This window comes from Gopherus evgoodei, chromosome 8, assembly GCF_007399415.2.
Source record: "Gopherus evgoodei ecotype Sinaloan lineage chromosome 8, rGopEvg1_v1.p, whole genome shotgun sequence".
Classification (NCBI taxonomy): Eukaryota; Metazoa; Chordata; order Testudines; family Testudinidae; genus Gopherus; species Gopherus evgoodei.
This window is the reverse complement of record NC_044329.1, coordinates 17,988,032-18,276,389: the sequence shown is the minus strand read 5'-3', so window position 1 is coordinate 18,276,389 and position 288,358 is coordinate 17,988,032. Positions and strand designations below refer to the sequence as shown.

Genomic DNA, 288,358 nt, shown 5'->3' with positions numbered 1-288,358 from the left:
GTGAGCTTTTGGGGGAAAACTTTTCCTTTTGTGTTGTCTGCAAAAGGGAAGAATCTTCCCTCTAAATCATCACTTTCCCTGAAATGAACAGAGATTCCAACCCTTCCCTGTGGCCAATAGAGATAGACCCCATCTCCTTCCTGTGTATCCCGTAAACACGTCTTCCTGGTTCTTAATGTAGAAAATGCCTCTGACAAAGATGCCACCTCCCTTACATCCAGCAGAGACTCTAGACGTCACCTCCCTTGTATCCCATATAGTATCAGCCTCCCTTTGTACTAGGGGAAGGAGAGGCTTGACTGTTTATCTGTCTGTCTATACCTTTCTAATGGCTCCATCACCCTAGTCTCTAAGCAGTAGATAAAACTAGGAAAGAAAACTCAACCAGAGAAGAACAGCAAATAAAATTAAATAAGACAGTCCCCCCGGGCACCCATTAGGTGTGTGTGGGGGGGTGGAGACACAATCATGATACATGGAAGCAGAGCTGTTTCTCACCCTGCCCCTTTGCCTGACTGCAATGGCCTAACAGCTTACAGCGCTGACCCTGATATATTTTCATCCTTTGCCTGTGATATTTCAGTATGTGTCCAAGTAAGCAAGCACACACAAAGAGCAGAAGAAAGCTCCTAGCACAGCTCTTACATTTGGGCTGGTCTCTGGATGCTGACTGCCAGCCCCTCTCAGTGTGACAGAGGAGAAACAAGTCATCCAGACCACCAGGGACCACATTTGTTGTTGCCTCGTCATCAGCCATCACTCTCACTTTTGAAGCTTGCCAAACAATGACAAATGCCTGACATTGGGGGAATTCAAGTGAGGACATCTCTCGTGTTTGTGTTAACGTTGTTTTTTCCCCTCCTTCATGAAGGAGAGGCGGGGGAAGGAGTAAGAAGAAGGGCTGGGCCATGGTAATAAATAGGAAAAGGGAAAAAAGGGGGGGGTGGAGATCAAACAGGAAGAGACAGGTCAGTGAGAAGAAAAGAGTCCTGACGAACAGCCACCCATTCCAGTGCCTGCCTGGATTCCCAGCACCCACCAGTCCATTGCAAAAGGGACTGTGCTGACATCCCAGATAGACTCTTCTATTTTCAGGGCTTTAGGACTCAGGTGTAAAAATTCAGTCTAGAATGTTTCCTGCTAAATCTGGCCTCAAGCATGTGTGCAGCTTGTTTGCATTTTGTATGGTTCACCAGTCTACTGCTCACGAAAGCTTGTGAGCCCTGGTGACAGAGGTACTATAATTTAACCATAGACCAGGTACAGCACAGGAAAAAAAACAGTACAAACTTCTTCCATCAACAGCCCTCAGTCCTAACCAGAAACAGAACAGTTTCCACAGCTCATTTGGTCCTTGACTTCTCTGCCCCTCCACTGTACCCCATATACGCTTCCTTTTCTTTAGGGGAAGGACAGACTAGAAACTGGACTGAGACCCCCCTGTGATCTGAAGCTAAGCTTGTGGGAACTATAGAAATCCTTGAGACAGACAGACTGCAGACTCTTGTCATGCTGGCAACTGAACAGCCTTCACATCATAACAGCTTTCAGCCCCAACTGAACTAAACTGGACTTGAACTCCTACCCCAGTGCTATATAACTCTGTATCCCAACCCCAGTTCCCTACGGCTAAGCCATAACCATCTAGCTGGCTAGATAATGTAGAGGATAAAAACCAACCAAGCAACAGATGTTATGGTTTTTTTCAGTTGCTTTTATATGTTCCTACTGTATTACTTTAAAAAGAGGGGTGTTGGATTTTTATTTTATTTTTGGAGGGGGGAAAAATTGCAGGCACTTATTCCATGATGCGGTAATGTTTATGGACTAATCTTTTTGGCGTTTGGGAAAAAAACAAACCTATTTTGAAACAGCTGAGATATCAAACTTTAAATATCATTTTCTGCTTCAGACCTTGTACATTTTTTTGTCCTTGTTCTCAGAGCTACTGAAGGAATATTTAACATGGCAGTCTTCAACAAAAGAACACAGCAATTACATCTGGAGAAGACCTGGTAGGCTGAAATCGTGGCCCCTTTGAAGTCAATGGCAAAACTCCACTGAATCCAGTGTACCCAGGATTTTACCCATATTCTGTTTCTCCAGTCCCTCAGCCAATGCAGGACAACTCTTGACAGTTTATTTAAATTATTATACTCTGACATTATCCAGGGGAACTGGAGATGAGACACTGTCTTTCATCCAGATTGTCAGGTCAAATTCAGCCAAGTTTATATGAAACGAGTTTAGTTATCCTTATATAGTTCCCTTAGGATGGGCATCAATCTCACAAAAATCCATCACCATAAAATGGTAGTTATAACAATGCCTTAGTCATCTCAGCAAAGAGGCCAAATACTGAATATGGCACAGACACTGAACTATTCTCTTGTCCCTAGGGTTAGTACCTATAATTCAGGGTTAAGGCACATGGGGTAGAGTGCAGGGGAAACCAACACTGCTACTGCTGAGGCTGCACCTCTTCTGTGGATAGACAATATCAGTCTCCAGGTCCATCAATCGGATACCTTTCCTGGGCACAGCAAACATTTCTGAAAAAATATATTATGAAACAGGAAATGCAAGATGCTTCACAGAATAAGAGAATCTTAAGAGCCAATTCTTGAACTTGGGTGGAAAATGAGCATCTGCAAAAATTCACATGCATCTATTCCAGCAACAATGTACATATGCAAAGAGTTGTGCAAATTCTCAGCTTGGACCTGCAGAATTCAGTTTGCACAACCATGCAAGTGAAGTTTTTTGCAGTGTGGAGGGTGCAATGCACATTTTTCCAGTGTACCCATTACATTGAAGGGCAGTGGATGCCTGTTCATTTTTGTGGGTGTGCCAGGTTTGAAATTTTGTCCCTAGCAGAAAGAACATTTGAGTGTCAAATTTAGACTTACCGTAAATGGGTGCAATTCCGTTGATTTCAGTGGGGGTCTCACTCCCTCACACCACATATGAATATCAGGTTCCTGCGTATGTACAATCGTGTGCCTAATTTTCACACATGTTTATTTAGATTATACATGCAAACTGGATATTTATGAATGCAAATGGCCAGTGTGACAAGTAAATGAGCATTTATGTTTACAAATACCCAATTGTGTGTGCAATCACAGTAACTGTACAAGTACATTTGAAAATCAAGCCCTGAGCCTATATCACGTACAAAGGAGGATGCTGTTTACATGGAGCAAAGAGAATAGGGTATCTATACTGGGTTCAAGGGAGATATAAGCCAGGTGACATCCCAAAAGTATGTCAGGAATTGTCATTCTGAATCCCATCATGAGTGCCTAGGCACAATGGGATTTTCACTTGGAGGTTCCTTCGCTGTGCATCCAGTAGTTGCTTAGGTCTTTCACTCTAAAGCATTTCTTGGCTTGTTCTAGTGGGTTTGATTTCTAAGCACAACATTCTTTTAATGTAGTTTCTGTTGTGTGAATTATACAGTGTACGTGGGCAAGCTCTGTGTATCATTGTCCCACAGGTAACTCTGAAAGAAAATTTCAAACGCCAGAGATGAAAGGCATGTTCTTCTGTCTCCCATAAATACTGCAGCTTCTACTTGTGGCTCTGCTCTCTGTGCATTTGAAAGGCAGGAACATCTATGATCCGCTTTCTTATCTTTTCCTTTTAGAATGTGTAACGCAGGGAAGCCCAAATATATTAGTGTCTTATCAGTTTTCACTTGCCTTTTGTGTTCTCGTGTGGATCATAGCTTCAGGTGACTCCCAGGGAACAGATGTTTTATTGAAAACCTGACCTGAGCATGTGCTGCTGGTACCAGCTTTTTTGTCCCATCTTCCCTCAGCCGCATGATTTACTCCCCCTGCTCTTCAGGAGTGACATCAAGAAGCAATGGTGAGGGCGGCTAAAACTAACTGCAGTAAAATGATGGGAAGCTGTAAGGAAGTGGTTTTATGAGAGGGACTCAAAAGATAGTTTCAAGCTGGGCCATCAGCTTCTAGCACCGCACCAAGACACAGGACTGTCCTGCCTCCTGTCAATCCAGAGTCCCTCAGTGCACATCTTGGCAGCGGGGTTAGTGTACAGGAGGCATGTATGGACTTTCAAATCAAGACCAACAGGTGCAGTTATAACATGTGTATGCTCTTGCTGTGCTGCAAAGCACCACTTTTGTGCATGCAAAATGGACAGTTAGGCATGTAAACAAGCACTTAGGCAAAGATCCATTGTGTATGTGCAAATGCTTATTTGCACAGACAAATGCAGAGTTTTACCAGCACCACAGATATGAGGGCATTTTTACAGATGCTCCTACTGTGACCGACTCTGCAGATTTGACCCTGAGACTATGTGTACACTGCAATTAGACACCCATGGCTGAACCATGCCAGTTGACTTCGTCCCACAGGGCCACACGGTCAAATTAATACAAGATAGTTGTATTAACAAGACAGTTATACCAGAGATTGATTTGTCCTGAGATGTTCAGAACAGGACAGTTATTTTTCATGTATGCATCAGACTTTTCAGCAGCTATCTGAACAGAACTTCTCAACCTGCTGAGCTCTGTACTCTTCAATACTCAATCTATATCTTTACTAAGCCCAGGTTCTTCCACAGAGTAAGTCAGTCTTTTCCCCCTCCTCCAGAAAAACTGCCACAGCTTTACTGTTACTTCTCAGGCCTGGTCCACACTACACAGTTAAATCGATTTAAACAGCATTAAATCGATTTAACTCTGTACCCGTCCACACTACAAGGCACTTTAAATCGATTTTAAGGGCTCTTAAAATCGATTTCTGTACTCCTCCCCAACGAGAGGATTAACCCTAAAATCGATATTACTATATCGATTTAGGGTTAGTGTGGACAGAAATCGAAGTTATTGGTCTCATTCCTTTAATGTAGCTACCCAGAGTGCACCGCTCCGGAAATCGATGGTAGCCTAGGACCATGGATGCACACCACCGAATTAATGTGCCCTAGTGTAAGACGCATAAAATTGATTTTATAATATCGGTTTTATAAAACCGGTTTTAGAAAGGCCACGTCCAGACTAGAGTATTAAAATCGATTTTAGATATGCAACTTCAGCTACGGGAATAACGTAGCTGAAGTCGAATTTCTAAAATCGAGGTACTCACCCATCTGGACAGCGCGGCATCGATGTCAGCGGCTCTCCGTGTCGATTCCGGAACTCCGTTCGGGTTGATGGAGTTCCGGAATCGATGTAAGCGCGCTCGGGGATCGATACATTGCGTCCAGACTAGATGCGATATATCGATCCCCGAGCAATCGATTTTAACCCGCCGATGCCGCGGGTTAGTCTGGACGTGGGCTAATTTCGATTTTATGCTGTAGCGTAGACGTAGCCTCAGACATCTCTCATATCACAGCTGGACAGCATCTGACTCCAGTATCACCAGTGAAATCAAATGGATAAATGTCTTTAGCACTGTAATATTATATACAATATCAATTTAAACCTCACACTAAAATAGCTCTAAATCCTTTATTTTTCCCTCTTGTCTAAGCATACAGGGCCCAATTCTTAAATCTGGCATACCGTGCTTGGCAAAGGATTCAATGTGGCTGCATAACACCTTTTCTGTTCCCAGAACTTAGGGGCTACCAGAGCATTTGAACTCCTCTAACTTAAGCCAGCTAATAACAGCCATTTTGGGTGCACCCATAACACACACAGTACACTGATGAGCTGTTTCTATGCTCTCTCCACCCACAACCTGAGATTCTCAGATCCCTGCCAGAATGACACAAGTCTGGCTCCCAAATCTTGTTGCCCAGTACGGTATTCCTTACTCAGGCAACCCTTTCATTATCTTTAGTGCCCAAAGGCATGTTGTACACATACGTAAATGGAGACACATGTAAACTTACAAAACTCTCATGCTGTAGACATGAAGAAGAAAAATCAAAGGGCTTCCTGGAAACCCACCATTCTTACTGCTCCTTGTATATTTGGTTCACTGAACTCGTGCAAGTTTAAAATCCTAGTAAATGCTGACAGCGTGATTGGCCTTCCCACCCACTTCCTGCTCCTTTCTCTCCAGAACAGAGGGGTTCACCTGCAAGAAAGCCCCATCTGAGTTATGTGAAGCCAGACCAAGGCGGTTCTGTTGAAATTATAAAACACTATACTTTTAAATAGATGCTGAATTATTTAGTGCCTTTGCACTGTCCAAATGCTGTGTTCTTTTGGTAGATGATGACTTGGTTTATCTCCTAGCTCTTTTGTTACAACAGTCAGTAAATGGAGAGATATTGCACTCCTCAATAATTTATAAATAATAACCCGCATTAAGGATCATGCTCAACCACTGAGTTTGGGTTACAAATCAGGCAGTGAGAGAGATGAAAACCTTTAGCTTACTTCCTGGAGGAAATGCTTGGCTCTGGATTTCTCTCAGGTGCTTAGACTGGAAGGCTTCATGGCCATTTGCTTCTTTATCACCTGGAACACAACAACCATTTCTGAACAAGGATCCATGAGCTATTGGATCAGCTCTCAGTTTTCCAATGGGCACCTCAAGATAATAAAATAATAGTAATATTTATCATTTAGAGCGTGCCTACATAGAGAAGCTATTGTGAAATAAGCCAGGCTGTGAAAGAGTGCAATAGCTATTTCACAATAATTCTCCACGTGGACACTTTTAATCCACACTTTATATGGCTTGAGTTAGCCCACTCTTAGTGCAGAATGAGAATATCCACAAGGGGCGCTAGTGTGGAATAGCTATTCCAGGCTATCTTCCTGCATAGACAAGCCCTTAGAAGGCACATATTTAAGGCAGCATGGATAGTCTAAAGAAGGGGTTCCAGAGCTGGAGTTCGAGCCCTTAGAAGTCTGGTGTTCTAATCCTGATTCTATCACTGTGCAGCCTTGGACCAGTCACATCAACCCTGTGTGTCAGTTTCCCCATCTGTATGAAGGGGCATTAGCATTTTCCTACTTCCCAGTGGTGTTGTAGGGACACATTCATTAATGCTGGTCCAATATTTTGAATCCGCAAAGAACTCTATAAGCGCTATGGTTTGTTAATTATTGGCATCATTGTTAGTCTTACTTTTGCCTCCTGGAAACACTCTACAAACTTTAATGAATTAACCCTCACAACATGTGGCAGGGAAAGGAGGTAAATACTGTATTTAGACAAGAGAGAATTCAAAGTATTTGTTTGTTGTAAACTTTGACAATGCACCGAAGCTAACATTTTCCAGCCTGGGACTAAAAGCTGGCCTCCTAAATCCATATGCACTAAATATAAGTGGTCTGATTATGAGCACTGCTGAGCACCTGCACATCCAGTTCAAGTCAATAGGGATCGACTGGTACTCAGAACCTTTGAAAATCAGGCCACTTCTATTTTAAAGTGTAACTATAGACTTAGAAGGATTCACTTTAGTCACCCAGGTTGGACTATTTTAGCCTATGTCAATAACATTTTTTAATGGTCAGTCTAGATTATGTAGCATTATTGCTGCTTTAAAATGCTTCATTCATTTAAAATCTTTTCATTTCCGTTGGCATATTGCTTTTTCCCCCCTATAAAATAGAATATAATTTTGTAAGTGCTCTCACACAATATATAGTTCTAAATTTGCTTTTCAGAACAAAACCCAAATCTTTGCTTTGCTGAAGGAATAAATTTGTACCTAACACTGTGCAGGTGAAGTAACCCATAAGCCCCAGCTATTGCCGTGAAAGGAGAAATCCACTTCCTTGCTTTCCAATGTAGTTAGCTGGAAATGGCTAGTGAAAGTGCGTGACTGAAATAAATTCCTTTCACTTTGTACCAGTGTGGTAGAATATTTCCTTTTTGACTCAGTGCATTTCTGTATGGCTCTCATTGTATCTCTGTGCTGTTTGCTCTGAATAACCAAATGAAGCCTATGGCAAAATGTACTCAGTATCCCCAGACTGATTAAGCTGAAACAACAGGTGGCATGAAAAGAAAGTCCCATTTTCCCTTGTGCAGCTAACTGTTAAGTTGGTTTTATTAGGAATGAGCTTACATTATTACATTCCCACAACTTGCAATGCTGCATTTTAGGGTCCTGCCAGGCTTTCCGGCATAAATCTTCATTTTCAGGCTTAGCAGATCATCGCACTATGGTGGTTGCCCTAGAAAAGAGGGATAATAGTTGTTAATATTTGAGAGATGTCCATTGAGGCGTAAATTCTCTACCCAAGTCCTGCCTGAGTAGCTGTCCTGGGCACTGGTGACTTCCTTCAGCACAGGGAGGCAGAAATCCTCTTCTGAGGGCTGTGGAGCTGCAATGGATCCAGTCTATGTTGCTAATCTCATCCCAGGCTGGAGTAGCCTCCAGTCTTTGTGCTCCTGCTCCATGGGAAAAGTATCTGACTGCATACTTGTATGGCCCTCATCACTGTAGCAGCCGAGGAAGTAGCTGCGGGATTCACAGGCTCTGCCCCTCTCTTGCCCTTTGCATACTCTCATGTTGCACAGTCATGTGCAGGAGTGCATGCTGATCTAAGCTCTGGTCTCTTGTGTAGGCTCCCAAAATCTTGCTCCTCCTGCTGTGCACTTGAACTTCACTGGATCTGGACTTTCTGCACCTGTACCTCCAGTGCACTCACAAAATGCTGACCTGTAATTCAGACTGAGTAAGGCCAAGTTACACCCCCTATCTGTATGAATATGTGGTGGTTTACTAATTACATACAGGATTTGCAAGGGCAATGGATGTGCTTTGCCTGGTATTTTGGGACCCTGGTTTGAAAATTTGGCCCATTAAGTTTTTCAGTTACAGTAGTTTGAAATGTACATTTTTGCAAGTGAGAGCAAAGGCTGGAGGAAAGGGAAAAGAGAATATTTTCAAAACAAGATGAAACAATGGATCTATGCAGTATGCAAAAAAGAATGGAGATGAGTGGTACTATGGGACTATCCTAAATATCAGGTGATGCCATACCCCTCATTCTACATTCAGGTCACCACAGCACCATACTGCCAGAGTCAGATCCCCTTATTCAGCCAGACCAGTCCAATGAAAACCGTTTCAGTATGAAGGGGTTGGGATGGGAGTTTTATTACTTTACTCCAGAAAAGTCAGCTCAGATTCATCATCTAATTTTCAAGTATGTAATTTATACCCAGCGATTCCTCTAAGGATACACATTGAGTAAACATCACAGCCCTGATTAGAACTAGGACCATTAATGGTCCCAAACCTTTGCTATACGCATAATTTACTACTCCTAACCCATACTCAGGTTGGCATAAAGCTAAGGAAAAGACTGGTAATTTTCTGTTAACCCTAGGAACTTAGTGCCTTTGTATTTTAAGCCCAATAGCTGAACCGTTTTATTTCTATGCTTGGTCTTAAAACCATTATTTTAATCTGAAGCTGAGCTGTTTGGGCCAACTGCTGTGTGTATTATGATCCCATTCACTGAGACCAATGGTAAGTCTAGTTGATTGAATATTGGATTAGTAGTTTGGCACCACTAAATTGGTACCTGTGATCTACTAATCCCAGCTCTGTCATTAACTGGCTGTGTGATGTTGGGAAACCATTTACCTATTTGCACCTCAGTTTCTCTGTCCTTTACATGGGAATAATGATTCTTGCTTTCACATTTACAGGTCAAAAATAATGTATTCTAGGGCTGACATAAAAGTTTCAACAGAAAATTTTCATTGACAGAAAATTAGAATTTCAACTAAACAAAAAATTTCAAGGAAAATATCTAATTTCCTACAAATGGAAACAAAATATTTTTCATCAGAAAACATTTTTTTTCATCAAAATCTACTGAAAACTGAATATTTTGGGGCAAAACCCGTTTAAAGATTCCAGATTTTTTTTTAAATTAAAAATAGAAATGTTCCATGGCAAAAGAAACTTGAATCAGCTTTAATATATGCATTAATTTATTAACTGAAACCTTTAATTAATTAGAGTATAGTTTTGTCCGATGGGTTTTGCCAAGCCTGACAACATACATAGTCACCACCACATCCCAGGGCTGGTCAGTTCCCTCAGACAGTTGCTGAATCTACAGATTCCAAAACATCCTCCCTGACAGCGTCAAATGAGCTGTAGGTGGAGTAGCTCAGCTAAGCTTGGTAACACTCTAGAGCTTCTCCTGGGCCATATCCTGGCTTCACTAATGTCACTGTTCATCCAAACCTGGAATTCAGGCTAGAAACTTCATGAAAATCAGCCCAGTCATGATATTTTCAGCTGGGCCAGAAACAGAATATGCACTGGCCTAAAGACAGTTTTCATATCAATGTAACTATTATGGTTAGAGGTGTGATTTTTTTAACTGAAATACACAACCCCTACTGAGGATGTAGTTATACCAATACAGAGGTGCCTTATTCCAGTATAGCTTATTCCTCTTCCTATACAGGAATAAGTTATACCAGCATAAGTATATTTATATTGGTTTAACTGCATCCATCCTAAGGGGGTTTTACCCCTTTAACTGTACAGGTATGGTTAAAGGGGTATGCCTTGTGCGTGCATACAAGGCTTATCCTTTCGTATATGTGTTCACTTTCAGTCAGGGATGAAACCAGGAAGCACAAAGGCACTCAGGGAAAATGAAAACAAAAGAAAGTTAACTGGATGTTTTCAACCATCAGAAGAGTTCAGTTAGTGTTTCAGAGGCAGATTCAGGCTATTTTTGCTTTTCAAACCATTACTCCATCTCTCATTGGGTCTGCAGAACTGCCTGCATAAAGTATAAATGTTACGCAGGCTGGGGAGGTGTTCAGCACTTTCTGCTGTACACCAGCTTCCCTCGGGTATATCCCTGACAGGTGTAACACAGAGAGGCAGCCATCCTCCCAAGCACACAGCCCCTGCATTATGCATCTCTGTGTTGCTAGGTTTGGTCTTGTAGGGTTTTTTTTCACCCCCTTCTCATCTCCCTATGATATCAAATGTACTTCTATTGATTTCCTCCCTGCATTTGTTTTTGTTATTCATTATTAATGAGATCATTTTTCCATCCTTCGTGCATGAAGGCAAATTTTGTGTAAAAATCAATTGAGTGAGCGCCGCCGATGGCTTGTTTGGTTTTCTTTGCTTTCATCTCCTGTGTGCAGTCCCCGGGAGACGGAGAGCAGGATATTAGGGAACAAGCACAGAATGGAAAAAAAAATAAATTGTTAGTGGTTCAGAAACCATGTAAAGGGACCTGTCTTGCCGAATCTCTTTCAGTGCCTCATATGCATGCACTTTATTGAGCTTTCCCCCTCCCAGCCCAGGTTGGACTGCTCCTTCCCCACTCCCTCGCCCACCACAATCATTAAATGGGAACTCCTTTTCCCATAATGATCACAGCCAGAAATGGGGGTAGGGTTTTCTTTTAAAGGAATCGATTATTGCAGGATGATTCCACAGAACCACTGAACATGGGTAATACTTGACCCAGCCCGACCCCTCCAGGGTATGAAAGACCAAACACACTGGAGCGCAATATTACAAAGTACTGAGCGCTTCAGGATTCCTTGAGACTGATGGGAGTTAAGGGCCCATTACATCTCATCTGAGCTATTCATAACCTTAAAAGATCTATCGCTTAAGGAGCAGCTTATACCTTATGGGAAACTTTCCCAAAATATTGTATTTTTGTGTGTTTTTGGAAGATTTTGATGAATACACTATTAATGATTATTATTATTATTGGCAATTTCATTTCAGGAAGTTTTGCTCTCACTGAATTTTACTTCCTTTAGAAAAGTCACTTCTTAGTTACTCTCACCTTGTTGTCTTGTCTCATAATAATAATTCGTGCTTCTAGAGCATTTTTAACTGCTAGGTCTCAGTACCCTAAGTACTAAGCTGGATAAGGTCCCTCAGGATATTTTATTTGCTCTATAAAAAGCCCAACACACTTCTGGGTGGTGTAAAACTATACTGCCTTACAAGGAACTAGAGGGTCACTTCCTCATTCCTTATAAATGCCTAGCTCCAAGTGATGTCAAAGTGGGTTTCCTCAGCATAGGCAAAGAATATCAGACCTCTGCATTTGCTGCCACAGCTTGAACTCAGATGACATCTGAGACAGTGTCCTGGAAGACATCATCAACTACAGACTCTCTTCCTGCCATAAAAATTCACCCAGCTAATGTTGAGAGCAAGAGAAACCCAATATGCTAGTCACAATGTAGATCTCATACAACATGGTACCCTGTTTAAAACACTGGGTGAAATTCCTGGTTCCACTGAAGTCAATGGAAGCTTTGCCATGGACTCTCCCCCCTGGAATTTCAGTGGAATTACACAAGAGGTGAATTTGGCCCAGAGAGCCATAGTGGGGACAGGAGAAAGGAGGAGGGTGCTAGAAGCCCAGTGTAGACTAGATTTAAATTAAAAATCCCAGTGTAGACTAGACTTAAATTAAAAAGATCAGGCTCTAGGAAGGTGTGAATGCCTTTTTGCTATATTGCTGTAGTAACTCGTGGTAGAGTACATTGTCATACACGCATTATCTCCTCATGATGCAGAAGATAATATAATTTCACTGCCATGGTGTAACAACATCACATTACCAATACTAAAGTGTAGCAGATCAGCAGACTTGTTGCAGAGGTTCTCAAGTCTGAAAGTTGCCCTTGGCTCCTCTTCATAAGCGACTTTTGACAGTTGCATCATGGAGTCCCAGTGTGGTCTTGGCTTTCATTACATGGCTACAGCGTGTGAAAAATTCAGTGTCACATAATCTCTACCTAATTCTCATTTGGTCCCCAAGGTTTAAAGAAATATAATCATCTCCTACTGCAAGTCCAAGTCTATTTAATGTAATACTTGATCTTAAAGCAGGACTATAGGAGGTTACATTTATTTTTTTTAAAAACCACCTAGGAACAACAACCTCTTAACCCCAGAAACATGGAAGCCACAAGGGACAAGAGTAGTTTGACTCACAGGCTCAGTTCAGCCCTGTGAAACATTAATGAACAAACCTAAGGCCCTGATACTGCAAGGACTTCTGCACATGAATAACTTTTTGCACTGCAACCCATGGAACTATTCACTTGCTAAGACTAAGACTTTGCAGCATCAGAGGGTAACATTTTATTCACTTTAGTTGTAGTTTGCCAATTACCTTCTCTGCATCATTCTTGATTGTAATCTTGTTGCTCTGCTCAGATGGGCTAGCCCTTTAGAATTTGGAGTTTTGACATATTTTCTTTGCTGGTTCTTGAAAGTTCTTTCTCTGTAGGAAAACACAAATTTAAATAGGAAAAAAATATATAAAATAGCACAAATAATGACAGCTCATTGATAGTTCAAACTACTGAGAACAGATCTGGGTCTGGTCTTTTGGCTCTAGAGACCTGGGGTGAAATCTTGGCCCCATTGAAATTATTGGGAGTTTTGCCATTGACTTCAGTGGGAACATTTCACCTCTGGATTCAATCCTGATTCAGTCACACAGATGGAAAGAAATTAGGTTGGTCTCATGCCAAACTTCCCTTAAACACATTGCAGGTTACAAGGATACAGTATTATACACAATTCACAGGAAGCTCAGAACTGAACTAGCTTGTGTTGATGGCGAGAAAGACTGCAGTTAATTGCCACAGGTGTACCTGGAATATTAGGAGAGTGACAGTTCAGGATTGAGGCAGACAACAAAAATATGTTTCCCATTCCAGAAGTGGGAAATGGGGTGTTGTAGGACAGAACTGCAACATATTAGTCAGAGCACTGAAGGAAATATTCCCATGACACCTGCCAGCATTGTGCCTGCACTAGCAAATGCTATTGGTCCCTCCCTTTAAATATGCCCTAAATCAATTCACAAATGATATCAAATAATCAGCACCAACAGCTAGAAGAGCAGTTCAGTATAAAACTTACTTCTCCTCTGGATTTACTGAAGGGATTTGGAGCTTTGCAATGTCTCAAACAGATGTGTCTTGTATATTTCACATCTTTGGTGCAGAGAACAAACAGCAACCCAGCTGCTCATCCATTCAACCATGTTTAAAGAACAATTAAAGTGAATATTGTAAGGTTCTGAGACAGACCATCATCTCACCATCTGGAGAAGTGATTGTCCACCACTGAGACTTTTATCTCACAGGTAAGCCTGTTCATGGAGAATGTTAAGCAAGTTCACAGATAGAGTAAAACTGAAGTTTTATCTAGATTCCCTTTTTAATGTCTTGTGCTGACATGTGTGGGACTGGAGTGGGTGCATAGGGAGGGCACAACATAGCAGGTATGAAATAAAAAAAATTAGTCAACTCTCTGCATTTGGTGTACCAAGCTGTGCTCCAAGTAATCCTGCTCTCCACACTCCCATAGACAGATTTGATGATAAAAAAGCAAAGGGTTTCTAATGTGCCTCATTTTTAAGAAAAAACATAAAATGAAAAATGGGCACAGGTCCTAAATCTTACATAAATCCTGTTTAGATTACACAACTAGGCCTGATCCTGCCATTATACTTGAATGAAAGTAGGACCACACCTTTATAACTAATGATTTATTAGGGAATAGGATAGTTTATAGGCTTGGTAGTAACCCTTTCACCTTTAGTTTACTAGTCTGAATCCAACCTAAATCAGTAGTGGCTGACAGGAATAATCATCAGATAATTGTTTGGCATTCTATGTGAAATAAATCTGAGGGCTCAGTCTAGTTCCTAGCATTAGTGTTCATATCACACACATGCACCACAGACACAACTGACACTCCTTCAAAAAGAGGCACTGAACTGCCTTCACCCTTAGAGGTAGCCCATCAAGGTTCAGATTAAGGGAGACAATGATGGGGAAGTTTCTACCAGTCTTACATTTGTTCTGCAAAAACAGGACTGCAGTTCCCAGGACTATCAGCCTAGATCCCTTCTCCAGTACTAGAGAGTCCAAAAAATAAAAGAATCCCATGAAATTATATATTAATCCCTGTGGTGCCATTTGAATTATATTCCTAATATCATAAAAACAGATCTTTAAATCCAACACCTGCAATCTACAGGGTCATGTAAGCAATTTCTCACTACAGGTGGAAAAAAAATCACACTGCTCCACTGATTTGACTCCAATTTTGTTGGAGTGCCAAGCCTGGATCATTATTATTATATAGTTAAGTATTTAAATGTTTTTGAACAAACAGGACCTTAAATAATTTGCAACCGGACATAATGGATACGATGATTCACATGTGATGCATTGCAATGAAAGCAGCGGAGTTATACCAGGGAGGAATTTGGCTCAATACGTCCACATCACAAAACCATCATATGACCTGGCACAATTCAACACAATTAATAATAAAATAATGATGACTAACTGTCTATTCTCAGAAGCCCATGGGCCAAATTTAGACCTGGCATAAGCAGATACAGATTTAACTTTAAAAGAGCTGTATTTGCTTATACCATGTCTGAAAATGACCCCAATAGAGCAATAGAAAAAGTGCTGTGGGTCACATTCAAAGTGCATTAACAGAGCAATGTGGAAGAACTATACAAAGAACCTTTGCACATTGGCCTGAGTTTCCTTTCAGCTACAGCTGGTTTACACATCTGTAACACTACTGGCTTCAGTGGAGTTACTTGACGGTATGTGTGTGTGTGTGTGTGTGGGGAGAATCAGAATCAAGCCCAGTACACCTCACTCTAACTAGTGCTATTAGTGTCTTGCATCCATCAATGCAAAAGCCACCCTACGATATTGTTTTGTGGCAGTTTTATATTCTTGTGGTGCTACATTTTGTTTACATCAAGATAAAACTATTCACCTTTTCTCCCTCTTTCCTAAGCAACAAACACAGGCCCTGATCCTATTCCCACTGACATCAAAGGGCATTTTGCCACTGGATTCAATGAGATCACCATAAGGCCCATATATTGTAGTCTATTTGTAATCAGAGCTCTAAGGGACTAATACAAAATTGCAACAAAAACGCACGTTCCAGGAGAAAAACCAAGTATGCAAACCCAGACTGTTTTTCCACCCTTTACCATAATGAGGATGAAAATAAAAATATTTTACTCTCTCATGTAAAAAATTCCTTTCCTTAGGTGAATGGGCTCATTAATCACAAAATATTCTTCATCTGGTAACTGGGCTTTAGCAAGGCTCACTCTAGAACAAGAGCTGCCTGGAGAACATTTCCATTTTCAGACAACTTTTGATATTTCAGAATTTGTCTTTGTCCCTCACTGGAATGAAGACCAAACCTTTTGACCATTTTCATGAAATGGAATTGTGGCAGAAACATCGATTTTTCTGATGGAAAATATCAGGTTTTTTATTTAAGTCTCTTTCTCTCTCTTTCCATGACCAGAGAGTTCATCCTGGACTTCACAAACCTTCCCATCAAAAACTTTGAAGTGTTCCCACAATGTTTCAACATCAATTAATAGGATATTTTGACAAAAAGCATTGTTGAAAATGTTCTGTGTCCAGTTTAGAACTAAAGGGGGATTTAGGATGGTTTTCAAAAGGAACTTAAGAACCAGGGATGTCACAATTTTGCATTAGGGGAAAAATCCTGGATCTACTGAGTTTTGCCATTGACTTCAATGAGGCTAAGAAATCACACCTGCACTGGTAACTTTCAGATGATACATTTCTATTGGGATCAAATACATTGACTAATTGGTAAGGTAGGTCTGACTAACCTAGCAGCTTCAGAGTCTGATGCTCACACATACACCGATATTTTCTTTTGGGTAAGAGAAAGCTACAGGTGCTATCATCTTCTAAACAGATAGCATGAACTTTTCCAAGTCTCTCAGCTCTAAGAGGACAGAGTGTACCGCTTTCATATTGCCTGTAACAACCCTGGCTTCACGTCATTTTCTGTCCTTCGTGCTAATAACTGTATTTTTTTATTCATGCAATTACGAGGAAATCGGCACACGACATTTATATTAGCGAGCTTAAAGCTCAGCTAATGGAGGAGCCTAATGACTAATTGATCAGCTCCCAAGCACCACTGCAGCGCGGAATGGCCTAGAGGAACGCATGCAATTAGTTTGGGTTTGGTAGCAATCGAGTGCATATACAAGTGAGCGAAGCCGTGATTTACGAGGGGTGGACACGGAGTAGCTCTGCCAAGGAGGTGACACTCAAGCACCACCGGGCTACACGGAGCAGCCCCTTTGTTTTAGGGCGCGGGTGAGAGGCACACTGGGGATGTGGGGGCTAGTCGCTCAAGCCTGTAACCAGACCCCTTCCCAGGGCCAGTTCGCCACGACTCGTATCCAGGGGGGTTAATTACAGGGTGCGGGTCTCCCCCAGGCGGCGGGAAATGAGCGCGGAATATGCGCGCGGGTGTGAAAGAGGAGGGGACCGTGGCCTGCTCCATGCCCCTTTTATGAACAGCTCCGCAGCCTGGGAACCCAGCTCAGCTGCTTACTCTTCTTCCCCCGAGGAAACAAGGGGCTTTACTCAGCTCCCACCGAAGTCCAGGTCCACGCGAGTTTCGTGTCGATTCCAGGGGGAGCAGGAGCGGCCCGAACTGCTCCCCTGTCTCTTGTTCGCACGGACCCGCTTCTTCCCAGCCTGTAAAACCCTACGCAGACGTTTTCTATTCGCCTCAGGCAGGCGGGCGCGGGTCCGGCCGGTTCCCGCTCTCCAGTCCGCCCGGCGCGCGGGGGCAGCGCGAGCGCCCTGCAGGCGATGGCGCAGGCTTGGGCATCGGGCGCACACTGTTATAAGCAAACGTCAGGGTATTTGCAAACACCCCCTCCCTCCCGACAGGCCCCAAAACGTCGGCGCTCGTTCCTTTGGCGGTGGGGGTGAAAGATCCCTCCACGTCCTGCCCTGCCCCGCCAGCGCTGCAAAGCTCCTGCGCAGCCCCCCGGGCGCCTTCTCAGCGGCTGGTTACGCATCAAACGGAAATATTTGCAAAGCAGCTAAAAAGGCGGCGGTTGCCTCTGACTCCAGCGCGGGCCAGTGGGAGGCTGCCGGCCTCTCCTCTGTTTGCCTCAGCGGAGGGGGCAGCCCCCTTCTGGGCTTCCTGTGCCGTTAAGCGGGGAGGAGAAGCTGAAGCGCCAGCACCTTTGCCTGGCTGCGGCTCCGGCCCGACTAGCGCATTTTCTCGCCTTCCTTTGCAGCGAGGCCGTTGGGCCGCAGGAGCTCGGGCTCCAGGGCTCAACTCCGGGGAAAGAAAGTTTAACCGAATTCCGAGTTGTTAATGAGCAAGGGGGCGCCTGGGTGGGGAGCGCGGGCGACGTGACCTGAGAGTGGGGCAAAGGCCCTGCCCCTGGCAGTACCTGGGCTGGGCTCTCCCTAAAGCTCGCTAGCGTCCAGCTATCCCCAGCCAAGTCTGGCGCTCTGAATTTCGCTCCAAAGGGAAAGCGGCACATTTACCAGATCTGAGAACCAACCAAATCTAGACACCCAAACTTCAGCTGTGTGTCAATAAACCACCGTAAACACACACGCACAGAGATCACACCCATGTATCCTACCCAAAGAGATTAGACTCCCTCTCAGCTTACACACCTCTTTCCTTTGGCCACTGCTGACAAACAAAAGGGGTCCGGGCTCTTCAAAGTGCTATATTTTAACTTTTAACTAGCAGCCTCTCCTCTCCTCCTGCAAAACTGGGAACAGAGCAAAGTGACTTTCTTGCCCAAATATGCTAGCCCGAATTGAGAGAGATTGCAACCAAAAGCAAGCTCCCTGCAAATCTACACTCTGCTCGTTCTGCTGTTAGAGACAAGCGGACGGTTTGCTACCGTTCCTCTGCTAAGAGACCTCCGAAGATGTAGCCTTCTCTGCCCCCAAGTCCTTCAGGGCAACCTTGGTACGTTTGCTCCGAAAGGATTAAATCTTGCCTCAGTCAGTTTGTGACTAAGAGCAGGGAGGGAGCCATTGGCAACACTTTCCAAACCAGGCAGCTGATAAAATAATAAAACCCAACAGACATTTTTATAAATAAAAGATGCGGTGCTAAAAGAGGGGTTTGGTTTGGTTTTTAAGAAGGCATCTCTTCTGCAAGTGGGATCCGGGGAAAAACTTGGAGAAAGTTCCCTACGTCAAACAAAAGCATTTAGCTGCCGCAACGATCTGTCCAGTTCTGAAATCCAGAACGCCTTGCTGCTAAAGCCAGAAGGAAAGAAACAGCTTTTAAACTTAGTTTCTCCGATGAGAGTTTAGGAAATGTTCTTAGTTCAGAGTTGTATCGGGAGGGGTAAAAATCATACAAGCCGGGAAAAGGAAAATAAGAAGCTGGTGCATTCCACAATCACCTTTTAAATTGAATTGGTGTTTTCGTTTTTCTAGCATCTGGTTGGCGTATTCGTCAGATATTTATTGGACCAAAAATATTTGATCTGGCATAGAAATCGCGTCTAAATTGGTTCCAGGACAACTCCTTTGGCTAATTTATTACAGCGCATATTTTAACCCCACATTTAGAAAATAAGTTCTCTATCTGAAACTTCAAAAATAACTTTAAAAAAAAACAACCACCACCAACTACATCTTTTTGTGTTTGTTGATCTTGATATCTTGGCTATAAAACAAACAAACCCACAAATAAATGTAATGGGTGACGTTAATAAGATTTTAAGGCTTGAGAAAAATATTAAAAATATATCTTACCTGGACTTTAACAAACCCAGCCATACCCTTAGAGTATCTGCTGAAATCCTAGTGGACAGTAGTGAAAGGAGGCAGCCTACATTGCTTTCTGTCCTTTTTATACTACGATAGCCAATTAATATTGCATCACCCTTATTTTAAATTTTCAAAACCCACAATATAGTGTAATGGCATAAGGACATTCATTATTAAAGGACATTTGATTGGGAAAAAAATCATTGGGGCTGATTAGGAAGAGATAGAACTAGAAAACTCTGGGAGGCTTAGCTTAGTTTCTTAAGAGCCCTAAAATTAAAAGGATGGATTTGTAAGGTGCTTTCTCAAAAGTAGGGTGGGGTGGGGTGAGGTGAGCTGGGGTGGGAGGTTGAAAGAAAGACATTCCCTGATCTAAGGTTTGATGTTTGACACTCATTGAAATGCTACCGTGAAATATTCAGAAGATACTTGGGCTTCGATCATTAATTTTTAATCGTTAAGGTGCTTCTGGGATTCATAAATAAAAAGCCCTCTTTTTTCTTTTAAACTGCATTAGAAATGAACCTTTGAGAGAGCTGGTTGGGAGATTTTTTAAAATGATATTTTAGAGAATGAAATTCTTTCTGTAACTCTGTCCGGGTGAGAAGAATGAACCCCACGCCCCTTCCAAAACTTAACTAATCTTTGGGGCATTTGTTTTGCAAAGGGCAATTGGTTTTATTCCCAATTTGAATTACTTGAATTATACGCAGCCTAGAAACTAGCGAATAAACATAACGAGATCCACGCATAGTAGGAATCTATGGGAATCTGGTAATTTACATTTTATAGATGGAAATAATACATTTTCTGGCACAGAGAAATTATTACCGCCTTGAAAAAAAATGTGGAGGTAAATCAATACATGGAAAAGTCAACAAACAAGGCGGTGAAACTTTACAGCTTGTAGAAACAGTCATGATAATACAAGATAAAGATAACAGGTTAACTGAGAAGGATGACTCGTAAAGCTTATTCATTACGATTTAAAAATTCCTTTCCGTTCTCTAGGGGAAAAACACTGTCTAAAGTTTATTATTATTACCGCACATTTTATAATATTCTGTTCTGCTTCATCCCACCTGCTTTCATCTCTGAAAAGAAAATTCTCCATTCGGGTTGAAAAATAAAGCATTTATTTCAGAAGTTAATCCAAGGGAAAACAACGTTTCAGAATTTATCCCGAGGAATGAATGAATAAATAAATAAATAAATGACCACACACAAGCACACAAACTATGAGATAACTAAAATATGAAACATATGGGGGTGGGAGGGAGAAAGCTCATTGCAACTATTGAACCAAGAATATGTTACAAGAACCCTTACCAACTTGGTGTATTACAAAACTCAGATACAGTCTTTAATTAAAACGGAAAAAAATCCTTGGATTAAAAAAAAAAAGAGAATGAAAAAAAAAACCCAACACCGAGTGGAGACACTGTTGAAGCGATTGCAGACAAGTCCATGTTAATTCCGCCAAGTCTCTACATTGATAGAGTCCCGGTGCTGTGGCTGCAAACCCAAGTGAGTGCACTGTACAAGTCTGTGGTGGGAATCTATGGATCTGAGAGAGGTAAAACTGTGTTCAGACCAGTGCCAGAATACTACTTCTTTCCACAATTTAATCTCTTGTCAAAAAAAGCCAACTAAATAAAAGAACTTTATTTAAAGGTGAATTAAAAATTCTAGGCAATACACCTGGAATCGAGTTGGAGATAGTTTTGTGTGCGCGTTCGGGGGAAAGAAAAATTCACACGAAGAGCAGCCAAAGTATTTCGCTGAGTAAAAATAGGTTGCTTTGTTTTTCTTTACCAAAGTTTTGGAGTATAAAACAACTGTTCAGGTATCTCAGGTTAAGATTGGTTCCTCTACCAGGCGTTCCGGTCCTAGAAAGCGATGAGCTAGACCCCCACAAAAAGCTAAGTAAAATTTGACTTCCGGGTATAATCATGACATTCTGAAAATAGCCTTTTTATTTTTAAATATAATTCACAAATCTTAATAAATATTTATCCTCTGGTTTCACCTCAGGGGCATTTCCCCTCTCCATCCCCTTCCCCTTAAACTATCCTTTTATTTTTTTATCGCAGTTGTGTTAGAAACAAAAGATCATTCTCCCACCTCCCCAGTACCTCTCAGCTTCCAACTCTTCCAAAAGTGACAAGCGGCTTATGCTCTAGTGTACAACAGACACAACAGAAGTGAATCTCAGCCGAGGAGCAACCAGGAGAAACTTGTTTTTGTTTTGTTTTCAAGAAGAGGGGACAAGAAAAGGGGGAGGAGGGAAATAATCAGCGTGATGGGGAAGTTAATGGCTTTGTTGGTCTGTCGGTTTGAGTGTGAGTCCTCACGGAGATCCCTGCTGTTTATTTGAATAAAATATATAAAAGTCCAGGCTTAGAAGAGCCAGTTGCCCACTCCAGCTCCTGGCCGAGTCAATGCACAGCAGAGTACTTCATGCGTTTCTGTTTCTGTCTCTGGTTGCAGAACCAAACCCGCACCACGTTCTTTTTCAGGTCCAGTTTCTCCGCTATGGCTGCGATCTTCTCCGAGGAAGGTCTGGGCTGGATGGCAAAATAGGCTTCCAAGGAGCGCTTCTCTGGGGCGGCGATGGAGGTTCGCTTGCGCTTCCTCTCGCTGCCACTGAACAGGTCCGGCTTGGTGTTCTTCTCCCTGTAAGCAGCTTCAGCCTCCTCCAGCCAGGCTTGGAGCACGGGCTTCAGGGCGATCATGTTGTTGTGGGACAGGGTGAGAGACTCGAACCGGCAGATGGTGCTTTGGCTGAGCGAGCCCACGCCGGGGATCTTGAGGTTGGCCAGAGCCGCCCCTACATCCGCCTGGGTCACCCCCAGCTTGATCCGCCTCTGCTTGAACCGCTCGGCGAAAGCCTCCAGCTCCCTGGGATCCGACTCCACGTCGCTGATGCAGGACATGCCGTTGTGAGTTGAGACTGGGTGCGGGTGGCCCATACCCATGGCTTGGTGCAGGTGCCCCATGGCGCCCAGGTGATGCGGGTGAATCTGAGCCGACATCACCGTGTGGTCGGGCGCCCCCATGCCGCTCACGGTCAGCGTTGGGGAGATGTGGTCCAAGAGGTCTCCATCCAACCCCGGGTGCACCGAGTGGTGGGGATGCGAGGTCAGGGCCGAAGGATGCGAGATGGGCGCGGTGGAGGAGGTAGACGTGCATGGGACACTGCTCATGGTATGGTAGGTCGCGTCTGGCTTGAACGGATGGCTCTTGCCGTGGGAGACAATATCAACAGCCGCCAGAGCTTCAGCGCGGGCCAGCAGATTCTCATCAAAGCTTCCAAATATATTGCCCTGGAGCTGCAAGCAAGAATGCGCATATTGGAGTCAGTGGGGAATACTGTCAACTCAGGATTAAAAAACATTTCCAAGCACAGAGATTCCTCCTCAAAGCTCAGGTCATAAAAATTAATATGAAGGCAGCAGCTTTGCTTGAATAGACATGTGGATCAGAGACAAGAGTGTGTGAGAGAGAGAGAGAAGGGGGGAGAGGGAGAGAGAGAGGTTCAGAGATAGGCGATTGTTCTGGCGACATGAAAAAAACATTAAGCATGTGCCTGTCAAAAAATATGCCTTAAAGCAGTAATTATGCTTAATCTACATACCTGCGGGGCTGGAAGGCAAACTCTGCGCATCGCCTCTGAACTGGAATGCAAGCTCGAGTACTTGGGCTCCTGCAGGGCAGGGTGCATGGTGAAAGGCTGCTTGGTGTTCATGGCCATCATCTTTGCACACCTCGCAGGTAGGAAGCCCCTGACATAGATTCAGGGTTGTCTCTCTGGCTTGCTTCTGTCAAAGTGAGCTATTTTCAATGACAGAGCTTCCCTCCCTCCCCCTACCTGCTTCTTCACTCATCTTACAAGCCGCCTGCCAGGAATGGGACCAGCACACTGTGCGCAGGCGTGCTGCACTGGAAGAATAAAGGGAAAGTAGCCCTAGGAGGCAAAGGCAGTTAGGAGCAAAGATGCCTCAGCCCTGACCCGGAGCAGCAGGGTTCTTCGGAGCTCTGGGGTTGGTTTTAAAGGCAGGTCGGGATTCGGGATCCCAGGCAGGGGGATAGCAGAGTGGTCAGTACACATAACCACAGGGAGAAACACGTTTGTCATACACAGAGCTCCCCTTTGCCATCTAGGATTCTGCTGCGGAAGCCCACGACATAGAAGTGAGCTCAATCGACCTGTTGGAGGAATATCACTGCTTCAGCCAGGTGCCAGCCAATGGGTTTATATAGGAACTCTGCAAAAATGCCCAACGCCCCTGTTCGATCTGTTCGAGTCTATGTGCAAACGGAGCAGAAAGGCCTCAATACCTATGGGGAAGGGGGGAAGGAACAGTGCTGAGCCTATTGAATCAATAGCAAAGCTCTCATTGACTTCAGCCAGAAGGAGCAGGCCCTTGCAGATGGGATAGTGAACTTTCTCTGGACACACTCTGGGAAGTCTGGTCGGTTAGTCTGGGATTGTGTTCTAGGTTCTATCCCACCCAGTTTTTATTCTAAGAAGAGAAAACCTCATACCTCTTCCAGCACATTCACTGGGCTAAGGGTTCTGTTAAATGAAACGAGCAGAAGCGTCCTGCAAAGTAAAGTCAGCGGTTTCCAAACTTATTTGCAACACAAAACGAATAAATAACACACGTGAAATCCAGGTATAGCAGCGGGCTAAAAGCTAAGGCCAAGGACAACGTGTGTATAACAATCCAGCCAACCAAACCAAACCACAATTGGGGAGGGAGGACTCTCTCATTTGGGATTGCAGTTATCCAGTTTGCTGTAAACGATCGCACTGTGTGTACAGACGCAATAGGCTTAAACGGAGACGGACTTAGGAAGCCAGCAGCAGATGATGAATGAAATATCACCGACTCCAGCATTAGGTTTCTGTGTAATGCACTGTAGTGTGACCAACTATATTTCATAAAAGTGGTCGGGCCTGTTTGTAAGTTAAATTATTTCTTGCCCTTCCAGGACTAGCTTTGCTCCTGGAGAAGATGGGAGTTTTTGAAGAAGGGCAAAACAGACGCCTGTGAGCTTAGGGCTCTGGCTGTATGTAACCATGTAGATGAAGGGACAAGTTCCTTCAATCCCTGTGGATGATTTGTGGTGTCAAAGGTTTCAGGGATTTCTGAAAATCCAGATGAAAAGGACGGAGGGAGAGAGAGAGACTCTCTAATTTAAAGACCTGTTTAAGCGATATATTTTCCCTAACCTGGAGCGATTGTTTCTCTTTGCTAGGCCTTGCCATGAAATTTACTCAAATCCCTGTGGGAAATTTTAAGCGTTCTTTAAACTTTCTGATGACGTATGGGGCCCGATCCTGCTCCCACTGATTTCAGCGAGAGCAGAATCGGCGCCCCGATATCGATAAAACGGACCAACGGTATGGAAGAAAGTTGGCTTTGCGCAAACCCCTGGGCACAGCAAAAGTAGACAGACATTTCCCCTTTGTAATTCTGATCTTCACGTGCCCAGCTTGGGGAAAGCGGAGAGGGAGAGGTTGTCTGACCGATTCCTTACAGCCTGCACTCTGCAGCTAAACAATCAGAATAAAACATTTGCAGAATGTATTTCAAGCCAGGTGCTCAGAGACAACATATTCAAACTCCAGTGTTCCAGAATGCTGCCGACTGCTCTGTATCTAATTAAGGGTCTTGCCTGTGCCTCCCTACCCAGAGAAGGCAGCGTAAGCATTATTATAATTCCCTTCCCTTGGAATCCAGACACAGCTGAAAAACTCACTGTACAGGACTTCTAATGCCAAACGTTATTTGTATGCCGTGCTCCTTCCTTTAACGAGATGTCACTGATGCTGCAGGGAGAACAGCGTTTTATGGCATGAAACACAGCTTTGCTATTTATACTATTTTGATCACGCCAAATCTTTCTTCCATTTCCAGTGCCTGGGCGCGGGGGGGGACGGGGGACGGGAGGAGGTGAACAACCCCAACATAAACTGTAATAGATTCGTCTAGAGGGCAAGTCAGCACCAACAGGGCAACTAGAAGATTTCACTGTAAACTGTTGCTCACCTCATCCAAAAAGTTAATGACGAGCAGCTTGCCAGAAGCGTGACAAGATGGGGTTTCTTTACAAATTTAGGACCGACTCTTTCTCCTTCTCCAGTGGCAGAATTCTAACTAACTTCAGGGGAACAAGTTTAGGCCCCTTAACTTGGACCGGTCTGAGCATTTGTATATTATATTGACCAGGACAGAGGCCTTCCTTAAAGAGCCACTTCAAGTTTGCCTTGGTCCAGTGCAATGGTGACTATTCTTAAAAAAAGTAAATGGGTAATACATACTTGCTAGCTTTGTAACATAGCTTTCTCAAGGTGACCCTGCCCCTTTTGTACATTCATCCAGGCAAGAGGAACCAGAATTTTAAGTCTTAATTTAAACTTCGGAGGGTGGTTGTGGTCAGGTTAACATTGGTTAGCTAACTGGGGAACCCACCCTGCAGTTCTTACTCTGGAAAAACTACCAATAAAACCAGAGCTGCGGGTCAGGCCCCTGGTTTGGTAATTCCAAACACAGCTCTATATTACACAAGGGGGAAGCGAGTGACAGTTCAGGTGCACTCTGCATTTATCAGTACCATAGTAGCTAAGGGTAATCTTTAAAACAAGAAATTGTTTCCACTAAGGAACTGATTTTAACAGGGAATAAGAACCCCCCACGGGAAATTGTAAAATATAGAACGACTTCTTCAATGCCTGTAACCCCAAGTTCTTAGGACATGGACATGATCAGTCTATGTACTAAGTTCAGTCCATGTCCCAAGTTCTCCTAGTGCTGAATCTAAGTCCCACAGGAACTTAGATTCAGCACCAGGCCTGAACTAACTTTATTAGAATAATACTTGTACTTTTTCCTAAGTAGGTGGAAGTACTTTGCAAACATGCATTCACAAAGCTTCACCATACCACAGTAACGTGCAATTTTTAATAGCTAATATATTGTACAGTACAGTAGGATGAACTGAAGCTCAGAGACAAATTACTTCCCTGCTGATTTAAGCTCCTATAAGCTTAGCCACTGAATAATAATTATGACAGGGCCATATATATTTCATAGGCTGGAAGTAACTTTTCCTTGAATCTTCTTCTAAAGAGCAAAAAAAAGGAGATTATTGAAAGAAACATACTTATACTATTTACTAGTTATAATCTGGGATCCTCAAAATCTTCACACTCCTTCAAATGTTTCTTGACTCTGGCCAAGTTTTACTTTTTGATGGTCTGGAGATTTAAATATACTGACAGTTGTGAAATCTCTGGTTCCTCAGAAGAATGAAACCTAGTCAAAGTTTAAAAATGTTTGACGATTCCGAGGCCCTCAAGTCATAACAGGGATTTGCTGTAACACATATCGAAAAGGAACACCCTCCTAACCAGAAGCATTAAGCCTAATGTGTTGTTCACAGAAAGCTGGAGGCCCAGCTTTGTCCTCAAGCTTCCTTCTTTCTCCTCTGTAACCAGAAGCTAATGTGCCAGAGGTATCATGATTATTGCTCTTGAAGTGTGTCAATCCAATTAAACTAATAACTAGCAATATATGTTGCATCCTCCTCCAAGAAAAAAAGCAAAGACTGGAAGCACACAATCCAGCTTTATCCATGTCCAGCTGCTAGAGGCACCAACAAGGAGCCCAATGAAGGCTCAAAAAGCTAAAATGAGACAGATTATAGAAAAACTACTGCAAGCTCTGCATGTTATGGGATGTGTCTTCAGCATACATGACAACTGTTGTTTCCCAGGTCTGCTGTCAGTAATAAGAGGATGAGGGAGATGTTTGGGTCTAAACTTAACTAACCTAATACATTATATAGGACTTTTCACCTGTGGATCTCAAAGCGCTTTAAAAGGGGAAAAGGAAACCCCTTTTCTCTCTGTACTTTGAATCAGGGCCACAAGAAAGGACAAATGAGAGATGTGTGTCCCCTGCAAAACCCAGGAGAGATTAAGTAACCCCAAAGCGGTGTGGGAAGGAGGGGAGGGATAAATCTGGGGGTAGCTCACCACAGACCTAACCCACGAAGAACATTGAACAGGTGGGAACATTACAGCATGGAACAGAATATCAGACCCTGGAAGAGCATGCAAGGATGTAATCAGGAAGGCCAAAACACAACTGGAGTTGTAGCTAGCAAAGGATGTGAAGGGTAACAGAAGGGTTTCTACATGTATGTTAGCAACAAGAAAAAGGTCAGGGAAAGTGTGGAACCATTAATGAATGGGGGAGGCAACCTAGTGACAGATGATGTGGAAAAAGCTGAAACACTCCATGCTTTCTTTGCCTCTACCTTCACAGACAAGGTCTCTCCCACACTGCTGTCCTGGGCAACACAGTATTGGGAGGAGGTGAGCAGCCCTCAGTGGTGAAAGAACAGGTTAAGGACTATTTAGAAAAGCTGGACATGCACAAGTCCAGGGCAGTCCCTACCAATATGCAAAGTACGCAGCTGCGTAGGGCACCAGGAAATTTGGGGCAGCAAATTTCCTGGTGTCCTGCACAGCAGCGTGCTGCTACAGCCCCAGCCTTGCCTCTTCCCACCCCTGCCCCATCCCTGTCTCTTCCCACCCCTGCTCCACCTTAGTCCCACCCCCACAACCCCGAGGACTGCAGCAGGGCCAGACCCGCACTCACTAGCGGTGGGAAGTACAGTAACCCGGCCCCAGCCATGCCTCCGGTGAGTGCTGGGGGGCGGTTCCCCCTTGCCTCCCAGAAGGGCTGTGTAGGGCCCCAGAATAGCTAGGAACAGCCCTGCATAAGTCCATGGGTCCAGATCTAATGCATCCGAAGGCACTGAGGGAATTGGCTGATGTGATTGCAGAACCATTGGCTATTATCTTCAAAAACTCGTGGCAACTGAGAGAGGTCCTGGACGATTGGAAAAAGGCAAAGATAGTGCCCATCTTTAAAAAAGGGAAGAAGGAGAACCCGGGGAACTATAAACTGGTCAGCCTCACCTCAGTCCCTGGAAAAATCATGGAGCAGGTCCTCAAGGAAACCATTTTGAATCACTTAGAGTGGAGGAAGGTGATCAGGAACAGTTGAAGTGGATTCACCAAGGGTAAGACATGCCTGACTAATCTGATTGCCTTTTATGATGAGATAACTGTCTCTGTGGATATGGGGATAGCAGTGGATATGATATATCTTGACTTTAGAAAAACTTTTGATATGGTGTCCCACAGTATTCTTGCCAGGAAGTTAAAAAAGTATGGATTTGATGAATGGATTAAAAGGTGGATAGAAAGCTAGGTGGATTATTGGGCTCAATGGGTAATGATCAACAGCTCGATGTCTAGTTGCAGCTGATATCAAGCGGAGTTCCCCAGGGGTTGGTCCTGGGGCTGGTTTTGTTCAACATCTTTATTAATGATCTGGATGATGGGATGGATTGCACAAGTTTGCAGATCACACTATGCTGGGGGAAGAGCAGGGCCGGTGCAACCATTTAGGTGAACTAGGTGGTTGCCTAGGGCACCAAGATTTGAGGGCACCAAAAAGCGGTGCCCTCAAAAAATTTTTTAAATGGTTGCAGCCGCTGCTGCTGGAGAGGCAGTCAGAGCTGCCCGCGGCAGCAGCTGCCTGCAGCAGGCAGCCCAGGGCGCCCCCGGGGCCAGCGCGCAGCCGCTGCAGCCCAGTAGCCCAAGGCTCCCCCCTCAGGGAGCTGCTGCAGCAGCCCGGCAGCCCAGGGCGCCCCCGGGATCACTGCGCCGCCACGGCAGCCCGAGGCGCCCCCCGGGTCAGGACGCAGCCGCAGCAGCCCAGGGCGCCCCCGGGGTCAGGGAGCCGCTGCGCCAGCCCGGTAGCCCAGGGCGCCCCCGGGGTCAGGACGCAGCCGCAGCAGCCCAAGACGCCCCCCAGGGTGGCAGGGTGGCAGCCCGGCAGCCCGGGGCGCCCTCCGGGGTCAGGGCACCGGCGCGGCAGCCCAGGGCGCCCTCCGGGGTCAGCACACCACCGCGGCAGCCCAGAGGTTTGGGCTGATGGCGGCTGCGCTGACCCAGGGGAATCCCTGAGCTGCAGGCAGAGGCTCAGAATCCCTCTCCCTCCCAGAGCAGGGGCTCCAGCCTCTGCAATTTTTCTCGTTGCCCGGCGAGGGCACGGGGGGGGGCTGGGCAGAGCTGTGCAGCTCTGCTTAGGGCACGTGGCAGGGGCCCTGCAACAGTGGCACAACACCAGGGCTTCACTTCTGGAAGAAAGCCGTGGCTGCCCCCTGGCTCAGCCTCCACATCAGCCCCAGCGAGGGGCATGGAGAAGAAAGCCTCAGCGGTGGTCTGGTAGAGCGGAGGAAGAAAGAGGACCCTAGCGCTCATGCATTGGGCAAGGTAAGCAAGTGCCTCCCCACAGCTCGGCCTCAGGCGCCTGTGCTCCTGCCCCCTTGGTCCTTAGCTGGTCCCTGCTCCTGCTCCCCGTGTGCCTGGACAGCTGGAGAGAACAGCAGCCTGCAGAGCTGAGCTGCCCCAGTGCCCCAGGCACCCCCCTGACCCCCCCCCCGACCCCCCCCCACAGCCCTGACCCCCAGCTCCAAGCCTAGTCCTTCTGAGCTGGAAACCCTCTCGACCTCATCCCCCCACAGCCCTTACCCCTAGCTCCGAGCCCAGTCCCTCTGAGCTGGAACCCCCTCGACCCCACCCCCCCCCAGCCCTGACCCCAGCTCCGAGCCCAGTCCCTCTGAGCTGGAAACCCCCTGACCCCATCCCCCCAACAGCCCTGACCCCCAGCTCTGAGCCCAGCCCCTCTGAGCTGGCATTTGGGGGGGGGCGCAAGATGGAATTTTCGCCTAGGGCGCAAAATATCCTTGCACCGGCCCTGGGGAAGAGGTAGATACACTGGAGGGTAGAGATAGGGTCCAGAGTGACCTAGACAAATTGGAGGATTAGGCCAAAAGAAATCTGATGAGATTCAACAAGGACAAGTGCAAAGTCCTGCATTTAGGATGGAAGAATCCCAGGCACTGCTAAAGTCTGGGGACTGACCAGCTAAACAGCAGTTCTGCAGAAAAGGACTTGGGGATTACAGTGGATGAGAAGCTGGATATGAGTCAGCAGTGTGCCCTAGTTGCCAAGAAGGCTAACGGCATATTGGGCTGCATTGCCAGCAGATCAAGGAAGTGATTATTCCCTCTATTCAGCATGAGGCCATATCTGTAGTATTGTGTCCAGTTTTTTGCCCCTGTTACAGAAAGGATATGCACAAATTGGAAGAGTCCAGTGGAGGGCAATGAAAATGATCAGGCGGCTGGGGCACATGACTTAGGAGGAGAGGCTGAGAGAACTGAGCTTGTGTAATCTGCAGAAGCAAGGAGTGAGGGGGGGATTTGATAGCAGCCTTCAACTACCCGAAGGGGGGGTTCCAAAGAGGATGGAGTTCGGCTGTTCTTAGTGATTGCAGACGATAGAACAAGGAGCAATGGTCTCAAGTTGCGGGGTGGGGGGTGGGCAGTATAGGTTGGATATTAGGAAACACTATTTCACTAGGAGGGTGGTAAAGCACTGGAATGGGTTACCTAGGGAGCTGGTAGAATCTCCATCCTTAAGAGGTTTTTAAGGTCAGGCTTGACGAAGCCCTGGCTGGGATGATTTAGTTGGGGATTGGTCCTGCCTTGAGCAGGGGGTTGGACTAGATGACCTCCTGAGGTCCCTTCCAACCCTGATATTCTATGATTTAAGAGCAGGCAGGTGTGGCCAAGAACAGGTTTTGACTTGGCCCTTCTGATCTTGCTGCACTGAAATGCTCCCCTCCCCTCCCCTCCCCTTTATTCCAGAGAGCTGGTGGCAAAAAAACCAAGGCAGGGAAGAAAGCTGAGGACAGATGAAAAGAGTGCGGTGTGCCATCACTTCCCATCAAGCCCAAGCCCTGCACAAATGGAAGTGGAACATTAACCAGGCTTTGAAAGGCAAAGAGTGAGCAGCTTCCTCCCATCAGGCGGCGAAGCGGCGCGTTGTCGCATAGCTCCATGCCCTGATTTATGATAAAAAATTTAAAGGAAATCATTTATATTTCAAAGGGCCTAAATAGCGGCATGAAAGTTTTATCTAAAGTGGCGCTGTCTTTAGAGGCAGCCCCGCTATGCTGGAGGTAATTAATAGATGGATAAATTTCATGCCTTTGTTTTTCCCCCCACCCTTCCTTTCTTTGGCACGGTCTAGCTGAAGTAAATAAATAAAGGAGGGAAATGCAGAAGTGTGCGCTGAGCTCTTGGCAATGCTTTCTATGCAGGCACATCCCCCCCGTGCTAAATGCTCATGGACTGAGCGGATGCTTCATTGCCAGAGCTTTGCTGCTTCCCTTTCACCCGAGAAGGCCGGGGGAGAGACAGGTGAGTCCCCCTTCCTAGCGCACGCTGCTCACACGTTGTGGAAATGAAGGCACTGGTTAGAGAACACACGCCAGCCCAACGGGACAAGCTCAGCTGCAGGATTCAGAGCACAGCTCGAACCAATCCTCCTCTTGCCCCCCGCCCCTGATCGCCAGACAATCGCAGTCCTACCCCAACCCCAAAGGTTTTGAAAGAAACCAGACTGGTTAGTCTAGCCGCTCAGCGCGCTTTAATTAAAGCTGTAAAATATTGATGGTTTTGGCCCTGTCTGTTGCTGTCACACCTTACAAGTAGGAGAGAAGTCTAACGGATAAACAAGAACAAGCTAGAAGAGTCCAGATGGTTTGCCATCAGAAAGTAACTGCAGCCTAAAAGGTGTCACTTCAATAGATTTGAGAGATCATTCACCTCCTGCTAAATAATTAATAGTTTTTCTGGAAAGAGAGAAAAAAAACCCTGATGAAACATCACTAGTACCTCATTCAAAATCTGAAGGTAAAAGTCGGATTTCAAGTGGGCTTTTTACCCACTCGCCTGTTTTATTCTCTGACCACAATTCAGAGATTGGGGGGAAATGATGGAGGATTACATTCTCCCTTAGGGTCCGAGCCAAAGCCTCATGGAGTCAATGGGCTCTGACACCAGCCTTGAGTTTGACCATGATATCAATTTCAAACAAACTCCCACGAACTTTAGAGAGACAGCCCAGCCCCCAGCATAGTACAGGATGTACGCAAGATACCAGCGGCAGCTTTCCAGTGTAAAACCAGAACATTTACCAAGCAAAATACTCCAGGATGTTTTATTTAAGTGTTAATTGCATCAAATTCTAACGCACAATGACGTGCAGGTCTAATCCTTCTGGGAAGAGGATATGATGCTTTACATTTCAAGATGTGTGTGTAAATTAAACCATATGTAAGTTAAGCCAAAGAGCTTCTATTCCTTTTCTTTTCCTAGGTGGGGTCTAGACACAATAGCATGTGCTTGCTTCCGACTCCAGAGAACTTGATCAGAGTAATCGTTCCATAGCCTGCAAGGGGAGGTGGGTTGGTTCTTGTTTTACTCTCTTGCACTGTTCTCTGTTGTCGATCAGACAAACTCCTTAGCGTTTTCAGGCCCAGGTTAAGAACTAGAGCTGAAGTTAGTTTTATCTTACTGCTGGCATTGTCAGGTCCCAGTGATTTACTGCAAGACACATACCTCGTCTTGAAGGAAGGACGAAGGGTGATCTTGACTTTTGAAGATACCCCTAGACTTGGGGCTTAGAAAGCAGATTTCTGACATCACGCAAGAACAAGAAACTCTGCCCATGGTATGACATAGCTGTTCTGCTGAACAAACTGATCGAGGAAATATCTAAGGTTACCCAGACCGTCAATTATTCATCAGCTAAACGGCAAAGCATCAATTACCTGGCTTGATTCTCTCATTCATTAAGGAGATTGAACAGCCCAACTTAACAAAGCCAAAGGAAAGTTGCTAAGTTACAGCAGCAGCTGTGAATTGCCTGCACATTAGCAGACTCTCAGGCAAATAGGTGCCTTAGACGGGAAGTTTGTGGAATATAGAGAAACACCCAGGATTCAATTATATATCAGTCACTGTCTCTGCAAGGTTGAAGGTAACAAAATATAATGGGTTTACAGAAATATAAGGGTTTGGCTGACTTTTAACTCAATCTTTAAGTGAACTTAGGGTGACCAGATGTCCTGATTTTATAGGGACAGTCCCAATTTTTGGGGCTTTGTCTTACTTCGCCTATTACCCCCTCATCCCGATTTTTCACACTTGCTATCTGGTTGCCCTGTATGAACTTAATGAGAGTTTAGCTAAGGATGTAACCCTTAACAGAAGTCTCTGGTAGAAGGCATTGGAAAATGCAAGGTGTTAATAAAAGGCCCATGAAATGAATGTTTAGAGTCAGAAACAGAAACAGTAAGGGAGGAAGATCTCCATTACAGGAAGTTATAATAAATACAGGAGTGGGATGAAAACCTCTTGTGTGATAGTGTATTAATGCAGCAGAACCAGCCTTATGAGTAGGTTGCACAGATGACCTCTTAGGGCTCCTGACACTGATTTAGCAAATCCCAAGCCAATGGGACCAAGGGAGAGGATTCTCACCACTTAACCCTGACCTCCCCCTCATTCTCTTGCAGTGGGACCGGAGGTAAATCCAGCCCAGATCAACACTCCCCAGCAACTTTGGAGTTCTGGCTTAGAGCTTGTAAGAGGAAAGGTTTATTAAGAAGGCTTTTGGGTGCTTTCTATCCCAGGAAGCATGGTTTGGAAAAGGGGAATACAGTCTCCTGCTAGAGGAACTTCAGCATGTGTTGATAGCAATGGAGACAGCAGGAGGAAAAGCACAGCACTAAAAAGTGCAGTTGTACTCTGAAAAGAGTCTTTGGCCTTGGCTACACCACAGAGTTGCAGCGCTGGTGAGGGGGTTACAGCGCTGCAACTTAGGATGTGTACACACTTGCACAGCACGGCCAGCGCTGCAACTCCCTGGTTGCAGCGCTGGCTGTACACCTGGTCGAACCTCGGGTGTAGAGGATCCAGCGCTGGTCAGCAAGTGTAGACACCCACCAGCGTTTTTATTGACCTCCGTGGCATAAGTAGGTATCCCAGCATACCTTAGAAGCCTCTCTGGTAATCATGCAAACTCCACTGTCCTGGGCTCACCTGACCCCTCCTTTAAATGCCCTGGGAATTTTAAAAATCCCCTTCCTGTTTGCTCAGCCAGGTGTGGAGTGCAATTAATCAATCAATCAATCAGCGACCATGCCTCCACGCACCAAACGAGCCCCAGCATGGACCAATGCAGAGCTTCAGGACCTTATAAGTGTTTGGGGAGAGGAGGCTGTGCAAGCACAGCTGCGCTCCAGAAGGAGAAATTATGATATCTATGGGCAGATATCGCAGTCCTTGATGAGAAGGGGCCATGAACGGGATGCGTTGCAGTGCAGGGTCAAAATAAAAGAGCTGAGGAGTGCTTACTGCAAAGCTCATGAGGGAAATCGCCGCTCAGGAGCTGCCCCCACAACCTGCTGTTTTTACCAGGAGCTGGATGCCATACTTGGGTGTGACCCCACTGCCAATCTGAGGACCACGATGGAGAGTTCACAGCAGGGAGAAGTGGGGGAGGGTGTAGAGGAAGGCGACAGTGAGGCTACTGGCGTGGAGGGAGACACCCCGGAGTCCCAGTACACATGCAGCCAGGAGCTCTTCTCAAGCCAGGAGGAGGCTAGCCAGTCGCAGCAGCAGGAAGTTGATGGTGAGGAAGAAACTGAGGATTGTGCTCGGGGTAAGCAGATTTTTATGTTTTGGGAGAGGAGGGTTTGGGTTATGGCTGCCTGCATGCATGCCTAAACGTGGAATAGCCCATTGATTTGCTCTATCACGTCTCTGTAATCTGCCTCGGTAATCTCTTGAAAAGTTGCAGCCAGAGCGTTTGCAATTTGCTTTCTCAAGTTGATCGGGAGAGCCACCATGGTCCTTGTCCGGTCAGGCTAACTCGTCCGATCCACTGTGCAGCGAGGGGTGGGGAGACCATGGCTGCACACAGACAAGCTGCATAGGGGCCAGGGCGGTATCCACATTGCTGTAGAAGACCCTCCCTCTCTTCCGTAACATGCAGCAGTGATATGTCTGGCAGTAGGAAACCCTGTTGAGAATTTAGGGATACTTGAGTGAAGGGCGCCAGGTTCGCATTTCCCCAGCCCATTGCGCTCTGTTGTTTACCCCCCCCCAAGCACGTAGCCAGCCACGCGGTGCGCTCCGGTGTTATGCACCCCCCTCCCAGCAGGCATCCAGCTCCGCGGTGCGCTCCGGTGTTCCCCACCCCCTCCCAGCACGTAGCTAGCCCCGCGGTGTGCTCCGGTGTTATGCACCCCCCTCCAAGCAGGCATCCAGCACGGCGGTGCGCTCCGGTGTTCCCCACCCCTCTCCCAGCACGTAGCTAGCCCCGCGGTGCGCTCCGGTGTTATGCACCCCCCTCCCAGCACGTAGCTAGCCCCGCGGTGCGCTCCGGTGTTATGCACCCCCCTCCAAGCAGGCATCCAGCACCACGGTGCATTCCCCCCCCCCCTCACCAGCAGGACGGCGTGAACGCAGACCAAAGCCCAACCCCCCCCCCCCCCAGCAGCTCGCCACCTTCCTGTTCACTACTGTCCCCTGTTCAGGACACCAGCTACCTCCTGTACCCATTGCAGATAAACCCCAGTGACCCATCGGTCAATTCCCACTCCCAAGGGAAACTCGGGGGAAAACCCACTCACCACATTGCTCGCCATGACTTTAGCTTCCCTGCCCTCTCTGTGTTATGTGAGGTATGTGAGAAGGATGCCACCAAAAGTCTAAAAAGTCCTTCAGTGTGTGATGATAAACAATGTAGCCTCTGTGTATTACATGGTTCTCTCTCTTTTTTCTCTAGTGACTTTGACTAATGCAGCCGGATCACCGGCCTCATGTAGATTGCAGAACTTGAGATGAAATCCCAGAAAATCAAAAGAGGAATTGATCAAATCAGTTATGAGTCACTAAAACAGAGAAAGTAGGAAGACACAGGAATGGAGAGAGAAAATGTATGAATGGAGACAGAGTGTACATGAATGGAGGCAAACAGAAAGCAGGAGAAAGGAATTGTCTGCCAAAAAAACCACAAAGCAGATGATAAGCCTCCTGGCTCGCCAAACTGAGTCTTTCGAGTCTCTCGTAGCTATGCAGACAAATATGTACCATTGTAAACCACAGCCCTCTTGCTTGTTCCCCAGTATTTCCACAAAACAACTTTCTCCAGCAGCCAGTTTCTTATTACCCCCAGCTGCCCCCAACACCTGTACGATCACCTACCAGCCCTGATAACTATAATTCTTACCCTGTTCACTCCACCCCCATTACCTTGCAGCATAGTAATCCTGAAGTGCAGCAGACATTGAATAGTGATCAAAATAGGACATTCAAACCTGTGAATGTACAGTCCACCACCCCAACCCTCTTGCCTTTTATGTACTGTATGTTGAATAAAGGATTTTTTTTCTTTTTCACTACGTTATATTATTGCTGGAAGTGGTAAATATTGTAACCCAAGGTACAGCAAAGCACATCAAATGCACCAAACATTACTGTTGGCTCTCAGCATCAAATTGCTCACTTAAAGCATCCCTAATCCTTGAAGCCCTTTCCTGGGCCTCCCTATTAGCCCTGCTCTCTGGCTGAGCAAACTCATCCTCTAGGCGTCGAACCTCGGAGGTCCATTCCTCACTGAATCTTTCACCCTTCCCTTCACAAATATTATGGAGGGTACAGCACGCGGATATAACAGCGGAGATGCTGCTTTCCCCCAAATCTAGCTTCCCATAAAGACACCTCCAGCGGGCTTTCAAACGGCCAAAAGCACACTCCACAGTCATTCTGCACCGGCTCAGCCTGTAGTTGAACCGGTCCTTGCTCCTGTCAAGCTTCCCTGTATACGGTTTCATGAGCCATGGCATTAAGGGGTAAGCGGGGTCTCCAAGGATCACAGTGGGCATTTCGACGTCCCCTACTGTGATCTTGCGGTCTGGGAAAAAAGTCCCGGCCCTCAGCCTCCTGAACAGGGAACTGTTCCTAAAGATGCGTGCATCGTGCACCTTTCCAGGCCATCCTGAGCAAATGTCAGTGAAACGCCCACGGTGATCCACAAGCGCTTGCAGAACCACGGAGAAATATCCCTTGCGATTAACGTACTCTGATGCCAGGTGGGGTGGTGACAGAATAGGAATATGCGTCCCATCTATTGCCTCTCCACAGTTAGGGAACCCCATTTCTGCAAAGCCATCCACAATGTCCTGCACGTTCCCAAGAGTCACGGTTCTTCTTAGCAGGGTGCGATTAATGGCTGTGCAAACTTGCATCAGCACAATTCCAACGGTAGACTTTCCCACTCCAAACTGGTTCGCCACCGATCGGAAGCAGTCTGGAGTTGCCAGCTTCCAGATTGCAATAGCCACCCGCTTCTCCACTGGCAGGGCAGCTCTCAATCTCGTGTCTCTGCGCCGCAGGGTAGGGGCGAGCTCAGCACACAGTGCCATGAAAGTGGCTTTTCTCATCCGAAAGTTCTGCAGCCACTGCTCGTCATCCCAAGATTGCAGGACGATGTGATCCCACCACTGAGTGCTGGTTTCCCAAGCCCAAAGGCGCCGTTCCACGGTGCTGAGCACGTCTGTTGCTGCCACAAGCAATTTAGTGTCTTCACCGTCAGGCGATTCAATATGATCGTCTGACTCCTCACTGTCACTGTCACTGTCACTTTGCAGCTGAAGGAATAGCTCCACTGCCATGCGTGATGTGCTGGCAACATTCCATCAGCAAAGTCCTCAGCAGCTCAGGCTCCATTTATAACAAAAACTGCAGAAATCACGCTGCAGAATCACAATGCCGCCAAACTGCTCGGAATGTGTAGCAAAGCACCACGGGGCGTTGGAACAGGAAGCAGAAAGACCCGCACACTTCCTTCCCCTTTCCACAAGCCACAGCGCCAAAATGGGACGAGGTGCTCTGTGGGATAGCTGCCCACAATGCACCACTCCCAACAGCGCTGCAAGTGCTGTAAATGTGGCCACTCTGCAGCGCTGGCCCTACACAGCTGTACTAACACAGCTATAACTACCAGCGCTGCAAAACTGTAAGTGTAGCCATACCCTTTAGTACTCACATTGCTGGTGAGAAAGGAGGCAGAACAGAACACACTGTGTCTCTTGGTCCTTTGTTGGCTCCATAGGGCTAGGAGTAAAAGCTTGATTATGTGAGTGAAACAAGCAGCTTTAATTAACATGTTGCAGTTAAAGGATCTTGCAAACAGTAATTTATACTCTCAGCTGCTGCGAAGTGGGTATTGCCCCCATTTTACAGTGGGGAATCCCAGGCACAGAAAGAGCATAGCTCTGATTTTCACAGGTAGCGGGTATCCACCGCCCCCATTGACTGCAGCAGGTCGTGTAGGAGTTAAGTCCTTTTTGAAAGTTGGGCTCTAAGTAACTTGCCCATTGTCATATGGAAAGTCTATATCCTAGGTCTCCCGATCCTGTGCCTTAAACCCTAAATTAATCCTTACTCTCCTTCCATTATAAATTGAATAGACTATGGTGAAAAATCTTGTTCCACTATAATCAATTGGAATTTTGCTATTAACTTCAGTGGGGCCAGGATTTCACTCAAAGGAGACATTTCTAGACAACAACCATACTTTAAACTACCTTAAAGTACAAGAGCAATTTAATACATTCCCAAAACGGTGAAAAACTGTGAAAATAGGTTTGTTCAAAGATTTTACATGAAAGATTAGGTCACTGAAAACTGGAAAATTACAAGATTAACATCATTAAACAGAAAAGGTGCAAGAAATAAGTGATTACAAACTGGGATAACTTGATCAAAGTTAGAAGATGAATATTCAATTTTTTTGGGGGGGATTTAAGGTATATGCCTTAAAAGTCAAATTTTCATTCATACTCCAATCGTGTACAAAAAGGTTGCAATAATTCTTCTGTTTGCAAGTGTAAAAAGCACTGATTACACATCTCTCTGGTTAGCAAACCCAGAAACCTGCTTACATATGCAGCCATAGGCTCAGTACCTGTAACCTGGCATAGGTGCAATTTTATGAACATAAATGAGTGCACACAGTTTTGTAAGCATAACATTTAGGGTACTATGAAAATTTTGCTTCAACTTGAGTAGAGATGATGAATGTGGATTTGTGAGGAGGAGGAGGAGGCCTGGTTGAGTTAGTTTGCTGTTTGTGGGGATCTTTAAGTTAATTACTACTAAGATGCTGTAGGCATGGGGAATGAAGTGAATGTCACTAGATTACAAAAATAAATTAATATTCAACAATAAGAACTGTGTAGTATGTAAGCTGTGATATAAAATAAATTGAAGTCATACAATAATTAAAATTAAATAAAACACGTGTGCAATGTCACAAAGTATTGACTGTAAACAGTAACTCTACCATCTGTAAAATAAATTGCCAGTGAAGTATCTTGGGTCTTGTTCATAGCGTTAAGACTGTCAAGCGGAAGATTGTTTTCTGATGGCATCAACACTGGAGAATAAAACAAACAATAAGCAACAATTACAGAGGTCCACAGATAGTGGACTCAGATTGAGTGAAAAGGTACATTTGAGATAAAAAAAGGTAGAGTAAAAGGACCAAAATTCAGAGGACTTATTCCATGCAGAAGTACCTCAAATAGCTTTAAAAAAAAAAAGGCATATACAATTGTGTACATTCCCTCTTTCCTGAAGATCTCAGAAGCACTTTATAAACATTAGTTAGACCTCAAACCACTTGTGATGAAGATAACCCCACTTTTCAAATGGGTAAAATAGGTGTTGAGAGGCTAAGTGACTTGCCAAAGGTCACACAGCTAGACAGTGGCAGAGGCAGAGAGAACCCAGGAGTCCAAAACAGTTTCCCAAGTACAGATTACTACAGGAAAGTCCTTGAAGCCATTACTTCACAGTGGATATTTCATTAAATAATGTTAAAGGCTACAAAATTTAGAAACTGAATTGATACTGCAAAAATATCCCTCCTTATCTAGCCCATCAGCATGGTATAATCTCAAGTGACCTGCTCTGCCTAAGGGGCCTTCAAACAAAAAATAGATGTTTGCCACACTTAGTCAACATCTAGCCTCCATGGGTCTCTTTTCCCCTTGATGAGCGCCTCTCACTGAAGCTAATACCTGTTACCTCGTGGTTCTTGTGTTCTCGTCCAGAGAGAAAAAGAGAGAGAAAGAGTGTGTGTGTGTGTGTGTAACACCAAGGCAGGTGTTTCAGCCTGAACGTTGAGTGTCCCTCATCTGCTTTTGTCAGTTTCAGGCCAGCCTCTCTCATCCCTTTGAAGATGTAAGTGTGAATTTTGAAAAAAAGTTAAATGAAGGCCCTGAGTCCTGCTGAGCTGTGATTGACAATTGACATAAGACATGAAGAGGTGAGGGACAAAGCTGGCAGCACACTACCTCTGTGCTCTCTGACTCCTCCTAGGGGGCTGGGGCTACTCCAACTTGTACCAACGCTGACACCTATCTCAATGTTGTTACACTGGCTAAGAATTGCTGGAGCATAGCAACTTGCATCCAACATTTTTACATGGGAAAGGGGTGACAGAGCTCATTATGCCAGTGTTACAGCACTTGGGGACCCCCAGCTTCCCAATTAGGGTGATTCTGTGCCAAAAGAGCAATTCAAAGAGACCTTATCAGGGCCCACATGTTCTACTTGCAGTACAATTAATCTGCTAATTTATCATCTGGGACAGCAGAATTAAAAATAAATTAGTAAATTAGAAAATGGCACAGCTGAACATATCTTCTCCAAACCATTCTGGGGAAGTAGGGGACAGCTGGATAATTCTGTTCAAAGAGATTTGCGGGGAGAGGGGGAAGCCAGAGCATGTAATTGAGATAAAATAGTAAGACTCTTTAGCAGAAGTTTCCAGTAAGTACCCATCTCGTCAGCATTATTGATCTGTTCTAGCAACATATATTCATGTGCCATATAATTCAGCAGTCATTGTCGAAATGGATCGTGTGAGCAATAACAGGCTTCCACCAACAACGGAAAGCTACTCTATCCTCTGACACACACTGATGCAGTCTGGCCATAATTTACTTCCCTCTTGTGAATGGCAAATTGCCTTTCCAGTTTCGGTGATGTCTGTCTGAAATCCTTGCAGGTTCCTGCGGCTGATTGGCTAAGAACTGTGCACACAATTAGTCTGTTTGTTACTGTTCCAAAACCCGTACTTTTGTCTCACACAGCTGGTATGTCTCGTCTTTTAGACTGTAAACTCTTTGGGGAAGGATTTGTCCTTTACTCCATGTACAGTGCCATGCACTAGCAAAATACAAATGTTAAATAGGCCAAGAAACGGGAATCCGTGTGAGAATTCTGTGGTGGTGGGAGATGGACTGAGAGCTCTGAAGTCCTGTTTCTTCATAGCATAGGTAGGGCACTGGTAACAGTGTGCAAGCTGTCCCACACCTCCAGGAGAGATTCCCTTTGCAGGTAAGAAAGGGGTTCAATCTGCACATCCCTTTAGTTATTGGGCTCTCTGTTGAAACTGCCAACGAAATGTCCAACTATGGTGGTATCAGGGAAAGGTGAAATGAGAACACTTGGTCCACTATGATTGGGGCTGAGAGCACCAGTATACTTTATCCTATGATGCTGCTGGTTAGAGGTAACCGTCTCTAACAGGCTGGGCTGGATTCAAACTGGTGGCCAATTGGTGAAAGGATCCAGAGTCCATTTTAATCCACTGAGCCAACTAGTCCCCCAAATCAGGGAAAGCCAGAAATATTTCGTTTTATGTGAATGACTGTTCTTAATCTTTTCAGAATACATCAGCACTCCTGGGAATTGCAAGGAACAGAAAAAGCCACTAATGAGATATGAGATACATATTTTTATGCCACTTTGCAGAGAGATTGAAAAGAATGATGCTTGTAACTTATGCAGCTCAACCTATCTGAAATGAGCACTCATTGTAAGCCACTTGCTGAATGGTGGTAGTCTGTTAATGGTAACAGAAGTGAATTGTACTGTATGTGTTTGGGAGATAACTTTGGAGTTATTTCACAGAAGAAATCTATCTAATAAGGGTGGGTCACTTGGACAGATTGCTCCGCACAAAGAGGAATGTTTAAGTGATGGGCTCTATCAGTGCAAAGCAAAATTAAAATTTGATGAGCAATTAGATATTAATTGGTGCTCAGTTATTATTTCACTCTTATGTTCAGCATAAACAGACTACTGCTAATAATAAACACATCAATACAAGTTTATGGCCATTGATAAAGAAGTTTGGAGCACCGAGTTGAGAATTTTTCAGATGCAGTCAGGCAGTGGAGATTGTCAAAGGCACAAACTGGAGCTAGGGACCCAACTCCCACTGAGTGTCACCGGAAATTGGATGCGTAAAGACTCTGTGTGTCTGTGAAAATTTCCCCCACAGCTCATGTATAAAACATGCCATTGAAACATGTCTTGTGGGGAGACTTTAACAATTTGACTTTTATCCAGAAAAGAGAACAGACTCAGCTTTGCTATTTACAGGACACATTTCTCTAGTAAAATAGGAGCTGTTGCTGAAAGTACCATGGAGACAAGGATCTAGATGAAGTTGAAGCAGAACAGGAAGGCAGATATGCACCTTTGTATGTCAATGCCCAGACTATTTCAATTCTTACAGCAATGTTAGCGTCTGAGCTCTAGGAACAAGCCAAAATTTTAGGTAGGTTTGTAGATACAGTGAATGTGTTGCAAAATTCTACATGTAAGAATTATGGAAAGTTTCTCCCTTTACTCTTAGTTCTTACCAGTTTTGGAATTTGGAAAAATAGAAGAAAAAAACACCACACAATGTACACTACTTTATGGAGATGGTGGGAACTATTTACAGTAGCAGGGTGGTGAATGAATTAATTAGTAGCGAGACTGAACTCGCATTGCTTCACATTAATCCTAAATTAAAAATGCCAAATTAAAATATTTTGCATTAGCAAACATTCCGGTTAAACCAGAAAGTACAAAATGCCAGACTACACTAATGTTAAAACACTTGATTAATGAAAAATAACCAAAAACAAACATTGTTTTCTAAGAGGAACTTCTGAACGACTGATGCAGTTTCTTTTTGAATTTTGCAGTAAACAAGATTTTGATTTAAAAGTAGCAGGAATGCAAGATACCAGACAGTTCATTCTAACTGGGAGGTCTTCCTTGTACACATTTGTAATGTGCATGAATAATGAAACTTGTTTCTTGTATCTTTCCCTGAAATTAAAATTGTAACAAATCACACACTGGTGTTTGTTAAGAATAAAAACTATTTCTGACATTTAAGATACAAGATGACAATGTTTCCCAGGAATAAAAAAGGCAGCATTCTTAAGAATAGTCAGACAGATCTTTCTTGCTATATTTGCTCTGAATTCTAGAAATACATCTAAATGTAGTCTAACAAGACTGTTTCACAAGAAATTAATGAGGAACAAACATTAATTATTCATGTCCTGAAACTGTAGGTCTGCTAATGTTTCTGCTAATCACCAAAGCCAGACAGATGTACCTCACTATAAAGGCAATCTTGGTGAAGAGGTGAAAGAACAACTTTGAAAAGTCTACTTCATTACAATTAGGTGAAATGCATCAGTGCCCCAAAAGTCCTCTATTTACCTGCAATTACAGTTTTCAAATGCTGCAATACAAAGGTAAGATCCCAGTCTGTTTCAAACTATGCTCTATTTGAAAAAGTTTAATCTATGTATTGTACTGAAACACTATAAAGCAGTAACATACCTTAGATTCATAAATTATAATGCCAGAAGGGATCACTGTGATCATCAAGTCTGTTCTCCTGTATAACATAGGCCATAAGACTTCCATGAACTAATCCTTGTTTCAATTAAAGCATATCTTTTAGAAAAACATCCACTCTTGATTTAAAAGTTTCCAGGGGATGGAGAATTTACCATAATCCTTGGTTAGTTGGTCCAAATCGTTCATTACCCTTGTTGTTACTGATTTATCTAGCTTCAACTTCCAGCCATTGATCTTGTTATACTTGCATCTGCTAGATTGAAGAGCATCATCATTAAATTTCTGTTCCTCAGATAAATGCTTATAAACTGACCAAATCAACCTTAACCTTCTCTTTGTTAACCTAAGCAGATTAAAAGGCATGTTCCAGTCCTTTGATCATTCACATGGCTCTTCTCTCAATGCATTCCAATTTTTTGACATTTTTTGACTTGTAGACAATATTCTAGCACCAGTGTCAAATACAGAGGTAATATGATCTCCCCTCTACTCAAATTTCCATTTATGCATCTAAGGATCACATTAGTCCTTTTGGGCACAGCATTTCACTGGGAGCTCATGTTCAGCTGATGATGCTGGTGGATAGTCTTTTTCAGAGTCATTGCTTCCCAGGATAGAGTCCCTCATCCTGTAAGCATGGCCTAGGTTCTCTGCTATAAGATACATTAACTTTGTACTTGACTGTGTTAAACCACATTGCTTGTGCCCAGTTTACCAAGCAATCCAGATCACTATCTGTGACCCATCCTCTTCAGTAATTTTTTGACTTTCCCAATCTGTGTGTCATTTGCAAACTATCAGTATGTTCTAATTTCTTAGTCAATATGTTGGTACCTACCTTATGGATGTCTATACATATTATATTAACACTATTACCTTATCAACCAAACTTGTACTCTGAAACAAATAGCTTAAGTGTGACAAGGTCTATTTTCCATAAACCTATTTTGATTGTCATTAGTCCAGTATCAGCCATTCCATTATTTCAGGCCGACAGGCCTATAACTACCCAAGATATCCCATTTACCCTTTTTAAATATTCACACATTAGCTTTCTCCATCCTCTGGAACACACAATGTTCTAAATACTTAAAAAAAAACAACCCAAAACCTCCCAAACAAACAAAAAACCTCCCCAAATGCAACATTAACACTCAAGAGAGTTCCTCAGCCAGCTCTTTTAAACTCGTGGATGCAAGTTATCCAGACCTGATGATTTTTAAATGTCTGACTTCAGTAGATGCTGTTTAATATCCTCCTGAGTTACTGCTGACATGAAAAGCATTTCATCCTTAGATATGACTACATGATCCAACTTTTTCCCAAATTCAAAACAAAAATATTTACTGAACTCTTCTGCCTTTTCTGAAGAATTATTGACAATTCTCCCATTTCCATCTAGTAATGGACCAATACCATTGTCAGGATTCTTTTTGTTCCTAATATTCTTACACTCCTCTTTATTGTTCTCAACTCTGCTGGCCATAAATTCATTCATGTCTCCTTTTGCTTTCCTTATTTTTATTTTATGATACCTAGCTTCTGATTTATATTTACCATCAACTTCTCCTTTCTTCCATTTGTAATATACATGGGGTTTTTATAGCTGTTTTCACTTTCCCACTAAGCTAGGTTGGTTTTTTAACCAGTGTAGTCTTCTTGGCATTTAGTAATATGTTCTAGAACAATTCCTAAACATTCATATTTTTCTGTTTTAGTTCTTTCTCCCAACTAATTTGAACATTGTGAAATTGGTCCTTTTAAAGCATCAAATATGTGTGTCACTGATCTGGACTATATTCTATTTGTATTTAACAAATGTGATCAAGTCGTGGTCATTTGTACCTAAGTTATTACTAATTTTTAGTTTGTGATAAATTTCTCTTTATCTGCCAAGATGAGGTTTAATACAGGGTTCGCCTGTGCTGGATGCAACATGTTTTGAGCTCGGAAATCATCCACAACATTTAGAAATTCCAAGGATGTTTTAATACTGGCAGGCTGGGACCTCTAGTACATATTAGACTGAAGTCTCCCATGATCAGAAAGTATTTTCCTACACATTATAGGTAAGTGCTTAAGTAGACAATAAGCCTATTTGCTAACGTGATTTGGTGGTGTGTAGTGGACACCAACTAATGCCCCCATCTTGTGCTTTGCCTGTTAGGACACCGATCCATAAGCATTCAAGATCATTTTCTTCAAAATGATTTCAATGACTCGGAAAGAGCTAATGTCATTTTTGAGAGAGTGCTACTCCTACTCCCCTTTTCTCCACTCAGTTTTTCCCTGACAAGTTATCATCACTGTTTGTAACATTCCAATCATGCAAATAATCCCACCAGGTGTCAGTTATACCATGTGTGTCAAATATGTGCTCAGAAATCCATTTTTTTCTTGTTTATTACCCAGGCTCTGAGCATTGCTGCATCAGCAATTAAACAACATCCTATGGTGCCTTGATTAATTTTGTTCTTCACATTTTTGTGCTAAATAAGTACTTATTTGTTCATGCTTTTCATCCTCTCCTTTTGTTATTGATCAAATGCCCTTCTGACTTATCTAGCCCAGTGGATTTCAATCTGCGGTCCACGGACCCTTGGGGGTCCGCTATGTGTAAGATTTCCAAAAGGGTCTGCACCTCCATTTAAAATTTTTTAGAGGTCCGCAAATGAAAAAAGGTTGAAAACAACTGGTCTAGGCTAGTGGTCCCCAACCTTTTTTGTCAGGTAGGCACTGGACAACGAGCCACCGAGGACCATGGTTGGTGGACAAGCATCTGCCGAAATGCCGCTGAGAAGTGGCAACATCAAGAAGTGTTGCCGCCAAAAATCGGTGGCATTTCGGTGGCGATGCCTCTTGACATTGCCGCTTTTCGGTGGCATTTCGGCGGATGCTTGTCCACCAGCCAGTACGCAGGCGCAGATAGAAGTCAAGGCTAAAGTTTGGAGCACTACAAAAAAATATTAAATACACATGATCTTGTCTTTTACTTCAAAAGGCTGAAATATTGCCAGACTTCAAAGCTGGGCAATTTATCCAGGCGTTCTGCAATAATTTATTTTATGAAAAAAGAGTCAATCATAATGAAGACTGCATCATGAGTGAAGACTTTCCCTTGAGTGCGCATACGCACACTGTGCCTCTTCAAAAACCCTCTCTCTAGCTCCTTGTGGAGCTAGACAATACTGTTCCAGCTATTAGCCGAAGGGGGTCACTACAAAGTATGTAATAGGAGAACATGCTTCCATTCTCACCCTCCAGGGATTAAATGCTTTTCCAGGCTGGGAATGAAATTCATTCTAACAACATTGCAGAAAGCAAGTTCAGATTGCCACATATTTATGCCAAAGAGTTGCATTCACATATTTGTTTCATAATTCTCACAATCGGTAGACCAGTAAGAGGAGATAATGTTTTTTCACTTCATTAAAATGCTATCCTTGGTGATTTAAGTAGAGATTTCAAACCTTCCTCACCAAGGAGCTGATAGTTTGGCGCTCTGGGCTTCTATATTCAGACAGCTTAAAAAAACTTTACAAACATTTATTCAATCCTGGTGCACTAGAATTCCACCTGTGCTGCAGGGTTAATTCCACCAAGTTCCTGCAGAACAGGAGGAATTTTAGAGTTTGTCTATACTGGGAAATTTTTCTAACTAGTCTGTCTGTCTAACCTGATTTTAAACCTGGTTAGAGTCATGGTAGTCTCAAAACTAGTTAATTAGGACTAGGTCAGGCTGCCTAAAACCAGACCTACATTATAGCTGCATCTGCAAAACACCAAGAGACCTGCTCAAGGTCCCAAAATAGGTCTCCTATGCTCCAACCATGCTCCCGCCTATGTACCCTGTGGATCCCTTTGAACTAGTTCGCATGGCAGTGCATATGAGGTGCTCTGAAGTCGGCATAAAGGTTAATGACTTGCTTCTAGAAAGTAAGATTTGTAACATCTGCTCCCAGCTTCCACCCAAAAGTTAGCAATGCCCCTCTGGCTGAGAGCCGCTGGGGACAAGGATGTTTTAAAGCGGTTGGGTGCATGCCTGCCCTGTAGCTCTATAAAATTATTCATCTTTGCTATTTCTTCACATCCCTTTTACATTAATGCTCGCTGAAATCTTCATTAAAATTTGAAATTAAAATGTAACAATCAAAGAAGGAAGGAGAGAAATCCTGTCACCCGACATTAAACTCACCGCTTCCACATTTACATTCAGAGGGTTTTAGTTACGTCAAAATAAATGAATAAATAAATCACACTGGCTGCTTTGTCAGAGTTCGGGGAACATAAGTAGTCGCTGGCCAAAGCGTGTGTATTGTTAGTTGCATTGCCACAGCAAATCCCATGTATGATATCAGTGCTGACAAGCCAAAGCTTCCTGCACCACTCACTATGTTTTATTAAGGAACAGAATCTGTTGGGCCGTGTAGCTGGCAGTGGCTGCTGAACACACACCAGCTGAATTCCCTTTGCCACTGCAGGCACTCCCAAGTCACAGGCATCACACAGTATTTTTAGAAGCTCTGTGTATCTTCTTCTGTTAAACATCTCTGATTCTTACTGCTGTTTTTCACCCAAACACACCTATCTTTTCCTTTCCTGAGCACAACAATCCTCCTGAAAGCCTAAAGGTCTTAAACGACCTTATATTGGTTAAAGAGCTGCATTAATGCAACGGAACCTTTCCACAGTAGCTAAATGAATAGCAGATAGGTGCTTTGGAAAAACTAAGGGATTTAGGAGCATAGGCCCAATTGACATTCACATCCAATGATTTTCAATGGGTCATATGCTCCCAAATCCCTTATGCACTTTAGAAAAATCCCACCTCACACCCCTCAATTATTTGGTCTCTCCTCCCTTGTTCCTTCTAACATTTTCCCCAGTCAGGGTCAGGCAATAGGGCTTCTGGCACTTCCCATGAGATTATTTTAGCCATACATCACTGTCATCCACTCTTTCCATCCCCGTTATTTTCCTTTTGATTATTTTCACCTCATTAGTTTGCCTGCCCTTCCCACCCCCACCTCCTACAACACCTATTCTTTCCCCACCTTGGTCAAGCCAGAAACTCAAATTTTGGCTTTAGGTTCACAAATTTGTTTCAAGCCGGCCTTGTCAATACACCAGTATACTTACACACAGCCTTTTAGTGCTGGCTTTCCTTGTCATCCTTTAGCCCAGCTGCCCTTCAGTACAAGTCTGCCCTCACAGACCAGTCCTTCCAGAACCTTCCACGTGGTTGTTGCAATCCTTCCAGTTGTCAACCTGTGTTGGGGAGGTGCCCACGATTAGCCCAGAGTGGTTGTACCAGTGCTGTATGCAGGGAGACGAGCACTTCAATCTATGTGCTGTTATTTGTGCAACCCACAGAGTAAGTGCATGGCTTCCCCCCACTCCCATTTCGGCCTTCCAAGCTTCTCCCTCCTGTTGAATGCTGTACCAGGATGACAGTACTTCTCCCCTCGCCCCCACCTTCACACACACTTTCACTTGCATTCCTCTAGTGTGACACTTTTGCTGCCAATATATATTGCCGCTTTTTGTCCCTTGGCATTATTCCCCAGCCCTCAGTAGTGATGCTGCATGGGGAAGAGGTCTGTGCAGATGTGCAAGGTGAAAAAATGATGTTCAAGGTAGGGAAGTACAGAGGACGCTAATCTTGCATTGCTTTATGTCTGGCTTACTGCTGCCTAGCAGCAGAGCAAGGCCTAAGGTAGCAACGTATGGGTAGGTCCATCAACAACTTGATGAACGTGGGGTATAAGTGTTTATATTAGATGCAGCCATTTTTCTGTAAGGGAAGAGGAATTCAGATTCTGCACCATTCAGTGCAGAGAGCTTGTGCTTACCTTCGAATATACTCACCTGCAGCCCCTTTCCACACTTGCTTCCCTCTTGTTCTGTTTTACATGTCTTAAAGGTAGCAGTCACCTAAATAAAACAGTTCTCTGGCTTGCTGGAGACCAGGCGTGGGAGCGAATAGGCCAGTGAGCATGTTTTTAGAAAGAGCTCTTGAGGTGTGTGTCAAAGTGTCACACCCTCAAGGCAAGCTGAGAAGAGAGGCTGCCCTCCAGTGGCTTCTCTAAGAGATGCTGGCACAATTACCTCGTTCTACAGGTGGTCACAGGTGAACCTGTCTTGCCAACCTTCCTCACTCCTCACATAAAACAGAACTCTAACCTTAAACATTAAAAATGCAGAAACCTCAAACTGTGTAAACTAAAGCAGCAATATGATCTTATTACTATGGTCTGTGTCCCGTTTTCCCCACCTTGCTGCTATCACTGGAGTACTAGCTAAAGGCAGAGGTCCTGATTTTGACCACATTACTCACATTGAGTAGTACTTTATTCAGAGTAGTCATGCTGAAATCAAATTGCAGAGTGAAGGCGACAGTTAATCTGTGATACTGCAAGATGCAAGGAATTTTGTCTACAAGAAGTCATGCACACTTATGGCAGTTTATAAATAATTACATTAAAATACTAAGTTAAAGATTTTACTGTTGCAAAAGTGCAAAAAATAAGTTATCATAACGCATGGCAAATTACAGTTGCACAAGTAGACTTAATTCTGACACTTCCTAATTTTTGCTGGACTTCGCAACCATATTAACAAACCAACAAACCAAACCCATACTGACCCCCTCCCCAACATGGATCATCATCAGGACTGAAACCTCTATATCCATAGCAAAGAATTCGACCATTTGAGCTGATAAGAGTAACTGGCAGCAGTAGTAGGCAATTATCCTCTGTTTCATTCCCCTCTAAGGGGTTAGTCCAAACACTTTGCTAGTGGACTTTCATCCTTTGCTGAAAACACAGAAATGCTGAGACTTGAGTGTCCTGGGTTCAATTTAGAGTTCTAGAGGGGAGTGCCCTCTAGCGGTACTAAACACTTCTCATCCTGTCCCTTTCAGTTCCCTTATGTCCTGTGACTCCCTGCTCCCATTATTCCCTTCCTTACCTCTGGCTCCTGCCTGGCCCTCTCTCTCAAATGCAGAGGGATGATTGGAAGGGAGGTGTCAGGTCGATTGCTACCTAGTCACCAGCAAGGGGAGCACAGAGAAAGTCTCCCTGTTCCGGGGTGAAAGTAACTTACAGGACTTACCAGTACTGCTGGAGTCCTCGGGGTGTGGGGCCTCATCTGGAAGAGGCATGGCCTCTCAAGATTTAAAGGCCCTGGGGCACCAGCTGTGGCTGGGAGACCCAGGGCCTTTAAATCAACCAGAGACTCCCAGCTGAAGAGGTGAGATTCAAAGGGCTCTGGGCTGCCCACAGACCCGGGGAGCTCTGAGCCCTTTAAATCCTGGTCCCAGCCCAGCTGCCAAAGCCATGACAGAGATTGAAAGCCCAGAGCCCTTTCAATCCTCGTCATGGAAGCTGGTGCGGTCCAGCACAGTGTTGGCTCTTGCCGGTATGCCATACCGGACTGGACTGGCTTATTTTCACCTCCGCCCTGTTCTCAGTTCTAATACCTGGCACCACAGCAGCCCCAGCAGACAGCAAGAGCAATTAGAGGAGAAAGTCCGGCTCAGCCCTTGCAGTAGCCTTGGGATGGAGCATGCTCAGTCATTCTGAGAGGATGGTGCATGCTCAATGCAGTTAGCATGTTTGGGAATGGGGAACGTGCCCAGTTATTCAATCTCATGGGAGAATTTAGTTGCCAGCTTCTAACCAACTTGAGCATGTATGAACTGCAACTTTCAGAGGCTTATAAATTGGCCAACCTTGGGTGGATTTTTACATGAATGGCAGAGAGCACATCCCTAACATGGGGCTGACCTCCATGCCAAATTTCAAGTCCCTGCTCCAAAGCATGGAGGTGCTAGAGCTTTTCAATAAAACTGTGTTAAGGATTTCTCATGTGCAAAACAGTATTTTTCCTTTAACTTTTCCCAGAACATGCAGACATCCACCATGGACAATTTCTGCCTGAATAACTTACGTTTGGAAAAGTTGTAAGCAACCGAAACCGGGGACTTACAATGGAAAGTGTGTGTTAACTACAGATAGCACAACCAACTCAGCCTACAGTGTCCCATTAGGTTTCATTTACACTTTTTCCAGAGAGGAGATACAAATACTGCCTAGGTAGGAGGGCTAACTTCCATTCAATTCTTACTTCATACATGTCCAGCTGGAAAGGGAATCTTTACGAGAACTGAACTGGCAATCACATTGCCCTGGGTAAAGATCAGAGCAGGTGCTGTTCTGATTTTGTACTGAGCATCATAAGCAGGTAGAGCTTGAAAGTTAGTTACCTTTTAATCCCACCTTCCCTCCCAATCCCAACATGAAAAGTTGACTGGATCTACTGGCAAGCCATTTTCTTTCTGTCCAAGTAAGAATAGTTCCGTCCATTAATTGAACTAGAATGTGTGGACAAGGAAACGTGCTAAAGCCAGGATCAGCAAGTACAAGGCAGAGACAAAAAAACAAAAACAACAAAAATCCCCAAACCCAAAAACCTAAAAAGACACACAGGATGAAATCATACTCCATTTCTACCCTATAAAACCCCAGTGAAGTTAGAGCAGAATTTAGCCAGGTATATTTACAGCTACTGACCTTGACTCCATGGATTACCCTTTTGTCTTAAAGTAGTGTACTCTGAATCCAGGGATCAAAGATTTGGGAGTAAAGTCACATTCCTGATATATCATGCAACAGTGTCCCTTTAACAATATTTAAATAAGATTCCTGCTGTGAAGATAGACCTGATTAAAAACAGCAGAGGCTTTCATATTTATCAAGTCAATGGCTTTCAGACAGAATATCCTGCTTACAAGAAGATTGCATTTGCAGACCTGACAGTAAAAACAATCTGGAATCTAGAGCTGGCTGGAACATTTTTTACCAAATGTCTTTTTGATGGACTGTGGTCTTGTGGAGACACATCCACCTCAATGGAGTTTTCGTCCAGGGGAGAATAAAAAACCTGACCATTTTGATAATTCATTTTTTGCAAAAACATTTGAAAGATTCTGGTTTTGTTCCAACAAGGAATGAAAAACATCAAAGCCTCGACAGTTGTTGAGAGATGGAATTGCCATCCTCCGATCAGCTCTCCTGGACTCTAGATAAAAGCTGTCTGTGATGACGTCTGAACCACCATGAAGTACTAGATTTTGAAGCGGGAACATGCTAATAATTTGTTTGGGGATGCACGAGTTAGAATAGACTCCTGTTTGCTCATGTAGTTATTTGAGCTCAGTGGGCATAGTGGTAATAAAACACAGGACCTGAACACATGCAAGGAGCAGGCCTCCTGAACTAAGTGGCGCAATTTTTGCAATGTCACTTTAAAAAATATACAATCCCCCTAAAAAAATAAAATACCCCAGTGTGCAGTGTTATTATACTTCCAGTCCCCACAGGCAATCAGGCTATACCCAGAAGTATAAAGGACTGTTTTTTATACTTTGAAACAGACAGACTCCTGGTTGACTGGAGCTACCATGTCATCAGATAGGAAAATTGTTAAGCTTCATGCACTCGTTTTAGGTTCTTTGTATTTGGGTCCTGGCAGATGCACGCTAGTTACAGAACTCTCAGAAAAATATCAGCCCTTCTCCAACCTACTATACACTCAGGCAACTAAGTGAACCATTAACAGCATGTCAGCTCACTGAACCACAGCAGAGTAAGAGCACACCTGGGGCAGTGTGCAGTATTTTATTTTAAAACAATATTATTTGTAAAACACTGGGAGAGGGGAGCAGAAGACCCCTATTTGACTGCAGATTAAAATCAAGCAATTAAGTAGCAGCACTGACATTTGTCTTTCACAAGCAGCACTATCCCTACTTGTGCAATTTACCCCTCTTCTGCTCAAAGGGGGACTAAAAGGAACTGAGGTGAGGGGCTCTTTTCCCTGGCTAGCTATGAGTTGAATACATGTAGGAGGGTGTCCCAGTAGCCATACAGCACATATCACTGAAATTCGACTTCCTTAAGAAGCCTGTTTAACTTAAATGCTGCTCCCTAGGACACATTCATCTCCAGCGATACATGGTGTCCATTGATACCACTGAATAGTGACATGTTTAGATGATTCAGTAAGGTTAGAGGTGCCACTTCTGTTGGAACCGGGCAGGAAGCTGCAACAGTTCTTTATTCAGGGAAAAGAAAGTTCCACCCCAATTCTGTGGCCACTATTGACAGGATTAGGTTTTCTGCTTGCAGGAAAAGAACATTGCTATTGAAACGACCCTCCATTTACCAGGAATTTCTCTTGATAGAGAAGAATGGTAGGATCCCAATTATCTGCTAGCACCTTTTGCTCTTTTAGTGTCACAAAGAAGGAATTCTGTACTAAGCACTGGTGACTACAACACAAACTGAAGAACCGAAGCTCGTTATTACAGCAAGTCAGATTGGACTTAAGTTAGACGCTATCCGAGATGCATAAAGCTTTGTGTCACTACGAGCGAAATCAGCACAGTTGCACCTGGGGTAAAGCAATCTGTACTCATCAGTCTGGGACAGAGAGGGTAGAATCTAGAATTCACTGCGTCACTGCATTCGCTGCCACTGAGGAGTGCTTGTCTGTCTGTGACTTGCAGCAATGAAATGAACCGTCAGTTCCAAATTAGTGTTGCATGCCTTTTCAAGAATCTGTACCTTGTACCAAGAGGTAAATACTGTATATTCATAAACATACTTAAGAAAACACCATTACTCGCCAAAATTGCATTAAGATTTGGTAAGGAGAAGTTTCTCTTTGTTAGGTCAATCCTCCTGCACTCCTGTTAAAACTTCCATTATACAATATACAAATAAAGTCAAAAAAGCCTTCAAGATGTATAATATTAAGCTTAGTATAGAAATACCATCTATGTAACAATATGAAAACAAGTTCTATGCCCCTTTAATAAAATGGATTTGAGACATTCAGTTCAAAAGTGTTCTTCAATTTTTTCTGACCCACAGATAACCCAGTCACTTTAAAATGTGAAACTGAAGAGTGGATGAAATTGTTGTTTGACATATTTTTGGCCACAAGAGACCACACAGAAGTACATTATATTGAGCTGACTCCAAATATTTTTCACATGAATTACTAAAGTGCCAGAAATGTATAATTTATTAACATTTAAATAAATCACATGGAGCAGCAGTGCTTTAAGGTTATCAGTGTGAGATAAACAGATTATAATTAACAAAAAAGATTATCAAGTACAATAGACCCAACTGTGTCAGTTTTACATGAAGAAGGTAAGACAAAGATTGAAGAGAAAAAAGAGGGGATCTGTCTTTTAAACACACTGAATGATCATAAATACAGTACCTGGTTTTAAAAAAATGCACTTGTTAAAAAACGAATGCCAGAACTGGTCCAGTTCCTGTGGCTCCATTGCTCTTCCTGACACTTTCACTGGCAGTAATTCTCCCTAGGGTCTACAACACATTTTTCCTCTCATGCACGTACATATGTGCAGCTTCCAGAGAACGTTTTCTATCAATTAGCAACCAACCAGTTTACAGTGCACAGCTAAAATAACCTACTTAGGGGGAAATTCTAACAGAACATGAGTATTCAATGTACTGCTTCATCTGTGGCATTTCAATCTTATATACAATAAATAAAGCTTGCAATGAATGGGGCCACCACAAATCGTGTTAGGGTCATTCCATTTTGACAGTGTTCCTACTACTCACTTTCAATACAGCCAGATACTTAGAATGAAAACACATTGCAATTATTTCCATCAACTACTGGTTAGGCATATGTACAAAAGCTACCTTAAAAAAACAACAAAAACAAACCACACACACACATCTTTCTCCAGAAGCCACAAAAACTGAGAAATGGTAAAGAAAAGGAGTACCTGAAAGGCAGGAGTATAGGATGAAGGATAGTGTTGAGAAAACTTAAAGGACTTTAGATAAATCTTGATGGAATGTTTGACTCCATGGTGATAAAACAGGCCTAAGAAAATAATGTCAATCATTCAAGTCCAGTTTTCAAATGTTCTTTGACATTTAAAAAAAAGTTTTAGTTATGTAAAGTTGTTACAGAGGAAACATTAACAATCTCCTCCTGGAAGACCATGTCTCATACGCAAGTAGGACTTAATTCAAATATCTAATAAAAATCAAATGTTTTCATTTTACTTCTTTAAAAATGTAACAATTTCAGCCCTTTATGGTAACAGGATTTGAGCTATATGAACTCTGTTATAGATTATCTGAAAACAATGTTCTGCAAAACACATTCCCCAATATATAATATGTATTTCATGTATTTTGCACACAAACATACACCCTAGATGTGGTCACAACCACCATGGAATAAGCAATGTTCATTTTTTGCCATTTTTACCTTCTCACCTGCTGTATGCCCTATGAATCTAACTTCAACAGGATGGTTTAAAACACTCTAATCCTGTCACTTCTTTCTCCAATCATCTCTTAAAACAAAATCACAAAACCACGTTTTTCCTTCACAGCTACCTAACTTTTACATTTAATACAGGCAACCCCATAGTTTTAATCACCATACACACAATTTAAACAATCTGAAAAGATCCTACTCCCATTCCACCACTGATTTAACTGCTTCTGCAGGGTTGTTACCCAATGGGAAGAGTTCATTTGGTGGTGGTTCGGGGAATATCTGTGAAAACACCTGTCTTGCAAGTCTGGCTCATCCTGAGGAAGAAAGCTCAATGGATATGGCCTTTGGCAACAGAGGTGTGCCCCCAAAGTTGCACTGCCAGTTGTTAGCTTGAGCACTGCTACTGACTGAAGCTGTTGAGGCAAGTCTCTGGAAGAGAGGCAGACCAACAGTGATGCCTGCAGTCCAAGGTCTAGATGAAATGTCATAAGGCTGAAGTGGATGCAGTATGGCAGGGAAACAGCGTAGAACAGGAATAATTAGTTCGATGTGCTCATCTGTTTTGCTTTAGACTACAGGCTGCCACGACACCGAAGCGAAGATTCCGTGAACCTCACCTCTCTTTCTAGAAAGCGTGCATGCCCAGCCTGAAGTTGACTGAAGAAAGCATAGATCATCCTGGCGAGATCCACGTCTAGCAAAGGGTGCTGCCTCACAACCTGGATCAGGTAAGAGCAGGGATTGAAAGTTACAATGAGACTGGTCTGTTACAGTCAGTCCTAAACAGATGCTGGAAAATCAATAAAAGCCAACCTGCCCCCCCCCCCCCCCAACCACTGCTACTTTTCAATAGCACTGCAAGCTTTACACAGTTCAGTATCTCTTGAGGTGTCAATGCTAAACAAAAATGTTTCACTTTACAGGTGTTCTAGGAATCCTGGCTGTTCAAAACTATAAGAGAAAATTCTGTTTTGCCTTGAACTAATCAGTTTGTTTAAATTCTAGACTTGATAGGAACTAATTAGTACTAATTGTTTCTATCTTGTAGTGAGTGTAACACTTTAGTTACTGTATTATACAGAAGAGAACAATCACAGTTTACAGGGGAGCAATAGAACAAAATTAAAACAGCTACTCCGTAGTGTCTATATCACACCACATTTTTATGTATTGCATTTTTATTGGCATTTTGAGATGATCTGCAGAACATACAAATGGCAAAGCCATGAGTAATGGTTCTCTCAAACTCTTTCCAGTTAGCTGCATATCACACATCCATCCATCTGGTATGCAATGCCAAAGCCTTTTATGGTCACGACATTACTGAATTGAAGTGAAAAATCCAGAAGTTTAACATAGGATCGAAAGTATAATAAAAATGAAAGTACTCTTGTTGGAAGAATGAAGGTCATAATTTCTTGTACATTGACAAGATGATCCTACTTTATGCACGCAATTGCAAACTAAAAATACTACATCAGCTCTTTCTATCAATACAATTTTACAAGACATATGAAAACTGCAAGAACACAGCTAAATAAGTTTATAAACTTACATTTTAAGCTAAGGTTAAAAGAAAAGGCATCAAACTCACAAAAATATTGAAAAAACATACTGAGGCACCATATAAAAACTGAAAGATCATCATAATCCAGTTTGCTATTGTGAAGGCACATTTAAGATTAAATTGAAAATAAAATAAGCAGCCAAATTACTGCAAAGTGCTTTATATTTCCTGGATGAACATTGCTAGGGTCACAGAAGATATTGCTTTAAAATATGTTTATCTACAGATTAGCATAATTCTGTTCTATATGGTTTCCAATAAACTTTTCTGTGCTGCTCCTCCCAAGGGATACAATCTGCAGATGGGGACAGATGAAGCTAGGACACTGACACTTGACAGACACAAATAAAATGGCCTGCTGACAGCGTTACTATACTTACCTCTATATAAGCCCGCAATAAGCCAAATGGAGGGAAAAGTCAAATGCAGCTATGCTCATTTTCTAAGACATGCTCATACATTGTTGTGTGATGGGTCAATACATTCATCTAACACAGGGGTTCCCAAACTTGGTTCACAGCTTGTTCAGGGTAAGCCCCTGACAGGCCGCGAAATGCTGTGTTTACCTGAGCGTCCGCTGGTACGGCCACTTGCAGCTCCCAGTGGCCGTGGTTCGCATTTTACATGGTCTGACTTAATACCATTATGACCCTGTCAGATAAGTTGCAAGCTCATGCCCAGGTCCTTAGGCCTCAACAGGACACGGACCAATACATAGCTGGAAACCAGTGTGGCTCACCAGTGTGTTAGTACTGTAAAAATAGATGTTAAGTTATACAAATGTGTTTAGTGTTAAGGTTTTATGAAATGCTTATAGGATGCTGCATGTAGTAATCTCACTTACAACTCAGTACCCTATGTCATAAGGTAACACTGAGTATTTGCATGGCCTGGTCCATGCTGCAAAGTTAGGTCAATGTAAGGCAGCTTATGTTGACCTAAGGATGTCTGTCTACATTACAACCTTGCTCCTGTTGATGTAAGGGCCCTACTACATCGACATAACTGCACCTCCATGAGTGGTGTAGCACATATGTCGGTGTAATTAGGGTGAAGCAGTGTCCATTTAGACACTGAGTTACTTACATCGACTGTTGGCTGAAATTCTTACCAATCTTACAACTCCCCTCTCTCTGGCAGGGGGCTCACAGCTGGAGCCATGAAATTGACAAGGCTGGTAGGCTCCCTACTATCAAATTGAGCCAGGCACCAAACTGACAGCTGCCCCCTCTCCCCACAGCTGTCAGCCAGGTGCTGGGCTCATAGCTGGAGCCCTCATCCTCCACCCCAGGGGGTGAGAGCCCAGCTGTGAGCCTCCTGCTGGGCTCAAATTTCACAGGAGTCTACCAGCCTTTCTTGTCAATTTCATGGATTCAGTTGTGAGCCCCTGGCTCTGAGACTGGCAGCAGCCCTGAAATTGACAAGAAAGGCTGGCTGGCTTTATGCTGTGAACCCTGCGTGGGGCTCAAGCTCATAGGCCTTCCAAGGGGTACATCAACTCAGCTAGTTTTGAAACAGGCTACATAAATAGCACTAGCAAAGTCTGTCTGTATGAAGTGTTAGTTTGTACAATGACTTGTTTATATTGCTCTATATACTATAATCAGCAGCTCTCAAACTTGGGTTGCGACCACAAAGTGGGTTGTGAGTTTATTTTAATGGGGGTGCCAGGGCCAGTGTTAGACTTGCTGAGGCCCAAGGCAGAAAACCAAACACTGAGTGCCACCCCCTGGGGCTGAAGTTGAAGCCAAAGTCTGAGCCCGGCTGGATGGAGCTGGAGCCTAAGCCTGAGTAGTGTAGCTTCACGGAGACTAGGGCAATTGCGCTGCTTGCAAACTCGTAAAGCTGTCCCTGAGTACAGAGAGAATACACTGACTTTAGGAACTATGTTTTGGCTTTCGGGTCAACATATCTTTGTGAAGTCTCATTTTCGACTAAGACTGCCATCAAGACAGAGTAGGAATAGACTCAGTGTGGAGAAAAATTTAACTGCTGCTGTTGCTTCACTGCTTCCCACAATGACAAGGCTCACAAGTGAAAACAGGCTCAAGTATCACACTGAAATTTAAGTACAATATTTACATTCAAATTGATTTATTTTATAATTATATGGTAACAATGAGAAAGTAAATAATTTTTCAGTAATAGTGTGCTGTGACACTTGTATTTTTATGTTTGATTGGGTAAGCAAGTAGTTTTTAAGGGGTGTGTGTGAAACTTGGGGTATGCTAGGCAAATCAGACTCCTGAAAGGGGTATAGCTGTCTGGAGAGGTTGAAAATCACTGCCCTAACTCACCTAACAGGAAAGAAGCATTAACTCACATAAAATGATGGCTTCCTACAGAAGGTGTTACCTCCTGCCAACAAGAACGCCCATTGAAACCAAATGAGCCATTGCGAAACATCAAAGAAGAAAGACTTAATTTTTCTTCCCCACCCAGGATGAGTAGATGCTTGAACTCTGGAGGAAGGGAATAAAAATCCCTGACAAGAAGAAACTACCGCTATGCTGCTTTGACTTTGGCAGGGCAAGATTTCTAAGCACAAGCAAAGGATCCCCAGCTGCTTAGCCTGGATTAACCCTAAAGCTTGCATATTACATCTATCATCTTTTGAAACTGAAGACTAACTCATTTGTATGTTTATCCGCTTTAACCTTGTAAATAACTAACTCGTTTCCTTTTCTTAGTTAATACGTCTTTAGTTAAATTATAGGATTGGCTACAAGCATTGTCTAAGGTGTAAAATCTAAAGTGCAATTGACCTGGGTAAGTGATTGGTCCTTTGAGATTGGAAATAACCTGAATATTGTTGTGATTTTAGATGTAAGGGACCATCAACCATAAAGGCAAGCTTGCCTCAGTGGCAAGATAGACCAAAGCACCCAAGACGACTGTCCGTGACTCCATCGTTATGCTGTTATAATCCCTGAGGAATTTACACTTGATATTTGGTTGGTGAAATCTAAGTATAGAACTCATGCTTTTGAGTCGCTACAGACAACTTGGCAACCATAGCTGATAAACAATCCAATTCCTGAGGCGGCCTCCCAGATAATCCATTGTACCTTATTTTAAATAAGGTAACACAACTAAAATCACTCAGCTGAAGAGCATGGCTTTTTCAGTCTGGGTGTTGTGAATAGGTTAAGGAATTACAATCACCCCGTCCTTCCTTTATATTGCTAAAGGGGAGAAGGGGCTCCAGCTAGTTCCTGGTAAAATCAAGCACCCCTGTTCCTTTCCTAATCTGTACACATGGTCAACTCTGATGGGCATTTTGAGAGCCACAATCCGCACAGCCATTTCAGATTAGAGAGATGAGCCCATCTGCACAATGAGAACAGTGCTTGCCTCCCTTATTACAAGGATTTGCTACAGTGTGTAAGATGCTTTGGAGATGTAGAGTTCTATATAAATGTAAAGCGATACTAATAAATGCAAATATTAACTGCAGGTTAGAACTTTAAACAGAAGTCAGGAAATGAAAACGTGATTAACTCACTCACGCTGAAGACCTCACTTTTCTTTGCCTGATCTATCTGTATGCTTAAATTCATATTGCCACATTAAAGATTTTTACATTTAAATTCCTTTCAAGAAAAAAGGACCTGCCTTTGCTTAATAATGTTAGCATTCAAACAGAAGGTCACACCTCCTTGATATGAAGAGGGATGGACAGGAAACGTCCCTATTACTGTTATTTGTGTTCAGGTTTAGGCGCTATTAATCGCCTTTTGCTGGAGACAGGTTTTCGCAAGGACTCATCTACATAAAGTTTTGTACTTGAACAAGATTTTGATTAATTGATTTGTGGTTGCTATCATGTCAGCTAACGTGATTCTTCACAGTGGTGTTCAAACACTGCAATGTTGACAAGCCCCAAAACTGATTTGACATACTGGGCCCTGACAAATTGGTTTACTTTTGCAAAAGGAAGTGTGATTAAAAAAACCATTCAGAATTTTAACAATGCAGTAAAAATTGCTGAAAAACTTTTAAAGTCACAAGATGCACAATTTTCACATTATCCCTGAACAGGTTTTTTCCAAAAAAGTGTGTGTTGGTTATTTCAACAAAACATTTCATGCCAGATTTTTAAAAGTGCTTAATGTTGACATATCACTGCTTCAGCTGAAGTAAATGAGAGTTTTACCATTGATTTGCATGGAAGTAAAATTAGGATAATGCTAAATGCTTTTGAAAATTCACACTCTTAGCATTTCTTTTGTTCAAACTGTCCAAGAAAGCAGCTTGAGTACAGAAACCTCCATGTCTGTCAGATAAGACTGGGAACTGAGCTTTATTATGCTTTGCTAAAAACTCACATCTATTGAAATTGTTCAGAAAAGTTTGGTTTTATAACGGTGATTCATACCCCTTCCTCTGAAGCATGTAGTACTAGCCACTGTTGAAGACAGGATACTGACTAGATGAACTACTGGCCTGACCTAGTATGGCAAATATTTTGTACTTATATTCATTTCTCATCTACTTTACCCCAAATAAACATCCTCAAAGGACTAGCCACACATCATCAAGTATGGTGGGGTGTTACCAGAAACATTTTCCAGCTGCATAGATAGGTGACTCCAGTAGGTTTTTATGATAAATATTCACTATCATTTACTCTCCAACATCCCTTCCACCAGTATTTCACCTTATATTATTATTGTGTCCTATTAAAACTCCTGAAAAAGCCTGGAAGCACCTTAACTGTTGGGCCCTGATGGCTGTTTTCTTGGACTCTTAATAGTTAGGGTGAACATACACCCCATTTTGGTGAGGACAGTCACTTTTTTAAGCCCTGTCCCTGCTGTCCTGACTTTTTTGGCAAAAGTGGGCATTTGCCTCTGCTAGCGACACTTCTACAAAAGGACAAAAGGCTCCTTCAACAGATGGTCTCAATGAAATACCTTTTATCACTTGTTTTCTAGTTCAACCCTATGCTTTATTATGCTCATTTGAAAAAACAAAACTCATCACCAACAACTTATTTATCTTCAGTATTTAACCATTTTAATCTTTGATAAAATAGCTACAGATAAATAGTTACTATCAAAATACCAGGCTGCATTACATGCAAGACCACTAAAGACATCTAACAGTTACTTACCACAGTCCTACCTGTATCAAGTAGCCTAACTCCAAAACCTGGACTGGCTGGTTAACCTTCAATGGAATGCAGAAATGTGTGTCAACGGGAGATCCTGTAGAAAAAAAATCATCTACAATTAATCTGTTTGCATTTTGCCCCAAGTGAACTGTTCCACAGCTATAACTTTACTGTGCAAAAAGTACTATAGCAAAAGCCCTTATCTCGTAAGGCAGATATTGCTCCAAGGCTTTATATTTTAGGCAAAGGAAACAAGCTTCAAAAAATAAGAACTTTTTTTATTTCCATTATTGTACTGACTAAGGCCCCAACTGGGGTTGGGACCCATTGTGGAGAACACTGTAAAAATACAGAAAAAAGGCAATTCCTGCCTTGATGTACTTACAATCTAATGACAGACAGATGAAGGGTAGGGTAATAGGGAAACAACACACCAGTGAATGAGCATGGTGAAGAAATGACACTACTGTTACATGTAGCATAGCCTTTTTTAAAAAAAATTGAGACGAAGTAAAAAAGAAGAGAAAAAGTCACCGCTTGTCACTGCCTGGCCATGATCAGTAAACAAAGTTTTGTAGGCATTGTGACAGAGTAAATTCTAAGGAGTAATTTGAAGAAGGATAAGGATGAGATTGGATGATTCCCGCCCATGCATAAGGGACAACACAGAAGAAAACGCAGAGGCATTTAAGGAAACTGACTGGTGGGCATTAAAGGCTAGAAACAGTGGCGGAGGTAGAAGTTCTGATTAACAGATTGGATTTGGTGGGAGAGGGGGGCCTATGTTGTGACAAACTTTTATTTATACCATATTTATGCTCTGACACCATCCCGCCTTAGAGATCATCAGGTGATATGCATTTGCTCTAATGGGCTGTAGGGTGTGTAACTCACTCCTAGTCTAAAATAATTCTCCACTCATTGCTACTTTTAAATTGAACTTTAGAAAGGAAAGAGAAGCTCTAAAGATTCATTATTAATATGGGACCAACACTGGTTCTCACTTTGCATTAGATCACTCTTAACTTGGTTTTACAATTGGCACATTGCAGTTTTATCTGCCTGTCGTATTTTCAATTGTTTCAAGAGCTTGATGGTCTGGAATTCATTTTGTTCAGTGCACTGGCAAAGGGGCATTAAAATAATTAGTTTACCCTTTAAATAAAAAGATACTAAATGCTTTGCCATTTTCTGCAAAACACAAATATACTTACAGTTTGCTGACCACATTACTTCATATTGGCTCTTAGAGAACTGTAATGCTCTCCACAGAGAAACTATCTTCTCTCCAGCTGCTTCAGCAATATTCGTTAACTATAAGGCAAGCAAAAGCCTGCACATACAGGGACACGCACACACACACATTTTTCAGAAGAAAAGTGATATCGCTCTTTTTGTGATGGTTGTAATTTTTTGGAATGGTTCTTAAGTTTTCCAATTTTTTTTAAGTTAGTTATTTGTAGCTTTTTCTTTTTTCCTTTTTTTAAATCTTGAACCATTCCATATTATATCTTTATTGCAAAAAGTCAACATGCATCTTAGAAATTCAGATTGTAATCAATAAAACAAACATTACATATATGAATTTAAATGTATAAACAGTTAGAAATTCAACAATATCTCCTATTATACTATTACACAAGTTCACAATTTTGTAAAAACTATAGTACAAGTTTACTATACATCAAGAGGAACTTATATTCCTTTTCACATGATTTTGTTAAAAAACTGCTGAAACATCATCATAAATGGGCAAGTGTTTTCAAAATGAATCTTTTCAGCTCATGGGCTTTGTTATACTTAAGAACTTAATGTGATGATAAAGAAATGAAGAGTAATTCTTCATACCAAGGTTTAATGTTTAGCATATACAGTTGTATTGTCTGTAAACTAGGCTTTAGTTTGGTAACATTTTATTTTAAATTTCCTATACGTAAGTTGCTTGGTATTCATATATTGATATAGTACTGATTATGAATTAAGTCAACTGTACTTTCTGAAGGTGTACATTATAATTTCATAATAAAAATAAAATGTTACCATAAAAAAATAAAATGGGCACTCTCAGTTACCTACTTAAAAATAAACAATTTAGTATTACCTACTAAGCCCTAAAATACAACTCAGGGAGATCCTCTAGCTTTGGAAAAATGAAGGTCACTTTCAAACAGCTTTCCCACTCCTTAAATACCAGAATTAAGTCAGTTACTATTATGCTGCCTATCACTTATATTCCCAATAATATAACAGCATGTTTTAAATACACAAGCCAAGTTCGGAAGCACAACGCACCTTTGTGCTTCAATGCTTAGAAATCATGTTTGGGATGTCACTTGAGGATTTATGTAAGGTTACCAATGTGTATACCAAAAGAAAATGCTATACAAATCTCTCCAAAGCCCATTAAATAAATCTTCCACCCTTACCTCTCTCCTAGCTCACCAAACTAAAAAAGCCAATACATATGAGCAAGGGCAAAAGTGTCTCTCAACAAAGTGTGCCGATAAGGTGTGTCCTTTTAGCGCTAAAACCATATGAAAAGGAAACCCCATTCTGTTTAACTGTGACAAAGGCTACTGAAATTTCTCTTACGGCAGTGTTTCTCAAACTGGGGTCATCGCTTGTGTAGGGAAAGCCCCTGGTGGGCTGGGCCGGTTTGTATACCTGCCCCGTCCGCAGGTCCGGCCGATCGTGGCTCCCACTGGCCACGGCTCGCTGCTCCAGGCTAATGGGAGCTGCTGGAAGCAGCGAGGGCCGAGGGACTTACTGACTGCTGCTTCCAGCGGCCCCCATTGGCCTGCAGCGGTGAACCGGGGCCAGTGGGAGTCGTGATCGGCCGGACCTGCGGACAGGGCAGGTAAACAAACCGGCCCAGCCTGCAAGGGGCTTTCCCTACACAAGCGATGACCCCAGTTTGAGAAAAACACTGCCTTACAGCTTCATTCGTTCACTGTAATCTGTAGTTTCCAAATACAAAAATACAACAATTCTTATTGAAATCTATACGCTGGTAGTTTTAGTACACAAAAAGCAAAATATTTACAAAATTATACAGTTTAAGAAAAAACTCTGTACAAAAAAAATATATAAATCCTTTGTTCCCTCTATCATTTTTTAAACTGTCAGGACTCAAACATTTGCTGTAATGGATCTATCAAAACATACACTGAGCCACAGACATTAAGAAAATATTAGAGATGGTGGGAGAAAAGCAAGGATTATTCTTCTAGGTTCAAAGTATTTATGTTTTTTCATCATTCCTTCATAAATTTAGACTCAGCAGTAGTAGGAATGCAGTATTTAATTAGAAAATGGAAGTCTTAATATGAAGGGGGGAAATATTGAAGGACATATTCCCTCCAACTGACACTGAAACTTAAAGCGATAAAGTTTTGGCTTCTTTTACATATTACCACAGCAAAAGGATATTCAAACGGAGAGGAAGAGTATGAGGGGCAACCTGAAAGAACATGACTTCAAGTAACTAGCTATGTTTAGCCTAAATTAAAATTTCTGGTACATGTTGTATTTATTTTGAATCAGGAAACAGTTGCCAAATACTCTAGTGTGCTTAATATCTGAAAGCAATATATGATTTCTAAAGCCAAGAATGTATGCATTTGGTACATGTATATAATAAGCTGTTTAGAATCCCAGCAGTTGGTAAGAGAGTGTTTGCTCTGCTCCTTCAAACTGACATTTAGAATGCAAAGACACTATTTTACATGGCTACTTACATACCAGATAACTCTAACTGTACAAAGTGTACAGTACAGATGCCTACAGAGTGAAGGAAAAAGCCTACTGGATAATGTATTTATGCTCATGAACAGCAAGACCCACATAACAGAGTTATGAAGATCTATGGCTCTTGAGGGTCTAAACTTCTTAGCCCCATTTCTACCAAAATCACCATCATTTCTTTTTTGGTGCTTTTTTGTTTTAAAGTGGTATAAAGACAAAGGCAATTGAAAATTTCATTGTCCGTTTTACCTGCTTTTAAATGAAACTGCCCTTTAGGAAAACTATTCGTATTTATATCTTAAAGTGAGTTTTAAACACTAGCCTTAAGAATCATATCACTTAAAGTGCTGGTTTGGTGTAATAGGATATTGACCTTCCATGGGCCAAAAAACAATAAAACTTGCTCTGAACACTGTATGGGTTTGGCCTGAATATTAATAAAAGTGACAGACCTGGTCATATTGCGGAGGTGAGAGAAGAGGGTTCTCATGGTTGCTTGTTTTAGAACTCTATACAGTTTAACAGGATTGATATTTACCAATACTGACAATGCAATAAATCAGCCTGGATTAAGCTTGACTCTTGCATCCAAACTGTGAGAAGGAATTGACACTGACAGTGAAAGAATGGAAACAATATGCTAATGACACATATCAGTGTCACTGCTAATGTTTCACAGTGAAACAGGATTTAAAGCAATTTACTGTGGACTAGTACCAGGCAGTATCATGCTAATTCCCTATTAACGTATGCAAGAGGAAACAAAAGACAAAACACTAGAAGGCAGAAAATTTGGGGTCTTCTACACTGAAGTTGTGTGTGGCTCTCAAGACAGGTCTTAAGCAAAAAATGAATTCAGACACAAATATTTCCTACAATAGCTGACTTCACATGTAATAAAATGTTGCCCTTTTTGAGTTAGCAAACATGAGGCAATTGACATTTAATGAAAATGTGTCTGCAGCTCTCTCCTGCAACCCTATAATATTACTAAATAAAGCCTGTAACATTTTTTCATTTATATCTAATAAATCAAAGCATTAAAAAACAAGATAATACAGGTGGTGTGAAAAAAGGGCTTGACAATATTCATAAGTTTCTTCTTTATAGGAGGACTACCATCACTGATGATCTTTATAACTCTATAAAAAGTCATTGGGCCTTTGGCTGACCTAGTATCACAGCTAAGTATCTGTCACGTTCATATCACAAACTTGTTCTCACTTGAAATCTACTGTGTGTTTTGAAAAGTAAAATAAAATAATTTTTTTTGGCTCATCAACTTTCTTAAATAAATTTTTAAAAGTTGTAGTTCAAACTATATTCCTAAAACTATACAATTCCAAATCAAGTTTCATCTTCTCCAAGAACGGGATTCATCTTCATCTTCATCATCATCGTCATCATCTTCGTGCAAAAATAAATCTGAGGTTTCAGTCTCCTGGATGAAGACAAAATTGTAGTCTGGTTTTAGAGATGACATGCCAATGCACTTCTCTATATGCAAGGGGCAACATACTACACACCACTACCCTGATAACATGAATTAGGATAGAACATGGTAAAGCAGCGCTCCGTGGGGTCGGGGCTGCACACTCCGGCAGATCAAAGCAAGTTCGATATAACGCGGTTTCATCTATAATGCGGTAAGATTTTTTGGCTCCTGAAGACAGCGTTATATTGGGATAGAGGTGTATATAAAGCAGCAGCATTTTGATATTATTTTAGGGTTGGGTTTATACAATGGCTTCTAGATACTATTTGAAAGGATTCCCCATACAATGTGCATACACAATACGTTGGCTCTAAAAGAAGGAGCTGTGTCCCCTCCTCAGTAGCACTGGCATGTTGCAAAAATAGTAGGATCTTTTTCATTTAAGTGAAATAAAATTCTTTACTAAGAGGAGAATAATTTGCAACATTCCTATTAAGTTCTGGTTAATAATATATCCATATCCCTCCAGGTCAAGGGACAGAAACAATTATCCAACTTAAACATTGCTTGGTTCAGGGATGGCATGTGATCTGCGGAAGCAATACATAGTTTAACCTTAAAGATTATGTACTTTGCACATTTTTGTTGCTCTGAAGGTGTTTTGCACCATCTGGCCAGGATTAATACAAAATGCATCATCTAGTACCAATAATTAAGACTAGTAATTTCACCTTCTTACTACATTGATTCTAGTAAATATGGGATTGTTAATGTTGAATTAGAGTATCTTGCAAATATCTAGTAGTTTACAAGTCAAAGGGATAATCTTATCTTGACATGTGAATAATTATTTCTGCCAAATTTATAAAGAATACACTATCTTGTCGCCATCGTAAAGGAGGAAAAAGGGTCAGAAGAAAACAGTCACAAGTCCACAAATCAAATACTACGCTGCTTCTGAGCAGTCTTTATTAACTGTAGTTGGTTCTCAGAAATGAGCGCTTTCCTTTGCAGACCAGGCTAAGGCAAGTTTGTTTATCCATCAATCATTTATAAGTGCCTAAATCAGAGGGAAAAAATAAAAATCAGGTACTAGAAATGAAGGAATTTACCGCATATCAGAACTGCTGATGTGTACCTTTAACAATCAGCACACAGAGAACTCAAATGTTTGGCCCTGATAGTTTATACAGGTATGCATATTTTACTCAAAAATACACAATGCACTCTTAAGGATGCATGTGCAGGTACAATATCCAAGTAAGGTTTCAGCATTTCTATCTTGTAAGAATTACTGTGAACTTTGACACAATATCTTCAGACAACTTTCACAGCAAATAGAGAGAAAACATTCTACATAACCAAAAATACCTACACTATTAGGAATCCTGTGAAAATAGATAAGCCACTATTCCAATGTACTACAGTACCTCTTCCTTGGACTCCTCTTCCTCAATTTCTGTGGACACAGACGGTACCTTAGGTTTGTGCCATGATATCTGTAGTCTTCGGTCTTTGAATCTTAATCCTTGGTTAGCAGCCTGGGTTTTATTTTAGATGTGTTTTTAAAGGGAATTAAAAACATATGGTTCATAAGAATAAAGAAACAAGGTAACCAACAGTGAGCTAGAAACTTTAATCAGAAGAGGTTAATCCCCATAAGAAGTGTCAGTGCACACCTCCCAAATCTATGCTACACAACTACCACCTCCCACTCCCATAAGGATATTTCTGAGCAGCAACTTCAACACAGCTCCTAACTGGGAGAGTCACTGTATGCACATTGGCATTCTGAGAAGAGCAACAGGGCTCAAAGATTGCGTCAATGCTGGAGTCTTCCAACGAAGCACTGTCAATACTGAGGTCACCAACCATTTAACTAATGGCAACAAATATCCACGACGTCCATACCAGACTGGTATGGAACAAAGCACCCCGAAGAAAGTTCAGCTAGTACATTGTACCAAAGAGTAGGACTCTTACCCTCAAGCCACAGGAAGAGTTCATTACTCAACTTACATTTTCAGCTTCTGAGCGGGACTTAAAAGTCAGAATGACACTTAAAGGAGAATCCTCTTCTTGGAGGTCTTCAATATCTCCAAATTTCTGTGAAACAGATGTACAATAAGAAAACGCATCATTAAACAGGTGTGCCAGTCGGACAAACCATCATGTTGTATCACGGGCCTATTCAAAGCTGAAATTTAAATATGGCTTTTTTGGTGGAAGGAAGAGATAGCCTGAGGCTAGAAAGGTGTCACAGCTTGTACCATCCAGCAGTGCTGTATAGACTCGAGCCTGTCTCTCAAGAAACACATTTAAAATTACTTGCAATTAAAATTCACTGCTTAACTAGGAACACACATCTGCCCCCTACAAAAAAGGGGCCTTCACTTACCAGTGCTAAGAATTCTCCTTTTTCCCCCCTTAATCTCCTCCTCCACACACATATGCACCCCTCCCCCACCACAACTTCTCTAGTCCCATGAAGTAGTTCTTTTTGGAGCTCATTAATTTGCAAAAGGAAAATTGTTCAGCAAGAGAACCATAGCACTCTGCCAGCAAACAGAAGTTTGATCAATCCACTATCACTAGATCAATCAGATGTTTGCATTTCACAGTTAACAAACTCCCTTTAATCTGAGTATTCAAGTGGCAATAACACTGGATCACAATACTAGAGAACGAGATTGTACACTAAAGCCAATCTAGCTGAAATGAGAGCAGCTTACAATCTTTCATGCTATATTTGTCTTCAATGCAAAAAAGGATTTGTTGCCAGTGAAAGCATTTCTTGAATTGGAATCTGTTTTTACGTAAAAAACTACTAAGCTTCTTGGAAACACTTTATTAACTTAGATAATAGAAATAATGGTATGCCAAATCTCTTCCTGCAGGTCTAACATCTGATGCTGCTGAACTAGCAGAGAACATTTTCTTAGGAATATGACTCACTTAGAAAACTGGGAGAATTCTCAGAGAATGGGCACTACAGTGCAGTACTTCACATTCAGCTAAAAAAATACTAGAGTTGGTTGAAAAAAAATTCCAACAAAACATTTTTCATCAGAATTGACCAGTCCATTGAAATCTAAAGTGTTTTGCAGATACAGTTCTATTTCAATAAAGTGCCTTCAAAAATCCTTATTTCAGGAGTCCAAGAGAACTCGCCCTGGTCACATGGCAGGCAAGCAAGTTGGCAGGACGACTGCCTCAGAGACCTGAACCCTAGGTCTACCAGGGTTTGCAGCTCTGGGTTAACCCACCATATGGGGCACAGCCAGGATTTCATTCCCTTCTACAGAGAACTTTGAAATTTTTGGTTTTAGTTCCAATTTGGAATGAAAATCAATTTCTGAAATATGAAAATTCTCTGTGAAATGAACTACCTTTCTCTACTCAACTCTAATAAATGGTTCTGAATATTGCCCAGTTTTGCCATATCACCGCTTCCTTTTTGAAAAAGTTTAGGTATTATTTGCATTAACTTGGTCAAGGTTCAATGTCACGTTTCACAAACACGGCATGTGTTTCAATTGCTCTGATTGTATTTTATGGATTACCCAAAAAGTTAATAGGCTTCTCGATTAAGAAGTGCCAGGATGCAGAAGACGTTTAGGAAAATTTATCATAAACTTGATATTAATTTAGTTGTGTCCCATACTGACACTGGATGCGACAGTTCCAGGGCTGGCTCCAGGTGCTAGCTCAGGGCGACCAAAGGGAAGGCGCGGCACGTTGGGCTCTTCGGCAGCAAGTCCCTCAGTCCCTCTCGGAGGAAAGGACCTGCCACCCGAACAAGAAAACAGCGCGGTGGATCTGGCGCCGATCACGATCGCGACTTTTTTTTTTCTCTACTTTCTTTCCCCCTCCGCCGCTTGGGATGGCAAAAACCCTGGAGCCGGCCTTGGACAGTTCACAACCCAACAAAGGGACCTGAAAGCTGCAATACAAACTTCCTACCAAGTTAAATTTGTGAAATTGCTACTCTGCTTGGAAAAAAGACAGTTACCTTTTCCATAGGTGGTGTTCTTCGAGAGGTGTTGCTTATGTCCATTCCATATTAGGTATGTGTGCGCTCACCACATGCACCAGTACCGGAAGACTTTTCCTCAGCAGTATCTGAAGGGGACTGGCTCTGGCACCCTCTAGAGTGGCACCCATATGGCATGGTATGGCGCCCCCCCTCCCATCCTCTGTTCCTTCTTGCCCGAAACTCCGACAGTGGGGAAGGAGGGCAGGTCATGGAATGGACATGAGCAACACATCTTGAAGAACGAAGACGGCACTTGTCACTTATGTGCCCTTCGGTCTAGTACCTTAGGCAGCTACTATGTGATTGCTGATGGGCAAAGGCCATTTACAACGATCGCAGAGCTTAAAGCCTGGGGACCAGGGCACGCCCTGTCCCAAGGCTGTGTCCTATTCGGGACTAACGAAAAAGGTTAAGAACTATTACTAAGGGTAACTAATTCAACTACTAACTATATATAACTATATTACAGGTTTTATAAATTCGCAAGTCTCGTTACATTTAATAATCCAAATCTCAAATTTGGAAAGCAAAATTATATACTTAACTTGTTCTATGACTTTGGGATAGTGATATGACTTATCTGTATTATGGAAATATGAATAAAGATTCTCACATCTTCAAGATGGGGGAGGTAGGGGGGAAGGGAAGGCTTGCACATGAAGTTGCTTTGAGTTCCTCCATTGGAAGACGCTAAAGAAACACCAAGTCTTGTATCTGCAGTACGGAATCATGACTACATTTTTTTCCAGTTTAAGTTAAGTTAATTATCCAGAGCTGACTTACAGAGAAATGTTGTAATAATTCATCTCTCTCCTCTTCTACGAAGCCACCAACAGTTAGAGCTTTGGGGCGGTGATCGACCACCATATGATTCAATGTGCCTCTTCCTCTCCCACCACGACCTCGTCCTCTTCCTCTGCCCTGAGCAGATACCGCCTTCCCTCGACCTACAGGTAAGATACCTAAACGGGCAGCCTGTTAAAGAAAGGCACATAGTGGGCAAAACTATTTTCAGCTTTCGGGGGAGCTGAAAGCTTCATGTAACAGACAGAAAACACTGGAGCAGCACTCCTTACAAACTCACCTCAACCTGTAGTTGACTGAGCTTTTTCCGCAACTCTGTTGTATCTTCTCCAGAAGACAATCTTTTATGAAAGTCCAGTTCTGCATCTAAAAGCTCCTTTTGTGCCTTAAAAAAATGGAGATATTAGTACTTGTCCTCTAAATACCGTATTCCATTTTCTATAGCTACAAACTTTAGAAAAATCCCTCGGTATCCATATTCCTTCCTAAGCCCAATGGTTCATGCCCAGAAGAAGAAAATGGTCAACTCTGAAGAGAAGACATTTGGATTCCTATGTTGAAATACATACAATGACAGGCTGGTAAAGTTCCTTTGGACAAGCAAACTATGATTTCAGTGATCTCTCAGTTGATCATTTAACTATATGGATCAAAAGTAACATGCAAAAAACTATCTTCTATTGGAGTTGATGCATTTGCCCGTGCTTATACTTATCAGTAGGTATTTGGTTATAAGGATCACAGTGAAGTAATTTTTGATGTTTTCACAGGTATGAAAGGATTTTATACTAAATGCTGCACGAGGACAATTTTACTGCTTGTGGGAGTGCCAGTTAGTAGTCATTTATATTCCCACTAATCTATCTTGGCCTTTAAACGCTAGTAGAACTTGCTTTGTCATTGCATAAAAGGCTTTTGCTTATACCTTTCCAATATGGAAAGTTCAAATACATCGCAGCAATTAAAAACAGTATCCCTAATACTTCTTAAATATCTGTATTACTGCAAACACCATGACAAGTTATTGAATTAAAAAAGTAATCAATACTTTACTGTATCATTTCACGCAGTATAAACCAGCATGTACAGTAACTCCCCACTTAACGTCCTCTCGCTTAACGTTGTTTCGATCTTATGTCCCTGCTCAATTACAGAACATGCTCCATTTAAAGTTGTGCAATGCTTTGCTATAACGTTGTTTGGATGCCTGTTTTGTCCACAGGTGGCAGCCCTCTGCCCCCATCAGCTCCCCTATGCCACCCACCCAGTACCTCCCACCCACCAGCACACCACGCAGATCAGCGCCTTTCCCCATCTCCCCCGACCTCCTACCAGCGGCAATCAGCTGGCTTGCGGCGTTCAGGAGGGAGGGGAGAGGAGAGGAGCAAGGACTCGGTGTGCAGGCTCCCCCCTCCCTCCCCTGTCTCCTGAACACTGCAAGCCAGCTGATGTCCATGGGCAGGAGGCAGAGGAAGGGAGCCTGCGCGCTGAGTCCTCACTCTTCCCCCCTTCCTCCTGCCCCCTGAATGTTGCAAGCCAGCTGATTGCCGTGGGCAGGAGAGAGGGGGAGGAGGGAAGAAGAGGCAGGTTAAGGGTGGGGGCTTGAGGGAAGGGCTGGCATGGGCAGGCCGAAGGTTGAGCCCTCCTGCCCCTGGTGCTTGCAGAGTAGGGGAAGCTGCAGCTGCTCCTGCACAATGTGCTTCTCCTAGTCTACAGAACATTCAGCCTCCTTGCCTGCCTCATTGTCTCCAGTGCCAGTGGGCTGTGCCTATGTGGGGTAAGGCAGGGGCACCTCCCAACTATAGTACTGTACAGCAAAAAAAAATTTCCCTGGAACCTAACTCTCCCACCCCCCATCTACATTCATTCTTATAGGGAAACTGGATTTGCCCAACATTGTTTCACTTAAAGTTACGTTTTTCAGGAACATAACTGCAACGTTAAGTGAGGAGTTACTGTACTGGGTAACATGACATAGTTCACATTCAGGATTCAATGAACAGGATTGTCAAGAACAACTAATTATTAAATTACTCAGTTTGATTTCTTCTCAGAACTGTGTGTGTGTGTGTGTGTGTGTGTGTGTGTGTGCGCGCGCGCGCGTTTGTGTGTATATATACACACATACGTACATAGAGGTAGGACAATGCACACACCTCTGTCTTGGACTTCAGTTTTGATGCCGTGGAGGCTACAGAAGAAGTTTTCAATTCATCCTTTAACTGAGAGATTTTTCCTGTTAGTTCTTTCAAGGTCTTCATTATTTCTGCCCTCTCCTCTGGTTTCGTAGCTTTATTTTTCTCCAGCTTAGATATCAACATCTATGTATGTTAAAAAACCAACTGAGTAAGAAGATACAATTCAGACAAGCAACCACATTCAATAATTTTGGTGTCCACTGGAATCAGAATGCAACAGCTAGAATACATTCCAGACTTACCTTTTGGCATTCTATTTGTTTTTCTAACATCTCCTGCTTCTTTTTTCTCATATCTTGTTGTAATTTCATTGCCTCCTAAGTGAGGAGAACATACTTTCAGTCAGTTATTGGGCATATACAAGTTACTATGATTAGAAAGAACTAGATTAAATCACACTACTTTTTCTTGGCTGAGATCTACAGTAACAGCCATTAAGTATTAGATTTGCCTGCAGTGACACACAATGCTACACTGGATGAGGGATGGATTCAATAAGTCTTTCATCTATAAGTTTCTGATTACCCCATATATAGCCAAGAAAGGTCAATAATAACTTTTCTAACACTCCTCCTGCCAACTGCTCAGGTGTTATACTTTTTCTTTTAAAAATAATAAAAATGAAAGCTCTAATGAAGATTAAAAGGTTTGTGCACTGCACAAATGTAAAGAGGCTCTGATCCTGATTCACTGTATCACAGTAACACCTAAATGCCTCAAGCAAATGCTGCAACATGCACACAAAACTAGGGACAGCACAGACAACTTGAATGAAAACATTTGTCTCTCACAATTCTCTTCATCTTTTTACAAACAAACACTTTCTCGGTCAGGTAGGATAATTTAAGTGCCTGAGAACTTTAGAGATAGAGGAAACATCCTCGGATACAGAACACATCAGCCACACAATAAGAGCATTTCCAGTAAAGACAAAAAGATACAATACACTTAACACCATACGCTCCCTTTACTGCAAGGGGGAACACCAATTGAAAGCCACTGGGCCTACCTAGAAGAAGAAAGTGGCCAAAAGGCTTGCTGCTCCTGCCCCTGCTTAGCCACACTGCCTCTCTGCAAGATATCCAGACAGCCCAGAGGCTGCATGGTGGGGGCAGGGAAATCACTGTAAGAAGCAAGTTGTCTCAGAACTGCTTACTGTTCTACAGGGAAAGTTGGAATTAAAGTTATGTGACCAGGTGTACTAGTCCACAGGCCCTCTGCTGGAGGCCTCACAGTCCTACCACAATCTATCCAAAAAAGAGTAGTAGAGGATTGTCCTCAAAACTACCTAGAGAGGCTGCAAGGATCAGCCAACCAGGGCCCAGGAAAAACTCATATAAAAAGGAGCTACAGAGCCCAACTGAGTTCAGTCTGCTGGCAGGGTCCGGGAGGGGGAACAAGGAAGGTGCTCCTGGCTGTTTGCAGGAGGTGCAAAGGCCAAAGCGAGCAGTTATTGGTAGGGACTGGGGGAGCAGGGAAAGTGCTCCTGGCTGGCTGCTGGGATGTGAGTAAGACATGGGGAACAGGGAAGTGGCCCAGAGAAACACAGTAAGTTAAAGGGATGCGGCACGCAGCTGCTATTTAGAGTCTCCATGGGTTGGGACCTGCAGTAGTGGGCGAGCCTGGATTCCCCCCGTCCCAACAGTCACTGAGGAAGTGGCTACGCCCTGAGCAAGAGAGTTTAAACAAGTCCAGTGAAGGGCTGCATTTGGAATGGTGTTACCATGACCAGAAGGGGCCAAACCGACACTGACACTGCTGGAGAGCTGGGGTCAGTGAACTGTGTTCAAGAAAAGTGGCTGAGTTGGAGAACTGGAGTCACTGAGGACTCAAGAGAAGGAAAAGTCACCAGGGAGGAATCCCTGGGGGCACTGCTCCACTCTAGAGCAGGAATCTTTGCAAGGAAGTCCGATCCCAACTGAGGGTACCGTGATGGGCCCTGTTGGATGGACTGACTAAGGACTGAGCACGGAGAAGGCTGCAGGGCTTTGAGATAGAACTGTACATCTCAAAAGGGGTGTGTGTGTTTTCGCACATGGGCTGTGTGTGACTTGGCCAGAGAGCTGAGTCACCGGAGACCTGCCTGACAAGCACAGTGGCTGACAGCAGGCACTGAGAGTGGAGAACTTGAGAAAAAACTGCAGGATCGCGCGCGCGCACACACACACACTCTCACTCTCAGCCAGGGTGCACACTGACGTAAGAGATCATTTCTTTACAAGGATTTGACTTCTAGAATATCCAAACAATGTATATACAATTACCTGTTTCTTTTTAAGGGCCTCTTGAACATCATGGGATTTAGATCCTGTGCCAGATTTCACAGATGTCTTTAAGTTTGGGGAATTATACACCATTTTGGTATGGCTTGCAGAAGTAGGAAATGTCTGAAATAATAGAACACTAAAATGAATTAGGTTAAAGATGTCTTTAAAAAAAGGAAGCTATTTGGTATTTAGGTGACGCATGACAACTTAATATAGAGACACAAAGTGGGTGAGGTAATATCTTTTATTGGACAAGCTCAAAAACCTTGTCTCTTACTAACCGAAGTTGGTCCATTAAATATACTACCTCGCCCACCTTCCCTCTTTAATATCCTGTGAGCACCACACTACAACTATACTGCAAACTTAATATATACGCATGCATACGGAAGTCAACAATAGCATAATTCTGCCCAGAAGAGTAAAGCCTGAACGCTTGTCAAAGGCATTTGACAAAAGAAAACTTTTCCCTTACTAAAGTTCTTATTTGGAGAATAATACAGGGAAAGATAAGAGCCAGTGAGGCCATAACAAGCTGATGCTGCCAGTTACACAAACCACATCAGAATCAAATTTACCCTTGCTAACTACTATGGAGACTAAGTATATTAATTGTGCATTATATACAGGTTAGCATTCACATGCCAACAATATTATGCTTTTTGCTCAGAATTTTAGAAACGTGATTCCCATTAAAAGGGCAATAGTTGTTCAGCCTAAACCTCGCACGATTCTTCCTTTCCCACTACAAGCATATCTTTTGGTTACAAGGGCTGTTTTTGCACTACAGCATCAGTGCAACTCAATCTGCATTACTCTGAACTGTATGAAGATTTATATGGTTCTATAGAAAAGTGTCTATCCATGCAGATCAGTGCACATGAAGAATAAATTTACAGGAATAAGAAGTGAAATCTTGTCACTAGAGAGCTGACTGACTATACTGAGGGATGAGATTTGTTAGCTAAGCAATACCTTTTGAATATTTATTTTTCTAATCATATCTATATTTTAAACCAAGATTCAACAATTATTTCCCACAGACATTACTCCAATTTTGCAGATAGAAAATTGGAGCTACAGAGATTAAATGACTTGCTGGAGGTCACACAGAACGTTAATGGAACAACCACAAACAGAACCCTCAAGTCCTATTTAGGCATCCTCTGATCTAACCAATAGTGAAAATATTTATTTTTAAGACTCACAGGCACTAATCTTTGTCAAATATACCTGAGAATCTTCTGCAGTAGCACTGGACTGGTTTAACAAATGTGCTGCATCTGTCTGGTTTCCACCCGCTGCTCCAAGGCGACGTTTAACTGAAACCTTATTAAGGACATAGGCACCCGATGCCAGGGGTTTAGTTATCACCTGCATATGAGTACATATAAAAAGGAAAGATTATATAGTTGCATCTTTAAAGAACTATTCACTTTGAAGCATCACTGATCTTCAATGCTCTGACCAGTTTGACAAAGCAGCCTCATTTTGCATGAGGGCAGTATACCTTTGACACATTGCTATGTACTGTTGCAGCTGGAGGTTGGGCAGTCAGCGTTTGTTGTTGAAGATGAAGCTGGTGATGCAGAGATTGTGGCGGTGGCTGCTGGTGATGGTGCAGGTGTTGCTGCAGCAGTGGTGGCTGCTGCTCATTTTCCCTGTGCCACAGCACCCTTATAAATCGATTGTTTAAAACTGCCTCTGTGCTGGAAATGGCCTTTCTGGCCTCATCATTAGTTAAATATTGAATTAAAGCAGCTTCAGGATCATTCTTGAAAGCAACCTAAAACAGAAGTTCAGCATATATGAACAACTGCCTCTGATCCATATCTCACAGGAAACAATGCATCTGAAATGTCACATAAAACTGTATTTGACAAATGTTTGCCAGAAAGGAGAGAGTTGTATTTTTCAAGTATCGATTACACAAAGATGAGACACCGATGAAGTCAAAGCCAAATGTCCCCTGACATACTTTAAACAGCACAGACAATAGGTTTTACGTATGTAGTAAAATACACCACCATTGTGTTATCTGCTATCATCACTATTAAATATTCACTATGAAGTGAGACAAACAACCATTGCTGCTCCTATCACAGCTGTGCTCTGCATCCCCAGTTCTTCCTTTTAAAGCTCCTGTGGAAGGGCAGGGTTTGAATCCATATAAGACTAAATATCCACTGTATTAGGCATTTGGGTTACAGAAGCAAGGAGAATTCCGCTCAAAGGTCCAACAAAGTCACTACAATGCAAGCCACAAAGGTTTGCTCCATTTTTAGGAGAAAAGCCTCCTAATTCCATGTGATACATTTGAGGAGAAAAATGTTTTATTCAATGTCAGTATCAAAGTCCAATTTTATTTTCCAGTATGAAAAAGGTAATTACATTTTTTAAAACACACTGTTTTGGAGGAAGGTAGACTACCACCAATAAAACAAGTCATTCTTAATAGAGAAAGCTAGATATTTTTGGACTAAAAATGTCTTTACTCATATCAAACTCAAAACATAGGTAGATTTTCATAGGCCCCACTTTTTATTCAGTGGGAAACAGCTGAATAAGATTTTAGCTACAGAACTAGAACTATTTTGTTTATATAATGTTCTTCAATCAAGATAATCCCAAGCACCATCACCTGAATTGCAGTTACCTCTATGGTGGAAAATGGCAGTAAATTGTTACTCAGAGACTTTTGGTGAAAGGTGATTGGCTAAAGCCCTGACCTTATGAGAAAAACTATGGGATCTTCAACTCCCATACAAAAAGAGGAAGGATTTTTGTTTACCAGGTCTCTTCCAAAAAATCAAGTGTAGGGTGCTCAGTGAATGTTGGGGTTTCAGAGCTGATGCTTAATCCCCTTGCTTCACCCCTAGCTTTGAGAGTTTAAAATGCACTTGTGCAGCTAGAAGCTACTGTAATAGTTTTAACAGAATGGAGACAGTAATGCCGAGTGAGCCAGGCACAAGAGGCTTCTGATTCAGTCCTTTGCCCTCCGCACTGCCTATCCTGATTTCCCAAATGATACAGTATGTTTTTTCTGACAAAGTTATTGAAGAGAGACACCAGAAAAAAATAATCTTGATTTTACCTGAATGTTAACAATAGTTCCAAATTTGCTGAAATGTTCATTGAGTTGTGTAATATTATTCAACTCAGGTGGGATTTTTCGAACTTCCAGCTTGGTGTTAGTGTATTGATTCTTTTTCAGAAATCCTGGTTTATTCTGGTTATTGGCTTGCCTAGAAAAAGCAAGAGTGAGATAACATTTATGGGAAACGTACTGCATACTAACTACTTAGTAGTCTACTGTTCATTACTTAGATTTATCCTTCTATAATAAGGGTAGATGACAAACTCAAGATTTAATGAGACTGTAGTATATGTAGCATTTAACATCTGTATTCTCAAATGGCAGGAGCCTGTTCACTAAGCCCAAGAGTCTTTTGAGAGCCCTCTGGCTCAGACAATCATATTCAGAACACTGAAAGAAATCCATTGTACATTACTGATTAGTCAGCTGCATTTAGATAATCTCCTCGTCCCTTATGGCTTTATACTCTGACTTCTTAGATCTTACTTTCCCATCCAGGGTTTCTTTACAGATGGCCCTTCCATGCTACTTGGAGGTCTTTTCCTGTTGTCTGGCTCAAGCACCACTCTGGTTACATTGCTGCTGTTATTTGCAATGGAAATGGGAGTTTCAGTCTGGATGATAATGTTCGCCGCTGAAGGAAAAAGAAACACATTATTTAAAGGGCTCCAACCGAGACATCCCCAAAATTAGTATTTAAAGTTTAAAAATCAGGCTTTTGTTTAAACAAAAGCACAAGTATATAAACTACAGATGGGTATGTTCAGCTGTTAATACCAAAAATCAAAGGTTCTGACAAGCTGTTCAATCTTGTTTATGGAATTACTTCAGTTAATGGAAGTAAGTAGCTTAACAATAAGTCGAGTAGTAGAAGCTAAGAATCTCTCTTAAAAATGACTTCGGACAAGCACCATATTAAAATTAGAGAGAAACCCTCAAATTAAACTTCACACTTTAATTTCCAAAGTAAGCATCATCCTATTTAATCCATTTAAGAAGGCATGAAAGCCTTAAGAAAGGCTTCAGCCTATATTTATAGAAATCTGTTCAGATCACAATTAACATTTTTTAGCATGACTTTCTTTCTTGGGCTGAAGATCAAGACTGAGGTGAGAGGCTGCAGAAGTGCTGGGAAGCTGCAGTTCAGAACTGGATGCAATTAAGAGAACTAGGGAGGTTAGGAATATTTGTCTAGTACTTGCTTGCATCTTGCTTAGATGCTGTGATTACCATTAGTGTTTCTCTTCCCACATGCCAAATACTCATTCCCCTAAAAAGGTTTGTATAAGTACCAGAGAGCTCGGTAAAACCTAGTTACACTGGTGAGAACGAAGGGTACAGGATGCACAGATTTTTTCATGTTAAATATAAAAAACTGCTTCCAAAGTAAGTGCACCTCTTTTAACCTTGGAAAACTTGAATAGAAGGGATTGAAACAAATTTGCCTATAGTGTTCTGGATTTTCCCTAGTACTGAAATGCATTCTCAGAGAGCAGTCTCTTAGCGCTTGCAGTGAAGTAAATCCTGTGTTTATAGCATCACAATCCTATGCTATGGAAACAGCACATCAGATTCCACACTACTACTTCACAACTAGATCCTCTGCCCAACCCTCCTCCACCTCTGGGAGGTTCTTTAATACGGTTCTGGGCTGCAACAATTTTTTTATTTTTTTAAAAGCCTTACAGGTGTTATGTACAAGGTAAAGTTTTTTTTATACATGAGAACTAACCCTTCATTTAGATTACACCAGCTCAACTGAATAAATAGTCCTACATGCAAAAAGATGTAAGATTTCATGTGTGATAGTCTGTTCAAATTAAGATATCTTGCTTAAAATAAGCCAGACCCTCATGTGGCCAAGACCTGCCACAGCAGCTCCTTTGCCACCACCCTCACTTCAGCTGACACAGGGAGTATATGGAGAGAAGATGGTGTGGATGGGCATTCTTGTGCCCCCTGTTGCCAGAATGAACTTTTGCTACATTAAAGCAGTGTTCAGGCTGCTTATGTTATAATGGGTACAATTTCTGGATTAGGTAGCTTAAAGCTTTTTGCCCCATCTCACCTCCCAGCAGCACTAAGAGCTTGTTGAGTGCATTTGAAAATTAGAGGGAAAGTGATTTATATTTTGCACTAGTCTGCACAGTAGCAAATCAGTTTTAAGTTTTGTTTTTTTCTTAAACTTTTAGATGATCAAGTTAACATTCAAAATTATCTTCTACTTTAATAAGAACTTTAAATGTCAAAGTGTGTGAAAGTTATGCCCAAACATTAGTTCAAAGGCTCTATTGGTTTTTCTTTGTTCCAGCTGAAACTAAGAAAAACCAAATGATGAGAGGCTCAACTCATAAGAACAGTTACAGCAGTGTCAAGATACCTTTCTTACCTCTTGGATTTGTATCCATCTCCCCAGATGTTAGGCCAATCAGATTTGGACGCTGTGTCTGTGTTCTAGTAAAGAACTGTCGGTACTGAGATCTACCAGCACTGGTGATACTAGGTGCTTCAGGGTTATAACCATCTGGCTCATACGTATCTATCAAGAGACAGAAAAAGAAATAGGAGGGATTTCTAAATAATTCCAAAATTCCAGGTTAGTTGCCTTGAGGAAGATGATTTGAATGTAACACATCTGATGTATTACACTGAACACATAGCCCTTGTTTCAAGGAAAAGAGTTTGCAAAATAGCATTCAGCTATATCATCCTGAAGGTCATCTCCCTACCCACCATGACCTGCAAAACCACCCTGAGGTCCAAGAATTAGAGCCTGGTTTGGGTGGGGAGAAGAGATGGGAGTAAAATAGGGCATAGAAATACACATGCCTGCAATCTAAAACATCCGAGTAATGTTACTGAACTCTATAGTGAACCCATGTTCTACTTAGCGTGTCACTGTTGCTAGTTTGAGGTGTGTTAATACTTCAACCTTCTTCATGCTGGTCCTCAATTCAGAAATGAAGGAAGATTTAAGCCATGTAGGTTACTTTTCATAAATACACCAGGCAGTAGGGTTTCCTTATGGCACTCTTCACTAAATCTAATTATATTCCAGTGCCTGAGGGGAAGCAAAGGAGATACCCATGTATTTTGCACGGTAGGGTGGGTAGGGATACAGACCTTCAGGATGATATAGCTGAACTCTATTGTGCAATCTCTTTTCCTTGAGAAAAGGGCAATGTACTCAGTGTAGTATATAAGACATGTTCTATATTCAAATAATTCTAAGACAGCTGAAATATTGGGCAATAATTTGATCAAAAATATTTACCCACTAAATGAACCCAAAAAACAGAATTTAGCTATCTGACTCCAAGACCGGAAAGAAGAGCTCTGTGTAAGCTTGAAAGCTTGTCTCTCTCAAACAGAAGTTGGTCCAATACAAGATATTACCTCACCCACCTTGTCTCTCCAATTAGACATTAAGGATCACAGTAACCAAAAGGGATAAAGCAGGGCTATTGATTAATTTTTTGAGTTAATTGCAATTAATCACAGTTTGAATCGCACTGTTAAATAGAATACCAATTGAAATTTACTAAACATGTTGGATATTTTTCTACATTTTCTTATATATTGTATTCTGTTTTGTAATTGAAATCAAAACGTATATTTTATTACAAATATTTGCACTGTAAAAATAAAATAAAAAATAGTATTTTTCAACTCATCTCATACAAGTACTGTAGTGCCATCTCTGTCATGAATGTGCAACTTACAAATGTAGATTTTTTGTTACATAACTGCACTCAAAAATAAAACATTGTAAAACTTCAGAGCCTACAAGTCCACTCAGTCCTATTTCTTGTTCAACCAATCCCTAAGACAAAAAAATTTGTTGATATTTACAGGAGATAATGCTGCCCTCTTCTTTTTCACAATGTCACCAGAAAATAACAGGTATTTGCATAGCACTTTCGTAGCCGCCATTGCAAGGTATTTACGTGTCAGATATGCTAAACATTCATATGCCCCTTCATGCTTCAGCCACCATTCCAAAAGACATAATTCCATGCTGATGACGTTTGTTAAAAAATAAATAAAAAAAAATGCGTTAATTAAATTTGTGATTGAACTTCTTGCGGGGAGAACTGTATGTCCCCTGCTCTGTTTTACTCGCCTTCTGCCATACATTTCATGTTATAGAAATCTCGGATGATGACCAAGCACATGTTGTTCATTTTAAGAACACTTTCACTGCAGATCTGACAAAACACAAAGAAGGTACCTATGAGAGATTTCTAAATATAGCTACCGCACTTGACTCAAGGTTTAAGAATCTGAAGTGCCTTCCTAAATCTGAGAGGGATGAGGTGACTTAAAAGAGCAACACTCCAATGTGGAAACTATAGAACTCGAACCATCAAAAAAGAAAATCAACCTTCTTCTGGTGGCATCTGACTCAGATAATGAAAATGAACATACATTAGTCCACACTGCTTTGGATTGTTATCGAGCAGAACCCATCACCAGCACAGATGCATGTCCCTGGAATGATGTTTGAAGCATGAAGGGACATATCAATCTTTAGCGCATCTGGCACATAAATATCTTGCAACGCCGGCTACAACTGTGCCATGAGAACGCCTGTTCTCACTTTCAGGCGACATTGTAAACCAGAAGCAGGCAGCATTATTTCCTGCAACGGGAAACAAACTTGTTTGTCTGGGCGATTGTCTGAACAAGAAGTAGGACTGAGTGGACCTACAGACTCTAAAATTTCACATTCTTTAATTTTTGAATGCAGTTTTTTTTTAAAAACATAATTCTACATTTGTAAATTCCACTTTCATGATAAAGAGATTGCACTACAGTACTTGTATTAGGTGAATTGAAAAATACTATTTATTTTGTTTCTTTACAGTGCAAATACTTGTAGTCAAATATAAAGGGAGCACTGTACACTTTGTATTCTGTGTTGTAACTGAAAATGTAGAAAACATCCAAAAATATTTAAATAAATGGTATTCTATTATTGCTTAGCGGGGCAATTTATCCTACGGCTGATCGCAATTAAGATCCAAGAACACAAGAGAAGATAGGTTGGAGAAACAGAGCAAGTGTGGGTCCTTTCTAAATGCCACATCAAGGAAGTTTCATTCTGTCAAATGTGTAAGGAAAAAAACCCACACAAAACCCGAGTTGTTAAAATTTGTGGAAAGCCTCCAAGTAAATACTGCATGGCCTGGAAGGTGAATGACTGAACAGAGAGATTCATCTGACACCAAGTATCAAAAATCCACCAAACCAGCCTCTCTCATTGCCAAGAGGCCACTGAAATTTCCCCAATACATCCTGTAAGTTTTAAAATGTATTCTTTCAGAAAAAGCAAGAGTGACATATGCTTGATCTTGGATATTTTTTAAAAGCAGTTTAGCTCTGGATTCTGCTGAGGACTTCTGTTAAGCATATGTAAATTGCCCTCTAGTTGCTCCTTTGTTGATCCCATCTCATTTCAAGGGCATAGTCACTGTGTGTTCCAATGGCAACAGCAAGAATTTAAGAGAATTTATGTAGTGTCAAAGCAACAGTAACATCCTAACAATTAAGACAGATCAATCACGAAGAAAAACCCTGCAATTGAAGGACAATCATGTGGGGACAAGATGGACTGGAAGTATTTGGAGATAAAATTAACAAAGATTTCAGCAAGATAACTGAGTGAGCTAAAGCCCTTTAGAACAAGGAAAACAGAAATGCCAATCGACTCTTCTTTACAGGTAACAGTAGTGTAGCACTAAAGATATTGCTGGATTTAAGTTAACCATTTAAGGTTATCCAGTGAGCAGACAGATATATTCAGTTACTGCTTTCAATTATGTTTTATATAAAACTCTCCATTTTCCATAGCAAAGAGGGACACATTCATCTTTTGGATAATTACAATGAAGTCGCAACATAAACGAAGTCTCATCTTTCTAGCTTGCTTTTCTCCAGTGCAGTGTATTTTGGTTGTGTGTGTGTGTGTGTGTGTGTGTGTGTGTGTGTGTGTGTGTGTGTGTGTGTGTGTGTGTGTGTGTGTGTGTAAATAGAAAATTAAAAGATGTTACCGTAATCACGAATAGAAGCCTTAAAACTTGCCAAAAATAAAAATTAGGCTGAGAGAGTGACGGGGGGGATAGGGGAAGAAGCTATTTAGAGGTTCACGTGTCACACAAGATTACAAGTTTAAGTGTAAATACTGAGGTTTACACTGATAGTTTTAGGCCAGACTAACAAATCTAGTTCACAACAGGATCCTCCACATTCCCTGAGGACGCAGAGATCCTATGCCATGGTCACACTGCTTTAAGGAGACGAGGCCTGGATGAAATTTCATTTGAATGATGTTCCCTCAGTTAGTAATGTGAAACTATCTTCTCCTCACTCCTGCTCCCCTCTCTCCCCCAACACATGGACGGGAAAGCCACCAGACTGAATATTTTTGGATTTGCATGCACTGCAAGAAAGTAAAAGTAATCACCATTTATATTATACAACATTAACAAAAGTAGTTTTAACTCTGTTTTATCCCAGGCAGATTAAAAAGAGACATTTGCTTACGTTCTGATACTGTATACAGTAGGTTCTGGGGTAAAGGAGGAGGTAGTCTTGCTCCCACTGGTGCAAGATTGGGCACTGCACTTGTCCGAGGCTGGTCACGGTTATTCATCAAACTTGACTGTGTTAAAGGTGGTCCTATAATGACAACATTAAATCAGTCACTGACTTCATAGCCCTACAGATACTGAACTTTGGACTGAACTGTTTGTACGTTTATACTCAACCTTTACTATAACCAAGTTTCTTGAGATTGCAATACACCTCTACCCTGATATAACGCTGTCCTCAGGAGCCAAAAAAATCTTAATACGTTATAGGTGAAACCGTGTGATATCGAACTTGCTTTGATCCGCCAGAGTGCACCGCCCCAAGCACCGCTTTACCGTGTTATATCGGGTCGCATTATATTGAGGTAGAGGTATATTTTCTAATCTGAGAGCAATAAAAACATTCTGTATACGAAATGTGATTTGGGTCATTTACTCAATGATATTTTATCAGAAAGAATAAAGGTTTAAACTAAAAGGCACTCTCTCTTCCCCCGGAGACAAGTGTTATTGTTAGGGGTTTACATTTGCTAGAACAGATCCTACCTCACTTCAACCAGGGGAATAAAATCTCATCGAGAGCAAGAGATCACAATAGCGCTGTTTAGCCAGCATTTCTCAAATGTGGCCACCAGTGGCTTTTCTTGTGGCCACAGCCTTCTCGGTGGTGATTGGGGTGGGGGGAGCGGTGACCCTACCCTCGAGCCACAAACGCCAGAGGAGCAGACAGCTGGTATGAGTTCCCCATCTTCTCCATGGCAGTGGGGTGGCGGGTGGCAGGTTCCAGCCATGAGGCAGTGGGCTCTGGCTGTGGGCTCCGTCCCCCAGCCCCTTGTGCACCACCCCCAGTCCTTGCTGAATCCTCCAGCCACTCACCCATCCACTACATCACTCCTCGCCACCACTGCCTCCTTACCCACCTCCCCTGAGTAAGTCGGTTGCGAAAAGTGATATTTGTATGTTTGTTAATATCACTTTTCACAGCCTCCCAGCTGGCTTAACACAAAACAAAAGAAAGATAAAGAACATGCAAATAGTGTTTCTATTCTGTTTAGGTCCAGTAAAGGATAGAGACAACTGTATGCTATTTTTATTATTGAGCTTGCAAAAAAAACCACGTGCATAAATAAATTACTATGATTTGGACATGTGCATGTGCATATATATTACAGTAATTTTTCCTAAAGTTAATTAAGTATTATAGGAAAAATCATAGTGGCCACCAACACCACTCTGAGGCCACCAAAAATTTTGTTGCGAGAACCCCAGGTTTAGATTACAGGTCTAAAAGAAGAACTGCAAGGACAAGAATTAATCCTTTTGTGGACAGAAGCATTTTTCTGTTTAAGCTCAGAGTTATCTTACTATTTTCTTTTCTACTTAAGTCCAGTACAAAACTGAGAACAGCTTTGATTTTTGTATTCATATTTTAAGGGACCACAGAACAGTGGCTTAATCATATGCACCCAATGAATAAGGTTACAACCATGATCGGGCAGCACTATAGTCTGTTTTCTATTGAGGAAAAAAAAAAAATGGTGGTAAGCAGCTCCAAGCAGTTTTTCTGCTGATCAGACGTACTCATTTTAGGAGGAGGGAGGGGGCAGTATGTTTTTCCATATACAGATGTCTTTAATTTAATTTTCTTATATTTTTAATACAAACATAAAAGCTAAATTTATCACCACACTGTTCTTGAATCCTGAAGCCATTTCAGAAGTCTTTATACGTTTTGCATGCATACAAGTTGGTCAATAGCACTATTGGGGGAGGGGCGGGAAGAAGGCTAGCAAACTCAATCCTCAAAAAAAGATTGTATGAATTATTAAACCTCACATTCACACAAATTTCTGAGTATTACTTATCTGAAAAATTTACAAGAGGCCCAAATGCTGAATGCTTGGAGAGTTCTGATGGAGTATGACTTTTTCTATTCCCACTACGGCTGGCTGACTAGTCCACAGAATGCCACATGTATTGTATTGATGTAATGAATAAAACAGTGCTGGAACACAGTGTCCATGCTTCGAGTATTGTGCAAAATTCTTCTCACAGGCATAATCTATGCCCCAACATTTCCAAGAACCAGCAAAACACATTGGGACTTAGTGGAGAAGTGGCTAGGGAAACTCAGCCACCACTGACAAGCCAAAAAACCCTAATCAATCAGAAATGTTAGATGTGCTAGAATGCATCTTCTTTATTTTGGACATTCTACAGCTAAGAGAGGAAATAATATTTTTCAAAGTTAAGTATGATATCCTTTATTACCAAGTCTAGTAGGACAACTACAGAACTTGAAACCTCTGCCTGTAAGCTAGTTCAGTTTTGATGACCACACACATTTTCCTTAAAACAGTTATTTGAATATTATATGATTGCTAAGGAGTTTCAAGCTAATGTGAGAATCTTTTGACTAGACTAACCTAAAAAGATCATCTAAACTAACTGTCAGTAATAATCAGCCCCATGTATATGAATAGCTGCATCTATTCCTTTGTATTTAACATGCTTTGAATCCTGAGTATCTACTAATCAAAAGGGATATATTATACTGAGTCTATAGTGTGAGACTTATTTGAGACTGAAGTGCTAAGTACATTAATGTAAATGCTCAATCCTACGCTGATGGATGGGAGATGGTTAGATTCCCCACCGCATCTTTAGTTTCTATATTAGTCATTTATAGTGCTGTGAACACTACATTTTTAAAACTGCCTTCCAAGTTTCATTTTAGTAAATGTTTTGTACAGCACACAGATAGCTAAGAAGCTAGAACAATCTGTTACTTTGGGTAAATAAAAGTATTTCTTCAACAGGAACCAAGTAATTCATATTAAGACTATAAAATAACCAACTGCAATATTTTAACTTACTTGATACAGGAAGCACGACAGGAGGTGGTGGCCGAGGATGTACTTGTGGGCCTGGCATTCTCATACTGGGAGCTGGGCCTGGCATTGGAGGCATTAGCATACCAGGAGGAGGAGGAGGGGGGAGTCCTGGGGGTGGTGGTGGAAAAGGAATCATGCTTGGCAATGAAACTTCATCTACTACTAAAGGGTCATTTCCATGATCAAATTGGCAAAGGTCGCCAAGTACACAAAATCCTCGCTCTGCAAAGACAGACAGACAGACAGACAATTTCATTTCCATCTGTCAAGAACTTCAAAAGTGATGACTATAAGATTTAATCAAGTATCACTATTTCCGTGATTTTCTCACTAAAGAACAAAGAGATGCATTTAAGAAGTCCAGCATATTCTGATCTACCATTTTACATCATTAAACAAAAACTTCAAACCAGAATTCAAGTTGGAATATTAGTTTAGCATCAAAGAATCTGAACGGTTTCCACAACAGTGTGCAAACTTCAACAGCGACATGGGGGATGGGTAGGTAGGGGAGACAGAATCACCACCTGTTTTATGTCAAACCCTATAATCTTACTGAGGACTGCTGCTGGCTGAAGTATTTGCGAAGGCACGCCTGTAGAATTATGAACTTAATACATTCTTGCCAGTGCCAAGAACTGTCAGATTTCAAGTAAATCTTGCTGTAAGTGGTTAAGTCTTATCCAAGCAAACTGCAGGCTCATATGCATCCTTACATTAAAAATAATCTACCACTTAATCTTCATTTACTGCTTGCTTTTAGTGAAGAATTTAGTAGATATATTTAAAAAGCAAAGAATATATGAGAGGTAAGAAATAAGAGGCACTAGGAAAGAAGTTGAAGCTATCGGTTTCTCTCCCTTACCATCATAATCTCGACATCGTCTTTTAGGCGGAGGATTTCTGCCAAATGAATTGGGAACACTATGATTCTTATAATAATTTGACCAGCTCTCTGTTGTGTTCTCAGGATGGTGAGCAGGTGCAATCACAGTAACAGCACTGGGAATAGACTGCGCAGAGGAATACTGTTCAGTAGAATTACTGGATGACAAAGACACTGGGTTATACGAGCTCTCCATGTCATTCCTTTCACTCTTGAATTTTGCTCTCTCCTTGTGTTCTGCTTTTAAAAAATCAGCAAAATAAACCAGGTAAGTTTTCATGCTTTTGTTAGGTATATCAAAGTCCTGGAGAAACGGAATGCATAGATGGATAGTGGACATTACACAGTAATACAAACTCACTTATTCACCATGCAGAACATAGAATGTTTATAACATTTGTGTAAAATTACTTTTCTTAAAATGCTAGAACTGTAGACCCAAGGCATCAAAGAAGTTTCCACCTCAGAAACTGCTCATTGCTCTCACAAAGCTCACCTTCATCCAATCATTTTCCTTCCTTGAAAATGAAAGCAACTTTTCCCTCTAACATTGAATAAATGACAAACACTACTTAACATACCCTGAAATCCACAACACTTTATGCTGCCAATCGCTTCAGTTCCTGGATTCCCTATACACGGCCAATAGAACACGATGCCATCATTCCATTTAAGTATTTAAAAAACCCATCTCCTAAAACTGAAACAATTTTATAGGGATAAATCAACTTCTGCATAAAAAGATACTAGCATTTTGGAACAATAATATGTTTTATCAACAGACAGCACAATACCAGAGGCATACATTCAATGGAATACACTTATGAATAAATTAAAATGGAGTTTAAAAAAACCTAATTCCCCTGACTATAAGGCGCTGTTCTGTAGTGTAGTAATTGGTTTAATTATGTCAGCAGCATGTACTTCTCCAAGCCAGTTCCATAGCTAGTGTTCTTAAACAACTCACAGGCATCCAACTTCTGTTTGTTTATATATTTTGCATTAATCACTACAATGAGTCAGATGTTCTTCCAGTGCAATATTTTGGCTACTCACCAATATTTCTGTTCAGATCCCGGTCTTTGCTTCTACCCCCGCTGCGGCTACGACTTCGGCTTAAGCCTCTGCTTTTACTACGACTTTTACTCCTGCCTCTTCGCCAGTCGTATTTGTCTCTATATAAATCATTCCGATCATAGTATCTGTCATAGTCTCTCCATTTGCCATCATCTCTCTTTTTCTCTCTGGTTCTGCAAGCCATGTATGTATAAGCCACATATATTGAGAGAAAAGAAGCCACAGAACAAGTCTGGAGTCACAAATGGTTAATATTCTTCCCTCCTCACTCTACTCAGACAGTGGCACCCAAATGTGCCTCTATTGCCATGCTGTCTCATAAGAAAAAATAGGTTCCTGGAATGGCCAACATCATCAGCTGCTGTTAATATTGCGCATTAAAAAAACCACCAATGTTCTTCTACTCTCTCTCCTTTCTGAAATACGGGTGAATAGATGGAACTCTTAAATATCCCTAAGCAGCAGCCCGTGGGACATTTTGCTGTGTTCTCAGAAGAGACTGTTATATCAAAGAGCTACTGGAGGTTGATGGCAGAAGGGGAGGGAGGACCGAGTAGGCATTCTGGTAAAATTACTGCCTCAAGAGGTGAAAATCCACAGTTAGAGAGTCTGGCCAGCAAGGAAAGGAAAAGAGATGAACATCTTGTGATTAAACGGCAATACTAACCTTTGTTCATTAGAATCTAAACGGTTTCTCTGTGGGCTAGGATACTTCTTTTTCCTGCCATCTCGTTCTTCCTCAAACGACTCTTGAAATATCTATTTAACAAACAACACACCAACAAACAAAGAAATAAACCTAGATTTAGTTCAAACCACAGCTAGCAGCTGTTTAAGACAACAGGACACCTAGGCTAAATGTTGTATGTAACAAAGCAGCAGAGTTGTAAATGTTCATATCCTTCTTTTAAAAAGCTTTTAGTTTCTCTTTGTCAGTAAAGCTTTCCAAAATTAGAAAACTATTTTTAGGTTAAATTTACATTATACAGGAGGTGTTGAAGTTAAAGAAAAACAGTGTGTCATCCTCTAATTGGTTGCAGAGTTCCTTACTGCAAGCAAATAGGATTTTCTGCATATGATTTCCCAGATAACAGGAACTTAAGACTATGCAGCTTTGCAAGCCTTCTTTCATATGTAATTGCATCACTAATATGAATTCTGGATGTGGTAAATTATTCATATACTTGGATAGTACTGTACAGGTCATACCTCTTATAAAAATTAACAAAAGCTAAAAACAATTTCCCTGGTGCTTTTACTCAGCTCCAACATAACTTGGTCTGTCAGAAACAGTACAAGGGATCTTCTTCAAAGTTTATTTGTAGCCATTTTGCCCCAAACAGTGCATCACTTATAAAATATTAATAATTTTGAAGGCAACAGCGGCAATAGCAATTTCCTTTTATAAAAGCTTCAAGATATCTTAAACTAAAATATAGTTTCTTCCTTTGCCTGCATTATTTTAGCTTGTGTCATTCCATTTACAGGAATCCCAAATCATCTCTAAATGTACAGCTAATGACATTTCACAATTAATTTAAAAGACAGTCTGGTCTAGGACTGGCTACATTATGACCTGATCCCATGCAACCCCACATAAGAAACCCAAATACCCAATTCTAGACTAAGAGAACAATGGTAGTTTTAAGATCTGTTCTAACATGAACTATCATAGCTAAATACAAGTGTTATGGCATCAAACAAAGTGACAGACTTATAAGGATGCAGTATGATAAACTGTCACTCAAGATCAAATGGTATTTCAGAATTAGAATTTTGGTACGAAGAGATGGTCCTTAGATACAATGAAGGGCAACGTAGAAATAGCTAGATTTACATCTACACTGTTCAATCTACACTAAGTTACACTTTTAGCAGAGAAATGTCTCCCTTTCCAAAACCCAACATTATATTCTTGACTATTCTTTGGAGGTCTGACTGACAGTTTGTAACGTGTGATGATTTACCGTCTTCATGACCTTTGGCTGATTGCTGACAGGACCACAAAAGCATAATAAGACTCTATGTAGACTGACAATGGTGGATATATGAAAAATCCATTTAGAGGCACTTGTCTTAAGCCTTGTTTCCCAACTTTCACTTATCAAGTAGAGATTTTAGAAGGGAAACTTCTAGTAGTTCGAAAAGTACATTATATACATGGTGGCAATTCTGCAACAGGAAAGCTTAAAAAACAGACTAACAAGAAGCTGCTGAACTTGAATTAATATGCAAACTAGACATCTTTAACTTAGGTTTGAACAGAGACTGGGAATGGCTCAGATATTACACTAATTGAATCTATTTCCCCACGTTAAAGTACCCTCACACCTTTGTGTCAACTGTCCAAAATGGGCCATCTTGATTATCACTTCAAAAGTTTTTCTCCCCTGCTGGTAATAGCTTCTCTTAATTAATTAGCCTCTTACAGTTGGTATGGGTACTTCCATCTTTTCATGTTCTCTTTATGTATAAATTTCTTACTGTATGTTCCATTCTGCACATCCAGTGAAGTGGGCTATAGCCCACAAAAGCTTATATTCAAATAAATGTTAGTCTTTAAGGTGCTGCTGTTCTTTTTGCTGATACAGACTAACACGGCTGCTACTCCGAAACCTGTCATCATATACATGCACATGAAGCGGGAGAAGGGGGTCAGAATATCATATATCCCATTTGACCTCATCTAAATATAGCCAGCTCTTTTCTGTAACAACTACATCACTTAGATTAGGCTTGTGAATCTCACTGAACCATGGACGACAATACATCCAGAGAACAGAGAATTATTTCTATTGCATTCTCCACCAAACACTCCAATCAGGATCAGGGCACCACTATGGTAGGTGTTTTACAAACTTATAGGAAGAGATTCCCTGTCCTGGGGAATACATCAACCTAAAAAGACAACTATAATTAAAAAAGGTAGTGGAAAGGAGTACAATATATAAATGAAGTGAGCAAGGCTGATGATGGGTACACACCTTGGCGCCTCCATTTTTAAACATTTCTATTATTGTGAGCAACAATGAATATGAGCATAAAAAGCAGCTGCTGTGGAAAGAAAGCTGTATTATATCCATGATAATCCCTTAAAAAATAAAAAGTCTTGCTAATATGTTTACTTGGTAACAACTTTTCTAAAAAAATCCATTTGTTATGCATTTAATACTGCATACACAATAGCTACACCTAGAGTAGTGGTCTTTTGGAAATCAACATGCATCTTTTGAGGTAGCTATCAAGGCCCTTACATCATTCCCCATTTCTTAAATCCGTCCATTGTAGAGTCACTCCTCACTGCCAAGGAGGGCTGAAAGAGAGTTCGGAATGCTACTCCCACATTGATCAAAGGGTGTCTGCAAAAGGACACAAAATGCTCCCTTACCCAATGGACAGAGCACACACCTTTACAGCATTCCTGCAAGCTCAGAGATGGTAGCACAGACCATTAGCCATAAAAGAGTCTGTTCAGAGCATGTTTTGTTTTTATAACAACTTCCTACAAAAGTGGATGGTGGAGGGACTGGTTTGGGACACTCACAGAAGCAGGTGGATGGGAAGTTAATATTACCTCCTCTTTGATTTCTTCTTTTTCCTGACCTGCGGGCTTCGGTTCTAGTTTTGCTGGTTCAAGGGAAGGAAGGTAGTTCTTTGTGTACAGACTTTCAAACAGTTTATCTACAAAACCTGAAGTTTCTGAGGAGAAAGATACACACAAAACTTGATTATACATCTTGACTTAAGTCTATGGTCAGGAAGGACTATGTTGATAAGACAATTCCCCAAAATCCAACCACAAAATATTACTACTTTAAAAAAAAAAATCCTTATCTTAAATTGATGTGAATTTTAGTGGTGTTAGGTACTAGAATGAGAACCATAAAAAATGATGTTCTCTATACAGCTACAGACATAGATACACAATAGGAAGCAGCATGGACAATGCCTGCTAATACATCTCAATTTGTGGCGAAGGGATCGCTTTCAGGACTGAATACCCCACTATCTCAATTGCTCATTCAATTTTTGCATCTGTAATAAGCTTGCCAATGGCAACGATTTTTGTGACGTAGACATCCACAGGAAACAAGACAAAATTTCACAGTGGATCCCAAAAGGCCACTGAGAAGTTAGTCTCTATTAAATTGGTCTGCGCTTGAACCAGTGGCCTAGAAATGAGAGGCTCCGTATCTCCATGTCCACTCCCTGGACAATGCAGTCCATTCAATATAGGCTTAAAAAAATATGCAAAAATACAACCCACCAATCTACACTTATTAGCAAGCGAAAGTTTAATATTTCAAAAATCCCTGAAGTTTTAATTCCATCAACTTGACTGTAACAATTGAGTCTTGACTGCTGATTATATATTTATTCCTCTTACCAGTGCTTCTATACTGTAACTACTGCACGCATGCAGGCTGTGTGTGATACATTAAATTTTCACATTCTGTGCACAAGTGACAAGCCTTATAGGATCATTTGACTTCAACTGCTGAATTGTTTTTGAGATATCTAGCAGGCCTAGTCAGTTTTCTTTAACCTAGTTAATTAAGTATCAGAGGGGTAGCCGTGTTAGTCTGGATCTGTAAAAGCTAGTTAATTAAAACACTTACAGTAAACAGAGTTCATGCCTACATAGTCTAGATACAGTACAGCTTTCAGGGTGGAAGCAATATTGACATTTTTATCATCACATCATTGAAAGATGCTCAAAGCAAGTCCAGATGACGACAAAAATAATGGTGTGCTGTCTATGCTGCAGCTTTCACCATTGTTAACACAGGAGGAGCTGTGCTTGTGCTCAACTTGCTTAAAATTCAAAGCATAGACAAGAGATAAGGGTTTTAATGGCATTTCAATTCTGGCTGCATGAATAGGAAAGGCTCCTCACAAAAATCAGAAATGGAGGAGAGAGATCAAACAGCTCCTCAGTTTTCAGTAAAAAGAGGGTTCTTACAAAATGACTTTTCTATAAGAAGAGCCCTTTTTTAGTCAAAATTCAAAAGGCACAGGAGTGAAGTGGCACCTTTGAGTCCTGAAGTTTCCATCTATTATAATAAAATGGTTCCATCCTATTGAGGAGATGGTGAGAAACAGGCACCCGGGAAATACCTCAGATCCTAGGTGTGAAAGTTCGTCATCTTCATTACTCATGTTTAAAAGCAATCTCATCCCACCATACCCACTAATTTGGCCACTAAGGGTCAGATTTCCAAGTTATCAGAACCCTTATTTGGGGCCAGATTTTCAGTTGGAACCGAGCTTTCATTTGGCACTTAAATAAGTACCAGATTTTCAGAAGTACTCTATACCTAATAGCTCCCGTAGTGAAATTTATGGCCCAATTTTGTTTTGCAAACCTGGCCACTAGTGTTTAAGGAAATTAAGTGTTAATTTTTGCTTAACAGGCTTTAACTCAATTGAAATTGAGTAAAAATCAGATTTTGGAACCTTTGATCCTTTATTTCCCAGCAAAAAATGCTAAATCTTATTATGAATGCAATATACTTGTATATGGGAAGAAAAAAGAGTAGGCCCCATCATGACAAAAACGTTACACAATCCTTTCTAAACTTTAACTATAATGCTGTAGAACAATAATCTTCCAACTGTATACCACTAAACACAATTTAATATTCAACATAATTTATAAATTTTAAATGCAATTATTAAACTACATAGTTACAAAGAAAGCAGAAAAAGTACCTTTCTGCAGAAAGACGTCTAGCTGATCAGCACAGAAAGCCTTCAGCTCTTTCTCTGGTTTGTCTTTCTTGACTAATGCCACAACATAGTTAGCTAAGGCTGAAGGGTCTGCATCACATCTGACGAGGAGAGGAAAAAAATTATTCTTAGCAATGTACAAATTGATTTTGTTAAACAATGTTGAAAATCACTAGAAATTACATTCTGGACAATCATGATAGTTTTAGAGGCATCATGAAGACAGTCCTCTGGCAATGTGTTGTTGGAACTTTAGGATAATATCGTGCAATCCAGTAACATCACAGCTGCACCTTGCTCCAGTGCCACAGAGCAGTTTCTGCTATTGTTGCACACCAGTGAGCTGTTTTGATTTTATTTTGTGCTCCACTAACAATGTCAGAAGAAGCTTCCATGCCTTGTGCTTATTCTTTGGCTTTGCTTGTGAAAAAACATCATAATATAATTCTTAGGTCAATCAAGCAGATGCTATCCTCTCTGGCCAACTCCCCCTTACGAAAGCACACCCAAAAAAACTTTTTCCTCCGCCATTAATAAGCGAAACTTACAGAAAAATGACCTGGAAGATTGTTCCACAGTGGAAATGTTGTATGATGTCTTAACAACCAGAATAGACTAACCAAACATCTCACCAGAAAGAGACCTGAAAAACGTGTTTTACGTACACTGTTTCTTCACACAGGAGCACAACTGAAAAGAATGAAGCCAACATGCAAACCTTCTTTCTTTTCTTCCACAGTACTCTCAAGGTAGAGATTTCACTATCTAAAAGTGCATTTATTATCACGAACTAATTATATTACACTCACAGCCCAACAGCCCTTGTCTGGCTACGTGAAGATCACTAAAACACATCCTCCCTTTGTACTACAATGCTCTGGCACCACTAGTTAAACTGACGGTTGCTTTATATCTTACACTGTTCAGCCATCAGAAAACGTTCAAAAATGAGAACCTACTTGCCAATAGTGAAGCATCATACAACGCAACAAATGTACCAGCTAGGTGAATAGATGCAGAAGGCCCCCAAATGCCAGGGGTATGTATTTGTATATATTCTAAGTTCATTATTTTAAAAAAAAAAATCTAAATGACCTTTGACTGTAAACATTTGCTTGCATTTGGAATTGTCAATATAAAGCACACTAGAAATAGCGAACAGTTTAGAAGCCTCAAAAGTTCTTTTGCCTGTAATAAATGTGATGAAAAATGCAAAATTTCACAATGAAATATTCAATAACCTCTACACCCTACTAGTTTGCTCACTTATTTCCAGTGTTTGATGGTTGCAGGAAAAAAAAGATTTTATGTTTCAAAAGGACATACAGAAATACAGAAATGAAAAGGCTTAATCAAAAAAAAAAGTGGAAGGTTTCTAAAAGTGTGGTTGATATGTTTCATGCTAGTTCTCATGTACAATTTAATGAAGAGAAAAGGCTTCAGGGTTGTGGGAAAAAGTGAGAGCTTCCATCCCTTCTAAACATGTTTTTTTGTTTTAAACTTTATCCCTCCCTCTTTAGCATCCCAATTTCTCTCAGGATGACCCACTGGGATATCCTAGCACTTGCTTATTACATACCAGAAATTTGCATAAAGTTCTTATTATACCCGGAAAGGATCTGTGCTGCACATTCACTCCTCATTGATCTCAAATGCACAACCACCACCACAAAGAAATTCTAACACTGTTTCCCAAGAACCCTTGTCTCCAGCTGAAATTCATTCAGAGTGCAGCTTGGGTACCAGAAGTCTGAAAGTGCTCGGTTAGAAGGACAATCAGAATCAATAATGAAGACAGATGATCTAACAGAGATTGTAGACAGTAATATGCTAGATCAGGGTAGGTAACCTATGGCATGCGTGCCAAAAAGGCAGCATGAGAGCTAGTTTTCATTGGCACTCACACTGCCCAAGTCCTGGTCACCAGCCTGGGGAGCTCTGCATTTTAATTTAATTTTAAATGAAGCTTCTTAAACATTTTAAAAACTTTACTTTACATACAATAGTTTAATTATATATTATAGACTTATAGAAAGGGACCGTCTAAAATATTAAAATGTATTACTTGCATGCGAAACCTTAAATTAGAGTGAATAAATGAAAACTCGGCACACCACTTCTGAAAGGTTGCCAACCTGTGCTAGATGAACATCTGGAGGCTTTTTTTTTTTTTAATTAAATAAAGCCATGACGCTGTAATTCTCAATTTAAGCTTTTTTATCAAAATTAATGTAAATGCAAAGTGAAAGTATTCAGAGGAAAAGAACTACATTGTACATACAAACATTATATTTTAAATTTTCAAACATCCATTGGTAATAGGAAATGGGGAAAAGTTTCAGCCAGTCGCTATTTCTTTGCTGTTATGGGTTTAGGACAGACCCCTAATATCGTTATGGCAAAGTGGAGAGTAATATCACTGTTTGTTTATTTACTAATTCACAGGCAATTATTAAAAGTCTGTAACAGCTCCTCATGTAAATATGAAAGGTATTGCAGACTAATTTCATTACACAGTGTATCTGTATACAGACAATTATTTTACAAAACTGTATTATTTAACAGATGGTAGCCAGTCTTGTTATAGGACCTCTTCAAATTTTCAAATGGACAAACACAGACACAGAATATATTCAGTGATAAAAAGTAGATTACTAATACCTTATAAATTCCACAACTGTGAATTCACATAGGCCTCTATTTTCCTCTGTATAAAAACTAAAAATTCAGATAGTTCCATCCCCCCAATAACCCAGTCCCACAACTTTCATTACAGGAAAGCCCTGTTACTGGCAAACATTTTATGAAGTGAGTGCATTTATACATATTTTACAAATATTTACCCAGTACATCCGGGACTCTTTTAGAACGACATTTCTCTGTAATTACAGAAAAATGGCACATTATCAAAATCCTTTAGAAGTTTGACTGGGAAGTTTCCTGCAGATCCTCAAGAGTGATTTTGAGTGTTAACGTTTGCCACCTTTTCAAATATGACTAAAGATTTACTTTATGAACTATTTTATTGGGAGGGGGGGGAGGAATTGAACTCATGTTGCACAGTTGGAGATTAAATGCACACCGAAGCCAAAAACTCCCAAACCCTCAAAATATGGTGCAAGTGCCACATATTCTGTCTGCAAAGCCCTGGGCATGTGTTCCTTCACACTCCTGTGAAGTAGGAAAACAAGTATTGTCCTCACTTTACAAGAGGACCAGAGAGATGTAAATAACGTCTCCAAGGCCAAAGAGGGCATCGGTAGCAGAGCTATGATTAGAACACAGAAGGTCCCTGGATCCCAGTCCTGTGCTCAGCCCAGTTAAAAAGGACAATTTCTAGAAGACGCTCTGCTTACCGAAAAGGATGAAGCCAGCATAGGAGTGTGACATTACAGAAGCTGCCGCATGAACTTGTTAGCTCCTAGGCCCTGCCACTAACCCAGTACATGGACATTCACGCCTCTGTCCCCTTGGCCTACCGCCCCCGTCCCCTTGGCCTACCGCCCCCCCCCCACATCATATACCAGGGGCAGAGCCCAGGGCTCCTTTCGGACAGCGGGAATAAGGACATTGCCTCGCAGAAGCCCGGGGTGCCAGGGAACTCGCTGGCCGAGCCCAGAAGTTTATTATTTGCGAGCCCGACGGGGGGCCAGTGGTGGAGTATCAGTTTTAGAGGCCGCCAAGCCGTTTTCAGCGGGCAGCACATTTCACCCCCCGCGTCCCGCCCCCCATGAACACCCTCGCCTCCCACAGCACCCTCATTGTCTACCGTGCCAGCAACAAGGCAGCCTCCCCTCCCACCGCCACACAGGCCCCTCGCACCCTGGGGCCTCCGGCCCACACTCCCCCAGCCTAGCCAGTGCCCCCCGCCAGCGCCCACCCGCCGCTGCCCTCCCGGGCCGCCGCCCCCTCCCCTCACTCACATCGGCTCCAGTAACTTGGCCAGCCAGGTCTTGAGGGCGTCCACGTTCTCAATGATCATGGTGCCCCCTGCTGCTCCGCCCGGCGCCTCCACTACACCCCGGACACCATGGCCCCAGGCCTCCAGCGCCGGCTCAGACCCCGCCTCCCCCAGGACAGTTACTCGCCAGCAGCCCCCTCCCCGCCGCCAGGGCCTAGTACAGGAACTAACCACCCGCACACACCGTAACCTGCTGGTTGCCAACGGGGGCGGGACCCCGCTCGCGACCACCAATCACATGGCCGGCTATGCGCGGAGCTAGCCAATGGTAGCCGCGTGAAGCTGCTCAGCCCAGGGGTCACTACGCAGGCAGCATGTTAGGTTGAGCTAGCACGTGAACTCTTGGTGCAACATGGTAGAGGAGGCGTTCTTAAAGGGCCAGGCACTTCTATTTTCCAGTCACCCCCCCCCGTCCCAAATGGGTGAGCAACAGCCGTAATGCCCTCACCTAGCCCTGCCTCCTAGGGCGAGCCCCCCATTCCCAGCTGAGCACCCCGGCCCATTGAGCGAGGAACCTACTCATTCCTCATCCCCTTGTCTATGCGGTGGGCATCCCACCTTCCAGCCAACCCCCCACTGGGGAGCACCCCATGGGAAAAGCATTCCACGTTCCTCCCAGCCCTCCCACTCCACGGAGTGAGAGCTCCCTATTGTCACTGCCAGAACCCTAGGGACTGAGCAGCTTACAATGATCTTCACACTTGCACTGCAATCCTGTGCACACTGTTCTACTGTGAATCCTCTGCACAAAATGGCTTACACGATTTTATTTTTAACAGGCTGCTACTGTCACCAGTCACACATATAGCGTTCAGGGTAAGACCTGCAGGGGGCAGGGGATTGATTCCTCAGCTATTGGCCTCCAGAGGGGAATTAAACTTATAAACAGCAGGTACCCTAGCAGCTAGGTCACAAAGCCACTTATAGTTTAAAATACTTCCAGCTTCACTTGCTTCTGTCTTCTCTGGAAGGAATCCCCACAAGTCCATCCTTTTATGAATGACTGTGTTATCTTCAATTAATTAAGGCGTAAAACAAAGACTCATATTCTGGTGCTATGTTTAAGAGGATTTTGTATGACCTGATGTTTATGAGTCACATTTGTCTTACTGGATTGCATATGCCAAATAAATACATTTGTCTTACAAAGAGACTATACATAGTAAGGCATGCTCCAGCCTTGCTTCTGACATGCTCCTTCACCAGTGCTTGGAGCAAGATCAATTTAGAGCCTTTACTCCAGCAGTCCACTCACCAGGAAGGACCTCTTCACAGGCAGTATTATTAGGGAGCTGTTTCACTTTAAAGCCCCCTTCCACTGCCAGAGTGGCATCAGGGGTCTTAGTGTACATAAGGGATTGTCCACACTCAAAATGCTACAGCGGCATAGTTGTGCTGCTGTATTGCTTTAGTGTAGACACCACCTATGCTGACAGGAGGGGTTCTTCTGTCAACACAGATAATCCACCTCCCTGGGAGTCTTACAAGTGTGAATACATACAGACCTCCTCAAATATTTGTGATTATATTGCCCTGCAGTGGGTATCCCAAAAGAGGATTACAAACCATAATAAAATACATATACTGCAGATTTTCTTGCAGCTCTAGTGCTGATCTTCTTTCAGCAGTGTTAGATATCTAAGTCTAGATTGGCGATCCAGTTGATTGCTTCAGGTGACGTGGCGTGGACAGAAAAAGTATTACTGGGCTATGAGTCTTTGGAATATTGGTTGATGAGGGGTGTTGTAATCTGAAGTCCGTTTCCACAGTCACAAATACAATTGTGTCTCAGTCACCGATTACGGTGGAGGTAGGTGCAACTGCCATGTGATTTGCAGATGTGGTTCAGAGTAGACCATATTTTTTATGGGAGTGAAAAGCTACTGAGTTCTTTGGATGAAATATTGCTTTGGGACATTTGCATCCTTCCACATTGTTCGCCATTGATCTTTGGCGAAGAACCCTGAGTCTTTGACTTGGATTTAAATCATAATCTGTTTATTATTTAGGTCTTCATGTATTGGAAGATATTTGTTCCCTTGAGTACCATGGAACTCCCACAGGATTCTCATTTTGTGAAGAACTTAAGGTGGATAGATTTGCACCAGTACAGGAAAGTCACAATTTTGGAATTGATTTTACTGGTCCCATAATGATCTGCATGACAGTGTTAAGTTGAGAATTGAAAAGTGATGTATGGGACTGTTCACCCATCCAGATGAGTGAACAGTATTATGTGGTAGAGTGGACAAGGGTGTATAAAAAGGTCCACAGAGTTTTCACATTAGCTCTCCAGGTGATTCCTCCCAGTTTCTTTATTTTGCCATGTATATTTTTCAGGGGCTGTTGATACATGAGGTTTAGGTCTAATGTCACACTAACATATTTCAGGATGAGATTGTTTCTTATCTGCTGGCCACAAAACTCCATGAGCAGCTTCATCCTACCCTTTTGATTGATTAGATGAAATGTTGGAGCAGGTGATGATCACCTTCTCATGGTCTGTCCTGTTACGGGTTAGAGCACAACCAATGGTACCAAATAGGCATCTGAACATCACTCAGTGAAGTCCTGAAACAGAAATTGAAATAGTTATTTTAGTGGTAATGACCTTAATTGTAGGAAAAAAGGTCCTGAGTTGTAATCCTTGCTGACAGCTATGAAGTCTGCAATACAAATGGTGACTGTGAAATCCAGGGTAGCAATGGAATAGTTATATCTTCCATCATTTTCATTAGTCTACAGTGTTTTCATTCACTTGTTTGTCCGTGGGCATACTACCTGACAATGTCTGAAATATAAATGTGAGGAGATGAATAGGGACACTACTACACCTTAACGTCACTGAAATACCCTGGACTAAGGGAGATTCTGAGAAAGAGAAACAGGGAAAATGGTAAATAGTAAGACTACATGAATATGCATGTTGCATCTGTGTCAAAAAGATTATTAGGCTTGTTTTCACTAAATATTCATGCTCAGCAAGATAGAAATATTTTTCAAATATCTCAGCTAAGCTCTACTAGGTTTTCAGTGTACGCTCTTGAAACAGTAGATAAGTGAATATAGAGTGGCTCTTGCCATATTTTTCTATAAATGTACCTTTTAAAATGAACAATCTAATGTCAGGGAAGACTTAAAATTCTCTCTGTTTGGTGCAGGAGAGACTAAAATGTCAATTGTTTGATGCAGCTTCAAAACTATGTTTTAAAAGGTATTAAAACATTTTAAGATGCAACTAAGCTGTTGGAGACATATATCCAGGATGTGATGCATTTCAGTTAATCAAATTATCAATTCTTAATGACATTCCATGTTCTATTTGTCTTGAGTACTTCAACCCTATCAAAAATGACATTAGAGGAAGAAAATATTGGGTCTGTGCTCCCCCCACTTATGATTAATAAAGAAGGTCTGATTGTTCTTTTACATTAGAGATTCAGATCCTCTTTAGTCTGGAAGACTCTGTGATGCCTGGACACCTAGTAAAATTGTGATTTCACTAGCAATAAACAAGAAAAAGTTGAGGAGTTAGGCAAGGAATTAGTCGGACAAAACACTTTTTCAACTTCAGTGACTAATTAACAGTTTGAATAAAAGAAGCATTTGTTAGAGATGGAACACCCTCCTACCTTCAAGTAAGACATTAGGAGGTTTCAGTGTACATACTGTTTGTGTTACTAGGTAGAAATCTCCTTGCTTAAGGCCTATGTGAACCAAAGTACCTCCATGTTAGAAGCCTTTGTGTTAGCCTCACTAAACTTATGTAACCTTTTGTACTAAAATGCTGACTGTAACTTTCTGTACTAATGAGTGCTGACCGTAACCACCTGTGTTATAAGCTAACTGCTAAAAAAATAGGGCTGTAGTTAGCAGGGCCGGTTAGTACTAGACACTGCTTATACTAGATAAGATAAATGAAAAGCAGATGTGATGGCCAAGGCCATGTGCATGAGAAAGTAGCCCACACAATGAACAGCATAGAAAAAAGGATACAAGAGGGGGGGTATAAAAACTAGTGCCCCGTCTGTGTGTGATGTGCAGGATTTGAGATTATTTCTCCCTTGCACCTTACTTGAGCTCAAATAAACTTGGTTGTTTGCTTCTCCACCCTGGTGTGTTCATTGGCGCTCAGCACTCTGGGCAACAAACTGCTGTTGCTTGCCTCTGGCACTTCTGTGTCGGCAACAATACCTTATACCTCCTACTAGTCCTCCAGTGAAACCAGGGAAGATTAGATGTTATACTCCTGATATTTCTAAGATTAAAAAAATACCAGCAGGAAAAATGAAAGAGTTTAGGCCTTTATACATCATAAAGAAACATAAAAAGAACAGGTGCAGTTGTTTTAAAGTCCTTTGGAGATCGCTTTTAAAATAAGAATAGCGGTTAGAAGAATTGAAAATTGTAAAGCTAATATACTAAAGCTACTGGCACTGTAGCTTTAAAAACAGCAAAGTCCAGAGTCTCCTCTGCCTTGCACCTTGTGTATCCCGTTACACCTATGTAAATGGCAGGTAAACTGTTACTGAATCAAAATATCATTTTTGCACAGATTTAAATGTTGACACTGTACCAGGCAGTGGAGAATCAGACCCCAACTCTCGGTAATGGATACAAGTAATAACAATTAATTATTGGAGCCTATCAATACAGCTCACACAGAATTACAGTATTAACTATTTGTAGGAGCCAGAAGGGGAGAGAAATACTTAGATTGTAAACTCTTCAGTGCAAGGACTGTCTGTTTTGTGTTTGTACGATGCCTAGCACAATGGGTCCTGATCCAGGACTGGCACTCCTAGATGCTACAATAATAAAAATAATAAATAATGTTAATAAAGCAAAAAACACAGGCAGATTCTTATCAAATACAGAGTTCAAATTCTTTGCTGCTGGAGGCGATGCAGCTGCACCCATTCATACAAACAGTGAATTGGTCCATATAATTAATAATTACAACCTAGAAATAAAAGCCACATGATATAAGCCTCATGTTTTACATCTCCCCCAAAACAACAACAAAAGCAGCCAACCACCAGTGAGCCTTGACTTTGTAAAGGGTATGCTGGAGAAGTAATTGAAAATGAAAGCTGTTTTCTACTCTGCCTTTCAAAATATAAAGCAGTACCAGAAAGATATTGTGCTTCCTCAAACTAGTGGCTATAGTAAAGGACTTCTAGCTAAAAAAAACAAGAAAGAAAAAATATGCATAACTGTGGAAGAAAAGAGAAAGCAGAAGCAGCCTTTGAACCAGAAATACTAAAAAATAAAACTTAGCTCTTATGTTGCACTTTAAATGTTCAAGTCTGTCTACAAACAACGTTTTTGTCCTTTTAGATTTTGTTTGAGCAGAACTTTGAACATTTAAAGTGTAATATAAGTGCTAAGTTGTATTATTTCTTATTCAGAGGCTGGCTATAGAATGTGAGGCTTATTTATGCTGTTGCTTTTCTTCCCAAGTTATGCTATCTTATTTTCCTTGTTAAGCTGACTTCTTGGTTTTTTAAATTTTTAAAGTTTTAAGACTTTTATTTTATGCTGCTAGTCTGTGACTAAACTTGCAGCCAGTAATTTTTCTGGTGACTTTGTCAGTCTCAAAATGACAGTAAACCTCACATGGACACATATAATATCCATTTACCACATTATCTTTGGGAAACCTGAACTATAAACAGACACTGGATGTATTAACTTCAGCAACAATTGAATATCTCATCATGCCATTCCCTACAGGTTTGGATCTTCAGCCCCTCTGCTATGTACATTGGCCAAACTGGACAGTCGCTACGGAAAAGGATAAATGGTACACAAATCAGATATTAGGAATGGCAATATACAAAAACCTGTAGGAGGACACTTCAACCTCCCTGGCTACACTATAGAAGACCTTAAGGTGGCCATCCTGCAGCAAAAAAACTTCAGGACCAGACTTCAAAGAGAAACTGCTGAGCTTCAGTTCATCTGCAAATTTGACACCATCAGCTCGGGGTTAAACAAAGACTGTGAATGGCTTGCCAATTACAAAACCAGTTTCTCCTCCCTTGGTTTTCACACCTCAACTGCTAGAACAGGGCCTCATCCTCCCTGATTGAACTACCTCATTATCTCTAGCTTGTCTGCATATATATACCTGCCCCTGGAAATTTCCACTACATCTGACGAAGTGGGTATTCACCCACGAAAGCTCATGCTCCAAAATGTCTGTTAGTCTATAAGGTGCTACAGGATTCTTTGCTGCTTCAGCCTTGAGAGTTTCACTAAGCAAACTAATCAATGGTGTATGAATTTATCTGGTCTTACAGTCTTATGATTTATGCCTTTGAGTTAGCAAACTTGATTCTTATTTGTTCCTTGCCTGACCTTCAGGCAGGAATGATATTTGGGGGGAAAAGGTTCCTTGAATTCAGTGACCATGCAAGGACTTGCACAGACCTCAGTGGAAATTAAAGCAGTTTAGGAACAGAGACTATATGTAGTGCAGCATGCTCCAGTCTTGCTTCTGACATGCCGCTTCACCAGTGCTTGAAGCATGATCAGTTTAGAGCCTTTACTCCAGCTGTCCACTCACCAGGAAGGACCTCTTCACAGGCAGTATCACCAGGGAGCTGTTTCACTTTAAGCCCCCTTCCACTGCGAGAGGCATTAGGGGGTCTTAGTGTAAATAAGGGATTGTCCACACTCAAAATGCTACAGCGGCATAGTTGTGCCGCTGTAGCTCTTTGGTGTAGACACCACCTATGCTGACAGGAGGAGTTCTTCTGTCGGCGTAGGTAATCGACCTCCCTGAGAGTCTTGCACTGTGTACCTGGGTCAGTTTAACAACATTGCTCATGGGGTGTGGATTTTTACACCTCTGACCAATGTAGTTAAACAACCTAATTTTCTAGTGTAGACCAGATATACAGACAATAATTTCAGGTAGAACTGTTTCCAGAAGAGGCACAACTGCAGGTAGTGTTCTAGAAATGACAAGATCTTGCAAGGCATTGGTTCTGTTCTGGGACCAGTATGATGGAGAAAGTCTTGGCTCAGATTATCTTGGAGCAATTCTTAGAGGTTCTGCCCAGGGGAGCACAGAGCTGGGTAAGACACTTTCAGTCAACCTTGGGGACAGTGCAGGATGTGCGGGAAGAGGTGGAGCAAATTGAAGCCGTCTTTGAGACCTGTAATGGACATGCTCTATCTCCATCCTCTGATGCCCCAGAAACCTCTCAGTCTGTCTAGTAAGTGGCAACTTAATGTGAATTTATATACATTGCCATCACCAATGCAGTCTCATGCAGCAAAGTATTTACAATGCTTTTTGTCCTTTCCCAAAGGTTGTGGGTACACTCAGGTCTGGGAAGATTGGGTGAGAATAAATACCCTGGATTAACATTTCTCAAGTACATCTTTTGTATTCATGGTGAGACCCATATTTACCCTAACATAAGAATGGCCATACCGGGTCAGACCAAAGGTCCATCTAGACCAGTATTCTGTCTTCCGACAGTGGTCAATGGCAGGTGCTTCAGAGAGAATGAACAGGTAATCATCAAGTGATCCATCTCCTGTCACTGAAAACCAAGGCTAGGGACAGCATCCCTGCCCATCCTGGCTAATAGCCATTGAAAGGCCCATCCATGAATTTATTTAGTTATTTTTTGAACTCTGTTATAGTAACCCTACTGCAGAAATTGAGCTGGAGGTTCAGGGTTGGAGATCTTGACTGTGGTTGGGGTGGTCAAGGTTCTGCCTTGGCTGATACTTCAGGGGAGAGACTGGTTTGGTTTCTCAGCTCTCATTCAGAAGGGTCTAGAACAACTTAGCACCAGAATTGTTTGAGGTCAAGTAGGAAAGGAAGTAGGAGGGCTAGAAGCTGGAGTAAGAACAGCAAAGAGAGACCGAGAGAGAGATCACGGCCTCCCCAAGGACTGAGGGATCAGCCTAGAAAATGCCAACAAGATCCACACAGGAGAAAATCATCAACCAACTAGTCACGTTAGAACAAGAGACCAGGTTTGGATGTGGGCTAGGAGGAAAAGCAACAGTGTCTGGTCCTGCAGGAAGAACTGGTCTGGGCCCAGATAAGGAATACTAAACAGGATACCGTGGAGACCCAGACAGATCCTAAATTCAACAAGGTGTCATAGAGACCCAGGCTGGACTCTCCATTGAACAAGCCAGCAAGGGGATTCAGGTAGGGCCAACATTTACTTCTCATGGTGAGACTGAGGTAGAGAGTCTGTATGCAGAGACAGAAAAACCTAGGCATGCAACAGCCTCAAAATCAAGGAGACGGAGATAAGACATTTTGTTGCCTCGTCATCCAGTTTTGTGAGATCCTTTTGTAGCTCTTTGCAGTCTGCTTGGGACTTAACTAGCTTGAGTAGTTTTGTATCATCTGCAAATTTTCCCACCTCATTGTTTACCCGTTTTTCCAGATCATTTATGAATATGTTGAATAGGACTGGTCCCAGTGCAGACCCCTGGGGGACACCACTATTTACCTCTCTCCATCCTGAAAATTGACCATTTATACCAACCCTTTGTTTCCTATCTTTTAACCAGTTAACAATCCATGAGAGGACCTTCCCTCTTATCCCATGACAGCTTACTTTGCTTAAGAGCCTTTGGTGATGGATCTTGTCAAAGATTTGCTGAAAATCTAAGTACACTATATCCATTGGATCCCCCTTGTCCACATGCTTGTTGACAGCCCTCAAAGAATTCTAGTAGGTTGGTGAGGCATAATTTCTCTTTACAAAAATCATGTTGACTTTTCCCCAACAAATGATGTTATTTTCTCAAAACTAAACAGGTCCAGTTTCTTTAATCCTTCCTCATAGGTCAGGTTTGCTAAACCTTTTTATCATTGTTGTTGCTCTCCTTCTCCTCTGGACTGTTTCCAATTTGTCAACATGTGCTGTCACCTGCCTCAAGAGCAAGAGACCCTTGGTGCAGACCCTGACTGCTCTGCTGGGCTGGACACTAAATCCACTAAGCAAGACTCCATAGACTCATAGACTCTAGAACTGGAAGGGACCTCGAGAGGTCATTGAGTCCAGTCCCCTGCCCTCATGGCAGGACCAAATACTGTCTAGACCATCCCTAATAGACATTTATCTAACCTACTCTTAAATATCTCCAGAGATGGAGATTCCACAACTTCCCTAGGCAATCTATTCCAGTGTTTAACTACCCTGAGAGTTAGGAACTTTTTCCTAATGTCCAACCTAAATCTCCCTTGCTGCAGTTTAAGCCCATTGCTTCTTGTTCTATCATTGGAGGCTAAGGTGAACAAGTTTTCTCCCTCTTCCTGATGACATCCTTTTAGATACCTGAAAACTGCTATAATGTCCCCTCTCAGTCTTCTCTTTTCCAAACTAAACAAACCCAATTGTTTCAGCCTTCCTTCATAGGTCATGTTCTCAAGACCTTTAATCATTCTCATTGCTCTTCTCTGGACCCTCTCCAATTTCTCCACATCTTTCTTGAAATGCGTTGCCCAGAACTGGACACAATACTCCAGTTTAGGCCTAACCAGTGCAGAGTAAAGCGGAAGAATGACTTCTCGTGTCTTGTTTACAACACACCTGTTAATGCATCCCAGAATCACGTTTGCTTTTTTTTGCAACAGTATCACACTGTTGACTCATATTAAGCTTGTGGTCCACTATGACCCCTAGATCTCTTTCTGCCATACTCCTTCCTAGACAGTCTCTTCCCATTCTGTATGTGTGAGAAACTGATTGTTCCTTCCTAAGTGGAGCACTTTGCATTTATCTTTATTGAACTTCATCCTGTTTACCTCAGACCATTTCTCCAATTTGTCCAGATCATTTTGAATTTTGACCCTGTCCTCCAAAGCAGTTGCAATCCCTCCCAGTTTGGTATTGTCCGCAAACTTAATAAGCATACTTTCTATGCCAACATCTAAATCGTTGATGAAGATATTGAACAGAGCTGGTCCCAAAACAGACTCCTGCGGAACCCCACTTGTTATACCTTTCCAGCAGGATTGGGAGCCATTAACAACTACTCTCTGAGTACGGTTATCCAGCCAGTTATGCACCCACCTTATAGTAGCCCCATCTAAATTGTACTTTCCTAGTTTATCGATAAGAATAGCATGCGAGACCGTATCAAATGCCTTACTAAAGTCTAGGTATATCACATCCACCGCTTCTCCCTTATCCACAAGGCTCGTTATCCTATCAAAGAATGCTATCAGATTAGTTTGATACGATTTGTTCTTTACAAATCCATGCTGGCTATTCCCTATCACCTTACCACCTTTCAAGTGTTTGCAGATGATTTATTTAATTACTTGCTCCATTATCTTCCCTGGCACAGAAGTTAAACTAACTGGTCTGTAGTTTCCTGGGTTGTTTTTATTTCCCTTTTTATAGATGGGCACTATATTTGCCCTTTTCCAGTCTTCTGGAATCTCCCCCATCTCTAATGATTTCCCAAAGATAATAGCTAGAGGCTCAGATACCTCCTCTATTAACTCCTTGAGTATTCTAGGATGCATTTCATCAGGCCCTGGTGACTTGCCGGCATCTAACTTTTCTAAGTGATTTTTTACTTGCTCTTTTTTAATTTTATCTTCTAAACCTACCCTCTTCCCGTAAGCATTCACTATATTAGACATTCCTTCAGACTTCTCAGTGAAGACCGAAACAAATAAGTCATTAAGCATCTCTGCCATTTCCAAGTCTCCCGTTACTGTTTCCCCCTCCTCACTGAGCAGTGGGCCTATCCTGTCCTTGGTCTTCCTCTTGCTTCTAATGTATTGATAAAAAGTCTTCTTGTTTCCCTTTATTCCCATAGCTAGTTTGAGCTCATTTTGTGCCTTTGCCTTTCTAATCTTGCCTCTGCATTCCTGTGTTATTTGCCTATATTTCTAATCTTGCCTCTGCAGTCCTCTGTTATTTGCCTATACTCCAGGCTCAGGCAATCACTCAAAATGGCCAAAATAAAAGGCAAGGGGCAACAGTAACCCCAATCCTACCCCTTCTCCCAGCCCCAGCCACTAAGGAGGGGAAACTTGATACTGCCGTATCTTTGAGCTTGGTACAGCCCAGTGATGAGCATGATGGGACTTGTAGTACCGCTGCGAGGCCTCTGGGAGCTACACGTCGGCCAGCCATGCGCCCGGCGGCGCGGAGATTTCTGGGACTTGTAGTGTTTCAGCCCCTCCTTCAGTATTAGACTGGCAGAGTGGAGAACTATATTTCCCGCGAGGCCTTGCGGTAGCGTTCTGTCATTGCGCTTACGGGACGGTGGCTGGCAGCCGGTACAGCGTGGAGAAGGCTGCGGAGGCCAGCTGGGGCGTCGGGACCCCGGTCACAAACAATAGAATGATGGTGAGTATGGGGCTGTGTCCCTAGGGCACCAGGGACAACTGGTAAGAGAGCGAGAGATTGGGTGTGTGTGTGTACGCATTGTCCCACGGGGAGAGAGGCTGGGGCTGTGGTGGTGGTGGCTGTGCATTGTCCCATAGGGTGAGGGGCTGGGTCTAGGGGACCAGGGGCTGAACATTGTCCTGTAGGGTGAGGGGCTGGGGCTGGGGGGATCAGGGGCTGTACATTGTCCTGTAGGGTGAGGGGCTGGGTCTGGGGGGACCAGGGGGGCTGTACATTGTCCCGTAGGGTGAGGGGCTGGGTCTGGGGGGACCAGGGGGCTGTACATTGTTCCATAGGGTGAGGCTCTGGGTCTGGGGGGACCAGGGGGCTGTACATTGTCTCATAAGGTGAGGGGCTAGGGCTAGGGGAACCGGGGGGCTGTGAATTGACCCACAGGGAGAGAGACTGTGGCTATTGTGTTGTGTGCAGCAGGGCAAGAGGTGTGTGTGTGGGGAGGGCGGGCTGTGCATTGTCCCACAGGGAGAAGGGTTGAGAGTGTGAACTCCCTATAGTGTAGTGGTTCTCAAATGTTTGTACTGGTGACCCCTTTCACACAGCAAGACTCTGTGGGTGACCCCCCCTTTTAAATTAAAAACACTTCTTTACATATTTAACAGCATTATAAATGCTGGAGGCAAAGTGGAGTGTGGGATGGAGGCTGACAGCTCGTGACCCCCAGTTTGAGAACCCCTGCCACAGCGGGTAACTATGGCAGCAGACTGCACTCTGCATGTGGTCCATACAGTCTCTGTATTTATCAGGGGCTTGTGCATGCTCCATTTCCTGTCATGCCTTCTGTCAAAGGATCTCAAAACAATTTTCTACCATGGATTCACTGAACTTCACAATGCCTTGTGAAGCTGTTCTTTCTCTTTTAGAAAAGGGGAAGATGAGGCACTGACAGGTAAAGTGACTAGCTCAAGGTTACAGAGTAGGATAGTAGCAGAGCTTGGGAAAGAACCCATGTTGACACCCAGTGCTGTGCTTTAACTAGCATATGGCATGTATGCTGTTGCTTGACTTTGGCCTGTCAGTATGGCACGTGCACTTAAGGAGTTCTTCCTTTTTAGGCTGTCCTGCCAGAGGATTTTTGTTTTACAGTGTAATGACAATTATGCCATGGTGTTGAAACAGTCCCCAAAGCTATCTAGGATTCATATAGTACTATAGTCAGTATCTTGTAAATTGCAGGACAGCTCCAGTGAAAATTGGCACTTTCCCTTGAAAGAACAGGCAAGATTACTTAAACTTAAGTTTTGGCAACTATAAAAATGTTTGTAACAAAATTTTAAAATAAGATCTTGGTTCATCTCTTCTCATTGTGTAAGGCAGGTGTTCTCAGCCTTTTTGTTTCTGAGGCCTCCCCTAACATGCTATAAAAACTCCATGGCCCACGTGTGCCACAGTAACTGGTTTTCTGTGTATAAAAGCCAACGCTGTCATAAAGGGGTAGCAACCAGGGCAGATTGATTGCCTGGGGCCCCATCCCATGGGGCCTCCGCGAAGCTACATTGCTTGGGCTTCGTCTTCACCCGGAAGACCGAGATCAGGGCCCTGGGCTTCAGCCCATGTGGTGGGTCTTCAGCTTTGTGCCCTGGGCCCCAGTGAGTTGCCCTGCTTGTGGACCCCCTGAAACCAGCTTATGGCCCTGGACCTTTGGTTAAGAACCACTGGTGTAAGGTCCATACACTAATAAGATGTTTGGAATATCACTGTCCATTGCATAGACAGTGGAAAAAAATATTAAGAGATTATGAGTATCCATTTTAATCTCAAATATAGGGATTATTCTGTATCAAGCATAGGAGAACAAGAAGATGCCAGTAGATGGGGTAGATTTAAAACATTTAATCAGATTATGTAATGCCTTTTGTATGGTTTATAGTCATTCCGTGCCTTTCAATGGCACCTTTTTATTTCAGAGGTCCCCAAACTGTGGGGTGCTCCCACTGGGGAGGTGCAGAGGAATGTTCTGGGGAGAGGTGGGGGATGGGTCAGTCCCCACGAGAGCGCAGGGAGGGAGCGCTATCCTGCCCTGTTCCGCTATCCAGCTCTGCTCCAGCCTCAGCTGTGGCCCCAGCTCTCAGGCCCGCGCCTGGCCCTGCCCCAGCCTCAGCATCTGGCTGTGGCCTGGCCCCCCCAGCTTTGGCGCCTGGCCCCAGACCTGCCCCCAGCTGCAGCCCCCTTACCTCTGTCTGCATTTCCCTCTCTCCTGGAAGCCACGGCTGAGCTCCTTGGTGGTGGTGGGGAATGACACTGACAAAGGTAAGAGGGGGCGTGACCCTGAAAAGTTTGGGGACCACTGGTTTATTTAAATCTGTGCTCACAAGTGTATTGGGTAATTTACAGACAGGTAAAGGTAGACACAATCCCAACCACAAATTGCTTACCATCAAGTCCCTGTCTTGAAACCAATTCCCCTTGAAACTTCTTCAACGCTTTGCTGGTTGACCATAGAGATTGTTCGCCATTTGCTCTGTTCCTGTGTGGGACCGCAAGCACTTGATGGGCTGAAAGTCCAATGTCAGAAGACACTTGATGCACCCGTATAATAGGGGGTCTGCCTCTGGGCCACCTCCACCTCTCGGTGAGTGGAATTTTAGTTCAGATGTTCCCCTTGAATGGTCCCTTAGGATATGTGCCAACTACTTATGCTAAACTATCTGTTCAACCTTGTATTTAACTGTGACACTCTGAGTACCTTTCTCAGACCTGAGGAAGAGCTCTGTGTAGCTTGAAAGCTTGTCTCTCTCTCACCAACAAAAGTTGAGCTAATAAAAGATGTTACCTCACCCTTCTTGTCTCTCTCTATATACATTAAACTTTATGCATGTCAGTAGTCTGACTTAAATAGTCATAATGTTGGACAGTACACGAGTTCTAGTAACAAACAATGAGTATACAGAATAGAGAGAAGGAATAGCATCATGTAGTTTCTTAACGTTGTGTAGGTCTTGATGGTTCCAGTAGTTGTGTTTTGTGGGAAAGTATATGTATATGAATACATTTAAAAATGTATCAGTGTTCGTTGCTTATAAACTAATGCAACTTAGTTTATTAAAACCTTTTAGCCAAGGATCTTATACTTCATATGCAATAATGCAAGCAGATTCTGCTCTCTTGCACTTATTTTTATTTCCTGTATGGGGAAAATAGAAGCACAGTTAAGTCTAGAGATTCATCCAGTATTACACAGTGAATTAGTGAGAGAAATAGGAATAGAGAAGCATGACTTGTCATTCCTTTTCTAACCGCTATCATTATTTGACAACGCAGTGACTGCCTAGGCGTAGGCTGCAGCCATGATGTGCTTATAAGGCTTTCTTGACGCACATTTGCAAGGCCCTTTATATGCTACTGATGGCTACATCAATGCTTCTGTCTTGGAAGAAGAGTATTAATTACTTTCTTTGAGATTTTTGGTCTTATCACATGATTAAATCTTAGGGATACTGCCATACGTGGGTCAATCACTCATCACAATATCAACGTCCTGAAGCTCGTTCAGGCAATATAGTGGCAGGGAACAGTTTGTTCAAGTATTGTCACTCCTTAAGGTAAGGTCAGAGCAATAGTGAAGAGCAGTACACCTCTAACTCGATATAACGCTGTCCTCGGGAGCCAAAAAATCTTACTGCGTTATAGGTGAAACCGTATTATGTCGAACTTGCTTTGATCCACCGGAGTGCGCAGCCTTGCCCTCCCCTGGAGCACTGCTTTACCAAGTTATATCTGAATTAATGTTATATCGGGCCGCGTTATATCGGGGTAGAGGTGTAATATTTTAAATTCAATAGAAAACCAAAGTTAGGTTAGAAGTATGGTGGTACAAGGCTGGTGAGATCAATCAGCAAGGGCTAATTCCTGTCTGTGGTATAAAGTGGAGATCAACTTCAATCAGTTTGGAAAGAATGTTAATGGTTTTGGATTAACTGTTACAATTTATTGTCCAAATGGTCCCTTTGTGCCAGTGCTTTCATGTTTTAGAACTCATGCTGGTGATAACAAAGCATTCAGTATAGCCTCTTGGTACTTTATCACTCCTGCAACAGCACTCTCTGCCAAAGGCTATGTACTGAAAGCCTTGCTACCCTTTTAAAACTGTGCAAAATAAACCAACCTGTATTTTTATTTTTAAACTTCCAAACTCCTTGGTCTTTAGGGACACAAATTGAACCAAACCACTTATGGTTTGCTTTGTTTTTTTCCCTAATGTCGGGGGTGGGAACTCTGTAATGCACAAGTCCGTGGTAATTTAGTTGTGAAGTAAAGACAGATCATTTAGCAATAGGGCTCCAGGACAGGAGGCTTAATTGCAAGTGGCTTCCTAAGACTGACTTGGAGCTAATATGGAGCCAGCATGGTTTAGTTATCTGACCAAATGGGAGTGCTGTAGGAATTTAGGAGTTCTAACCTAATGCAAATCGCTCATCCCTATTTACTATCATGGAAACAGAGATAGAAAAGTTAATGGTACTTCATTTAGGTAGCAAGTTTATGAGGATTCATTAATATTTATAATAGTGCTTTGTAAATATGCAACATTATCTGAGTCCTAAACATTTTACAATATTCACTGAATTTTAACCAGGTGACACTAGTTTTAATCTTTTAAAAAAAAATCTTAGGAGACATATTAACTTTTTGATAGATGGCAGAGTGCTCCAGTTTTGTGTACTCCAGAATGATGATTGGAAATATGAGATACAGTTCTAATGTCCAATTACAAAATGAATGCAGAACTGTGCTGTGGTATAATGAGTGCAGAAATATGGTAAATGGTTGGCCAACTGGTTAGATTTTTTTCTCTTGTGTTGAATAGGAACGGAAAGGGACAGCAAAAGTGGACTTCCTGAAGAAAATTGAAAAAGAAATCCAGCGGAAGTGGGATGATGCGCGAGTGTTTGAGGTTAACGCATCTGATATTGGGAGCCGGACAAGGTAACCCCTTTGTGTGGGGAGGGAAAGCTTCAAATCTAAATATAGTTGGTTGGAATGTCTTTGATGGAAATTTTTTTCAGTCGAAAACTTTTGCCCACCCCATTTTCCAACCACTCTGTTTTTACATAATCTGAAATATTTTTCTGTTTCTACATTATGTGGGAATCTCCGTTGCTGACAGTTTGTAAATCAGTGACACATATATGTTGGCTAAAATACCAATGAGCTGAAAGAGATTTCTTCCATTTCCTTTGTAGCAGCAGATGCTGCTAACATCAGTGAGTGAGGGTGTTTCTGAGATCCCCTCTGTGACCAGATGATTTCCCATACTTTGTGGTCCTGGTAAAGATTTGTTGGTCTTAATATTTCAATATGGGGCGGTCTGCAGTTCCTGCAAAACTGCTCCCTGAATCAGATAATTGGTGACCCGAAAGGGGCAAACAATCTCTGAATGCTAAGAGAACTAGTGCAGCAAACCACATGTGGTTATTTTCCTTGTTCAGATTTCAGGAGGATACATGGGACAGCTTTTTATATGGGGCAGCTGCAATCTCCTATCTTTAATATTCATGATGTTATCCTCCCAAAAGGTCATGGATTTAAATCCAAAACTATTAATGTTTTTAAATTTCAGACTGCAGAGGAAAGCTACAGTTCAGCACTCCATAGACAATTTTACAGTAATAAATCCTTTGATCTGGAATTCCACGGGGTACTATGGTAACATACAATCATTCTATTCATAAATGGAATGAAAGCAGCTTTGCTAAATTAAGCTGTTTATACTTCTAGTTAGCATACAGTTCTATTTATTTTGGGGGTTAAGGTCCTATGGCCTTAAACTCTTGGCACTATTTGTAAAAGTTAAAATAGGTGAAACTAGCTAGAACTACCACAAAACAGAGAGTTTCCATGTCATTGGTGCATCTGGGAAGCCCTCTGCGAACAGCTTGTCCTTGAATAGTCTAATTAGGAGTCAACCAAGTCACCAAATAGGGTATGTCTTACATTGTACTGAGCCTGAGCTCTTCTAGATGAGCAGGGGGAGCAAGTTATGAAAGTGAAGGCCTGCTGCTGAGAGCTGTGCTGCCATTCCTGGATTCGGTCCTAGAAACTGACAGCAGGAACATCCCTATCAGTCTTAAACACTACAATGAGATAAAAGGTTTCATAGATTCACATTAATAGATTGTAAGGCCAGAATGGATCATTGTGATCATATAGTCTGAATTGTTGCATAACACAGGCCATAGGACTTCCCTGAATTAATTCCTGTTTAAAAAATTCCAGTCTTGATTTGAAAATTATTGAAAATAAACATTAACAGTCCAGAGAGCTCATCAGCCAGCTCTCTTAAAACTCGAATGCAAGTTATCCGCACGAGCTGATTTAAAAATCTCTAACTTTAACAGCTGCTGTTTAACATGCTCCTGAGGTATTGTTGGAATGGAAAGTGATATGACTACATCATCAGGCTTTTTTCCAAATACAGAACAGAAATATTTATTGAATACTTCTGCTTTTTCTTCTTTATTGTTGACAATTCTGTCATTTCCATATGGAAATGGACCAATACCATTGTTCGTAATATAATTAGAAAAACTCCTTATTGTCCTTAATTCTGCTGACCATACATTTTTCATTGTGCCCTTCTGGCTCCCTTATTAAATTTATACGATGCCTAATTTCTAATCTATTTTAGTTGCTATCAATGCTCCTTTTCTTCCTTTTGTTATGTTGTATTTTTATTTTTTTTATAGTTGTTTTCATTTCCCCTCTAAGCCAGGTTAGTTTTTTAACCAGCGTAGCCTTATTTCTTGAGGGTGGCTTCATGGACATTCGTTAAATTTCTTAAACAGTTCCCAATTATCATTTATATATTGTGTTTAAATTCTTTCCCACAGCAAGTTTGGCTCATAATTGTTTTCAGCTTTGTGAAACTGACTTTTTTAAAGCACCCATTGTATAAAAGACTAGTTTGGCCTTTTATTCAGTTTGCACAGAAATAATCAAGTCTTGATTGCTTGTACCTACGCAACCACTAATTTTTAGTTCTGCAATCAATTCCTCTTTATCTGCCAAGATGAAGTCTAATTATAGAATTCTCCCTGCTGAATGCAATACTTTTTGAGTTAGGTGAGAGACTACCTCCATGTTACCTTAGTCCCAGAATATTCAGAACTCTGAAGACTATAACTAGGATCCTACCAAATTCTTGGCCCATTTTGGTCAATTTCATGGTCATAGGATTTTAAAAATTGTGAATTTCATGATTTCAGCTATTTAAATCTGAAATGTCATGGTGTTGTAAATGTAGGGGAACCTGACTCAAAAAGGAGTTTATTGTGGGGGAGGTGGTTTGGGGTACTGCTACCCTTACTTCTGCACTGCTGCTGGTGGCAGCGCTGCCTTCAGAGCTGGGAAGCTGGAGAGCGGTGACTGCTGGCCGAGAACTCGGCTCTGAAGGCAGAAGCCACCGACAGTAGCACTGCAGAAGTAAAGATGGCATAGTATGGTATTGGCACCTTTTTGAGCTGCTGCCTGCAGAGCTGGGCCCTCAGCAGCTGCCATTCTCTGGCTGCCCATCTCTGAAGGCAGCATTGCAGAAGTAAGGGTGTCATGGTATGGTATTGACACTCTTACTTCTGTGCTGCTGCTAGGGAGATGCTTCCTTCAGAGCTGGGTGCCTGGCTAACAGCTGCCGCTCTCTGGCCACGGGTCTCTAAAGGCAGCACAGAAATAAGGGTGGCAATACTGCGACCCCTTAAAATAACCTTGTGACCCCCACACAACTGCCTTTTGGGTCAGGACCCCCAATTTGAGAAACATTGGTCTCCCCCATGAAATCTGTTTAATATAGGTAGAAGCACACAAAAGACCAGATTTTACAGGGGGGATCCCCTTTTTCATGACCACGAATTTGGTAGGGCTCTAACGATAACCAACAATTTGAAGTGTACCTATAAGCACTGGATGCATGTCAGCAGAATATGTTTGTGCTTCTGAGAGGAACACCTTTCTGTTGGCGAAAACAGGATGGTCTGGAGATACTGAGTTGTATTTCCAGCTCTGCTTCTGACTCAGAGTAGGATTTTCAAAAGTGCTTAAGTGACTTAGGAGCACAATTCCACTGAAAAGCAGTGGAACTTATGCTCCTAAATTACTTAGGCAGTTGAGTGAAATCCTTACTTTAATCTCTCTGTGTCTGTGTCACCATCTTTAAAAATGAAGATAAATACCCACATCACAGGGCCCCTGAGGCTTCAGTGTCTGAGGTGTTTTAAGATCCTCAGATGAAAAGCACCATAAACATGTAAGGTGTTTTATACAATTTGATAGCTGAAATCATCTAGGACTCTCTTACTAAGAGTCACTAGGTTTGAAGCTGGGTGGGATGAAAGCAGAATGTGTTTTGGGGAGAGATATGGGGTGTGTCCCTCAGGTCTAGCATCTGCTTGCCTGTCCATTGGTGCAGAAAAGCCTGTTAGCTTGAAACATACCGTATCAGTTTATAATAGGCACAGCTACTTTTACCTCTCCTAGTTCTTTAAATTTAGTGTGATAATCATGATGGCTCCTATCTGAATTATAGAGAATATTGTGATTGGATTAACATCCTTACTTTTGCTTGAATAAGGCAGCCTGAGTAGTTGTTTTCTTGTGGTTCTGAGGAGGGAGTCAGTTTTATTGTCTTCCTGTTACTTGTTTAAATGTTTTCAAGTTATCATACACTTGCCCAGACAATGAGGAGAGTACAAATAAATACACTTTTAAAAACTGATAATATGACTCACAATGTGGGTGGCTGCATTCTGCACAAGCTGAAGCTTCTGGTGCTGGGATGCTGCCGTGCTCGCTGGGTTGAAGTGGTTTCCATTATATACAGGGTTTACAGTTTGGTTCAATGGCTCTCAGTATCCTCACTATAAAAATTGTTCCAGCTCCTGTGCTTCTGGGTGGTCTTCAAGATCAGCCCTAAGCAACAACAGTTGTGGTAGTAGCTTGTCCTAGATGTATGATAGGAAATAGCTGCTCTTCCAGGGCTTTTAGACTGTCCTTCCTTCAGAAAACTGCCTTAATGATGCTTTGTGTATTTATTCATTTAATGCATACAGCCATAACTACCCTGGACAATCTGAGAACAGAAATCCATAGCTAATGAAGCTTGGGGGTAAGAATCTAAATAGCAACGTAGATCTTGATGTTGAGCTCACTAGTAGAATCAGCAAAGCAGCCAGGAACTTTGGTCTTTTGCGATATAGAGCCTGGAACAATAATAAATTGTCAACTAAAGTGAAAATCTGTATTTATGAGACATATGTATTATCCACTCTTCTATATGGCTCAGAAACACGGACGACTTACGCCACACATACCAAAGGGCTAAACAGTTTTCATATCCGGTGCTTGCATAAAATTCTTCAAATAAGATGGCAAGACAGGGTGACAAATGTGGAAGTGTTAAATTGTGCTGATATGTTATTCCGTGGAATGTTGATTAGTAAGAAAAGACTTAGGTGGCTTGGACATGTCAAGCGAATGCTGGATTACATGATCCTGAAGAGCATGCTGTACTTTGAAGCTCGCAAAGGGTCTGGAAAGAGAGGCAGACTGCTGCACAGATTTCGGAATGCTTTGGAATTCCTTTGGAATCTCTGTGAATGATTGGGAAAGGAATGCAAAATGCCACTCTTTGGTGGAGTCAGTTTGTAGATGGAGCGGGGCATTGCAGGATGAATTTGATCAAGCTTTGTGATGACTGGCATCAGAGGAGGAAAGGATCTGCTGCTCTGATTGAGAGCATTGCTAGTGTATGGGTGTGACAGGACAGTCACTTGCGCATTGGACTCAGCAGCCATTAAAGAACTCATCGGCTTACACCCGATGCTCTATAAAGAACACTGGTGCCATTGTTGCAGGTGGAGAATCTGAGGCATAGATAGGTTAAGTAAATGATGTATCCAAGGCTACACATCAAGTCACTGGCAGAACCAGGATTAGAAGTCAAGTGTTTCTTGGTTCTTAGTCCACTGGAAGATGCTGCATCTAGTTACCACCTATCTTGTTAGAACAGTATTCAGTTTGTTTATGAAGACATTTTGCTTATAACTGAATAAATGTTGTTACTGGGGACACTTACATTTTCATAGTTGTGGATCAACAGTAGCTAAACTGTTAATTTAGGACTGTTTGTTTAATAGATTAATTCATTTAAAATAATAGGTGGTGCCAGTCTCTTATTCTGAAATTCACTTTAAAAGCTAGTTATGGTGGCCTTTTAAACATCTTTTTAATCCTTCCTCAGTAAAGGGAAGTACTTCGTCTCCTTTCCATACCCATATATGAATGGTCGCCTTCATCTTGGACACACATTTTCTTTATCTAAATGTGAGGTAAGAATTTCTCTTTCCTAATAGCTTTTTATTTTAATGCCTCCTCAGAGCAAATGTTGTTGAGCCACTCGAGTGCCTCACTTATTATTCTCTTGTCTTAGTAATAACAAAGACTGAAGATGCCAATTTTTCTGTTTTCTCTACATTTTAATGTCTCTGTCCTTACATAAGTAAGTAATCCAGTAAGTAAAAGGTAAAATGTTTCTAATCCCAGCAGACTGTGAGATGTTGGACTTTAAAGCCAGATCATTCTGATTATCCTGTCTTGTATTTTTGTACTCCCATTTCAAATTCCTCATGATTTTAACAGCTGCTTTCTCACACGAGTTAGAAGATTAAGGTCTGAGATTTCCAAAGAAACCTCAACACATCTTTCTTTTGTGCAAGCTCTAACACCCACATTCAAGTGTTTTTAAATCCTAACAGCTGTGCATGTACAAAATCCACCATATGTGTTTGTGCACACACTTGTTTGTATCCAAAAGTAGGCTATTTTCTGAAATTCTACCACTAGAGAGACCGTATAAAGCAATGATTTATAGTTATACTGGTTTTCGTAGTATTATCTGCTTAAATCATACTGTATTTGAAGCGTGGATGGCATAAGAGAGTCGCTATAATCACAATGGAAATATTTTTTCAAGGTGCAGTGTTTGTGATTTGCTGGGCTAGAGAAGAATGATACATAATATGAGAAAGATGAGAATTCCAACTTTCCTAATGGTGCACAACATGAATTCTATCCCTGAAGTTCAGTGACATCACATCTTAACTGCCATTTGATCCTTCAGTTTAGCAGTGTCTTTTTGGCACTCATACAGGCTGAACAGACCATGTCATTCATTAATGTATTATTCATTGTTATCTACTTGATGCTGTTTTTTCCTTTTTGTTGATTTGTGCCAATTGAACAGAAACATAAGGCGAACTGCTAGTCCCTTTCCTTTCTTAATATAAATATTTGTGAAGAAGAGTATTAGTCTAGATCATTAGAATAATTGTATAGAATTTCACTGCTTATTTAGTGAAAATACAATGTGTGCTATACTTAAGTTCATGCTCACCTTCCATGTATCGTGTCTTGGAGTCAGCACTTTATGTTATGATGATACTGCTGTGCACTCTTTTAATCCATGGAAACTCAGTGCTTTACAAACATTAGTCAGTCACGTCTTGTGGGATCTGTCATATAGGTAAGTATTGGTTTTGCTTTTCAGGTGGGGAACCTGATATGTAGACTGAATGAATTGCTCAAGGTTTCACAGCAAGTCAATGGCAGAACTGAGAATATAGTCCTGATTTCCATTCCTTCACGCAGATCATTAGACAGTATTCACCCCTGTCTGTATTTTTAGTAATTTTGACTGCAAAATGAATCTGAGTCAGAGGTTAAGGACTTAGTGTGTCAAGTCACCTGCTATAGCTTTTTGCGGTTATTGCTTCATATTTCTGATGGATGCTTTTTTTTAAAAAAACTTTCTGTAGTTTGCAGTTGGGTATCAAAGGCTAAAAGGAAAGAATTGCCTGTTCCCATTTGGCCTCCATTGTACTGGCATGCCTATTAAGGTAAGACTGCTCTGAGTTAATTAGGTCTCTTCAGCATAGTTCTGTATTTAAGCAAAGTTTTCAATTAGCCCTATACTGCATATTCAAAGTATTGATTGAACTGATTGAAGAATGCATAGATGCAGTTTAAACTGAAACCTGTCAAATTTTAGGATTTTTACAGTATGAAAGCATGGCTGAATTTGAATTGAAAACTATCTCCTGTGGGTACTTCTGGAATATTAACACCTTTGTCTCAAACCAAAGTGTTTAGATCATATTTACGTCCTTTCCACACCCACACTGATGTGTGGCATCCCCTGTCATAATAGGTATAGACAGAATCCACAGTACTTGGATTTGGACGCGTCCTAGGAAGAAGATGGTATTTTAGATTATAGTGGATAGGATTAAATTCTTGCCATGGTAATTCTAGCTGACCTGCATAGGATGGAATTGATTGCTATGTTATTCTCCAGTGTATGCAGCCAGGGAGCTGATGGGGTACATCTCTTCTCTGATGCCTTATATATTTATTAATTAATAAATATATATTGCAATGGGACCTAAAGGCCACAACCAGGTTTATTATGTACAAACACCTAATGAATGACTTGCTGCAAAGATCTTACAATCTGAGTCATTTGGGTGTATCCAATGTTATCAGTGCACAAGGGCCTTTTAATAATCTATTTTTATGTTCTAAAGTTACTTCATAGCTGCAAAACTTACAAGCAAATTGTGTCTTTGTTCCTGCATAGCCAACATTGCTTATGCACCTAGGACTATGATAAAAATGAGCAGTGACTAATAATTTTTTTTATTGATTAATGGCTAATAAGATGTCCTGATTATAAATGAGGTTTGATAATTGCTTTCCTATTCCATCACTAATTAAAATATGAAGTGGAGGAGAATTTTTTCAATTCCTAGCCAGTGGTCAAAGATGGACAGGATAGCAGTGAATTAGGGGGAATTAGTGAACTAGAAGCCAGGACACTTGCAACTTGTCAGGAGTCTCCAGAAGTGGTTTAAATTGCTCTAGTGGAAAGGTAGATCAAAAGCTGAGTCCTGTGATAGAAAATTTTATAAATATAGTCTTTCAAGTACATAAATAATTGATATAAAATCAGTTATTGATAATTGTTCCAGCCTTAGCCACTGAGCAGTCCTGATAGGTTACCAATGACTTTTTATTTAGGCATGTGCAGATAAACTGAAAAGAGAAATGGAATTATATGGCTGCCCACCTGAGTTCCCTGATGAGGAGGAGGAAGAGGAAGAAATGGCTGCTAGAAGAGAGGAGGAAGTGGTCATCAGAGACAAGGCAAAAGGCAAAAAGGTAAAGTTTTGTATCAAACCTTTCTGAAAGTATTTGTATAAATACATATGGACACATGGCATATATACCTATGCATGAGAAATGTAAACATGCAGATTTTTAGTGTACATTTGTTAAAGCCATTTTTTCGCTTTAATGTAGTGCTTTTAATGTTGGCTTTGAAAAGATACTTTAATTACTTGGTCTTCAGAATCTCATTTTAATGCATAAAAGCTTTCTAATGATGAGCTTTCTTAGGCTCTTCAGTAGTCTGAGGGAAATGGAGTCTGCCCCCTCGCTTAGGATACTGAAAAGGACACTGGACAAAGAACTTGAAAACATACTGAAGGAAACAATTCTGTTCTATCAGTGTGTTGGATTAGACGATCTAATTGGTAGTTCCATCTCCAGATTTTCTGATGACTCTCTGGGCTCAATTAAGAGTCAGACCCTGGCTAGATGTATCCAGTACAACCATATTCAAGAGTGGCTTATCAAACAAACTGTTAAGGAGATTTATGAATTTGGGAAGATACAAGAAATATTAGGGCCAGGGAAAATTTAAGTTTTGGAGAGTTAAGTCTTGTCCCACACAGATTAATTTATGGTTTGTTAGATAATTTGTGAGCAAAGGATTTGGGATACAGTCTGTTCTCTCCATGCACATGTATGTGTGAAAAACAGATCTTGCATAAGGCTGGCAACTGAACGACAAAACTGAACGACAAAACTTTTGTTGTTCAGAGGTGTTAAAAAACCACACCCGTAAAAGACAAAAGTTTTCTCTATGAAAAGCGCTGGTGTGAACAATGCTTTATCGGCAGGAGCGCTCTCCCGCCAACAAAGCTACCACCGCTCATTGGACTGATTTGAACTTCATTCTCTTGGCTGCAGCATGGTAGAGTAGGCACATGTGAATGTGAGGCAGACCGTACCAGCGCCCATCGCAGTTTATCCTCATTAAATCAGAGAAAAGCAGCCAAAATAGCAGTACTGGTATGCATCTCAGTGATTGGAAGGTGTTATGTTAGGATTGAATGATTCCCTGCAGGAGAAGAAACAGTGAGACGTGCTTGGATGTTCTTTTGCTCATTATACTTGTCTTTTTAGAGTAAAGCTGCCGCCAAGACTGGCTCTTGCAAGTACCAGTGGGGGATCATGAAGTCTTTGGGTCTTTCTGATGAAGAAATAGTGAAGTTTTCCGAGGCTGAGCATTGGCTTGATTACTTCCCACCCCTTGCTCTCCAGGACCTAAAGAGCATGGGGCTGAAGGTACATGTTTAAAATCTAAAATGCTGTTACAAACATGAATTCTCTTCCTGGTTTTACTGAATTAATGTTGAGATCTCTTCTCCCCTTGATGTGTTTGCCTAACATTAGTGGCAGTGCAGTAAGTACTGGAACATCCAAAGTGTTATAAAGCATTAATTAAACTTCTCAATATCCTTGTATGATCAGTAAGTGTTATCTCAATTTTACAGCTAATGCACAAAGATTACCTGACACAATGAAGGTCATATAGCAAGACAGGAATACAACCCATTGCATATTGCCCCAGAAGATATGTCAAATGCCAAATTATCCCTGCAGTTACTTCCACATCACTCAGGAAACTCTCAATGCCAAATTGCTCTCTAGTGATGGAATTCCTTCATGTTTAGGACCCTGGTTTACTAGTGACTTGCTGGTGGTGCAAGTAATTGATAGGTTTTGTTCTGCTGTCCATGACTTCCCACTGTGTCAGATTCTGCCCTAGTGGTTGATAGCCAAAAGTTGTTGCTGTCTCATGTCTGTGCATTGATTTGTTGTTAGTACTAATGTGGCTTCTTTGGGCAGTCTCTGTAGAAAATCCAAGAACAGAACGTATATTGAAGACGGAGCTGCCTCAACAACCCTTGAGGGAGTCTCTTCCACATCACAGTTGACTCACTGTTTTTCTATCTGGTTGGGAAACTTTCACTTTGTTTTTCATGGCTGCACCTGTTCTGTGGATAGAGAGGATGTCAGATTTTTAGTTCTTTTAATCTGACCCTTTTCACCGTCAAAAAACTTTGTATTTGAATACAGAGAAATTACTGAGGGGAGTCTGTTCATTTATTTATTTTAGGAAATGCCGTCTCCCTGGGCTTCAGTGATGGAAGTTTGCTTGTCCATAAAGGAGTGTGTGTGTGTATGTGTGTGTGTATACACGATGCGACTTTTATATAATCATACCTTACTTTTCTTCGAAGATTTTGGGGTGAAAGGTGCTACAGATTGTTTACATGTGGTGCCATTTACAGGCAGCCGCCTCCAGGTAGATAAAGTGCATAACACATGCAGAGGAGAAAGGGAATCCATAAAGGCCATCAGAGAAATATGTCCGCACCACCCTGGTATTACAAAAATTGCCATGGAGCAAACAGAAGACAGAACCTAGGCTTTTGAAAGTCTTTTCTGAAAGACCCACATGCAATCAACTGCATAGACTTTGTATATACATACAAGTGTCAAACAATCAAGGGTTTTTTTTTTTAATTCATGGAGCAGGTACCTTGTAGGGTTTGAATAAACATAGCAAATGAGTGAGATGAAGCAAGTGCTCTGTGTGTGAATGTTCACAGAAATCTTTGGCTGGATTTGCTTACCTGTTACTTGCATATCTTTTCAGGTGGATTGGAGGCGTTCTTTCATTACCACTGATGTTAACCCTTATTATGATTCATTTGTACGGTGGCAATTTTTAACACTGAAGGAAAGAAATAAAATAAAATTTGGGAAACGGTAAATATGCTCTCTTTAATTTACCAAGTCTGTACTATTAAAAACCTAGCAAAAATGTAAATTTCCCTCCATGCACTACTTTAAAAAAGTTGGGTATAATATTATGTGTCTCTGTGACTTAGTAATAATCATTTTGTAATTTATACAGACTCACCCCAGCAAGCCCTCTGAATGCAGATGTCCCACCGAAATTAGTGGGGTATTAAGCTCAGCCAGCTGTCCAATTGGGTCCTTAGGCTTCAGGGGTGAGGTTTTTAAAAGCTTTCAATATTTACCTAACTTTGCTTCCATTGGTATCAGTGGTAGGACTTTCACTGATATTAATGGTAGCAGAGTTAAGCAAATTGAGTGCTATTGAAAATCCCACCCCAAGTTCTTTGTGCCAGGGACCTTGTCCTCCTCCTTTGGTGCATACTCCTAAATAATAATTTACGGTGTTTCCTAGGTATACAATTTATTCTCCAAAAGATGGACAACCTTGCATGGATCATGACAGACAAACTGGAGAGGTGATGAATTTTATTTGACACAAGTTCTTTGTATATTGTACGTAACTTTTAAATAACGAAGAAGTACACTGTATGCTGAAAATGATTATTAAATATATTTTCATGTTGACTTATCTGATCTCAAGCTATTAATACATGGGAAGCTTGGATGTCTCTAGAAAAAATAGTAATTGTTGTGACACATGCAATAGATAGTGTTAACTTTAGCCAGTTTTCTCTGAGTGATAATCTGGCAGTTGATGTCCTGACTTTCACAGGAGCATGATTCAATGGCCTGAAGTCCAATTCATTTACTTTAGTGATGTAATATAATAGCCTAGATGAGTAAGGTGTTTGATCAGTAGGAATAAATAGGACTCTGCCCTGCAGTCTGTATGCTGCTAAGCTCCCATTGATATCAGTGGAAGTCTAGTTTCAATATAAGATCCTGAAATAGCATTTGAATTGTGCCACTACAAAATATAAAATTCATTTTTGGGAAATGGTACTTTTGCTGCATAAGTAGACTTTTATATTGACTACTGGTCTCTGTGTGTGTGACTCTTAGGGTGTTGGACCTCAAGAATATACATTAATAAAAATGAAGGTGGTAGAGCCTTACCCTGCAAAGCTAAGGTAGGTTTCATAGATTCATGGATTTTCCTGCGAGAAGGAACCATTAGATCATCTAGTGTTACCTCCTATGTAACATAAACCACAGAATTTCAACTGTTACCTCTGCATTGAGCCTAATACCTTGTGTTTGACTAAAACGTATCTTCCTGAAAGGCATCAAGTCTCCTTTATAAATGTATTTTAAGAGGGATCCAGTCTCCTTAATTTAAACAAAAAGAAAGGAAAAAAATTGGTCAGGAAAAACTTTAAGTTGAACTCAAAAGCCTTTTTTAATAAGTATTTAAAATTGGTAATAGAAAGTGTGTAGTGCAGAAATTTACAGTAAAAAATAATTGTGCAATATTGTTTTTTTCTTAGTTTTCTTATTCACCTGTCAAGTCCTGGATTTTTTTCTCTCCTGTAATATTTAAAATGCACTTCCCATAGACGCAAATTTCAAGGCAAGTGGGGACCATCATGATCATCTCGCTGTTGGGTATATTTGCAACTAACAGTCACAGGTTGCCTACAATGGCATGTGTACCATCATACTATCTCCTCAGTAAAGTTATCAAGCTCAGTCTTAAATCAAGTTAGGTTTTTTGGCCCCATTGCTACCCTGTGAAGTCTGTTCCAGAACTTGGCTTCTCTGATGGTTAGAAACCTTCGTCTAATTTCAAGCCTAAACTTGTTGATGGCCAGTTTATATCCATTTGTTCTTATGTCAACATCGACACTTAAACTCTAGAGAGAGAGAGAAGTTATTTGTTATCCCTCTGATGTATTTATAGAGAGAAATCATATCTCCCCTCAATATTTGTTTGATTAGGCTAAACAAGCAAAGTTCTTTGAGTCTCCTCTCATAAGATAGGTTTTCCATTCCTCTGATCATCCTAGCAGCCGTTCTCTGCACCTTTTCCAGTTTGAATTCATCTTTCTTAAACATAAGAGACCAGAACTGCACACAGTATTCTGAATGAGGTCTCACCAGTGCCTTGTATAATGGCAATAATACTTCCCTATCTCTACTGGAAATATCTTGCCTGATGCATCCTAAGATTGCGTTAGTCTTTTTCTTGGTTCATCATATTGGCATCTCATGCAATGATCAGCTAATACACCCAGACCTTTCTCCTTTTCTGTCACTTCCAACTGATAAACTTATAGCAAAAAATTCTTGTAGTTAGTCCCAAAGTGCATGATCTTGCACTTTGCACTATTAAATTTCATCCCATTTCTATGACTTCAGTTTTCAAGGTCCTCCAGCTCTACTGTAGTAGTTCAGTTCTACCCCCAACTTTGTGTCATCCGCAAATTTTATTAGCACACTCCCATTTCATGTGCCTTGGTCATGAATGAAAATGTTAAATAAGATTGGTCCCAAGACCGATCCCTGAGAAACTCCACTTGTAACTTCCCTCTTGCTTAATAGGTCACCTTTCAGTTGCCCCTTTAACCTATTCTTTATCCACCTTTTAATTCTCACATTAATCCCCAATTTAACTAATAATTTCCCAGGTAGAACTGTATCAGATGTCTTACAGAGACCCAGGTAGATTAGATCTACTGCATTTCCTTTGTCTAAAAAAATCAGTTCTTTTCTCAAAGAGATCAGGTTGGTCTGGCACGATCTACTTTTTGTAAAACTATGTTGTATTTTATCCCAATTACCGTTTACCTCTGTTCTTAAGTACTTTCTCTTTCAAAATTTGTTTTCATATGTGACAGAATGTCTCCCAATGTGTGCTCAGTTTCATATCTAGTGACTTAATTGACAGTTTACTGCTCTTTGTTCCTCTTGGCCAATAGTGACCTTTACTGGGAAGAGAAAAGTGCTTCGGCTAAGGTTTTTCAAAAGCGATAACTGGAGACTCCTTAAAGGGGCCTGATTATCAGAAAGTGCTGAACATCCATCACTTTGAAAATTGGGCTCCTTTAAAGTGTCTCATGTTGGACACTCAACTTGTGAAAGTCTTGTTTGTTGTCTTGAGTCAGTGTATTCGTTAATCTAAATAAAGACTCACTAAATTCTATAGTATTAGATTAAGTGAAAAAGCCTAATAGACTATCCAGATTCATCCCTTACAGAACTTTCCTTAGGGCTAGGTTTAGCTTGTGAGTAATTAAACTCTGTAATAATCCTAGTTTTCTTATTTTAATGTGCCCTATCTTATTTTAGTGGCCTTAAAGGAAAAAATATCTTCTTGGTGGCAGCTACTCTCAGACCAGAGACCATGTTTGGACAGACTAACTGCTGGGTTCGCCCAGATATGAAGTACATTGGCTTTGAGAATGTGAATGGGGATATTTTTATCTGCACCCAAAGAGCCGCCAGGAACATGTCCTACCAGGGCTTTACAAAAGATAACGGAGTGGTACCTGTCGTCAAGGAGCTGATGGGAGAGGTGAGCATCTTGCCGCTTATAGGCCAAGTTATGGACTCCTGTAGGAGTTGTGCTTTGCCTACTTGTGGCATACAAACTTGATGACACTTTAATCTATATTGGTAGCTTTTGGTGAGTGTTAAGTGACCAAATAAAGAACGGGGAGGAGATTACCAGACTAGTGCAGCTGTTTAATCTATAGACAAATGTGTTAATGTTGCCACAATCTTATTTGAGAACTAATGGCACAAGTAATGCAGTATTTAAAGCAGCGACTCATTATTTTTACTACAAAGGATGGAAAGGAAATAATAGTTAGTTAGAATGAGTTAAATGAGTCTGGGACCATTCTCTACTGAAATACCTAGTTCACCTTGGGTGAGAATAGCTACTTCCTTTGACTGCTCCCTGTCTTTAATGGTTGGACCAGGTGTTCAGCATATTTAGTTTCACAAATATTGAATAAAAATGCTGACCCAATGGCATTTTGGGGTGTGCCATTCTACATCACTGTCTAAGTAGAATGCCACCTGGTAAAACTTGATGCACTGGATTTCCTAAGAATGTCCTTTGTGTTACGAAGTCACATGAAGGACAGAAAGTGGAATATTCTATTCCATCTTGTTAAAGATAGAATCCACATAAATTGGAGGTGGGGAAGACTGCTAGGACATCTGCTCCAACCCTTTGTCAGTGCAGGAATGGTCCTCACAATACGAGTGCTTTTCCAGTCCTTCATTCAATTTAGCTATAAATTTCTCAGTTCCTTCCTCCATTTTCTTTGAGAGACTATTTTTCAGTCTAATAGTCCTCTGGAAGTTTTTCCTGATATTCAGCTTTTAACCCTCTTTCGCCTAAATGTACCACACTAAACCATTCCATTCTCTCCTTGCTGTTTACACTTTTCAGTTATTTGTCTCTCCCCACTCAGCCATCCTTTTCTCAAAATTCTTCTGTGTCTGGAGAATGGGTATAATCCACTGTACTGTTCTCCAGTTCTAATACTTTTGTTGCTCTTCTCTGAATTCCTTCCAGAATCTGGTACTTCATTTCCTAGTAATGAATAAAATAGTCCATTATACTGTCCCACAGAGCGATATGCATGGTATCTAGTTACTTTGCAGAAGAAGGGCTTCTGCAGTTTGAATTGTGTCATGGCCTTTTAATTTATCTATTTGCACTATGTGGGGAAGACCAGCTGGGTTTAAAGGAACTTCAGCTCAGCAGGTTCCTTCTGAGGCAGGCCAAGACAGCACTCCTTGTTCTAATATTCCTTTCTTGCACAGGAGATTCTTGGAGCTGCACTCTCTGCTCCTTTAACTTTCTACAAAGTCATCTATGCTCTTCCTATGCTCACAATTAAGGAAAATAAAGGTAAGATAAAAGTAATTTTCTTACATGAGCCTGTTCATTACATCCCATGTTTCATAGTATATATTAATTGATTTTTGTTACCTGATTGATTTTTTTGCAAGGCACTGGAGTGGTCACAAGTGTCCCATCTGATGCTCCTGATGACATTGCAGCCCTGAGAGATTTGAAGAAAAAACAGGTCAGCCTCTCAGATCTGTATTACTCACAGTTCGAGTGTTCTGAGTGACAAAAACAAGTACATTGATAACTAAAATGGGGACCATTTTTTTTAGTTGACGAAACTTCCATGAGTGACCTCTAAACTTATGGGCAAACTAAGTGTATGATGTTGCAGACTCTAGTTTGGAATCCACTTGTAAATAATATTTTAAAAACTCTGATCGTCAGTATCATCTTCATGCAGACTTTGGAAATGATTCTGTACCAGAACCTCATCACTTTTATATTATATGGGTGGGGTTGACAAGACTATTAAGGTGGAAATTAGTACCAGGTGTGAGAGGGATTTCTCTGGTGTGGTCACTTGGCCATTGGTTACTAGGTTAAGACCCCTGTACTCATTTCACATAAGCCAAGTAGCAGCCTTTTGATTATATAGTACCAAAAGCGTGCTAGGTGTTTCAAAAATACGTGAGACTGGTCCCTGCCCTGAAGACTTAAAGTCTAGACATATAAATTTTCTAGGTAGTTGGTACCTGAGCACCTAACAAATGCTAATGTATTTATTCTCACAACACCCCCGGGTGGTACGGACGTAGTATTTTCCCCATTTTATAACTGGGAAACTTAAGCCACACAGGGATTAATGAGTTGCCTTAGACCAACTGGAAATTGATTGCAAAATTGGGGGTCTGAACTCAGATTTCTTAATTCCCAAGGAGTGGTGGGCAAAAAGGGTTGACAACACGTCTGAGAGCATGATATATTATTCATTCAGAAGGTCATCCTTTTTGTTAAGGAATTACACATAATGAAAAAATAAGTTTAAAAAAAATTCTTCTGTTTTATAGTGTGCTTTGTTTTTTTTCAACATCTTCTGTAGGCTCTAAGAGGGAAATATGGAATTAAAGATGAAATGGTCCTGCCTTTTGAACCGGTGAGTGCAGCTAAGTGTGTCTCTCAAACATACATGGCTTTTTTAAATTGGATTAGGAGCTTGCATACCTTTCAGAAATTTTGTTTTTAAAATCCTTTAGTAGCCAAAAGAGCTTGAAGCATCAGAAGAACTTGCCCTCATAGTTGTGAAACTGCAGTTGTTAGTCTGTGGCCTTGAAGGAGGAAAGCTCCACTCCTTTTGTGTTTAAAAAAACAAACAAAAACAAAACAAAACTATTTTTGTAGCAAGTGCTACCTTGAGGCTACAGTTTAGAGTTTGAGTCTCTGTTCGCGGATTAAAACCTTCTGTGATAATCTTGATTTAATGGAGACTGTATTATCTGCTCCGTGCAAAGTGCTATATCTGTGTCACTTCTGTTACTGCTAATGGAGTTTATGGGGATTCAGCCACGTATGTCATTTTGAGAGTATAGAGTACAGCCAAATACATCTCAGATTTTCTGTATTGCTCCTGCTCTCCTCTCAGTTAGCTGTTCAGTACTCCTCGTCTGTCTCGTGCACAGGGGAAAAAATTGGGTTATTGCTTGCAGACGTGCAGTCAGGAGTCACTCTGGGGAGTGCCAGAAATTCCTGATGAGCTTAGTGGCATTGTGTTGAATTTTTATAGAATTCCACCAAATTTGATTAACAGTAAATTCTGGAAAGCAGCACACTATGTATAAAACAGCATGAATTCAAAGACTGCTGTAACTTTGACAGCTGCTTTTAATAGCTGTTTTCTCTATAATATCACTTGTATGATTTGCACAGAACAAGTGTAATGCTCATGAGTTTTCACAATTGGTAGATATGTGCCTTTCGTCCTCTCCTCCAAATATCTGGTTTCAATTCCCATGTTGGTTGTTGGATTGTGAACATGGAAGAAAAATGCACTTGACTCTGCATTTTCTTAGGAGTACAATTTCCACTGAAGGCTGCGAAATTCAAGAGACAATTCCCTGCAGGACTTGTGTTGCTTTCACACAATTTGAAACAAATCCTGACAATACCATGCTATTCCCAGGTGCCCATCATCGAAATCCCAGGCTATGGTAGCCTTTCTGCTCCATTGGTCTGTGACGAGTTGAAAATCCAGAGCCAGAATGACAAAGAGAAACTTACAGAGGCTAAGGAGAGAGTGTACCTGAAAGGATTTTATGAGGGAGTAAGTAACTAGGCTTCCCTAGGTGTGTTGTGAAAACCTTTTTTTAATATTGAAGTTGATAAACATTTGAAAGGAGGCAGATTGGGCGGCCAACGTGCGGTTCCAAAGCCACATGCGGCTCCTTGTATAGGTACTAGCTCCGGGGCTGGAGCTACAGGTGCCAACTTTCCAATGTGCCAGGGGTTGCTCACTGCTCAACCCCTGGCTCTGCCACAGGCCCTGCCCCCACTCCACCCCTTCTCACCCCCTCCCTTGAGCCTGCTGTGCCCTCATTCCTCTCCTTTCCCCCCCAGAGCCTCCTACATGCCATGAAACAGCTGATCGGGAAGTGCAGGGAGGGAGGGAGGGGGAGGTGCTGATTGGCAGAGGTGCTGGTGGGCGGGAGGTGCTGGGAGCCGGGGGGTGGGCAAGAGCTGATGGGGGGCTGCTAACATATTACTGTGGCTCTTTGGCAACTTACATTGGTAAATTCTGGCTCCTTCTCAATCTCAGGTTGGCCACCCCTGTAATAGATTAATAAATCGGGAAGGTGAAGGTGTATGGATTTTTTGGGGGGTGGGGGTTCGGTCCTTTTGGGATTTTTTAATGGCCCACATTCTAAGGAACTACCCTTAAGTGAGCCTCTGTATGTGCTGTGGAGATAGTGTAGAATCCCAGTTGGGAGGCTGGAGGTGTGTGTGTCTCAAGATGAGGCCCATGTTATGGCCACTGGATGCACCTTTCTCAGGAAACAGTCAACATCGTTCCAAACCTTGACTTGAAGAGACTGGTAGAAAATGACAGAAGAGTGGTTCTTCCCCATTTCAGCTCATTCGGTGGGCTTCTGTCACAGTGCCCTAAGCCTTGGCCCATCTAAACTATTTGGAATTCAAAGACCAATTTCCTGTGTGGCAGGGCTGTGCATGTCCAGCTAGCCCTCCTGGTTTGAATGTGCATAAGTAAAACATATAGTGTATAAATATATATGTGGTAGTTCAGGGAGATATTAAAAAAAAAAGATTTTCAGCATCTAATTTTTAAGATGCGTCATAGGTCACAATACCATTATTTCTTGCAGCTCAAGAGAACTAGTTGTTTTTACATAATACTTGAAACTTAATCCTTTTAAGAAAACCTAACTTCTGCAATGGTCTCTCCCTTACAGATAATGTTGGTGGATGAGTACAAGGGGCAAAAAGTCCAGGATGTCAAGAAGCTTATACAGAAGAAGATGGTGGGCAATGTATGTGGTAGTTTGGATAATGCTTTCCAAGATGATCCTTTGTCTTTCCCATAGCAGGATAGTCACTAAATAAAATATATTGGCTTATTTCCCCAGAAGCATTGCCTTAGATGTTCTTTGGAAAGAGCAGTAGCAATAGAGTACAAAGTGATGCTAAAACACAGTATGATATTCTTAGATAAAGAGAAATGTATTGTACCTGATGGATCAAGTAGAAAGAGATGTCTGGGTTTTTTAGCTTTGTGCGTACTGCCTTACATAAATGCATGTCTTATGGCCTAGTCACAGTCCGTAGAATCATAGTGATTATATGGAAAAGGCTTTGGTTATTTAGTCTGTATTTAGTCTGTATCTCTGTCAGTGCAGGATAGGATGTCCTTTCAGTCTGTACTGTGGTACTCTGTCTCGTTTCTCTGATACAGAATATGGATGCAGAGTTAAAGCTAATCACTTTCCTCCCATTCCCCATTTTGTCTAGTTCTTGAGGATTTTGGGCATCATATTTTAAAGCCTTGTTATACACATTTTTACCATCTGTACATAGCTTTAAACAGTAAAGACTTTGTGTTTCTGTAGCACCTTTTAACCGAGAATCTACACACACAGTTGAGATTATAATAGGGGGTTTATTATTGGTAAACTCCTTTCATTTAATGCCCTATGTATTATAACTATAAAGGTATAAATATAACTCTTCCCTTTTTATCTCAGGGTGAAGCAATGATTTATATGGAACCTGAGAAACAAGTTATATCGAGGTCCATGGATGAGTGCGTGGTGGCTCTTTGTGACCAGTGGTGAGTGAAGTGAAATCACTTAATCTGTCCCCCTGGTGCACCCTTATGTTAACTTCTTTATTCTAATTATTTTCCTTGATCTTAAGGTACCTAGATTATGGTGAAGTAAACTGGAAGAAGCAGGCATCTGACTGCTTGACGGATCTAGAGACGTAAGTTCTGGGAAAGAGATGGATAAAGTGTAGGTTGGGATGTGGCATGTGCTGACAACATAACCCTGAGGGAGACCAAGGATTAATAATAGTCTGTTCCACATAGGTTTTGTGAAGAGACCAGAAGGAATTTTGAAGCTACACTGGGCTGGCTGCAGGAGCATGCCTGCTCAAGAACGTATGGCTTAGGTAGGAAAAACACACAGCTTTTCCTAACTTGCTGCTTGAGGAGAGTAACTCTCACTGTTTCATCCATTCATGCTTTTCCCGGTGAGGGTTGCAGCAGCAGCATGGAGGAAAGGGAGATCTGGTCCTCCCTATTCTCCCTTTCCTCCGCAACATGTTCCAGCTCCTCCTGGGGGATTCTCCAGTGTTTCCAGGCCAGCTGGGAGATGTAATCCCTCCAGCAAGTCCTGGGTTGGCCTCAGGGCCTCCTTCCAGAAGGACATGCCCGGTAAAGTTCTAAAGGGAGCCTCCCAGGGGGCATCCTTATCAGGTGCCCTAACCTCCTCAGCTAGCTTCTCTCGGTCCAGAGGAGTAGCCAAGCCCCTCACCCTGTCTTGGAGAGTAAGCCCAGCCACCCTGCGAAGGAACATAATTTCCACCGCTTGTACCCACGATCTTGCCCTTTCAGTCATTGAGGATGGGGGCGTAGATTAATCTGTAGACGGAGAGCTTCATCCAAGAACTCAGCTCCCGCCTCACCACCACGGATCGGTATGGCGCCCGCATCGCTGTTGACGCCGCACAAATCCGCTGGTCAGTCTCATGCTCCTGCTTACCATCACTCGTGAACAAGACTCCTAGATACTTGAACTCTTCTACTAACGTCAGCTGCTCCACCCTCACCTGGAGAGGACCTAATTCCCCACACTAACCTCTCAATTAGATATTGTATTAGATGTAAAATCACTAGACATACTGATCATTTTAAAACTAATACAATATCTAACTGAGAAGTTAGTGGGAGGAATTAGGTAGGCAAGACAGAATGACCCCAATTAGAATTTGACCCAGGACATCAAAAAGATTACACCTTCCACATGACCTGAGTTAATCAGGAGCTGTTTTATTTTTTGTATGGAAACACCACCAGCAATAAAGCCCTCCCACCCCATCACCATGCATGGCCCATTTATTCAGAGATGACATGGAAGGAACCAGTACCATCTCCTGCAGTGCCTGGGGATTTTCCTTGCAGGTCTCTCATCCAGACCCAATCCTTCTTAGTTCACAGAATAGTATCCTGATATAATACCACCTGACTCAGTATGGCAGCAGGCCAGGATAGTCTCTTTCTATGAAACATGCAGAGCAAACGATAAGGTGAACAGGTGCTTCAGTTTGTTGAATTTAGAAGTGAGCTGACCGTTGCATTAGGAAAGCTAAGGACAGTCCCCTGAAAGGATTCCCTCTGTCTGCCAAGATGTTCAAGAACAAAAAACCAGCTGCAACTGGCCCATTCTCCTGAGTGAGATTTTCAGAAGCACTGAAGTGATTTAAGAGTGAAGGTCCAACTGAAGTCAGTGGGAATTGCGCTCCTGAGTCACTCAGGCACTTTTAAAAATCCCATCATCTGTTGTGAGTTCTGCAAATGGGAATTCTGGCCTGTGGCTGGTAATGACGATCTTTTTTGGGTTTTCTTGTAGGTACTCGTTTACCTTGGGATGAGCAGTGGCTGATAGAATCTCTCTCCGATTCCACTATCTACATGGCCTACTATACAGTTGCTCATCTGCTGCAAGGAGATAATCTGCGTGGACAAGGAGATTCTCCACTTGGCATCAGGTAGGAGGTACAGGTTGGTGGGGAATGGTATGTTTCAATGTATTTCCGCTTTGGCTCTTTCCAAAGGCATAACTTGTAGGCCGACTCTTCACATCTGTGCTTAGAGCATTATATATAAATAGTAGCATAGATAAAGGCAGAGCCCTGATTTAGCAAAGCTTTTAGACTGGTAGTGTTGGAGGAATTGGGAAGGACAGAAAGGAGTCCCTCCAAGGGCAGCTGAAGGACGTCTGTTTGCAAGTAACCCTTGTTCACCACTTGCTGCCTTCAAATGGAAACTGCATGATATTTTGGTAACCGATTGACTGGTTTCACTGTGGCTCCTGCAAGTACTTCTGTGGTAGCTGCAAAAAATCTGCTTATGTAACTTCTTACAACCTCAGCAAATTGCAGCTGGTCCCCTTCTACATGCCTGCTTCTAGGGACAGAGTGGACAAGAATAGATCTTGCTCTTGATCACAAATGTACCCATACTAGAGACTGGTGGTTTTCTAGCAAACTGGGATTTTTATTATGCTGCAGCCAATGTTTATTTGGAAGGCTTCTAGCTTTTTCTCCTCTCTCGAATCTGAAGGATTTTTTGACATACCAAGGATAGGTTTCACTTTTGGGGTCTGGCTTATTTGGTAAGCGCCCTGTGAAAAGCAGTTGTGCTCTGATGTTTGCCAGGTCTGTTCCATGACCTCTCAGATGGGGTGGCTGTGACCTGTGACTGATAGTTTGTGTTCAGTCTTCTGTTCAGGACAAGAACAGCCAAGTGTCCTGCCACTGCCACACTGCCCTTTTGATGCTGGGGTTTTAGTTTAGCATTCCATGTGTTCAGGAGAGTAGTTCACTTATGCATCTGAGAGAATAGAGGAAGAGGTGGAAGCTTCCTGCAGATGTTGGACAGAGGGATTGGTGGGGAGTGAGGAGAGGTATTCAGACTCTGCTGGTACAGGGAGAGGAGCAGAGCCCGTTCATGGCTGAAAAGGAGGGTCCTGGGGTTTCTACCTATTCCTGGGCCTCGCAGTTGCCTTTTTAGGTCTTGCTCCCCAAGCCCGATCCTGGGCCCTGTGGCAGCTGCTTCAGTCCCTCTGGGTCTCATTCTCACATCTGTGTGTGCCCCCACACTTCCCATGTGCAAGTTTAAAGGGGGCAGAGCCCTCACAATATTTCCACTGCAGGGGCTCTAGCCTTTCTGGCCTCTCAGTTCTGTCACTCCTGTACACATCGGCTTTGGAGCCTCGTTTGATGCTTAAGTTAATCTGGAAAGGAATTCCAACATAAGGTACCTGCAGCAAAAACTAATCTTAAGAAGTCTGGCAGGAATTTCATCTGAATCAAAGAACACCTCGAATTACATACAGAAGATATTTTTTGCACTAGGTATGTCTGGAAACAAGGTCTGAAGTGAGCAATCTGAATTGCATTGAATTTTAGATGCACCTCTAAATTGTGTGCTTTGCCTAATATAGAACATCTAAACATCCAAGGTTTGCAAAGCGCTTTTTGCAGAGGTTAACACTACTGTGTGGTAAATAAGGGGTGTTTAGGGATCACTTCATCCTTTGCTATTGTGCAGTGATCTTTGGCATGAAACATAGCTGTTGAGTAACGGCACAGATCTCTAACCTGTAGGGTAGGACAATAACTGAAAGCCTTTCAGCAATAATCCTCTAGAACTAGACATTTTAAAAACTTTGGGGAAATAAGAGCAGGTAGAATCTAATAAACTTCAATGAAATCCCCACAAGAATTGGGAGATGAAATCTCCCATACCCTAAGTGCCAAGGGATCTTGAATGACTGCAGGTGACTAGAGCCTTGGCTTCGTATGTGATCTTTAAGACCGCACTTTAGGGTAGCACGTCTGTTCTAAAACTACCATCGTCCTGCCGCTAATGTATATGCCTTTCACCATCAGAAAATGTTAATTGTGTGGGGATTCTGTCTCTTGGCCTGTTTGGAAGAGTCTGGGAGTGCTTGCTATGGGGACAAAATCCTCACTCTCTGAAGTGGGAGGTTGCCTTGTGGTGTTGAACAAGTAATTCTCTCCCTCTTCTCTTCCTGTCCTCTCCGTGACAGCTAAGGATAAGGGCTGACACATGTGAAGGAGATTTAATCTTTTCCTCTGCCAGAAGGATGGTAGTATCTGTGAATGATCCATGGCATAGAGGCTTGGGGAGGACTTAAATTCTGATTCTGAGTTTTCAGGATAGTATTTAAGACACAAAGGATGCCCACACAGGAATGGGGAAGAGATATAAAATCAAATTTCCAGGGCATTAAGGTGTTTGTATCCCCCTCGCTTTTCAGGAGTCAGAGGACACTGTCAAGTAGAGAGGGGTATGGCTGAGACAGGACGTCCTGAGTTCTGAGCCCTGCTCTGACATCGACTCAGTCCTCTGTGTCCAAGGGCAAGTCCTCTCTGGGTACATCTGCACTGTAAAAAAAGCTCCCCACAGCAGAGAGTGTCAGAGCCTGAGTCAGATGACCCTCCCCTCATCATATGTCAGAGATTAAGCTCCAGTCTGAGCAGGAATGTCTATGCTGCTATTTTTAGTCCCATAGTATGAGCCTGAGTCAGCTGACCTGGACTCTGATGCTTGCTGCTGCAGTATTGGTTTGTTTTTTTTTTAATGTAGATGTACCCTCTGTGTCTCACTTTCATCACCTGTAAAACAGGAATAAGAGTAACTAGCTCATAAGGTCTGTTGTAAGAATTCATTAGTTATTGTTTGTAGATCGCTTTGAATTAGTAAAGTGCTAATTTTTGAATTATGTAGTGATAGGCCTCAGATTCAGGTTATGTTAAAAACAAACATCCTGATTTTTAAAGAAAAACTAACTGTGTGTGTGTGTGTGTGTGTGTGTGTGTGTGTGTTTGTGTGTGTGTGTGTGTGTTCTTTATTAAGACATTAATATTTCTATGCAGAGCGCATCAGATGTCCAAAGAAGTCTGGGATTACATATTCTTCAGGGCTGCTCCATTTCCCAAGACACAGATTCCAAAGCAAAAGTTAGACAAACTCAAGGAGGAGTTTGAATTTTGGTATCCTGTGGATCTAAGAGTCTCTGGCAAGGATCTTATCCCAAACCATCTATCATATTACCTCTACAACCACGTAGCCATGTGGCCAGATCAAAGGTAAGTTTGGAAGCAGTGTCAAGCAAGTGTGGAGATAAAACTACAAACACTCCAGTCTTGGTATCTCCATCAATGGCTCTTAGCAGGATGTTCTGTATTTGGGACTTGGGTGATAGCACATGTGTTTATTAGCGGGCTACTTTGCAAGTATGTGTATATACCATCAAGACCAGTGGTTTATATTGTGGTATGTGAGCTTAATGTTCCATCCATTCACTTCTCAACAATTCTTTAAGAAAGTGATATGTGAATCAATAAAGTTTGAGAGCTGCTGATCAAGATCATAGCAGGAATGGTGCAAATTTCCTCTCTCAAGCATCCTTAGAGCTCCTAAACTGCTTCTATCAGCGAAGGTGTGTGAAACAACTGTCTTTATCCATTGCTATCGGTCCCTAATTTCATTGGCACTAAATTTAATTTAAAAATGTAATTGAAGAGAGGAGAAGGTGGGGGTAAGTGGAGTATAGCTTTTTAAAAAATCTCTGTAGTGCATGTTTTTTGAATTGTAGCAATAAGGCATAGCACATGTACTGTAGCTCTGTTGTCTTCAAAGTGACATTAATCCTCAAGATCCCCAGTAGGTGCCTTTTTTGAAGGTTCCACTTAAAAACATGCCCATTCCTAACTGAAATCACTAGACTTTTGTTCTTTATTGAAGAAAAATGTAATGGCTTTTTAAAATAAAAATACACTCCATATTTTGTGTCTTCAAATGCAGAGACAAATGGCCTGTAGCTGTGAGAGCAAATGGACATCTCCTCCTGAATTCTGAGAAGGTACAGCAGTTTTTCATCTGTTATACTCTTGTGATGGTCAAGACAGCTAGAAACTCCTGGGCCCACTTCAAAAATATCTTGCAGCAGATCAATCAGGACAGCATGTAGCATGCTGATTACCTCCTCCCGTTAAATGCCTCAGTTACCCATCTTCCAAAGCAGGAGCCTGCCTTTCTTCTATTCCATCTGTCTAGGTTTTCTACTATAGTGTCTGACCACTTACTTGTTCTGCATGGATCAGGGGTAGGCAACATGTGGCATAAGTGCCGAAGGCGGCAGGCAACCTGATTTTCAGTGGCAGTCACACTGCCTGGGTCCTGGCCACTGGTCTGGGGGGCTCTGCATTTTAATTTAATTTTAAATGAAGCTTCTTAAACATTTTAAAAACCTTATTTACTTTACGTACAACAATAGTTTAGTTATATATTATAGACTTATGGAAAGAGACCTCCTAAAAACATTAAAATGTATTACTGGTACACGAAACCTTAAATTAGAGTGAATAAATGAAGACTGGCGTAGATCATCAGCATACCTGATCCAATAATGCTTTGTAAGTTTTCCTGAGGTATCTGCTTAATTCTTCCAGAATTTCAGGGTTACCTGCTTTTATGGGAGTGTTTCTTATGTCACAATCTTAATTACAGTGCTTTAAAGGTGCATTTCATTTTGAAGTGAAAGTGGGGGAAAAGGGGAACGTTCATACAGACAAAATTTGCTTTACTGAGTGTGTTTTGTCAAAGTGAATTAAATGTGCTTTAGCCTCAGGGTATAATTGTAAAAAATGCCTACGTGACATAGGGTATGGCTACACTTCTGTCAGAATTGTGACTGCAGCACATGTAGAAATACTGGAGCTAACTTGGGCAGTATTAAGGACTGTCCATCTCCACCCAGGTCCCTAGGCATGTACTCAGGTGGCTAGTCTGTGCTGCTGCCCTGGCTTCGCTGCTGCTGTTCAAGCTAGCTAGACTGAAGATAGTTCAGCACTTCTACATGTGCTTCAGGCACATCTCTGTTTGCAGTGTAGACAGGCTGTGCCTACACCACAGAGCCTATGCTGGCATAGCCCCGTAGTGTAGATGCAGCATATACTGACAGATGGAGGAGTCCTGCCAGTGTAGAGACACCACCTGTGCCAACAATGATAGTTATGTTGACAGAAGCCCATTATGGAAAACAGGAGACTGAATCAGGAGCTGAGTTTGGGTGTCTTGCATAGTAATGCAGAAAGCTAAGTCCTGAGCAAGCCACAGGAATCTCTCTCATCTATCTTGGTTATCCATGACACACAATCCTACCCCCTTAGGTGGGGACAGCTTGTTTTATTTGCATCTTTCCTCCTTTGTTTATCAGACTGAGCAGCATGAAAATGTCAGAATTTCTTTTGTCTGTCTTCTCTTTCAGATGTCTAAGTCTACGGGCAACTTCCTCACCCTGAGCCAAGCTGTTGACAAGTTTTCTGCAGATGGTAAGTGCCCGTTAACTTGCATTTGTTTTAGTGATGCTAAATTTTTGGGTCTGTCGTGCCATCTTCCAAGGAGTAATGGTTTATTTGCAGCTTTGATATTTGAATTGCAAAAAGTACCATGGTTATTGGCTGCTCTTGTCTGTGAATAATCACCGAGCTCTTGTATCTGTAAGAATGCAGAGTACATGTTAATCCTGGCATTAGTTATCAGGGACTCTGGGTCGATAAGGATCTTTTCTTTTCTTTTTTTTTTTTTCCATCAACTGCAAGGTTCTTTGGCACCTCCTTTTGGCATCCTTTCTTGTCGCACGTCCCCTTCTCAGGCCCAGGGCCCAGATAGTGAATGAGAAAAGTGCAGAATTTTGCTGCTGTGCTCGACTCATTATTTTGTTCATTCATACCCCTCTCTTTTTGACATGTCCCCACCCAAGATCATTCCTGCCTTTTGGGGGACAATGGTTTTTGTCTCTCACACTCCTGTAACAAGGCGATACGCTGCCCTCCTCACTCCAATCAGCTAGATCTCTTTTGAGGCACTGCTTTCACTCACATTCTCCACTTGCAACACACGCTTGTCCTTCATAGGCGAGTGTTCTGTATGCATTTTGCTGGCCCTCTGCACGAAAGACCAGTTAGGATTCAGGCAGTCGCATTTACTAGCTGGCTGTGGAGCCAGAAGTTAGTTAATCCTGTCTCTCATTCCTCTAGGCATGCGTCTGGCACTGGCTGATGCTGGCGACACAGTTGAGGATGCCAACTTTGTGGAAGCCATGGCAGATGCTGGTATTCTCCGTCTCTACACCTGGGTGGAGTGGGTGAAGGAAATGATTGCGAATAGGGACAGTTTAAGAAGTGGGCCTCCCAGCACCTTCAATGACAAAGTCTTTGCCAGGTACCTCTCAGAATAAATCTTTGTAGTTTTTAGTTTCTTATCGTGAGTCTAATTTTCACGTTTGTTTGTTTTATGAAGCTATTTCTACAAAATAGTGAAGGCTTTAAAACAAACAAATGTCAGACTAGTGTATGTTCCTGCCAGATCAGGGTCATTTATAATGTCTCATTACCATTATCTTTAATTATTATTGCCATTACTATGTACGTTGAACTGTGTGATGCTGATGTTTTCTCTTCTCTTTTTTCTTCCTAGTGAAATGAGTGCAGGCATAACAAAGACAGATCAAAATTATGAGAAGATGATGTTCAAGGAAGCTCTGAAAACTGGCTTCTTTGAATTTCAGGTAGAAGGCCTGCTCTTCGGGGGCAGGAAACCAAATTCTGACATTTGTTACATCATGTGGCTTTTTCTTTTTATACTGATGTCTCTGATTCCTATTTAATTATACAGTTGAATCAGGGTCCGTATTGTGCTGAGAAACAGGAATAACTAAATTAAGTAAGGATCTGAGTTCATGGTGGTCTGTTTGTGGCATAATACTTTTACAGGAAGCAGCTGTGATATTGCAAATTGGGCCCTATGATCTTAGGTGAGCAATATGCAGCAGAAAAGCACAAATGGTTAAAAAAAGTGTTTCCTTGCCTCAGCTTTTTTAAAACAAGAATAATATACATGAGAAATACAGAAAATACATCAGCAGAACTATTTGAAAATGGAATGTTTTTCAAAATGTTTCATAAGGTGTCAGCATTTCTCTAAAGTGTCTGCAGAACCATCTGATTTCTCTTAATATCTTGTAGAGACTGCTTTACGTGATTGACTTGTCTTTCAGGAATATGATTAGGCAGGCTGAACAGTGTACAGAATGATAGATCATTTTTATTGCCTTTTTTCTTAGTACTTAATGGCATCTTTTATACGGGCCATCCAGAATGATAGCACCTAATATACAATTACAGTTATCTTTGACTTTTATGTCTGTGTCGATAGATGTTTGTTTTTTTAAGAGCCATAATAATGTAGAACTATGATGTCCAATTGGCAGAAGTTCGTACTCTTCCATTCCCAGCTGTTTAAGAAAATATAGTCCTTTTAATAATCTATTATTGGATTCTAAGTAGTTTACATTTTAAACACATATTAAAGCAAAGAAATTGGCTTTTTAAGAAATATTTCTCTATGACAGCTAGAATGTTTAATGGTGGCTTTGCTGGCTGTGTTTCAGGCAGCAAAAGATAAGTACCGAGAACTAGCGATAGAAGGAATGCACAGGGACTTGGTCTTTCAGTTTATTGAAGCTCAGACTCTGCTGCTGGCTCCAGTCTGCCCTCATCTATGCGAACATGTATGGACACTGTTGGGAAAGGTACTAGTATATAACTCAAAAATGCTTCTTTGAGACTTTGCTTTTGGCTCAGGTTAGTCACAGTAAGCATGCATACTTAGTCAGCCCAAAGTCTGGGGCAAGAGAAAAATTAATATGCATCATGAATCACTGAACTTTGACTGCATCATCAATCTATTTGAGTTGAAGGTACTGCTCCAGTTTTGGTTGTTAGAGGTCTAAAATTTTAAACACTATCAGTATATGATATACATATGAAGTGTATATTTGTGATATTTTTATTATGTGAACTTAATATGTGAGAAATTTGATGCCGGAATGTTCAAGATGTAGTCTGATCTATAGATTATGTATAAGAATTCCCAGTTACCACTTTGAGGGTTGATAGGTTATTGTCCCAAGATCAGGCCCAGTATTATTACAATTACTATATTGTTGTGAAGCCCGATGTACACAGTTGCAACTCAGACTATAGGAACTCTTCTGTATTTACAAATAGTTTATTAATACATTTAGCAGAGTCACAAACAGTTTAACTCTGTAAGGTGGATAGAGATAATACAAAAAGTACATCTGAACATCCATACTTACACCATTCCTTGCAGAACAACCAGCAATGTTAGCCATTATCTTCTTCATAATCATCACCTTCCTCATCTTCACCAGTGGCCATCATTCTGTCACTTCCCAAGGACTACATCTCACTCTTTCTTCTCCTGCCCGCAACTAGGATGCCACTTTTATAATATGGTACACTGATACTACCATATCTAATGCAGATTCAGTAGGGGTTTCTCCCCTCTTCCTTATTTGTATTTCCTACCCTTACTAATGTTGAGGTAGCCTTCTTCTATAGGTCAGTATATTAATGATTTCAACTCATTATCATATATGTCAGTTTTGTTGCTATGGCACTCTTGTAGTTGGATGTTCTTTCCAAAACCTGGTGCTAGCTCATGTTTCCGTGGTTGGCTGATGTCATTATGGACAAAATCCCCCCTTATACTCTACTTCCAGTTCCCCAAAACATAGGGGTTACTGTTGGGCTGTTTATCTATGCCGAAGTTCATGGGCCTTGAGCCTCATGCTAACTGCTGAAGACAATGTCTTACAGAATGCAAGCCTGTAGGTTCCTTGCATTACTACTGAATATAATAAAGGCAAGGCAGTGAATGTAGTAAATGCATGCTAGCCCTATGAGCTACAGAGGGTGTGTGTGTAAAATGCTGTATTTGTTATAAAACTAATATTGGTGTGAGAAATGTAATTGTAGTTGATAATCTGTAGATGAAGGCTTTATCCAAAGTCTGTTGAACTCAGTAGAAAGACTTGTATGATTTCAGTGGGTCTTAGATCAGGTTTGTGCCTAATACCTGGATGTCTTTCATATATAGATAGAGGAATTGTGTGAATGCATTTCATACAGCAAGAATGTGAGACAATGTGAACCTTGTATATGCAGTTATGTTTGAAAGGATGTTGTTGTGTTAACATACATAATTTTAATGTAGTCATATGCCTCATTGTTATGGGGTGACCTAAAGTTAACCCAAATAACAATGTGGAGTTCATTCACTTAGTCATACAGCCAATATCCACACTTGTGTAGGTAATTTAACAACCACAGAAGTAAATTTCCAGTTTGCAAATGAAAAATTATGTAATGGTATAAACATGAGCATGTGTGTGTGGGCATTAATACATTTTCACCAATGTATGCTAATTGTGAAGTACAGAAATATACTCGTATCTGAATTATAGGGTTAGTGAGTTGGTGTACTGCGAAATTTAAACTCTTCACGTATCTCCTGACTGTTCAGTTTCCAATTAAAGTACAATAGATAGAGAAGTCACCAGAATTTCTTGTCCTTTAATCCCAATGCCTGTCATTTTCTTTGTTGACAGCCTGACTCCATTATGAAAGCTTCATGGCCAGTAGCAGGCCCAGTGGATGAAGTATTGATCCGATCTTCCCAATACCTCATGGAAGCAGCCCATGATCTCCGACTGCGTCTCAAGAACTACATGGCACCCCCGAAAGGAAAGGTGAAATACGCTAAGTCCCTTCTCCAAAAATGTATGCATAAAGTTAACAGATTCCGGGACACTTCTGAGATGATACATATTTTCCCTCTTCTTTCTTTAGAAGGGTGGTAAGGAGCTGCCCCAGAAGCCGTCCCATTGCACCATCTACGTGGCAAAGAACTATCCACTTTGGCAATATACCACCCTATCAGTTTTGCGCAAGCACTACCAGGTGATCTTCTTTTGTTGACACTTATTGCAGTTCTCATATGCTCTCTGTTTTTCTGTCCATGAAACAAAAGTTAGCTTGGCATTGAGGAATTGAGAGCAAGGAGAAATAGTTTTACTTTGCTTTATTATGCTCTTATAACTCGACAGAGGATTACAGCGTTCAGTGAAAATGGGTTTTGGCACATGATTGAGTCCACAATATGACCTTTTACTTTTGACATTTTTAAAATAAAGACTGGCCAGCATTCCATTACTTGTAATCTTTTTCACATGCATGGATTAGTAAAATATTCCCACCTTCTTTCCCCAATGTTTTTGAGGAAATATTGGCTATTGTCAGACTAATTCTGCCTTATTATGCAAGGAGGTTTAGAAGCATCAATTCTGGTACTTGGTGGGTATGGTGTTCATCAACTTTGCAGGAAATTTGCTGAAATGCAATCAATCTTTCTCTCTTGTAAATAATACAGTGTAAGGAAATCTGGCTTAAAAGCAGCAGACCCTGCATTGCTGAGCCGCTGGAACTGATCCTGTAATTGTTATGGTGCATGAACAATTGTTCTACTCATCCCTGACAAGTCAATATCATAATTGGTAGATTGCAAAGTTGTGTTTTTCCACCCCCATCTGTAATACCAGGGTTACATTCCACATATGGTTGGAAATGAACAAATGTTGGTATTCTGAGGGTAAACCAAAGTGGAGTGAAATCTGCATTTTCTTTACATCACGGTCGAAGTCTGCCATTGGATGCAGAGATGCAATGGTCACTGCTGCCAGTGAAAGTTGCAGAGCAAATATTGGATTGTGGAATTTGAACCTTAAAAAAATTAATGGCCTAAGATACTGCTGCTCCATGTCTGCTTAAAGGAGGGTCTTATTTCACAAGATTAAAACGTGGCAAAAATCCAGGCATACTTAATGTTATAGGTTTATGCATGTTGCTTTACATAGTAAACAAAAACATTGGGTAAAGTATTCAAAAGTGCCTACATCTCATTTTCGAAGTGATTTGACAATGGGACTCAGATTCTGAAGTCACTTAGGTTTTCTGAAAATATCCCTAGTCCCAGTCTCAAATAGCTTAAAATCTATGTGACTGGGATAGACAGGATGCTTGGAGAAGCACTGAGTTGGGAGAGTGAGGGGTATACATCATAAGCAAATTGGTGGCCTGGCTGGCATATAGTCAAGTTTTTTTTTCCCAGGCTTTTTTTAGGTTTACTTTAAAAATGTTATTTAAAGGGACTTGGAAGATCATTCCCCATGGGATTGTGGGAGCAGGTGGATTTTGAGGTGTGTGCACTGTAGGTGGAGGGAGGACATTACAGGCATACGAGGAGTGTGAAAGAAGGTGCGGAGGAAACTGGTAAATCCCTGTGGAGTATGTTGATATTTGCTGTGCAGTCCTTAGTGTATTGTTGTTCCATGTTGTAGATCAATGGAGGACAATTGCCAGATAACAAAATAATCGCTGGTGAGTTGAACACCTTGCCTGAGCTGAAGAAATTTATGAAGAGGATTATGCCTTTTGTTGCCTTGATTAAGGTATGTGTCAGAGAATGGGACCAAGATATGGACAAGTTTTCAGTTGGAAATGAGAGAACTATCTGAAATGTAGGCAGTGATATCAAATGTTTAGAGCACAGGCATGGGTGCTGGGACTGTCTAGTCTATTCCTGACTTTGCTTTCCTCTACCATCTTGAGCAGGTCATTTAACCCCTCTCTGTTCAATTTCTTATCTGTAAATCAGATGATATATCTCCAAAAAGAAGAAATGGAATTTGGCTTTTTGTGTATAAAGTGTATAAAGCACTTTGAAACTCTTGGACAAAAGCTGATGTGTAAGTGCCTTCAATATGTATTGGCCTAAGTGAACTATGGACTAGTTGCCACTCCACAGCTTGCAACTAATACAAATTTGTATGATTTGTGCCACGCTGCTTCAAGTGTATCCCTCCTGCACACATCAAATGCTTCGTTTCTTGTTTGTGTTCTCGGAATGAAAACTGGAACAAGGTGATGCTATGGGGATATTAAGTAAATAAATGGAGATATCCTATCTCCTAGAACTGGAAGGGACCTTGAAAGGTCATTGAGTCCAGCCTCCTGCCTTCACTAGCAGGACCAAGTACTGATTTTTGCCCCAGATCCCTAAGTGGCCCCCTCAAGGATTGAACTCATAACATCTGGGTTTAGCAGGCCAATGCTCAAACCACTGAGCTATCGCTCTGTCTTAGCAGAATTCTTCATATAGTTTAGAAGTTTGGCACAAATCTAGAGTTAGTTACTGGGCACTCAGTTTTTAAGAGTGCATCAGTGGATTGCTGAGCTGGATTATTAGTAGTGGAGTGTTACCAACTCTCACAATTTTATTGTGAGTCTCAAGATACTTCGGGATTTTCTTAAAGCCCTTGTCATGTAATGTTCATGAGAGTCAGAAAAGTAAGTTTCTATCTCTCCTGGGGTGGCAAAGAAAAGCTCGAACACAAGAAGTTGGAATGCTCAAAAACCAAAAGGTCAGTAGAATCCAACATTTATTATTTTTAAAAATCTCATTATTTTTAAGCCAGTCTCCTGATTTTGGGGGCCTGACTCATGATTTTTGAATGCTTGAATTGGGAGCATTGATGGTGAATAGAAAGGGGTAAGTAATGAGCTTGTGACAGTGTTACTTTTTTTTTCTAAAATAACTAGATGATGTTAACTTATTTTCTTTTTAAAACACATGTGTCATAAACAGATAGCTAAGGGTTAATGTCTCTTTCACCTGAAGAACCTGACCAGAGGACCAATCAGGAAACCGGATTTTTTCAATTTTGGGTGGAGGGAATTTTGTGTCTGAGTCTTTGTTTTCTGTCTGCCTGCTTTCTCTGAGCTTTGGAGAATTAGTTCTGTTTTCTAATCTTCTGTTTCTAAGTGTAAGGACAAAGAGATCAGATAGTAAGTTATATGGTTTCTTTTCTTTGGTATTTGCATGAATATAAGTGCTGGAGTGCTTTGATTTGTATTCTTTTTGAATAAGGCTGTTTATTCAATATTCTTTTAAGCAATTGACCCTGTATTGTGTCACCTTAATACAGAGAGACCATTTGTATGTATTTTTCTCTCTTTTTATATAAAGCTTTCTTTTAAGACCTGTTGAAGTTTTCTTTACTGGGAAATTTCAGGAAAATTGAGTCTGTACTCACCAGGGAATTGGTGGGAGGAAGAAATCAGGGGGGGAGATCTGTGTGTGTTGAATTTGCTAGCCTGATTTTGCATTCCCTCTGGGTGAAGAGGAAAGTACTTTTTGTTTCCAGGACTGGGAACAGAGAGGGGGAGTCACTCTGTGTAGTTTCACAGAGCTTGTGTCTGTGTATCTCTCCAGGAGCACCTGAAGGGGGGAAGGGAAAAAGGATTATTTCCCTTTGTTGTGAGGCTCAAGGGATTTGGGTCTTGGGGTCCCCAGGGAAGGTTTTTCAGGGGGACCAGAGTGCCCCAAAACACTCTAATTTTTTGGGTGGTGGCAGCAAGTACCAGGTCCAAGCTGGTAACTAAGCTTGGAGGTTTTCATGCTAACCCCCATATTTTGGACGCTAAGGTCCAAATCTGGAACTAAGGTTATGACAACATGTAAGCAATGTTGTTCGTTTAATAGAGCAGCGAGTTTTATTGCACCACACAAATGCAGGCTCGTTCTTTCCCTGTGCATCCAGCACTAACCTAATTACCCCCTTCTGATGAAGCACACAATATTCAGAGAAATAGAATGGGTAAGACCAGCTATAACACTGCCCCCTGACTATTCTACTGGGTCAGTATCTGCTGCATTAATGCATGCCAGGGGATATGGCATCCTTTTAAGATTAGACTACTTTAATTATTTCATCCCATATATAAAACACACCGTATGGCTTTTGGGGGGTTAAGGGTAGAAGATTTTGTTAGGGAATGTTCTCCTTTCTTGATGCTGCAGAACTCCACTGATTCATAGATTCATAGACTCTAGGACTAGAAGGGACCTTGAGAGGTCATCGAGTCCAGTCCCCTGCCCTCATGGCAGGACCAAATACTGTCTAGACCATCCCTGATAGACATTTATCTAACCTACTCTTAAATATCTCCAGAGATGGAGATTCCACAACCTCCCTAGGCAATTTATTCCAGTGTATAACTACTCTGACAGTTAGGAACTTTTTCCTAATGTCCAACCTAAATCTCCCTTGCTGCAGTTTAAGCCCATTGCTTCTTGCTCTATCATTAGAGGCTAAGGTGAACAAGTTTTCTCCCTCCTCCTGATGACACCCTTTTAGATACCTGAAAACTACTATCATGTCCCCTCTCAGTCTTCTCTTTTCCAAACTAAATAAACCCAGTTCTTTCAGCCTTCCTTCATAGGTCATGTTCTTAAGACCTTTAAACATTCTCGTTGCTCTTCTCTGGACCCTCTCCAATTTCTCCACATCTTTCTTGAAATGCGGTGCCCAGAACTGGACACAATACTCCAGCTGAGGCCTAACCATCGCAGAGTAGAGCGGAAGAATGACACTCGTGTCTTATTTACAACACACCTGTTAATGCATCCCAGAATCACGTTTGCTTTTTTTGTAACAGTATCACACATATTTAGCTTGTGGTCCACTATGACCCCTAGATCTCTTTCTGCCATACTCCTTCCTAGACAGTCTCTTCTCATTCTGTATGTGTGAAACTGATTGTTCCTACCTAAGTGGAGCACTTTGCATTTGTCTTTATTGAACTTCATCCGGTTTACCTCAGACCATTTCTCCAATTTGTCCAGATCATTTTGAATTTTGACCCTGTCCTCCAAAGCAGTTGCAATCCCTTCCAGTTTGGTATCGTCCGCAAACTTAATAAGCGTATTTTCTATGCCAACATCTAAGTCGTTGATGAAGATATTGAACAGAGCCGGTCCCAAAACAGACCCCTGCGGAACCCCACTTGTTATACCTTTCCAGCAGGATTGGGAGCCATTAATAACTACTCTCTGAGTACGGTTATCCAGCCAGTTATGCACTCCCGTGTAGATGTAGATGCTGGAGCCGTTGTCTGTCTTGCTTTGGCTCCAAAAAGTCACAAGGTCTGCTGTTTAGTGTTTTAACTGTTCAGTGTGTCTCCTATACTGAAACAAGCCTATATTACAGATCCTATCTGATGCAAGGAGGCTGGCACTAACTAGATGGCATGCCTTCATCATGAGCTTTGGTCATGCTTACCACTTTACCTCCCTACGCATAAGGCTTATCAGACAGTCTCAGCATGTTTGTTTTGAAGCCACAATAGATAGCAGTTACATAACGAGACCTAGAAACATCCAGCCCAGATTTTTAATTTTCTAGGTCAGTGGTTCTCAACCAGTAGTACACGTAAACAATTGTCTTCCAGGGGGTACATCAACTCATCTGGATATTTGCCTAGTTTTACAACAGGCTACATAAGTAGCACTAGTGAAGTCAGTACAAACTAAAATTTCATACTGACAATGACTTGTTTATACTGCTCTATATGCTAACTATACACTGAAATGTAAGTACAATATTTGTATTCCGATTGATTTATTTTATAATTATATGGCAAAAATTAGAAAGTAAGCAATTTTTTCAGTAGTACTGTGGAGTGACACTTTTGTATTTTTATGTTTGATTTTGTAAGCAAGTAGTTTTTAAGGGAGGTGAAATTTGGGGATACGCAAGACAAATCAGATTCCTGAATGGGATACAGTAGTCTGGAAAGGTTGAGAGCCACTGGGCCAACATGCTATGCTCAGAAGTAGATTATTCAGCAACTTCAGTGTACAAAAGATATATTTTTGTTCTTTCCATTAAAGAAAGATTTTCTAATTTTACAAAGTGAAGCAAATTACTGATAGATTTTTAAGATGCTTGGATATTAAAAAAACACATATAAAAACAATTTCTCAATGAAGCAGAAAGCCACAACCACCTGAAATCTGACTTTGTTAGATGTTAAGGGAACACAGCTTAGTTTGTGAAAGCAAGAGAGAGGCTGGAGTCTTAGCTTTGAAAAGGAAGTTCTGTTTTGTTCTCATTCGAGATTTCATACATAGGAGGTGACATCCCGGCCCCTTTTGAAGTCAATGGAAAAAATCCCATTGATTTCACTGTGGCCCCGATTTCATCCATTGTGTGTATTAAATTAAATGTTGGAATTTTGAGTAACTGTGCTTTAATATACAAAGTACATTTTTTTTTCTATGAAGAACTTAATATACAATTACTTTGGATGTGTCCGATTTCTGCCTGCCTGTCTCAAACTAGGTCATCAGACTGGACTTCCTGCTGTGAAGCAGCAGAAAAATGGCAACTTAATAAGAGTGTCCTACAGTTTGCACATTTAAAGAGAGAGTGAAATGTTCACAGCTGTTTCTATATACTTTTCAAATTCTATGTTAAAATGCATTCTCGCTTTTAAAAGAACATTCAAATACTGGAGCTGAGGTTCTCTCCCCCTTCCATCAGTGTCAGTATCTCGCTGTAGAAACAGCCATTTCACTGTCAGTTATAACTACTGTACTATAGTGCGTGGTGAAATTGTTGCCAGCAAAGAGCTCTAACAGTGAATAACCTGCTCTACTCAGGACTGATGCAGCTGGAGTGTGTAGCTTCCCAGTGTCCTCTTCATTTACAACCTGGGAGAGTTTTAATCTAAATTTTCCTTCTTTTGACATGACAGGAAAATCTGGAAAAGAAGGGTCCACGTGTTCTTGACCTGGAGCTGGAATTTGATGAACGGGCCGTACTCATGGAGAATATAGTCTATTTGACAAATTCCCTGGAGGTTCGTGTTCATTTGGTGGCATATTTTATTTGACCTCTATTGGAGTAGCTGGAGGCCCAACACTTGCTGAGATTTTAAGACTACCTAAATTCATTTCTGATTTGGGATGACCGTGAACGTTTAATGTTTTTATCAACACTGGCATGCACACTAATACAAAAAGCAGAGTATGCTCTTATTGCGAGATTCTCTTAGTGTGTACAGTGATGACCCAGCTCTGAAGAGCCAGTTCTCTCTGGAATTGTGTCTGACAGAAAGTCAGTGGGAAAAGGCTCTTTGCCGGTGAACAGTGGGAAACGTCAGACAATATTCTGGCTTCCTCAAAAATTGCAAATAATTGGCCTCTTCCATGGCCAGAGCCATAGAGGGCTGTTCCAAGGAATACCAGTGAGCATAGTCAGAATTCTTATGCTGTTATAGCTTCTGATCTTGCCATGGCGACTATACGTCATCTCCTAAAAGGAGTAATCTCCATGCCAGGGCATTTAGAGCTAGAATATGGTGCATGCTGCTTTTACAATGCATGCAGATGCCAATTTGGGAAATTGAAGGGGAAAGCCTAGGCGCAGTTACAGGAAATAACTTATTTCAGGTTTTCTAATCTCATAATATTTAGATGTAAAGGAATTGAATGCCTCACTTTATATTCTGTAATATATGAAGTCAGTGATCTTAGCTACATTTTGAATTCTGTCCTCTGAGGAAGATTACCATGCTGGCAGTAGTATTCTGTTCCTATTGTTCTTTGTTTTGCCTTTTATCAATGGGGATTGCCTTCCTCTGTACCGTAGAAACAATTCTACTTCAGTGGCCTGGTATCTCTCATTAATTCAGAGGGGATGATAGTACTTTTATTTCTTCTTTCCCTATGCACCAAAGCTGGATCATATCGAAGTGAAATTTGCTTCTGAAGCAGACGATAAAATAAAAGAAGATTGCTGTCCTGGAAAACCTTTTTCTGTGTTCAGAATGGAAGTAAGTTCAGAAATCCAGAGGCATTGGAAATATAGGGTACATCATTAACTGATTTTAAAAAATAAAGTGACTTTCAATTTGAGGATGTGTTCCCATCAAAAAATATATGCACTGGAGGGCGAGATGGCTCAGGGCACTTTGTGACAGGACATGTTGGTTCATATTAAGCTAAAATTGGTAATGACTAAATTATCTTGCTATCCAGTAGCCTGTGATATACGAATTTGTTCTCAGTCCAGTTCCCAGTGGATATGATTGCACAGCATAAACATCCATTCCCTTGCACCGTGATCGGTGTTTCTGCTCAAAAAAGCCACAGACTGGATGTCTGGAGACTAAACTACCTTTTCATGTCTCTAGTGGGCACTCTGGTTAAGGACTGAAGCACATTGGCAGGGTAGTGATGGGGTTTCAAGTTGTGTTATCAATATAAAAACTCTCCTGTTGTCAATCTAACACCTTTTACAAGCACTGAATTAACTTAAAGTGATGCTTGTTTTGTTCTTTGGATGTAGAATTTAACATGACTGTGATTGTGTCTTAAGTTTGCTTTCAGTAGAACCTCTCTAATTTACACTAACTGGGAGACTCATCACAGGTGACTAAATTTGGAGGAAACCTCCCCTCCCTCCCTCCCCACTCACTCACACACAAGTGCACAAGAATAATGCTCACTAGAGAGGAATGGGTAATCTTGTGGCTAAAGCATAGGGCCAAGACTTGGGAGTACAGACCCATGGGTTCTATTCCTGCCTCTGTCATGAAAATCCTGTATGGGCTTGGGCAAGTCTCGCTTCACCTCTCTATGTCTGAAAAATGGACTTATTACTCACCCTATCTATTTAGGGTATTGCAAAGCTCAGGGTCTAAAAAAGGAATTTGAGCTCCCACATGGAAAGTGCTATTTTTTATTTGATGCATCCCAAAATGTGCTGTGATTTTGATTGATAACTGCAATAATGTACTACTGTACTGCATTGCATTTTGTGAAAACAACAAAGGCCTGTAAACTAAGACCTCATTACACCTCTCTGTAGTGAAATCTTTGAGAGGTAGAGTGAGTAATAAGGCATGGAGCTCTGTGAAGTTCACCGTAATGCTACCTTGTACCAATCCTTCAGCTAGTTATAATAATTTAATATGGCTATTTGGATATCTTAAAAGCAAAACACTTGAGTGTATTTAAAGAAACAAGAAGCATTGTTTTACATATGCTATGCTATAGCTTATTTTTTTAGTTCTGTGATGGTGCTTACATCCATCCACTGGTATTCAGTATTTCTGAATAAAAGGTTTTCTTGTCCCTCTAGAATGCACTTGGATGCCAGACATTTCTCTTTGTTCCCTTGCTGGTTGCATGCTTCCTATGCGATTCTATTCACAAAAAGCATGATTTAAAAAAAAATTGTTTATTCTTAATTTCTTACAGCCCAGTATATCTCTATTTTTGGTAAACCCCCAACCAGCTAATGGCCACTTCTCTACAAAAATCGAGGTCAGACAAGGAGATGGTAGAGATGCAATAATCCGGCGTTTAATGAAGGTGGACAGAGGAATCAAAGGTAAATGTTGATTTGGAAGTACAGATATCATATTTCAACCAGGCAATCTCTGAACAATTGTGCAGTTTCTCAAATTCCCAGGAGGCAGCTTGGCAGGTCTTCGTTATCAACAGGAATCTCTTTCTGAAATTTTGCCTGTTTTTAATAATTGCTTAGTCAGAAGCAAAGAGCTCTGTGCTCAGTGAATGTGAATACAGGATAAAACAGGGTGCACTCTCCTTTTGAGGCGTAAAATTACAGAAGCTGAGGCATTATTGACAAGCAAATGAGTGTGCCTCTGATATGAACCCTTAATAAGCACTGTCTTCCCTCCTTGGTTAGTCCTTTATTCTCCACCAAAAGAGCCACTTACTCTCTATCAGTGATTTGCACAGTGGATGTGTTCTTGTGCCAGGGATTCCCAAGAGGGGGGTCTAATGGTCCAATAGGCTGCTATATGGAGCTTCTTCCAGGAGGGTGAGGGCCTCCTGGGTTAGAGCCCTCTGAAGAGAATTGCCGGATTGCAATTTATCTTCTGTTCAGACATTTAAAACGAATTCATTGTGGAGAAGGTGCCAGATTGACATTTCAAAGCTTTTATTTATCCTGCAAAGCGTCTCTACACCCCATATCCTTACCAATACCCAATCTACAGATATAATCTTTAGGGAGGGAGATCTTTGTCATAGTACATCTTGTCCTTAAGCCACTCTGTTAAGACAGTTGACATAAAGGCCAAACAGTGCCAACCACAATAGCATGATTTATAATGTGAACACTTGTCCTCTAAGAACCTAGACAGAAGCAGATAGTTCATTTCAAATAGGGACCACTGAAAAATTGTCCAGTGGTCTATCAGTCGCTATTCACCTCTGCTAAATTGAAACCAGTGACCTAAATGTGAAAGGCTCAATATTCCATTACAAGTCCCCTGAGCCATCCATTCCCTCCCGTTTCTTAATACACTAAATGCCTTCTTTTAAAGTTTTAAATTTTAGACTCTATAATGTTAAAAGGAATAGGGGATAAGTACCAGCAGAATCTTTCTGAAAGCACTCAGAGTTCATTGGCAGTAATGAGCTGCCATGTGAAGGCATTAAGAGAAATGTGTTTTGTTACCTAGGAGCCAGAGTCTGCAGGTAAACTGCTACGAATTCTGTTCCACCCCCCACAGAACAGCTTAAGAGGTAGCTGTGTCACATAAACATCAAGAGGTTATATGCAGGTGCTGCAACCTTCTGTAGCAACTCAGGGTGGTTTTCAGCAATGAAAAATTAGGTCATGGTAAAGTTAACATGTGTTAAACAAAACCAAAAAACCCATGGACTCTATGCAAGTATGAATGTGCCCATCTTGAATTCCCGTTGTGCTGTGCTTGTGTGGTTTCCTATTTAGAGAAATTATTTCCAAAGTAATCTCCAAACTTTCTCTTGGAGATGTCCAAGGTTGCTGCTGGTATTCATGTAATTCAGTCTCTCTTCTTGCTTCTTTGCTTTCCAGACATATAGTCTTGTGTCCTGTTGTTTGACTCCTGCCTTATATTGCAATATAGCATCCCCCCATTGTAAGTGCCAGAGGGGCCACGTGCATAAATGGAATGGAGGAAAGGAAACCCTGTGTTCTCCTGCCGACTCTGCCATTGACTTACTGAATGGCCTTGAGCAAATTCCTTAGGATGTTTGAGGTACAGAGAAGCTAGCTGTACAATGGGAATAATAGCGGTTTCCCGCTGGTGCTGTAAGGGTTGTTTTAATTAATATTTTTATAGTGTCTTGACAATAGAAAGTGCTTTGTAAGTAGCATAATTTCAGAGGTCATTTGGGCAGCATTTTTTTTTTTTAGAGGTTACATTTTCCTTTTCCTTTTCAGTTAAAACAAGTATTTTTCTCCAGCTTACATTGATAAATGGATTTGTTTAGCAATTCCTAGTTTCTCCTTACTCACTTGCTACAGAATACCTTACTGGAGAATACTGTGGCCATCAAACACATTGTTGGAAAAATGTTACATTTCAGGCTAGTATGTTGAAAGGCAGCAGTTTTCTTAAAGGGACAGCAGCTCTTCTTTGTCTGGAGATTTCGCTAATTCCAGAGCCAGAGAAGGAAACCTCAAGCAGTGCAGACTGGCAGCCAGATATGAAGGGAAAACTGGACTTGGTCTACAGGCTTGTTAACACCAAGGCTGATTTTGTTTCCATGCGATTTAACAGCTTGCATTTGTAGTAATGCTTATCTCAAGAACAAAGACACAATTTTATAGTGATGCACAGGGAAACAGTACTTTAAAAAAATGCTTCAAGGAAGGAGTACATGGTAATGTGCATGGCAAAGGACAAACAGAAAGGAAAATACATTTTGGACTCTCATACACCATTAACTAGAGTTCTGGAGACTAGCAATTTGAAATGAATGAAGACAATAGAGAATAAACCAATGATTCTTCCAGATCTTTGTTACTTCTAGGGGATATCACTGTTAGGCAAGTACCTGAGGAGTTTCTATTTGATGAAGGCTAGTGGTGAGAGAGAGCTTTATTTGTCAATTAGTTTCTGGGCTCATTAGTAAAGCTCTTGAGATGTGAATTGTTGTTTGTGGTCTGTAATAGCTGCAGAAAAAGCAGCTAATGTCATTAAGTGCTGAGCTTTAGGAATGGGTTCTGTTCCCAATTCTGCTAGCAACTTGCTTGGTGACCAAGTTGTATAACCTCTGTGCCCATTGGTAAAATGGTCATAATACATATTGCATATGGCTTGGGGCTTAATTGGTGTTTATAAAGTATTGTGCATTTGTTTGAAGAAAGATGCCTTAGAAGGTCCATTATTAATGAAAGACCTCCATTCCGGTTAGTTTGGGTGAAACACAAACCTGGGTATAGACTCCTGTGACCTGAGAATTGTTAATTCTTTTGTAGAGCTCTCTAAAGTAAAACTAATGCGATTTGATGATCCTGTGCTGGGCCCCCGTCGTGTTCCTGTGCTTGGAAAAGAAGATGCAGAGAAAACGCCCATTTTAGAGCAAGCTGTCTTCCACCTTGACCTGGCTGAGAAACGGGTTCTCATAACTGAGAACGGGCTGACAGTGGATATCGGCGACACAATTGTCTATCTAATTAATTAATTTGTGGACTACACCAGCTTGAATCCAGGGTTAATATGATATTTTAAAACTCCAGAGTGGCTCTGAAAACATCTGTAATGGACCAAGATAACTGTCATTTCTTAAAAGAAATGTGTTGCACATCCCCAAAATCTTTTAAACATGGGTATAATAAATTTTCCTCCTTCCCTTTGGCTCTTCTTGAAATAAATAATTTTCCCAAATGCTGAGACAACAAATTCACCTTTTTCAAGAGCTTCTTAGCTTTTTGATATTAGACAAAGCTTTACATGATATTCTTGTCAGCTGGATACTGATTTCTGTACGTAGAAGGTGATCAGATCTCTCATGGATAGATTGATAAAAATAATAGCGGAAAAATTGCATTTACTTACATTGTCTGATGACTCTTTCAAAGATTGTGGTGGGGCTTTAAGCATAGTGCAATGGATTTTTATAAGGACCTGTAGCTCAGAAGGAATTGCTTAAGAATTGAGATGTACCTCAAGCAAGGTGCTGTTAGTTGAGGCCCTACACTTTACTCTGATCTTAATTGTTTGTAGAACTGTTTTTAAGTAGAGAGATGAAGTGTCCTTTTGCTAAACAGTTCAATTTGAACTATCCTGGCTTTTGGTATTCCAGGACTACCAAATTGTTTTTTTAAAATGAGCTGTTCTAACATAAGGCACCAACAGTATTATAAAGTATGTTCAGCTCATCTAGAGAGCAGCGTCTCTATTAGACTTGAGGATCAACACACACTGCTTCAGAAATCTTACACATACAAAATTTGCCTGTGCAGATTTATATTTAAATAAAGGTTACTGGTGGCAGGCAGAACTGGGATAGTTCTGTACAATCAGTCTTTGACTGAGTTTCACAACTTCTGATACTGCACTTGGCTTAGCATGTTACCAGGGGAAGATAAAATTTATAATGGGGGTGAAAATAAAGGGAATAGTGTATTAGTCTAAGAAGACAATCATAATGAGTTAAATATTGCCATGTCATTTTTTCCTTGTCTCCCGTTTCATTGTCCCAACTTATGATGTGTATTTTTAATGTACATGTGCCCTCTCACCATCACAGTGTGCATATACAAATGAAATTAGACATACATTATTTGCCTCTATAGAGAGAACTAACGCAATATACCAATAAACCTCCACCAATATAAACAAAAGTTCCTTCGCCACTAATCCTTCCTCTGCCCCACCAAGATATGTTTGAGAAATAGGCCTTGTCTTGATCTTCTTCCTAAAAATCCACGCTCGCACCAGTGCGGGAAATAAGTTCCATAGCTGAGGGCCACCTACTGAGCATGCCTGGCCCACAGGGTTTGTTAGCTTGAAGTCAGCTACCACTGCAAAATATGAAAAGAGAGGCTCTACTTCAGCTGCACTAGGCTTTATAGGACAAAGCCTTGAATTGAACCCAGGAGCCAATACTGTTGTTTTAGAACGGTTGCCATATGTTCCATCCATCTGTCACCAACTGATATAGCAGCAGGGAGTAACCTTTGTTTTGGGTCAAAAGAAATGTTTTGTTTGATCCACAACAAAATGTTTTATTTCAGCTTCGAGCATTTTTTTACTTTAAAACCCCCCAACCCATTTTGTATTAAAAAATCAAATTGTTTGTGTTTCAAAGAGGTTGAAACAAGATCTTCTGATTTCCCCCCCGTCCCCCCCCCCCCCCAAAAAAAAATTGTTTAAAGGCCCTTTCAGCCAAATCCATTTAGCACAATCTACAGGAATTCATGAAAGGTTGACCAAATTTTTTCATTTTTTTTTGCAACAGAAAATGACTGAGAAACTTCACTTGGCTGTATTTGGCACTGTTCTTCTGGACATGACAGAGCATGTGAAGAAGTATGGGCTTTACTGCTGCTGTGCCACAGGTCTTCAAGAACTCACATAGAAAAAATCTGATAGCTCAGTGGTTTGAGCATTGGCCTGCTAAACCCAGGGTTGTGAGTTCAATCCTTGAGGGGGCCACTTAAGGATCTGGGGCAAAAATTGGTCCTGCTAGTGAAGGCAGGGGGCTGGACTTGTTGACCTTTCAAGGTCCTTTCCAGTTCTAGGAGATTGGTATATCTCCAAATATTTCATTTCAAATAATAATCCAAGCCATTTCTGTTTCCTGTCCAATATCCTGGGCAGAGTGGCAGCCACCATCTTTTTCAATAACTTATTAACCAGTGTGGAAAAGGGGGTTGAGGGTGAAAGACACTGGTCCTTCTCTCGCCTTTTTCTCTGTGCTCTGATTTGTTTCTCTTCAGGCAACCAGGCTGCCTCAGAACGCCTCTTTAACTAGGGCTTGTCAGTAAGAAAATGAGCTATTTTACTGTGCAATTACAGTGCCTGCTGAATGCTTGTCATCACAGCAGTAGGAACCTGCTCTGAAGTGTATATCTGCTGGAGAGGGAATTACAGCAACCAGGGCAGAAGTTATAAATATGCAGTGAGACTTGCATACCAAACCCCATCTGTTTGTGTAAGTATATAAAACACTGACAATAAGACACGGATTTTTTGGCCAGCCAAGGAAATAAATGCTCATAAGACTCCATGCTTTTGATGGAGTTATACTCAGGAGAAATAAATAATTAGGTGTGCTCATAAAAGTGGATAGGATCAAAGAAGTAATAAGTATGTACTGTATAGTGTAGGCAGAGGTATGTAAATACATATGTATTCTGTCTGAATAAGGTCTCCAGTGACCTCTTCATCAGCAAATCTGAGGTCTACACCATCCCCCTCCTCAATCTTCTCTGCTGCTTTTGACACGATCACTTGTCCTCTTTTTGACATTGTGACCTCACTGAGTTTGAGGTCCTCTCCCCTCTACCTGCTTTTTCAACGTTTGGTGACTTAGGGCAGTATATATAGCAGAGTGGTGCTGGTAGAGAGAGTAGTACAAATCAGAGAGTGAGGGAAACGATATAAGAAGCCTTAAAAGGTAAAAGGTTGGGAATAACAAATGGTGAGGAAGCCAGAGAAAATGAAAACAGATCTAGATGGTAAGTGAGATTATGTTGGGCCTTATGAGGCTGAGACATGAAATCCACTTCTGGCACCCTCAGTAACTCAGGCTATCACTTCTGCTTTTCTTATGCCTGCCTTCTCAGTTGCCTTCTCTCAGAAGTGTCTCGCTGTGCTAATCAACATCACCTATAGTTAGGCGGACAATGTAGTAAACTTAACTAACTAGGTCTGGCTATTTAGTTACAATTGAGCAAGAAAAACTTTCATGCCCTCTACTCAGACTGACAGTGCATGATTTCATCCTCTTTTTGTCATGCCCTAGCATCATGTCAGTCCCTCTGTGATCTTCAATTAATTGCCCCTGTCTTCATGTGTTAACAATGATCAATTTTGCCCCTCACCCCTATTTATAATGCCTTGGTCAGTTCAAGGTATTAAGTCTTGATTAGCATTGTGCACTTTGCTGCTTCTGTTAGCTCAAGACTCAGCACCTTGCGTTGTCAAGTTACAGTCTATGCTTTAAATTCATTATCTTCATTAAATGAAATCTTTAATTCATGGCCTCCTAATTTCACACAGGTGTATATTGAACCGTGCAATGGGCTTTTTATACACTTCAAGGAATTCTTCTGAGTCTATGTAAAGGGGTCTTGAATAAACAGACCTTGCACATCACAACCAATTTGGTGTTTTGTAGGAGTTACCTCTGAGACTCAGGGCCGGCTCCAGGCACCAGCGAAGGAAGCAGGTCCCTGGGGCGGCCAATAGAAAAGTGCAGCACTCCGGCCATTATTGGGGCAGCACGTCCGGGTCTTCAGCGGCAATTCGGCGGCGGGTCCTTCATTCCGTCTCTTCCTCTTTGGCGGCAGCTCAATCGGGTTTTTCTTTTTTTCTTTTTTTTTTTCCTTGGCTGCTTGGGGTGGCAAAAAAGCTGGAGCTGCCCTGCTGACACTGGATCATTTCAAAGGATCTCTATACACCCATTCTCCTCTCTAGTGTCTATGGGTAAATATCCCACTTTAGGAGAACCTTTGTAGGATGTTAATGGTTCCTCCTACTCAGGTTTTTCAGGCTCAATTGTCAGATAAAGTATCAGAGGGGTAGCTGTGTTAATCTGGATCTGTAAAAAGCGACAGAGAGTCCTGTGGCACCTTATAGACTAACAGAAGTATTAGAGCATGAGCTTTCATGGGTGAAGACCCACTTCGTCTTCACCCACGAAAGCTTTTGTCAGATAAAATCACTTCTTTAGACTCAGTATTTTTTCTTACCTATTTATAGCAAATAATTTATAGCAGTTTGTCAGGACTCTGAATGTCACAACTTGTTTGACTTTCCTTAAGGAACCCTCACTGACTTTGGGTCTATACTGAAAATTGAGATTTTAACGAACAGAGAAGGAGTGCAGGATGGGTAAGTATTTCCAGATGTACCACCGTGGTCCCAGTTCATAACACTGACACCAGCTTCAAGCCAGAATGCTAAAGGTTTAGGTGCTACCCCAGGAATGGGATGATATACTAAAGCTGACCCTTCTATGCTGTTCCAGTAGGTTACATTACAAGTCTCCTCTTTTGGAATAAGACCTAAAACCTTTCCACCAGCTTTGGTGGATATCCAAGTGGAAGTAACGAATAGGTGCCGCTGCAAATAAGTACAGATGTTATTGGCAACAACCCCCCTAAAGCCCAGCTGAGTTTCAGGCCAGAGTGTAGAATGGAGATAATCAAAAAAATTTCCTTAAACAGCTGCTTTCCTTGTCTGGAATCGCCCTGGCTGGCTCCAGAAATTGGAAACCAAGCAAGCAAATAAATAAATAATCCTGAAGTAGTGTGGACTGACAACCAGATAAGCAGGGCAGACTGGACTTGGTCCAAAAGCTTCTAACAGCAAAGGTTGCTTCTTGACCCTCCTCATTTAACAGATTGTGTTGAAGCTTATTTCAAGAACAAAGAAGATTTTAGACTGATGTTGCACAATGAAATAATGTTTTGGCATCTAGGAGGAAAATCTTGTACTTTTCATTGTGGAGCAAAAAATGAAGACCAATATGCTTCACATTTGCTCAAGGTTCCTGCAGTCCAGACAAGCTAGTTGTTTTAAATGCATGAGAAGCAATTGATAAACTGAACTGATTATTCTTCCTAGTCTTGTTTTGTTTGTTTGTTTCCAGGAGATGTCACTGTTATGCAGCTACGCATGCACTTTCTGTCTGATAAAGGCTAATGACGATATAAAGAGATTTGTTAGTGTTAGATTCTCCATATTAGTAGCAAAACTCTGGCCCTTCTTCACAGCCTTACTGGAAGAAGTTTGGTGAGGTAAGCTTTAACAGGGAATTGCTTTTAAAAAACATTGAATAGCAATTGTTTGCTCATGCTAAAGTATAGTGTTGTCTAGTGGAATGGAGCAGAATGACTGTCAAGGCTCTTTTACTAACCTTTTATGTGGCCTTGGGCAAATTCTGTTAATTCCTCTGTGCCTCAGTTTCCCTATCTTTGGCAGTAGTATTAAAATACCTTCCTTTCTTTCAGGCTTCATTAGTGTTTCTAACACTTTGAGATTCCCTGAAAAGTGCTATAAACATGCAAATTATTATGGCTGCATTACCTAAAGCCATCACACATTGGATGAAATCCCAAATTGTGCATAGATTTCAGCAATCTAAAAATAAACTCAACACTGAAAATAGATTTCCTCTTTCTCTGTTGTGCTCCTCAAAGTGAGACAAATGTGGCTTGATTTCCTCTCATCAGGTGCCCTTCTTAGAAGATTCAAGGAAAACTTCAATAGCAACCATCTTTTACATGGGTCCTGCCAAAAACTAAGTTAACATCACTGGGGGCAGTGTGGGAGGCCTGCTCTATTGGAGCAAGAAACCAACCCCTCCTATGTGAACTGTGGGTCTGTAATGTGGGTACTTCACCAATTTATGGCCGATAAAAGTTAGTGACAAGATAAAGGGATTTGTTAATGTGTTAGATTCCCTGTATTATCAGCAAAACTTTGGGATGACTTTGCCTTACTGGGAGAATGGGGGTTAGGCAAGGTTTAACAGGGAATAGCATAAACAAAATCATGAGCACGAACTTCTTGCTGCCTTACAATGGCATTAAATCTGTTTGCACTTAATTCCTCCTGTGCCTGGTTTATCTCTGTCCTTCAAACTTGATTTGGTAGAATGCTCTGTTTTCAGAGTTGTTAGCCAGCATTAAACCATAGCTTTTTCTTTGCCCTCTCTCCCCTCCCCCCTTTTCCTTCCGCCTCCAGCATTAGGTCTGGTCTACACTTTGAAATTAGGGCAGTATAACTATATTGCTTAGGGATATGAAAAATCCATACCCCTGACACGCAGTTAAACCAGCCAAACCCCTGGTGTAGACAGCACTAGGCCTGTGGGAAAATTCTCCTATTGACCTAGCTGCCACCTCTTGGGGAAACTCTCCTGTCGCTGTAGGTAGCATCTTTACTGAAGCGCTACAGTGTTTTAAGTGTAGGCATGTCCTTAGCAACTGTCTTCTCACATTGCTTTTGGTAAATTGTTGAAAGATTTCTTCAAACACTGTGAAATAATATATCATTACTGTTAGTAGTTCTAGTTTGAAAGGCTATGGGAAAGGTGGTAATACTACGGGATCTGATATTTATACCATTATACACTTCTTAGCTGGAGCAATAGGCCCACTCGCCATTGAATCAAGTCTGTGGCAAAAAAATACATGGGCACTGATTAGCAGTTCTTAATCAAGGGGGACTGGATTATCTTTTGTCACTTTAAACTTCAGGCCTGTATCTCCAGTCATTCATGATTTTAAAGGACTCTCCCGTCCACAACAGACATGCTTTAGAGGCAGAAGGGCTATCTTCAGATTCCATGTAAAGATGTGTGTGTAATTTCTGGGGGAGGAGCGGGTTTCACTTTCTAATCTGGAGGTTGTTTCAGCTGTTGGGACCCCACTGTGACATCAGGCCTGAGCATGCAATGATGTCATCAGCATTCAGCTATGAGCAATCTTGAGGCACTTCTGAATCCCACAGAGAAGGAGAATTTTTCTCTCGTTCCCCTCAACACCAAATGAACCAGTTAGGAAGTCGCTGCTTCAGTGTGACTGAGGAGGCCTCATTGCCTGAGATCCAAGCGCCGCTTATCCTTTCCCTAATAACACCTGAAGATGGGACCTTTTTTCTTTCTGCTCTAAGGTAAGAAATAAAATGAGGTGCTTGCCTTTCACTTCATAGTTGGCATTACAAATAAATGGTGTGTAAAAATATATATATATTACAGGGGATGAGAAATGTATGCTTGCTGCAGTATAGTGCTGTGTATAGGATTCAGTTTGGCACAAGTCTTAGAGATGATTCCCTGTTGTTCAGTCCTGTGTGGATTTCAGCTGAGAAGCTGATTGGTCCCTTTAGGATTTCATGGCCAATGAAGAAAGAACCAGTGACTGCATGGGGCACCAACAAAGCACCCAGAATCCAAATTTTGATTAAACCACACCTGGATATATTTCAGTAGTGTCTTACTGGGCTAGCAAGTTCGTTTGACCTTTGCTGGATTTATTCTCCACTGAGATTAGGAACAACATGAAATCATCAACTAAATGTTAATGAGAGACACAAATCAGCTGCTGAGTAGGAAAGGAATCCCCTTGAGGAAATAGCCATGAGTGAGCACATTTGCAAATACTCATTTTTAATTTTTATGTAGTGCTGTGCACTTTCATGTGGCTGTACGTTAATATTGACCAACTCTCAAATTGCCTGTGTGGCGTAGATAAGCATTATCTCCATTTTACAGCATAGGAAACATGGCATGATACGCTGCGATTGAGTCTTGCCTGAGAGGCATCCGTGCAAAACCGGGATTACAGCTCAGGGCATGGATTGGTCCTCCTTGAGCCACATGGAGAGGAACTTCTCCCTTGTATGCATGTGTGTTAATTGCTTTCACAGCACCTTCCTTGTGCTTCCATGGGGCTGGGAGTGAGACTGAGAGCGCCCTACAATCCCCAGGCCTCCCTCTAGCAATTCTGTGGAGAATTCACTACTCAAGCACTGATATGGCCAACATCTATATCACTTCATGAACCAGAGCTGCTCTGTACTTACTGAAGGTACAAGAGTCCCTGGCAACATGGAAGAAGTGGATCCCAAATCCAGTGTGGAGGCACAGGGCCTCCATGCAGATGAATCTCATTCTCCAGCAGACCCCTGATTTCTACAGAGTTTGGCTTTCCACAGGACACCTTCCTGTGGAACTTTCTATGGAAGAGGGTGGCTGGGCCCCAGGAGTTCTTGGCTCTTAGGTCCATGTCAACTAGACTTTGCTGCCATTTCTAATTTAAGTGCGTGTTGTCCCATATGGTCAAAATATTGACCAAATCATCATCGGATTGTTGTGTGTTCTCAAAGAATAACATTAAGAAATGCTGAGGAGTGATACAGGCTCCCTCATGAGTTATAAAGTTTAATAGCAGAACCTATTGATATTAGTGTGAAGGACAGCTTCCTTGACTTAGCACAGCAGCGAGACTGCTGTGTTCTTCCACTGCTGGAGAAAGGGGGTGGAAAAAATAGTTCCCATAGGATACTATAGTGGAGATTTGACTGTTGTGATTTACTGAGGTTTGCAGTTTCAATTTCAAAGCAAGTGGAACAACGTTATTGAATGTAGGGAAAATTAATTACTGTGTGGAGCATTTTAATAAATAATTTTAAAAAATCCATTCAGGTCTATTGCTGCCAACTCTTGTTTTTTAAATGGGGATCGAACCACTCTGGTTTGACTCTCCATTTGTATGAAATCAACCTGAGACCTGGGGGCCAGATTCTAGTCCCCACTCTGGCTTCTGTTTGTGCTGCTACCATGCCATGTAGGCTGAGGCTGTAAAGGTGCCACCTAAACCATACAGTGAATTTCCCCAATGCTGGAGCTGCTTAATGCCAGTTTATGTGGTCCTATTTTCATTGATTTCATAGAGTTTAAGTCCAGAAAGGACCATTATAGATCATCTAGTCTGACCTCCTGTTTAACACAGTCCATGAATTTTCACCCAGAAACCCTTCTATACAGGCTAATATTTTGTGGAGTATTAATGGGGAGTGTTTTACGTAAGACATGGGAGGTAATTGTCCCACTCCACTGGGCACTAGTGAGGCCAGATACATTAGGAAAGAGGAAAAACAAAAATGATAAAAGGTTTAGAAAATCCTACCTATGAGGAAAGGTTAAAAAACCTGAGCCTGTTTAGTCTTGAGAAATGAAGATTGAGGTGAGACCTGCTAACAGTCTTCAGATACATTAATGGCTGTTATAAGGAGGATAGTGGTCAGTTCTCCAGGTCCACTGAAAACAAGATAAGAAGTAATGGGCATAATCTTTAGCAAGAGAGATTTAGGGTAGATATTAGAAAAAACATTCCAACTTTAAGGTAGTTAAGCTGTGGACTAGGTTTCCAAGGGAGGCTGTGGAATCCCTGTCATTGGAGGTTGGATAAACACTTATCAGGGATGGTCTAGGTTTACTTGGCCCTGCTTCAGCGCTGGGTCCATTCTAGCCCTACATTTCTATGATTTGATGCATGAGATTGAGCCCAATGATTTTAGTTAGACAAAAGCATTTCAGTCCTCAGGAAATAAAACCCTTGAGTGCCATAGGCAGAGAACAGGAGAGACCGAGGTACCACTGCCCGAGGCCCCTGCAATGGCAGGAAATAAATTAGGTAAGACATGCCCAGATGATCTATGAGCCTTGCTGAAGAGAGAGGTAAAACTTCTCCAAAGTCCCAGCCAGTCTGACATGGGGGAAAACTATTTCCTGATGCCAAATCTGAGGATCTGTATGACCCTGAGCATGTCAGCAAGAAACACCAGCCAGGCATCTAAAAAAGAGGATTCTCCATGCCACCTGAAAGCACTGCTCCTTCCCATTTGTCATCGTCGCTCCAACTGTGGCCAGTCTCTGGTGCTTCAGAAGAAGGCAAAAAATAAATAAAATTTCAACAACCCTAGAATACATCTGGCCAATTGTGTATCAGAGAAAAAATTCCTTCCTGACCCTGCAGGCAATTGAATGAATCTTTGACGCATGAGATCTGATTTGTTGCTCCTCTCCCTGTATTTCAGCCTCCTTGCTGTAAGAAGCAGGGCCGGGAACATGGCATGGGTGAGGCAAGGGTGTTGGCAAAAGGAAGGGGAGTGGATATAGCATTGAGCACTTCTACCATTCTAGGCTGCGAAGATCCCTGCAGATAACTGTGAAAATGCTGCCATAGTTTGGGGTTTGCAGCATTGGCTGCAGGCACAGCCTGGGTGGTACAAAGGGATTAAAGGTACCTTGGCACGCCCTACACTCCTTGGGGGCATCTTCTGGGCTCCACCTCTTGGAAGATGTAGCACTGAATTCAGCCTTAGATATTCCACCAGAAGAATTGCTCGCAATACTACTTTAGAAAGAGGCTGGGTCTGGCTCAGAAACCAAGTTTCATGCTATGTCCGAAAAGGAAAGAATGCAATTTCAGCATGCAAATGAAATCATTCCACTCAGAAAAAAATCAGTATCAGTAGCTCAGCCCTTGAAAACCCCCTCTGGTGAAATGATGAATGATTTGATACATTCATCATAAGGATGAAAGGTCTGTGCTAGGTACAGATTTCTAGCGTTAACATTCAAGAGGTAAATTGCAGTGATTTGGCTGGTGGATGCTGAAACTTGTATGGATATTGCATATTTGCACTTGAAGTACTTGGTTTCTGATCATTTCTTTGTTTGCTAGAGACTGAAGGGCACTGGTGATCAGCTATATTTTCTGCTGCACTCTGAGAGGATAGAGAGCAGCAACAACAGAAGCAGAGAGAAACGAAACTGCAAAAGAGGATAGCCATAAAGCAAATTGGTAGCACTAAAATAATGAATTCCACTTTTTTTTCTGTCAAACTCAGGATTGCTTCGTTTATGAGCAACCTTGGTTGTAAAAGCCCAGCCTCCCTTTTTTATTTTATTGCTTTTTTTCAATCAGGAACAAAAAGCCAACAGAGCCTGTGACAACTCAGCCAACTCGTGGGGTTGGCATGTCCACCGTCGCAACAGTCGTACGGACCGGAGGAGATTGGACCACTGGCCTCTTTGGTATCTGCAGTGACAAGAGTGTTTGTAAGAGTTTGCAGTGTTTTATCATTGCTTTAATTCCTCCTTTGGGGATGAATCCAAGTAATACAAGGAAGAAAACAAAATGAGACTTTTATAGACCAGTTACCAGATGCTGGAGCTTGAAGATCAGACCATCCATCATGGCTGGTTTAGGGGTAATAAAATTAATATAACCGAGACTCCCAATAAATCAATAGTCAAATCATAAAAACAAATAACACTTGTGGAAGCCTCTTTCATGGATTCTAAAGATTGGGTGTATTTTATTGTCCCATTTTGTCAGTGGGGAAACTGAGACATCGGACGATTAAGTGTCTTAGTGAGGCTAACACAGTGAATCAGTGGTAAAGTCAGGAATAGACCAATTCTTCTGACTCCAATTCAGGCACTGAAAGCTGCAGAATGTCTGTCACAGGGGCCTTAGTTGTTCCATGTTTTTGTTTCTTTCTGGTGCTCCATGTAAATGAGCAGCTAACAGAACAAAGTATTAGCCCGCATAATGCAGGAACTCATTAAGGATTTTGCAAAAAGTTACAAAGAATCTTTCACACGCACTTTCCCCTTTGGTTTATCTGATGTGTCCAGCAAGCTTCCTCTACACAGCCCTGCTAATGAACTCTATTGCTGACTTACATTTGCGAGTTCTGTGCCTTTCCTGAACAGGAGATACTCATCCTATCATATTGCATGGTGGGCGAATGATGGGATCCAAGTGAGATCTCTGCTAATTTTACTTGTGACAGTGTTTATCACAGCTTCCCTGCATTCTGGAATGGTCCCTAATTTGAATGGCTGCTGTTCCGTTGCCAGAAAGAAGAGAAGGGGGGGTGTTGTGAAGCAGGTTTGAGCTAAATGAGCTGTCTATTTTCCTCTCCTGCAGGTTGAATTAAACCACATCAGTACTCGGGAGAACCAGGGAAGATAGGTCTGAAAGACTAGATGTCTCCAGCCAAATCAGTTTGCTCTTGTGCATTAGTGGGTTGCTTACAGACATATTGTTTGTTGAAGTAGTTTGTAGTTTCTGGTGCCAACTCACTCAGTACCAAAGGAAAATAGTTGCAAAATAGCTTTAAATATTGGATCAGTTCTTAAAGATAGTTTCTGGAATATTGAGAACAATCCTTGTCAAAAGAGAATTGATTCTGAAAGTTATCATTTTAAGAGGAGTTACTCTCACCAATTGGAAGGCATGATATTCCATCAGATGACTAGAATGCCCCATTTTGTAAGATAGGGTATGTACCATGAGAGATGCATGTTACTGCCAGAGTCCAAGCTCACCCGAATCCCTGGGTCCAAGCTAGGGTGTCTAGCCTGAGCTGCTGCCTGTGCCACAATATCCACACTGCTCCTTTTAGCATGCTAACTTGAGTGGAGCTTGTCTGTCTACCTGGCTGGGGTACATGCTCCCAGTTGCTGTGTAGAGGCAGGGCCAGCGCTTCCATTTAGGCAGCCTAGGCAATCACCTGGGGTGCCAGGATTATTGGGGGGTGGCAGGCAGCTCCAGTGGACCTGCCGCAGTAGTGCCTGTGGAGGGTCCCCTGGTCCCACGGCTCCAGTGGAGCTGTTGCATGCATTCCTGCGGATGATCTGCTGCTCCTGTGGCTCCGGTGGACCTCCCGCACGCACAGCTTTGGCAGCTCCACCGGAGCCGCGGACCAGCGGACCCTCTCTGCAGGCAGGACTGCGGCAGGTCCACTGGAGCTGCGGGACCAGTGCGTGGGGCGGCAAAATGGCCGTGCACCTAGGGCGCTAAAAACACTAGCGCTGGTCCTGTGTAGAGGTATCTTTTGTGCCTCAGTTCCCCATCTGTAAAACAGAGATAATATCACTGCCATTCTTTGGGAGGGTAAATACGTTACAAACTATGAGGTGCCCAGATACTCCAGTGATCGGGGCCAGACAAGTACTTTTAATTAGATAGAACTTGATTTAAAAAACCCGATGAATTGAAAAAGGTCAGTTCTCCTGAAAAGCTAGTTTAATTGTGTGATTTTTCCCTGAAGGAAAGGAGGCAGGGACTGTTGAGTGGTTAAGGTGCAGCACTCGTGGATCATGAGTTCTTCTCCTGGCTCTTCTAAAGACATGCTGTAGCATGATCCTAAGCTTGGGCAAGTCGCTTGCCTTCTCTGTCCATCAGGTTCCCCATTTGCAAAGTGGGGATGAAATCTTTGCCTCATGTTAGACTAAATTCCTGTATGTCTATCAAGGGCTTTGGGGTCCTCATTTAGGAGGAGTGGAAAGTATTAATTTCTGTTTGACAACCGATCCTTGAACTTGCCCACTATTAAATTAGCTTAATGCTGCCATTCTTTTCAATTAGCGAGAATAAATTTATGTACATGGCAGTGCATCCACATATAGCGCCTGGAGTACCTGGTGCTACTGAGGGGTTGAAATGATAGTTGCTAAAGCCAGAAATACAGCCCCTTTCCTCCTTCTCCCTTATTTCAGCTTAATTAAATAACAGAAAAGTAAAAACTCATTATTTTCAACTTCCCATTTTCTTTGGACTTGAGTCCCCCTTCCAACCAACCGGATAATGGTAGGATAACCCAGAGCTGTAATTTGTGTGTGCCTATGGGCTTGCATGTGGTGGGCAGAAGACATATACTCTCTTTACTCCCTTATTTAATTTGGTCATAAATTATGTTAAGCGAGCAATAGAGTAGATAAGCCCCTCTCTACTGCAGTTGTGTTAAATCTTGGCTGCTGAATGAACTCCTTTTGCTACAGCTGCTCATAATGTCACAGTTATTAGCCGTCATGCTGGAACATTTAAATCTAGTTGGGCTAGATCCCTGAATAGCTTTCAGCACCGACGTCGTCTATGGAAGTCAGCTGGAGTCAGGGATGTCAGCATCAAAAAGGATTTGGCCAGCTAGTAGTTCTCCTGTCATCCTTGTCTCCTGTGTTACAGTGAGAGTTTGCATTATCCCCATGGCTTATAGCACTAACTAGGTGCCATTAATCAATGGCTTCCTGCCATCTCTGACTAAGAGAGAGACGGTATGTTCGTAAACACAGTTTTTTTAAAAAACCAAACTCTTTTGTATATAAAAGTTGCTAAAAATTAAAAAAGGCAATGAACCTGCCTTCTGTATCTTAGTCTGACACACCATAGAATCCTAAACATGCATTGTTTTCCCTCTGATCTTTAAAAATAAATTTTCTTTGCCTTAACTAAAAAGAAAAGAAAAGAAATTGTTGCAGAAATTTCTAATCCTTTAAACAGAAGGTAAACAACTAATAGCAATGTTTTTTCTTTGTTTCTTTTGATGTTTTGTTTCCTTAATAGCACTTCAGGTTTTATTGTCTTTATTTTCTCTTGCTTATTATTTTCTTCTGGTTTCTTTTGTCCTTTTCTCTCTTTCATAATATGTCAACAGTAGCAAATCATCACTCTTAATTTGCAGTAAGAATACAATCTGGAGCAAAGCCAGATTCAAAGGCACAAGGTGCTTCATATTGCTATTGTGAACTTGTTCTCTGAATTTTTTTCTGAACACAACTCTAAAGGCCAGGGCTGCTTATTTTATGGAAAAAGTATTTATAACGCCAGTTGGAGAAATAAACTGGCATATGTATGTGTTTGCAATTGTTCAATAGATCAATGAACTTTAAATTCACAGTGGAGCAGCTGAAACAATACGGCTGATATGCATGTTCTCAGAAAACTGCTACTGCTTTGACTTATTTGTCTGAAGGTAGCTCAGCTGAGCTTTGGATGCAGGTATGAGGTCAAACTATGCCCTCGTTTACACCTGTCAACTCTACTAAAATCAGTGGAGTTCTACGCTGCAGGGGCAGGGCTTTTTCATTCCAATTTCTGCCTGGGTTGATTGGGCCATAAAAATGGGTTGCAAGACCTGGTTGGCATCACTACTCAGCTGAAGATAGAACTGGGGATTCAGTTTTGGCTTTCAAGTTTTGCTCTCAGCCACATGGAGAAAATATCCTTCTAGATGAAGAGCCCTGTATAGCTTCTCCTGCTGTGTCACCTGGGATCATTTGCATTGACTTTGTTGTCTTAGCCAGTACCCTGCTCCCAGATTAGGTGAGTTGAGGGCTGTGGCTATACTATTTATTTCAGCTTTTGTCAACTTCAAAACATAATATTTAAAGTAATTACAGATTTAGTCTTCCACTGAGATTAATGTGATGATTTTCCAAAAAGGGGATTATGGACCATAGTTAACAGAACAGGAACTAATATATTTTATTGAAAAATACTATATCTCCTGTCACAGACAGCAAATGTGAAAAATCGAGACGGGGTGGGGGTAATAGGAGCCTGTATAAGAAAAGACCCCAAAATTGGGACTGTCTCTATAATATCAGGACATCTGGTCACCCTAATTGTCACCAAAGAAATTAAATGAATGATTCCCTGTGGTGGGCACTGGTGCTATAATTCTGCTGTAGACAAATGCTATCCTAGGTGCTTTTACTCCTGATTTGAGAACAAAAGACACTTAAATGAATTGCATGAGACTGTGATAACAATGCTGTTGAATTTACCTTTTTCAAGAATTTTAAAAAGAAAAAAAAAAAGGAAGCCAAATGGGATTCAGTGCTGTCTGGAAAGATATTTTGAACACAATGCATTTTAAGCTTTGCTGTCAGTTCATCCCCCTTGTTGTTCATAGAGTGACACTTCTGGAGAGTTAGGGCCCATTTGCACTACAGGGGAGCTGTACCTTCTGACTTGGTTGGAACATAAAGAGGCCATTAGTGCTAGAAAAGACTACTTTTGTGGGGGTGGGTGATCCATTGTATACCTGTGTTGGTTATTTTACCTCAAAGATTAAAATCCCTATCCACGCTGATCAGCAGAACCATAGTAGCATCCTGCTAGCAATGGTTGGTTGAAGATAGCATAGATCCATAGACATTAGAATAAAAAATGACCTGCTGGGCCAAGTAGAGTAGTAGTTATCAAACTGTGACTTACAAAGCCCTACCTGGTGTTCTGCAGAAAGCTACATGTTGAGAACTGAGCACTAGGGGATTGGGAAGAAGAGATGGGATGCACTGGAAAGCCGCCACCTCCCTGCTAGTGTAGGGTTTGCTAGAATTCTGTGAAGTCCAGTTTAAAACGTTCTTATCCCTGAGGAAGGGGACAAGGTTATTAGAATAAAATGAAATGTTCCAGGTTATTTTCAAAGTGCCATTTGCCTCTTGTTAAATGTGAATCTACAGCACTCCTGTGATTATGGTTACTGGCAGGTGTCTGTGGAGCCTTGTGTAGCCCATGTCTAGAATGCAGCCTTGCAAGGCACTATGGGGAGTGCCTCTGTTTCCCACTGCTGCCAGGTTCCACCTTAGCGATGAGAGTCGGCGCCAGAGAGAAATACAAGATACGAGTAAGTCTTTGTGTTTGTGTGTGTGTTTGGGAGGGTGAAGGCAGGAGACTGTTTTGTGCAGCTTACATAATGTTAAGAGGCGTGTTCCTCCTGTTCTAAAAAGAGAGACTGCAGCACAGGCTTAATATCTGTAGATGTGATCAAATGGGATTAGTGTGCTAGAGTGTGCTATTGAATATTGATGACGTAGAAATTATGCAAATGGAAAAAGTTCATTTGGGGCCTGATCTTGAGAACAGGGAGATCAGCACCTCACTGGCTTTCCTCCTCTCTTATTTTCAGCTAAGGTTTGAACAGGGTCCTCTAGCCAAACTCCTTTGTGATCTGTGGATCTGTTGTTCAGATGCCTTAATGCATTTTTAAAGCAGAAATAATGCATTAAACCTCCAGAATGCCCTGTCTCTTTGCACAGAGGCAAAGGCAACATTTGATTTATAATAGACTGTCAACTCCAAGCAACTGCTCATGTGTTTTAAAGTACTTTGGAAGAACAGAACTGTGGGGCTAGGTGGGTGGGGATTGTTGTTTTTGTTGCTGTATATTTACATAGCCCAGAGCTGATGCTGTAAAATATTCATTGCTATGTAATCAGGATGGTAGGGAACAAAGAACATTGTTCAAACCATGTGTAGAGACACTTTAAAGGCTTATGAGGTACTGAGTATCCTCAAATCTCATTGGCTTTAATGAGAGTCATGGGCACTTTGCAAGATCAGAGCCTAAAGTTATGCCCGCACTGCCATGTGGGGGTGTAACTGCAGCTCGTGTAGACATACCCAAGTCAGCTTCAGTCTAGTTAGTCGGGTACTGACAGCAGCAAAGCTACAGCAGCATTGGCTTCAATATGGGCTGTACAAGCTTGCTCAGGACCCTCAGCAATTACCCGGGCACCTAGCTTATGTTGAAGTCTATGCTGCTGTGGCTTCACTACTATCCAGTACCTGAGCTAGCTGGATTAATGGTACACTGCTTGCAGTGTAGACAGATCCTAAGTCTTCTGTAGGCCAGTAGATTAGAAAAGATCCTGTTAGACACTGGGCCCAAATCAGATCTCATTTATCCCAATGTAAATCCAGGGCAACTTGTTGATTTAGGTCCGAATCAGGCCCAGCAACTTGTTCTATCTGTAGGGTGATTAGAATAGGAAACACATAGTGAGGTGGAAAAGCTGCTTCATGATCATTCCATTTGCATGAAATGATTTTCTTGCTTTCCCCAGGGAACCCTGTGTGAAGACTGGATGGCAGTTCATTGTTGCTGGCCTTTTGCTGTTTGCCAAGTGGCCCGAGAGCTGAAAAGGAGGGCTACGACCCAGATCTATGAAATAAACACTGCTCCTACAGCTAAAGACACCCTAGTTTAAAAATTCCCAGCCAGAAAGCTTGACTCACGATACTTCCCCTCCTGCCAATGTAAAATACCTTATTTTTAGAAATAAAATGCATTTGTGTCTTACAGCAAAGGCTTTCTAATACTCCTGCAAGGCTGTATATGTTAAACTGTGATATAACACCTAATCGCCTCAGCTGCAAATTTCCACAGTGCAACCATATTATGTGGTTCAATGATCTAAGGCCTGTTCTGAAGTACGGCACTGTTGACCTCTCTCTCTGGGTACAGGGATCTGGAATTTTGATGCAAAGTATTTTGCATGCAATTCCTTAGCAAACGGGGGCGGCTCTAGGTTTGCCTTTAGCAGCTTGCCTGCGAGAGGTCCCCGGTCCCGCGGATTCGGCGGTACGCCTGCGGGAGGTCCGCCAAAGCCGCGGGACCAGCGGACCCTCTGCAGGCATGCCGCCGAAGGCAGCCTGCCTGCTGCCCTCGTGGTGATCGGCAGAGCGCCCCCGCCCCCTGTGGCTTGCCGCCCCAGGCACGCGCTTGGCATGCTGGTGCCTGGAGCCACCCCAATTAACAAAGCAGCAGTGGCAAAATCACTGCAACTGAAAAGGCTATAGGGAAATAGGAGAACATTTAAGGGAGGACGCACAGTGCCATGAATAGGGCATGAATCTGGAAGTAGAAGGAAATGGATTCTTTCTCCAGCAACTCACAATGTGACCTAAGCAGCTCACTTAGTCTCTCTGATTCCATTTCCTAAACATGAGACTAATGATACTCACCCTCCTTTGAAAAGCACTTTGAGATCCTTGGAGGAAAATTCTCTTAGTACTAAGTATTATTAATACAGTCCTTTGTAGATTACTGCAGTTTTGCTGGAGGCAAAGACTGGAGATAGATCTCCCTTTAATTGGGTGTCAAAATGGTGGTGGGTAGAGGGGGACAGCCATGGTAGTCCTAGCCAGAGTTCCAAACTCATACCACAGTCCCAGAGTAGCTGGGAAAGGAATGGCTGATTTTGGAGTAGATCTGCTAAGTCCCCTGAAACTAACACTAAAATAATTCTCCTGTACAAAGTAATTCCTTTCAAGCAGGCAACTGGAAAGACTAGAAGTAGAATTCAGTTCAAATAAATGAAAATAAACATTGTTTTATTGTTTCATGCAAAAACGAATTTCATGGCCACACACAATCTTTTACAGAATGGAATCATATACATATTTGGCATTGAAAACTTGACCAACATCTATACTTTCCATCTGCTGACCTCCACCATATAATGAGCTAATTTTTGCAGTGCACTCATTCTGAAACCCAGTCTGTCAATTACATTTCCAGTGTATAAGGTGCAGTAGTCCACTCAAGTCAAGGAAACTTTTTTTTTTATTGGTCTACAGACAACAAACCTAAACATTAGAGATATAAACTTAAACAAGTCAATTTGTAGTAACTTAGAGCATTCTAAAACCAGAGCCTTTCAACGGATGAAATACAAAATAAATACCTCAGTGGTTAATACAAAACAGAAGATGAAGATACATTTTGTTCATCAACTTTTCTCTTCCTCTGCTTGAGGAAAGTGAATTAAATTGAAAAACCTTTAAAAAATGAACTTCACATAACTGAATTTATACAACAGTTATTTTTAAACAATAGACAAAAATTATATGTTCTGTCCACTTCTCCAAAGCTCTCCTCTCATCACAAAATTAGGGAAGAAAATATATTCTACTCTCTATTAAAAAAAACAAACAAAAAATGTTTCCATTCTATTCATTTATAACACAATGCATTGTTACGCCATATTAACGGCTATTGGGTTCAATACAGGAACAACTGGATGAAATTCTATGGCCTCTGCTATGCAAGAGGTCAGACTAGATTATCTAATGGTTCCTTTTGACCTTAAAATATATGAATTTTGGGCTGAAACTTGGTCTAGATATACTATTTTCCCATGTTTATATTTTTACCAAGTTTGATCATTTTTATGGTTATCAGGAGCCACTCCAAATAGTGGTTTCTACCATCAGTAAAATTTAAAAACCAACCAAACAAAAAACCAGTCTCACTTACAAAGTGGAATTCAGAGTAAATGACTTGTGTATGTTCTCACTGAAGTTTCTGATTAAATTCTCATTGGCTTTAGCTGGGCAGGGTCAAGCCCTGAACATGGACTACTTTGGGTGTTCTAAACTGTTACTTTTTAAACAGCTGAGATATTGATAGAAAACAAACATTTTAAAAAGCCACTGCGCATGAAGGAAAAAACACTTTCTATGGATTTTATTACATTTAAATATTTATTTACACAATAAACTGTAATGACTCTATTTAATAAATGATTCGTATTATGAAATCACTTGTGTGTATAATCTGTGGGCCAAGCCCTGCATTACTGCTTTTCAGTACTAGGCATGGAGTAGGGAGAGAGAGGGGAGATAAAGCCCACCATCTTGCTCCCAAAATTCTGGGCCCTGTTGGGCCTTGAGCAATTTAGAGCAGCCCAATGGCTTCTGTAATTTACAATTGCTTTCTGTGTGGTAACTCCTGTGGGTGATTTCATCACTGAGAAGAGTGGGAGGGCACCATGCTGTGGACACATCCCCTGCACCTCCACAGTGGGAGCTGTGAGGAGAGGTAGTGTGTCCTGTGCTACCAGAAAATCCTCCTTACAGTGAGGGTATTTCCAGGGCAGGAGTGGTTGTCTCAGTAGTTTGCAGTCCCTTTGTGCCACCCTAGAAGACTAAAGGGGCCACAGAGGCTTCAGGAAGCTGGTCCGGTATCTATAACGCTACAGTGACACATTTACCTATAACAACATCAAGAGATTTTATACAATTGGCATGTGATGTTGATTTGGCCTCACTCCTCATACTCACGCTTATTTCTTTTTACTTTTCAACTATATATTTGATGCCTCTGATGAGTTTTTCATTTAAAAAAATACTTGCTATAAAGCTAACAAACAAAAAAGAGCTACAGAGCCCCAGGTTGAAGTAACCCCTCAAAGCAATGACAGTTCAGATGTCAGAATGAAAAACATAGGCTGACACCAGCCTTATTTTGCATTATATCTCTTTCTCTTTGCCATATAGTAAATAACTGCTATGTAAGGTAAGGGCTGTCTATCCTCCCAGATTTTTAGCCTTTAACCTGGATTTTGTGGATTTAGGTCAGACCTGTCAGTGTTTTAGCTTCTTTTTTGCAGTTTATGAAAAATTAACAGGATCAGGGCAGAACATGAAACACTGGGAAACAAGTGACCTATTTAAGATACCTCATGACTAAAAATACTGAATGGATTTGACGTCTAAATGCACTAAAGCTAATTGCTCTTCCTAATGCTAGTTTTAGAAAATGCCCTTGCCTAGTCAGGGCAAAATATTTGGAGCAGGAGAAGAAGGGTGCTTGCTTGTCATTTGATCATGACATGTAAATAGACTGTATGCACATGTTAGATAAGATCACTGCTGTGGATATATCATGCTAAGTGATTGTAAACTTTGTTGCTTGTTCTGATGCAAACAGAAGATTCTTCCTGGTTTTCCTCTGAGCACTCTTGAGATGGATAGCCAGCAAACGTTTCCTGATGTCCTCCTATATTTACAATACCGCTCTACCTACCATGGAGATTGGTCACTAGTCACAACCTAATTCTCCTTAGCATCTGACACTATTTCTTCTGTATGCTGTTTTCCTGGATGCTAGCCTGTCTTTCCAGTATCAGGACACCTGGATTGTGTCTGAAAGGAGGAACCAAGCATGAGAGGGAAAGAAACCAAGATTTGGTATTGTACACCTCATTCTCAACTTTGACTAGTTTATCACAAGATTTATGATATCTGGTGTTTTCTCACAAAGCCCCAGCTTCTGGAGTCAAGTGATTAAGTGACAATAAGCTTTCATTTACAGAAAGTTTCCAGCTCTACTGGTTGTGGAGAAAATGTGAACACTGAAGGCTCAAAAATAAGAGGGCAAATAAAAGGAACCCCAATTTATGTAGCCTGTGATCTGCATATATACCTCATTTGCATGTCTCAGCTCTTCTCAGCTCCCAGTGAACATATAATTCTGACTCTATTTTCCATGTGATTTGGCCATCCTCCTTGAGTGTAACCCATTTATAATCCCAGCCCATCCGTCTCATCAAGTGATAAAACTCTCCATTAGGCACCCTCATCATGGGGCAGATACTGTCCCTCTGCAACTTCTCTCCCTTGTCCCAACTACAGGTGACAACCTCATACTAGAAGATATCATGACAGCAACAGAGTTAGGGTGGGGTTGCCTCTAAAGTAGCCTTGCAAAATGTGGCAGATAATGTTTTTGATCAGGAGATTTTAATTTCACTGCTTTTGAAGGGGCATGTTTTGTACCTCTGCCACAGCCCTGGGGCTGGAGGAGCTGTCAGCTCCCACTGCAGCCCCTGGGCTGGAGGAGTTCTGTGCCTCCACTGATTAGCAGGGGGTGCCTTTGTCCCTGCTTGCCCTTCTTTGTGCATGCCTTTGTTTTTGATGGGTCAGAGACTTCTTTTTTTCATTATTCTCCTCCTTATGGTAACAGGTGGAAGAGCAGATTTTGGGCCTGGACTGGTAAATTCTCCCATCGGTATTACAAGTCTGTTTGGTTGCCTCTCTGGTGAGTCTGACTGCAGTCACTTCTAGCTTGGGCCATAGCTGTATTCTGCAAGAGAAACTGGTGGAAACAATTGGTTAAAATGTTCTGGTTCTCGCCTTTGCTCTCTCTTCTCTTTTCTTTTCTCATCAGGAAACATGACTGCAGTTCAAGCTCAAGGGGTTAGGTTACTTATTGAAGAACTTCCAGGTCCTTGAGCAGCTAGGCAGGCAATTAAAACGGGGCTGATGAATGATCTGATCTGAACTCCAATTCATTAACTAATCATACAAAATGAGCTGATACTGTGAGCTGAGAAGCCCTGTTCACAAACTTGAAAGAGGTTCATTAACGGTCCCCACTGTACTACCTTATTCACTATCCCAGGGCTCCTTTCTATGCACTTCAGACAATCAAGGCCCTCTATTGATAGGTGAGGCTCTGTGTGACCAGCCTGCTCTTTTACATTCAACTTGTTAGATAGAGAGCAATCTATTTTCATTATCCAAACCCATCATGCTGCACTGCATCTGGAATGATATTCTGACATTGCTAACATTTTTTCCTTTGTACTTTTTATTTTGTCTGGTAATCTATGACCAAAGTGAAAGGCAACGGAGTTATCAATACAGCAAGATTTGGTCTTGCTATTTCAATTTGCAAGAACTGAGTGCTACAGAGACATCATGAGGGACTGCCGGCTGGGATCTGTTGTGGTGCACCTACATCCAGTATACTGCCTATGACTGCACCAGATGCTTCAGAAAATGGAGCAAGAAACCCCATGGTGAGATAATCTGTCTCTCCTACCCCACCCTCAGAAGCTCTCATCCTAAACCCTATTAGTTGAGATGAGGCTAAGCACTGAAATGTGAGAGTTTCTCTCTTCCTATGCTCTTAAGCATTAATTATCACGTCTCTATCATTGTATATAGCAAGGCTACGTGGGAATGTTGTGTATCTGTTTGAACAAGCCAAATTTAGTCATAGGTGCTGGAACTGGGGGTGCTGCTGCACCCGCTGGCTTGAAGTGGTTTCTATTATTTACAGGGTTTATGGTTTGGTTTGGTTCAGTGGCTCTCAGCAGCCCCACTATACAAATTGTTCCATCTCCCTTGGGTTTAGTAGCTCATCATCACACTGCACAAGTGCTAGCACCTGGCATCTGCTTTCACAAATTAAAAAAAACCCCGTTCAGTGGTCAGAGGCCACCAATGGCATAGACAAAAGGCCTGATCTTCACTGCCTTGTACTGTGTGCTGTCATTTAGGGTATGTCTACGCTTGGAGCTGGGGGCATGAGTCTCAGCTCGTGGAGACATACATGCGCTCTCTCTGATCAAGCTACCACACAAACAATAGCGTTTAGCCACATTGGTGACCCGGGCTAGCCACCTGAAGTATGTACCCATCTGAGACAGTAGGTACATACATGGGGGCGAGTAGCCCCTCCTGCCACCCAAGCTGTTGTGGCTGTGCTCTGTTTTCAACATGTTAGCTGCATCAGAGCTATCATGGCAGGGTTCCTCGAGCTGGGAATTGCACTCCCCGTAAAAAGTGCAGACATAGTCTAAGGCTTATGCAAAGGGGATGTACAATGCTTCCAAATGAGAAGTAGCAATGTACCCTCAATTTGCACAGACAAAAATGACAACACAAGGTGCAAACCAGTAGAAAAATCAAGTTGTTTGGTTTTGCTAAAAACTGTCACTCCGATGAATAATGAACATTTTAGAGACAATATCCCTTAGCTAAAGATTCATAACCCCTTTAAAAAAAAGGCACCAAAAAGCACTAGATTTCCCCAAATGCACTCAAGGAGACAGAAAAGCCTAACAGACATGGCCTGGATCAGATCTTTTAATAGTTTATACCTATAGCTGAACAGGTTTTCCTGCTCATGCCCTACCTCCGAATGATGATTTACAGTATACTGATGAAAGGCTAGGTGGCTTTCTATCACCCACTCTGAAATCTGCTGATATACTAACCAACAGCTGGCTCATCTAAAGCAGCTATGTCAGAGCACCAGTGGAAGGCGGGGGGAAGCCACCCAGGAGAATTAATTATACAGATGGAGTCACTGGCAAATGCTGCAGGTGTGGAACAGTAGAAAGTGGAACCTTGGGTTCAAAATAGAGAGGCTATGGGGGGAAAAGGCCATTTTACCCATTCATATGAGCACACTAGAACCAAGCTTAGTGTGATTGTCTTGATTAGGCCATTTGTAGAGCCAGAGGTGTAGTTGCTCTGAACTGTATGTGGCCCATGGGCCTGACATCCGTGATCTAAAGCATTTACCTTAAAGTCACATAGCCCTGTGACTGCTCGCTTGCCATTAAGCAGCAAAAGCTTCCTCCTTTTGGGCTGCAAGGACAAGGCATGTGAATGGTGAGGCATGTGCCAGCCTGAGAAGTTAAGATTTTCACTATATATATATATATATATCTTCCTACTGTATTTTCCACTCCATGCATCTGATGAAGTGGGTTTTAGCCCACGAAAGCTTATGCCCAAATACATTTGTTAGTCTCTAAGGTGCCACAAGTACTCCTGTTCTTTGCTGATACAGACTAACACGACTGTCACTCTGAAACGATATACAATGGCAGCTATTCTTTGTAAGGTGGGGAGTTAAACTTCCGCTTCTTTGCCAGTATGGCAGGACTTGGAGCAGGCATTTCAGTTTTCTTCCAATGCACGCATTTCACTCAACGCTTCCTCAAGTCCATAGGAGGAAGTTAAAGAGAGAGAAAGACAGCTATGTCCACTGACGATGGAGAGATTCGATTCCTAAAGTGCTGAATGCAAGTGCTGGAATAAAATGGAATATTGTAAAGGAGACACTCTATTTAGACTTAAAAGCTTGTTGCATCATGAACTAGTGGGATCAAGGTGTTTTGTTCATACACACACATTATGTCTCTGCGCTAGATGGACAGAATGATTCTATATAGAATGTTACTGATGGCTGATGCCTTTCCCGGCATTTCAGCTGAAAAAACCCAGTCAGGTTTGAGGCTGTCAATTCCAATTTTGCCTGGTGCATGACTCATGACACCCCACATTTATCAACAGCCAAGCCTGATGTGATAGATTGGGAAGCCTCCGGCAGCTCCAATAAAGATCCTCTCGGATTACTGGCAATTAACCCCGGTTTAAAAGGCTAAGGTGTTGTAATTTCAGAACCTCAAAAGAGCAGGGTGAAAGAGCAAAGGAGAGCCCATCAGTAGTTTTGTAAACTCGACAGGCACTTTAGAACTGTGTGCGTGCAAAGAGAGATTTAAAGAAGGAGAACAGAAAGGAAGCAACACACTAATTCACCAGTGTCTTCAAACCGAAACATATGTTGAGGTAAAGTCACCTTGTAAGGTTAATCTAGCTGGGGCAGATTTTCCCACAAGAGACTCCATTCAGGCGGAAAGAGGTTATGGGAATGATTAATTATTAATAACAGAACGCTGTTTGTTCTGGGGATACAACATTAGGTACCCAGCTAGAAATCTGTGCAACTGTGGTGAAGCTATATTCTATTCTCCCTTTCCAGAGTCCTGCCATCCATGCAAAGGCATGAATATTGGTAACATGATTTTTTTTGTGCCCTGATTTTTCAGAGATGTGGAGCATCTGCAGCTCCCATGGATATATCAGTGAGAGCTGCAGGTGCTCGGCAGCACTTCTGAAAATCAAACCATTACAATTGAATAAACCGCTAAAGTCCTTCCTCAAAACCATACCTACACTAGCCAGATCCAGCTTGTATTAGCACCAGTTCAGGAGCTTCCCTTTCATGAAGAAACCACCTCTCTCTATGTGAATGATAAGATACAGTGAGATGAGTGAGGTTTCATATCACCTGTGGAAAACACGAGTTTGCAAAGCCACACAACTATCCATTATATGATACTGAATATGGAATGGTGCATACACCCAAACAAGTGCCACATATTCATCATGATTGAAACTCTTGTGAACTTGGACCTTGTTCCCATTGCATCGTGACAGCACTAGCAGAATCAGGCTGATCGAAAAGGAGGGGGCTTTTTGCTTACAAACACACACATGCTTTGAGTCCTGAGCAGTGACAGGGAAAGGAAATACTGAGAGTGAAATTGGCACTTTGGTAAAATAGCATGTAGTTATTTTGGGCCAGGAGATATCTCAATCAGAGTTTTTGCGCATGGTGTTTCAGTGCTTTGATGCCATGGTGATAGGTATCCTAAATATACCCAAGATATAGAGAGAGATGCTGATGTGAGGAGATCAAAGTGGGGGTGGATGTACTTTAAAGTGACAGCTCTAAAGACTGGTTCTGTTGTTTTTGTCCAACCCTTTCCAGCTACAAAATACGCCCACCTTCCTGTTTAATACCAAACCCTGTTATTGTGAAAGGGTTGCAAAATATATTATATGTATCCTTAGTCACCAAGCCCTTCACATTTGGGTCTTTGCTGCATACCTAGACATCACGAACCTCAACATGGATCTGGATTTTTAAAAATCCATTTTGGATTTAAATAGGGGGAAATGGCATTGCAGCTGAATCACAGGCATCTAGCAGCTGCTGCCTATACTGTCCAAAAATCAGAAAAAAACCCAACCAATCAGCAGAAGCAAGATCCAAATCACATGACTGCAAGGACTCAATGACTGTCATAAACAGCTGCAGCTTAGTACTGATTGCAGGGCAGGGTTATCTCCCCAGAAAATTACCTCTACTCTCAGGCTCAAAAACTGAAGCAAAAACCCATCAAAGGTGAACTTGAAAATTCATCCAGGAACTGCCTGAATTTGATTTATGGTTCCTTTATCCTGTAGAGCTGAGAAAGGTAATGAACCAGTTTTGATCTCTATGGGCTTTCATAGCAGAGAGGAGACCAAAAAGATTTAACTATTTCTGATATATGCAACTCCTTCCCTCTTCCACTTTTCTATAAGGCTGGCTGCAAGATATTGGAGGATACCAGAGAACACTGTTTTTGTGGGGACCACAAACCCATTCCATGTTGATCTGTGGTCCTTGCATCTCCTCACTGGGGCAGTGTGGGCTGATGACATTGGATGCATTGCCATGACATACAGATGGATGTGGGTCATATACATTTAAAATGAGACTCTACCATAAGATTACAGAGAGTTGCTGACCCCATCCCAGTTCCACAGAGACCCCCAAGTTACTGGCTGGCCACCTGCAGCTGCAGATATTGTGAGTGCCTGAAGGAGGCCTTGCTCCCCATGGAACTGGGGTCTGGTAAGTTCCTGACTGGATCTCTAGCTCCTGTAAGGAGAAGTGGGAGTGGTGGCAGGTTGGTGTGAGGTCTGTAGGGGGCTTGTTTTATCACAGAGGGGAAACCCCATTTGAAAAGGAAAGCAATTAAATGGAAAAAACCTGTCAGTTCTCAGAAACGCTGCTGTAGTTCTTTTTGATAGGGAAGGTCAGTTGCCCCGCCGGGGCAGAAAGATCCAGCGATGATGTCTTTGGGTGAAGTGTCCTCCTCGGATGCACTGGGCTGGAGCTGACTCGGTGTGAATAGAAAGCTGTCATGTCAGGGCCCAGGGTGTTTGCTTCTGGCTGGGCTGCCTCTGTGGCTGCGCCCTGCTCAGTTTTGCCACCTGGATGGTTTGGTGATGGCTGTGAGCTATGTCGCTTGGATGGAGGTGGGCTGTAGTTCTGAAATCTCACTGTTTTCACTTGCTGAAATGTGAACAGAACCAGGAGTTACTACTGCAGAAACACAATGAGTCTCTGCCTTTGCTTTGATCTGCTGTGACATTGTGCTGCTAGGATGGAGCACAGATACTTTCCCTGCAGGGGACTAGGTACACATGACGCCTAGGATGGTGTGCAGCAATGGAGTGGTTAGAGGCTTTACAATGTGTACTGTACCAGGTGGGAAACATCAGAAGAGCATAGTGGGTACCAGAATAATTGGATACCAGACAATGGGGGCAATATGAGAACCTAGAGAAGCAGGATTGGATACAGCATGAGTTAAAATGGAGGAGAACATAGGCTATGGAATGGTATTAGCCTGAGAGAGGCTGACCTCTATCCTGCTATGCCATTCACCCAGAATACATGAGTGGGTTCAGAACCTGATTTCCATCCTCTGGCTCTTTTACTTGAGACTCTGGAAAGATGAATCTCTAGCTAATATGCTACCCAGAAACCTCTGGGCTGGCCTCATTTTGTGGGACTTGAGTGGCTTTTACAAAGTTATTCTGCAGGTGCCACCTGTGGGGAAAGTTGTCACCAGGGTAGTTTCACTCCTTGAATGGAACCATTTGGGTTTTTTTACTACAGATGTCAACCAGAAAACACCCAACCTATTCCGCAGGGAAGCAATTAACACGCAAGCAAAGGAAGCCAGCCAAGAGTCTCAGAAGCCCTGGCAGGACAAGCCTGAGTTCTAATCGCCAGATTCGGAGGTTCTTATTCATTTGTCACTCAAACACTCATGGACTCTTGCCTGGATTAAGGTCTGGGTAAATATGTGAGGATTTGGCCATAAGTGAGCAGGGGCTTTTGCAGACAGAAGAGTCCACAATATCTGTGCCCTGTGAATGGTTTCATTCCAACAACAATAAACTTGGGGTGGGGTTGGGTATAGGAGGGGGGCAAAATCCTGAGAACTTGAGCACAAATCTCAATGAATCACATTAGGAGTCTTGCCTGAGTATGGACTCACTGAAGTAAGAACCTCTTGGGATCTGAACCACGGTGAATAGTCAGCTGAAACCTAAGGTTGGTCCCAGCAGGATTTTCTGGACTTTCCAGAGGTGGAGGGTCAGCGTACTGCTTCTTGCAATGACTCAGCCTTACTCTACCTTTTCGGTGCTGTTCCGGGAGGTATCTGGTTTCACCAGGATGGAGGGTGGAGCTGATGGAGGTGGCTTTGGAGCCGGTTCACTTTTTGCTGGGGATTCTTTGGCATCCAGGATCACTGAGCTACATACAGAAGGAGATCTGCTTTCACCCCCCCTGGGCACAAGCAGCAATGAAGCATCGTGGGAGGCGCTTGGCCTGGCTCCTGGGTCCACCATGCCAGGGGTGCCATGGGGCTGAGAGGAGACATGCTGGTAAAGCTGAAGTTGCTGGGGCCGCACTGTGGCAGCTGGAGCGCGACTGAGGGAGCCAACAGCCTGAGTGAGAGCTCTGGGCTGCACAGGTCTCTGCAGTGATCCATCTGCAGAGAAAGATCGTTTTGAAGTCAATAGATGATTAAGGTTAAAATAAACAGGTGCCAATGGACAAATATGAAAATTTAAAAAGAATCAGAAAGAGAAACTCTCATGTTTCATCCCCTTCCACCATTTCTTGTTGGTTGCTGAGATTGTCTGCTGTCTCAGGCAGGCTCTGACTGAATTCCTGCAGGTCTGCAGGGGCCTTTGCATGGTTGGGGGCCCAATATAAATGACAAGTGAGCAAAAATGACTTCTTCCACTCCCCGCAATTCCACAGGGGTTCCCTAAGCAGATGTTGCAGGTAACGGATCGTGCCTTTTATCTGAGAATCTCAAAGCTTAATGAATTCATTTTCCCAGCACTTCTTTGTGTTTGTACAGCACCTAGCACAATGGGGCCTCAGTTTGATTGAGGCCTCAGCATGCTGGAGCAATACAAACAATAAGGTGTGGTAATAGATAAGTACTGTTGTCATCATTTTCCAAATGTAAGGAAATGAGGCACAGAGACAATGTGATTTGCACTAGGCGACACGATGAGTCTGTGATGAAGTCAGGAATAGAACTGAGGAGCCTGTCTGGAGTCCCCTGCTCTAACCACTGGGGTTTACTCCCCTCCTCTTTGTCAGTTAATGTAGGCTGAACTCAATCCATGGAATTAAAAAATAAAAAAGTTCTTAATTCTTCTGCCTTCTATATGGCAATGGGCAGGACAGGCCTGACGTTCCTCAATCCACCTGTATGCTGCAGGACCATTAAGGTGACCAGACAGCAAATGTGAAAAATGGGGATGGGGGTGGTAATAGACCCAAAAATCAGGACAGTCCTTTGTAAAATCAGGACATCTGGTCACCCTAAAGATTACAACTATCTCAGGCTTTGAGCCATGTTAACACAGCATAAAAATACTGAATTTCCATGCTGACTCTTGCATCAACAGGTGAGGCAATGACACGTCGCACACTGATTCGCCACAAAATTTTTCTACTCCCCTTGCCCCGGATAAATTGAAGTAGGTGGGTAGAACCCCAACCTAGAGGGATCTGATCCAGCCAGGTGCTAAGGTTCTTGGGCGAGGACCTTGCTTGCTGCGTGCCCTCAACCACTGACTTCACAGAGGTGGGCCGTTTTTTGCCAGTCAGCTACTAATCCCAAGCATGAGCCCTATACTTAGGGTGACCAGATGTCCCGATTTTATAGGGACAGTACTGATTTTTGGGTCTCTTTCTTATATACGCTCCTATTACCCCCCCCACCTCTTATCCTGATTTTTTGACCCTTGCTATCTGATCAGCCTACCTATACTGAACCCTCACTAGCAGGTCTTTCAGCTGTGTGACATTTGTTGTTTGCACATCACAGCCTATTCCATTTGAATGTTTACTTTACAGGTGATGCATGCTTTACTCCTTTTGCAATTTCCCACTGCTTGAAAGATTGATTTTAAATAGAACCACAGTGGGGGAACGAGTCCTTTAAGGTAAAACAACTTTTTAAGATAAATCCAATTTTGAGCCTAAAAACACTGACCGTGTTCTTTGCAAATGAACCTCACCCCCTGCCAGTGACTCTGCATAGCTCACGTAGCAGTTCAGGCTGAAACAACTGAAAAATGCATTGCTTAGTTGCTTAAATATAGCTGGAGATTTATTCTGACAGTCTGTGCCGTCTGAAATAAACCTTGCCAACCTCATGGAAAGAATGCAGCACGCTGAGCTCTGCATAAGCCCCTGGAAAGAATCCTTTTGTGTGTCGAGTCAGGAATTTGGAATAGCAAGAGCAGAGAGAAAGGATGGTCTTGTGGATAAGGCAGCACTAAGAATGGGAGCCTTGGGTTTGATTGCCAGCTCTGCTATAGACGCTCACTATGACCTTATTCATTCTGTGATTTTTTCCCCATCTTTAAAATGGGTGCAATAATACTTTCTTATCTCATGCAGGCTTCTCTGAGGCCTGATTTGGTGATATTTGAGGCGCTCAGCTATTACAGTTATGCCAATAAATAGATACTACACTTCATCCTGACAAAGTGTGAGTATGCCCTCTAGACTGAAATGCAGCCACTTCTGGAGTAGAAGGCAGCAATCAACCAACATATAGAGTAGTAAGGGAAGATTAGGGTCAAGGACATGGGTCAAACACCTACTTGGACTCAGAAAGTGACATCTAACCCCTTGTTTGCACCCAAAAATCCAGTAGTGAGATGTCTAAGTGCTGTCAAATGCACCCACAATTATGTCTGTTCACAAAATTTCACCTGCAGTTCTTTGTAGGTACAAAATCAGAGGCCATTTGAAGCTCTTTGTAAGATCAAAGTTTTACATTCTGGAGGAGCCAAATCAATCCCTCTGTAACTTCCAGGACTCCAGCCTTAGGGTCTCAGTATTTAAGGACTCCTGCAAACCCCACCTTCTCTTACTTTAAGCAGCCTGGAAATCAGTTAATACAAGTAGGAACAAGGAGTGGGAAATGACAGTGCAGATCTAGTCAGTTTATATGTTTTAACCAGGACGTATTTGATCATCAAACCATCTCTCCTGACAGACCCCCCAGTCCATCCACCTGCAGGTTTTACACAAGACTAAGGCCTGGCCTACACCTAAAGGTTAAGCTGACAGCTATGGTGCTCAGGCATGTGAAATATCCACCCACCGGACTGTCAGAGCTCTACTGATCCAACCCTGGGGGAAGTGCAGCTGGTCACCAGATGAATGTTTCTGTTGACTTAGGTACTGTCACTCGGGGAGGTGGAGTTCCTACAGCAATGGGAAAAACTCCTTCCCTCACTGTAGGTTGTCTATGCTATAGGGTTACAGCAGTATAGCTCAGGCAATACAGTGGCATAGCCACGCTGCTAATCATGTAGACATTGCCCCTGTAGGTGTCCATCCCAGCTGGATGCATTCTGTAAACTCGTCGCACACTCTAGGAGCTGTAGCATGTTATTTATTACCTCATTCCTGAGTGTCTGTGTTAATTAAAGGCTCCCCGTACCACTTGCCCACCTGGGAACACACTCACAGGCCCGTCTTCACCCTCCCACCAGAACTTACTCTTCCTAGTACTGCCACGTCCTCGCCTCAATGATGTTTGTCCTGAGGTGGTCGGCACAGCTACGTTTCTCAGTGGCGAGTTCAGCACCGTGGGCATGAAGGCCGATTTCAAAGGCCTGCTTTGCCTTGGGCCATTCTCTGAGATGCTCCCCTGGGAGGAGAGTGAGGCAGTGGATAACGTCCAAGTGGCATTCAGAGAAGGCATCCTGGATTCAGTGAAATTGAGTGACTTCCTGCTCATATACATTGGGGGGAAAAAAGGATGAGGGTAAGGAGGAGAAAGAGAGAGAGTTAATTAAATATAGCTACGGCGAGGCACACCTCAAATCCAAATCTTCAGTTCCACACACACGGTGTCTTTTTTTGGTTCAGCCCATTATAAAGAAAAGGACTGTTTGCAAAACTGTGGAGCCAGATCAGAATTTTTAACAGCCCACTCCTCCCTAGAGTCCATCAGTTTTTTAATAAAACCCTTCTGGAATCCCTGCAGCGTTCCATTAGAGCAAGCGTTCTCAGCCCTATTGCTCCCACCACTCACACATGCCCTCTTTGTACCTGGGCCTTCTCAGACACGACCTAGACTCCTTTACGGCCATTCCCATGGGGTGCCAAAAGGAAGGGGGGCTTTTAGGTGCCAGTGTTCTACCATAATGCCAGCAGGGGACATGCCAGGTAATTACTGTGTGGAGCTGCAGCATTTGTCCTACTTACTAATGTGTTAGGCAGCACAGAAGCCATCAAAATCTTGCAGATGCTGTCAGGAGTCACATGTAAATAAATAATCATTAGGTTTGCACTCTGCCCATGGAGTTAGGGAAGGCAAGCGATTGTGCTGTAGTTAGCTTAACATGCTCCGAAGTGAGCTTGGTGAATTAACCTCACCTGGTGTTCTGGTCTGATCTGTGCCCTTCCTAACGGAAAGGGGACCATTTGCATTTCAGCATTATTGTAAAAATTCCATGCCGCTAAAAGATGCTGGTTTTGTTCATTCGGCCTGGGTCCGACCTCTTGTCCTGCACTGACTGAGCTGGGCAAGTGAGCCCGTTGGCTCGCTGACATCACACTTTGGCTCTCGGTACAGCTCTCACCAGCAAGCACTAAGGGAGTGTAATGATCCTGAAGGAAAAGGCTGTGGCAGCTTTCTCACTCCTGGCCTTTCTGACTCCAGTTGCCTAGCCGCTGTTCGGGCCCCATTGCGAGCAGCCGTCACTTCCCATTATTCCTCTCCTCATCTGTTTTCCTTGGAGAGGGCATGTTGGCTTTTTCACCTAAATCCGTTAAATTGCTAAAAAGGCATTCGATCTCCCACATCAGCCTGATGCTTAAATAACCCCTCAAATGCTCCTAATTCAATGGGAAAGTCAGCCAAGGTAAAGGCTGTCTGCTAACTCCTCTGAAAGGGGGAAGATGGCGCCTTTTGACTCTTCTCTTTCCCTTCCTGTGGCTTTCTCAGACAGTAGAAGAATGATTTATGGTTTAATAACAGATGATTCATCAAAATAACTGGTGTGTCAATTTAGTATGATGAACTGTCCAAAGGAGGATACAGAAGAGCAGCTCCAAAATTGGTGCTTCTGGCTGAGGCGATTTTAGGGTAGCTGGGTTTGTGTTGGACTGTTTGTTTGCTCTGTTTAGTGGGAAGGTGGGACCATGGTATTATCAGAGGCTGTATCGCAGAGAAATGAGCCAGAGAGACAAAGAATAATCACTGGCTCCCTTTAAATCAGGGAGGATGTTTGGAGGGCTAATGCTGGGATCAAAGCGGCAGCATCGCCTTCAGTCTGAAGTGAGAATTTAACACAGTGAAATATAAGCAGGAAAAGAAAAAGGAGCTAGAGTCTATCTGTCAATGTCAGAGATAATGTAGGGGGAGTTAGGCCACCATTAGGCTATTTCAGTGGGTCAAAGCCTGAGTTCCTTATAAGTTTTCACATAGTCCAAACTGAGGCACACTTCCATAGCTGAGCGGCTGCTCGTTCCTTCATCAAAAAGGCAGCACCCCTTTGCACCATCCTGGGGCACTGGCTCAGCAGTGACTCACTGGGTAGGGAGCCACCTGCAAATCCCAGTACCCGCTTCTGACATCACCCGGGAGTTTGTAATGTGTCTGTGGCTTTCCAGGACTTTGCAGTCTCTGGAGCATGCTAGCTGCACAGGACTTCATGGCCATAGATTGGCATAGAACTAAGCTTCTGCTGTTGTTTAAAGAATGGGCATCTTGGGCAGGAGCCAGAGGAGAAGCTCTTGTTATCAGTGTTTCAGAATTCTGGCTTGTTTCTGCTCTGCCACTAGAGGGCAACACACTCCTTGAACTGGTCTGACCTTCCCTCAGTGGTGAAGTACTCTGTTCCCGGCGAGGTTTCTGAGATAGAGCATGCTATCTTTTTGGAACTGGGAAGTCCTGGGCAGTTGGGTGGGTGGCTGCCTAGCTAGGATTAAGTCCCCAGACCTCATTTTCCCTGTCATGCGTGCAGAGTTTGAACTAGGCATGAAAGGTTTAAGCACCTGGGAAGCAGATGCAGATAGGGCTTGGGAACCTTCCAGGCCTGGCTGCTGCATCTGAAAAATGGGTGCAACAGTGGGGGAAAGTCTAGAAGACAGAGGGTCATTCCCCATTGCTCTGCACCAGATAGGACTGTTTACACCAGTGTGAAATGCTCCTAGGTCAGAATGGGAGTGTTTTACTTCACATTGCAGTTTGAAAGTGACTGTGCACAGTGCAGGGCAATGGAGAATCAAGCCCTGTGTTAGGCTGCTCATGCTCCAGAAAGGATGAGCTTTATTGTTGGACCCATTTATACGAAATCAAGATGGAGAGAACTTTTGTTTGGAGAGCTACTCCCAGTGCTGGTGTGGGGCACCCCCTCCTGTGACAGTCTCTTTTCTAAGTGCTGACTATCTATTGATATCTATAAATCAGTCAATCAAATTCGTATGGCACCCATCACTGTAGTACCAAGCACCTTGCAATCTTTCATGTATTTATCCTCACAACAGCTCCCTTGAGTAGGGAAGCAGTATTTACCAGTATTTTTATGGCTGCAGTTACATGCTACAGTGCTTTCTCCAGTCCAGTTTTGAATAACCAAAGGGTGGCACTATTCCCTTTAGCAGGCTGTTCTGCAAACCAATAGACTCCCTCCTAGCAATCCCTCCAGTCTCTGACACTCAAGCTTCATTTTCACATGCATTACTTCATCTCCCTATTCCTTGGATCAGCCCAAACAATTCATCTCCCACCTTGGCATTCATACCCTTGAGTGACAGGCTGTTGCATCTGCAAAAAGGGCTGTGCTGCTCTGATGTGATCACATTTGAAAGGAAAGTGGGTAGGTTTGGAAATTATCCCCACAAGTCCTTTGCTGTTCATCTCTGCATATTGCTCTCTCACTTTTCTCTGATGTCCACCCCTGCCTTGCTTGTATGAGAGAAAAGAAGCTGTAGCAATCCACAATGAATTTTTCAGCAGTGGAATCTCTGCTTTAAAAAAAAAAAAAAGAGAAAAAAGCCTTGATGTTCCTAAAAGATGTTGCCTAGGTACTGACTTGTACCTGTTCAGGGGGCAAATTATCGATTTGTGGAAACAATTTAATCATCTTTCTATTTTGTCCCTTTTGATTGTCTGCTTATCCTGAAGCACCTCAGAGGGGCCAAGTGTGCATCCATGCTGCCTCCCCCAGATTGTAAGCTTCCAATTCCTACTTTACAGGCTTGCTAATGCACATTTATATAGCTAGGTCAACACCTTCCAACGTTTGGAGCAAACAGCTGCTCTGAAGACAGTGCTTTGATTCCAGTAGGGTCTTGAAACAAATATAAAGGGGATTCTTTACTGAGGCCACTGGGCACAGAGAGACCCTCTCGTTCCTGATGGCTCTTTAGCTCCCAAACTAACTAAGCATGTTGCCTCATGTTACTAAACAGGGTTTCCTTAAATCCTGGAGTGGACTAAGCAATATTGAAAAGGGCTTCTGACTGCATTACACTGTTGAAATTTCAGATTCAAAAGAGACGAATGAAGGATGTCGCCATACTGCTCATCTGTCCATCTTATCTGGACCATATGGCAATTCCTACAAGACCCAATTGGATCCCCAGTGTTATCTTACAGCTGGTGGTGGTGGCCAGTGCTTGATCTTCAGAGGGAGGTGAAAGCACATATAGTGCATATGGCCAATGACATAGTGTGAAATGAGATCTGGTTATTCTGGAGGGATGGCAGCAGGACAGCATTCCTTATACCCATGGTGTTGACAGCCATAATCAATATTCTGAGAACCTCTCACTGCCCTGGAGTGAGGCAGTGGGCTGCTTCTTGCATCATTTCCCCCCTGATGAGCAGATATCAGATTACCCATTGGCCACTCCCTCTACAAATAAGTTATTTTACATAAGGAAATCAGACCTGAAAAGGGGGACGACATAGTTACTGGGGAAGATCCCAACTCTTCCAGTGACCAATGACATCCCCCTGAGCCAGCCTTCGTGGTACTTCCCGAAAACACGAACACCTTCTCCCTTCTGCAAATCCAGCTCCTCCGGTCCATGAGCAGCGTAGGAGTGTATAGCGACGCACCTGGTGATACACAGGAAATTTCCTTAGTGCATGTCTGCACTTCTCTAAAATAACCTCCCCTGCGTGCTGTAAGGATAGGAGATGACACAACAATCCTGTTTCTAACCTTTCTGGGAGCTGATGCTGTTGGTTCTATGTGAGCAGAGCCTATTGCCTGAAGCATCTTCAGATGGCACTCGCATTATATATCTGCGTGCTGTCATGAATGTGGAAAGGCTTTGTAGGAAGGAAACTGCTTACATCTTAAGGCCAGCGGGGACATGAATAAAAGAGAAGCTGCCAGGAATGAAGAATTAAGCAGTCTTTGTCAACTTTTTTTGACCTAGTACTGTCAGTCTCAGCGAAAGGGGCCCAGCAAGTATTGGGGAGGGAGGGGGCTGTTTTTGTTCTCAAACCATGAATACTCCACTGAAATAACTGATTAGGGACTGAGTTATGCCTCTTCCAAAGCAGAGCAGCACTAGAGCACAGGTGAGGTGCACCACCCAAAAGACTGTGTCAAGGAGGCATTATATCTTTGAAAAGCACAATGGGATCAGTATGTGGTCAGTACCAGAACTTGCTAATCTGGGTCATCCTGCAAGCATCTGTTGGTTATAATCTCACCCAGACACATCCAAAGGGACTGTGAGCTCCATAGAAAGCATTAGCCAGATAACCCCCCCCTCTACTTTGCTTTCCTCAGCATGTACTGCCAAATTATGGCTGTCTCCTGTACACATGTTTGGGGGCTCCCTGCACCCTGTCTCTCCTGCTTAGCAAACCTGGTCAGAGAGCTGTGTTTAAAAAACAAAACAAAACAAAAAAACCCACTGATTCCAATTATGTAATGAGTTTTCTTGTTCTCAGTAGCGGGGCCTCATGAGACAGAATGGCAAAAAATAAGGAAAACAAAAAAATCTCATTCACCCTGTTTTTCAATTTTACCCCTTTCCCAGGGCCCTGTAGCTTTTTTTTTTTTTTTTTTTTTTTTTTTTTTTTTTTAAAGAACTTCTATTTGTCTCCAGGGAGACACATTTTATCTGATTGCATTGCTTTTTTTTTTCCCAAGTGGGATGTCCGTTCTCAAATATTAATCTGAGTAGCAGATGCTACAGCAACGATCATCCCCTCAAAACCAAGTGTTATTAACAAAAGGAGACTGTCAAGGACTTTTTGCTAGTTCTTAAAAGCGATTGTTCTCTTTCTCTTGGTCATAACAACCATTTGGAAGTTTGAAATTGAAATGTCTTTCCTTATAAGAGGATTTTTCCTTCTATTAATTGTGCAGACCTGCTCTCACTCCCCAGTGGTTTATTTTTTTTAATTGAAGTACCACTCTTAGGCAGTAGCTTGCACTCATGCTAGTTTGTTCCTGTAGGTTCTGAGCAATGAACTGTCCAAATTAGGGACCCAATCCTACTAACACTTCAGTATGGCCCTAATTCTGCAAATTCTTCCACATGTGCTTAATTGCAACCCCTTGTATACTCCCATTTCAGGTAATTAGGATTACTCATGGATCTAAAGTAAGCCATGTGTGTAAATCTTTCAAGGATCAGGGCCTGTGTTAATGGGTGAGAATAATTCAAGTTATACACCTTACTAATATGCATTTATCTTTGCAGGATCAGGATCTAGATTTTCATTATAGAAGTGCTCATGAGAAGTAGACTGAATTCATGCTGTTTTGTTCTTGCAGGGTTGCTTATCATGAGAGCCAAGCTGCTGATTCTTGTCCAGGAGACAAACAAAACATTGCAATATATTTGCAAATTTAACTCTACATGTATTTTTGTTTGAATTTATTTGTTTTAAAAATCAATTAACTTTTAAATAATTTCTTCATTCAAATAATTAGTTAAATTTAAAGAGCATTTCAATTTACTTTTAAAGAACTTGGTTTGAAAATGTAGAAAAACATCCGTAATTCAATGGGCATTGGAAAGAGATAAACAATCAGAAAGGTAGAAAAAACCACAGTGTTAGGATTGTAGTAACTGAAACATGATGATCATACTAATTTAATGTGAGCCAGAGCACTCAGAATCTATGAAAAACCCTTGTGTGCTGCCAATATTCTATCTCTTTTCTAGTGCTCCATGTCCTTTCACTTCCCTCAGACTGTGAGTTCAAGAATTTTACTAGGGCTCTGGTGGCTAGAATGCATAAGAAAGATCTATGAGTCCAAAGAATTGCATCTTCTAATCGGGTTTTTGCTCCTCATCGGTGTGTGACTTCAGGAAAACACTTAGTGTCCATTCTGCCTTGGCTGGGTAACCCCCAGAAGACCCACTGAAAATGAGACGCCATATATCAGGATGGGATTTCACGGGTCAAGCTCCCCGCCACCCTCTGAAACAAAAGCAAAAAAGTTTCAATACTCGTACGTACATATTAGCCGATATGTGTTGCTGAAGATGGGGAAGGGTGACGATGGCAGTTGAGTGCCCCAGGGATCCTGGTGCAGTATAATAAGAAGCGCTGACCTACAATGAAAAACGGAAACAAAGTAAGTAGAATAAAATGACCTTGGGTTTAGGCTCCTTCAGCCATCGGAACCCCACTGTGAAGAGTGTGAAATGACCCCACAATCATTTGCCACCAAAACAAGGAAACGTGCAATGTTCCACAAAAGTGTTCTGCTGCTTTATTACCCCAATGGCCTTGAATATCACAGAACGGTTTGTGTAGGGGCAGGGACAGATTGAATTCCAGACCAGTTCAGTAGTGATTGCTGCCATCTTTTCAGTGGACTGTTGTCTCAATTCATTTCCCAGTGGACAGGTTATCTACATTCCAAACCTCTTCTCTACACCATAGTAGATGCCCACTGGCAACCTTGCTGCCAGTCACAGAAGAGATGTCCAGAGGCTGCATGGGTCATGGAAACTTAAGCTACTATCCATTCATCTCTCAAGGTGGACCTTTCTACATCAACGCTGATGAACCAGGGGCATCAGTGAGGAGGAAGCTTGCACTGTCACTGCCCAGGCTGTACCATTCTGTGAGTAAAGAGTGGTGTCTAATTTTGAGGGTTGTCAGCCCGGCACCTTTCATTAGCGCCTATTGGACTTGCACTCACACACAGGGCTTGATTTTCCCCTGACTTAGACTGGTTTTACAGCTGTGTTACTCCACTGACTTCAGGGGAGCTATTCCTCATTTATACTGGTCTAAGTAAGAAGATAATGAGCCCCACACATTTTAAAATGGAGGCATAGTAGGGTTTTGCCTAGTTTCGGAATTCAATACATCATAATTTTTGATTCAGTTCTCCAGCTTATGCTACCCTTAGTGCAACTGCTGCATGGCACAGAAAAATGGCTAGGTAGATACTTTCCCATTGCTGGTAAGGTGCCAAGCTACAGGTTTATTAGGAGGGCTAATCTTGTGTTTGTGGAGATTTTCAGCACACTGATTAAACAGGATAAACATCATCTAACTGCCATGACTTTCAAATGTTATGTCTGAGCCCCAAATCCCCTAAATCTGTAATCATGGCTGATCATATAAATATGAGATCCGCTTGAGGGCAGTGGAGTTCATTCCTCTTTTTGTTTTTTTTCCCCTCTTTCCTTTTTGATTAGTCCTACAGCAGGGTGAGTCCCTGATTCATTTGTTGGGACTGATATGCACTCCAGGCATGAAACCTAGAAGGAAAAAGGAGCTGGCAGGGGTTGACAAAATGTTATTTAAAATCATAAGTGTGATAACCAGGGGGAAGAATGTCACCTCAGTCAGATGAGTGGGACTGTATAATTATAATTTCATTTACTAAACTCCAACCACGTGTTTGGCTCTGTATGATACACAAATAAGACAGTCCTTGTGTCAGGGAGCTTGCAGCAATAACAGTATTTATTATTAATTATTATTTATTATTATTATCTGGTATTTATAGGGTGCATATCATCCTAAGAGATCAAAAAGAATATACAAAGCTCCACTGACTTGCAGCCACTTCTGGGGTGGCAGGTGATAACTATGTGGCACACAGCAAGCTGCAGAATAGTTTGGGAAGTGGGGTCTTTCAGAGGTCATAATTCCACAAATGATGTGACTATTGTTGAAGGAACACCTTCCTGCCACGTTCCCAATGTACCAGTCATCCTAACACCCAGTTTGCACTTTTCTCATGTGATTCTCCTGTTGGGGTGAGGGGCCTGACTCTGTGACTGTTGTCAAAGCAGTTGGTGGTGGTCATGTTTAATACAAGTCCCTGCCAGAGCTGCTGTTGAGGCAAAAGTTCCTGCCTGGAGATTTACAAACACTGCTGCTGCTTTCACCACTGATGTCGGGCTGCCTGTTTCATCTCCCATAAGACTAGAATTCCTGGAGGGTGTGCTGCCAGCATGACTGCTAGGAGATGGGCCGCTATTCACAGTGTAAGTGAAAAGAAGAAACCTTTATAAATCCCAACTTTCACCAGTTATCTATCAATCATACTGATCTAGCCCCATTACTGTAGGATCTGAGTGCCTCTCAGTCTTTTATGTATTTATCCTTACAACTTCCTGGTGATATTAGGGCTATGCTGTTATCCTCTCCTGGGGAATTGAAGCCCAGAGAAACTAACAGTACCTCTGCACTGCAGTCAGAGGTGTGATTGCAGTATGTATAGACATAATGAAGCTAGCTTTAATTTAACTAACTCGTACAGCAATAGCAGTAAAGCCATAGCAGCACAGGCTAACTGTCTGAATACATACCCAGGTGTGCTTGTATAGCCCATGCTGCTGCCTCCTCACTGCTCCTCACCTGACCTAGCTACATTAAAACTAGCACAGGTATGTCTACGGGGCTGCAATTACATCCCCAATTGCAGGGCTGACATACCCCTTAGTGACGTGCCTGTGGATATTCAGGAAGCTTTTATCAATAAATAGGTCACTGTCTCTTCCCTGCAATGCCCCTTGAAGAAAAAAGTCATGGGTTAAAGGGATACAAGCCCATTAGCTAGAAAAATTCTTATAAAGTAACTTATGATCTGTTTTCCTTTTTTCTCAGTTTCTCTGACTTACAGCTTTACTCACCAAAGAGGCATCTTTCTTAGCACCAGTCCTGAACAGTGTTAGGCTCACTCCTAATATTTATGGCATTGAAAAGTATCTCTGGTTCTTCCCTGATTCCATGCCCTATGCTGCCAATGTGAGAAATCCCGAGATTGTCATATGCTAAGGAGTGCAGTGGGATTCACCAAGGGCAGTACAGGTTAGGTCCTTAAACTATCACAGTATTTAGCAGCCCACATTTTCTCTTGATGCGAAGCATTTTGTATTCGATATGAGTTAAGGCAGGCATATTCCCACACATCCATTATCTGTAATTCTTGAACTTCACACCCTCACACCACCGCCACACAGCAGCTACAGAAATGACACATTCTTCCCAGCCATGAATCCCTCAATATCCTGCCTTTAAAGATGATTCAGTAAAAACAGATTTCAGAGGGGTAGCTATGTTAGTCTGTATCAGCAAAAAGAATGAGGAGTACTTGTGGCATTTATGCCCAAATAAATTTGTTAGTCTTTAAGGTGTCACAAGTACTCCTGTTCTTTTTAGTTAAAAACAGAGTAATCTTGTCGTGTCATCTGTTGCATGGGAGGGTTTTGGATGATGTAGAAAGATAGGAAGATATTGGCTCCTCTTGAGAAGAATGTCAAGATTTATTGACTGAAGAGTTAAAATAGAGCTGAATTTGCTCAAGAGACAATACATTTTGCTGGTCTTCAGATGTTTTGTTCCAGATGTTCTGAATATTTTCACCAGAGAGCTCTGGAAATCTCTCCTATTATGGTGACATATTTCTTAAAGTGTAAACATATTTTTGTTTTTTTTCTTTGAGGTGACTTGCTAAGAGAGGATGAAATTACAGGGCCAGGAAAAAACTCAACCCTACTGTTGGCTTCTGATAAGCCAGTCAGGAACAGTGTCAGCCTGCAGCATATCCAGCCTTCTTACCAACCCAAAGGAGAGCTGCTGGCCCTGATGGAAGCTGTCTGATGGACTGTGCTACCTGATTGGCTGCTGACTCCTGCAACCTGATATTTAAACTCCTGCGATGGCAACAGCAGTCTATGGTGTCCTCTTCGGATTCCCTTTGTTTGACCCTGTGACCTTCACACCTGCCTGTTACATTTTTGGTTGTCCCCCATAATTATCTGAGTTCCTGGACCTTGTGGATCCTCCCCTAAGGCTGGCGGAGGGTCCTTTAGCAATGGGCGGTTTCTGAAACCCAATACGAGCAGCAGCAGTTCAGTGGCTTCTCAACACATTCCTAGCCAGCAGCTGCACTTGGTCCACTGCCTCTAGGCTTGCTCCTGCTTCTGCTACAGCCTGCACCTGCTCCAGCCTCCAGCAACTTCCTGACTTCTGATACCCAGCCAAGACCCTCGGCTTCATTTTCTGACTGCGACTCTGGTTAACCCTTTGGCTTAGGCTTTAGTCTCTGACTCCCAGCTATGACCCTTGGCTTCGCTCCTGGATCTGCCACATCTGGCTTCAGCAATAAATGGCAGACTGGACTCTTGCTTCAACTGCTAGGCCAGATCGCCCATGACTTGGTTGCTGACAGTCTGAGAAGCTCAAAAGATTGAACAAGGGTGGGTAAGTGGCTGGACTTCCCTTCAGATGGATTCTAAAGAGGCAACTGTGCTCCTGCCAAACATTGTGGGAATCCTGCAGACCCTGCAGGCCCACGTTATGGCCTTGCAGCCCTATGGGCTCAAGCCATCCTGCCAGTAGCTGCCATCCTGGCTTCTAGGGAGTCAGAGATTCCAACCCTGGATAAGTTTGCTGGGTACCATAACAAGTTCTGTGGAATGCTGGCTCCTGTTCATGTTTTGAGCCCAGTTGTTCTCCAGTGACCAGACCTAATTCCACCCATGCAGCCACCCAACATAGAACGGGCTATGCAAACTATGGCCCATTTAAGATCCTAGAACAAATTAACCCTATAGCATTTAGGCTCCAATTGCCGGAATCCTTGAAGGTACACCCAGTTTTCCATGTGTCCCTTTTGAAACCTTATGTAGAAAATCCCTTTCCTGGCTGTTCTGCTCCACCAGCACCTGGCATAGATGTCCAGGGCCAAAAGGAGTACAAGGGCCGGTAAATTCTAGCGAGTTTGAGACCAACTCCATTATTTGGTGACCTGGGAGGGCTATGGGCTGGAAGGGGAGTCATAGGAGCTGTAGAAAAAGTCCATGCTCCAGAACTCTTATGTGCCTTCCATCAGAAATACACCTGAAACCAGGTCCTATGGTCCTTAGGAGACACCCTTGAAGTGGGGGAGGGTATTTCAGGGGCCAGCCTGCAGCAGAGCTAGTCTCCTGGGAACCCAGTGAGTACAGCTGGTCCTGATAGAAACTGTCTGACTGCACCATCTGATTTGCTGCAGATACTGTAGCATGATACTAAGCCTTGCTAGCAGCAGCAGCAGTCCAGTGGCTGTTCAATGCTTTCCTAGCCTGCAGCTATACTTAGTTCTGCCCCTGCTTCCACTGTCTCTAGTCCTGCTCCAGCTCCTTCCTGACCTCTGACACCCGCCTCAGACCCTTGGGTCCGCCTTCTGACTGTGATTCCAGCTAACCCTGCAGCTAAGACTTTGGTTTCTGACTCCTAGCTATGACCCTTGCCTTTGTCAGTGGAGCTACTCCATCTAGATTCAGCTCTAACTGGTAGGCTAGACTCTTGCTCCAACCATTAGACAAGACCACCCGTGACTTGATACTGGCAAGTAAGATATTTACATATGTTAGAGTACCTTAATAGTTCTCATTGTCCTAAGCCACAGTTAGTCAAGATGCGATCTGGCTAATAGTATGCCCAACCTCAGAACTGTTTACCTTTAAGGTAGTAATAAAAACTTACTGATTCACCATTGGGCTATTTTTCAGCATCCATAAGCCAAACTTCTTTCTTGTATGTAGCAATTTTTATTTCTTTCTTACCTATTTGCATATCTCCACCTTTTCCAAGTACTGTATGAGTTTTGTATTTAATTTTTAGCTCTGCCTCACTTAAATGGTACCGGTGTGAACAAAACTTCCTTTCTCACATAGAGGTAAGAGGCAAACACTTACCTGTGTGAGGGAAAGGGCTTTTGGGGAAAATTCCATTTTCTGTTATACACCATTGGCTTAAGAAGTGCCGGTACACTCTGGCATTGCCTGTCTGTAGTTGAGAGCAGAATTTTGCCTGCTGTTTGTAACAACCTGGGGCTTAAACATATTAACCCTTCATGAGCGTTGTGCTTAACAGGAGGAAGCAGGAAATGGTGTTGAAATAGTGGAATCTGGAGAAAACAGGTGGTTACTGCCCTGTTCACCTTCAAACTTGGGTTCTGCTTGAACCCCAAGGTATTTCGACCTGGTTACCTTGTGCTTGCATGAGCTGCAGGAGTATGCTAGCATGTTATTGGCAGGTAACTCATATATCCAGCTGTTTGTTAGTGTGCCTGTGTAGGGATATCCTCCATGGGCTTTGTCACGTGCTGCTTGATAAACAGGTCTGAGGAGACAAAACTTTAGAATGGAGCTGATTAATTCTAATTTGGGAAGGGATAGGCTGTGGAGGGGGTCATCAACCCAAGAAGCTATGTCACTAATTTTTCTTATCAGTGTTTGTCTCAGAGCCAGTGCAGTCTGCTAAACCAGCCTGTACTTTATTACCTACAAGCAGATAACTGATGTCACTTGGTTGCCTTCAGAGAAAAATTTTCACTGAGCAACACAGCTGTTTTATCTGAACTAGTGAAGGGGGATGGGAGTAGTCAGGTTAGGGTCTCTTTCAAATATAGCTCTTATAAATATACTTCTTATAGGAAGTGAAATAAGGAAGATGGGTTGTACAGATCTCTCTAGGATATTTCCACTATTGCCCATAACAAATACCTAAAGGATTCTGTGATTATTCAGCTAATTAACTGCAGCCATTTCTTTCATAAGTTTATGCTTAGGCAAATAGAATCGGCTCTACCAATCAGATAAAACCTACACCTACAAACTCAAGCCTGTTGCACCTGTATACTGAAGGATAGGGTGGGGACTCAGGATACAGCTAATGCAATCAGAGGCTTTTACCTCTAGGTAGTTTGATGTCAGTTAAGGTTGACAGTGATTTTAAAGGGCCATCTAATAGCTGTTTGATTAAATGAGTTGGTGGTGTTAGTCCATCCCTTAGTGGAATTGACATCAGAGCTGGCACTAGAGCTGTTGGAAATTTTTTTCCCCCTGAGGAAATTTTTGACTTTTTGGCAAAAAATAAAAAACCAAAATAATTCAATTTAGAAATGTTGCCACAATGTCTCATGGGAATTTGTAGTTCAGATGCCTCATACTCCCATTTTCCTCTATAGAGTGAACTCTTTTGCCAAACAGCATCACTCACCATACACCATAGTCTCCTTTCTTGGTGAGGGTTGCTGATGGATCATGGGAGTCCCTGGCTATGGTGCATCATGGGAGATGTAATGTGGCTATGGAGCCCAGCCCACAGGGGAGAATGGAGACATAAGGCAACCAAACTACAACTCTTCTTAGTGGCATGTCTTAACTGAAATATTTTGTTTTCTTTGCACAAATGGAAAACTGTAGATTTTGGGGCATTGGATTGTTTTGATGGAAAAAAATCGAAATTTTCCTCAAAAAGCAGACACTTCTTGTGAAACATTCTGTTTAGTTAAAAATCCAATTTTTGGGGGAGGAGAAAAACTGTTTCAGCAGAATTTTTTTGACCGTCTGCAGTTGCTAGGCTTGTTTGCAGCTTCAGCAGAGAGACAAAGGATTAAATAAGACAAGGAGAATGAAATCTCTCTCCTTCAAAGATGGTCCCTTTGCACCTCTCTAACACCTTGCTTTGGAGGCTCTCCAAGTGCTTTATAGACACAATGAGATTAATGAAGTCTCACATCACCCTGAGAGGCAGGGGGATTTTGTTATCTGTCTTGTATAGATGGGGAGGCTGAGGTCCATTGCATAGAGTGGTGGGGGAGAAGCTAGCATTACTCCACCTAGCATTGTACCTGCTCTATGCATTGAGGGGCTGCAGTCTTCTGGGCTCTCAATCCACTCACTGTCTTTCACAGGGACAAAAATTCACTTCAGAAAGAATAACAAACAGGTTGTGCTGTTGAGCCTTGGTGCATGAAGGTCTCATTTATTTAAGACACTCATCTGTGCATCTTGGGATTCTTATAAGGTGGCACCCAGGCAGTTTTTTGTGATCCAGTCCTTGTGTGTGTAACAGCAGTACAGCAAGGTGATATCATGTCCTTTTCCACCTTCCTAATTTCTACTTATGAAGTTCAAGTTTGTTTTTCCTCTTGACCTCTATATTTGAAACACAACATGCCTCGGAGACAGAGCTCTTGTGCTCAAGCTGGCATAGGACAGGCAGTGTTCTGGCACTTTCTTCAAAGTCAGGACACAAGTACTTGAGGGAGGTGATAGGCAACCTTCATTAAAAAGTTTTAATTATAGCCTCCTTTTGCAGCTTTATAACTTGATCATAAACATTTGCTCTGGGATGAAACTAATACAAGAATCAGTTGCAAGCTGAAATATAGAAGCCATATTGCACCATTCAAGTGGCATAGCTTTTCTCAGGAAGGGGAGTGAAGAATAGCTTCTGCAATTCTGCTAACATGGGGAAGCTTAGGTCAGCAGAAAGCATTTAAGCTGGAATTTGCCGGGCCACCTGGACTCATTCTTCTGCTCTGGAGAAAAGGGCCACAGGATCTTTAATGATGAAAATGGTCAGAGCTTTTATTTCCTATCACATCTTAAAACTAACAATTCCAGTAGTAGTGCTCCCTCTTCCCCCCGCACTTAGTACCATGCCTGGGGCATTTGTTGACTTAAAAGAAAACACTGCTTATTGAGTTACCAACTCCAATCCCTGTAACATATTAGCCCTGATTTTCAGTTCCTCTGTTCTGAGCTTTGGGCATGAGTGGGGGTGGAGGGAGGTGGGAAGGAAACAGCTAGCTTTAAGCAATCTTTTCTCTCCCTGGCCTTGGGGAAACTGCCCAGCCTCTGCTATAAGTGTCCAGCCATCTCTAATGACAATTCTGTTTCATGACAATTTTTGAGGTTTGGAAATTTGTTTTAGTTCCACGCTGGAATGAAAGGAAAATTGTGTCAAAACATCCATGTTTGGACTGAAAATGTTAGATTTTTTGATCTCTTTCTCTCTCTCTCTCTCTCAAGTCCACCCTGGACCTGAGAAACTGTCCGAAAGAAATCTCTATCTAAATAAAATATAGTTTCACAAAGTATTTCGGTTTTGACAAAACAGAATCTTTGATTAAACAAAAAGTGTAATAAAAATGTTTCCAACCAGCTGTAGGTCGAGAGCAACCTCAGGGCTGTTCTAATCATTTGTGCTCTGCTACCCATGGATCCCCCCTTGTGCACACTCGGAAGCAGCTGTCCTAAGATGAGTGCAGGAAACATGCTTTTCTGCTATAAGGGAGGAAGGATGGGTTTATTTACATAGAGCAAAAATTCATCACAGAATGAAAGACAATGAGTGAAAGCATTAAGATTGCCAGGCACACTGGCAAATAGGCGGAGTCGTCTGCATGGGAGATATGCATCATGACAGACGTAATCCCTTGCTGGGAGCGAGGGAAAGTCTACACTCGGGTATCTGAGGCGTCCATTTGAAATACAAAGAGATTGGGAGCACTCAGTGCCATGGGGCACCACGCCTCAAAACGGGAAGCTTCTCTCCCTTCAGTGAAAGAAACTCCCCAGTCAGCATCCCTAAGCCCTGTTGCTCACAGTTCTTTGTCTGGGCAGCTGCTCAATTCTAGGCTGGAATAAATTGTCCTGAGTATGATCTCTGGTAAATTTTGGCCTTTGAGGCAATACACTGTCTCAGGCAGGAGTCCAAGTAGTGGGTTTGTGAGACTCAAACAAAAAGACTAGATTGTGGGCAGGCTCACAGGCATTGGGGTTAGCAGAAATTGGGATCACAGAGGGAAAGGTCTCAATTTCTATAGCAATTTTGGAGTAGGGCAAAGTAGAGGTGAAAAAGGAGAATCAGTTATTAGATACTGAAAAAACAAAGCCCTATTATATCTATTTTTCTCCCTCAAGGACACCATCCCCTAAAATAAATGTTAAGATTATACTTTGAACTGGTCCTAAAATAGGAAAATTGTTCATGAAAAACTTCACACAACATTTGTTGCCTTTTTCCCCCCCATCAAATTTGGGGATCCCCCCACTTTTTTTGTTTTTGGCCAACTGTCATGATGCTACATTTGGCCTCAGTCAAAAGGCCACTAGATTTATTACTAGTGCCTCCTCACGGGCCAGTTAGAACTTCAGTATGGTCCTGAAGGAAGCTGTCAGCAATCTCATCCATGAAAAGACACCTCTTCCCTCCCCATCTTGATAAACAGATGGATTATGGAGGTGAAAGGGAACTCCAGTTCAAAATAAAGGCATGAGAGGAAAACCCTCTAGCATCCAGTCTGTCTCCATTATGGCCTCAGGGCCTCCAAGGGAGCTGATGATGCTGGAAGTGTGGGAAGAGGATCAATCCCTAATCCCAACCACTGTTAAGTAAATATGTGCATCTTTAAAGCAGAGGCAGGGTCTGGTGGAGGTGGAAAGGGTGGCACAACACAGCACATACCAGCAAAATAACTCATGTTAGAAAATCCTTACTGGGATATCTCTAGTGTCCCCAAAATCTGCTCTACCTTACTCCACCTTTACTGTGGAGGATCATGTCACACTCATTTCAGTCCATAAGAGGAAATGAACTGGGAAAGACTTCTCTTATCAGCTCTCCTCTCTTTACCCGTAATTGCTGGCACACTGCAATGCTCTCTCTTCCTTTTACTCTTGCCAAGCCACTCACCCTGTAGGAGCCAAAGCCAGTTCTAAAAGACTCTGGCCCACTTTGCCCGGGCATGCAGTGAGCAGCACTGCATGTTGTGAAATCGCCCAAACAGGAAAAAAAGCCATTGTTCAGTCACTGATCTCAGTTCTTCCCCTCCAAATCCTCAAGAAGGTAAAAGAAGCTACTGGGATCTCTTGTTAAACTACTACACTCATTTCCAGATCCAAACCAAGCCCATCCTAGCAAGTTGGGTGGTAGCAAGGTCAGGGAGCACTTAGTTAGAGGCCACGGCTACTCTTCACCACTAGTCAAGTGGGTCAATGAAAGCGGAGGCAGTCAAGAAACATGATGGCCAGCATCGCATTTTATATCAGACATTATACAAAACACGTAGGACTTGGGTTTCAGTTACACTAAGGCCATTTTACACTGTAAATTGGCAGAAATGGCCCTCTGCAAGTATCCCCTTGCTAAGGTGGCTTCCTGGGCCAATGTGGAGCTGGTGTAAGGGCTTTACATCAGCACCCAGTGTAGACAGCATATTGCAGATAGATGGCAGAAGTTGAAGAGAGAGAGGGTGGGCCAAAATGAAAAACTGAAAACATGATGTTTGGAGGACCAGCATTTGGGAAGAAGGAAATGACATTTTGAAATGAAACAGTGTTTCTAAACGAAATTTTGACACAGTGGTTTAGAAAATGTCAAAATTAACCATTTTGACTTTTTTGAAATGGCTTCCCTCATATTTTATTCAGCCACAATGATTCGCCTAATTTGAACAGATTTGTGAATGGTTTCAGTCACCCCAAACTGCATTTTGGAGCAAATTTACTATTTGCCCCCAAAATTTCATCTATCTGTAATATTGGCCTCCTTGAGGTACTTGGCAATTAGCGATGTGTAACTTGGTGTCCTTTTTATAGTCAGTGATCCCAGTCCAGAGGTGATGAGAAAGGAAGTATAATTTGCAACCTTGGGGGAGGGAGGGTGCTGTAGAGAGGTGTAGGTTTGGTCAGCTTAAAGTCACCTTTGACTTTGGCTCTTAGACTGAAAGAAAGCTTGTTATAATTCCGAGTGAGTTCACCTCCCCACCCACCACACGCTGACTGGATTTCTAAAGGACCTCAAAGTGCCTTACAAACCTGAACCAACCCTCACAGCACCCGTGCAAGCCAAGGCGACATTATTATCCTCATTTTACAGGTGAGGAAAGCCAGGCGCCTGGCAGGGTGTGGTGTGGGAGAAGCTTACACTGCCATAGCCAGTGTTGGACCTGCTCTGTGCATTTGAGAAGCCTTTCACTTAGGCCAGCCCCGGGAAAAAATTTACATCAGCAATATAGTAATAAAAGAAAATTGGTGCTGCTGCCCCATCTCCTTCCTGATGATAGTGGGAAATATTGATCATTACGAGGCAGTCTCAGCTCCGTCGCACCTAACCCAACACACTTCTAACAAAATTGAGTCATGTTTTTTTTTTGAAAATATCGGTGTATTTTTCACACGTGATGCATACAATAATTACATGGTTCCCCTAATATTTTCTCATCTATTTTGTATAGCATATACAATAAGACCATGGCCCCAACAATCCTTTTGTTCCAAACAAAGCAAAAGGTTATACTATATCTTCACTGCAAAACTAGCTTTATTTTTTTTTTCAGTGAAATAGCTGTCTCAAGTTACCTATCTTGATGTAAAAACAAACCTATTTTTTGCATTGAAGACAAAGCTTCAGTTTAGATTTGTATAAAAGAAAGAGTAGGTGAAAGGGAAAACTAACCTGATTGCAAAGAAACATTCTGAAGCTGCAAATGAAAGTTTTGACAGTAGATCCCAGGCTTGCAGTCAAGCAAAACAAGCCAATGTAACCCTCCAGTTTCCTGCAGGCAACCATCCAAGGCAGAGGTATCACCAGTCTCTAAGAATGGATTGGGGAAACTGACAGACTCCCTACTGAGTTAGGAAAGCAAGTAAAAACCACACCTAAGCCCAGGAATGCTTCAAGCCCAGGAATACTTCAAGGAATGCACCTCCTTAATGCTTCCATTTCAGAGAGTGATCCAAGCTTCCCTAAAGTTTTAGGGGAGGAAGGGGATTCTGAACAAGAGATTGGGCCCATCTCTAGTGAATACATTTCAGGGCTCACCTGTCAGTTACAACATAAAGATGGATCTGAACAGCCTCAAATTTGTGCAAAGCTTTGCATCCAGTCTCAGATTTTGACTTTGCTGTTGGGGCCTATTTTGTATCATGTCTCGGCATGTGGAAATTTCAGCTGGTTCTAATTGGCCAAGTAGGCAATAGAACAAAGCAAAGTCTCCTGGGCCACTAGGGCCTGGGGCTGCTAATAGAGAACAGGTGAAGGATTCTAAAGAAATCTACTGGAATTTCCAGTAGGGTACAACAAAGGAGCATTACGAGCAGGTGGGACCTATTTTAATTTAGACGGACTTACCCTTAGGGGAAGTACCTAGGCTCCTTGCACTGCTGGAGCCCAGCACTTATCTTAGTTCCAGGGTTGGCGTATAGTGTGTGTGTATTTGCTTGAGGTACTCATGATTTAATTTCACAGCAACATGCACAGAGATGACAGTACAACATACAAACTATTGTTGGCATTTTTTTTGTTTTAATACTGTTAGAATGCAGCCAATTATACTTAAAGTGGATCACACTGTTGGGTAAAATGCCAGATCTAATTGTAGTAATCCTGTGCCTCTTGTTACAGAGGCAGGTGGTCATCATCATACTTGTCACTCCAAAGTGGCAGCCAAGACATAATTATGTCACTTATCTCAAATTGTGCCCTGGGAATACAGGGTATTGACAGGGACCATTGTATCAGGCAGCGTTCAAGTGCTTGCCTACGCTCTCCACATTCACATTTGGGGTTGTTGCTTAGATTCCACTTGGTAGTATTGTCACCAGTCTTTGCTACCCCAGCTCGAGTTTGATTCAGAGTACCTAATATTTTCTTTTGAGGTCACTGCCTAGCAGAAGTTGTTCTATAGGAATCGGTTGTCCAGGATCACTGGCATTTCTAGCCATTTGGTCACTCTGTAGCCTTCCATAGTGATATTTTTGGGGTAAGGGATTTTCAGAGGCAAAGCTCCTTCTGGACTTCAGCCTCTTGGTTCAATGTTGAATACTTACTGAGTCAGGTGAAGTATAGAGGAAAGTTTAAAGTACCATTCTGCTCTGAATAGTGATGACGTAAACACTGGCTCCTTCTAAATCAACCAGTCTGCTCCCTCTGCGTATTCAGAGCATTATCTGCTGACGTTAGTGATACAACTATGCTTTTATGCTTTTTAGGCCTGAAGGCCCAACACACCCAAGAGGGACTGAACTGTGGGTTTGGTTTTTTTTGGTGCATCATCAGCAGAATGGCTTATTGAGTCCCAGTCAATTCCACCTCTGCAAACCTATTGCAGGCCACAGAGTTACATAAATTAATTGGTTTGCAGAACTTTTATTACCGATGATGATGTGCAAGAAGGAAAGAACCTTGCATGACTCTCAGATCCCAGGTTGAGTTTGCAGAAGAACCTCCCACCTTCATATGCCTTTACTTGCAAACAGAGCACGTTTGATCTGGAGTAATTAAATCTGAACACAGAACACCGTCTCTCCACCACACAATGCCATTTGTATACAGACAATTGTTAGGATACAATCACACTTTAGGGGATGCACTGATGACCAGATTTTCAAAAGTTCTCAGCACCTAAGTCAAGGCCAGATTTTCAAAAGAGTTTACCCAACATGATGACCTAACATCAAATTTTATCTACAACTTTGCCTCTTATCATTCATGACCTTGGCACAAAAAGTGAGAATATGCTAATAAAATTTGCAGATGACACAAAGTTGGGAGGTATTGCCAATATGGAGGACTGGACTATCATACAAGAAGATCTGGAGGACCTTGAAAACGGGAGTAATAGAAATGGGATGAAATTTAATAGTGCAAAGTGCAAGTCATGCACTTTGGGACTAACAAATATCCAAAAAACAGTTGTTATCTCAAACTGAGATGAGGCAGAACCAGAAGAGAAAGTAAGTTTCACTGAAGCATCTGCTGCTGCTCACTTTGCATTGTCACTTTAAAGTGTGGTTTCTAATATTGCTAACAATAACACATGGGACATGGGGAGCCAACAATATTTGGGACTAACAAGAAGAATTTTTGTTATAAGCTAGGAACATATATCAGTTGGAAACAGAAGAGGAGAAGAAAGACCTGGGTGTATTGGTGGATCACAGGCTGACTATGAGCTGCCAATGTGATGCAGCAGTGAAAAAAGCTAATGGAATCCTAGGATGCATTAGGCAAGTTATTTCCAGTAGAGATAGGGAAATGTTATTGCCGTTATACAAGGCACTGGTGAGACCTCATCTGGAATACTGTGTGCAGTTCTGGTCTCCTGTGTTTTAAGAAAGATGAATTCAAACTGGAACAGGTGCAAAGAAGGATGATCAGAAGAATAGAGAACCTACCTTATGAGAGGAGACTTAAGGAGCTTGGCTTGCTTAGCCTAACCAAATGAAGACTGAGGGGAGATATGATTGATCTCTATAAATACATCAGAGAGATAAATACCAGGGAGGGAGAGGGAAGTTTGGATCTGTACCCACACTCAGATCTGAACTTTGCGCGTCAGTATTGTTCTAATTAGCAAATATCACAGCCCCAAACCCAGACAGAAGATAAAGAAACTAAAAAAAAATAACCTCTCTCTCAACGTCCTCTCTCCAAAACAAACACCAGACAAGCAAACCAATCAGCAAAGGCTGGCTTAGAAAAGAAAGCCAATTAAGAGCCATTATAAGGCAACAAGATAACATACTTGCTCTATGGCTTATGCTGTTGACAGTAGTTCCCAAGAGACCTTTTTCAGTGAAATGACATTGGGTTCATAAGCCATGATACAATTTCAATTGCATTATGATTTTACTGTAGAGCTTTACTTTCACTCACAGTAAAACAGGATCTAGCCTCCAACGCACTGTGCAACGGATTGCTGAGTATAAAATACCTGCTGGGTTTTCTTGCATAGCCGCTGCATTACTAAGAACTCACTTATTGCTTATGAAACCTTTGGAACTACTTTCAGTGTGAAAGGTGCCAAATAAATCTTAACAACCTCTTTTACTTTTCAGATGATTAGTAAACAAGCAGGGTGGAGACCTCTGCTCAGAGAGTGAGGATCTTGGGACCTTTTGCTTCCCCGAAAAGGAGAAATCTTATTTTGAAACGTTGATTTTAATAACACTGTTACACCATTACAGTCCCAAATTCAGTCTGTCTTGGTACAATCCTGGGGTAAGGTTTGTAAGAAGGCAAGGACTCTTAGGCTGCCATGAGAATTTACTGCTATGGTAAATTCCTCTTTTGGAAGTAAAGGGATGCAGGCAGCAGAGTGACATAGCGGAAGGGCAAAGACCAGGGCTCCTTTCCAAAGGAAAAAGGGTTCTGGTCTAGATTATTGGATTTCTTTGCTAGCTGGCTTCATAATAGTCATGGAATGTAGGAGTGTGAGGTACGTGTGTATGTGTGTGGGGAAGCAGGTGGCATCCAGGGTTGCCCAGAGGATTCAGGAGGCCTGGGGTCTTCGGTGGTGAAGACCCGCCCTGGGACCAGCTGCCGAAATGCCGGAAGGACCCCCTGCCCCGGGTCTTTGGGGCACTTCGGTTGCGAGTCCCAAAGCGGAAGGACCCCCTGCCATTGAATTGCCTACAATGACCAGGAGCAGAAGAAGCTCCAGGAACCCGAGCCCCACGAGAGTTTTCCGGGGCCCCTGGAGCGAGTGAAGGAAAACTCTGTGGGGCCTGGGGCAAATTGCCCCTCTTGCCCCGCCCCCGGGCGGCCCTGGTGGCATCATGTGTAACCAAGAGACAACCCAAGCCTTACTAAGTTGTGTTTAGATTGATAGGCTAAGATAATCTTTCAGAGGGCATCACGTTTATTGCTAGCAAAGTCTGAGGGCTTGTCTACATCAGAAAGTTGCAGCGCTGGTGAGGGAGTTACAGCGCTGCAACTTAGGAGGTGTACACATCTGCAGGGCACCACCAGCGCTGCAACTCCCTGTTTGCAGCGCTGGCTGTACTCCCGTTTTGTCTCGGGTGTAGAGGATCCAGCGCTGGTGATCCAGCGCTGGTAATCAAGTATAGACACTTACCAGCGCTTTTCTTGACCTCCGTGGAATAAGCAGGTATCCCAGCATCACCGAGGAAGCCTCTGGTAATCAAACTGGTCTCCTTCCCCAGCTTGCTCTCGCGTTCCCCGAACCCCGAGCAAGCAGGTCTCCTTCCCTGCGGTTTGCTGTGTGGTTCCGGGAACGCGAGAGCAAACCGCGGCGAAGCTGGTCTCCTTTCCCGGTTTGCTCTCGCGTTCCCAGAACCCCCGAGCAAGCAGGTCTCCTTCCCTGCGGTTTGCAGGGTGGTTCGGGGAACGCGAGAGCAAACCGCGGCGAAGCTGGTCTCCTTTCCCGGTTTGCTCTCTCGTTCCCGAACCCCCGAGCAAGCAGGTCTCCTTCCCTGCGGTTTGCAGGGTGGTTCGGGGAACGCGAGAGCAAACCGCGGCGAAGCTGGTCTCACCCCCCTTGAAGCCGCCCAACAGCGCTGCAGTGTGGCCACATCTAACACCACTTGCAGCGCTGGTTGCTGTAAGTGTGGCCACTCTGCAGCGCTGGCCCTATACAGCTGTACTAATACAGCTGTAACAACCAGCGCTGCAAAATTTTAGATGTAGACATGGCCTGAGTTCATTACTCTAGTACCACCTCACTTAACTTCCTGGAAGGTGCTTTTTACTATATCACAAGAGCAGGTTAACCTGTGGCCTGATCCCCTGCCTACTGAAGTCAGTGTCAAAACTCCCATTTAATTCAGAGTTGCAGTATTTGGCCTTCAATGATGACAGGTTTCCTTTTTAGCTGGTAAATTACAGCATTTCTTGCTTTCTCCAGCTTATATACTGAAAGAGGGTATCTTAGGGCTTCTCTACACAGCAAGTCAGTGTGTGGCAAGCCAAGGTATGAATCTATAATGCACACTAGCCTGTAGTACACTAACTGGCTATCTAGACATCGCTACTGCACATAAAAGTTCCACTATGCGTTTTGATGTATTCCTGTTTCAAACTCCTGATTCAAACAGGAGTATATCAAAGGTGAGTTTGTCAAAGCACACTACAGAACCTTTAGGGTGCAGTTGCAGTGTCCACATGGTGAGTTAGTGTGCTGTAGAGTCACACTCCGGTTTGCTGTGCACTAACATACCAGGCAGACAAGCCCTTAGACAGCGTATTTAAGTAGGGTATTTATAAAAACAACCAACCTCCACATCCCCATTGATTTGTGGTCAAATTCAAGTTTGGAAAACCATATTTTTCTTAGTTAAATTCAACTGTGTATAGTATTCCTAAATTAGAGCCAATCCTCTCATGTGTTGAGCACCCTCAGCTTCCATTGATTACAGTGGGAGATGAGTTGGTTCATTTCCATGGTGGGTAAAGAGATACCCCTATACAGATTGTGGATTTTTATGGCTGAAAATTGCTACATGAGGTCATTCTCACAGTCTGTGACTTCCATAATGGAAATAGCCATTACAGCTTCTGCAATCTACCAGATAAAATTGATCTGGTAACTTTTCAAGGCAGGCAGGCATGCTGCAACACCTATTTTTCCTTGCCAGCATTTTGGGGTTGAGTTAGTAGGGAGAGGGCAGGATGTTGTAACATGACTGAATAGAGTGTTTTTTAGTTTTTGTGGACAAGTCTTGTAAGTGGAAAATTTGCCTTTAGGAGAAGCTATTGCATTAAAATATTGTATTGCACATTTTAGAGTATGTGTATACAGGGACAAAATATCTGTGGCCTGGGTCAGCTGACTTGGGCTTGTGGGGCTCAGGTTGCAGGGCTAAAAATCATTGTGTAGGTATTCTCAGGCTCGGGCTGGAACCTGAGCTCTGGGACTCTCCCCCCTCACAGGGTCTCAAAGCTTGGGCTGCAGCCTGAGTGTCTACATAGCACTTTTTCAGCCCCGGAGCCTAAGCCATATGACCCCGAGTCAGCTGACCCACGCCAGCCGTGAGTTTTTTACCCCTGTGTAGACATAACCCTGGATGTCAGGAGTTTCCTAGAACTCTGGAAAGATGACAGATATTTAAATAAATAAATACATTAAAAAAACCCCCAAGGTTTTTACATACATTTGACATTCAAGCAAAGAGACAAGAGAGAAGCCCGTTAAAACAACTGCCATCTAAAGTATCCCTAAGGAATCGCAGCTTTTTCATTAACTTAGCTGGACTTTCAACTTCCTGTGAGGAAGGATCTGACTTTGCAGGTCCTTCCTCACAGGGGCTAACCTCACACTGAACTCATGAGGGGAGAAATCCTGGCCTCATTGAAGTCAATGGCAAAACTTCCAATGACGTCAATGGAGCCTGGGAGTTCAGGCAGCACAGGGAGTGCAGAAAACAGGCTCTTAAATGGGTCATCAGCAACACTTATGCAAACATGTACCAATATTTACAATCTGAGGCTGTGTGTGTGGCTAGAAACATCAGTGAGGTGGCACCTCTGAACTTGGCCCATCAGTGTTTTTAATTTTACCTTCTATTTTGTTGATATTGTTTGTTTCTGTCTGTTTGGACTATACCTTCACATAAAGCAAACCCATAGTTTTGTGTGTGTGTGTGTGTGTGTGTGTGTGTGTGTGTGTGTGTGTGTGTGTGTGTGTGTGCGCGCGCACACCCCCACATGCATGTTTATGTGGTACACATTTCTCTGGAAATAAACTGAGGATCAGTGAATTGCCCAAGGAGTGCACGTTCCATGTCAGACTTTCCAAACTGGAAAGTCTTTAATTTTTTTAAGAAAACCCTCTTTCTTCTCAGTCTCCACCTCCGCAGTTTACCAAAACAATGTAGTCATTCTGATAATTTAATCTCTCCTTTTATGAGTCACATTGGCATGTGTGACTCAAGAGCTTTCCATTTCCAAAGGAGGGAAGAAGTCCCAGACTTCATGGATGACATATTGTCTTGTAGGCGTCTCTAGCACTGGCATTCCATCTCCCCTCCCTCCCGTTTTTTTAACATGCAATCCTTAAAGGGAGTCTTTTACCTTTATCATCTTACAGTCTTATTTACAGAAAGCTGCACTAAGCTATGGAAAAGAGTTTAAACCATTGTAGATATAAAAATGTTTAAAAGCCTCAAAGAGCTGTTTAATTCTAATGTGAGTTTTGGCTTTTCAAGTTGCTATCTTCACAGTGAAAAATGTTTCCACCTAGAATTTACTTTTCAGCCTATTGTTTGCAGAGCAAACAATGTGTGTGCTCAACAATCAGCAACATGAATGGTTTTCATTTACCTGGACAGGGGTGCCATATGGGAATTCTACTTTCTCACTGCTCTGGGTTGCCACAGTCGGATTACTGGAGCTGATGAGCACTGGAGAGCTGATTTCCAGTGTCTGCCGCTCTGTGGGTAAGTGGACCATCCTGTTGAGTGAATTCAAGGCGCTTGTGATAGAGAATGGTCTCAGGCTCTTCCTCCTAGATTCTGATACTTTGCGGAAGTTTGGTGACTCTGTGCCTTTCGCTCTGGGAGAGGCTGTCCTTAAGGGTGATGAATATTTAAATGGGGAGGATCGATGGCTTTTCTTTGTCTGTAGGAGTTGTCTTGCAGTCATGTTTGGCTGGGATAGAAAGAAGAGAAGTTTTATGGCACCATCTCAAAAGCTAAGCTTTGCATAGACCCCAAACCCAGTGTGCATAGACCCACAGTTTATCCACATCTTAACAAGGAGCATAGCCGAGTTTGGGCTTCAGATGACATTATGGTTAATCTTCGCAATTGAGTGGCTCATCTTTGTTATATTTTCAGTGACAAATCCCAGAGGAATAATTACTAACATAAAGCTGACCACCAAATTAAAATGGATCGGAAGAAGTCTGTCACCAAGACACCATCTGATTAAGCTTGGATGTCTGGTTCTCTCTCTCCAGTTGGAGTCTCACAGAAAAGGCTGGCTTCCATGGAAATGAACAAGAATGCATCTCAGCTGGTTTCTTCCACTCAGCTCCAGTACACAGTATGATAAATGGAACTCCAAATTACAACGGACTAATAGGCACATTCTCCTTAATTGCTTTGTGTTGACAAGATTGGGTGCATTTCACAGCAGGGGGTCAAGTCTCTCCAACTGATATGAAGGCCTTCACACGGAGAAGTCCTCACTGAAGTTATCTTTATGAGCTGTGTTGTCTCCATTCAATTAGATCAGTGGTTCCCAAACTTGTTCCGCCACTTGTGCGGGGAAAGCCCCTGGCGGGCCAGGCCGGGTTGCTTACCTGCTGCGTCCTCAGGTTTGGCCAATCGCGGCTCCCAGTGGCCGCTGTTCGCTGCTCCAGGCCAATGGGAGCTGCTAGAAGTGGCAGCCAATATGTCCCTTGGCCCACGCCACTTCCAGCGCTCCCATTGGCCTGGAGCAGCGAACTGTGGCCACTGGGAGCCGTGATTGGCCAGACCCGCAGACGCGCAGGTAAACAACCTGGCCTGGCCTGCCAGAGGCTTTCCCCGCACAAGCAGCGGAACAAGTTTGAGAACCCCTGGTTTAGACCAAAACATTCACAGCTTGATCCTGTTCCCATTGAAAGAAGTGGGATTTTTACCACTGATTTTGAGGGGAGCAGAGTCAGACCCTCGGTTTGCATAGAGATTAAGGGCACATCTACATGTACTGTGCTGCAGCAGTGCCGCTGCACTGGTGAAGACATTCCATGCCGATGGGAGAGAGCTCTCTCGTTGGCATAATAAAATCACCTCCGTGAACAGCAGAAGCTATGTCGGCAGGAGAAGCTCTCCCACCGACATAGCCCTGTCCACGCCAGCACTTATGTCAGTGTAACTTACGTCACTCAGGGGGTGGTTTATTCACACCCCTGAGCAATGTAAGTTCTGCCACCATAAACTAGTGTAGAAATAGCCTGCATTTCAACAGGGTTTCTTAGAAACTGCTGATTATCTCAATATTAATAGCAAAGGGCATGCGGTGGCAATGTTTCTTACCACAATGGCTGCCAAAGAAATTAATCTTGATTTACTGCTGACATTAAAGAATTGCAAATCTTTGAGATTCTCGCCCACTCATTTGAAGCAGTATCCCTAATGCCTAGGATGAAAAATAATCAGTCTAGCATGGAACAGGTAATTGCCCCTACAGTATCATCATTTAAGAGCATAGGTTGTTTTTATATTCCCTCCTCCTCAATCCTAAACACACATTCTTAAAACAAGGTTTTAAACAGGTACTGTGTGTGCGCTACACATATATTAGACTCCTCTCCAAATACTTACAGAAATAAGTGTGATGTATAATATTGTAATTTCTGTAAGTAATTAGAGAGGAGTCTAAAACCAAAACCATTTATCTGAATTCCCCTAACACTAGGTGTGTGGTTAAAGTGGAACACAGATCTGATCATTGTCTGTAAAGCCAAAGCCAAAAGAAGTCCGTTATCTCCCAAAGTAGCCCCAGGTTTGTCCTTCCCATAATAATGTCTAATTCCCCAGTGGCATAATTAATTTATTCCAGCTAATGCCAGATTAAGTAAGTAATTACCCGAGTCAAAATTATTTCATGAAATGAAGAGACATTTTACAAAAATATATTAGAACTTCAAGTAATATTTTTACTAGTGTCTGTCTATAAAGTAATTGTGGAATAAGTAGCAAATGTTTTCTGTAATTAATTTAATAATATCTCCATTTGTGTCTATTTTGATTTGTTTGTGTGCCATTTACAATTTATAGCCCAAGCTAAGCTTAGGGAGATCATTAATGACCAATTCAGTATTAAACAAAAAATGTTGTGGCTAGGGAAAGACTAGATGGCCAAGGAGATTGATGATGCAATAAATCTCTCAAAATCTCTGCTTCGAATTTGGAGCAGGTTGGTAGTGATGTAAGGCTGTTACTATCTGATAGATGTTTTGTGCTTTATGGAAAATCAGTTGGTTGATCTCATTACAGTTCCTAGTGGAACTGTATTAATACAGCTGATCAAAAAAGGCAAGTCTAGTTTGTCAAAAAATGAGCAAGGAATGAAAATTTTCCATGACATTTTTTGGATTTATTTTTTTTTGCCAAATATATGTTTGAAATAAAATTTTGAAAACCATTTGAAACATGTCATTTTGATGGGGAAAAACAACCCTATTTCATTTTTCCCCACTGGAAATGATGAGTAGGGGGGTAGTGAATGTGAAAGAAAATGTTGTTCCTCCCCCCAATAAATAACACAAAACTAAATGGAACTTGGATGAATAATTTTGAGAATTTTCACTTTTACAATTTTTTGATCAAAAAATGATTTTTTTCCCCATGAAAATGTTCAGTTTGGTTGAAAGGGTCCCCCCCAATTAAAACAGATTTTCAATGTAAATTTTGCAACTATTTCTAATTATTAACATCACAAAACCCATCATGTCACCTTCACCCTTATTCATAGCGTCAGCAAAATGCCAAGGACTGAATAGGCCATGAAGACTGAATTACCCCTTCGTTGGTAGTTTTGGTCCCTCCAGTTAGGAGGTGAGATACATTGACAGGGCAGTGTTTGAGAATATCTCCTTAGCTTCCAGGTACCATTCTTCACTTAAATGAGATGTAACAGAAACTAGAGAATAACCTCCAGAATCATGGACTACATGAGGAGCATCATTCAGTATGGTGGGAGTGAATACATGTCGACTGCTTACTGTAGTAATGGATCGAATACGTGTTTTTTCAATGTGCTTCACTTACCTCCACAAACAGGATGGGGAAGATCCCTATTTTATCACCTAACTTGCCCTCTGCCCAGTTCTCATCAACTCGGCTAATCACTGTGATGATATCACCCTGAAATGCAGAAGTATATTGTTACCAGTCTTCCTATCTGGAATAGGCAGATAATAGGTGTAAAGATGGGTTTGACCCATAATTGTTGCAAAGCAAAATCATTAAGCAGCCTCAGAGGTATGCCCACTGTAGAGAACACAGGTCTTCAGCAAAGCTCTTTGGCACATGCTTAGCCTTAAGCACATGTTTGTCTATCTCTATTCAGCTCTATGCTTATCATGCATTTAACTTAACTTTAAATGCCTTGCTAAGTCAAGATCGTGAAACAAAAAATAATGGAAAATGCATGAAAAGCAAGTGAGCTTATGACTTTTTAAAAGATTTCCTTCATGTGGAAATTCTTCTTTAATTACTACGCATGAATAAAATAAGGAAAATAGCATTCAGATATGTACCAAAATAAACCATTACAAGTTTCCAGGCAATTGGCACTGTACTGCCAAGAAACTTATGAAAATCAATATTTCAAGAGTTGAAATACCCTAATATTATTGGACCTGCAGTACTTATAATACTCTGGAGCAAAAGTAGTTTTGTATCGACTGGTAGCTAAAAGTCCTTTGGAAAGATCCGTTTTCTGTGCAACCCAGCAGAAATGAAATTCTATTCATTTTTAATATATTTGTATTTGATCTTTTTAAAATACCTGCAGGGAGAAAAAGTCCAAAAATGCATGGGACCAAACTCACGTTTTTCTTTTCTTTGATTGAATTTGAAGTTTTAGAGTAAAATTTGATTGATTCTCAAATTCCAATTGAGAGCAGAATGATCTTGGCCTAATTCCCCTCTGACCTGCATCACTGCATCTATTCAAAGTGGGTAGATGAGGATTCCATTAAAGTTTGGTAGAACTTTGCTTTCCTTTTGAGCAGGTGTAAATGACTCCACAAGATGAAGGAGAGGGGATAATCAGGCCCCCTTTCCAGGTGTTTCTTTTAATAATAATAATACATTGCACTTTGATAGCACTTGTCATCTGGACTGTGACTTAAATCACTGCATGAACATCCAGGGCTAGATTGTGATTCGCTCTGCATGAGTGCACAGAACTTCTCCTTTCTTGCATCACCCATAAGGGTGCGTGTCACAACTGCAGTGCCTGGGTTCTGCTGACTACTATCACCCACTGGGGTGCAAATAACCTCAAGATGGGAATAGAGCAGCAGAGAGGAAGGTATGCAGGGTTTGCCGAGCTTTGAATCCTCTTGCTGCGGTTGGGTGCACAGAGGGAGCTTCATAGACCTCGTGCAGCCTGATGTGTGATACTAAAGGGAATCACTGCAGCAGCTGGTACCCTTCAGTGAGAACGTAGAGTGGGAGCTGTGTGACTAACATTGCAAGGGACGGGGATGTGAGTGAGTGTGTTGTCCCCTCCTCGAAGAAGCAGCTGCCTGTTTTATATGTACGGTAATGCTCCCTGTGCTAACTGAGCTGTAGGCGTGGAAATGGAGCGCTGTCTCCAAATGCAAATAAATAGAATGAGTAAGCAGTGAAACAAAGACAAATAAAGCCAAAAAATAAAACAAAACCAGATGGCATGAAAGAGAGGAAAGCATCTGCAGTTAAAAAATATTGTTGGCTCCCCATGTCCCCGGTGTTATTGTTAGCAATATTAGAAACCACACTTTAAATAACAATGCAAAGTGAGCAGCAGCAGATGCCTCAGTGAAACTTACTTTCTCTTCTCTTTCTGCCTCAACCCAGTTTGAGATAAGAGCTGGTTTTTGGATATTTGAACTTTCTTTCACTCACCCAGCCCTATCCATCAAGCTTCTTAACTTTGTCTTTGAGCCACTCTAGAGAACTGCTTGTTTTTGTCACTGATTAGCAACAGCACTAGGGGCTGAGTTGCCAACTGAAAGGAAAAACAGGTGACTTTTCTGTTAGGACATCAGAGCCCGTAGGCGTTGGTTTCTTAGCTAGATTCAATATGCTTCACCTAATTTTGACATACTAGAAAGTGTTGACATTGCTGTGAAGCACAGTTACCTTGAAAAATGTTTCCTCTAAAAAGAATAAATGCAAGTCCTGTAATTTCAGTAGAATACTGTGACAGATGGCAAATGTCTGTAGAACCATGCAGGTGTTGCTTCACTAATGTATATTCCTAAAGGTGTGGTTGTATATGTTGATGGTGCATAGATGACCTCTGGCCCCTGACTATTAAGTCATTCTCCTTTTATTATATAACTAAGCATCTTTCAAGGCAAACCCTCCCATAGTTTAGGGAGTAATGCAGCTAATCAGTTATTAGCTAATTGACTAAAGGAGCATTGTTGGGAAGTTAAAGCAAAGGACCGAATATCAGGCTTCTGGGTTCTGTTTCCACCTCTGTCAAATTTCCATTCATTTTCTAAATATCAGTGTGTGTCCTTGGGGAAGTCACTTAGGTGGGACTTTCAACCATTGACTTCAATGCTTGGTTAGGGTTGAGTTAACACCGAGGACTTCTGAAAACCCCACCCTCAACCTGTCCATCTTGGTTTATCTATGTGTAAAATGGGGATGATACTTACCCCAATGAGTGCTGGGAAGTGTAATTCTTGTTTGTATAGAGCTTTGAGATCTTTAGGTGAAAGGTGCTATAGACCTGCAAGGTTCTATGGTGCTGACAACAGGACCCAGGGTTGAGAAACTACCCAGCTGTTAAAATACCTGCCTCTGACTTGCGGAAAGGCAACCTTACCTTATGAAATGTCAGGCAGTCCTTATTTTCATTTTTATCTCTCTCTCTCAGATCAAAGTTGTAAAGTGCTCTGCACAAGGGTGGTGGCAGTGGAAGTTGTTTGATAACCTGCACTGAGCTGGTTGGGAAAACGCCACTGACCCCATTGATCTCTCCCAGGTACCATTTTTCATCCAGCTGTTGGTGCAATATGATGATGTCCCCTTTATTGAACCTCAGTTCACCAGGGTTTTGTCCTCTGTAGCTGTACAGGGCTCTGGCCCGGGGAACCTGCAGGATTAGAAACAAACATTAGCTTTTACTCATGACCTGCTGACACAAAGTTCTGGGCTAAGCTAACATGACTTCTCACATTTGCATCCTTAATTGATGTCATTTTCTAGTGAAGACAAGCCCCAAAGGAGAACTCCTGACTGACACCAGTGCAGCTAACACATCAGGTTCAATATTTAGGAATTTGATGAAATGAGCAATTGCTTTCTTTGTACTGTCCTCCTTGTGGGGCTTAATTGTCTCCCGTGAGTTTGTGATCCTCTCACAATGTTTTCATATTAATAAACCCACATCATTTGACTTTTTATTAGTTAGATTTTTATTCAGTATCCTATGCGCTATGATTTAACTGTTGGCTTTAGATTATATTTTACCTGCTCAGCATTTCAGAAGGGGGCACTTTATTAATAATAATTATTAATATTATTATTGTTTCTTAACTGTTCAATCTGGGTAGGAGGGAGACATGTACTGAAATCAGAAGAGATGAGGGAACCTTCCCTCATTGTTCCCTACAACAGTCTCCTAAGTAAAACTAGAGTTCACTTAAAATATCCACTTTACTGACCTGAATCATATTTTATCCACTCCAAAAATCCAATTTAATACACAGTGCAATGGATTGTTTGGATGGCTGAATCAAACCCAGAGCCATCACTGGCCTCGTTGCCCTGAGCCTGGGAGCTACAGTTTGAAAGCAACCTTGCAGATTTTTTCCTGGAAGAAGATGAGTACAGATAAGCCAAAGGCTGCTTCTTGCTATGCAGCAGTTCCAGGTGTGCAGCGCTTGGTGTGACAAGCACAGGGAACAAACATCTGCATCAGCTCAGAAAATGAGGTGAGGGGGCTTGTGTTCCAGGCTGGTGAAAATGCTTTGGGTGAGCAGCTTTATTAGATAGTGTACTGTCCTACTACACGCCACACAATACAGGTGGACTTTGGGTTTCACTTATATTTACTGTAATTTGTACCGTATGCTTCTGGTTGAAGTGCAAAATGAACTAAAAAATTGGAAGTGCAGTAAGGGTTTAGGCTTGTAATCTACCCACAAAGTAACCCTGTGTGAGGGCCAGCTGACTGAAGTACTGTATAGGATCTCTGAATAAGGGTGAATTTCATTCCAGGTGCCTGAGTGTTGTAAAAAGTTGTATTACCTACAATAAAGAGCGCTGCCAATAGACCTCTGCAATCTCTAAGCACAGAGGGAAGAGTGACATTAGAAGCAGCTGCTTTATTGAATGTCCTTGTTTTGGCTTGCTAAACATTATTTATTTAATAATACTATTTTAATATAGCGTCTTGGTGCTATTTCATACAGCAGTTGCCATGCTGTATCAGACTAATAGTCAGTCTAATCTTCTGTCCAATTTTCAATGGTGGCTGAAACCAAATGCTTTAGAGGTACATGAAAAAACCCTTATGCTGCACAATTTTGCAATAGCATGCCTGTGGGAGAGGTTTCTTTCTAACCTGAGCCAGTTAGTTGTTGGTTTTATGCTGTGAAGAAGAAGGGTGGATATAGCTGATAATGTTTATCCTAGCTAGTGTAACTGCAGATGTTATTCTTCTTACGCTTATAAATTATTAGTCCTTTCGGGAATCATACAGTATTGCTTGCCTCAGTAATATCTTGCAGCAGTGGGTTCCACAGGCTATGCATCTTATAAAATAGGTTTCCTTTAATACATTTTCATTTGCAGTTATGCAGTTCCTAGTGGAATATGCTCAAGTGCCTTCACTGCAATTCTTACGCTTCTTGAAATAACGGCAGCTCCATTCTCTGTGGAAGTATATAGATCACTCACTCTGAACTGGAGAGAGAGTTCTAGGGGTATCCTGATTTCCCCCAATGCAAAGATTGAAAAAGTACACCTCTACCCCGATACAACGCAGCCCGATATAACATGAGTTTGGTTATAATGCGGTAACGCAGTACTCCGAGGGGACAGGGCTGCGCACTTTGGCGGATCAAAGCAAGTTTGATATAATGTGGTTTCACCTATAACACGGTAAGATTTTTTGGCTCCCGAGGACAGCGTTATATTGGGGTAGAGGTGTATAAGTAAAAAATATCCCACAGATCCCTTGTGGGTTACAGAGACAACATACCACCGTGGCCCAGAGTGCTGAAGCCAAGGTCTAAAGACCAGAAAAAAAATTAGAGATGAGATTTTTTGAAGTTTTTCTTGGGGGCCAGGGAGAGGGACTCCCAGAATAGCCAATAGCCCAATAGGATAGGTGAGAGCCTGGTTCAAGTCCCTTCTCTGCCTGGTTCAGCAGAGGGACTGGAACTTCAGTGTCCCACATTTCAGAAGAGTGCCCTGGCTGTTGGCTGTTCTGAGGTGGGTCTCCTGTTAGATCTGTTCCACTTTGTATAAATAATTAAATAGTCACTGAGCAAGAGAGAGAAAGAGACTCTATAGCCTAGTGTTTTGGGCCCTCCCTTGGGATGAGGGAGATGCAGGGACTGGAAAAGAGATTTCCCCCCTCCCACTTGCAAAGGACCCTATTCTATCATCCATTTCACAGTCATTCACGCTGAAAGAGAGCTAAACTGTTCAAGTTAGAAACTTTAGAACATTGGATCAGATTAGTCATCCATGGAGTTTGGTATCCTGTCTCCATTAGCGGTCAGTACCAAGGTACTTCAGAAGAAGGTGCAAAGAACACCAGCAGCCCCCAGGGGAAGTTCAACCCTGGGCTACATATTGCAAAGGCTGGGTTGTTTCCCGACAAGCAGATGTGCCAGTATTGGGAAGATCTGTGCAAGAAGGTGTGGCATTACATCCTATATTATTCAGGGAGATATGGTTATGATATGATTATGGCATAACTAAGATGTATTTTATGCAAGATATTATTGGAAAGGTTATGATTTACTGAATATGATTATCCTATTTGTATGCATATATCATTTTTGTATCTGAAGTTAGGAATATTGACTATGCATCTATTACAAATGTGTTTGCACCTGGGGAACACTCACCAGACAGAATGCAATCAATTTGGGAAGGACCATTAGGGAAAACAGTAGGTCTTTGAAGATGCTAATCTCCCATTGGGAAGCATTCCTGGGGACCCTGGAAACAGCCTCTGAGTTATGGCTGCAGGGTCATGTGACCAAGTCACCTGTTACTGGACTTCATGAAAATACAAGTATTTTTCCACTAACCAGGAGTGGGAACCACACTGGGAGACAAAGGATTCCTGCCATATGCAAAAACTATTTTAAGGCAAGGGAGTGACATTATCGTGATTCATTCTTCACTAACACCCTGCCCAGTAAAGAAGACTGCTGGAAACACCTGAGAAACAAAGAGACTGAGCTGGGGTGGCGGGGCGAAGGGCTGAGCCCAGGCTAGAGGCTCTCTGGCTTGTGAAAGGAATATCTGGAGTTTTAAGCTGCAAGCAAGTCTCTGCAATCTACCTAAAACATCATTTAGAGTGAGAATTTGCTACTTGTAACCAATTTCTTTAGTATATTAATCTTAGATTGCATTTTGTTTTATTTTTTGGGTAATCTGCTTTGATCTGTTTGCTATCCCTTATAATCACTTAAAAATCTATCTTTTGTAGTTGTTAAACTTATTTTGTTTTGTCTAAAATCCAGTGTGTGGAATTCATAACTGGGGGGCAAAAGGCTGTTGCATATCTTTCTCCACATTGAGGGAGGGGGTGAATTTGATGATTTTACATCGTACAGTTCTCTGTGCAGCACACAATGGTACAAATTTGGGTCTACCCTCTAGAGTGGGGGTCATGCACTTGAGTACTGGTAAATTCCTTAGCTGAGTCTTCCCATGCAGAGCTGATCTTAGCATCTGTGTGTAAAGCTGCAGCTGGGGTGTGTCCCTAGCTGTATGTGTGCTGGTAAAGTACAGTCTAAGCTTGAGGGGGAGCGCTTGGCTGGCTTGCATCAGCAATACAGTGTCAAGGGAGCCCAGGCTAGTTGGTCAGGTGGGCTCAGTGGTACCCCACTTCCAGTGACACCCTGAAGTGGGGGGAACCTGTCACAGGAGGCTCCACCACTTGGACTCTTCTGCCTCTCCCCTCACAGTGGCTGGGCACAGCTGTCATCCTTACGCTCCCCAGACACAGGAAATGTCATCTTCTAGGGCTTCCATGGGGAGCCTTGAAGTGGGCATGGTGGAGGCATTGGTAAGGTCTGTTCCTCCTCCTCTGTGTTGATAGGAGAACTAAGGGGAAAAGAAAGGTGCATTGCTGTTCCCTCCCCCGAAGGGAGATTGTCACAGGCACCTCCTTCCGCACATGGTCTGGGGTTCCACTGTTCTGTTGAGACTCCACAACCTCTAATCCTCACGATTACTCAGAGCTGTGCCTGTCAGGCACAATAAAGCCCCAGATGTTCTGTAGTCACCCCCCACATGCTGTAGAACAAACATTCTGAGGGAGGACCACATTCTGGAATTGCTGTCCCATCGCCTTGGCTCCAGTGTCCAAATCAGAGATAAATGAAACTGCTAATGCTAAAGATAGCACCAGCAAATGCCTCTTCATCTCTTTTATCTTGTCTCTGGAGCCCTAGATTAACTCTCCCCATTCTTTGGGTTTTGCAACTGTATGTAAGGGGAGAAACTGCACACTAAGTGTAAAGCAGCTGGCAAATGTGCTTAATTCATTATAGGTGCTTTTTGCAGCATGACCTGGTTTATTAAAGTGGCATTCACTATTGTTAAATGTATTGACATGAGCTGTTCAAAAGCGATTTGCTGCCATAAGCTGAGAGGCCAAGGACTGTCTGGTCCATAGAGACTGAATAATTCATATCACTATCTAGAAGTGGTGAGGAGCAAGGCATATTAATTGGGCAGTGGGGAGGATTTAAGTGGGGAGCTTCCACTGCTACTGCTCAGGCTGTGCCCATTTTATGGATAAATTGTGGATTTCAGTCCCTAGGGCAGTCAATGGCTGGGTGACAGTGTGTCCTAGTGGCTAGGGCACTGCACCAATGACTCATAAGATGGGTTTAATTCCTGGCTCTGCCACTGGTTTGCTGGGTGACCTTGAGCAAGTCACTTCCCTCCTCATGCCTCAGTTTCCTCATCTGTAAAATGAGCATAATGATCCTGACCTCACTTTGAGATCTATGGATGAAAAGTGCCATGTAAGAGTTTAGTACTACTATTAAATCAGCTTACCTTCATGTGGCCTAAATTAAATCTAAACTTACCTCTGCTAGTATGAATGGAAAAAATTTAAGTCCCTGGTTCCTGCTCCCAGATCCTGTCTTGCTTCTCATATAATAACCAATATACATTAAATCATCATCATTATCATCTTATTGGAGAGGCAGCACAGGCTAGTGGGCCAAGCACAGGCCCGGAAGTCAGGAATTTTGGAGTCCTAGTGCTGGCCTGCAGTGCCTCACTTAACATCTCTGTTGTTTAGTTTCCCCATCTGTAATGTAGGAATCACCACTTGCTGGGGTGGTGGTGGTGGGGAGTTAAGGCTGATTACTGCTTGCTGTGGAAAGTGCTTAGTGGTGGTGTTCTCCACTGTAAGTGGCTATTGCCCCCAAATCAGAGCTAAACTGTTATTTTAAACAATGTTTTTATCTTGATAATTGTGTTCCTTTTTAGATTCTGCTGAGCTGCTCCCTCAGTGATTAATGAAATTGCTCTCCCACCATCCTTCACCAGCACAGTCTGTCAAAACTGAAGCTCCGTGCAGCTGTAAAAAACGCTCTCCCTCTTGAGAGTGTAGCTCAACTGCTAATGCTTCCAACAGGCCAGCTTGGTTCTTTCATTTCCGAAAGCTTCCGTGGCTCCAAAGCAAATATTCTGAGCTCACCTCCTATTTTGAGGCCCAAGAGCTCCCACGGAGGGGAATGGGATCTGTGGTCCTAATTCAGCAAAGTACATAAGCATAGCCTTAAGTCTCACTGATTTCAATGGGACTAAAACTCATGCTGTAGTGCAGTGGTTCCCAACTTATTCTGTTGCTTGTGCAGGATAAGCCCCCTGGGGGGCTGGACCGGTTTGTTTACCTGCCGCGTTTGCAGGTTTGGCCGATCACAGCTCCCAGTGGCTGCGGTTTGCTGCTCCAGGCCAATGGGAGCTGCTGGAAGTGGTGGCCAGAACATCCCTTGGCTGGCGCTGCTTCCAGCAGCTCCCATTGGCCTGGGACTGCAATTGGCCAAACCTGTGGACGCGGCAGGTAAACAAACCAGCCCAGCCTGCCAGGAGCTTTCCCTGCACAAGCAGTGGAAAAAGTTTGGGAACCACTGCTGTAGAGCTTGGCTGAATCAAGACCAATGTGTGAGGAGAATTTGGCCCCTGGTATGAGTGATGGTTTGGGGAACCTGTATGAAATTCTGGTTGATTATTTAGTTGTTACTATGAAAACTGCTATATCATTGAATTCCCCCATGTAAATGTGCTAGTGGGGGGCTGGGTCTCTAGTCCTGCCAGACCAGGGCAATAACTAATTGGCTAATTGGACTATCAGCACCTCAATAGGCCTTGCCTGGGGAGAACAGAAGAGTTACTGCTTCCCAGGTCAACACAGTTCTCTCAAAATTCCCACAACAGGGAGGGGAGGAATTGGAGAGGATGGAAAGGGAAAGGCTCAGGGACACACATAGGAAGTTTGAGCTGGAGAGGGGAATGGGACAGGCCAATGTCAGAGAAGAAGAGCCAAATACAACCATGCACTGTGACTGAAGGATAGTGGACAGCCCCAATGGACCCCTGTGCAAAGAATGCTTCAGAGAGGTGAGGAATTGGGGAAGGGAAGTGTGTATAGCCTTTACTGTTCTTGTAGAGACTTGTGCTATTAAAGAAATAGCAATAATGTTGCAGAACCCAGTGGCTGGGTCCCCTCACAGCAGTCTGGTGAGTGGCCAAGAGGAGGGGCTCAACTGGACTTGTGATAGTAGATAACTAGTCTGTGGAGATGATGTATGTGCAGATGGAAAAGACCTTTTAAATCAACTTGCTCCTGTCACTGCAGGATTGTTCCCTACTCTTTACATTTGTTAGTGCTTTTTCTAGTTTGGTTTTAAATGTACCAGGGATGTTGGGAGGCAGCACTGAGCCAGCTTATAACAGGCAACACACCCACACCCCCATTATTGCAATTTCATGTTTGTTCTTGTTTTTGTCATTCATACTGAAAGTGTTTGGTTGCTTTTTGTGTGTGGAGAAATACAAGTTTCCACAACTAGAAATCTAGCAAAGATATGTCAAAGCTTAGGATTTGTCTAGCAGTTCATGTACACAAACCTGTCAATCCCAGTCAATAGTTTTTAGGAGGAAGGTAAGATACCAGAGGAAAATTAGACTACAAGTTAATTAGAGCTTGGGGAAGATCAGAAAGTGGCCTAGAACTTGGGAAGAGAATGTTCTACAAGAATAGTTATGCAATCATTGCTACTTACTACAGAGAAGGGAACCAGGAAAAGAAGAAATGCCTGTAATACCGTCACAACTCTTTACACCTTCAAAGTATTTTGAAACATGAAGCAATTAATATTAATGTTTAATGCTAATTAAGTAACTCATGTTGTACTGTAATAGGTGCTAATGGTAAACATGCATGCACCTGGCTTAGTAATACTTGAAGTGCATCTGTGCAAAAGGAAAGGCAATGAAAGAATTCTGTGTGGCCTTAAAGTTCTTCAACAAAGTCCAAACTCTGCAAGCTCTGTTTCTTTTCAGTCACTAGAATTTGTTGTTCATCTTCTGAGCACAGTCTCCCTCTCTGAGGATGTAAGGGCCAAACAATCTTATACCTACAACTTAAATGACTTATGTTAGCCCAACAGATACAAGGCTTCATTTGTCAGAGGTGCTGAGTACTCACAGGTGTCACTGTCTTCAGTAGCAGGTGCTGAGACCCTATAAAATTCTGACCTGTAGTTTTAGAAGGTTCTGGAGGCTTCAGTGCCCTTTACTTTGTGTCTCTCTTTGTCCTCCTGCCCAGGAGCGCTCTATGACTTGGCTAATCCATGTTCAGTTATGCCCTTGCAAACTTAAGAGAGTCCACAAGATTGCATTAAAAACTCATTTTGGCACCATCCAAAGCATAATCTAGCCCTGGTTCTGCCTGGAATCCCAGAACCTCATCTGCCCAACCTAGCCTAACCCTGGATCTAAGCACTGTTGTTTTAGCCCATCTGAATGAAGAAACTGAGCAGTAAGTTGCCCTATTAATCTAAGTTGATCAATGAAAACATGATGTGAAAAGCCTGGCTGCCTTGCAACAGTTTCACTGCATTACAGCAGATGAGCCCAATACAATCAACTGCGGTGCTCAAAATGAGATGGCTGCAGCCACAGGGTCCCTAGTAATTCTTGCCTTTGCTAGAACTGGCCTGAAATAGAGAGAAACCAGAAATATCTGTCGATGGGTCCCACTTACATGCAGCTTTGCCACCATTTTTCACTATTCGGTCTCAGTAGGAAATGCATGTGGTATCTATTAAAGAGGGCTCAGTGAAGGGCCTGGGTCATTAATGGGGTTTAAACCCCAGGAATTTGATCAAGGCTGCTACCACTTGAGCTAAACCAGTGGTCCCCAGACTGTGGGGCATGCAGGGGGGTATACAGCGGGGCTGGGGCCAGCTCCCATGAGGGATGTGGGGAGGAAGTACCACCCAGCTCAGCTCCAGCCCTGTCTGCAGCTCTAGTCTGTCCCCTGCTCCACCCCCAGCCCAGTTCTAGCCCTGGCCACAGCTCCACTCTGCCCCCTGCTCCACCCCTAGTCCAGCTCTGCCCTCATTCCCTCTCCACCCCCAGGCTACCTTCATCTCTAGCCCAAACTCTTCTGCTGAGCCAACTGTGCAGTAATAGAGGTGGGGGGCATGGACAGATTCGATTGCTGAAAAGGGAGGGGCACAACAGGAAAAATTTGGACACCATTGAGCTAAAGGGATAACTCCATTAGCTGGTAGCAATTGTCTCTTATGTTTTACATGGACCAAGCATTAGCTGTTCCCAAACTTTGTACCTGCATGACCCCATTTAGGACTTAGTCATTCCTGTGACCACAGACAGCAACATGGGCCTACAACGTGATCTCGCGTGTATGATGCCCTCAAGGTTAGACTGTAGAGCAAAATGGCAACCTCTGTGCAATGTGACTTTGCACGTATGGTGCGTGCAAGGTCACGCCACTGGAGGATGCCATTTTGTAGAGCAGTTCAGATGGGTTCATGATCCCATCCGTTGATGACTGGGATCACAATCCATAGTTGTGGAATCACTTAGAGAAAGACATGACCCACATTTCTGGGAACCTCTGGCAGGGTTGTGACTGCCCGAGAAAGCATGCCTCCCAATGTACCTGCTTGGCACCCCACCCCCCCACAAAGTAGGCCATTGTTTAATGGACCTAACTAAGCCTTTAAGTTCATAAGCTCTTAAGAGTTGGGACCTTGTCTTACTGTCCACAGAGTACCTTGAACATCTCTGGTGCTGTCGGGAAGAAAATGCTCACAACAAAGCTCTGCAGAATGGTTCTAGAGATAACCAGAGACTTCATGTTGAAATGTCAAGCTCAATCTCTCTGACTCAGCCTGGAGTCATTTTTAAAAAGCAAACATGGAAATACTGCTGTTAGGTTCTTCACTGAAATGAAGTTTTGTGCACGTGTGGCAATGACATGCAGGGTTTGGTTTCATGTGCATAATTTAAGCATAGAGCCTTCTCTGATTTCGATCTATTTTAAGAACTAAATACACCTAAGCAGGAGGGACATTTGTTAACTGAAGATTTAACTTTCAAGGGATATCAAATTGTCCAGAGCCAAAAGTGACTGTCAGTCTCTCTTAGATAATACATGGCTGCAAAGGCCCTGGTAGATCACTTTAAATTCAAATCTGGACACAAAAAGGGTCTGAAATATCTGAAAGAAACAGAGAGATTTGTTTGTGCAGAGCCCACATGAGGTTAGCTTATTTTATACATGCCGTGGTACTTAACAAACAGAGTAAATTTTAATCTGATTGCAGAAGTACTCAGATCAGGCCAGGATGTATCTGCCAATGCAGCTTTAAATGTCAACAGTCCGAAAGAAAGGATCAAAACTGTCATCTAGTTTATTCACTGAGGAATGTCATCAGACTTCTCACTGGCACCTCTGTTTAGTTACCTTTGTAGTGAAGTGTGTATTGATACCAGTCTATTCCCTTCACACTCTGGAAACCAACTCTCTGGGTTGCTGTCAGCAGGTGAAATTTCCACTCTCTTCTGGACAGCATTAGTGGTGCTGTACTGAAGAAGGCTCTAGTAACATTGTATGACTGTGGTCCTCTTAGCAGGGGTTCTCAACCTTTTTCTGGCTGAGCCCTCCCTCAATATGCTATAAAAACACCAGGGGCCAGCGATGATCAGAGTGGGGAACCCTTGGGCATAGGCATAGTTTTACTTATTTTTTTTGGGGGGGGAGGGGGCAAGGGCTGGTGGAGCTCATGCCAGCTCTGCATAGTGGAGTCCAGGGAGGGAATGTCATCTCCACCCCCTGACTCACTCAGGAAGCCACCCAACCTGTCTGGGCTGTGGGGGGATGCAACCAAAAATATGACTCAAAGTGGGGACTCAGTTCAAAAAGTTTGAAAACCTGGCAGGGTGCAGGCAGGGGGTAGCTAGGGGCTGTGTGCAGGCAGGGGAGTAGCTCAGGGTGCAGGCAGGGGGTAGCTAAGGGCTGGGTATGGGTGTGTGTGGGGGCTCCCAGTGCAGCTCCCAGCTTCAGCAGAGGTGTGGGGGCACTGAGGCTCCCATCTTCAGCCCCCCACTGCTCATGGCTTGGGTGGAGGAGGTTTGCTGGCTTCAGCCCCACGCTGCTTCTAGCTTTGGGGCTGGGGCTTGGGGCACTGGGTTTCAGCAGTGGGGCTCCATGGCCCCCCTGAAAGGGCTTGCAGACCCTCAGAGGGCCATAGACCCCAGCTGAGAACCGCTGCTCTTAGCACCTCATGAACACAAAATGTGAGTCAAACCCATTAACCACTTCTGTTAAATCCAACAAGGCATCTAGAAATACTCAATACAGCGTAACAGACTGGCCATGTTTAAGTGAGACCCCTGGCTTTGTTAGCAGCTGTTGATCCTGCTAGGAAAGGATTAAGCAGGGTCTGCTGACTTGCTGAGTCAGGTGACTCATCACCCCACCTAGATATGTGGGAGACAAGAGTGACTCTCCTAGGAGAGAAGATCTAGGGAGTGGGTTGAGCAATCTGGAGGGAGGCACGCCGAGAGCAGCTAAACCTAGGGAGGATCTTGATATTACCTCATTCTTATTTTCTTTGTGAACAAAGTCAACCCCCAGGAAGTGGAGGAGTTTGGAATTTTCATACTGTAGGGATTGTGACTGTAGAGTGGATTGGCAATGGCACCTGCTCAGTTAGATATAGAGGCTTTCCAGTGGGGCGTGGGTGTAACTCACTACTTGTTTTTCTCACAGTCAGTCTAGTTTCTAAAGTTAATGCATATAAAAACCTGCTGAGGCCTGCCATGTGGGAAAGAACTCTTTGGTTAATTACTACCATGGCTCTTAATCCATCTCCAGGCATTGCCTCCTATACTAGCCACTCCTTTTTCTTGTGACCAACATGCCCACCCTAACCTTGTCAATATCATCACATGGTCTCTCTAAGGCTTTGTCTTTGAGGGATACAGTAGATCCTGACCATACACTTCAGTTTCTCAAGAGCTCTCAGTGTAAAAGAATTATGCTGGATTGTCCTCCCTGCATCCACGGCTTCATTTCCTCAACACCTCTTTGTCCTTCCTCACCCTCATATCCAGGCTTTTGTCAAATCTTGCTGCTTCTTTCTCTGCATTGCCTCTAAAATACAATCACTCCTCTCTGTCCAAATTGTTAAACTTTGGCATGTACATTGATTAGTTCCTTTACCTCTATCTCTATGGCCTTCCCAGTTCCCCAGTCTACTCAAAACATTTCAAATGAAATACTGTCTTGTCCTGATGTTCTGACCATATCTCTCCCCATTGAATCCCTTCTTCAGCTTTTTCTCTCTCTCTTTCCAGATTAAGTTTAAGGTGTTCATTTTCACCTTCTTTTTCAGTGTCTACAGCTTTGCCTCTACCTACATTGTTGATCTTCTTTCCTCTTACACCCCCTCTCACACTCAACCCCTCCCCTTAGTCCTTGATGTTCCCCTTTTTCTCCTGACACTCAAAATTCAGTTCCTTTCTGCCACACCACGTTTTCACTATGGCTGGAACAGATTCCCTCTTAGTGGCATCCTTCGTTCAAATACCTCTTTAGACCTCTTCTTTTGCTTACCCTTCCATTAATCTCTTCTCTGGCTCTGTTGCTCCTTGATTGGTGTAGAGAATCTAATGCTGACTGTAAACCTCTTGGGGCAGAGATTTTCTCTCTCATGGTTTTATATAGCTGAGCACACCTATGGCCCTACTGGCAAGATTAAATGCCTATTGATTTTAGTTGCAAAACTCTTATTAACTTCTATGGTAATAATAATTAATGCTGCTGCTGAAGTGCTTCTTAGTTCAGTATCCACAGTACATTCATCCTGTCTCTCCATAGCTGGATTTTTCACCTATTCATTGGTTTATGGTTAAGAGTACATCCAGAGACTCACTGATGAAGTGCATTTGCCTTCCATTCAATAGGATAGTGATGAATATCTGCATTTTACAGGACCCAGTACTCAACCTAAACATCACGGGAGCAACAGTAGTGGGAAGTAGCTTCCTTCACCTCCATCTGGCCAGGAAATGATGATGATAGTAATGACCACAAGGGCTAACGTGTGTGGATTTCACAGTGATCAATGGCTGCCGCCTCCAGACTTTATAACTCACTGTACATAGGGCTAAATGTGAAGTTGCAATGGAAACTCAAACCCATGCAGAACACAGCAGCTCCTCTCCTTGGCTGGAAAAATCATTGAGAGCAGGTACTAAAGTTCTGCATCTTCCACTTCAGGGCATAGATCAACACCCTTATGTCAACCTCTAGGGATCTCTGTGAGCTGTGGTACAGCTACATCAGAGACTGCCTGTCCAGTCATGGCCCACAGACACAGCTCTGTGTCTCTGGGAAAATGCAACTGATAGTGCTCAGTGACTTCATAGAACCAGTGATAAGATGTCCTTTGCTGAGAGTACTGGGACCCTCCCACTTTTGAGGGTCCTAGAGCCCAGGCTCCAGTCTGAGCCCAAATATCGACACTGTAATTAAGCAGCCCCGTAAGCCCAAGCCCCGCGAGGCTGAATCAGCTGGCACGGGCCAGCCATGGGTTTTTTTAAATTGTAATGTAGACACCCCCTCAGCCGTCACTTGGTTTCTGCCTGCTTTTAGGATTGTATCAGCGGCATCTAAGAATAAACCTGTTTAGCCTGTTTTTAAATGGGTTAAGTATAACTGCAGAAATCAAGTCATGAGTAGCGCAAAGTAATAAAGAACATGCATCTTGAAGTAGCATCCCCTGTGTATCCTAGTGGGTACCTCAAGTTTCTAGCCAGAGGCCCTGCTCCCTAGTTTGAGGTACTCTGAGAACTGCTGTTAATTTTCACAGAGTATCAGTAGTGGCAGAAAGTTTAACCCAGATAACTTTGGAAGTGGCGATACAATTGAAAAATTCCCTACATTCAATGTTCCTTTCTGTGTGTCTCTCTTATGTATACATACACATACAGACTCTAAGGATGCTGAATTTGGATACAAAACAGGAACACAGGCTGCAGGAGCACTTGTTATTCTTATGCTGTGTGTACCTTTTAAATTTATCTAGACGTATATCTTTGATTCAAAACTTTAAAATAAATGAAGGACAAAGTGTAAAAGTGCCATGGAACCTGGGGCCAGATTACATTCTGCTACTTGAATGCTCCCAATCATTACAAGGGGGAGGAGAGGGTTGTGTGGAAAAAGAGGGTAATTAAGTATGAATGTTAAACTCTTTGGTCACATTTTTAGGGCACCAAGTAGAAATGGATGAATGTCATGTCTTGCAAACCTTGCATGTTCTTTTTGGGGTGTGCAATCATGGTTTGTGTTTGTAAACTCATTTTCCCAAGATTTCAGTGTGTGTGTGTATGTGTGTGTGTCTTTTGCAAGTGGTTTCTAAAATTGAATCATACTTTTTTTTAAACTATAGGGGACCTGTGCTAGACATTGAGGGGAAAATTCCCCTCTCTTCCCCAAAAGAAGCTAGCTAGAGCCTCCCCCTTCCCCAGTCTCTCTGTTTTTCAGTCTGTCATAACATTGCCTTATGCCCACCCCCTTTTTTTCTATTTTTTTCCATTTTCTCTCTCTAAGCTCCTTTTTTCTGTCTTGCTTATGTGGAATATGACCCTTACACTGCACTCACGTTTGAGCAGGTATTTTAAGATCAGTGTTTGAAGAGCAGAAATTATGGCAAATGAGCTTGCCCACCACTTGTAGTGAGCTAGTCCAGTTATATCAGGCTGGTAGGTGTCTTTAATGCAGTCAGTGTCTGGTCCCAATGTAAAGCATTATTTTGAGACTTCAGGAGATGGGGAAGAGAGAATGCAACAGGCCAAAACTAAAGGCTATGATATTCAAGGGCTCTGTGATTTATCACTACAATAAGCTCTCTGGGCAAGATTCTGCCCTCCCTTGTACTCTGTGCAACCTCACTGGCTCCAGGAGAGTTATACAGGGTGTAAGTGACAGCAGAATGTGGCTCTTTGTGCTTTCCGGAATACTGGTGCATTTGAGAGGGAAGTGGGAGAAGTAATTTTTCGGGCTGAATTTTTGTTTGGTTTTTCATCTGGCTTTAGTGGAGCTGTGGCAGTCATCTCAAACATCTGAATCTCCCACCATAAAAAGCCAAGAGGCAAATTAATATTATCTATCTAATGTATGTGGAAGCAGTTCAAAGCATCTCCTCATAACTGGGATAAATGTGCGCTATAATTATGTTAAATGAGCTAGTTATAACTTCCCCATTATTGATGCTGGATTATTATAAGATTGCATAACTCATATTATTGGAATTAAAAGAAAGGAGGAAGGAAGGCACATTAAAAATGCCAAGAAATAAAGACAAATAAGGAAGAACAATGAGGCAGATGGAGACAGATTTCTGGATAAACCAAGTCTCAGGCAATTCCGTCGAATGCCATTCATGACAAACAACGTGATCTGACTTGTGGTGTCCTGCCAGCTGGATGAACGGAGCAAACAAACTGGCTAGGATACATCAGGACGAACACGTGGTTGCTTTAGGCATCAGAACAATGCATTTCCATAGAATTTCCTTTTAATCCCATTTCTAAGGGTGCACGTTGCCAATAATTTAGGCGTAACCAAGCTAAGGACCCTAGTGAGGATTTCCCCTCTTTCCCAACAACTGTATTCATGGAAAAGGCTACAGCTATGTAGGTAAACATAAAGAAATGAACAGCACCTTCTCTCTCCAGCTTGTTGTCCTTAATTACTGCATGGAGGCCCTGCAGTAGGCAGACATTAACCAGTTGGTAATCTTACATGCTTGGACAGGAAACATTCAAGAATGACAGAGTGTTGCAAGAAGTAGTGACCTTGTTTAAATAGGTGGCATCCTTCCCTCTGCGTCAATACTGAATCCATCTCACATTGCGGTGTGAAGGGTCACTGTGGTCCTGAACTTAATGCCTTTGGGTTGATCTAACTTACTTTCTGCTTTCCCATCTCCTCTGTGGGCCATGCCAGAAAGAGAATAGCCAGAGAGGAGTGTGCTTCAGCCAAGTCCCTTCCCCACCCAGGATGCCCCTTCTCTCCCTTAATGTTGGCACAGAACTATGCCACAGAAACCAGCTGTAGGCCAACTGCGGAGATCCTCTGCATGGGAGATATTCCCAGGGGCTTTTGCTGTCCCCTTTGCCAGAGCATCAAAGTGGATGTAATGTTAAAAGAATTTAGTGTGCCAGAGCATCAGGCCCCATATATGTGTTTGGAGAAGAGGTGGGGCAAAGAGGTCTGTTAGTACCTTCTCTTGGGAAATTTTTTGAAAACACCTCCTATTTTGTGTGTTTTGGCTCATTCCAAAGGGGAAAAGTGGTGTTCAGTAATTATGATCCTCAGCAAATGCCTTTTGGTAGGATCCAGTGTGCAAGTGAGCTTAATTGAAGTAGGAAGTTCACTACAATACTCCCTTCAGTTTAGTGGCAGGATGTTAATTAGAGGCCTCCTGGAGTCCCTCTTCAGCACATTACTGCTCCGCTTGCTAGAGCCAGGTTCACAGTGCTTAGGATGATTGGGGCAGACTCAAACATGGCTTGGTTCCGGTACTTTTGGATTTTCACTCAAGTGACTTTCCCAGCTGCAGTGTTGATAATCCTACATGGGAAATGACTTGGAATCTCTCCCGCCTGCACCTGTCCACTCGAATACAGAAAACCATCCAAACCACGTAGTCTCCTCTCAGACTGGCATAGTTTCCCTGGGCTAAATAACAGGAGCCTGATTCTGATCTTGGTTTCATGGGTGTAACTTCACTGTCAGGAATGGAGTTAATCCTGAGTCTCGCTGGCACAATAGAGAGCCGATTCAGGCCCTAAGTATCTTTAAAATGCTGGCCTCTGACAGGGGTACTCTCAATAGCACGTTCGAAACTGTTCTGCCCAGTGGGTGTTGCAGTCATTGTCAGCTAGATTGACACAGATGACCAGAAATAGAACTGGAACATTGTAAATGAGCTGTGAAAAACTAATCTAGACCCAGATGTGCCACCCAAAAGGTTTGGCAGGACATCGAGAAGCAGAGATGTTGCAGAGAAGAGGCATGACCACTCTTTAGTGAATGGGCTGGAGAGTGAACGTAAACAGCTGCACAGATCCAAGCTGTGCTTGCAGTTCTATTCTGCTTCAAGTACTGGATTATTTGTACAATAGCCTGGGGGAGAGGGGTGTTAAAGGCAATGGCACACTGAGGCTGGCCTGTTGGTTGATGTTTAGGTACCTCACTACGCTCTGCTCTGGAGCAGTGATTTATTTCTAGGAACAAGGTATTCATCACTAGGAAAAAGAAACCCAAATCTGGAGATCTTCCAAATTGACTTCTTGCCCACTGAAGGCTTTTGATTCAGTTTGTAAATGTCTGTTTAATTCTCTTTGGCGCCATTGCTCCTTGGTCCCATTTTGTGCTGCCCTGACATCAGTTAGAGATGGGCCAAAATCTATAATCCGGATCTGTATTTTGAACACATCAGTGTTCAGAAGTGTTTGGATCCAGAGTTTCTGTTCAGACCCATTCCTAATGGAAGCATGTGAAATTGAAGCCCACTTGTCCCTAACTCCTCCAGACTGGCTCTGTGCCTTGTGCTCCATCAAAAGTCTGAACAAAGTTTAGTCAAGTGTTCAAACCATACTGAGGTTTTTGAAAGAACATCCTCCTCCCACTCCCTGCAAAGCCACAGAGGAGTAAAGACTGAGGATCAGTGTCAACATGTGAGAAAGGGGGAACTACAACTCTGACGCACCAGTTACTTCTTCTTATCATAAGAGATGCAAAAGTGACATTTCTGGAGAAAAAGGACTTATCTTCATGGCCTAAGACAATGGTGCCCAACGTACAACCCATGGGCCATACACAGCCCACCAGAGCATTTCATAAGGCCCACAGCCTGCCAATGGCCTAAAGACACCAGAGGGGTCTTGAACCCTCAACTACTCTTCAGTGAACAAAACTCCATTTTTAGTTAAACATTAAACTAGATACAACCAAGTGGGTGAGTTTTGCCTGACTTCATCTTTTAATTAAGATTGCTTTGCATGGTTTTGCTCAGTAGTTTTCACCTCCTTGAGGACTGGTCTGAGTGAAGTTTAATAGTGACCACAGGCCACTGACAGCAGTCGGGTTTTGGGTGGCCTATGTGAAATGAATGGGTTGACCATAATAGACAGGTGGCCCCATCACTAACCCACCACCACAATTTACAATCTTAGGTCAGGTCGATACTCAAAGGTATGTCAACCCAGTTACGTTGCTCGTGGGTGTGAAAAATCCACACCCCTGAGTGACATAGTTAAGCTGAACCCAACTCCTGGTGTAGACAGCACTAGGTCAGCAGAAGAATTCTTCTGCCAAGCTAGCCACACCTCAGGGAGGTGGAGTACCTGTGGCAATGGGAGAACCCCTCCTCTTGCTGTAGTAAGCGGCTACAATGAAGCTCTTGCAGCACTGTAGCTTTGCCACTGTGGCACTTTAAGTGTAGACACAGTCTTGGTTTCAATCCTGCCAACCTGTACTCACCTCAGCAGTCCTGAGTCATATGAGTAGGCCGATGGACTGCCTGCAAAGGTCTGTTTATCTGAGTTAAAGGTTTTCAGAATTGTTTTGCAGTCTCATTAGAGAGACGAAGGGTGACTCAACACAGTGAGCGATCTACTCATCTCTAGAAGTGATTTCTGTAGATTATATCTGAGGCACACAATCTGTGCTCATGCTGTACCTGTTGTACCCATTTCGGTTGGCTAAACTGTTTCTAGTTGGGTCAATCCATCATATCTCACCTGCTCTAAGTCCCTCTTTAAAACAAAAGAAGTAGCCAGTATAGATATGAATAGGATGATCTGTTGACCCTTCCTCTTATAAATGCATCTCATTTTAGCCATATTCCCTTTCCTTGCAACCTCTGTGACACACACAAGCATGAAGACTTCTCAATTCCGAATCATTGTGCACGCTATGCAATAACTTACAAACTCCCATTGTTGGAGACCAGGGAAGCGTATTATATCTTGTCGGACATACTTAACTTTTTAACAGATAAGTGGAGCTGTCATTGAAGTTTCAGGACTGCAACTTGGCATGATTATAGGCTTATTATAGATAGCTTGCTGGCTTGGGCTGTCTCTACCCTAGCCTTTGTCTTAAATTCTCCCACTATTGCACTTTGATAGCAAACGTTTACTTAGGCCAACTCTACACTCCAGACTTTTGCCAGCATAGTTATGTCGGTCGGGCATGAAGTGTTGTTATCCCTGACTGACATAGGTGTGGTCCCTAGTGTAGAAACAGCTATCCAGGTACCAGCAAAACTTCACTTTTACAAGAATAGCTTGTTCCATTTGTGAAGGGTTGCTTTGCTCTTCTGGAACAACATGCAGCTTTGCTGTTATAGCTGCATTCACACTAGGAACGTTGCTGGTATCAGGATTTCTATTCTGGTAAAGTGCTTCTAGTGTAGACATGGTTTCATACTGCTTCAATCACCTCACTGTTATGGATTTTTTGCTGTTCAAGTGGTAGTGCACATCATTTTGTTTCTCTTACATGTAAAAAGTGAAGACATGGCATGGTTTGGAACAGGGGTTGGCAACCTTTCAGAAGTGGTGTGCCGAGTCTTCATTTATTCACTCTAATTTAAGGTTTTACATGCCAGTAATATATTTTAATGTTTTTAGAAGGTCTCACATGCTTAACTATGTCTATAATATAGAACTAAACTATTGTTGTATGTAAAGTAAATAAGGTTTTAAAATGTTTAAGAAGCTTCATTTAAAATTAAAATGCAGAACCCCCTGGACCGGTGGCCAGGACCCGGGCAGTGTGAGTGCCATTGAAAATCAGCTTGCGTGCCACCTTCGGCACACGTGCCATAGGTTGCCTACCCCTGGTTTGGAACATATATGGTACTTGTACTAGAATTCTGGCAGTGTGCAGACAGACTATTCTGTTATGCAAATGAAAATATCAGATACAAATATACATGTGGAATGAGTGCCAAAATTGGAAGCTTGAGTTCTGAAACAAATACCCAATCTAACAATTCTCATTTACAGTGACTTTGCTGCTGTCAGTCATTATTATGATTTATATTACGGTAGCACTTAGAGACCTCAACCAAGATCACAGTCTCATTGGCTAGGTGCTGTACAAACCCATGGTAGCAGAAAGTTGTTGCCCAGAAGAAGTTACAATCTGAAAAGGCAAGTGAGACAAAGAGGGTAGGGGAAGAAATGTTGTTATAGATGGGGAACAGACGTTAACTGACTTGCCTAAAGTCACACAGGAAACCTGTAGCAGATCTGGCAACTGAATCCAGGTCTCTAGCATCCTCGTATAGTGCTAGAACCATATAGAAATAGAAGGCAGGTTTTTATTGCTGTATTGACTTCCATCCTTCTGAGAAGAAAGGCAAAGAATAGAAACTCCATTTCAATAACTAACCTAAATCTCCATTGCTGCCCCTATTTAATAGTATGTCCCAGAGGGGACAGAATTTCGAAGGCGGGAGAAGTGATTCCTACATCTATAGAGTTTGTGCAATCACTTCACAAAGTTTCCAAAGCTCCTTGGATCCAACTCCTTGAAAGGAACCATTTGAAGGTAAGTTCATTACCATTACAATTCTGTTTTTCTTCTTTTTAACAGCATTAACGTCAGCCTTGTCACATAGAACAAAACCATCAAACTTGTTGTTTCAATCTCTTCGTATAATTATGTTCTGTGAATTCAGACAGTTGGGTAGTTTTTTTGCATTACTTCTCCCCTCAGGAGGAATGCTAGCATCTTCCCAGCAGCCTGTTTTTACACCAGGGAGAATAAAAACATGCCCTGTGAAAGTACTTTCATAGCATTCACCCAATCTGCCTTATTTTCTCCTCATTCATTTTAGACGTTAGGTGAAAGCTGCTTTGTTGCTCAAGTTAATGAATGAGCCATGTTCAGACCTAGTGGGAGCGGATACAACTCATGTGGAAGCTGGTGATGTAGATTTAGCAACGTGTGAAAAACACTGGCCTAATTTACCCATTGGGTGTAAATTGGTCAGAAACCAGGTGTAAGGGGGTGTTACAGACTGAAGAAAGATATCAAGAAAAGCAACCAAAAGTAGTATATAAAAGCATGTCATATAAAGTAAAGAGCATGTAAATTATGCTCACTGGGTTAATTTCTACTCTGCTGCAGCTGTGTGTCTCCATGTCAGCAAATGGTGCTTCACCAATGTAGATCAGAGCACTTCCCTAATTTGCATTTGATACACAACCGCGCCCACACTTACATCAGTTTGTGAATTTGGTGTATTGTTGTGCCTATTTACTGGGGAAGGGTCGTGACTGAAACAGCGCAGAAAAAAATGATTAAAGATAATACTTTGCCCCTTTTATCACAAAGGCTCTCAAAGCATTTTACGCCCCGAAATTACATGACTCACTACTGAAATGCACCCATCCTGCGGGTGGAACACATCATCGATTTAACAGTGCACAGTAATACTGCACAACAGGTCGGGATGATGATATTACCATATTAAGTATTACTGCATCTGAAATTTTTAGATAGGCAGAATTAATGTCAAAACCAAGTATAATCCAGGGATTATATCGGAATCTGGCTTCATTTGATGGTTACAAATTCTTTTGTACATACTATTACTGTTATGTAGGTGGTAGAATGATTTCTTCAGATCTGTCCCTAATCCAGCTTCACCTTTTCCTATCTTCTTTCTTGGGGAGGTGGAGGGAGGAAGTCGGGGGAAGAATTATGCATCATCTTGGTCCTTGGTAGCTTATGGGAGGCAGAGTATATTTGCTGGTGGTGGTAGCTACAACAGGCATGTGTGAGCTGTAGCCTCTGCATCAAACTTTTTACAGCTGTTCTATTCATGGTTATTGCTATTGGATTTTTTCCCCACCGATGTGTCAGCAATCTGGGACATTGTTTAAATAGTGTGTCATGATTTTTAAATGGCATCAGAAACAAAATGTGCCAGCCCTCAGCATGTTCAATCCTGATTCTTTGTACTTTAGAACCACAGTTTAATCCTCACCCAGGATTATTGTCAGCAGCAGTGGGAAGTTTGTATTTTGCTTCTGTTCCTCTGATCTAAGAATCTGATTGCTTGTCTCTGTAGCCATCAGTATCCTTAAATTGCTAGAGTAGGGCAAATTGTTCATCGAGCCTATCACCAAGGGAAGGAAAATGTTAGGGATGGCAGTGTTTAATAACTGTTTGAGTGGGCAACTGGGCTTTTAGGAGATGGACATTTGATAGTTTGCCTATAGCAGCAGCAATCACTAGAGGTGGTCATATGCTAATACTCCATTAGCAGGAAAGCTGGTTACCTGTATAGTCATAGGAATTACATATGGAAAAGATTTATTGGGTCCTCTTGTCCAAGTCTTTGTCCATGGAAGGTATGAAATCCCATGGCATGAGCTACTCAGAACCTCTGCAGAGTAGAAAGTTGGCCAATGTGCAAAACGCCAGAAATTTTGTTCAGAGAGGTCCAGTGGAAAAGGGAATTATCTGAAAGGTCTCTGGTCACCATTGTAAGAATCATTGCACAGGGCCCCAAACTCTCTCTTCATAGGCACTGCAGCATGTGATTTATTTCTGCAAGTTAATTTAGAGCAGAATATTGTTAATGATGGAACATGCTTCTAACCATCAGCTTGGAACTCCAGGAGGGCAGCCATTGTGATGTGAATGACTGGGTCTACCAGACCCAGACCTTGATGCTCATACTCTACATCAGGGGTGGTCAACTGATAGACCACGGACCAAATCCAGACCACCAGATGCTTTTGAATAGACCCCCAAATATTATCTTTGTTGTATTATTTTCTGTGGCGTCTGGACCTCCACTATACCTTGACCAAGAAATGTGGACATTGGAAAAAAATAATTGACTATCCCTGCTCTACATGGTCTCTTGGCTACATGCACTCTTGACCAGGCCCTTAGTAAGTACTGTGACAAGCTGGGTGGGAATTTTCATTACAGAGTAGGTGCCTGGAGACTTTGAATCTAGCAGGGTGGCCTACATAATCCAGATGACAAGTTCAAGTACCGCATAAGGCACAAACAAGGGAAGGAAGATGATACTGCTCATAGACAGGTAAGGCTGCCAGAAAGATGGCAGTATGTGTCTAGGTAACCAATGAATGTAATAGGTCAAGCAGCGAAGATCACAAAGACATTCCCAACTCTCTTAAAGGAGAAGAGACCATCCCCATCATTCTGGGCCCTAATGATGGTGAGTGTGCAGCCTGACCCTGCTGCCAAGATCACTTTCCAAAGTTCTTCTCTTCTCTCACTAGATTCTTTGTGTGCCAGTCTGATGCTGGGGAAGGATAATATGTAGCTATCTCATTCCTCTACCTATATATATAAGGAAGACTGTATCAACGCTACTCAAAGTGCCTGCTAAGGGAGCATTTTTTGGTGTGAATGCAGGGCCAGCGCTACCATTTAGGCAGCCTATGCTATCGCCTAGGGCGCCAGGATTATTGAAGGGGTGGTATTTTGCTGGGGGGGCGGCAGGCGGCTCCGGTTGACCTGCCGCAGGCATGCCTGCGGAGGGTCCGTTGGTCCGCGGCTCCGGTGGAGCTGCCGCAGTCATGCCTGTGGACGGACGGCTGCTCCCGTGGCTCCGGTGGACTTCCTGCAGATGTGCCTGCGGCAGCTCCACCAGAGCCCCGGGATCAGCACAGAGGGCGGCGAAATGGCCGTGCGCCTAGGGCGTGAGAAACCCTGGCACCGGTCCTGTGTGAAGGCCTCATAAATAATAACTACAAAACAAAAGCCAACAATTAACTGCAAATGCTATAGTTTTCTTAGCGAGGAAGAGAACTGAAGGAGACCAAGAGAAGAGTTTAAAGCTGAAGAAATGAATCAGTGTTCTTCCTGTCAAGAACTAGCCTCAGACTGCTCAGATCATCTTTTAGAATAACCCCAGACTAAAAACAAAACTGACCCATGAATCTGCCTTTTCTTTCCCCTTTCCTCCAGCAATGAAAATTACAAAAATCAATCCATTTGACTTGAACTCTGTGATCACAATCCTAACCAACCACCTGTGTGGAATACTTGATAGGAGAAACAAAGAATCTAAAATTTTCCCCATCCAAGCCTCCAACTGCAATATTTAATAGATGAACATAACACACTGCTGAAAAACTGGGTTAGTCTATTTCTGACTTATTGCCTTGGTAACATATTAAAACAGTTTTTTTGGTGTGTTTTGCTATTCAGGACCTAATTTTGTAAAACCAGGGAAACCAACTTCTGAGATTTAGGACAGGTCATTGTGCACTGACAAATAGCAAAGCACTACCCTAATCCAACCTCTTTTCTTTCTTATACCTGATTAATTTATTGCAAACCCATGCACGCTATGTGTCACTCTCTCCACGCATGCCCAGGTCAAAACTCCGCTCATGCTGTGGGATGGGAAACAGCTGAGAGCTTGCATGGAACACAGATTGACTCAGATATAGTCATTTTTGTTCCCCAACCAATTGCTTGAACAAGCATGTAGGGTGGCCTGTAATGGATCAGGGATAAATATCTTTGCAGTCTTTCCAAGTTACTGATAGTACCAGCACAGCTGGATTAGATATTTCTAACCAGGTAAGCGATTAGTAGATTCATAGATTTTTTTTTATTTTATTTATTTTTTTTTTTAAGGCCAGAAGGGACCATCATTCAGTCTGTCCTTCTGTATAACACAGGCCAGATAATTTCATTCAGTTCCCCCATACTGAGTCTGTTAATCCCTACTCACATTTTTAGGTGAATTTGTGCGTTTCATCTGTTCTCCTGCTCCAAGATTAAATTTGCCTCTCAAGTTCTTACATGAATGGCCTTTTAGTGCGTTCCTAATGCTGCACAATTCGGAGCTAAAATCCTCTCCACTGAGGGTATGTTTAGCTATGGTTTTGGTTTGTGCTCCCCTCTAATAAAAATGACGGAAAGTTTTGATGTCCCCTTGTAGACACTGGTAACTATATTTTTCATAGGCTAGCAGGAGACATATAGAGACCTTAAATTGTAGCACACAGTGCTGCCTCTTGAAAGCCTGCTGTGTCTTTCGGGCTAGCCTCTTTTACTGTTCATATTATCAGGCTCTCTGCATTTCAGTGAATTGCTTTCTAATGCCAATAGGCAGCAATTACCACACTAAGACCATCTGAGAGAGGGTGGGACGGGGCGGCTCCAGGCACCAGCACGCCAAGCGCATGCTTGGGGCAGCAAGCCACTGGGGGCACTCTGCCAATTGCTGCGAGGGCGGCAGGCAGGCTGCCTTTGGCAGCTTGTCTGCGGAGGGTCTGCTGGTCCTGCGGCTTCAAAGCCGCGGGATCAGCGGACCCTCCGCAAGTAAGCCGCCGAAGGCAGCCTGTCTGCTGTGCTTGGGGAGGCAAAATACCTAGAGCCGCCTCTGGGTGGGGGCAAACAATGTTGTGATGCACAGAGGGTGCAAAGTGCATTATTTGTTCTGGCACTAGGGAAATCATTAGTTAAGTCACATGTAGGATACCAGTGGTGCCAATTCAGATTTTTTTGGGGGGTGAGGAGGGGGGTAAATTCAAGTTTTCTCTCCACCTCCTGTAGGGACCCCAACTCTCCCTCTATAGGGGAACCTCCCATCTCTTACCCACATTGTGCATAAGCCAGTGCTACCAGGGGTCAAGTTCTTAATGGACTCTTCTGTGCTCTGCCATTCAGGCTCAGATCCCATGGGCGAGGTGGCAACACTACTCAATGAATCTTGGCCCTGCTGCCCCTCCATCCAGATCAAATGTCAGTGGTGCTGAAATCCACACTGCTCTAGTAGCAGCTGTACTAATTTGGTATAGGACCACTGCTTAAAGATGTCAGGCCATGCCCCACCCCTCTGCTCAGCAGCCTATGGAACTTTGAGGAAGTGCAAAAGCCTTGTGGGGGGAGTAGGGTGACCAGACAGCAAGTGTGAAAAATCGGGACAGGGGGTGGGGGGAGGTAAGAGGTGCCTATGTAAGAAAAAGCTCCAAATATCGGGACTGTCCCTATAAAATTGGGACATCTGGTCACTCTATGAGGGGGGAATGTTGGCTCCCTGGACCTCCTAATTGATGACACCGTAGGATACTCTGTGCTGTTCTGGTCACCATAAGCCAAGTCCTGACTTGGGGCATAGGTTGCACCCTTTTCCAGCCGCATAGCCCAGCCCCAGGAATGGAAGGAGAACTGACTTCATCTCTAGCTGGTGGACAATGGGACATGGTATGGCAGCCAGCGTGGCATGAACAGGTCCCCCAAGTGAGCAGCACATATACCACTGCCTGCAGTAGCTGTTAGCCATGGAGAAAATGGTCCTTCATTTAAAAGCAGTGTGTGCCTCACCCTGGGTCAGTGCATATTGATAGGAAAGCTCTTGTTCCTAATGCATGCTCAGCATCTATCCAATCCTTTCCCCTCCAAGCCCAACCTGACTCTAATCAGTAAAGACAGGATTTTGCCTCGTATTGTTAGGTCATTCCTGAGACTGGAAAGGTGCAGAATGCAGCGGGAGGAAAGCTAAGTAGTGCAGTGGGTCAATAACTTGTTTCCTGCTGCACTTGTCTCCTCTTTCTGGAATCCTGGGTGCCAATGCAAAGAATGTTGGACATATAGTTTTAAAAGAGCTGGCAAAGTAAATCCTGTCTGTCAATTCAAAAAGGAGTTGGAGATGATTTCAGAAGAGAATAGCAAGGCATAGTCTCTATATATAGGACTCAGTGTGAAGGTGGCGACGTTGGAGTATATTGTATTTTTATCTCAATAGATGAGGTATCTGTCTATCTCCCATAAAATGCTGTGTGTGCGTGTGTGTGTTCTCCTCCTGTTCGTGCACTGAGACAAGAACATAGGCTTTAGGTGGACTAGTATCTATTCAAGTGACACCACATAGGACCTAATCACGCCATCAGGGGCTTGTTCACCTGCACATCTACCAACGTGATCTATGCCATCGTGTGCCAGCAGTGCCCCTCTGCCATGTACCTTGGCCAAACCGGATAGACTCTATGCAAAAGAATAAATGGACACAAATCTGACATCAGGAATCATAATGTTAAAAAACCAGTGGGAGAACACTTCAACTTCTCTAACCACTCAGTGACAGACTTGAAGGTGGCAATTTTACAACAAAAAAATCTCAAAAACAGGCTCCAAAGAGAGACTGCTGAACTTGAATTAATATGAAAATTAGATACGATTAACTTAGGCTTTAACAGAGACTGGGAATGGTTGGGCCATTGCACTAATTGAATCTATTTCCCCATATTAAGTATCCTCACACCTTCTGTGGGTCATCTCAGTTATCACTTCAAAAGTTTTTTTTTCTTCTGCTGATGATAGCTCATCTCAATTGATTGGTTTCTTACAGTTGGTATGGCTACTTCCATCTTTTCAAGTTCTTGCTGTAAGTTCCAGCCTATGTTTCCGATGAAGTGAGCTATAGCCCACAAAACCTTATTCTAAAATAAATTTGTTAGCCTCTAAGGTGCCACAAGTACTCCTGTTGTTTTTGCAGATACAGATTAACATGGCTGCTATTCTGAAACCTAGTATTTTCTGTGTTTCTAAGGGCAGACTTTCATATTCTCTGGATATTTTTGCCTGGCTCTGGCTTTTTTTTTTCCCCCTGTATTTTCCTTGCACTATAATATTCATCACCCAAATAGCAGTTTAGTGGCGTGATTCATGAACAGGATATCTGTGTTTGGGGTATAGTTTGGCCCTGTACACTTTGGAGGACTATGGAAGCTTCATGCATAGTGCTCCACGCAGAAACTTTTCACGCTTCTCACGGCTGTCAAAAATGTATTTTATTTAGTGTGTATCCACGCTGTAGCTTTCCCCCTGAGCTGTGAAGTATGCCCTCACCTAGAAAGAAACCATATATTGCACATGGAGAGGATGGCTTTTAACAGTCTAAAGTATCCAGGCTAAATTATTTACACTTCCTAGCATTCAGTTCCCAGCAAATCCTTTAGCCCTCTGTTAGATTGAGTTCCATGCAGTTTATTGCGTGGGGATCTTTCAGATAACACTTTTAAAAGCAAAAGTCTTATGCCTTCTGCATAGGCATTAAAGATCTCACGGCACTCTTTGTAACAGTTGAGGTTTGCCCTGGTTTCCTTTGCAAAAATTCCTCCTGCTGCTGGATCTTGAGCAGTAAGCTGTGCAATATTAAATTGCCTGTGTCCTCCACTTCAGAAGTGGCTCCATTTCCATGGTGTTTGTATAATGATTCACATATGTATTATATATGAATGAACACACACAACATACTACATTGTATTCACATGCGCAGAGCATGGATAAAAATGATTTAGGTACCACCAGGTGAAAAATAGGTAGAGATGCACTGGAACTATAAAATACCATTTCCTTTTGTAGGAGTTTGGCTCTGGCTGTGAAATTCTTGGCTATGGTCTGTCTCTAGATAACAATATTTCAGGAGCTCTGCTGAGGCTCGTACGCACTTTGCGCTTGGAATGGTTTGAATTCTTTGCTTGCTCTGTGGTGATGGGATTTGTTTTAGTTTTTTGGCTTCATGGACACTCCTCCTGAGCTCAAGAGGCAGAGGAGCAACAGTTTGCTGAGCATGAGTGGCAACAAGAGGCTCCTTGCCAGGAGTTGAGAATCCAGGCAACTGGTCGCCTTGTGCCCAGCTCTAAGCTCTTTCCATCTGTCTCAGCGCCATAGTGTTAAAGGGGGTATGTTTGCAGGATGGCTTCATAAGTGGAAGAAAAATGTGTTCCATATTCTGCCTTTCATGACACATCTCAGATGCAGTGAGGCATGGAACAGAGTAGATTATTTTATTAGCCTTGTAAGAGGAAGTACCTTGAGGCTGATGCACAGCTTCCCATGGTGGGGGAGGGAGACAACTTCCAATTGAGCATCACTGACCTTCACTATTACAGTCATACATGGACACTGCATCCATGCACACACAAGCAAGTGACTGATGTTACCCTTGTAATGAACTATTGTAGCTGTCCCCACTACAATCCTCACAAAAATGAGATGCTAATCTCACTGAGCTATCTCAGGGCCTGATCCAAAGCTCATTCATTTCAATGAGAGACTTTCCATTGACTTCAGTGGGCTTTGGATCACGCCCCAAATGAGCAACATTATTTTCCACTAAAATGTTCTCCACTCTCCCTCAAGAGCTACCTTCTCAGGAATTCTAATGGTACCTAGCGGATGTGCCCCAAAGATGTCTGGCTCACCCCCGGCCTCCATTGTAAAAACAATACTGAGGTGAATTCCTCTAATTTCACCATGTGCAAAACTGTTCTCACAGATCCAATCCATAAGTGGGTTGCTTGCTGAGATCTGGAAGACAGTTGTTTGTTATACTGCAGGAATGTGTCGAGTCTGCCTGGTGCTGATGGAGGAAAGGATTAAATATGATTGGGGAGGTGTAGGGAAGGATATGGAATGACAGAAGAGGTATATAGGCAGTTGGTTTCTCTCCTTGTGAATATGTGGCAGGGGCAGGAGAGAGGAGGGGCAGGGAAGGTTAAAATGATGATAAAGATTCTTTAGGAGTTCTTAAAAAAAAAAAAAAAAAAAAAATCTTGGAGAATGGCCAGGGCAGCCTCATGTGTTACTCTGCATCAAATGGAAAATTTCAGTGGTGAGAAAGTAGTTGGTGAGTTTTCTCCTAGGAATTACTCTTTATCACCGGCTCTAATGGCTTGTTTTTCAGAAATCTTAACCTGAGAAGAGTCACCAGTTTGAATCATTGTTACAGTTCATCTGAATGCAAACAGTGAGCTAGAAATCAATAGACTTCAAGAGATTTCTCTGCATCTTCCCAGAGGTTTTCACTACTCATCGTTAAACCGTTGGTTTTTGTTTTGTTTTGTTTTTTTTTTTGTAATCAAGTCATTTCAAGAACATTATGAAAGCTGCTGGAGAGGGTCAGGAGAGAGGTAAATCATCTCAGAAGTTCAAACTTGTTCTTCTACAGCTATTAGATCTAAAAATACCTAAGAGACTAGGCAGCTGTCTTTCAAAATTCCTTCATCCTAGCTATATAATAATAATGCTAGTCACATCTAAAGCTTGATCCAAAGCCCATGGAATGACTCCCCGTGACTTCAGTGGGCATTGGAAAAGGCTCCTTCAGCACCTTCTAGCCCAAGGTCTAAAAGTGCTTTACCAACATCAAATAATTTTAGCTTCACAACATACAGGACCTCTGAGCTAGGTAAGGACCACCATTCTACAGATGGGAGAACAGAAATGACCTCCCGATTGCTACTCCTGTACTGTGACCAGAAGACTATCCTTTCTGCTAATCTGCTTAACCAGAAAACCATTTCCCTTTGTATAGCTATGTTCACAACATGGGCAACATCCACATACATTTTTATGGAGGCCTCGGATTACTGTGATTTATCTTGGTGTTTAGAGGACATAAAATCAAACACTCCCATGATGTAGACAGAAGATCATCCATCATTTCTTAGTCTTGAATTTTTATATTATAAGCACACCTGAGGTTAATTGTTACTGTTTTACAGTTAACAGCTTCTTGTCACTAAGGGCTGGTTCAATTAGGGGTGTGTGTGTGTGTGAGAGAGTGACCTGATACAGCAGCTAAGGAAATATGTCAGTGCTGTGTATATATACTGAGCTACCAAAACATGTTGCATTCTGCAGCACTTTACTACTGAGGATCTCAAAGTGCTTTATAATATGAATAAGTTAAGCTTTATAGCACTCTTGTATAATATGTTGTTCTACCCTTTTCCCAGATGGGTAGACTAAGGCATGGAGAAGTTAAGTGACTTCCTCAGTTTTACTCAATGAGGCAGTGCCAGAGCAACATACAGAACATCACAGTCCTGTTGTCTAAGACTCTTCCCTAGCCAGCAGGAAAATGGTCTAACCAGCTATTCTGATTCCCAAGGATAATTTCATATTAACTGTTTTGGCAGCAGCAAATAGCTGAATGCACCACTGCACAATATCAGTAACAAGTTTTTACTTGTCCTGAGAGCTAAGTAAAATCTAAAGCATACGGAGAAAAAAGAGTAAGATGATCATAAAAAGGAATTAAGCTTTTCAATGGGGGCTGGATTACACAAGGGTTCTGAACAGGATAAATTATGAAACTTTTCACCACAAGGTGCAAATTCAGCCCATAGTGATGATGGCTGAAAACGACTGCTATTTGATAAGTGACTAGTAGCCTCTCAAATAATCAATGATTAATTCAAGCTCCTAGTGAGGAGCTATTTTACATTGGATAACCCATCATTGGCCATGCCACTGATTGTCATTCTCATTGGCAGCTTTCATATAGCAGCCCAGGGTTACATGTTGATGGAGGCTGAAATGCCCAGGCGGTGTTCTCTGATTTGGGTGTTGTCAAAGGAAGTTTGCACATACACTATCTAATGTATTTGTTCCATGGCTAGAGAACTTCAGTCCCTAGGACTAACTAACTCTTCACTTGCCCTGTGTTCACTCATACAACAATTTAAAGAATGAAATGATAAAGTAAATAGCAGGAGATTGATTGATTGATTTTTCTTATGGTATTGTGCCTTCCACTCAACAAATCACACTATGAATATTGCAGTTTAGGCCATTTGGGCTGTGATTAGTCTACGATGGTTGGAACTGGGTTTGAGTTGCAGCCAGAATTTGCCTGATCTGGGTTAAATATATTTTGTGGCAAAACAGGTATTTGTGCAAGAGAACTAGGTGATTTGATTTCCTCCATGCTGACTGGCTCTGGTTTCTTATCTGGCCAGCGACCTAACGGAATGAAAATGAAAGATGACTACTGGCAGCGATAAGGCCAGTGTGCTTGCTTAATAACCCCATTGGGATTACAATAATAGCCATAGATCAGCTACCAAATCTGCTAATGCTCTCCAGTGGGATTTGCAGCTTATAAAATGTCTTCCTTTTTTTTTTGGTTTGTTTTTTTTGCAAAGAATCTGGTGTTTGAGCAACCCTCACCTTTCACTTTTTACTGTCACTAGGAGATTGCAAGTGACCAAACAATTGTAAAATTTCATTTGCTGCAGCATGCAAGATGAATGTAACAATATAATAATGGAGGCCAGTCTTCTAATTTCGCTCCTCTGTATGTGTGTATGTATGTATGTATTTATTTACTTATTTATCATATGAATTTAGGGCTGATGAAAGGTTGTGGATTGACAGTCTTGGAACCACTAGCACTTCATTTACTACAGATCAGGTCAAGAACACATAGCGGTAATGCACACTTACCCATACTAATAAATAAATAAATACTGTCTCTGTGACGTATGTCAACCCTGTCCTTAAAGAAACAGACTGCTATAACTGAGGAAAATTCAGACTCTTGGTTAAGGCTGCAATGGGATGCCACTAATGTCACCGTGCCACATTAGTCCATTGGAAATTGGAATGAAGATACACCCAACAGCTCATACACACCTAACAGCTGCAAGGGAGTAGGAATTCTGGATCACTGCCACCAAACTGTGCTGGATTTGAACCATTTACTGATGATAACAGCCATCCATTCCCCTGAGCAGCACAGCTCTTTGGTGGCCACATCAGAAGGAGGTCCAGTGCATAAACTTCTCAGACAATGTCACATTTTCTCACACTAAGGGAAAAATCTGAGATTCATTCTCCAAAGATCATTTTTTAAAGTGCCACACATGCAAGATGAGTTTCTAACTCAACAGAAGTTGTGAGATTCAATGGGATGCATCTACCAAATTGTACTTATAAAGGGTACAGTATAACAAACTGTACCCGGTTCTAAATGTATACAGAAATATGCTTGAACGTAAATGTTACATAAACACTACGCACATACAAGTGCGTGTTTCTTCACTGCATATACATTTGTAAATTCATGTCTCTAACAATCATTCTATCCAGATACTCTGTACCTTCAGAGCCCTTTGTTCTGGAGTATTATGAAAAGGATTTAGATCAGCATTGTATGAAGAGTGCTTAAGAATCCAAGCAATGACAAATTAGGGAAAGGAATCCAGTGCAGGTTAAATAATATCTAATGTCAACCAGTACACCAAATTCAGACAGAAACAAACCTATTCAAAGGATCAAATAACATGAGTTGAATATATAAGAAAAAACTGCTCTTATGGAATGTGGCAAAAGCCACTTGGGACTTCTAAAATTAAACTGGTAAAATCACTGAAGGGGGGGAAAAAAAGACCGGTCTCAGTCAACAGATAGAAATTGAAAAGACTTTTCATTTTATCTTCCATGATTCTGCATTTCCCGAGTTATTCTTGGATGGGAGATATATGTAACAAAATATTATCTGCAAGTCAGAGCACACACTATTTCTGGCCCAACTGAAACTAGCAAGCACCAGAAAACTCATGATGAAAATTTGTTTTCTTGAAAATTTTGCAACCTGATTTTCAGAAAGACAAGTTATTTTTTTTGATAAGCTTGAGATTTGATGATGTTACTGCAGAGATCAACTCAAAATAGCTAAATATCACAGGGAGACAGCAGGCAGATTTGTAATCAAGTAGCTTAATCTCTCCTATTTTTAAGTATTTCTGCATTTAACATGAAGGCTTTCATAGTTCTTGACACATAATGATGCAACTTTTTCTGCCTATGAAGATATTAAGAAACATGGACTGTCCTTACCCCTTCCACCTGGATCCTAGGATTTGGTGCCAGCCTGTACTGATTAAGTTGTAAACCCCTTGGGTCTCTCCTGTCTCTCCTGATTGAGGCAGGAGAGGTCAGGACCCGAGATCTTTGGACTGAGCCAAACCTCATAACATTTTGTCCATATCTGACACCGTCCAGTAAGCGAATTAGAAGCAAGTTGGATGGTAACTCTTCAATATTGCAGAAGACTAGAGTTCTGCACTCTGGACACCTCAGCTCATTTTGAGATTTCAATATTCCCTGTAGACAAGGCTTGCAGAAGGTATGCTGGCATGGTAGCACCTTGGCTGTGACATCTAGCTTTTCAAAGCACACAGGACATTCCAACAGGTCAAGTAAAGCGAAATCATCCATCTTTAGTGAAGAACTCCAGTCTCATGTGAGGCCAGGAAAGTCCACATGATACATTCACCAAAGCACTGGGTAGCAGATGCTTCAGTACCTTCAGAAACGACACTGAAATCCTGAACTCAGAAAACCATCCTGCATGAAGGAAAAGAGAGGAGGAGGGGGAAAAAAAGAACCGAATTTGACTGCTACAGCATGAAACCTATCCCACCTACATTGCAAAGCAATGTCTCATCGAGCCAATTTGCAAATATATACTTTGCTCGCACATCCAAGTTTGAAGTGAGTCATTTGTGATTCAGTACTAGTGAGAAGAATTGTATTCAAGCTCAAGTCTGCTGCAGGAGAGACCAAGCTTCTGTTCGTCAGGGTAGATAAAATAACCATAGCTCAGATTGAGGCAACCATACTAATTCATGCCTGTGACCCAAAGCAGGGCAACTCAGGCAAGACAGGAACATTCTTTCTCACATATACTATAGGAAAACTTTGCTGTAATGCTTTGCAGCCTATTCTAATGTTAATTTATGAATAATATAACAATACTTCAACTAGATCAGGAGCAGAGATCCTCTGGTAAATATCCCATAGAGTCGAGAGTAAATATGTTCAATCTTAACACAGCAGTTTAGTTACACACAATCCCACACACACCCACGCTGTTTCATTTTTAACATCTTTCCTAATTAGCTTTCTTTCTACTAGTTTTGGCAGCAATTTTATATTAAAAAAAAGTCACCCAAATACAAACATAATTCTTGTACCTAGAGGAGAGACTTTAGTTAAGGATTTTAGTATTACTTTAGTTAAGGAGCTCTGCAATTTCATCCTCACCTAGACTGTTTGCTTCGGTTATCCAAAACAGCCTGAGAAGTTGTCATTCCCTCCCACAATGTAAAGTCACTGAACCGGTTTAGCTCCTTTTACAATTGTATGTTGGTTTACACTGAAATATGGATACATTTTGGATTCAAGTTATGGCTTGTGAAAACAAGTACAGTTCTGTACAGTAGAGGGGTGTGTGTGTGTGTGTGTGTGTAAAAGAAACCTAATAAGATCCTATTTACCAGGAATCATTTCCCCTCTGATGCTGAAACAAATATTGCTAACCCTGAATCCTCCTCTCTGAAAATCCAGTGGAGTACCCGTGGCCAGTTAAATACAAAGATTTTGTAGGATACTTTGCCTAGTAATCCTGATCAATCTATACTGGAATATTTCCCCGTGGATAAGTAACATTATAAACAGCATAACTTCATTTGTTAAGCTTGTGTTTGAAGATGTCTGCCCCAAAAGGAAACTAGAGCAGGTTGCTAATTCTTGAAGTACCACTAACCTTGTGTTTCGTCCCCCTTCCAAGGCAAAATCAGCTCTGCACAGCTCAAAAGATAAGCGCTCGCTCTCTCCACAAATTGCAACCCTGTTGAAAACTTTAACATAACAACTATGTATGTTACTCACTGACAGATCAACTTACGTGTCCAGCCCTGTTAACTCTCTCACCGCCTGACTGCTACTCATAAACAAGTTCTGGAAATAAATTCCTGCACCATGGTTTTGGTTATGAGCTAGATCCTGATTTGATGTTCTGATCTCAGTGGAGTTTGTTCTGGACTTGCACTGCACGAATGAGATCAGAATTTGGATCTTTCTCTTGTCTATGCAACTATGCTTGTTTCTGGGAAAAGGCAGGAACCACTTTTAAAGCCTCAGAGGGGTAGCTGTGTTAGTCTGGATTTGTAAAAAGCAACAGAGAGTCCTGTGGCACCTTCGGTTGCATCTGAAGAAGTGGGTATTCACTCACGAAAGCTCATGCTCCAATACGTCTGTTAGTCTATAAGGTGCCACAGGACTCTTTGTTGCTTTTTAAAGCCTCCTTGCTAAACTCTTTAATCAAAATGAAGCAAAGAACATTTTTTATATATGGAGATAGTTATATCTCCTAGAACTAGAAGGGACCCTGAAAGGTCGTTGAGCCCACGCCCCTGCCTTCACTAGCAGGACCAAGTACTGATTTTGCCCCAGATCCCTAAGTGGCCCCCTCAAGGATTTAAATCTCAACCCTGGGTTTAGCAGACCAATGCTCAAACCACTGAGCTATCCCTCCCCCTGCAAAAATGGATGCAGTCTCAGAAATAGGCAGCAGTCAAACTTAGCATTATAAGAGTTTAGATTTGTCATATTGGAAAAGATCAATAATCCATAGACTAATACCCTGTTTCTAGCACTGGTCATGGAGGCAGCAGACTCTCCAATGGCACCTCTCTCTTTGTTATATTTTATCAGAAGTGGGAATTCACTTTCTGATCCACTCTGGTGATCAGCTTTGTCTTCAAGCATGGGCACTGTGATATCTTATCACTTACATATAGGGGGCTAAAGTCACAGAGGGACTTAGACTCCTAAGTCCAACATTTAGGTGCCACTAGCATTTACAAAACCCCTGCTCAGCTGCCGCCTAACCCAGTAGGCACCTAAAAACCTACTTGGCACCTAAATTTTCAGGCTAAAAGTTCCCTAGATGCCTATGTTTCTGCCTCTCGGCATTTGCACTGATGCCTCACTCTAGCCACCAAGATATCTAAGCCCCGTCGTGATTCACAAAGCATGGGAAAATAGGAAGGGCATCTGTGGGGCTCGATTCTGCATGCATGCTCAGAGGCTACCTACCAGATTGCATGCCATTCAAAATCCCTTTGGAAGAGGAGGTAGCGGTGGTGCCCACCATCTGACTTTTAGCCCAGTGGTTAGGACATTCACTTAGGTTTTGAACATGGGTCTTTCTCCCCTTCAAGTAGAGGGGAGAAAGGTGTTTAAAGTTAGGTTCCTTTCTCCCTGAAAGGAGCAGGGTTTAGGATATATCTCTCACCACAGCATCTCCCATTGGCTAGCTTAGGCAGCTCTTAACTCACTGTGCTGGCTTTTGTGAATCCCATTGTTAGGCACCTTTCTCTCTCTCTCTCCCCATTCATTGTACAGGGAGCCGAGTGCCTGCTCCAGGCTCTGTGAATCCCAATGATTTTCTAAGCATCTAAAAGGTAGGTGGTGTGATGCTCTGGTTTGCAATGCCGAAGTCCCTTTGTGACTCTGGCACAGTCAGTGTAACCACAGGTGGTTGTCTTGTTCAGATCAATGTATAATTCTTTTAAGGAAATTTGGTAAGCTATTTACCTCTATCCCATCATAAGTCAGTGAGTTCCACAAATGATATATATTTTTTTTAAAAAAGCTAATTTATACCATTCTAAATGCTTAAAATTCATAGAGTAAGAGGAAAAAAGTAACATTGTGACGTTTATTTCAAAGGGAATAAAGCATTAAGGATACAGTTTCCACATCTTTAAGGTATTATAGGATAGTTTAAAAACAAAACAAGACATGCATCTATGAACATACTGGTAACACTTTTTAAGGTTCCCAAAAAGATATTTAATTTAGATTGGGTATTACAGTTATGGTACATTAAACACTAATCAATTATTAAAATAAGTTTTGAGAATTTATCACAGTGTGGTAGGTATTACATTTTATAGGACCAAGTTCTTTAGCTCAATAAATACATTTTACGCTTCAATTAGTATTCATTTATTGCAAAATAATGGGCCATATCCTGTTGTTGCTATGGATGTGGAAATCCTATTATTGTCACCAGGAATAAAAAAAATCATTATTAGGGTATGTTTTAGTCACTTCTGATTGAATCTAGGTTTCATAACTAGCTTTGCATGTATTCTCATTTGGAGGGATATATGACTCATTTTTAGACTCAAATTTACCTGAGCTGTCTTACATTATCCTTATTTGTATTATCGTAGTCCCAACTGAGATTGGACTAGGAAGACTGGACAGAATGAAGAATCAAGCCGAGAGAGTTTTGGAAGTGGGGTAGCAAGCTCTGTGCTGGGTATCTCCGCCAGGACTGGCTCTAGGCACCAGCAAACCAGCCCACGCTCGTGGTGGCATTCTGGGAGGTTTTCTGTTTTTTTGCTTTGAGATTTTTTTTTGTTTGGGGCAGCAAAAAACCTAGAGCTGGGCCTGATCTCTGCAAGTGGGTTGGATGGGAATGAGTCTTCGCTTTACCCTCTTCCTACACTGCAGTGACTTCAGAGGTGCTCCATGGGAACAACTCAGGGCTGGCCCACAACATTTTGGCACTTGAGGTGGGAAGCTCAAATGACTCCCCCATACTCCCTCGATTGGGCCAAAACTTTGAAAAGTCTCAGTTCTGTCTTCTTCCTGTTCTTCTCCTCTCACGGTACTGCTCTGTTACCAACCCCAATAAAGAAGAACTAACAACTTAAAATGCCTTGTTAAAAATTTTTAAGTAACACTTAACTTCCAAACACCTGAACAACAAATGTAACTTTTCTTGTCTGCATAGTAAACACTGGCATTTTAATCTGTTTGAATAATCCAAGTAGTGCTTTCTGTGCCTTCTTGGTTGCAAAGATTTGAACTGCTTCCTGCTGAAGGTCCAATCTGGGCCAGCTCATGGTCTATTGAGATGGTTGCAAGGCCAACCAGCCTCTCCTGTGTCATTGTGGAGCGTAGATGTGTTTTTATTAACTTCAGGTTGGAGAAGCTGCATTCTCCACTGACAACTGTTACAGGAAGTGTTAGAAATATGCGCAGAGCAACAAAAGCGTTTTGGAAAGAGGGTAGTCATCTTATTTGTGCACATACATTTCAGCAGGATCAACTCCAAAGGCTGTTCTGGAATATATCTTGAAAAGGCTTTCAGTTCATCATCTAAATCACTCGCATCAATATTGCACGTCACCCTGTGTTAACACTGTCTCTAATGCCCTGCATTGCTGGTGTAGGTCTTCTTCAGGTATAGTGAGGAGTTTTGGAATATCATACAACATCCCAAATATACTGCTGTGTTCCTTGAGCTGCATGAAATGTTCTTCAACTGACTGCATTGCACAATCTAGCACCTGGTTAAAGAATTCAACTTTGAATTGTTTGGGGTCTCTCATGGGATTATCCCCTGCCTCGTAATCAAAATGTCGTCTTCTTCTGTGACTCTTGTTTATTGGATGGGTGGGAAAATAGCTTCAGTGTGAAGTTCCTCTGCCAACTTCTGTGCATTCTTCAGAATGTTTTGAAATCCCTTATCTGACCAGAAAGACCGTAGGTATGACTTTGCTTTGTCCAGTTGTTCCATTTCTCCAGATATATTAAGGTCAACACCTTGGAGTCTCTTGCTTAGAACATTTATTTCAAACAATAGGTCATGCCACAACACTAAGCCACACAGAAATGTGAAGTTATGTATGTTTCTGGTGATTCCATTTCCCTCTGCCACTGTTCTCACACGAACAGTTCCTGTCATAGCACTATCCTCCATAATGGCAACTATGGCATCATCTGTCTTCCCAATTTGGTGTTTGATAGGCTTTATTGCCTCTAAGCGGCTTTCCCATCGTGTGGCACTCAGTGGTTTCAGTGTCAGAGAGGATGTTCCCAGATGTTGCTTCAAAGTTTGTAATTGATGAGTCGATGCAGAGAAAAATACATAGATGCTTTGAATTACATTAAAAAATTCAGCACTCTCAATAGAAGCTGACGCTGCATCACTGACCACCAAGTTCAATGAATGAGAACTGCATGGGACAAAAAAAAGCTTGAGGGTTTAACTCTCGGATCCGTGTCTGCACTCCTCTGTTCCTTCCTCTTATGTTGGCACAATTATCGTAGCCCTGACCTCTTATGTCAGCTATTGCAATTGCCATATCTTCCAGCTTTTTAAGAAGCACATTTGTCATACCAGCTCCTGTGGTATCATCAATGTCAATACATTCTAGAATATGTTTTGACAGTCACCATTGCAGGACACTTTCACTAGGTTCTGATGTTACAAAATGCACCATTAAAGTCATTTGTTCCATATGGCTGATGTCAGGTGTGCAGTTCAGAATAACAGAGTAATATCTTGCTGACTTCAGATCTGCCATAATCTTCTGTTGCCAATAACTATGTGATCTCATTTTGAATTGTTTTTCCAAGGTAGTGGTGTGTGTACATTTTTTAGGTGGTGACTCTTCTTAGATGCTCTTGGAGTACTGCATCAAACTCAGCCATCAGCTCCACAATTTTAAGGAAGTTTCCACTGTTTGGCACATACAGTTGATCTGAAGTGCCACACAATGCTAGGTTTTGGGTAGCAAGCATTCTCACAATGGCAACGAACCTTTCAGAACATTTTGCCAGTAAAGAGACTCTGATGCAATCTTCTCTTGATGCTGATCATCTATGGTGGCCTTCAACCTTAATCTCATCTCAAGCTCTTTCCACCTATGGAATGCTCTCTGGTGATTTGCTGCCTTCTCATGGCTTGCCACACTTCTAGCCAGATTTTTCCAGTCCTTTGTTCTTGTAGAACCCAATGTGGCTGGAACATTAGACTGGAAGAGTTTGCAACAAAACCAGTGTGCAGGATTCTGAGTTTCTGAGGACATAAACCATGGCCTCTCCACTTTGTCATCACTGGGGTTTTCATGCTAGTAATGTGTTAGATGGAAACTTCTATTTTCATTTGTCTTTTGAAGAGCATGAAATTTTTCACTTGCTGTGGCCCATGCAGTACAAGGAAGTCCACCAGGCTACTGCTCAAGTGGATCCACAGTCCTGGATCATCTAGACTTAAGGAACTAAACTCAGCAGCAGCTGTTTCTTGTACCTCCACCACACTCTTCTCTGATTTACACTTTTCTTCAGGAATATGCATGGTTGCATCCATTTGAGATGGAGATATGGATGCTGCAGTAGCTGCCAGGTCACCTGCACTCTGATTTACTGGAAGATCTGGCATCTCCTCACCACTCACATCCTCACTGGGGACGGAAGGCTCACCATGAACATTTGTGTCTATGTATCTCAGGAGAGCTCCTTCCTGCTTAGCTAGTAAAGCTTCCTTTGCTTGCTTGCTTGCTTTTTCTGAATGCTGCCCCAGAGGGGTGTTTTCTTCTTTCACTCATGACTGCTGTTCTGTGCCAGCTATAGTGGCTCCCAACACTCAGTTGAAGGGGACAAATAAGCAGGCTGGTAGCAGGGCCTGACTGAGGGAAGATATCAGCGTTTTAAGGCCTAACTGGCTCCTACTACTTCAGTTGACTGCCTGTTCTCCTTAAGTGGGTTCAGGGAAGCAGGAGGAAACAGGAAGCTCCCTGAGAAGCTGGTGTTAATCAGTCCAGGCTCCTGGGGGTGCTAGAGAGGTACATAAGAGGCGCCTCCTCCTTTCTCTCCCTGAAGCTCCTGCTGCTTTCTGTTATTCCCTCTCACCTTTTCTCCTACCTGCATATTATGTCTCTTGTGCCCTCCTTCCTCCATCACAGCACTCCACCATCTGTGTGCATCTAGAGCAGAGAGAATACATATGCACCAGAAGCAGACAATTTTCTACACTCTGGGTCCTAATGGCATCCCCCCACTGCCCAGTTTGGCACCTGAGGTGGCCACCTCAGTTTGTCTCATGGTAAGGCCAGCCCTGGATCTACTTCAGCCCACGCTTCCTTTTTCTAGCAATACTTGGGTTCAGAATTATTAGTGGTCTCCTCCCATGAGCCAATGGGCCTGCTCCTACTCCCACTGAAATCAATGGGCATATTACCATTAACTCTAGTAAGAGCAGGAATGGGTCCAATATGCCTAGAGATCATTTAGCAGATTTGCTGTTCTGCAAGGTTTTATCCTGCAAGGTGCTGAGCATTCCTGTGGAGGTGAGCAATCTTGTCTTCCCTTTACTTCAATGGGATTTGTGGGGGCTCAGTATACGGGAAGACTGAGCCCTACAGTAATAGCATATAACATTTAAGTAAACACTTCCTCATTTTTCAGTTCAATAAGGCATCATATAATCATGAGGGCTCCCCTAATTATCTGCCAGTTCTAAGTTATAACAAAATGTCCTATCTGGAAGTGGAACAGGAAGGCAAGGGAAGGAACTTAATAGTACCTTTTTAATTTGTGCTGTTGGCATCAGTGTCCCTTGTTTTATCAGCTGACCTTCTCTTTAGATGCCTGCTTTTGATCTAATATCCTGATGTGCCGCCTTTGTAGCAAGGGGAATAATGGCCTGCTCTGTATTGAAGAAACTAGATACAAGGAAAAGCAAAATAGATTCTCCTCCCACCACCTCAATTCCTGCCATATCTCAATTGCATTTTTCTAAGCGAACATTAGAGATTTCTTTTCACTCCAGTTCTATTCAGTGCTTCTGGTGAGTCTTTATGCCCATAATACTCACTATCTCACTCACCCTGGAGGAGGGAGGTCACTGAAGGGCTGGCGGTAGCCCACAACCAAGCTTGTCGCAGCTTAACAAGGGCCGGAGCCCATCTGGGTTCTGGTAGCTGGCAAACAACAGTCTCAAGGGGCTGGCTATAGCCTGGGCGAGGCTCAGGCAGCCAGAAAACACTAGTCTCAATGTAGGCTGGAGCCTGGGCTTGAGGGCTCAGGCAGCCAGCAAACAACAGTCTTAAGGGGCTGAGGCCACTCATCTTCAGAGCAAGAGCCCCTTTCAGAGGCAGAAGGGTCAGCCACCCGGGGGGGGAGGGGGCTAGGCAGGGGGACGCGGGCCCTCCCTGCTCCACTGTGTCCCAGCCCAGGGCCCTGGCAGGGGCAGAATCAGATGCCCTGGGGTTGGCGGGGATCCAACACTCCCACACGGGGGCTTGGGGTTTTGCAGCCAGTCCTCCGGGAGCTGCTCCTGGGCCACTTCCTGCCTCCCCTGGGGTGGGTACCTCTGATGTCCAGTCATCATCCGGCTCCTCTGGGTAAGTGGTGGCAGGCACTCTGGGCCAGTTGTCGTCCGTGTCCGGGGCTTGGGCCGAGCCAGGCGGGGGATCCGCTCCATGCTGCTCCAGAACTGGCGGCACGTCCTTCCCCTCTGCAGGCTTCCCCCTGAATGGACTGCGGGTGTGGTCTTTTATACTGCTAGCCATGCCCCTGTCCTTCTGGCGAGGGGGGCAGGGCGGCCTAGGCTCTGCTCTCCAAGGGGCATGTAATACTCTCTCACTCACCCCGGAGGAGGGAGGTCTGTCCACCTCACTACAGCCCCAGTCATATATCCCCCTCCTCCCCCACCGATATAAACAGGTATATAATATGGGCTTGATTTTCAGTAGTGTTGAAGACCCATGTGTCCAGTATGGTTAATGAGAGCTTCAGGTGTTCAGCACCTCTGAAAATAAGAGTGTGTGTGGTAGGGGGAGGGAGGAGCACATGCATGCACACTAGATAGAGCTAATTTCCACCCCCCATAGATCTTGATTTTTGTTAATAAATCTATTTTAATTGTTCTTAAGCCACATGTAACCTCTCATCTGCTTTGGGTATTTGGTAAAATTGCACTGAGGACTGAACATAAAAGCACCTGAAATAAGGATCTAGACTCCAACCCAACCCTCTTACTACTTTTTCCCTTTGCAAATCTTTCTAATTTGGTTCAAACAATTGGAATGAAGGTTTCTGAAGCTTTAAAAGCTTACCTGAAAGTGGGGTCTGATCCTTTAAGGTGCTGAATACCCACAATTCCCACTGCTTTATGCAGGAGGCAAAGTAGCACAACAGCTCGCAGGATTGGACCCTTTAATATGGCAAGTGTTCTTTGTGGTTCTGTGGCAATGTGCAGCCTGCTCCACCATCTCCTCTTTTAAATTTTCTGCTGCTGGAAGCACCTGTAAAGATTGCAGTCACCGAATGATACTATATGTTTAGGCTTTAGGTATGTCGCATAATATCCCTGTTCCCCACCTATAAAATCATTTTTTCCCACCCTTTGTCTGTTTTGTATATTTAGACCGTAAATTCTCAGAAGCAGGGACTTTCTCTTACCAAGAGTTTGTCAATTGCCTAATGGGGCCCTCATCTCAACTGGAGTCTCTAGGTGCTACCATAATATTAATAATAATACTTTGCATTTTATATAATGCTTTTAATCTTCAAAGCTCTTTCCCAACAGTATTTAATGCCGGTAGCATTCCTGTGAGGTAAGTAAGTATTATCCTCACTTTGTTTCTGGGGAAACTAGGAAGATGTGGATACATTTGTATGAGGTCACACAGCAAATCAGAGTCAATCTGAGATTAGAACACAAGATTTGATTAGCTCCCAGCAGTGCACCATGCTCAGCCTACTAGCCTAGACCATCTTGCCTGCCCATTGATTTAGCAATGTTCCTCTTATAATTATGTATCTGGAGCTATAAATCTGTCAGGCCTTCCCTTTCATTTTAAATCTTCCATTTGATACTTATAATTAACAATGGTTCTGTTCCTGCAACTTGCTTAGTGCTTGTGAGGTGCTGCATGCCTGCAGCTCCCATTGAAGTTAACAGGAGCTGAAGGCATGGCAGCATCCTGGCAAGAAGAAGCTGGGAGAAATTACCTGTAGTTATCACGAAGTCTGGTTTTGTTTCACCCTGTACCCACCTGTTCTATTTTTCAATTCCTGTGTTACAAAGGGTGCCTTCCACTGAATGACAATATATATTTCTAAAGTCAAAGCAAACTTTGTTCTTCTTTAAATTGAACTTTCTCTGTTGTAAAACTTTCATTTTGGGAAACCACAGTTAGGGCAGGAATCGCCGTTCTGCTTCAATATACCTAGAGCTCAAGCAGATGGTTGTCACAATTTACTGTAGCCACAAATCTCTGCACACAAACTTTGTCTGCCAGAAAGCCATAATCTTTTGGCCTTTCCCCTCTGTCTCTAGTGCACTCAGCTGGCTTTTTCAGAAATTAGATCAAATAAACAAGTCCCAAAACATACATGTTTTGTCCCTTCTGTGTCTCCAGATGCAAGTTTCTGCCCTCCCAGAGAGGAGAGATAAAAGTCAATTACTGAGGACAGAATGAACATGCCCAGCTTCGTAGGAATTTGTCTTCCCACTCCCACAAGGAGAAAGGATTGTTGTTGTTAAGAAGCAGGACAATGCCCTGCTGACTGTCAAGGCTTAATGAGCTCAGTTGTTGCAGCAGGCGTCACCTTTGTTTTCTCTAGGCTGTCAATGCCATTGGGGTGTTGTAAAGATAAACTACAACAGCCCAAAATGTCCTTAACCAGCCCTATGTGAAGGCTTTCCTTGAAGAACTTTGCAAGATTTCTGCACATTCTTGTGTGTTCCATAACATAGGAACAGGTACACTGATTCAGAGTCGAGGTCCGTCTTTCCAGTAACCCACTGCAAACAGTGGCCAGCACCAGATGCATCACAGGAAGGTGCAAAAAACCCATCTTGCACTAAATCAGTGTGGGATAATCTGCCATCTGGCTAAGGATTAGGATGAGACTAAGCATTGGAGTTTGTGTTTAAACCCTGAAGCATGAGGTTTAATATCTCTCTTCCAAAATTCATCAGCATTAATTATTGTAACTCTGGATATTCTTGTTTATCCATATAAATATCCAGTCCTTTTTTGCACCTTGCTTAGTTTTAGGCTTCAATGACATCTTGTGGCAGTGAGTTCCACAGTTTATTCACATGTTGTGTGAAAAATACATATCCTTCTATGGATTTTGAATTTGCCACCTTTTCATTGACTATCCCCATGTTCTGATGTTATGAGACAATGTCTTACATAATAATACTTGTGTGAAGTGTTGTTGTAGCCAGATTGGTGGGTGAAGTAATAGCTTTCTTGGACCAATTTGTCTCTCTCACCAATAGAAGTTGGTCCAGTAAAAGATCATGATACTTGGCACTTCAAATGTATTGATGGATATCCTCATTCCATTTTACAGAATGGGAAAACAGACTGTGCGCCTTTTCAAAGTCATGCAGACAATCAGAAGCAGAGTCAAGAATAGAACCTAGATCAATTGACCTGCCTTTGTGTTCAGCCTTGCCTCACTAGCAGCTTTATATTTCATAATGGATATTCATTCCTATATATTAAAAACAAAAATTCCACTTAACTTTCATATGCTTGTGTAAGCAGAGTTAAGACTATGGAGAGATCATATAAAACGTGAAATTCAATTCAGTGTATATACACCTGCATGCTCAGTGTCAATGGAACACTGGGAGATGATTAGTGAAAATCCTGTTATTGTAAAACAGCAATCAGTGCACACGGGCAAAGCAGTCTTTTTTTTTAAAGCCCTTGTACATTGCCAAATCAAAACAGATTTTCTCAGGACCACATCCTATTGAGTTCTACAGATACAGAGACTATGTCCCTCTGTTTACAGATAGGTATTTCTAATCGATTTGACCCCGTTTTTCAATGTTCTACTGAAACAGAGACACTAGAATTTCATCTTTTCTTTTTTTATTTTTAAGTTGCAAACATTTAAAAATAAAACCAAACAGTACTGCCATTCCTTCCCTGCCCACTCATTGTCCTCAATAATGCCTGTGCCATTTTTTACTCAAATTTGCCCCAAAAAATTCGCTCTCCAGCTGAGTATAAATGTGGATGATTTCAGCCCCAAATGGAAATGTCTGAGAAAGATATGGAAAGGAAATGCTTGAGTATTAACTTAGAGGAGCCTCTCTGCGCTCTGGTTTGAATAAGTAAAGTGAGCCTCCACCAATGCTACCCTGTCCCTCTTGTACAGTGACTGACCATAGTAGCAATCCCCAGACCCTCCTGAGCCACAGGGATTACTTCTTGCTTGTGCCCGCTGGGCTGTCGCCAACCCAAAGAGCCGGCGATACAGAGCTTGCTCGCTAATTAGGGGAACATAAGTTGCACCTCCTGCATAAACATGAGCTCCAGAATACCTCTGCCTAGCCCTCAACACAGGGCTGTAACCAAGGGAGCTATGTATGGGTGGTGTCACATACTAAAAGTGTGTGTGTGTCAGAAAGAGGTGGGAGGTGGTGGGGGAGAGAGCTGGCCGAGGGCATGTGCATGACAGCGTTCCACTTGGGAATATAGAAAAAGCCTGCTGTTATGTTGTATATTGTAAATGGATGTCACACTCCTCCTCCTCTAGGGAAATCATAGAACTCCGACTCTTTTTTTTAGCTTGTGGACGGCAGGGAGTGGGGGTGCCACTTCCAAGCTGCTACAAATTATAGATCTAACAACTTGTCCTCCTACCCACTCACAAATACATCACACAGACCTGCTATTGTTGTTGTCTCTGAAGGGAGGCAAGCAACCGAAGATCCTACTTGTGTTTCCAAAGTTCAAAACTAATACCTAGGCTGAGAAGGCTGGGGGTGAGTTGTCTGTTTTAGTAGCCGTCTCACATACTTGGAAGCTGTAATTTGGGTGAACTCACTCTGTACTTGTGGTAGGACAATGAATCATGTTGGTCTGAAATGTGACCAGTGCAACCAAGTGTACATAGCTGCTGTATTCTGGCGATGGATACCGGACATACAGCATAGACAATAAAACATCCATGTCTAGTACATGCATTACATTTGCTATAATAACATAATAGGACAACACAAAACCACAGTAATGGACACAATAGTGAAACTTGGACAGAAGAGAACAGAAACTCCCAAATCCCAAATCAGAAACCAATATTTCATAATTTATTATATATCATAACTCTTGCAGCCAAACACAAAACTGTCTGCCTGTTTAATTGTGGTAGCTTCAGTCCAGAATTGGGGAAACAGTAAAAAAATAAAATAAAATAAAAATAAAAAATTACCAATAATTTTGGCTTCACCTCCCCCCAACCCCATGATATAGTGAGAACCTTTCTGCTAGCAAAGCTCTGGTCCGGTGAATGTTCCTAGAAAGAAAATTTTGTTTCTGCAGCTGTGATTAGTCACAGATTAATTGAAGCCTGATCATGCAAAGCACAAGCATATGCGTAACTTCGCTCATGTGATAGTTCCACTGAAGTCAAAATAGGATTCCAGGGGGACTTAAGTGGCACAGGGATCTTAGGTAAGTTCCTCACAATGGTGCATTTTCCCCTAATAGTGCATCGTCTTTCTGTTGTAAAGCTAAACACAAAGAAAAGAAGGTTCAGAAATATTTCCACTTTGCAATGTCAAGTCTTGAGACCACTCTTTGGTGACAGAGATTCAGGGACTTGGGTCTCTCTATTGGTTCATAATAAACCATAGTTTGAGAAATCAGCACTTGGCCATGTTCTTTAGTACAAAGATTTGCCTGCATGTATGCATTTTTGATTTAATAAAAACGGTTATACTGCATGTTGAGTAGACTTGGCCGGGAATCAGATTTTTCATCTTGTGGGAAATTCCAAATTTGTTGTGGTCCAAACCAAAACCAAAACATTACAAAACTTCCTGTGAAACAAAATTCCAAAACCTCATTTTTGATAATTTTGATTGCAATGTTTCATTCTGATTTAAAATACAATTAGTTCCAATTTTGATCTTTTAAAAACTTTAATATTTTTAATTAAAAAAATTAGTTTTGGAACAAAAAAAATCAAAATGTTTCCATTCAAAAAATTATCAAAGTGCTTGACTTCATTTTATTTCAAAATTGACAAATTTTTATCAAAATAGAATCTTTTCAAAAAATGTCATTTTCAATGAAAATGACATTTTTCATTGAAAAGCTGTTTTGACAAAAAATTTGACCAGCCTTAATATTAAACATATATCAATTGATTCATATATATAATGTCTTAGCAGCAGCTGGATTAAGTGTGTGTGTGTGTGTGTATTAGAGATTTATTGGACCTCAATAAGTATTTAATAATCAACTACTGTATTTTACACATAATAAATTCTTTTTAATCTATCTTCAGTGGACATTTGGGAATGTAGTATAAACCATATGGAGGTCAGTTCAGAATAGAATTGGCATAGGTTAGCATCTGTCCAGAAGGGAGTGCATTATTTTAAAATGAAATGTAAATAATACTCCCTTGAGAAAGCATATTGGAGATTGTTAAAGTGGAATGAAAATAGGATATTGTGCAGCCAAGATGGGCAGAGGTGATCTTGATTTTCTTCTGGATGTTTAAAGTAACATGTATATACTGCAACAGATCCATAGCCAGTGGTTCCTGTTGCTTTAGAATTGCTACATGCTGCATAGCTTGGCTTCTTGGGACTTTATGACAGCAGCAGAGCAGAACTCAAAAGCAAATAAAAAAACACCACATTTATTATTTTTTAAAATATCATAATTTTTAAACCAGTCTCTTGATGGGGGGATGGAGAATCTTGATTTTTTTGAACACTTGGGGTTGGCAATGCTGAGTCTCCAATAGTTGTTAACAATAGAAGGCCTATGCCACTCATTTGAGAAGGTCTCATTCCATTCAGTAGATGGCAGCGTGCACAACCCCATCCACATTCAAGTACTTAATTTGGCAAGAGAAAGGCCAGTGGTGCGGGTCACATGGCTGAGAGCATCGCTGGTGTAGCACCTGGGTTCTGCTCTGCGTCCTCAATGTGCTGAAATTGCAGCAGAGACTGGGAAGTGAGACAGACTTGCAGCTTGCCAGCAGAGAGGGGTAAGGAGTGGGGATTGGGATGATGGAGGCTGGGGATGGTAGGGAAGATCTCTTGAGGGAGGGAGTAGGTGTAGTGGCTAATGGGCCAGAATGATGGAGTGGATGTTGAGAGGGGAAGAACCCTAGGAGCAGATAAGCCTAGGTCAGGCTCCTACTTCAATGCTAGATGTTTTCTTTCTCTTTCTACTTTTTGGCTTCTTTCTTTCCCTTGCTTATGGAAAAGAGATAATGCTATTGAAAGCAGGGCTTCCATCCCCTTTTAAGATAAATAAAACAATAATATAAGTTGTTGGCCATTCTTCCTTCATTCCCAGAGAAAGCAAGTTCTGACCAGGCCCTGGAGATGACTAGCATGACAAGCTGACTTTGTTTCTTTGATTGTATCATTTCTTAATTATTTTTGAGGGGGTTGTTTGGGTAAACCTTAAAAATCCCCCTCTCTAGCAGGGAAATTTACTGTGGCAAACTCAGGACACTTAGCTACCAAGCGTGGGGTAGTAATTAGTCCCAGAAGGCTTAACCATGGAGGAATAAGGTTCAGCTGGAACAGGGGTTACCAGGGAGGTAATTAGTTTCAGCTGGCCCCAATGGCTGGAGACCTTTTTAAACCCTCCCTGGCAGGGAAGCTGGGGGGGGGGGGGGGGACAAGAGAAGTAGAGTAGCTGCCAGCAAGTAGAGGCAGCTGAACTCTCAAAACTTTTCTTGCAAGGCAGGTTGCACTCTCCCCAGAAGGAGAGGAAAACAGAACAAGGGCCTGACTGAGAAGGGATCAGCCAGACCCTGCGTGACTGTGAAAGGCTTTTGCTTTGCCCAAGCCTGTGTCTCCCAGGCTGAGGAGGACTGAGCTAGGAGAGGAGAGACAGGTACTTTGCCACATTACCCACAGGAAAAAAAATAAAATAAAAGCAACTGATTTTGTTCAAAACATTTCTGGAGAATTTAATGCAGACAGCCCATCACAAACTCATCATCAGCACCCTCCCTACAAAAATTGTTCCAGTACCCCACTAGAGTTGCCAGGTGTCTGATTTTCAATCTGAACACCTGGTTGAAAAGGGACCCTGGCAGCTCTGGTCAGCACTGCTGACTGAGCCATTGAAAGTCCACTTGGCATGGGGTTCCTGAAGCATTGATATGTCTCTTGGCCCCTAGGCAGAGGGATGACCACGGGGGCTCTGTGTGCTGCCCTCACCTCAAATGCTGGTCCCACAGATCCCATTGGCTGGGAACCACAGCCAATGGAAGCTGCAGGGGCAGTGCCTGTGGGGGGAGGCAGCGTGCAGTCTCTCCTGGCCGTGCCTCTGCCTAGGAGCTAAGAGTCATGTCACCAGTTGCGGGGAGCCACCTGAGGTGAGCACCACCTGGAGCCCACACCCCAAAACTATTCTGCACCCCAACCCCCAGCCCTGAGCTCCCTCCTGGAGCCCTCATCCCATTTCATGACCCGACACCCTGCCCCAAGCTGTCCTGCATCCAAATTCCCTCCCAGAGCTTGCACACTGCACCCCTTCCCATGCCCCAACCCCCTGCCCCATCCCTGAGCACCTTCCTGCTCCCTAAACCCTCAATTCTGGCCCCACCCTGAAGCCCGCACCCCCAGCTCAGAGCCTGTACTCCCTCCCACACTCCAATCCCTTGCCTCAGCCTGGAGCCTCCTCCTGCACCCCAAACCCCTTGGCTCTAGCCCAACCCCAGTGTCCACACCCTGGCCCAAAGCCAATACCTCCTCCCACACCCCAATCCCCTGCCTCAGCCCGGAGTGCCCTCCCACACTCCAAACCCCTCACCTCTCCCAGCCCGGAGCCCCCTCCTACACCTCAAACTCCTCATCCCTGGCCCCACTCCAGAGCCTGCACCCCCAGCCGATGTTCTCACCCTCACCCCCTCCTGCACAACCCTTTGCCCCAGCCTGATGAAAATGATCGAGTGAGGGTGGGGAAGAGTGAGCAACAGAAGGAGGGGGGATGGAGTGAGCATGGGTGGAGCCTCAGAGAAGGGGAAGGGCAGGGGGCAGGTTCTCAGGGAAGAGGCAAAGAAGGAGGTGGGGCAAGTGTTTTTGGTTTTGTGTAATTAGAAAGTTGGCAACCCTACTGCTCACGTACTTCCGGTGATCTGGGCCACAATGCATTCTCTCATCCCTAAAAATCTTGTTGCAGTCAAACAGGGGTTTGGATGTAATTTAAATTAAAATGTAGAGAGACCAGCTCATGAGGTTTTGTCACTGTTGAACCCAAACCCTGAAATCTCTCTGTCATTTGGCCTCACACCTAGGCTGTAAACCCAGTCTAAACTCAATCCATTGCAAAGATCTCTGGTGGAAAAGCTCTGAGTGGGAGGGTTGTAATGCGGTAAAGCACCCTAACTCAGCATTGAGGTACAGTTTATAGGAGAGTTAAAGTAACTCAAATGTATCCTTATTCCATTGCATTATGAGACCAGAGGTTCAGATATCTGTTCCTAAGTGTTTCTTTTAACCTGTTACTGTTATGAAAATTAATCCTTACAATGTAGGGAGATTTGGAGAATTAGATACAAATGATCTCATATCAGTCTAATAAATAAAGACAGAATAGAGACAGAGAGAGAGAGAGATGTTCACATGGTTGAAAATATACTGTATTTGGCAAGATTGTAACATAGTTTCCCTGACTGGCATAGACAGGTTACATAGTCTGGACATCATGTGATAATCATGCCCTAAACCCACGCCGTGTAAGGGGTAGGCTATATCATGCCTTGGTCCTTAGGAAAAAAAAAAATCAATATCCATGCTGGTAAGGGAAACTGCTCTAGAACCTTGCTAACAACAGGTTGTTCTGCTAGCACAATTTACTCATAGTGGAGCACGCCACCGAGAAAATGAAAGATTGGAGTATCTGATTTTGAAAGCAGGCCTCAGTCTGATGCCTGTTTTTGTGGCTGCAGTAACATGTCAACACAACTGATGTCACTCAGGTTCTGTCTACAGTGCAATCGGAGGTGCGATTGTAGGCCTATCTGTGCTAGCTTTCATCTAGCTGGCATGGCTAAAAATAGCAGTGTAGATGTGGTGGTGCTGGCTTCAGCCACCTACCCAGAGTTCTCTTGTACAGCCCACACCAAAGCCTGTGCCACCGCAGCTTCACTGCTATTGGCTAGAATAGCTAAATATATCAAGCTAGCTTAAAGCTAGTGTGGGTATGCCTACCTGAGCTGCAATGACACCTCTGATAGCAAGGTAGACATACCCTTTGATGTCCACATCCCTGACTGAGGATTGCATAAAAATGACATTGTGAGAACAAAATTAAAATTAAGCTTGAAAGGTACACAAAAGGAAGGCAGGTTTTTATAGCATGGCTGAGAGATCAACAGAAACACTGTTTGTTTGGCTACTCTAATCAGTTGCCCCAGGCTATTGGAATCAGGAGTTCAGGGGGAAGAGAAATAGAAAAAGCAGAGAGTTACTCAAGGGGGCGGAGATGGTCCATCATGCTGGAGGGTCAATCAAAGCCCAGGAGTGTGCATTCAGTTCACACACAAATGGAGCAGTTTGCAAAGGATGGAACTTATTTTGGTTTTCACAGATGCCCACTCTCACACTGAGGGAAAGGTAGGTCTTTTTATAGGCGTTTATTTTAAAGATAAAGAATATCAGAATTTCCTCTTGCTAGCCCTCTGGCAGCATTCTCCCTATGCTTGTATGCAGGTCATTGCTGAACTCTGAAGCAGTTTACATTTTCCATCCATTGCTCCTCCTTGTGTACACTAAAGGAATTGACATGTTCTCAGAAACACCGGAATAGGACCCAACGCTTCCTCATCTCTCTGACTATTGTTTAACTAGCTCTGATGTGTTTTCTGAGTTAGGTTTCTTGCCACTTTGAAGTAATTTTCACTGATTTCTGTTTCTTAGTGGCTTTAAGCCTGTGTGCTGTAGTTGCAAATGTGGTTTTTTTTGCCCTTCTCTGCTGTCATGAGCATAACCTCTCAGACCATGATGGGTTTCACTTTCACCAGAGATACCTTCAGTTTCTGAGGATGGAACTGGAGTCTCTCATCAGGGGGTTGATTCTGCCAGCTGCTGAGTGCTCTCAACTCTCTTTGATTTCAGATAGCATTTTGCAGTTCCCTCTTTGTAAGTGCATAACCAGGGCAATGAGCAAGGGAAGATAAGGAGTTATTTTCTAGTTGTCTCACTGGATCAGATTCTGCATTTGATTACACATGTTCCCTTTAATAAGGCTGCATGGGGATAATGGGGACAGAATGTGGCCCTTTTTCTAACAGACATGAACAAAAAGTTTGACTACTAAGGATCTGGGGTGTTTAAGCAAATCAAAGAAAAAGGATTAGCAGCTACTAATAATCATTTAGTGATTTTTTTTTTCACTGACATCAGGACTCATTGGGCATTTCTTGGGAAACTAAATATATCTAATCAGTAGCTACCACTATATAGTAAGACGTTTCCATAAAAACGTGGCAGGAAAATAGGAGACTAATAACCACACTTTCAAAAATCTTAGCAGGAGGTGCACTTTAGGAAGCTTTGGTTTGGGCATGGGTGAGCCTGTATATTTTTGTTTGGATGGACTGTCCATTTCAGCAGTACATACTATTGCTATTAGGCTTTAATGCAGGAGAAAAGCTACCTCCTTGCAACTACTGGGTTTTGCTTTTGTTAACACTTTCATCACGAGAAAGAAAAGTATAATGAGTCCTTTCTGAAGTGCGGCTCTCTGCCCCATTTTCCTTGGTTCTTGTGCTCTGCTTTCGACCTTTTGCAGTTAGTCTTGTGCAATTTCACATAACATTTTGCTTCCAAGGGGGGAAGCCCCCTTTTTATGGGGAAAATGTGCGGAAGTGCACTATGAAGAGCAATCCATTTTCTGTCTGCAAAAGGGGCAGAGCTCCTGCAGCTCCCATGGACTTTGGACAGAGCTGTCCCTAGGGTACAGTGAATCAGAGTGACCACCCTGGAACCTGTGCTTTGGGGGGGCCTGCAGGAGGGAGGTGGGGATGTGAGGCTGGCAGGCAAGTGGGGTGAGGAAGCGAACTGGGGGGAGTGAGGGGCAGATGGGCAAGGAGGAGCCTCCCCTACCAGATCCTCCCCCTTATGCCTCCTGCCCACTGGTGGGCCCTACTGATCAGTGCTTCTCCCTCCCTCTCAGTGCCTACTGTGAATAAGATGTTTTGCCTGGAGTGTCAGGAGATGCTGGGAGCAGGGGGACAGGATCAAGGGCTCAGGAGAAGGGGGCAGAATTGTGTAGGGAAGAGATGGGCTGGGGGCAGGAAGAGGCTGGGTGGGGCAGGGGTGGGAAGAAGCAGGGTGGGGGTGGGGCGGAGTGGGGGCAGGGCCTGGGTGCTTACCCTGGCAGATTAGAAATTTAGCGCTTATGTCACAGGGCCTGTGTCGCCCCAGGCACATCCAAAAATCACACTGCCTACCTTTAGGTGCCTAACTTTAAGCACCCAGTTTGAAAATTTGGGCTCAAGTTCCTTTCTGGAGCAGCACAAATACTGCAACAAATTTCCAGGAAAATTATTGTCATGCTATCTGGAGTGACTCACACCTGCGAGTGCCTACCTTAGGCAGACTGTCAAAAACAGGGTGGACCACCCCAAACTGGTGATATGTTCTATAATTAGATTTCACCAAGCCAGTAACAAATGTGAATTCCTGGATCGAATAAGTCTTACTATGGAGTCACAGACTCTCCAGTCTATCTTGCCACCCCAGCAAGCTGGACTTAGTGATAAATGGTCCCTTACACCAAAAATCGCAACTATTCAGGTTGCTTCCAGTGCCAAGAGACTAGTCACTTACTCAGATCAGTTTGTATCTTAGATCACACAACAAAGACAATGCCTGCAGCCAGTTCTGTAATAAACTAACTAAAGATTTATTAACTAGGAAACAGAAATAAAATAATCATTTTACAGGTTAAAGGAAGCAAATATATGCACATAAATGAGTTACTATTATTCCTTAACATGACAGAGATGGTCATCTGTTAATTCAAAATGTCTTTCCAGGGAGTCTCAGGGCGAACCTCAGGGGATCTCTGCCTTCATTCAATGTCTCTGGCCCTATGAGAGTTCAAACAGCAAAAAGACAACACATTGTCTTGTGACTGTTTTATGTTTGCATCCAGCCTTCCAGTCCACTAGACGAGCTTCCTTGCACGTAGCATTTCCAAGGTGTGATAGGGCCATTCACCAAGCCTTGTACTATGCTGTTTCTTAATGGCCCGTTTAATCTGGATAGGTCTCCTTAATGGGTGAGTGTGGGGATGATTCCTGTGCCTGGGTTCACAAGATCAGAGCAAACATATTCAAAGTTTTTTATAAAGCAAAACTTCCCTATTTCCTTATCGCATGGAATACCAGCATGACAAGGAGATTAATGCATGCAGCAACATACAAGCATTTCTGGGAGTCTAAACCAGTGGTCCCCAAACTGTGAGGTGTGCCCCCCAGGGGCGTGGGAAGGAGCATTCAGGAGGGATACGTGGCAGGGCCCAGGCCAGCCCCCATAAGGGGTGGGGAAGAAGTGCCACCCAACCATGCTCTGCCCCCAGTTCCGCTCTGGACCTGGCCCCAGCCACAGCTGCAGCTCCGCTCCACCCCCAGCCCAGCTCTGCCCTCATTCCCTCTCTGCCCCTAGGCCAGCTCTGCCTCTAGCCCCAGCTCCTCCCCCATCCCCAGTTCTGCCTCCAGCTCCATCTTCATCCCAGGCTTCTCTGCTGAGCTACCGTACAGTAATGTGGGGGAGAGGGGAAGTGTGGACGGATTTCATTACTAGTAAGAAGGGGCGTGATAGGAAAAGTTTAGGCAGCACTGCTCTAAACACTACATACATTCTTATAAGACTCATACCTGTTTTGAATAAAACTAGCATACAGGTGAGCTGGTTAGATTTCCAGCTATGGGTTTGTCAATTCTTAGCTAGTGCCTATGGCCTTGGCCAGAGCTGGCATGTGGTTTACCAGTGTCACAATTATCAATTGGCTTCAACTCAGTTCACACAGCTTTTGTGCGCCCTAATGATAACGAATAAGTTCACTGGCAGGAACGTTTTTGGAACCAACAAAATATTAGAGACTATTCAGGGACACCAGCTGTTGAAGGTCTAAGTATTCACATGGGAAAACTCATTCCGAGATGTAAGGAATTATCCAGGCAGGAAGTAGAAACAGAAAGAGGCCTGGGCTATGCAACCAGACCCGGAAGCCTGGGTTTGTACTCCAGCTGTTAGGATGGTCATGCTTCCATGTCTTCACTGCCATTGTTGTTTGAGCTAGTTAGGTCAAAGGTAGCTCAGGCCTGTCTACATATGCTGCAATCACATGTTTGATTTAAACATAGACATACCCTTTGACTCTGTAAAACACCTAGCACAAAGGGATGCAGATGTTGGTTACTACTTTAATAGTAGTAATAAAGAGTAATAATTTCTGAATGAATTATTTGCTCATCTATAGTCCTGATGTGTGAACATGTAAAGGTCCCATGACACTCTGTGTAAGGGTAAAGCTTGCAGTGACGTTCTTAGCCTAAATGTCCTCTACCTGCACTGTACTTTGCACTGTTTCACGCCTCCTTCCTAGGGCAGAAGTGGCTGCATTTCACTGATACCATATTATTTGGGGGGCATATTTGGATGAAATGTATTATCTACATTTAAAAGGTGATTTTCATGTGGCTTCAGCTAAGTGTGCCTTGGTGGGGTTAGTGATTATATTCAGTGTTCTATAAGATGATCCATAGAAGAAAAGGTGATTTATAATCTCATCTCTCTAATCTAGCACTGGGCAAATGTTTTAAGAGAGAGACCTAGTCCACTCAAATCAGTTGTATTAACGTAGAAAAAACCCAACTTAACATTACGATTTAGGTTCAGCACTTGTTCTGTAAACATCCCAATCTCATTGCACTAAGAGGATCTCTGAGTAGAGATACATTACGTACAAATTATATACATTATTTCACCTATCTAGTCTGATGGGTCCTCATTCTTGGAGCATGTTGTGGAGTTCCAGCTCAGTTTGAGGTTTGCTGAAATTAGTAATGAATAACCAAATTTCTTCTAGTTCATTTTAATTTAGCTAAAAAGGGTCTGATCCTTCTCTCTTTGGGCCAACTGTTGCCCACCCTTACTTAGAGGAGTACCGTACTCTCCCAGTTGGATCATTTTCTTCAATATAAATATATGCAGAGTAATACTACTCAGCATGAGTAAAATCTGGCCTATTAAAACAATGGCAATGCTCCCATTGACTAATGGAAGCAGAAGTGGAGCCAGAGTAAACATTTTGCTTCTTCAATTCCTACTAAAAAACACAGAACGATGTCTGTTGGGTTAACCTGAAATGGGAAACTGTTTTACAGGGTTTTCCCTGATGCCAAATGGAAGTGTAATATGCTGAATCACTGTGTTTAGGAAAAACAACGAGGAGCCTTGGTGCCACAAGGACTGCTCATTGTTTTTGCTGATACAGACTAACATGGCTACCACTCTGAAACCTGGGTTTAGGAAATGATTCTCCTTGGTATAGTATTTTGGCACATGTACTGGATTTCTGGTTTAAGTCTGAGCCCATCTATAATAATGGGAGACCCCCTTCCTTGGCAGAGAAGATGGCTTCCGGACATCTGTTGCACTTAGGCCTTCCTCGGGCAGGTGGGTATAGGGACGTCTGAGATGAGTCATTCCCTAAGTACATGCTCTGGTATTATGAGAGAACACAAAATTCTTGTAATCAGCATAATATCTTTAGGAAAATTAGCTTCAATGGGTAAAGTGAAATTGTCTCATCCTGTTTGAAAGACAAGTCACCTTTCCCTGTTTCTGATTCACTGAGCATCAGAACATTGACGTGGTCAAATCTGATAGTCCACAGGCTCAACAGCAGCCATCGTGTGCTGAATAGTGGGGTCAGTTTAAGGATGTCAGATTTTGCCAGTAGCTGTCTAAAAAGGAAGTAAGTTTCTTCTTGAATTCTTGTCATCATCCCTGTGGGATCAGAAATGCTAGGGAATTTTCTTTTTACTGGGTAAGGATTCAGAAAGAGGTAGAGATTAGATGCTTTAAAATTATGTGACTGCAGAGAAAAGCCTCTTAAAAAGTTGGCTAGTATCCACCAGGCATAGTAGCAAAGGTGGTGATGGTGAGACAGTCTAGGGGTTTGGGGAGAATGCTAAGTATAAGGTATCTAGGGCTAGAGTTGGGCAAAAACCAGTGTCATTTATTCAACCCTCCATCCTTCAAACTTGGAGATTTTAGGTAAAACGGGACCCAGATCCAGACACATCACCATCGTTTTGGTTGTGCAAAACTAAAAGCATCCCAAATTTGCTCATCTTCATTCTGACACCACTTGCTGGAAGCACATTATCCTAGGAATAAAATGGAATAATGCACCATTATTCCAGTGCAAGAATAGCTGGGTGATTTGAAAAGGCCAATTCTGAAAATTAAGAACCTTCTAACACTTAGGTTTGAAATACACAGAGCAAATACAATAAAAAGATGATAAAGGGAAACGGCACCCAATTCTCTCGGCAAAGTATCCAAAGTCCACACAGGGCAATAAAAATAAATTTCTTATAACATATGAACAATGAATTGCATTTGAAATCTAAGTGTAGGGTATTAAAATATGCACAGTGGGTAAAGTTTTCAAAAGTGCTCAAGGAAAATTTTCAAAAGCACCTAAGTGAGTTAGGAGCTAAAATTTCATTTAAAGTCACTTAGGTGCATTTGGAAATGTTATCCACTGGTGGTTCTTGCGTTTGCTACTCTATGTCCCACTTATACCCATAAGGGGTGAATTTCACCTCTCTGAGTAAACACCTTTCCCTAACTTAGGATGGATTGTCCCCTATGGCAGAGGAACCCGGAGGGGAAGCTAAGAGTAGAGGAATCTCTCTCCTTCTCTTACATGTCCTCTTCCACTGACCATTTAAATTTCCTGTGGCTAAAACTGAGTGCCTTCTATTTCTTCCCAAATTCATTTACATTTCTCCTATTCTCTGCCACAGTGAATACCCCATCCACTCTATCCTTCAGACTCATAACCAGTCATTGACTCCTTCCTTTCCTTCTCCTCTCACATTCAGGTTATACCCAAACATTGACATTATTTCTCCATATTTCAAAGATTCAACCTTTCCTCTTGAGCCTGATAGCTAAAATTCTTGTGTATGCCTCTCTCTGTCGTTACTCTAAACTTTTCCTTTCTGGCCTTCTCAATGCCCCTACTAGCCTCCTGCCCTTCAATCCATCAGACACGTGACTGCTAAAATTAGCTTCCAGAGCACTTCCTGATCTGAATACTTTTAGTCCCTCCTTCCCCACTGCAGCAAGTTCTTGCTTTCAAGCTAGCTTTGCTGCTTCCTACAGATCTGACCTAGTCTCTTATCACATTACCCTTTA

The 288,358-nt window shown here is 42.4% G+C and overlaps 5 protein-coding genes and 1 long non-coding RNA gene across 15 annotated transcripts; 2 read left to right on the top strand and 4 right to left on the bottom strand.

Moving 5' to 3' along the window:
- Positions 1–8,053: 8,053 nt before the first annotated feature.
- On the bottom strand, positions 8,054–19,616 carry LOC115656227. The gene is made up of 3 exons (XR_004001603.1): positions 19,560–19,616; positions 13,091–13,201; positions 8,054–8,125 (listed from the first exon to the last, which is right to left on the bottom strand). It is a non-coding gene; the product is annotated as an uncharacterized LOC115656227 (long non-coding RNA).
- Positions 19,617–22,012: 2,396 nt separating this feature from the next.
- POU4F3 (POU class 4 homeobox 3) lies at positions 22,013–23,331 on the bottom strand. Its single transcript, XM_030573208.1, has 2 exons — positions 23,212–23,331; positions 22,013–22,906 (listed from the first exon to the last, which is right to left on the bottom strand). The coding sequence occupies exons 1-2, from the start codon at positions 23,329–23,331 to the stop codon at positions 22,013–22,015; spliced, it is 1,014 nt and encodes a 337-aa protein (XP_030429068.1).
- A 42,863-nt stretch (positions 23,332–66,194) lies between these two features.
- Positions 66,195–102,226, bottom strand: RBM27 (RNA binding motif protein 27). 4 transcript variants are annotated; one of them, XM_030572023.1, is made up of 21 exons: positions 102,025–102,226; positions 98,084–98,202; positions 95,916–96,070; positions 93,039–93,130; positions 92,351–92,544; positions 91,274–91,534; positions 90,391–90,630; positions 87,468–87,602; positions 83,311–83,460; positions 81,408–81,555; positions 80,919–81,069; positions 79,335–79,610; positions 79,058–79,198; positions 77,822–77,944; positions 75,800–75,874; positions 75,516–75,680; positions 73,640–73,744; positions 73,339–73,530; positions 70,539–70,625; positions 69,950–70,060; positions 66,195–68,525 (listed from the first exon to the last, which is right to left on the bottom strand). In XM_030572023.1, exons 1-21 carry the CDS (start codon positions 102,081–102,083, stop codon positions 68,439–68,441), a joined length of 3,066 nt encoding a protein of 1,021 aa, XP_030427883.1. In that variant the 5' UTR covers positions 102,084–102,226; the 3' UTR covers positions 66,195–68,438. The 4 variants fall into 4 exon arrangements, with proteins under 4 accessions (XP_030427883.1, XP_030427884.1, XP_030427885.1 ...); XM_030572024.1 differs by having other exon boundaries at positions 91,274–91,531; XM_030572025.1 differs by having other exon boundaries at positions 95,946–96,070.
- An 11,077-nt stretch (positions 102,227–113,303) lies between these two features.
- Positions 113,304–163,009, top strand: LARS1 (leucyl-tRNA synthetase 1). Of its 3 annotated transcripts, none has more exons than XR_004001608.1 (33): positions 113,304–113,416; positions 118,278–118,396; positions 123,702–123,789; positions 125,275–125,355; positions 126,536–126,676; positions 127,766–127,927; positions 129,306–129,418; positions 129,864–129,927; positions 130,475–130,542; positions 132,701–132,926; positions 134,192–134,279; positions 134,381–134,457; positions 135,322–135,375; positions 136,399–136,539; positions 137,684–137,761; positions 138,473–138,558; positions 138,645–138,710; positions 138,817–138,899; positions 140,360–140,498; positions 143,415–143,627; positions 144,346–144,403; positions 145,811–145,874; positions 146,583–146,766; positions 147,022–147,112; positions 147,995–148,135; positions 150,020–150,160; positions 150,261–150,371; positions 151,808–151,918; positions 157,068–157,172; positions 158,052–158,147; positions 159,577–159,709; positions 161,189–161,372; positions 162,599–162,673. XR_004001608.1 is itself a non-coding variant. In XM_030572711.1 (33 exons), the coding sequence occupies exons 4-33, from the start codon at positions 123,739–123,741 to the stop codon at positions 162,802–162,804; spliced, it is 3,372 nt and encodes a 1,123-aa protein (XP_030428571.1). In that variant the 5' UTR covers positions 113,304–113,416; positions 115,913–116,042; positions 118,278–118,396; positions 123,702–123,738; the 3' UTR covers positions 162,805–163,009. The 3 variants fall into 3 exon arrangements, 2 of the variants coding, with proteins under 2 accessions (XP_030428571.1, XP_030428570.1); XM_030572711.1 differs by lacking the exon at positions 161,189–161,372 and adding an exon at positions 115,913–116,042 and having other exon boundaries at positions 162,599–163,009; XM_030572710.1 differs by lacking the exon at positions 161,189–161,372 and having other exon boundaries at positions 162,599–163,009.
- Positions 163,010–164,366: 1,357 nt separating this feature from the next.
- On the top strand, positions 164,367–180,955 carry PLAC8L1 (PLAC8 like 1). 5 transcript variants are annotated; one of them, XM_030573408.1, is made up of 6 exons: positions 164,367–164,654; positions 167,114–167,183; positions 169,714–169,970; positions 173,792–173,925; positions 179,152–179,288; positions 180,508–180,955. In XM_030573408.1, exons 3-6 carry the CDS (start codon positions 169,846–169,848, stop codon positions 180,649–180,651), a joined length of 540 nt encoding a protein of 179 aa, XP_030429268.1. In that variant the 5' UTR covers positions 164,367–164,654; positions 167,114–167,183; positions 169,714–169,845; the 3' UTR covers positions 180,652–180,955. The 5 variants fall into 5 exon arrangements, with proteins under 5 accessions (XP_030429268.1, XP_030429267.1, XP_030429265.1 ...); XM_030573407.1 differs by lacking the exon at positions 167,114–167,183 and having other exon boundaries at positions 167,944–169,970; XM_030573405.1 differs by having other exon boundaries at positions 167,114–169,970.
- Positions 180,956–187,760: 6,805 nt separating this feature from the next.
- On the bottom strand, positions 187,761–262,715 carry SH3RF2 (SH3 domain containing ring finger 2). The gene is made up of 9 exons (XM_030573956.1): positions 262,147–262,715; positions 228,502–228,771; positions 225,720–225,815; positions 222,283–222,609; positions 202,429–202,523; positions 199,885–200,055; positions 195,480–195,712; positions 192,071–192,429; positions 187,761–190,937 (listed from the first exon to the last, which is right to left on the bottom strand). Exons 1-9 carry the CDS (start codon positions 262,525–262,527, stop codon positions 190,635–190,637), a joined length of 2,235 nt encoding a protein of 744 aa, XP_030429816.1. The 5' UTR covers positions 262,528–262,715; the 3' UTR covers positions 187,761–190,634.
- Between the last annotated feature and the right edge of the window lie 25,643 nt (positions 262,716–288,358).

Coding starts and splice junctions, on each gene's coding strand:
- POU4F3 (XM_030573208.1), bottom strand. CDS start 23,331: ATGATGGCCATGAACACCAAGCAGCCTTTCACCATGCACCCTGCCCTG. Junction 22,907..23,211: donor TTTGCCTTCCAGCCCCGCAG/GTATGTAGATTA, acceptor TCTTGCTTGCAG/CTCCAGGGCAATATATTTGG.
- RBM27 (XM_030572023.1), bottom strand. CDS start 102,083: ATGATCATTGAGAACGTGGACGCCCTCAAGACCTGGCTGGCCAAGTTA. Junction 93,131..95,915: donor CTTCCCATCCACCTGCTTCT/GTGAGTGTCCCA, acceptor TTTGTTAAATAG/ATATTTCAAGAGTCGTTTGA. Junction 75,681..75,799: donor AACAAATAGAATGCCAAAAG/GTAAGTCTGGAA, acceptor TAACATACATAG/ATGTTGATATCTAAGCTGGA.
- LARS1 (XM_030572710.1), top strand. Junction 137,762..138,472: donor AGAAGAAGATGGTGGGCAAT/GTATGTGGTAGT, acceptor TTTTTATCTCAG/GGTGAAGCAATGATTTATAT. Junction 150,161..150,260: donor TGGCACCCCCGAAAGGAAAG/GTGAAATACGCT, acceptor TTCTTTCTTTAG/AAGGGTGGTAAGGAGCTGCC.
- PLAC8L1 (XM_030573407.1), top strand. CDS start 169,846: ATGAACCAGTTAGGAAGTCGCTGCTTCAGTGTGACTGAGGAGGCCTCA. Junction 169,971..173,791: donor TTTTTTCTTTCTGCTCTAAG/GTAAGAAATAAA, acceptor TTTTTCAATCAG/GAACAAAAAGCCAACAGAGC. Junction 179,289..180,507: donor GAGAGAAATACAAGATACGA/GTAAGTCTTTGT, acceptor TGCTTTCCCCAG/GGAACCCTGTGTGAAGACTG.
- SH3RF2 (XM_030573956.1), bottom strand. CDS start 262,527: ATGGATGATTTCGCTTTACTTGACCTGTTGGAATGTCCTGTGTGCTTT. Junction 200,056..202,428: donor CAACACATATCGGCTAATAT/GTACGTACGAGT, acceptor GTGTATCACCAG/GTGCGTCGCTATACACTCCT. Junction 190,938..192,070: donor CCCGGAACAGCACCGAAAAG/GTAGAGTAAGGC, acceptor TTCACATTTCAG/CAAGTGAAAACAGTGAGATT.